This window comes from Pelophylax lessonae (genome assembly GCF_965119305.1).
Source record: "Pelophylax lessonae genome assembly, chromosome: 1".
NCBI lineage: Eukaryota > Metazoa > Chordata > Amphibia > Anura > Ranidae > Pelophylax > Pelophylax lessonae.
The window spans coordinates 299,874,023-300,146,779 of NC_138768.1; the positions used below are offsets into that span (position 1 = coordinate 299,874,023).

The 272,757-nt window shown below is 42.1% G+C and overlaps 1 protein-coding gene across 1 annotated transcript; it reads right to left on the bottom strand.

The window, feature by feature from the left end:
* Window positions 1–27,225: 27,225 nt before the first annotated feature.
* On the bottom strand, window positions 27,226–195,772 carry MYO1H (myosin IH; the record flags this gene model as incomplete). The annotated part of the gene is made up of 32 exons (XM_082244127.1): window positions 27,226–27,547; window positions 35,656–35,752; window positions 35,892–35,989; window positions 41,337–41,407; window positions 44,599–44,734; window positions 45,283–45,338; window positions 46,302–46,395; window positions 46,493–46,576; window positions 47,358–47,517; window positions 69,775–69,859; window positions 71,094–71,162; window positions 77,184–77,260; window positions 77,363–77,476; window positions 81,821–81,938; window positions 91,960–92,065; window positions 94,694–94,774; window positions 95,687–95,733; window positions 108,200–108,294; window positions 108,762–108,853; window positions 118,948–119,028; window positions 130,548–130,653; window positions 132,619–132,686; window positions 141,515–141,634; window positions 151,657–151,728; window positions 156,779–156,892; window positions 160,024–160,122; window positions 160,204–160,383; window positions 170,721–170,801; window positions 170,891–171,089; window positions 188,282–188,397; window positions 190,802–190,963; window positions 195,746–195,772. The coding sequence occupies 32 exons, from the start codon at window positions 195,770–195,772 to the stop codon at window positions 27,524–27,526; spliced, it is 3,129 nt and encodes a 1,042-aa protein (XP_082100253.1). The 3' UTR covers window positions 27,226–27,523.
* Window positions 195,773–272,757: the final 76,985 nt, after the last annotated feature.

Here is a 272,757-nt window from a genome sequence, read left to right on the forward strand (position 1 = left end):
TTTTGTCTTAAATTTTCCTGTCATTTCAATTTTTTTTTTCTATCATCAAGAAAGGCAAGTCTCCCATTATCTTTTTTTAAATATTATTTTGTCTTTTCTTTAGAAAATTAGCTTAGATACAGTATGTTTTTTCTTATGCAAAACATAGACTACAAATTACACTCTATTCAACCATTTTTAGCTATTTTGGGCTACATTCTCAGGTCTATAGAGTGACTCAGAAACCCACCAGTCACAATTTCTTAGGGATAACTTCAGTTGTGTAGTACTTGCAGCATCTTGTTTCAGCCCACTACCACCATCAAAGGAATATTTACTAATTCTTGGCTATGTTAGATCACTTCCTGCACTCCTTTGCCTGTGAATACCTTGATCTATTGACATCAGTCTGTGATCTTGGAGCTAAAGTTATGCTTTCTCTTGTACTGTTCCTCAAAGGTATTTATTTTACTGAAATCCTGATTACCCATCCGAAATTAAGGAAAAAAAGCATGTTGTCATGTTCCCCTTTGGTTATATAGGTTTAGAAGGTTAAAGCATGATTCTGCCCAAAACCGAGTTTTATGTGAAGTCAGGTCGGAGTTCAAGCCCACCACTGGTCTTTACTGACCTGCAGTAGGACGTCCCTTTCAAGGTCATGATATGCTAACCTCGACTGAGCTATAGAAAATTCACTAGATCGAATTGGATATAGAAATACCCTATCACTCACCTTTTAGTGGAATCTTAGTAGTAAATATGAAGAGTTTTTGTAGGTAAATGATGTCAGTAGCTCAGTTGAAAAGCCAAGCCAGGAGAGATCAGTTTGCTAGTATCCTGGACAGCAGCAAAGACTCAGAAGACAACTGATGCTATTCTACTCCTCCCAGAACAGAAATCAATCTTGAGTGGAGATACATTTTAAATTCCAGCCATTTTGAGATAAAGTGCACCTAGTAGTGTATTGTAGTAGGTTTGCACAAAAAATAGTTGGCAATCTCAGGGCAGGCAAGGAAAGATGAAGCTGGTCTACCTATTGTAGACTAGGGATGCACTGATCCGATATTCTGATAGGATATCGGCCCCGATACGGGCAAAATAGCTGGATCGGGGGATCGGTAAAATTAACAGATCCACGGGCCGATCCGGTTTTGCTCCTTATAGCTTGTGAGGGAGCAGAGAACAGCCGTCAAAGAAAAAAAAAGAGCCTCCTGCAAATGCCTTTCAACTCTCCCAGTTAAGTAAACCATGATTACAATGTATCTTTTTGTTCCGTCTGCCGGAGGAGGGAAGTTTAACCTCTTAAATAATAAAGACTAAACCCATGACATTTTAGATTTTGAATGCACAATTGTTATAAGGTATCTGCCGATACCGATACCGATCCGGAAGTATTATTTTGTTATAAGCTCACAAAACAGTACTTCCGGATCGGACTCGGGATCAGCGATTTCACAAAGCAAAAGATCGGGACCAAAAAAGTCGGATCGTTGCATCCCTATTGTAGACATTTTGCTAAATGTCTAAATATACTCAGCATTTTCTTATCTTTCTTTGAAAGCCTCCCCGGTGCCTGTAATGGAAAGCATTTGTGTCAGTATATGGCTTTTTTGCTTTCTCCATCCTTAACAAACTGAGTACTTCAGGTTGCCATAGTATTTTTGTTGTTTTTGCCAGGTATTTACTAACCATATATAATGACCTGCTGTAGAACATCTGGGCTACCATTATATTCCTGCAAAACAGTGGTTATGCTTTCTAGCCTCCCTGAAAGAATGCCTCGCCTCCTGGTGTATTTTTCATCATATGTAAATCGCACAAATATCATTGGTAAAATTGATTTATCATAAAACATAAATATATTCAAAAGGAAATATTTGCAAAACGAATCTGAAGCCAGTTTAATATCAAAAGGTGCTGTTATCTTAGTTCAGATGTCTTTATTAAAGGAGCTTACCACTAACTGCTGAAGGGCTTAAATCTTCCAGTGCTAGATGTCTAGAAAGCAATGAGCAGCACCCTCTTACTGTGTAAAGAGGAAAGCCCTGCCATCTTTTTCTGCTTGTAAAATGCTACAAAAATAAATTATTAGGTATTATACTGTAAAATAAAGCAACACTTTATTTGTGCTTCGCAAGGTATTTAATGTCCACTTATTTAAAATAAAGTACTTCTTTGCTATGTTCCCTTTAATGTGCCTAAATTAATATATTAAGAAAATATTGTGGTAATTTAGAGAAACACTATCACCTTGTTCATTCGGGACAAGGCAACATTGTCTTCATTAGAGCCCCCCTAACCCCTGAAACTCCTTGTCGGTGCTAACCCGCCGCTGTCTCCTCCATCACAGATATCACTAAAATCCATAATGTTGGCTGCTGTCTGATGCTTAAAGAAGCAGTGATTACATCCCTGGCCATGTGACAGTGCTTGGGCCTAGCAATTTATCCTAAACCCAAGCACTGTCATAGCGGAGAAGATCCTATGCTTTCTCTATACCCAGAAGTACTGGATATTTTTTTTGCCAGAGGAAGGAGTGGCAGGGGAGCTCTGGAACATGATTATCAGTGGTTCAGGTATGGGAAGGAGACAATGTACAGTATCTCACAAAAGTGAGTACACCCCTCACATTTTTGTAAATATTTTATTATATCTTTTCATGTGACAACACTGATGAAATGACACTTTGCTACAATGTAAAGTAGTGAGTGTTCAGCTTGTATAACAGCTGTCCCCTCAAAATATCTCAACACACAGCCATTAATGTCTAAACCGCTGGCAACTAAAGTGAGTACACCCCTAAGCAAAAATGTTCAAATTGGGCCCAATTAGCCATTTTCCCTCCCCGGTGTCATGTGACTCATTAGTGTTACAAGGTCTCAGGTGTGAATGGGGAGCAGGTGTGTTAAATTTGGTGTTATCGCTCTCACTCTCATACTGGTCACTGGAAGTTCAACATGGCACCTCATGTCAAAGAACCCTCTGAGGATCTGAAAAAAGGAATTGCTGCTCTACATAAAGATGGCCTAGGCTATAAGAAGATTGTCAAGACCCTGAAACTAAGCTGCAGCACGGTGGCCAAGACCATACAGCGGTTTAACAGGACAGGTTCCACTCAGAACAGGCCTCACAAAGCAGTTGAGTGCATGTGCTCAGCATCCTATCCAGAGGTTTACTTTGGGAAATAGACGTATGAGTGCTGCCAGCATTGCTGCAGAGGTTGAATGGGTGGGATCAGTCTGTCAGTGCTCAGACCATGTCCTTAGTCAGCTTGTCTTCAGCAAACTGTTTGCGGGCTTTCCTGTGCATCATCTTTAGAAGAGGCTTTCTTCTGGCATGACAGCCACGCAGACCAATTTGATGCAGTGTGTGTGCGGTGCATGGTCTTAGCACTGACAGGCTGACCCCCCACCTCTTCAACCTCTGCAGCAATGCTGGCAGCACTCATAAGTCTATTTCTCAAAGTAAACCTCTGGATATGACACTGAGCACGTGCACTCAGCTTCTTTGGTTGACCATGGTGAGGTCTGTTCTGAGTCGAACCTGTCCTTTTAACCCGCTGTATGGTCTTGGCCACCATGCTGCAGCTCAGCTTTCAGGATCTTAGCAATCTCGTTATAGCCTAGGCCATCTTTATGTAGAGCAGCAATTCTCTTTTTCAAATCCTCAGAGAGTTCTTTGCCATGAGGTGCCATGTTGAACTTCCAGTGACCAGTATGAGAGCGATCGCACCAAATTTAACACATCTGTTCCCCATTCATACCTGAGACCTTGTAACACTAACGAGTCACATGACACTGGGGAGGGAAAATGGCTCATTGAGCCCAATTTGGCCATTTTAACTTAGGGGTGTACTCACTTTTGTTGTCAGCGGTTTAGACATTAATAGCGGTGTGTTGAGTTATTTTGAGGGGACAGCAAATTTATACTGTTATACAAGCTGTACACTCACTACTTTACATTGTAGCAAAGTGTCATTTCTTCAGTATTGTCGCATGAAAAGATATAACAACATATTTACAAAAATGTGAGGGGTGTACTCACTTTTGTGAAATACTGTGTGTGTGTGTGTATATATATATATATATATATATATATATATATATAAAGTGCAAGTGCTCAGCATCATATCCAGAGGTTGTCTTTAGGAAATAGACTTATGAGTGCTGCTAGCATTGCTGTGGGGGTGGGGATCAGTCTGTCAGTGCTCAGACCATACGCCACACACTGCATCAAATTGGTCTGCATGGCTTTTGTCCCAGAAGGATGTTTTTTCTAAGGTGATACACAAGAAAGCCCGTAAACAGTTTGCTGAAGACAAGCAGACTACGGACATAGATTACTGGAACTTGGTCTGATGAGACCAAGATAAACTTATTTAGTTCAGATGGTGTCAAGCGTGTGTGGCGGCCAGGTGAGGAGTACAAAGACTAGTGTGTCTTGCCTACAGTGAAGCATGGTGGTGGGAGTGTCATGGTCTGGGGCTGCATTAGTGCTGCCGGCACTGGGGAGCTACAGTTCATTCAGGGAACCATGAATGCCAACATGTACTGTGACATACTGAAGCAGAGCACAATCCCCTTTCTTCGGAGACTGGGCCACAGGGCAGTATTCCAACATGATAATGACCCCAAACACACCTCCAAGACGACCACTGCCTTGCTAAAGAAGCTGAGGGCGAAGGTGATGGACTGGCCAAGCATGTCTCCAGACCTAAACCCTATCTGTGAGGCATCCACAAACCAAAGGTTGAGGAGCGCAATGTCTCTAACATCCACCAGCCTCGTGATGTCATCATGGAGGAGTGTAAGAGGACTCCAGTGGCAACCTGTGAAGCTCTGTGAACTCCATGCCCAAGAGGGTGAGGGCAGTGCTGGAAAATAGTGGTGGCCACACAAAATATTGACACTTTTGGCCCAATTTGGACATTTTATCTTAGGGGTGTACTCACTTTTGTTGCCAGCGGTTTAGACGTTAATGGCTGTGTGTTGAGTTATTTTGAGGAGCCAGCAAATTTTTAGAAAAATGTGAGGGGTGTACTCACTTTTGTGAGATACTGCATATATGAAAATGATTTTCCTTTTTATATGTATTTTTCTTTATATATATATGTATTTTCTTGGGTTGCATCCCCTTTATGAGGACGTTGCCTCAGTAAGCACATCATCACTATTATATAGTTGTCATTTTTTGGTGAGCAAGTCCCCTTTAAGATGCTATCAATATGCTGCATATGCTAACACTTTTATTGTATCTCCAATTCTTTTTATTAGTTTCTTCTGCTCTTCCGTATTAGTTAATGCTAGATCTTTTTTTATATTATTTTCTAGTTTTTGGAGATTATATCCCTCTTAATATGATGAACAGCCTAGTAGATGCCACCTCAGGGCTTGTGCCTATATCTAGACTCTTTTATTTATTATTGAATTGTTTGCCCTGTTTCAAGATGGCGATCACTGATATATTGAGTAACATACATGTGTCTGCCCTCTTCTAAGATGGTGCTGGACAGGATGTGATGTTCCTGCCCTTACTGGGCTTGATTTTTGCCCTTCTTTTCACTATACAGAGGTTCCCTTAGTTATGATGGCACCAAACTGGATATGATGTTATTCCCTGACAGGAAATGACATTCTGGACTGGTTCTGACCCCAGAAATAAATTTCCCATGTATCTGGGCTATATAAACCACTGCTCCCTTATGCATGCAAAACTTTTATACTCCTGATGATGCGTGTGTGCACGAAACAGCTGTAGAGGTTTACTACTATAAAACACTTGTCCTGGCTCTGCAATAGATTGTCAGCCTTCCATGTACAGTAACAAGTACACAAGTAGTGCAAGCCTACTACTAACACATAATGTTTTGTGCTCAAGGTCCTTGCCTCCATTTTCCCTGGCTGTATTTGTGGCTTTTTATGTAAGTGCTTTTCTCTATCGCTCATTGACAGACGTAGTCCTCGGTGATACAGCACCTTCGGGTTATGTTGCCTCCACAGGAGCAGGACTAGACAGGAAATTAAAATGCTCTGGCCACACCCTAGGGGCAGTCCCAGAGGGTATATCCTCTCTCTCTCTGCCTCAGCAAATCAGTTATTTTCTGTCTAGTTAGGAGTAAGGACCTAGATACCTTGCTGGGATCTTCGGTCCTGGCAAGATTTTTTTCTTAAAAAGATTTTTTAGACAGCTTTTTTTCTCCAGTGTTCCTGTGAGATCTTCAAGCAAGAAAGCTGAACTGGGCGACGGGCTGGATGTTGAGATCCGGTGGTCACCCCAGTTCAGCCTACGAGCGCGTGCAGGCCACAGCTCCGCGCTGGGTCGGCCGCGACAAAGTCCCATTAAGGGACTGACCCCGCGAGTTAAACGTCTCGCTGAAACGCCAAAGACCATGAGTCACGGCGTCCGTATTGGTCGACAGCCCTCCCGCCCCGGTGGAGAGGGGTACTGTCAGGAGTTGGTGCCCGCCTGGTTCCGGTATGGTGAGTAGTATGTTCCCCCTTTTCCCCCTGACGGGTCTTGTGGTGAACGCGGGCCCCTCTCTGTATGGTAAGATAGAGTCCCCCTCTATCCTATAACATGGCACAGATCCCCCTACTTTGAGTGTGATTTTATGTGCAAAAAGCCAGGAGGCTTGGTTTGGGAGCTAACAATCTAATTGTATACATGTTTAAAAGATTGTAATCAGTGGCAGTCTGGGAATCTTACTGTGATAAGAATAAGGTACCCACCAGTCAGAAGCCACGGACATGTAGACTGCCTTCCTAAGTCAAATCTCCAGCTATAGCAGGCCTTCCGAAGGCCATGAGGTCCGCCAGGGCCGGTACCGCCAACCACGCCAAAAATCCCCATGCAGAGATAGTGTTGTGTGCCCTGCAGCACACCGCTATTCGGTACAGGCCGCCGCCATTTTTTTTGCTGGATTGCACGAGCCGCCATTTTGGCGTAGCCTCGTGTCTCCAGCATGGGGGCGGCCATGTTTGAGGTGATCCAAACACCTCGTGGAGCTAGGGGAGGCGCCGGAAGGCGTGCAGAGGGGCGGAGCCGCCTCCTTTCTTCCTGGGCAGCCAGCCAAAAGACTTCCTGTTTGTCAAGACAGCGCTGTAACCTGTTGCAGTTAAACTCTGAGCATCAAGTGGTGAGCCTGGGGGTCTATCTCTCTCTCTCTCTCTCGATCGTTAGGGATCCCTAGCAGGTAACACTAAGGGGCTTTTGTGGCGCTGGGGGTCTGTGAAAAAAAAAAAAAAAAAAAAGTTTTTTATTTTTGAATTATATTATCAGGGAAGTTACTGGAATAATCATGGACCCTGCCACACAAATTCCCCCACCTGTTTCCCTCGAGGGGGCCACGGGACCCGCCGGTGCGAGTGTAGAGGCATTTACAGCAATTTTGGAGTCTATGGTGGCTCGGGTGGAGGCGGCCTGTCAGGGACAAGGGTCAAGGAAGCGACCCCCGCCTACCCCTATATTATCTGACACCTCTGACTCAGATTCAGAGATGGTCACTGCAGTTGCAGGTCCCTCTGCAAGGGCTGTTACCTCAGGTAAAGCTCTTTCAGACAGTGAGGAGGACGTTTCTTCTCCCGCTATAATTCAGGAAGAAGCATTGGTGGACGCACTAGTTGTGGCAGTGCAGGAAACCTTAAAACTTGAGGTTTTACCGGCAGAAGCAACTGATACAGATTTTCCTTTTGGTACTAACAAGCCCATCAAAACGGTGAAGGTTTTTCCTGTACCCAAGTGTTTTGGTAATAAGATTAAAGGAGAATGGGAGCATTCTAAACGTACCTTTACTATTTCCAAGCGTATTGCTAGACGCTATCCGTTTGAGGAATCCATCATTAAGAAATGGACGGTACCACCAGTGGTGGATCCACCTATTTCCAGGCTGAATAAAGCCACGGTTAGCCCAGTGGAGGACACTTCGTCCTTTAAGGATCCGGTGGATCGAAAGATGGAAGCAGAGTCTGATAGGGTCAGCATTTAGACCAGTAATTGTTATTGGTCTAGTTTCCCAGACACTTACGGAATGGGCGAGATTGGTACGCCAAGACCTTAGGGGAAAAGATATTCCCCAGGAAACATCTGATTTGATGGAACAGATTATACAAGGGCTACAGTTTATCTGTGACGCAGCCTTGGACACTACTCCCTTATTAGGGCATGCATCTATGTCAGCGGTGATCCTCAGACGTGTGCTGTGGTTAAAATGCTGGTCAGCTGACCTAGGTTCCAAAAAGACCTTGACGAATCTCCCCTTTCAGGGGAATCGTCTATTTGGGGCCACCCTAGATGAAATCATTAAGGATGCCACTGGGGGCAAGAGCACTTTTTTGCCACAAGCTGCTAAAGCTAAGGGACCTCGCAACAAGCGAGGACCTTTCTTTACCGCCCATAGAGGGTTCGCACGCCCGGCTGGAACAAGCGGGAAAGGCAAGACTCCTCCAGGAGGGTTCAAGAAAGGCTGGTCGGACAAACAGAGGACCAACTCAGCCAAACCCGAAGCAAAGGAGTACACAGCCTGAAGGTGCGCCCCCACCCGGTTTGAGGGTGGGGGGACGTTTTCACCGGTATTCAGGACATTAGATCGAGCATCAACTACTATTACCGGTGCGATTCTTCCCTTCCAACATTTAAGTACTACAGGGAGCGGTAGTCACCGTTCCCTGAATAGATCTTTTCCTTTACCTTTTCCTAAGATTAGTCTCAATTCCCCACAGGAATCGGATCTGGTTGACCAGACAGGCCAAGAAGCCTCTAGCCGGGTGACTTCGGTCCCTGAGGTTCAACCAGAAAAGATCAACCTTCCTGATAGCAATCAGGTATCTGATAAATGTGTGGGAACAGAAAACGACCAGACTTTCTCGGATGGTCGGGGCCAGATAGCTCTAGGGACGCCTGGTTCAGATCCATTCAGCACCAGTGGTCCTAGAAATTCTAGGCTGGCCTCGTCAAGCCGGCCTGGCCGACTTGGACAGGCTAGTCGCAGACGTTCCGTGGGAACTTCGTCTCAGGGAGTGTCTGTGGTCTCAAGGACCAATTTACCATCGTGCTTTACAGTCGCTGGTTTTAATGGCCTGGCCATTGAGACCCAAGTACTGAAGGACAGAGGTTTGTCAGCTTCAGTCATTCCTACCCTTATTAAAGCAAGGAAAGCGACTTCCAGCAAGGTCTATTATCACACATGGAAGACTTATATTGCGTGGTGCGAATCTTTAGGATTTCCTCCACGTACCTATTCGGTGACTCGAATATTGGCTTTTTTGCAACAAGGGGTTGAGCAGAAGCTAGCCTTGAGCACCATCAAGGGTCAAGTTTCAGCATTAGCAATCTTCTTTCAGAAACCTTTAGCTACCAAGTCCTTGGTGCGGAATTTCATCCAGGGGGTGCGGCACCTGGCTCCACCAGTCCGCGCGCCCTTACCGCCCTGGGATCTTAATTTAGTTTTGTCGGTTCTACAGAAACCTCCCTTTGAAAACATCAGGGAGATTCCCTTGTTTACTTTATCCCAGAAGGTGGCCTTCTTGGTGGCTATCACTTCTGCTCGCAGGGTGTCAGAACTGGCTGCATTATCATGCCAGTCCCCATACCTAGTGATTCATAGGGATAAGGTAGTACTTCATCCTAAGCCATCCTTTCTTCCTAAGGTGGTTTCAGATTTTCATCTGAATGAAGATATTGTACTACCTTCCTTGTGTCCTCAGCCCAAGCATCATCGGGAACATGCGTTGCATTCCTTGGATGTGGTTCGGGCAATCAGAGTATACCTGAAAGCTACGGAATCATTCCGTAAGACGGATTCACTTTTTGTGATCACGGATGGCCCCAGAAAGGGTTTGCCTGCATCTGCCGCGACCATTGCCAAATGGATTAGACAGACGGTGGTACAGGCTTATTCTATTAAGGGTCAGAGTCCTCCGTTCCCTGTTAGGGCGCACTCCACTCGAGCGCTCAGTACTTCCTGGGCCTTTCGCCATCAGGCGTCAGTGGTCCAGGTATGTAAGGCGGCCACCTGGTCGTCGGTACATACCTTTACAAAATTCTATAAAATTGATGTGACAGCATCGGCGGATGCCTCATTTGGCCGCAAGGTTTTGCAGGCCGCAATTTGAGGAGACCGGTGGTCTACCTCGAGAGTTTTTTTCTGTTTGAAAAATTTCTTTTTTGTTGAGTCTCATCATTAAGGATGAGCATTGTAAACTTCTAGTTGGCACCGGTTGGGCCTTCTAGATTGGGATTTGATTTCCATTTTCCCACCCCTCATTTGTGATACTGCTCTGGGACGTCCCGAAGGTGCTGTATCACCGAGGACTACGTCTGTCAATGAGCGATAGAGAAAAATGGATTTTTGTAAAATCTTACCGTAAAATCCTTTTCTCTTAGCTCATTGACAGACGTAGTCCCCGCCCCTCTGTTTTGGAGTTGGGTTGGGTTAAAATCTCTAAAGACTGCTTTTTGACATAACTGATTTGCTGAGGCAGAGAGAGAGAGGATATACCCTCTGGGACTGCCCCTAGGGTGTGGCCAGAGCATTTTAATTTCCTGTCTAGTCCTGCTCCTGTGGAGGCAACATAACCCGAAGGTGCTGTATCACCGAGGACTACGTCTGTCAATGAGCTAAGAGAAAAGGATTTTACGGTAAGATTTTACAAAAATCCATTTTTTTACACGTGGTTTTATGTTTGTTTTTATGTGCTAGTTCACCAATAAATACTGGATCATGAGATTTTCTCTTTTTTGTCATTGGTAACTTATTGCTTTTGACGGGACACACTGAGTTGTTTTTTACTACGAAAAATAAATCTTTCTAGCCATGACCCATATACCCTGATGCATTCTGATAGGATTTATAATTTCGGATAAGAGTGGAAAGTGGGAGCTGATGTTGACTGCATACCTCTGAGGTCCTGGATCTTCTCATATGCAATTTTTGTCGTTCTAATTCTAGACAGCATCTCTTATCTGGTGAGTGCGTTTTTCTGGCATTGGTGGAAGTCGCACTGGGTGTTTTTTTACAATGAGGGAGAGAGATCACTTGAAATACATCACCTGATATTTCTTCATGAGAGTTTGTTTGAACTTTTTCTTACGTTGATTATTTGAATATTTTCTCACTTCATTGACACACAAGTATAACATTTTATGTGCTCTGAGTTTCTTTTGATATTGTTATTCGGCGCTGCAATTTTTTTCTTTATTGTACATTATGGGACACAGAGTAGTATTGTACATCATGGGACACAGAGCAGGTAAAAATGTCTATCTGGGTTATACGCTACCTTTAGGTGAATGGACATTGGCAACCAATAGACAGGAAGTTCCTCCCATATCACCCCTCCCATACAGGAAGACGCCAGTGTCTTGAAGGTGGTGGTCATGGCTATTAAAGCTCTTCAAAATCTCAAGAGATGTCCCAGTAATTGGGCGTTCTATCGGATCCATTCAAATGGCTAAGCGCTAAAAGAGGGGTACCCGAGACTCGGCTAGAGAAGATCCAAGGTTTTGCCTGTAATGTGACCCATTTGGGCACTGGATAAAACCCTGTTTTTTTTATTATCCCAAGGAGTTTTCAGCAGGGTGCTTTACAGGTCTAAGGGAGTGGACCCCATTAAAAAGGGGGACTCGGTCCTTGAAGGTCAAAGGTACCAAGCTCACTGTGATGAGTGAAGATTGGGTCCTGCGGTGGCGGGACTGGTAAGTTATTCCATTTTTTCTCTAAGAAAGAGGTTTAAGGGAAGGAATAAAGCACATTTTTCCCCTAGCTGTAGTTCAGTTTTTTAGTCACTAGCTGGTGCTGTTCTGCAGCTTTGGTTTTACCTGTCTCTGGGTCCCTGCTAGCTTTCCACATGGCTATAAGAGCAGCGCTTGCTGATGATGTCATGGGCCTGCATGTGAAACGTTTTTTCTGAAACAAACTGCTGGAAGCAGCTGACCGGGATCTTTTGGGACACAGAGCAGGTGAATCAGACTGTGTGGGCATGTGAGTGACCGTGGGACAGGTTAGAAGAATGGTAATTCTGTGATAGCTGTATAGTGCTGGATCACAGTATACTCTACCCTTGTGCAACAGAGCCTCAATTCTGGATTTTACTTTACTAAAAGCAATGTCTTCCAGAAAGAGAAGTGGGGAAGGGGTGGCACAGCAGGGAAGGGGCCTAGTGTCCCCACATCAGGATTGAACAGTTCTAGTTTGATTCCCGGTGTACTCAGCAGAGTTCCCAAGCTTTTCCCTTACACCCTCTACTAGAGCAGTTGATGTATTATGTATCACCCTGACAGATTGTTTATGCCTCCAAAGAGATTTTCTTTGCTATATCCAATGGAGGAAAAATTCAAAAGGAAATGGGGTATGCCATCTGTTGATGCTGCCATTTCTTCTGTGAATAAAAATGCAACCTGACCGCTGGAGAATGCTCAAGTCTTTAGAGACCCAGCTGATAAAAAGGTTCGCTGGGTTTTACTTAAACCTCTTTACAATGTCAAAACCAAATGGTAGAGGTAAGACCCATTATGGATCTCAAATCGCTGAACAAGTACCTGACCGTTCAATCGTTCTGGATGGAATCAGTTAGCCTATCTAGGAAGAGGAAATATTTTGGCCTCCATAGATGTCAAGGATGCATACCTCCATGTGCCAATCTTCGAGTCGCACCAGAGGTTTCTGCGGTTTACAGTAGGGCAGTGCCATTTTCAGTTCGTAGTTCTAACGATCAGTTTGGCTACAGCTTCCTGGGTATTTACAACAATCTTGGCCCCGGTGCTAGCTTTTCTAAGGTCCCAAAGGCATCTCTGTCATGGGTTACCTGGACGACCTACTGTTAAAGAATCGTTCAAAAAAAAAAAAAAGAATCGTTCAAGCTTAGTGCTGACTCAAGAAGTGTCCCGAACGATCCAGTTTCTAGAGCAGTGTTTCTCATCTCTGGTACTCAGGGCACATGAACAGGCCAGATTTTAAGTATTACCTTGGAGAGATGCAGACTAGAATACTGCAATCACTGAGCAGCAAATAATATCACATGTGAGGTATTTCAGTTTTAGTGCAAACCTGACCTGTTAGTGTGCCCTGAGGACCGGAGTTGGGAGACACTGTTCTAGAGGGTTTGGGTTAGATTATCAATCTAGAAAAATCCACCTTAAAGTCTGGTCAAGTCTTGGAATATCTGGGTCCAGTTCTTGACACAGTTCAGGCAAAAGTATTTTTGCCATCAAAAAAGGTTGTGGCCTTAAGAATCTTGGTTTGGTTCATAGAGAGAAAAAAGTTTCCCTCCATACAACTATGCATGAGGCTGTTGGGCAAAAAGGTAGCCTCCTTCGAGGCAGTCCCTTATGCTCAATTTCACTCCAGACTGTTTCAGAACAGTATTCTCTCTGCTTGGAACAAGAAGGTCCAAGCGTTGGATTTCCCTATGTCTCTTCCCCCGAGGGTCAGGCAGGATCTGTCTTAGTGGATGATTCTTGTCAACCTAAGCAAGGGAAAATCTTTTTTGACTCCTGCCCATCAGGGTGGCCCGTTTGACGCTGTGTCATTGGACAACTAGGTTGCAGGGGTGTCCTGTCAGGATTCAGTCAGACAATGCGACCCTGGTGGCTTATATAAACCATCAGTGGGCACCAGAAGCCAATTGGTTCAGAAAGAACTGAACCACATTCTGACATGAGCAGAGAGGTATGTTCCCTGTCTGTCAGCAGTATTCATCCCGGGTGTAGACCATTGGCAGGCAGACTTTTTAATTTTAGCAATTGTGTCCAGGAGAATGGCCCTGCATCCCGAAGTGTTTCAGCTGATCTGTCAATGTTGGAGTACCCCTGATGTAGATCTTTTGGCATCCAGGTTCAACAACAAGCTGAACAATTTTGTGTCCAGAACCAAGGATCCGATCGCTGTTGGAACAGATGCCTTAGTGACCCCTTGGTCACATTTCAGCCTGATGAATGCATTTCCTCTGATCCAACTTCTGCCACGGTTGTTGAGTACAATTTAGGTGGAAGGGAAGCTGGTGATCCTGGTGGCTCCTGCGTGGCCTAGGAGGCCTTGGTTCGCAGAGGTTGTGAGGTTAGCCATGGGAGAGCCATGGTTGCTTCCATGTCATCCAGATCTGCTCTCCCAAGGTCCCATATTCCATCCTGTTTTACGGTCACTGAATTTGACGGACTGGCTATTGAAACCAGAATCTTGTAGGATTGGGGGACCTCGGGCTCAGTTTTGGCTAGGTTGATTAATGTCAGGAAGCCCGTCTCTAGGAGAATTTATAGAATTTAGAAATTTTATATCTCTTGGTGTGAATCCAAAAAATGGCATCCTCGTAAGTATGTCATTTGTAGAATTCTTGCTATTCTTTAGGTAGGGGTGCTCTTAAAATTGGCATTAGGGACCATTAAAGGTCAAGTCTCAGCCTTGTCGTTTTTTTTCCAGAGACCTTTAGAGACGCACTCTTTGGTGAGGACATTTATGCAAGGTGTGGTTCGCATGGTTCCGCCAATTAATCCACCCCTGTGTCCTTTGGACCTGAATCTTGTACTCTTGGCACTGCAGAGGCAGCCTTTTGAACCTATCAGGCAGATTCCCTTGGTATTATTGGTAAGGAAATTGGTATTTTTTGGTTGCTATAACCTCAGCCAGGGGTTAGCGGCTCTTTCCTGTAGAGAGACATTTTTGATCCTTCATCAGGATTGTGTGGTCTTTCGGCCTCATCCATCCTTTTTGCCTAAAGTAGTATCAGGGTTTTACCTAAACCAGGATATTGTTCTGCCTTCCTTTTTTCCAAACCCTCAGACTCCAGAGGAAAGATTATTGGATTCACTATATGTGGTTCGTGCAGTTAAAGTCTATTTGAAGTCATCTGCACTAATCCGTAGTACCGATTCTTTTTTTGTGTTGCCAGAAGGGCCTAGAAAAGGCCAAGCGGCAACTACTTCCACTATCTCTAGGTGGATTTGTGAAGTCATTGCTCAAGCTTTATAGCTTAAAGGGTAAGGTTCCACCTTTTAAGTTAAAAACGCATTCTACCTGGAGTGCTTCTTGGGCAGTGCATCATAAAGTATCTATGGCTCAGATTTGCAAAAGCTGCTACATGGTCTTCAGTTCATACATTCACAAGGTTTTATCAAGGGGATGTTTGAGCCAGAGAAGGGGCTCAGTTTGGTATAGTGCTGCTTGCAACACGCTAATAAGTTCCTTTTGTTCTTTGCACAGGGGCAATTATGGGATTCTGTGTCCCCTCCTTTCAAGGGCATTGCTATAGGACATCCCTGATAGTCATTATTACCTGCTCTGTGTCCCGTGATGTACGATAAAGAAAATAGGATTTTTTCTACAGCTTACCTGTAAAATCCTTTTCCTGGAGTACATCACGGGACACAGAGGTCCCTCCCCTCTTTTCTGGGATCTTCCTTGCTTGCTTCAAAAACTGAGGTTCTTCCTGTATGGGAGGGGTTATATGGGATGAACTTCCTGTCTATTGGTTGCCAGTGTCCATTCCCCAAAAACTAGCGTATAACCCAGATAGTCATTATTACCTTGCTCTGTGTCAACACACAGCCATTAATGTCTCAACAGCTGGCAACAAAAATGAGTACACCCCTAAGTGAAAATGTCCAAATTGGGCGCAATTAGCCATTTACCTTGCCGGGTGTCATGAGAGTCATTAGTGTTACAAGCTCTTAGGTGGAAATGGGGAGCAGGTGTGTTTAAATTTGGTGTTATCGCTCACATTCTCTCATACTGGTCACTGGAAGTTCAACATGGCACCTCATGGGAAAGAACTCTATGAGGATCGGAAAAAAAGAAGTTGCTTTACATAAAGATGGCCTAGGTTATAGGAAGATTGCCAAGACCCTGAAACTGAACTGCAGCACAGTGACCAAGACCATACAGCGGTTTGGTTTAGCAGGACAGGTTCTTCTCAGAACAGGCCTCGCCGTGGATCGACGAAAGAAGTTGAGTGCACGTGCTTAGCGTCATATCCAGAGGTTGTCTTTGGGGAAAAGACGATTGAGTGCTGTCAGCATTGCTGCAGAGATTGAAGGGATGGGGGGTTAGCCTTTCAGGGCTCAGACTACATGCTGCACACCGCATCAAATTGGTCTGCATGGCTGTCATCCTAGAAGGAAGATGATGCATAAGAAAGCTTACAAACAGTTTGCTGAAGACAAGCAGTCTAAGGACATGGATTACTGGAACCATGTGCTGTGGTCTGATGAGACCAAGAAAAATGTATTTGGTTCAGATGGTGTCAAGTGAGGGTGGTGGCAATCAGGTGAGAAGTACAAAGACAAGTGTGTCTTGCCTACAGTCAAGCATGGTGGTGGGAGTGTCATGGTCTGGGGCTGCACGAGTGCTGCTGGCACTGGGGGGCTACAGTTCATTGAGGGAACCATGAATGCCACATGTATTGTGACATACTGAAGTAGAGCATGATTCCCTCCTTTCAGAAACTGTGTCCCAGGGCAGTATTCCAACATGAGAACGACCCCAAACACACCTCCAAGATGACCACTGCCTTGCTAAAGAAGCTGAGGGTAAAGGTGATGGACTGGCCAAGCATGTCTCCAGACCTAAACCCTATTGAGCATCTGTGGGGCATCCGCAGTTGGAAGGTGGAGGAGCGCAAGGTCTCTAACATCCACCAGCTCTGTGATTTTTTAATGGAAGAGTGGAAGAGGACTCCAGTGGCAACCTATGAACTCTAGTGAACTCAATGCCCAAGAGTGCTAAGGCAGTGCTGGAAAATAATGGTGGCCACACAAAATATTGACATTTGGGTCCAATTTGGACAATCCCACTTAGGGGTGTACTCACTTTTGTTGCCAGCGGTTTAAACATAAATGGATGTGGGTTGAGTTATTTTGAGGGGACAGCAAATTGACACTGTTATACAAGCTGTACACTCACTACTTTACATTGTAGCAAAGTGTATTTTCTTCAGTGTTGTCATATGAAAAGATATAATAAATTTGCAAAAATGTGAGGGGTGTACTCAATTTTTTGAGATGCTGTGTATGTATGTATATATATATTATTTATTTTTACATATATTCTCAATACTTGTAATGTTGCTGAAACTTGCTGTCCCCTGCTGCACAGTATTTACATCTGTCCAGTTACCGTTATTATACTTGTCATATTTCCCCCATTTATGGTGTTGCTGACATTTGTAGTCCCATGCTGCACACCTTGCATCCCATATGAGTGTCTACACTTTCTAAATATCAGAATTAAATTTATCTGTGTTCTATTTGTTGTAGTTCTCTCCCAGTCAGTGTTTGTCTTGTGTATCTTTACCTTTACTGCAGCAAGTTTTTTTTTTTTTTTACTTTATTTTACTGTATTTTATTCCATTGCATACTGCCATGTAATGATCTGGGAGTCGTTATTAGTCCCTCCCACCCCCTGCCCATTTGTCCTGCCCCTGACTCTCATATAAACCCCTTCCTATTGCACTTCTTTGGTTTGAAGAAGGAGCGACTGGACATGCCCTGAAACATGTTACCGCCCACTCTGATGTCACTTCCGGTTACCTGCATTCGATGCTGGCCCTGACAGCACGGATCTCCTTCCAGGATAAGAGACACAGTGTTTCCCACCGCTGGTCAGCTGGAATTTCTGTCTGCAGCTGTCTTTACTCCCAGGAGGAATCTCCCTGGACGTTATGGATTCATTGATATGCTTGTTTTTCACTTCATTTTGTAGTGTTTTAAACCCTTTCTGGTCATTAAAGAGTTTTATTACTGCACTTAGAAGCACCTTCTTCACTGCTTTGTTTTTCTTATAAAGTGTGCTTTCCTCTTCTGAAGTGCTGCTGTGGTACATTAATCACATTTCAAGAGCCAGTCATGTACTGTCTGTTAAAGTCTCCTTGTAATCCAGAGCGCCCTATTCTCCACACTCTATTAATGATTGTGTTGCATATTGCAGTACATTATCATTAAAACTGGACAACATTTAGGGGTTAATTTATAAAATCTTTGCTCTGCAATGTCTCAAGCAGCACCAGAATTTCCCTAATATGTTAATTTCCTGATGATGACCGTCAACTCCATTTAGTGGTCATAATGCCGTATTTTCCTGCTATATCCTGATGGGGAAATTGCATATTACATATTTCCTTAATAATATTGCGGCTCACTAATAAATTCTAAGCCTTCAAATCATGGTTAATAGGCCATACAAGCATTTGGCCATAAGTATGGTTTTACCTTAGTTGACTCCCACCAAAGGACTGTTATTGTTAACTGACCAGGATGTGGCCGAGCCCACTTTCTTCTCTATGATTGACCATTTCATTATATTCAAGTTACCAGAGCCAAAACTGGTGAGATCTTAGTCTCACATCAGAGCTGCCATGAGGCATGTGTCTGAACCTGGTCAGCCATTCCACGAAAAAGCAGGCAGGGACTCAATGGCGAAACAGCTTCTTTAGTTAAGTATAACTGTTATTAATATTTTCTTTATTTGTAAATTTGTTATTACTTTTAATAATGTTATACTTCTAAGTATTAGTGTGATCTCTCTTTGCACGTATTGAGCACAGCCACAAAACTGTGATGGAACATATCCTAATCTGGATCCTAATCTGGAAAATACTGCATTGTGGCCACTAGATGGGCCTGATGATCAAAGGAAATAAACATGTTGGAAAAATGATGATGATTATTTGTGGTGACTTTGCAAAAATCTATTGAAATCATTTTTTTTTTTTTTATACACAGACCCCATAATGTTTCCACAAGGTGCTCCTTTTGATGGCTGTGATGCAGACTGCATCATGCTGTTTTTGTATCAATCTTTTTGCCCTGCTTGAGTGCATTGGAGTGACCCTTGATTTTTTTGGAACACACATTATTTTATGTGGTGATTCCTTAAATAGAAACTGCCCAGTTCCACTCCCTACCTCTAAAATGTGTGACCTATAAAACCTACTTAGAATCTGTGGTAATACTCTGTACAACATTTTTCATCTTCACAAGGAGATTACAATCTTTCTTTGTAAATAAAGAATGAGTCTGTCTGCTCGCTCCCTTTTGAATTGCCTCCTAGGGATTCCATGCACCAAATATGCAAAAAAAAAAATTGAATATTTAAAAGCATGAAATTCTGCGCACCAAATCTTTTTAGTTGGTATATAGGCTCTCAGAAAAAAAACAGCGTAATTGTATTTTTTTCTGAAATTGCCTTCTAAAAAAGATGAGATTCTGAGCAGCAAAGAGGTATCATTTTAATATAGTGGGTGTAAAAAATAACATTTTCTCATTGGTTATTTCTGGCTGAAATATGACTTCTCCCTACTTCTGATAAAATTGCCTTATACAGGGGCATAACTACAGGGGTTGCCGGGGTTGCAATTGCATGCTCCAGGGGGCCTGTGCTGCTCCCCTGTACACCTGGATAGGAGGGGCGGTGGGGGGAGCATGTAGAGAAATCACTGTCCTCCTTTTTCCTCCTGTACCTGCAGGAGGAAAATGGAGGAGATTGGTTCCTCTGTATGCTGCCCCTGCCGCTCCTCCTATCCAGTTCACTTGTGTTCTGCTGTCTCTGGGCCCCTGTGTGCTCCCCTGATCCCCCCCCCCCCCCCACTGTGCTGCCGGGTTCCTCCCTTCCATAATCATAGTCAGTGAAATTGTAAAAAAATGAAATAAAATGATAAGAAATAATAAAATTAAAATACCAAAAAATAAATACTATTGACACCAGTGGGTGAACTTCCAGGATCGCACAGGACACACTTGCGACTGGGCCCTGGCATTCCACCACCGTGGGGAGGCCCCAAGATGGAAGGAAGGGGGCTGTTGCAGGACCGTAAAAAAGAGCCCCGCAATGAGAGTAAAGGGCCCTAGGATCAGTGGGCAGAGCCCCAGGCCTCATGGTTTCTTGCACGGGGCCCTGAAGGTTCTAGTTACGCCTGTGGCCTTATACAATAGTATGCGGTACTTTGCTGCAAACAAAGGGCAGCTTTTGCAGTGACATTGACAGATTTCTGCTGTTGCTGACCCCATAAACCTAAAACAACAAAAATGAACAAAAATGAAACCGCTCAAGCACCAAATTAAATTGGGGAAAAAAACAACCATAAGCACTAAAAGCAAAATATCCTTTGTTTTTTTTTTTTTTTACATAAACACAAAAATAAAAAAGACATGAATACAAAGTGAAATTAAAAAAAAATGAAACCATCAAAACACCTCCAAAGAAAACTAAAAAGGGGAACAGCAGCAACTGTTACGGACACAAACAGAAAAAAGTAGTCCTAAAAATGACTGTTGGGGCTTACCAAATCGCAGTGAATGCAGATGGGCTTACACTCTGCTTTCCTTTGCCCCAGAAACTGCAATTTACTGCAACATTTCAGTGACTTTATACAGCACTGAATATACTCCTGTATATAGCAGCAATGTATATCTCTTAGTAGCACACTATCCTAACAATTCTCACCTTGAAAGTACTGTCAACTGCCCCTCATTTTCACTGAACTCCAACACACTGACAAAGGACTGCTGGGAAAGCGGTCTTTTATAGTGTGTGGAATGGGGGTTTAACCAAAAAGAGTTTATTGCAAACGAGTTAGTCTCTATGGGTTATGTATATTTTCTCTTATTTTGTAGCATATTTCGTTGTTGAATCCCTACATCCAAGAGTAGTTTATCTTCATATATTTATATTCTAGATTGACAATTGTAATAGTTTGTTTACCAGTAATAAGAGGACTTGAGGGATGCCTTATATCTGGACATTGCTCCTTCTGACAGGTAGAGGAAGGGTTTTATTCATTTCTAAACTGTTTTGCTTCTCTTTTGTATTCATCACTGTGCAACAAAGACAATAAATCTTCTTACACAGGAATAACAAACTATTCACAAGTCACATAATCGTAATAGCAAAAAGTGATATTAACTGTGTATGTATAACATATACTTGAAATCTATAAACAATTGAGATTCTATTCAAAGTGTGAAAATCCTTAAATTAATTGCTTCCCATCTCGCCTATTGAAAAATGACAGCCGAGTGGGAGCTCTGGCTTCCTGGGTGGACGTCACATGATGTCTTCCCATGATCATGCCTCACAGGCCGCGCTCCAGCATGATCTGTCACCCACTGCGTCCACCAGTGGGCATCAGTACAGCAGTGTACCGGACCGCTGCTGCTACCATGTGATCGCTGTGCCCAATCACAGCAGATTACATGACAATTGTACACAATGATTGGCTTCCATTCATACCATCCATAGTGTACTATTGTGTTGATCTCTGTGATTGTCACAGGGATCAAATGGTATAGACAGCGCCAACCACAGCCCATTATCACCGTTCTAAACATAATGTTTAAACAAAAAAAAAAATCCTGATCACCTCATCAGGATACTACAATGTTACCATGGTAAAACTGTACTAAATAAATGGAATAAAAAAGAAAAAAATACTTTCAAAAATTAAAAAAAAATTGTAAATCTTTTTTTTTCACATACTGTCACCAGTCAGTGTCCCTGATCACCACCACACTAGTTATATGACGACATTGTACTGCACTGGTGACAGTATTTAAAAAAAAAATATTATTTCTCTAGCGCTCATCGACAGACGTAGTCCTCGGTGATACACCACCTTCGGGTTATGTTACCTCCGCAGGAGCAGGACTAGACAGGAAATTAAAAAGCTCTGGCCACACCCTAGGGGCAGTCCCAGAGGGTATATCCTCTCTCTCTCTGCCTCAGCAAATCAGTTATTTTCTGTCTAGTTAGGAGTAAGGACCTAGATACCTTGCTGGGATCTTAGGTCCTGGCAAGAATTTTTTTCTAAAAGGATTTTTAGACAGCTTTTTTTCTCCAGTGTTCCTGTGAGATCTTCAAGCAAGAAAGCTGAACTGGGCGACGGGCTGGATGTTGAGATCCGGTGGTCACCCCAGTTCAGCCTACGAGCGCGTGCAGGCCATAGCTCCGCGCTGGGTCGGCCGCGACAAAGTCCCATTAAAAGGACTGAACCCGCGAGTTAAACGTCTCGCTGAAACGCCAAAGACCATGAGTCACGGCGTCCGTATCGGTCGACAGCCCTCCCGCCCCGGTGGAGAGGGGTACTGTCAGGAGTTGGTGCCCGCCTGGTTCCGGTATGGTGAGTAGTATGTTCCCCCTTTTTCCCTGACGGGTTTTGTGGTGAACGCGGGCCCCTCTCTGTATGGTAAGAAAGAGCTCTTTCTATCCTATAACATGTCACAAATCCTCCTACTTTGAGTGTGATTTTATGTGTGCAAAAAGCCAGGAGGCTTGGTTTGGGAGCTAACAATCTATTGTATACATGTTTTAAAGATGTAATCTGTGGCATTCTGGGAATCTTATGGGTTAAGTATAAGCTACCTACCAGTCAGAAGCCACGGACATGTAGACTGCCTTCCAAATCAGATCTCCAGCTATTAGCAGGCCTCCCGAACGACCATGCGGTCCGCCAGGGCCGGTACCGCCAACCACGCCATATCCCCATGCAGAGAGAGTGTTGTGTGCCCTGCAGCACACCGCTAGTCAGCACAGGCCGCCGCCATTTTTTTTGCTGGATCGCACGAGCCGCCATTTTGGCGTAGCCTCGTGTCTCCAGCATGGGGGCGGCCATGTTTGAGGTGATCCTACACCTCGTGGAGCTTGGGGGAGGCGCCGGAAGGCGTGCAGAGGGGCGGAGCCGCCTCCCTTCTTCCTGGGCAGCCAGCCAAAAGACTTCCTGTTTGTCAAGACAGCGCTGTAAGCTGTTGCAGTTTTACTCTGAGCATCAAGTGGTGAGCCTGGGGGTCTATCTCTCTCTCTCTCTCGATCGATAGGGATCCCTAGCAGGTAACACTAAGGGGCTTTTTGTGGCGCTGGGGGTCAGAAAAGAAAAAAAAAAAAAAAAAGTTTTTTTCTTTTGAATTATATTATCCAGGAAGTAACTGGAGCTATCATGGACCCTGCCACACATATTCCCCCACCTGTTTCCCTCGAGGGGGCCTCGGGACCCGCCGGTGCACAGAGTATAGAATCATTTACAGCAATTTTGGAGTCTATGGTGGCTCGGGTGGAGGCGGCCTGTCAGGGACGGGGGTCAAGGAAGCGACCCCCGCCTACCCCTATACCATCTGATACCTCTGACTCAGATTCAGAGATGGTCACGGCAGTTGCAGGTTCCTCTGCAAGGGCTGTTATCCCAGGTAAAGCCCCCTCAGACAGTGAGGAGGACGCTTCTTCTCCTGCTATAATTCAGGAAGAAGCATTGGTGGACGCACTAGTTGTGGCAGTGCAAGAAACCTTAAAACTTGAGGCTTTACCGGCAGAGGCAACTGAAACAGAGAGGCCTTTCGGTACTAATAAGCCCATCAAGATGGCGAAGGCTTTTCCGGTACCTAAATGTTTTGGTAATCAGATTAAAGGAGAATGGGAGCATTCTAAATGTACCTTTTACTATTTCCAAGCGTATTGCTAGACGCTATCCGTTTGAGGAATCCATCATTAAGAAATGGACGGTACCACCAGTCGTGGATCCGCCTATTTCCAGGCTGAATAAAGCCACGGTTATTCCAGTGGAGGACACTTCGTCCTTTAAGGATCCGGTGGATCGAAAGATAGAAGCAGAGTCCCGCACTATCTTTTCTCTGATAGGGTCAGCATTTAGACCAGTAATTGTTATTGGTCTAGTTTCCCAGACACTTACGGAATGGGCGAAAATAGTACGCCAAGATCTTAGGGGAAAAGATATTCCCCAGGAGACATCTGATTTGATGGAACAGATCATACAAGGGCTACGGTTTATCTGTGACGCAGCCTTGGACACAACTCCCTTATTAGGGCATGCATCTAAGTTAGCAGTGATCCTCAGACGTGTGCTGTGGTTAAAATGCTGGTCAGCTGACCTAGGTTCCAAAAAGACCTTGACCAATCTCCCTTTTCAGGGGAATCGTCTATTTGGGGCCAACCTAGATGAAATCATTAAGGATGCCACTGGGGGCAAGAGCACTTTCTTGCCACAGGCTGCAAAAGCTAAGGGACCTCGCAACAAGCGAGGACCTTTCTTTACCGCCCATAAAGGGCGCCCGGCTGGTACTAGCGGGAAAGGCAAGACTCCTCCAGGAGGATTCAAGAAGGGCTGGTCGGACAAGCAGAGGACCAACCCAGCCAATCCCGAAGCAAAGGAGTACACAGCCTGAAGGTGCGCCCCCACCCGGTTTCAGGGTGGGGGGACGTTTTCACCGGTATTCAGGACATCAGATCGAGCATCAACCACTACTACCGGTGCGATTCTTCCCTTCCAACATTTAAGTACCACAGGAAGCGGTAGTTACCGTTCCCTGAATAGATCTTTTCCTTTACCCTTTCCTAAGATTAGTCCCGATACCTCACAGGAATCGGATCTGGTTGACCAGATAGGCCAAGTAGCCTCTAGTCGGGTGACTTCGGTCCCTGAGGTTCAACCAGAAAAGATCACCCTTCCTGATAACTATCAGGTATCTGATAAATGTGTGGAAACAGAAAACGACCAGACTTTCTCGGATGGTCGGGGCCAGATAGCTCTAGGGACGCCTGGTTCAGATCCAATCAGCGCCAGTGGTCCTAGAAATTCTAGGCTGGCCTCCTCAAGCCGGCCTGGCCGACTTGGACATGCTAGTCGCAGACGTTCCGTGGGAACTTCGTCTCAGGGAGTGTCTGTGGTCTCAAGGACCAAGTTACCTTCGTGCTTTACAGTCGCTGGTTTTAATGGCCTGGCCATTGAGACCCAAGTACTGAAGGACAGAGGTTTGTCTACTTCTGTCATTCCTACCCTTATTAAAGCAAGGAAAGCGACTTCCAGCAAAGTCTATTATCAAACATGGAAGACTTATATTGCGTGGTGCGAATCTTTAGGATTTCCTCCACGTACCTATTCGGTCTCTCGAATATTGGCCTTTTTGCAACAAGGGGTTGAGCAGAAGCTAGCCTTGAGCACCATCAAGGGTCAAGTTTCAGCATTAGCAATCTTCTTTCAGAAGCCGTTAGCTACCAAATCCTTGGTGCGGAATTTCATCCAGGGGGTGCGGCACCTGGCTCCTCCAGTCCGCGCGCCCTTACCGCCCTGGGATCTTAATTTGGTTTTGTCGGTTCTACAGAAACCTCCTTTTGAAAACATCAGGGAGATTCCCTTGCTTACTTTATCCCAGAAGGTGGCCTTCTTGGTGGCTATTACTTCTGCTCGCAGGGTGTCAGAACTGGCTGCATTATCATGCCAGTCCCCATACCTAGTGATTCATAGGGATAAGGTAGTACTTCATCCTAAGCCATCTTTTCTTCCTAAGGTGGTTTCAGATTTTCATCTGAATGAAGATATTGTACTACCTTCCTTGTGTCCTCAGCCCAAGCATCATCGGGAACATGCGTTGCATTCCTTAGATGTGGTTCGGGCAATCAGGGTATACCTGAAAGCTACGGAATCATTCCGTAAGACGGATTCACTTTTTGTGATCACGGATGGCCCCAGAAAGGGTTTGCCTGCATCTGCCGCAACCATTGCCAAATGGATTAGACAGACGGTGGTACAGGCTTATTCTATTAAGGGTCAGAGTCCTCCGTTCCCTGTTAGGGCGCACTCCACTCGAGCGCTCAGTACTTCCTGGGCCTTTCGCCATCAGGCGTCAGTGGTCCAGGTATGTAAGGCGGCCACCTGGTCGTCGGTACATACCTTTACAAAATTCTATAAAATTGATGTGACGGCATCGGCGGATGCCTCATTTGGCCGCAAGGTGTTGCAGGCCGCAATTTGAGGAGACCGGTGGTCTACCTCGAGGGTTTTTTTCTGTTTGAAAATTTTTTTGTTGAGTCTCATCATTAAGGATGAGCATTGTAAACTTCTAGTTGGCACCGGTTGGGCCTTCTAGATTGGGATTTGATTTCCATTTTCCCACCCCTCAGTTGTGATACTGCTCTGGGACGTCCCGAAGGTGGTGTATCACCGAGGACTACGTCTGTCGATGAGCGCTAGAGAAAAATGGATTTTTGTAAAATCTTACCGTAAAATCCTTTTCTCTTAGCTCATCGACAGACGTAGTCCCCGCCCCTCTGTTTTGGAGTTGGGTTGGGTTAAATTCTCTAAGCACTGCTTTTTCACATAACTGATTTGCTGAGGCAGAGAGAGAGAGGATATACCCTCTGGGACTGCCCCTAGGGTGTGGCCAGAGCTTTTTAATTTCCTGTCTAGTCCTGCTCCTGCGGAGGTAACATAACCCGAAGGTGGTGTATCACCGAGGACTACGTCTGTCGATGAGCTAAGAGAAAAGGATTTTACGGTAAGATTTTACAAAAATCCATTTTTTTTACTTTTCAAATTTTCAAAAAGATTGTAACAAAAAAGTATAACTTCACAAAAACTCACCATGCCGCCTACTAAATACCTTGGAATGTCTACTTTTCAAAAAGGAGTCATTTAGTGGGTATTTATACTGTCCTGGCTTTTTTTGGGCCTCAAGAGATGAGAGTACAGTACAGTCAGTACATCAGGATTGATACATTTTTACAGTTTATACACCATAGTTTGTGGACTATATAACTATCCTACATACTAAATAATATACATTGATTTGAGTTATTTTCACCAAAGAAATGTAGCAGTATACAATTTGGCCTAAATCTTTGAAGAAAAATTACTTATCTGCAAAACAGAAATGAAGAATAACTTTTTTTCTTTTTTTTTCAAAATTTCCAGTCTTTTTTTTTTGTTTATTTAGAAAAAATAAAAAAACCCATTGGTGATAAAATACAGCCAAAATAAATGTGTTATTTGTGTGAAAAAAAATGATAAAATTTTCCTTTGAGTAAGTGTTGCATTACCACGCAATTGTCATTCAAAGTGCGACAGCACTGAAAGCTGAAAATTGGCCTGGGCAGGAAGGAGTAAAAGTACCCGGTATTGAAGTGTTTAAACACAAGGTGTATATATTCTGCACTTGGCTGAGTGGCTTAAACTTTATTTATAGAATAAACAATATTATTTTGTAACTTGTGTACAAATAATTTGTCAAAAATAAATTTGCATGCACAAATGGCTGCTGAATGGTTGTTGGAAATTTGTGAATAATTCTGAAATGTTTAGATTATTTTGAGTCCCATTGTAGTTTATACTCAGAGAATTATTCCGCATTTTGTTGGAGGAAGACAAAATTAGATGCATAGTACCAATAGTCTGGTATTTCAGTGAACACACACCATATCCTACAATTATCAGCTTTGTGAATAATCAGAGAAGAAAGCAAGTTTCCAAAGCTTTGTGGGTAACATAGCATATGATAGGTTTCTGAACATCGGACAAGTGAAAAGGACATCTCATTGTGCCCAGTAATTACAGCTAGATGGACATTATTATAAACAGCTTCCGTTGGAACGGATATAACAGCATCTGAGAGTGGACAGCAGATCTTCACAGAGGATAGCATAAAATGCACAACACAGTTGTGATCATTCCATTACTGTGAAATTGTTTGAAAAACATAGTGCCTCAAAGGCACCTTAGTTTGTTGTATAATCCCATAACTGTATTCGATGGATATATTCCTTTATTGATCCAGATTCTCCCCATTAGGATTTTAATCTAGGAGACACCTAAATAAAGAGGGGAAAAATCAGATTAATTTCAACATAGAGTTCTCTGCATGATAACCTACAGTATGTACAGATCACATTTTTTGAGTTCACATTGTAAAAGATTTTGTCAAGTGCATGTTTATTTTCCTCGGTCCTTGTCTGTATGGCTCTCTAGTTTGTCAACTTTTCTTTATCCTTTTATGGCTAGCATTACTTTCTGACAGAGTATAACAAAAAAAGCACTTCTAATACAGGTGTATCTCAAAAAATTAGAATATCATCAAAAAGTGAAGCTCGTGTAATATATAGATTAATTACACACAGTGATATTTCAAGCACTTCTTTCTTTTAGATTTGATGATTATTGCTTACAGCTAGGCAAAACCCAAAATTCAGTATCTCAGAAAATTAGAATTAAAGACCATAAGACCAATAAAAATTGGATTTTTTTCTTACCGTAAAATGCTTTTCTCTTAAGTTCATTGACAGATGCAGTCTATGATCTTCATATCAGTAGGGTTATGCTGCCCCCTACAGGAGTAGGACACTAGGCAGAAAAAAGTTCTGGCTACGCCTATGGGCAGTCCCAGGGGGTATATCCTCTCTCCCTGCTATAGGATGTCAGTTTTGTATCTAAGCAGTGTCAGAGAAAATAATACTAACCCAACTCAAAATAGAGGGGTGGGTACTGCGTCCATCAATGAACTTAAGAGAAAAGGATTTTACGGTAAGACAAAAATCCAATTTTCTCTATCATTCATTGACGGACGCAGTCTCTGATCTTCATATCAGCAGGGACGTCCTAATGCGGTGCCATAAAATGAGGGGTGGGAACAGCAGAATAAAAGGTCCCCAAGGCTAAACCATAGCAAACCAGGCAACATAGGACTCATCAGAACAGCAAGATAAGACCCACCTGAAAAAAAACATTAAACACCCTTAAGGGAGACTAAAACACCCTTAAATGGCAGCCTGCAAAACTTTGTGGCCAAAAGAGGCATCTGCAGATGCCAGCAAATCCACCTTGTAAAACTTTGGGAAAGTATGAACAGACGACCAGGTAGCCGCTTTGCAAACCTGAAGCACAGATGCCTGATGGCTAAAAGCCCAGGAAACACTAAGCGCCCGAGTAGAATGTGCCTTAACAGGGAAAGGTGGAACCTGACCCTTAATTGAATATGTCTGATCCATCTGGAGATCGTCGCAGCAGACACAGGCAGCCCTTTCTTAGGTCCATCCATGAGTACAAAGAGCGAATCTGACTTTCGAAAAGACTCAGTAGCCGACAAATACACCCTGATTGCCCAAACCACATCCAAAGTATGTAGTGCAATTTCTTTAGGATGTTTAAGCTTAGGAAACAAAAGAGGGCAGAACAATGTCCTCATTTAGGTGGAAACTGGAAACCACCTTCGGAAGGAAGGACGGATCCGGACAAAATATCAATTTATCCCTGTGAACCACCATATAGGGAGAACGACAGGATAACGCCGCCAGTTCTGACACCCTGCACGCAGAAGTAATAGCCACCAAAAAGGCCATCTTCTGGGATAGGGTAAGCAGGGGAATCTCCCAAATACTTTCAAAAGGAGACTTCTGGAGAACCGACAGCACCAAATTAAGGTCCCAAGGTGGCAACGGATGTCGCACCGGAGATGCCAAGTGTCGCACCCCGTGGATAAAGTAACATACCAGGGAATGTGTGGCTAGTGGCCTTTGGAAGAAAATTGCCATAGCCGAAACCTGACCCTTGATGGTACTTAAGGACAATTTTTGATCAACTCCCCGTTGAAGGAAAGCCAACATCCGAGCCACCGAGTAAGAGTGAGGGGGAACCCCAAGGGACTCACACCACGCAATATACGACTTTCACGTATGGTGATAGATCTTCCTAGAAGTCGCCTTTCTCGCTTTTAGCAGAGTGGGCATCACTGAAGCAGACAATCCCCTGTCCTTCAGCACCTGGCTTTCAACAGCCAGGCCGTCAAAGCCAACGACTGTAAAGCAGGATTGAAGATTGGCCCTTGAGAGAGTAAATCCTCCCTAAGAGGAAGTCCCCAAGGAGTGTCTGCGACTAGCCTGACCAGGTCGGCGTACCAAGCTCGGAGAGGCCAGTCCGGAGCCACAAGTATGACCAGAATCCCTTCCGCCTTAATCCTGCGAAAAAGTCTTGGCAGCAACTTGAGTGGAGAAAAAGGCATACATCAGCTGATACTGACCCCATGGAGTCACCAGCGCACCTGCAGCGTCTGCAGAGGATCCTATAAATGAGCCACAAACCTCTGCACTTTTCTGTTGGCCTGAGACGCCAACATATCCACATCTGGAGTGCCCCAACAAAGGCACAACTGCTGGAACACCTCCGGATGGAGAGACCATTCCGCTGCATCCAAAGCCTGGCGACTGAGGATATCTGCCTGTTAATTTTCCACTCCTGGAATGTAAACAGCGGAGAGAGCTGGAACAAAGCGTTCCGCCCATCTAAGTATGCCTGCCACTTCCAAGTCCGCAAGGACACTTTTGGTGCTCCCTTGGTCATTGACATAAGCCACGGCTGTGACATTGTCTAAATAAATGCGCACGGACAGCCCTGAAGGTACTCCGTCCAGTGGACTAGGCAAAGTCTGATCGCTCTCAGCTACAGAACATTGATCGGTAACCTGGATTCTTCCAGGGACCAAACTCCTTGAGCAGACAACCTGCCGAGAACCCCTGCCCATCCGGACAGACTGGCATCTGTGGTGACAATCGTCCAGTATATAGGGAGGAAAGATTTTCCTTGCGTGAGCATCGGGGACTGAAGCCACCAGATCAGGGACTCCCTGGTCACCTGGCTCAGCCGGATCTGATTGTCCAGGCAATTTGGATTCTTGTTCCATTTGAGAAGGATTTCCTTCTGCAGGATCCACGTGTGGAATTGAGCAAAAGGGACCGCCTCAAAGGACGACACCATCAGTCCCAGAACTCTCATACAGGTCCGAAGGGACGACCATTTGCAAGACAGCAATAGCTGAATCGCAGTCTGGAGTTTTTCCAGAGGAATAAACACCCTGGCTGAGGACGAGTCCAAAGTCAGTCCCAGTTAGTCCAGTCTCATGGAAGGGACCAGGGACGACTTCCGAAGGTTCAGGATCCACCCGAACTCCTCCAGAGTTCTCATAGTGATCTCCAAATTGGTCACCAGCACCATGGGAGACTCCGCACGGAAAAGCAGATCGTCCAGGTAACCCAGGACCAACATCCCCCTCTGGCGTAACAACGCCAGGACCGGAGCCAACACCTACGTGAAGACCCAACGAGCAGAGGAGAGACCAAAGGGTAACGCCACAAATTGATAATGATCCTCTCTAAGCGCAAAAACCGTTGGTATTCTGCACATGTTGGAATGTGAAGGTAGGCATCTTTGGTGTCTATGGAGGCCAAGAAATCCCCCTGATGCAGGGAGGCGACCACCGTGCAAACTGATTCCATCTTGAATTTGTGAACTCGCACAAAGCCTTGTACCTGGGATAGCCACGGGTCCGGGAACCGGCAAAGGCATCTCCCCACCCCAGATACAGGTGAGGGCGCACCTTCAGGCTGAAGGGGCCTTGTCCTCAGGTCTGGAGAAACTCGATTTTTGTTTGCCAGACCGGGGTCATTTGGAACTCCCCGAGGGGGCCTTGAAGGACTTTGCCTTTTCGGCTGACCCTGAGGGACGAAAAAACTTCTTGTGTGCTGAAAAATGAGGGACCCCGTCTGCACCGCGGTTCCTTACCCTTGTTAGCCTATGGGAGAAAGGTACTCTTACCCCCTGTGAGACCTTTGATAATGTCATCCAAGGTAGCCCCAAACAGGCGATCTCCTTAAAAAGGTAGATCAGTCAAGGCCTTCTTTGAGGTCCAATCCGCAGACCAGCACTTTAGTCAAAGTATACGCCGGAGGACCACTGCCGAAACCGATAGTCGGGCCAATATGGGAGCAGTATCCAGTGCAGCATCACAAGCAAATTGCAGCCCCTGGTCCAACAGCTCCGCAAAAGCAGGTGGGAGAGGTTTCCCCTCCAGGTCACGGCGTAGCAACTTAGCCCATTCAGTCAAGGTTTGTGATACAAGAGCAACGGTAAACGCCGGTCCTAGTGCAGACCCCGCCAGGGAGTACATATTGCGGGCCACAGACTCCGCCTTTGTATCCTGGGGATCCTTAAATGACGGGGAATCCTTCACTGGGATCATGGTAGCTTTATTCAGTCTTGAGACCGGAGGGTCCACCGTAGGTGACACAGTCCACTTTTTTTATAAAGGACTCCTCAAAGGGGTAGCATCTAGCAATCCGCTTAGGTACCCCAGGGGAACGCTTTGGGCGGTCCCATTCTTTTTTGACCATGTTGTCAAAATACGCTGGAGATTGGAAAACTTTTGCCACTCTAAATGGCCTGTGAGTGCCAAACGTAACCTGCGCCTCTGTCGCAGTCGCAGCTTCGTCCTCCATTTTTAGGGTCTCACGCATGAATACAACCAGTGGAGGTAGAGATGTCATCCTCACTATCAGAGGAGACAGGGAGCGAGGTAGTAAACCCGGCAGGGAGCCCATGTCTGTGGTGGCTGAATCAGATTCAGAATCTGACACATCAGATGAGGCCGGAGTAGGCGGAGTGCACTTTTTTGGCACCTCGCCCCTTAAAGGCCACCTCCCCCCCGGGACACAAAAGATTCCAGGACTGCCAACAGTGCATCTATGGATATCTGGGAACCTGGAGGGCCATGCGGCCTCCTTGAGGGGGTCAGGTGGGTACACATGTTCTGCAGAATCCATGTTGCACCAGGGGAACCCGTCAGCAAAAAAGTTGAATTTTTCTTTTTTTTTTTAAACGTCCCACCGCGCTACAGCACACCCAAGAGGTCAGGCAGAGAGCACTAAAGACCCCCAGCAGAGAGAGAGAGACCCCCCAAACTCACCCCCCTACAGCCAAGATGCACCAGGAGGACCAGAAACATCTGCACAGCACATGTCCTGCAGCGATCTCGATCCTGAAAGAAAGATCTGAGGATCAGCACTAGGGTATAGGGAGGGGCTCCTTCAGAAAAAAACACCTCCAGGAACTCCCAAAACATGGCCACCAGTGATTCCTATTAGAAATCCACAGCGAAATGGCTGTCGGGTGTACTAATAGGGCCGCTGAATTTTGCAGAGCACATATACTACAAGAAAATGGCGGTCCCGCGTGGCCCGCGGAGCTACTGAGGATCCTCGTGGGGACCCCCCAGCCTCCTGGATGGGATTGACAGGAAGGGGGTCCTGGGAGTGACAGGTAAAAACCCCCTGCACGATCGTTCGTCCGACGCCACCGGCGCACCCCCTGCCCCACCTGCGGCCTAACGCTCGGTCCCAATCCCCGGGAGTAGTTACAACCATCCTACAAGTGAGAGGAGGGGCAGGTAGGTGGGGGTGCGTGACAGGACAGAGGGGAACCCGGGGTTGTGAGGGTCCGACCGTCCTAGGGAGGGGCCCGCGTCCACCCCAAAATCCGTCAGGGGAAGAGGGGGGAACATTTACTCACCATACCAGGAACAGGCGGACGCCATGCCCTGACAGAACACCTCTCCATCGAAGTGTGGGTGCTGTCGGCCAATAGGAACGCTGCGACTCAGGCCTAGACCTGGTCGTATGCAACCTGGTGAAATGTTTAACTCGTGGGGCCAGTCCCTGTCCAGTGGGACTATGTAGCGACCGACCTAGCATGGAGTTGAGGTCTGTGCGCGCTTGCTGGCTGGCTGGGGTGACCACTGGATCTATATATCCAGCCCATCGCCCAGATCCGGCTTAGTTGCTTGTAGATCTCACAGGAAAAAAATCCGGAGAAAAGCTAACTAGAAAAAACTATCTAAAAAAACTTTGCTAGGACCAGAGATCCCAGCAAGGAACTAGGTCCTTAGAATGACAGAGCCACCTGCTTTTGTAAACAAACAGGCGGGTCTTCTGTCAGAGAGGCAGGGAAAGATTGTGTAATTCAGCTAAGCTAGATCACGGATATCTGCCTGCCTCTGTCCAACCCATCCCCCCACACAGTTAGTAAGCACAATAGGCAACACATTTAACCCTTTGATCACCACCAGTGTTAACCCCTTGCCTGCCAGTGTCATTTATACAGCAACAGTGCATATTATTTAGCACTGATTACTGAATTAATGTCACTGGTCCCCAAAAAATATCAGTTAGGTGTCTAATCTGTTCACGACAATGTCACAGTCCCAATAAAAATCACTGATCGCCGCCGTTACTAACAAAAAATAAATAAATAACTAAAAAGTCCATAAATCTATCCCATAGTTTGTAAACGCTATAACTTTTTAACTATTAATAATAGCTTTTTGGGATTTTCTTTACCAAAAGTATGTAGCAGAATACAAATTGGCCTAAACTGATAAAAAAAATGAGATTTTTAAAAAAAAAATTATTTGGAATGTTTTATAGCAGAAAGTATAATATATTGTGTTTTTTTCCAAATTGTCGCTCTTTTTTTAAATTTTTTTGTTTATAGCGCAAAATCTAAAAACCGCAGAGGTGATCAAATAGCACCAAAAGAAAGCTCTATTTGTGGGGAATAAAGGACATAAATTGTATTTGGGTAAGGCGTCGCACGACCGTGCAATTGTCAGTTAAGACAACGCAGTGCCGTATCGCAAAAAAAATGGCCTGGTCATTAAGTGGGTAAAACCTTCCGGAGCTGAAGTGGTTAGGCTGGTCGGCAGAGCAAAGCATGAAATGCTCTATAATTTCCTGGTAGAGGACTGCGCTGACTTGTTAAAATACAGTGGATCAACACCAGCAGATGGCATGGGTCCCCAAATCATCAATAACTGTGGAATCTTCACACTGCACCTCATGCAACTTGTATTCTGTGGCTCTCCACTCTTCCTCCAGACTTTGGGTCCATGATTTCAAAATGAAATGCAAAATCTACTTTCATCCGAAAAGAGCACTTTGGACCACTGAGCAATATCTCCCCCAATGGTCTTTACTTCACAATCCTCCCAAGCCAGCAGTTATTCCTATTGCTTGCACACCTTTTTCTACCACAATTTGTCTTCCACTCAACTTTCCAATAATATGCTTGGACACAGCACTCTGTGAACAGCCAGCTTCTTTAGCAACGACCTTTTGTGAGGTTGTCAATGACTGTCTTCTGGGCAACTGTTAAGTCAGAAGTCTTCCCTATGATTGTGTAACCTACTGAACCAGACTGAGATCATTTAAAGGCTCAGGAAACCTTTACAGGTGTTTTGAGTTAATAACTGAGTGTGACACCATGAGTCTACAATATTGAACTTTTTCACAATATTCTAATTTTCTGAGATACTAAATTGTAGGTGTTCACTAGCCTGTAATCCATAATCATCAAAATTAAAAGAAATAAATGCATAAGGTATATCACTCTGTGTGTCTAACAAATCTATATAATATGAGTTTAACTTTTTGAAGTGAATTACCAAAATAAATGAACCTTTTGATGATATTCTAATTTCTTGAGATGCACCTGTATATACCTTATGATCATGGCTATTAAGTAATGACTCGTTTGCTTAGAAGCATGAGAAATTCACAGTGGGGAGCTGCCATCTTTAATATACCCATTTACTGGACACCATCATCTGAAAAGGACACCTCGTTGTGCCCAGTTATTACAGCTAGATGGACATTATTACAAACAGCTTCTGTTGGAACTGATATACCAGCATCTGAGAGTGGACAGCAGATATTCACAGAGGATAGCATAAAATGCACAACGTGGTTGTGATCATTCCATTACTGTGAAAGTGTTTGAAAAACATAGTGCCTCAAAGACACCTTAGCTTGTTGTATAATCCCATAACTTTATTCGATGGATGTATTCCTTTATTGATCCAGATTCTCCCCAACATCTAGTAGCCTGATAACATTTTGCCTTTTGTTCTTGTCTGTGGGCAACAAAAATTACAAACCTATTTATTTCAAGTTATCAAATTCTAAATCGGCATGCTGTTTGTTGTTGGATGACACTAATTTCTTCAAACTGAAAACATTATATATATTCCTTTTAAATACTTGCATGGTGTCATTCGCTAAATTTGACTTGTGACTCCTGATTAAAAAAAAAAAAAGCCTACCACTGTCAGATGTCCATTCTTGGCTTTGTACACCTTTGACTCGTTCCCTGATGTAAAATCGATAGCCCCTTTCCTGCCTTGGAATTGAAATGCCGTGCTAGAAGAAAAAAATGCATTAGGATACTATCAGAATGAACAATAACTTCCTTGGAGCTGTCAATACAATAAAAGTTTGTGAATAATTTATAGAAAGACTATATGGCAGATAATAGAAACAAATTTAATATATGTTTTACCTTCCATGGTTTATCTTGATTGCATCTTGCTTAGAAGCCAGCATGACCAGCTTAGTGGCAACTTCAATAATATGATCACACTGTAATAAAACATCTCCCTGCAATGAAAAAAAAGGGAGGCCAGCGCTAGTAGTGAAACTTGGAAAACAATATTGAGTTACCATAATGTTTAAAAGATTTAGTCATACCCTTTTGTATCAATCTCCCATTACCCTTCCTCCTGTGTTGTCTCTGCCTCTCCTACCCTTGATAGTCTTCCTTGTTTTCCTCACCCTACCCTGGCTTTTCCCAGTCTCTATCCCCTACCATTTTTTACATTAACTATACTCTTTGCTCCCCTCTTTCTCCACACCCACATTTTCTTCTGCCTAATCAGCGGTTCAGACACCCTATCCACTATTCCAAGCCCATAAGGCCCTGTTGTGCGATTTCAGATGTGACTTGAGTCACACAGAATTGTATGACAATAAAAATAACATTGCTTTCAATGGTGCCCGTTCACATCAATGCAACCCAGGACGGTGAGATTTCAGAAAAGGTTCCTGGCAATGAAAGGAGCAGCTGCCCTCAAGCTCCAGGTGGGTACAGTGTTAATCTGAGTCATCTGAGTACAAGGGAAGGGGGAAGGGAGAAAAACTAAAGCCCCCTACACACGCAACGATTATCGGTCGACCGATCGTCCTTCAGAAGTGATGTCATGTGTTGGGTTGCTTTCTTTGTGTTCTTTCTTCACTGAGCATGCCCAGACTTGCTCATCAGATTTTTCCCTGTCGAAATCTGTACTGACTGCACGAAAATCGGCCGTTGTGTTGACGGCCAACAAAAATTTTATAGTCTGCACACCAGATTTTTTTCAGCCGAAAAATCGGAGTTGGTTGTCGGAAGCATCATACTAACAAGCCGAAAATCGGCAGATCGGTCGCCGGGCGAAAATTCCCTGCCAATTTTCAACACGTGTGTACGGGGCTTTAGTCACAGACCTCCACTCTTCTTCTCAGATCCCCTTAGCCTTCTCCCTTTCTTAGGCTAGGTGCTAGGTGTGTGTTGCAGGAACGTGCGCAAATTGCATGTGTTCCTGCAACACACAAAAACCCACAGTTACATAGTTACATAGTTAGTGAGGCTGAAAAAAGACACAAGTCCATCCAGTTCAACCTATGATGTGTGTGTGTTTGCTTTTAACCGTACATTGTATACCCCTGTATATTGTGGTCTTTAAGGTGTCCATCCAATAGTTTTTTGAAACTATCAAGGCTCTCCGCTGATACGACTGCTTGCGGAAGAGAATTCCACATCCTTACCGCTCTTACAGTCAAGAACCCCTTATGCACTTTAAGGTTAAACCGCCTTTCCTCAAGTTTTAGTGAGTGGCCACGTGTCTTATTGTATTCCCTTACTCTGAATAGTTTGTTCCTTATGCTAGGGTCGCCAGTACAGTATTTGTACATTGATATCATATCCCCCTCAATCGTCTCTTTTCCAGAGAGAATAAGTTCAGTGCTTGTAGTCTTTCCTCATAGCTGATGTCCTCCATTCCCCTAATTATTTTTGTTGCCCTTCTCTGGACTTTCTCCAGTTCCAGCACATCCTTCCTGAGGACCGGTGCCCAGAACTGGACAGCATACTCCAGATGTGGCCGGACCAGAGTTTTGTAGAGTGGAAGAATAATCTCTTTATTTCTGGAGTGAATCCCCTTTTTTATACATCCCAGTATTCTGTTGGCTTTGCTTGCAGCAGCTTGGCATTGCATGCCACTTCCAAGCCTGTTGTCTACCAGTACCCCCAGGTCCCTTTCCATCCTAGACTCACCCAGAGGTTCCCCCCCAAGTGAGTAGCTTGCTTTCTGGTTACTGGCCCCCAAGTGCATTACTTTACATTTTTCTACATTATATCTCATCTGCCATGTAGTTGCCCACCCCGTTATTTTGTTCAGGTCTGCTTGCAAGATTTCCACATCCTGCATAGAAGATATTGGCAAGCCTAATTTAGTATCATCTGCAAATACTGAGATTGTACTAGATATCCCCTCCTCTAGATCATTTATGAATAAATTAAACAGGATTGGTCCCAGGACAGAACCCTGGGGGACCCCACTTTCCACACCCGCCCAATCAGAGTACTCCCCATTAATCACCACCCTCTGGACTCTCCCCTGGAGCCAGTTCTCTATCCAGGTACTCACCTTATGATCCATACCTACCTTCCTTAGTTTGTACAGTAAGCGTTTGTGGGGAACGGTGTCAAAGGCCTTTGCAAAGTCCAGGTACACCACATCCACAGGCTTACCTTTATCTAGGTGGCTGCTCACTTCATCGTAGAAGGTTAATAGATTGGTTTGGCATGAACGATTTTTCATGAATCCATGCTGATTACTACTTATAATACCGTTTTCATTACTAAAGTCTTGTATGTGGTCCCTTATCATCCCCTCCAAAATTTTGCAGACTACTGATGTTAGGCTGACCGGCCTATAGTTACCCGGGATATATCTCGGCCCCTTTTTAAATATTGGTACCACGTTGGCTTTTTTCCAATCAGCTGGCACCATACCTGTCTGTAAACTATCCTTAAAGATCAAGAATAAAGGTCTGGCAATCACCTGGCTGAGCTCATTAAGAACCCTTGGGTGCAAGCCATCCGGTCCCGGGGATTTATTTATGTTAAGTTTCTCTAGTTTAGCTCTAAGTCTATCCTCTGTTAGCCATGGCGGCACTTCCTGAGGTGTATTATTTAGTTCGGCCTTACAAGCTGGGTTAGTGTAGCCCCCCGATTCCTTTGTGAAGACTGAAGAAAAGAAATTATTTAACACTTCCGCCTTTTCTCTGTCCTCAGTGGCCATTTTTCCTTTATCATCTTTTATGGGGCCAATGTGTTCTGGCCTCGCTTTCTTACTGTTTATATACTTAAAGAACTTCTTGGGGTTCTTTTTACTCTCCTCCGCTATATGTCTCTCGTGTTCTATTTTAGCCGCCCTGATTTCATCTTTACATTTCTTATTACACTCTTTGTAGTGCTTAAATGCTGCCAATGACCCCTCAGTCTTGTATTTTTTGAAGGCCTTTTCTTTAGCTCTAATATACATTTTTATGTTGGAGTTTAGCCACCCAGGGTTTAGTTTTGCTCTTTTAAATTTATTTCCCTGTGGAATGCACTGGCCAATCCCTTTGTTAAGTATGCTCTTGAAGCACTCCCATTTTTCCTCCGTGTTCTTTGTTCCCAGGGTTCTATCCCATTTGATATTTTCTAGCAGCGAGCGCAGTTTAGGGAAATTGGCTCTTTTGAAATTCAGCGGCTTAATATTACCCTTGTGTTTCCTATTACTGTAATTAATACTGAAACCAATTGACCTATGGTCACTGTTCCCTAAGTTGTCCCGTATTTCTATATCCGTGAGCAGGTCTGTATTGTTGGTAATCAGTAGGTCAAGTACCGCATTGTTTCTTGTCGGTGCATTCACCATCTGACCCATGAAATTGTCCTGCAAAACATTTAGGAACTGTCGAGCCTTGGCTGAATGCGCGGTTCCTTCTGCCCAGTCTATATCAGGATAATTAAAGTCCCCCATTATAATGACATTTCCCATCCTTGCTGCCAATCCTATCTGTAACATGAGGTCCACCTCACCCTCCTCCCTCTGGTTTGGGGGCCTATAGCATACGCCCAATATTACCTTCCCCACCGTGCCTTCCCTTTGAAGCTCTACCCATAGGGATTCTGCTTCGTCCATAGCTCCATTATTAATATCATCCCTCATATTTACCTGTATACTGTTCTTAATATACAAACATACCCCTCCCCCTTTTTTACCCTCTCTATCTCTGCGATAAAGGGAATACCCCTGAATGGTCGCCATCCAGTCATGAGAGCAGTCCTTTTGCAGATGTGTGATGGTGCTAATAATTTCTAGGGTTGCATTCAGCGGGGGGGGGGGGGGGGTGGCGGGGGGGCCAATTGTCAGCCAGTAACAAAGTAAAAACAAGCGCCTGTTTTTATCACCTCCATGTCCCCAACCGATGAGTGTAAACAAGGCCTTGGGGTTTATTAACATGGGCAGTAAAAACAAGCATTTGAGCCGCTTTTTACCATCCACCTAAACAAAGAGATGCAGTAACTCAGCACTGAAGACGTGTCATGGCTGCGATGCTTTGCTTCACAGCCACTGCAAGAATTACATTAAACAAAGCTATGCTGCAATTGTGTTGAATGCACATGGCTGCAGCACAGTGGATTAAAACAGGCAGCAAGGAGGTGACATATTGCCTCCTGACCGCCTCTCAAACACCCTCTGAAAATTTGTAGTTGATAGTTTTTCAGAGGGGCAACAATAATAACTACATATCTGTAGTTAAAGCCCTTTCAACCGGCCTTCCTCCCCAGAGCCCCCCTAGTTCCCTTTAGTTCTATGCACCCCTCAAAGCCCACCTCACTTTCCCTTCTTCATACCACTGAAAAGTCCTCCTCAGACTTGATATCAGCATTGCAGCAGCATTTTTTTCCCCATTTTTTCCCCACTGACACTGATGCAGCACTATTTTTCCTCTTAGCAACACTGCTGACATGGGAATTTTGCCCCTTCAGTGACACCACATCGCCATTGTGAGCCCCATATTTGTGCATTGGTTTTAAACTCTCCAGTATGCTGCACTGTGCCACATCTATTGGCACTATTTCAGCCCATGCCCCAACATTAAATACGTTTCACTCTGCACATCACTATTAGCCCTGTCCTCTTCTCCACCTGGTGGGCTCAGTTTGACATCTTTTCCCTGGGCACTGGATGACCTTGTCCCGGAACTGCCAGCAATTCTGGCCCCAAAGAATATGCAAACCACATCCAAGTTGCACTATATAATCAAACACTGAAAACCAGATTGCAGCAGTGTGAACCTAACCTAAATGGCTCTCACACAACACCATCCTACAGGCCTGGAGAATGTACTCATGTAAATGTTTATTCAATTAATTATAATTGTTTGTATGAGATGTTTTAGCCCCTGCATGTGTATAGCTGTTGTTATCCACTCCATACATGTAGATAACCAGTTCTTTCGGATCCAAATACTTGTTCAAGATAAACTTCTGCATCATGTGGGAATCAACAGAAACAAGCATATAATGTAAGTTGGTTGTGCACAGTACATGGGCACAGTAATCCGAAGTCGGGTTAGATTTGATCTAAAATTATTTTTTTGCCCAAGAATCTTCTATATGGGTGACGTTTATTGGTATTGCACCAGTAAAAATAATTATCACCGTGGCTGACAACTCTTTGAGTTCCAGGGACAGTCCCACATATTAAAGACTTGCATCTGGAAAGGTCACTGATTCTGAAAATCACTCCCAGAATAAATGCCTCTCTACTGGAAAGTTCAATTTTTAGTACACCGTTGGAGACTTCCATCCCTATAAAGTGCCGTGAGATGATTATTATTAATTTCCTCTTACCTTCTGCTTATTGTCTTCTGGAGATACATGAATTATTAGAAATCCATCACTCATGTCGCTGACAGAAATTTCTGAAATATAGTAAACAAAATAAACCATATACAATTGTAGAGCTGTGTCTCTGTCTAAATTTAGTGTGTGTTGTGGCTGGGCCATAACCAACTTGAGCTGTTTATTATCTTTACTGGGTGCTATAGTTTTCCATAAGCTTGGTGGGTTGACTGTTGAAGGAAATTCCAGGAATCAGTGTGGGAAGCATTAACCACAAGGTCATGAATATTTGACTCAAACCATGATGGTGTTGAGCCAAACCATGATGGTGTTGTTCAGTGTTATGTTTTGGGAAGATGAAAAATGTTTGGAAGCACCTTTCCAGGACTCTTTTTACCCTGTGTCTTCTCATCTGGAGGGGGCCTGTGTAAAGAATTAAGCCAGCCAAAGACAGTTTGAATCTTGGCTGGTTCAGCATGAACCAGCCCCTTACTCGAAACATGTATGGGCAGGCTGAATGTACTCAAGTTGATTGATCGTGTAACTTGGGTACACCCAGCCTGCCAGATTTTACATGCAATCACTGTGTTCTTCCAGCAGGGATGGCTTCCCCCACCGGGAGAACACAATGGCTCCACAGAAGGGATTCCTTCATCAACACTGGATGTGTTGATGGGGAGAATTTAGGTATATCCAATTTCCTGTAACCTGTGGTTGCTGAAAAGAAAATCGCTCTGTCTATGGCCGGCTTTACTGCCTGGGCCTGACCTCAGCATGAGCTATGTGATGAGGGCCTTGGAAAATTAGCTAGAGCTGGCGTCGTTACCTAAATGGAACTGGGCTGAAAAATAATCTTCTTGCTCAAAAGTGTCGCAGAGTAGCTCAGTGGAAGCTGCCGTCTGGACATTGTAAGATTCTTTCCCTAGAAACACTGTAACTGCTCTCAAAGGTTTACAGATTTATCAGTCCGTCCTCTATTTATCAGCATTCATTTTTGGAGGTTACTCCTATAGTACCTACTGCCAATTCAGTATATTTGTCCACCTATTTGTGCTTTTTATGGGTATTCATGTAACTCTAAACCCTCACTCCAGTTATGGTAATGCAATAAAAGGAAAAAGGCCCAAATGACTAGAGACTGATTATTACCAGAGGATTGTCAGAGAGCTGTTGGGTCCAGATACAGGTCAGATAGAAACAGGGCAGGTAGGAGATTCCATTAATTTCCAGTGGATTCCTAGGGAGTCACTGCTACACTATGTTCATTGTTGCAGAATTTTTATTCTCTTTTCCAATTATCCATTTTTTAGTTTTTGACCTTTTTTTATAAAGTATATGTCCAGACAAAACTTTTTTTTCTTGTTTTGGATAGAAGGGGGATGGTTAGAAGACCTGTCAGGTCTTTTCTGCTATCCAGGAATTCTTTAGAAAATGTACCCCAAAAGTAGTTGTAAACCTCAGCCATGGAACATGGACAAAGCATATCCCCTATAGTGTGTACTTGTCTCAAATAAGAGCACTAAATGCAGCATTTCTGTCTGCTGCTTCGTTCCTCTGCTATCATCATAAGTCACTTCTGACAAATTTTCCTGACACCAAGCTCCAGCTGGTTGACAAGCTCAGCTCTGTTCCTGTGTGCTGTGTGAAGGGGGTGTATCCCTTACCTGAAATCAGCTCTCAGAACTCGCCAAACTGAGCTTTGCAGAGCGTAATTTTAGCTTTTTGCCCCCTTTTTTCCAACAGCTCAGACAAGCTGTATAATTTATGAACTTTGAATGGATGTAGAGAGGAGAAGACTGCAGATAAACAGGTACAGCTTATGTAGGAGGTTTTGTTTAATCTCTGTGTATCTCCTGAGGCCAGTCACTTCATTTAGTTTACAACCACTTTAAATGCCTCTCCTGCTGACAGTGTTTAAAAATGTAAGAAATAAAGTGGACTGTCCAGCAATTCAAATTGTTTTTTTTATGGTGGTGGTAGTAGTGGATATATATTCTTTCAATATTGTAGTGCAACATTAAAATACTTGTGCATCTGAGCTCATAAAAAGCAAATGCAAAAAACAAACAGTTCTCAATTCAGTCCTTCATACCTGGGAAACATTGAACACCGCAGTGCAATTAGTGACAAACACCAATCTTACATCCTCATCCTGTGACACAAGTGCATCCACCAATAGGTATAAAACCTGCTCACCTCCTTCTCAGATCTCTAAGTGGGTCGAGATTCGCTCATCACATCACAAATGTAAACCACTTGTCTCCAGTGCCTCCGATCCTCCAATGGCACCAATTAAAAACACTGTCTTCCTCCAGATGTACTCACGCATCAAGCCATTAGGACACCATAAAACGGAAAAGCAGAACCATAGTGCTCTCTGTAAAAAGCTTTTATTTTTTGCCCCAATAGCAAGAAAATACACAAACAGGATAAAAAAACAGCAAGGCTTTCAGATATGACTCGCACGGTCATGGGCTCAGCTCCTTCCCACTAGGAGGATCGAAGGAAGAGGTTTCCTACTGGAGACAAGTGGTTTACATGTCGAATGTCAGAGGAGGAAGATGGAAGATTGGTGTTTCACTAACTGCACTGCGGTGTTCAATATTTCACAGATATAAACGACTGAATTGATAACTTTTTGGTTTTTAAATTGTTTGAGTTTGTTTTTTATGAGCTCAGATGTTCGAGTATTTTTGTAATGTTGCGCTACACAAATTGAGAGAATATAGATTCTTTGGAGGTGTTGTGGAATCACATGTACAGTATTTAGCGAGCAACAATTCACCAATAATATTAAATGAGATTTTTGCAAATTGTTTATTATTTCACTATATTTTGCATTTTTATTTTTTGTATAGTTTGCACTGATTGAATTTGGTTTGTATTTTGGTAGTAGTGGATTGTTGGGGTGGTGGGTGATGCTTTTCTTTATTACAGTAAGAGAATGCCAGCTCCAGTAAGATTTTTTTTTTTTTTTTCTATTTGCAGTTGCAAATTTTCCCTCACTTCCTGTGTGCTGAAAGTGAAACTTCTCAGCAAGACAGTGAGTGGGGATAAAGCTCTCAATTAGAGCCCCGGACATCAGTAAAAACATATTCCTGATCCTGAGTCTATCCAAAACTGGAAAAAAAAAAGGTTTCTGACTCGACATACACTTTTAACAAAGTGTCTGAGGGAAGAAATGTTCTCAATGCTGTGAGCAAAATGCATCCTTTACTCTCTTCATTTTATATTTGCAAAAAAATAACAAAATTACAACATTTTTTGTTACCTATTATGTTTGAGTATTCAACCATCTGCTTGATTTTGATTTGTTCAGTCACATATAGTTTTGTTTGAGTCAATAGGAGCTGTCGAGATCGAGCCTTAAATCCATGTCTATCATACTTGATTGCTGAAATGCCATACTGATCACATGTGGAAAAAATATTGCAAAAATATCACAAACATCATCTGTTTCTGTCTGCACAAAGGATTCAATTCATGTTAAACATTATTCGCCTACTTTACAAACGAAGAATGTTAGATTGCCTGAAGTATGCGGTAGAACACTTGTATTTTCTTTTTATAATAGAAGATAAATTGTTTCAAAAATGCATTATATCACTACCATTTCTTTTTTGATTCCAGTGAATTTTTCACATTAGTTGTGAATCTGTGACCAAAAAAGTTTAATTAATAAGGTGGACAAAAATTCCATAACCCATACTAACCAATAACTGGATAAGCATTAAATGATTGTTATTTGTTAAACTACTTTGCTTCAGTGTCTACGTTTTAACATACAAGTGTAGCTTTGCTTTCCCCTTAGTTATGTTAAATGCACATTTTAAACTCATTGGTCCCATTTTTCATGGGAACAGTTTATACGATACATGCACATATTTGCATTTTGTATAGAAACATAATTGAAAAGAGAAGCCCTGCTGCATAAGTGTTGTACAAGACTCCTTACCTTAACCTTGTCATAGTTCATGTTCATAAGCAGTTTTAGATGGAGATCCTGCTCACCTATAAATCAAATCACAACATAAGATCACATATGATTCAATCAATACAAATCTGGTGTTGCAATAAAACAAAAAAAAAACATTTGAAAAAACAAACTGAAATGTAAAGTTTCTAGCAAACAGTTTGAATTTGCACCTATAAAGCCAAAGAGATAATTAAAAGTGTTAAACAAGCAAACATCAGATTAAGGCCCCTTTCACAAAGGCGGACCGTTCAGATCCGCCTGTCCGTTTTTTTGGCGGATCTGAACAGTCCCCCATGCATCTCTATGGGGCATCGGATGTCAGCGGAGACATGTCCGCTGACACCCGATCCGATCTGATCCGTCAAATCTGGACGGATGGAAGCCCTATTTTCCATCCGTCCAGCGGATGGGATCGGATGGGATCGGATGGGATCTATAGGGCTGTGACAGCTGTGTCTCCGCACAGAGTGCGGAGAACAGCTGTCATCCTTCTGCTCCGCGAGGGATCGGCGGATCGATCCCCCGCTGAGAAAAGCGGAGTCCGTTTGACGGACACAGTGTGTAAAAGGAGCCTAAAGCTGAACTTCAGCTTTACCTTCCATCTTGCACAGCTGTAAAGACTCCTCTTGAGTACTGAAATTGCTTATACTGATTTTACTGCACATTGTGAACTTCTCACAGTGTGTATTAGACACTGCAGCAAATCAGCTAGAGTTCAGGTTATTTCCAGGGTGGAGGACATCAAGCATCTTCTAGCTCTTTCCTCCCCAATCTTACTGTCCTTCGCTTGCCCCTTTCATTAATTGGAGTTCATTTTTTTCAGTCATGTAGGCTCAACATTACATGTGGGTGTTACCTAGGGTAGTCTACATGCAAATACAATATGCGAACTCCCAGTCCTCCAGACTAACATCCACCCATCAAAGCATTTTGATATTTGCATTACTCCTCCCAAGAGCCAGCTCACTGCTTGCATCAAGGTCTTATACCACACTCACTTATCCGGGTCTCTTCAAAGGGTTGGCTGACACTTTGCTGATAGCCCTCTTTTTTCCCCCGAAAGAGGTCACTGGCTAGAAGTTTCTGCTGCATCTTTATGTACAGAAAAAAATTATAAATCAGTACAAATACTACTAAAATCCAATTGTTTCAAGTTCTGTAAATAAATATACTAACACAAATAATGTACCTGCTCAATTTTCTTTGGAGCAATTGACCTGCAGTACTTTCTCACCAAATTTCTCATGCACATCTTATAAAGCTTTTCTGAAACCTGAAAGAGAGAATGAGGGCCATTTATCAACTTCTGTCTCACAGTCAGGCAATGATAAAATAAAGCAGTGAAATAGATTCAAGAAAGACTTTAGACAGAAATATGATAATTAAACAGCTACATTCTTAAATTCCTCCCACAGCTGCTCTAAAGTTAGCACTGTTACAAAATAAAATTTGCCCCCAACTACTTCTTAATCGTGCAGGTTTTTATTAGTAAAAATCTGTCAGATCCATTGGTAAATCTGTTGTGAACCTGTGCAAATCTGTTACAGTTCGCCGCCTAGGATTGCAGGTGAAGAGGTAACAAATACATATAAAAAAACGTTGCATGCACTGTGCTAACTAGTAGGCAGCCTGATTTGCATGTACAACCAATTTTCTTGATAAATATCCCTTAGTGTGTGTTGTTTCTTTTTTGAAAATGTTAAGAAAATTTAAAAATGGCAGCTGCTACCACAAGACATAAAAGAAACTTAAAAGTTCCACAATGAATCTTGCTCATCCTAATATCAAAATGCTAATCAAATCTTCCTGAAGACCCAGACCTCAATACACACTAGCATTCAGCATAGCATTTACTTCACTTTGCACTATCCTCTAATAAAACATATGAAGCTTTCAGTGTGTCTTTACATTGATTCTTCATTCTGTCTCTAATGCCCCCCAACCTTTCTTCCAAAGCAGATCCTCTCACCCAACTAAGCAGTTATGCTTCAGAAAAAACTTCAATATTTTTTGAAGATACTAATCAATTTATTATGATCAAACACCAACTATACCTTTTCCATAGCTGATGGGGGTGTCAGCCAGCTTTTGTCCATGACATTTTTGGGCACATGGTCCCGAAGTCTGCAGAGGTAGCTGTAATACATTAGGCGGAGGAATTTTCTATTCTCATCACTGGGAGACTGATTTCGTTTGATAAATCCACCAATAAACCTGAATATGAAATAAAACATGGGGCATCTTTTTAACAAGCAGCAACAACAAGGTTTTTTGATAGTTAAGCATTAGGCAATAATATGGCAACAGTCTATGCTGCACAAATTGTCAACACACAATATCTTTTTTATTCTGTAAATCGTAATATTAGGTATGAAGAATGTGTGACATTATATGATGATTCTCAACTACTTAAACAACTTGTAAGGGAGTGTGATAAAATTAAAATATATAAGGTGCAGCGCTAAATAGTCTCTCCAAAAAAGCCTCATCAGAAGAGGAAAAAACTCCTTGGATCATGCATAGAGGGAGCCACCGCCAACACTTTTCTTAACACATAGCATAGACCCCCATTACAAAGGTCTATGTAGACAGATCAACAGATGAGTCGTATGGTGATTCATTTAGTGACAGCGGTGTCCAATCCCAATAGCCTCCAGTATATGTCTCTCTTCAGTATCTCAGGCAGGTAACATCATGTGGCGATAAATGGGGAATTCCTCATAGCGTATTACATCAAATTCACTTTATCAAATAAAATGTAGGCACTTACAATCAAGTAGAGTGCGGACAGCATCCGACTCTCAGCGTTGTGTAATGTTTTCAAACCATCAAAATGCCCACGGTGTCCCGGATTGCAAGCTCCTCCCTTCGCATTTCGTCATCGGTTGACGTCATCAGGAGGCATGGCCAATGACGCTACTCGGCAAATTTATATACTGGCAGTCATTACGGGCAAGTAGATCTTCCAGTTGCATTCCAGCACCCGGAAGGGAACAGCAATTGGATACAAGTTCTAATTAGAACTATACACTTCATAAATTATAAGTTACTCAACCCAGAAAGGTTAAACTCTAGAAAATAAATCAAATAACCATCAATCCTATTTGGAGAGGTATTATAATAAGAACCCATTATAATAATGCAGACCGAGAACCAGGGCCATCTTATGGTCAGAGCATAAAATTACATACAGTACAGTTACAACATATATAAAAATATCACACCGCTCATAAAAAATAAATAATTAAAAACATCAAAAAATATTATTATTCAGAAGGGTGTTAACGTAGGCATGATTACATATCTCAAGCATTATTGATGAAGGCATTACCATCCCATTCTATATTCATGCCGAATGGGCTGTATGTTTTGGCTTTATATATCCAGCTAGTTTCTAGTCTGGACACTCCCCTGGAAGCATTACTACCCCTCCAATTGCCAGAGGATTTATCTATCCCCGAAAAGACAGTACCAGCTGGGTTTCTTGCATGACATAGATCATAGTGCCTAGCAGGGCCGCTGATAGGGCAGTTCAACCAGCCCTGTTGTACCGGGCCCGGGCTCTATCAGTCAAGCAGGGGGGCCCGGGCAGCTTTACAGTTGTTTCTGCTTAAATAAATAAAAAGGTTTTTCTAAACCATACCTTCTTCAACTTGTTTGTTTGTTTGTTGAGGGTAATTTCCTGGGCCCCCTCGGGTTAACATTAGGGGCCCAGCAGGAGATGTCAGCACTGAGCAGAGGAGGGACTTTTTTTCCTTTTTCGGGGCACAGGCAGACAAGCTTATGTGCTGACATATAGTTCCGGTCACGGCCATCCACTGCCTATGTTTTCACTGGCGGAGTGATATTTTTCTACACTGCTCCCTCAGTAAGTTCCACAGACAGAGGAAGAGACTGATGTGAGGTGGGATGGAGGCTGAGAGGGCACTACAGGCTTAATCCGATGGCTGGGGGAGGTGCACAGCTTCACACACTGTGACTACTAAGGAAGGACGGTACACTCCCCGACTCCCCACTGTGTGCCTACCATCATTATGACGATCAGATCACAGCAGCTGCTCTGTCAGTGTCACATTGCTGTTATGGTGCTGATTTTGTTAACTTTATGGCTGTACTGTGATACAGATTGTAAGACAGTACAGCCATAACAGAATCAGCAACCAACAGTGACACTGTGACAGAGGAACAGAGCAGCTGCTGTGATCTGATCATTATAATGATGGTAATCATAAGCATGAGATGCTTGGTTACATTTCTGTTTGGAGGGCAGTAAATGGCTGAGCTGTGTTTTTAAGACCCCCAACAACTCCCCATAAGAAATATTTGCCCAAGCATTCCACTTAGATCCACCAGTCAATTTTTTGTGCAGACCTCTATGTAGGTCTACAGAAATCCACATACACCACACAGTGGATAGGGGTGGACTGGTGATGGCTCTATGGATGGACAGATGTAAATGGAAATGTGTCCATTTACATCAGGCTATGTTTGATCTGTCAGACAAGGACTGCTGTCTGTTTACATCCACCTACCTCTGGATATGTCCAGTTCCCCAAAAAAAAAAAAAAATGGAAAAGGACTGCATCCTTGTCTATTTTCCCAGACCTAAGCATGACAGATTAAAGATAGCCTGATGTAAATGGACACATTTCCATTTACATCTGTCCATCCATAGAGCCATCACCAGTCCACCCCTATCCACTGTGTGGTATACGCGGGCATAGACTGAACTGGCACAGATGTTTTAACACTGACATCTATGCCGAGAAGCTCCAGTTCAGCAGGGAATCCACTCACGGATCCCTTGCTAAGCAGATGTTTCAAAGAGCCCTTATGCTGGAAAGGTAGCGGGATGGAAAGTACATATGTCACAACTGCAAAGCTTTTTGCACAGCAAAAATTGTCCCCACTGGACCACCCACCATGTTGCCTACTGGTCACTATCCTATTCAACTGTTATCAGGATTTTGAAAACAGGTGCTGAAGAGGTGATACAATGCCTCCTCCCACCAGCCAAATGCTCTCTGAAGAGAGATCTGAATGCAGTTCACTCTTCAAAGAGCAATGCTAGTGTGAAATAGCTCATAAAGATTTTAAATAATTACAATTGCAAGCTTCAGCTGATTTAAAGGCATCATAGATGTACCTTAAGGCTTCAAGGATAAGTTCACTTTTTAAAAAAAATAAGAAATGCACATTTTTTTGCAGTTAAAAAAATGTGCATTTATTTTTTTTTCTTTTGGAGCCTGTAAAGCATTGCACCAGCAATCAGCAGATCCCTGGTGCCATGTAGGTCTTCTTCAGATCGTCAGTATATCTGTGTACCTGTACATCCCGTATGGGCTTGCAGATACACTGACAGGAAAAAATCAAAGAACTACCATGGTGCTCCACAGCACCATTGTAGTTCTTTGAGAACTACAATGGTGGGGGGAGAGGTGGTTGCAGGATTTGGAACATGTTACATGTTCCACCCAAAATCGGGTGGTCAGGGTCAACCTATGCTTTAAAGAAAATCTACAGTATGCCTTAAAGTCAGCCGCAGCATTCTCATTAAAAAGGGATGATCTCAGGTGTCTTTGAACACTAGTCTAATCAAATTTATAACAGGCAGGAGAAAAATAAATATCACTTGAGGACCAAGGCTGCATTTTGTTGAGGTGGGTGGGTGGGGTCGGGGTGGGGCCTGCTGAGGTGGGTGGGGTCGGGGTGGGGCCCGCTGAGGTGGGCGGGGTCGGGGGGCCCACTTAGGTAGGCTGTACAGGGCCCCGTGATTTCTAACAGCGGCCCTGGTGCCTAGAGACACTAGGCTTGGGATAGCCTTTAAGGATATTCGCTACATGCTCATTAAGTCTAACTTGTAACATTCGTATAGTACAACCTATGTATTCCCGTCCACATGGACACCTAATTAGGTATACCACATGCCTGGTCAGACATGTAATATACGGTTTGATTCTAAATTCTGAATCTCCATCCCACAGGAGGAGGATGTCGTCAATAAACCTCCTCCACAATATCAGTTCTGGTCTAGGACTCACAGTAACGACATCCTCCCATCCAACCTTTTCATGGCCAAATGGGAGGAAGATGTAATTGCTGAGAGTCCTAGACTAGAACTGATATTGTGGAGGAGGTATATCGACAACATCCTCCTCCTGTGGGATGGAGACTCCGATTCCTTGGCAGAATTTATGTCCACCCTCAATATGAACGATAAAGGTATTCAATTACAGTATGTATTCAGTAATACGGAGATACACTTTTTGGATCTGCATATTAGGGTGATTGATGGGGATATTGTCACCACCACCTATTTCAAAGAGACTGACAGGAACGGATTTATTAATACCAATGGTTGTCACCATTCAGCTTGGTTGCAATCCGTTTCTGGAAATACACAAGTCACCTTTGATGTGAAGTTGCATCGATTTAAAACCTGCACTGGAGCACTTTATTGTTTCATTGGGACTATTATATTATTAATTTTCTGGAAAGTCATACTTCACTCTATATAAGTAATAGACACCTTATTGTATATACCTCTCTGCATTTTTTCACTTCTTTTGTTACGTATGCGATTTGGAATCGCATCACATTGCAGCATTAATTACCTACCTATTAAACACTTTTTTACTAGTTTGGATACCAAGTAGTATTCACTTGCACTCGCACCTTTCCTTTTGGGGTTTGCTCTGTACAGATTATATGCACATTTAACACTTTATATTTGCACCTTGATTGTTATTTGCACAATTTTGTTGGTTTACCAAAGATATCTCTTATATTGAATAATTTATACCACTGAGACACTTAGTCACTTTATTTATAAGCACCTTATTTCCTGAAAAAGGATCACTTCCCTTCTATGACTACCCGTCACTTATTTGTGTATAAATTCAGCATATTATTTATTTAATGTCCAATTTTTGTGTGTATTAACCAGCACATTACGTATAAGTATTCATTTGTTGTTTATTTTCATGTACTTAAGTATTATTTGAACACACATCTAGCAACAAGTTCTTATAGTGTGGACACACATATATATATATTTTCTTTTGTATCCCTTTACCTATATTTGGCAGTGCCACTTACCTCCTTACCACCCTTTCATTTTCACTGCACACTCCTTGTGAACAGTTAAGAGGCAGGCTGCAGCCAATTTCCCACATTTTGATTGCGACCTTTATCCTAAGCACGGATTTTTCCCTCCTTAACTATGATCTATGTCATGCAAGAAACCCAGCTGGGACTGTCTTTTTGGGATAGATAAATTCCCTGGAAATTGGAGGGGTAGTAATGCTACCAGGGGAGTGTCCAGACTAGAAGATATATGGATATATAAAGCCAAAACATACAGCCCATTCGGCATGAATATAGAATGGGATGTTAATGCCTTCATCAATAATGTCTGAGATGTGTAATCATACCTACGTTAACACCCTTCTGACTATACTCCTTGTTGTCCCTTTTTGTCCCTTTTTAATGTATTTATCTATTTTTGATGCATCAATTGTTTTGATGTTTTTAATTATTTATTTTTTTAGAGGAGTGATGTTTTGATATATGTTGTAACAGTATGTCATTTTATGGTCTGACCACAAGATAGCACTGTTTCTTGGTCTGCATTATTATAATGGGTTCTTATTATAATACCTCTCCGAATAGGATTGATAGTTAATTGATTTATTTTCTAGAGTTTAACCTTTCTGGGTTGAGTAACTTAGAATTTATGGAGTGTAGGAGTGTATAGTTCTAATTAGAACTTGTATCCAATTGCTGTTCCCTTCCGGCTGCTGGAACGCAACCGGAAGATCTGCTTGCCCGTAATGACTGCCAGTATACACATTTTCTGAGTAGCTTCATCGGCCACGCCCCCTGACATCAACCGATAACGAAATGCGTAGGGAGGAGCTATTGACGCATGGCGCCCTTGCAGTCCGGGACACCGCGGCCAATTTGATGGTTTGACAACATTACACCACGCTGAGAGTCGGACGCTGTCTGCTCTCTACTTGATTGTAAGGGCCTAAGTTTTATTTAATAAAGTGAATTTGATGTTATACGCTATGAGGAATTCCCCATTTATCTTCACATAATGTTACATGCCTGAGATACTGAAGAGAGACATATACTGGAGGCTATTGGGATTGGACACCGCTGTCACTAAATGAATCACCATATGAATCATCTGTTGATCTGCCTACATAGATCTTTGTAATAGGGGTCTATGCTATGTGGTAAGAGGCTGCAAACTCGGGTATTGGTGGTGGCTCCCTCTATGCATGATCCAAGGAATTTTTTCCTCTTCTGATGAGGCTTTTTTGGAGAGACTATTTAGCGCTGCACCTTATATAGTTTAATTACTTTTTATTTCTTGTTTACATTCAAAGATTTTCGTGTCAGCTTCATTTTTCTACAATCAACTATTCCAGCGCAGTTTATTTATATTATTGTTTCTAAGGGTGTGTGATACCCTTTTTTTTTACTTTGGCCACTAGGTGATGGCTTCCCCATAGATAAATCTTGGGTTACCATAGAGTGTAGGAAGAGCTCAGGCAGAGAATCTGAGAGAACAGGAGTGGGACTACAGGGCTAGTCCTCATGGGACTCAGTGAGGCCTATTCTACAGAGAAGTAGTGCTTCCAGCAGTTGGTATTTCCTGGCTGGGAGTTGTCTAGAGAGGTCCTGGTGCCCTGAATAGGAGGGAGATGGGGATAGGACATAGATGGCGAAACCTGGGAAAGTGCCTACAACCACTACCAAAATTGGTGAGAAGCTGTATGTCCTGAATTTGTCTACCTTGGCGTTGTAAACATAAAGCGTTAAAATTCTATTGGATTTGCCTCTTCTGTCTACCACTGGCCTATCTTTGGCATTAGAACCTGCCTCCGCCAGGAATGTTGTGGGGTGATGTGTTGAGCATGGTAATGTACAGGTACTGGTGCATGTACAATGCACGCTATTTGGCTTTTTCTAGGAGTGGCTACACTACTGTTGAATAGGGAAAGAGGCCTGTTAGGGTTACCTTGAAATGAAACACTATAGCCATATTCTAATGGCCCAGCCTACAAAATGTTTGTACATGTTAACGTGTTCTAACACTAAGGTTGGACATAGATCAAATTGTTAAAAATCTTCCTGAAGGCATGCCCAATTGATTCCAAAGATCAAAGTACCCACTGCAAGCATCTTGAGTAGGATTCCCAGAAGATACTAGTGCTTATGGGTCCCAAGAACAGGCACTTTCCCTATCCATTTTTCTCAAGCAGACATCTGCCAGTCTATGGCTACCCTAACTAATCAACATTAGATTCTTAAAAAAAAAAATCCTTTAAAAGTGCTAACATATTTCTTACAGATTTCTAACACTAGGGAAATTGCTGCATAATCGAACACACAGTGAGTTTCACTTCTGTGTGTGCTTATTTTGGCTGCCATATGTTACTATGCAGTAGCAAGATTCACTAAACAAAGCACTGGGTTACTGAGAGCTGACCTATGTCCTCTATAGATATGTTTACAAGTATTTATATATTTAAAAGGATTTGAATAAAACTATCAAATTTTGTAACTCTTTTTCATTAATAAAGTGTATGTGTTGTGTCGCAACCTAGACATGTGCTGGAGTGCATATTCTTTATGTGTGCAGTCATGTGGTGGGGGAACATGTTCCCTCTTTCACCCTTTTCTGCCTGGCATAGGTTTGTCTCCTTAGATTTACTGAGCTGCTATAGGCACCTCCTCACCTGAGCACCAATACAGAAACACCCTTGGGAGACCCAAGCCTGTCCTAACCAGTACCACCCAGTAGCCTGTTCCATACCTTCCTCAGGCCTTACAACATTTGACCCTTACAACAATAGCAGCCTTGACCAGCATCTGTTTCATTTCCAGTAGATGTTCCCATCTTGTGTTTAGGAGAAGGAACAGTTTGAACAATAGAAAACCTTTTACCTGTTTACTGAACCAGATGATTTACATATTTATATCCTTTAGTTATTTAAGAGATATTAGCACACTCTCTAAAGTTGCAAACAATAAATGGAGCAATAACAAGCAGAGAGCCAAGTAAAGGAGCCTTGAAATTTTGGAGGTTTGCTAGAGTCCTTCATCTCATGCAAACGGAATGTGAGTAGTCCTAAAAGTCCTAGGCCCTTCTATCCCAGCTATTTTTCGCTTCTTTTTTTAACTCTTCATTTATTTTTAATGTTTTCCAATAAATAACAAGAAAAAAAGAATACACTGTAGTAGATTTAAAATCTCCTCTCTTACTATATATCTTTCTTCAATTACCCTTCCTTCCCAACCCCCCCCCCCCCCCAACTAATTTTTTGCCATGCACTTTTGCACTTTTCCAATTCCACTATTTACCAGTTCCAGCTCTCCACTCCTACTATTTCTTTCCTCCCCATAATTCCACATATTTCCTTGTTTTTTTTTAATTTTATACAATTTTCCCAGGTAGTGTTAAACCTCTCTAATTGACCCTCTTCACAACTACTTAAATACTTCATTTCATATATACAGTATCTCACAAAAGTAAGTATACCCCTCAAATTTTTTTAAATATTTTATTATATCTTTTCATGTGAAAACACTGAAGAAATTTACTTTGCTACAATGTAAAGTAGTAAGTGTACAGCTTGTATAACAGTGTAAATTCTGTAGGCAGGACTCACTAGTCTTTGTACTCCTCACTTGGTTGCCGCCACACACGCTTGACACCATCTGAACCAAATAAGTTTGTCTTGGTCTCATCAGACCACAGGACGTGGTTCCAGTAATCAATGTCCTTCATCTGCTTGTCTTCAGCAAACTGTTTGTGAGATTTCTTGTGTGTCATCTTTAGAAGAGGCTTTCTTCTGGGACAACAGCCATGCAGACAAATTTGATGCAGTGTGCGGCGTATGGTCTGAGCACTGACAGGCTGACCCCCCATTCCTTTAACCTTTGCGGCAATGCTGGAAGCACTCATACATCTATTTTCCAAAGACAACCTCTGGATATGACGCTGAGCACGTGCACTCAACTTCTTTGGTCGACCATGACGAAGCCTGTTCTAAGTGGAACTTGTCCTGTTAAACCGCTGTATGGTCTTGGTCACCATGCTGCAGCTCAGTTTCAGGGTCTTGGCAATCTTCTTATAGCCTAGGCCATCTTTATGTAGAGCAACAATTCTTTTTTTAAAATTCTCATAGAGTTCTTTGCCATCAGGTGCCATGTTGAACTTTCAGTGACCAGTATGAGAGAGTGAGAGCGATAACACCAAATTTAACACACCTGCTCCCCATTCACACCTGAAACCTTGTAACACTGAGTCACAAGACAACGGGGAGTAAAAATGGCTAATTTGGCCCAATTTGGACATTTTAACTTAGGGGTGTACTCATTTTTGTTGCCAGTGGTTTAGACATTAATGGCTGTGTATTGAGTTATTTTGAGGGGACAGCAAATGTAAACTGTAATACAAGCTGTACACTCACTACTTTACATTGTACCAAAGTGTAATTTCTTCAGTGTTGTCACATGAAAAGATATAATATTTACAAAAATGTGAGGGGTGTATTTACTTTTGTGAGATACTGTATATTCTATGCTTTTAAACCACTCTTATCGTCTGGCTTTCTGACTCTCTCTTTTGGTATTGCCCCCTTTGCGGCATTCAACAAGTATGGCACTACCGTTTTCTTGTACTGTCCTATTGTATTGTTTGTCCTATGAAACAGGCATACCCAAGGGTCGTCGGCAGTCTCTGTCTGTGATCTCTTTTAAATATTGCCACACGCTCTGCCAGTACTCCCTTACCTTTGGGCACTCCCACCATAAATGCCCCATTGTGCCCCTCAAATCGCACCCTCTCCAGCACAATGTAGATATTTCTGACTGACATTTGTGTTCTTTCATGGGGGTTATGTACCATCTGGCCAAACATTTACAATTCAACTCAATCGAGTTTATGTCTACCGCTGCTTCAAGAACGTTTGAATTGTCCTGCATCCTTCCCAGCTGCCAGCAGAGTTACCCAGTGCGCTGTGAAAGAAATGTAACGTCCCTGTCCATGCCTGCTGGACCAAGAGTCAGCAGTAATGTGCACCTTCGTCTCTTTGAATATTATTTTGCACTGAATGTGCGTTTTTTTTCCCCCTGCGGAGAGGTTTGTGTCTTTATGTCGCAGAGAAACCTACTGGATTTATGCCCTTGATGTTTTGTCACCTGGGGGCATAAATGAGGAATTCAAATTTAATACGCTATTACAGAATATCTTTTTGGGTCTCTTTGAATATTATTTCGTGCTGGATGTGCGTTTTTTTTTTATTCTCCTATTCTTATTGTGATATTTGTTCCTTTTTTAACTATTAACTATTTCTGAGCAATGTCCTGAGGGTGCATACTCTTTGAACTGTGTCTTCATACACATTGTTTGTGTATATATATATATATATATATATATATATATATATATATATGTGTGTGTGTGTAATGTTTTATTTTTTTTTATATTTTTTTATACATTTTTAAATATTTTTAACATGGTAATGTAGTATTCACATGTGCGATAATTGTGCAATGGTTTCCAGCTTTCAGGGGTATGCACATGCTGGTATCAATTTCCAATCCATTTATCTTCTGCTTGAATGCACCTGTCCCATGTAATAACAATTTCAGTTGCCTATATAAATGTCCTTTTACCTCCAGCGGGTGGAGGTCTGACGAAGGAGCTGAGCTCCGAAACAAACATGTAACCGCCCCACCACCCGCTCTATTGGACACCAGCCGCTGCATCCACACCCTGCCTTCAGGAAATCTCATGCCGACTAAGCTGAGACACAGACGAAAGGACGCATCTACAGGAAGCGGATCACTGGATGTCCTCATTGCAACCACTAAGCACAGCGGATAGGAAGACTCCAGACAGATCTTTGCTATGCCCATGTCACATTTACCAAATGTGAGTGCTTTTACACTTTTAACCTAATAAATACTCAGAGCCTACTGCAGTTAGAGGCGCCTTGTCTTTTTATCTTTATCACTTTCATGGCAGCTTCTCCTCTCCAGTGCTACCGAAGTGCAGTGTCTCACTAAAAAGCCTGCTGTATTCCACGGAAGCGCCCATACAACAAACCCTTGTTCAATGTCTATCCACTGTCTGATATGATGTACAGAAATTATTCTCTCCCTACCTCACACAGGAACCTACCCCTCCCTACACTGCTAGCAATCTCTCTTGCACTGTCTTATGTGATGTAAAGAAATCAATCTCTCCCTACCTCACACAGGAACCTACCCCTCCCTACACTGCTAGCAATGTTTCTCCACTGTCTTACAAACTCCAAAAAAACTTGCCCTGCCTGAATCGCGTGCCTGTCCCTGTCTCATCGCCTGCACAATGACACTACACACTGCGGCTGCACGAGCAGCCTTTATGTAGTGTGGGGCGTGTACTTGGCCCCTAAGCTGTGATTGGCTAAAGGCAGCCTGCTTTTAGTCCAATCATGGCAGAGATCATTTGATTGGCCAAAGCATGAGGTCAGGGTGCATGCTTTTACCAATCACATAACGCGCTGCACACACGGCGCACGTGCAGTGCATTATGGGAAACTCGAATTTCCCACAAAGAAGCACATTTGTTTCGTCATTAGATGAACGACCGAATGAGCGATGTTCGAGTCGAACTTAGCCTCGACTCAAACTCAAAGCTCATCCCTAACACCGATCTTTAGACTTCCTACTTCTTGAAAGTATAATTGATCCAAATGGCAGATACCTAATATTGGTGTGCACCACAGCCAAAATGAGTATTACCCTAGCATCAATCTATGCTCCCAATAGCCATCAGATCCAATTGCACAACAAGACCCTAAAGAAAATACGCAGAGTACAAAAAAGGATCTTTGATTCTCTGTGGGGATTTTAACCTAGTTCCTGACCAACTACTAGATACCTCAAAACCCAGCTCCAGCCATCAAGTAACCATGAAAGAACTCATTATTAACAACGATCTATATGATGTATGGAGGTATCATCACCCTACAGATCAGGAATATACCTACCACTCACCTGTACACAATACATGTTAACACATTGATTTTATCCTACTGATAATTGGTTACTACAGAGGGTTGCAGACTCCCAACATCACACCCATAACCTGGTCGGATCATGCTCCCACCAGTATCACCCTTGCCATCAATAAATCCCCCTACCTATCCTAAAAATACCTAGCTATGCTGACTCCCTCCCAAAACAATTAACATAATTCTTTCAACACAATGTGGGTTCGGTTTCGGGGTCTGCGACTCTCTGGAATGCACACAAAGCATTCAGTAGGGGTATACTAATTCAGCTGGATTCCCAGTCAAAAAAGAGGAGGACACAGCAAATAGATAACCTAACCAGCGACATTAAAATTGCGTAATCCCAATAACCCTTCTCAGACCACGAAAAATTCACTCCTGTCCTTAAGACAAGATTTTGGAGCCCTGCTACTTGAATCCTTTGAAAAAAAAAAAGAAAAACATAAAAAACTTGAAGCACGCCACTACACCACAAGCAATAAATTTAGTAATGAATAAAATAAGTTATCAGCGCTGCTCAATGTGCAAAAATTCTTAAAGTAATCAATAGATGTCTCAACTTTAATAAATGTGATATATATGAATTAGTATGTAAGAATTAAAGTGATAAATATTATAGTGACATTATAAATAAATTATTTCAAAAAATGACATATCTTATAAATTCATCTCATATAAAAAAAATATATATATGTGCTTCACAATAAAAAATATACAATATTAAAGTGTCCAGTGCAATAAAGAATATCCAATATTAAAGTGTCCAGTGCTCAGGTGATTAAATAAATCAACATATAGAATATAAAATATAAAAGTGCTCAGTGCCAGTCTATGTAAATAAATAACTCCTCAAAAAAGGTGCTCAGTGCTTGTCTCGACAGGAAAAGACATCCAAAGTGCCGATGCTTCTAAAGTGCAATTCAGGTGCTCCCCTCTCGGTCCCCTACTCACCAGACAATTATTGTAACTGAGCCTTACAAGATATTCCTCACTGGTTAGGGTCAGGGGTAATCACCAAGCATTGGTATTTGACCAAAGCACTTTCCACTAAGATCATCCAGGATCGCTTCCCCATGCGGGATTAACATAGAAAGAGAATAGCCTTCATCGTGCAGTATGCTAAAAATTTTATTCACACGCTTAGTGCCGGTTCGCACTACTGCGGGTGCGCTGATCGCATGTAATTCGGAGCGCACTGCTCCTTCATTACATGCAATCTCCTGTGCGGATGCGAATTCAGCCATACACTTTGTATGGCTGAAATTTGCACTGCACCTGCACAAAAGACGCACAGGACCCTTTTTTCAGCCGCATCAGGATCGGATCGCACAGTGGTTCACACTTGTGCGATCCGATCCTGTGCGAACTGTCAGATCGCACTGCGATATGTGATCAAACTGGGGGTGTCGTTAACATTTAATTGACACCCCCTGCATATCGCATATGGCAGTGTGAACTGCCTCTTGTGCGGATGCAATGCGGGAACAGGCTGCAAATTCGCAGCCTTCCCGAAACGCACAAGTGTGAATCGGCCCTTAAAAAGTTACACTTACAGTATAGTTGCAAACAAACTGCGTTTGGCATTTCCTGGTACGGAACGCCAACAATGGCCGTGCGTTCCACCCGCATAAACCGGAACCCGGAAACCGGTTTCCGGTTTCTTGGTTCCGGTTTATGCGGGTGGAATGCACGGCCATATTCCAGAGCCGCAATTACCCTGTGGATATTGGAAGTTGTTGAGTGGCCCTTGATAAAGCCTGCTTGCAAAGGGTGTATGAGCTTCCGGAAGAATTTGTGGAAGAATTAGAGCCATGTACGCTAACCCTACAGCACGCATTGTCACGTCAACAGGTATGTCCAGTAACATCTCCCTACATAAGGGCACTAGGCCCACTTTCGCCCATTTTGTTAAATCTCATGCTAGAGCCCTTTTTCAGATACCTCGCAGAGATAGCTCCATTACATGGCATCCTGATAGGCAGAGAGGAACTTTGAACAGCTCTGTTTGCGGAAGATATGCTTCTCTTCACCACTGACCCGACTAATGACTTAAATACTATTCAGACCCTGATGAATAAATTCCGAGATGTCATGGGCCTAAAGGTTAACTATGACAAAAGCAGTGCTGGCCCTATTGAATACTACCCTTACAAACTGGGACCCCTCTTCACCCTTCCCACTAGCAAAACAACACATTACCTACCTGGGCATCAAAACTGGGAAAGACCCATCCTCGCTATACAATATAAATTTCCCTCCCCTCTTCGAGAAAATGACCAGGGAACTGGGGGTTTGGATGACTCTCCCTCTCTCATTCTTCGGAAGATGCCACTTAGTTAAGATGGTGAGCTTTCCTCGCCTACTTTACCCATTAGAAACTGCACCCATACTACTCAGACATAAAGATATACAAAAAATCAACAAATCAATATCGCAGTTTATTTGGTACACTAAAAGGCCTAGGGTCTCATTTAAAAAACTGCATCTTCCGAAGAGCGAGGGGGGAGCTGGCCTGCCTAGCATTCGGCTGTATAATTTAGCGTGCCTTCTAAGATATGGTTTAGATTGGCTGGCTGGCTCGTCAACCTACTCCAACTATAACCTGGTATCAAATATTGTACACCCCTTCATTCTCTCAGGGATACTCCATAGCAACATAAAGACCCTTTCTAAGCATCTTCAACAACATACACTAATCAGAGACACGATAATTGCGTGGAGAGAAATAAGGAAGAAACTGATCCTACCGAGCAATATCTCTTGCTCCCTCCCTATTTATGGACACCCATCTTTTCTACAAGCCCTCGAATACCAGGCATTCAAGTCCTGGTAAGTTAGGGGCTAGACAAAATAGCCTCTCAATTTCAACCGAACCTCAAATCGTTCAAGCCTTTCGCCCAACTGGCTTGCTGAATATGGACTTCCTCAATCGCATGTTTTCTACTACGGCCAAATCATATCACATCTCAATTCCCTCTCCAAGAACTTCTCCAGACATCTTCAACCATCCTTGTTGGATAAAATGCTCCATCAACGCTCATATTCCATCTCGGCCTCTTTCAAGCTGCTCCAACAAACACTCAGCCTTACCCCTGAAGCCCTCTTTGGGAAATTGAAAAAGCACTTTCCGGATGTTGACGTCGGTAATGATGTCCTTGAAGGATACCTCACAATACGCAAAACCATCACCAACGAGGCCCACAGAGAGACCCAGTTCAAGCTGATACATGCAGCCTTCATCCCATTTATCGTAAATGGCTCCTCACCTCAACTCCAGAACTGCCTGCAATGTGGACAACCCAGACCCTCCTTGGCACACAGATTTTGGCATTGTACTCCGGTCCATACCTTTTGGGACAATGTGGTTAAGCTGATCCAAGATGTATGTAGCACCCTCCTAGGTAGGTAGGTGCTAGGTAAATGCATCTAATACTCCTTCTTCTTATCAGGGGAGCCTGATCTGTTAGGTTGCCTGTTGCATGTCTCCAGGGGTGATTCACTGGGTCTGAGGGAGTGTCCCTACTGCATCCAATGAGGGAGCTTGATGGACAGTGGAGGAAACCTCTCAGTGGAAAGGCACAACCGCAGTGCATCCTGGGATTGACCATAAATACTGAGGGGACATGTGACAGGACGTCTTTGGTGGGAAGCAGAGTCCCAGGAGGAGGCTGACGGCTGTCTCTCCTCCTGCTGTGTGTGAGGAAGGTGGTCTTAGGCGGTCGGCCTAGTGAACCAGGTGTGGAGCTGAGCTGCAGAGGATCCAGTGGAGGTGACAGTGGAGCTGCTGGCAGAGTCTCTCAGAAAAAACAGTGTCTGTGGGTACCAGGAGATTTGCCAAAGGGTCTGCCCAGGAAGCGGGACCATTCCAGTGAAGTCAGAGGATCAAGAAGCTAGCTGACACAGAGAGTGTTATAGTAAAGAGGGTGCCGTGTAGAGAACCCTGAAGAATAGGAACAAAGGGGGTGCCAGGAAGGGCCCTGAAGAGTGTTCTGCAGTACAGTACAGCTTATCTTATACAGTTCATTAACTACTTCTTCACTGTTAGTGACAAGGTGAAGCAGCGCCCTTGCCGCACTCGGCAAGATACAGTTGTCCCAGCAATTTGTGCATAGGTTATTCAAGTTGGAGTATCCCATTCCCTTCTCCTATCCAAGTTCTCAATAAAAACACAAAAACCAAAGCTCCTAGACTGTTTCCTGACTGAGCCAATACACAAAGATGCTGAACTGTCATGTTGTTGCTAAGGGTAACCTGTAACCAGCAGCTCCCAATGGAGTAGTGCTACATGTAACAGGCCTAACATTGACGATATCTCAATATATCTTACGGAAGGGGGAGGAGATCGTGACGTCACCCGAGGTCCCTGTCAGCAGAGCGTGGCTCTGTTCGTCTTGTTTGCTGATATCGCTGTTTTTTCTTATGAATCAAGTAAGAGGCTGTCTTGTCGTTTCTCAATAAATGTGGTATTACATGCATAATACGCTATGATCCGCCTTTTGCTTTTTCTGGGGAATATCATCACCTGAACTTGGGATAAGGGGATACATGTAAAGGTCCGATGATCCAGTGTGGAGATTTGACTATGCTGATTATTGAATAAGGCTGCTTACTTTCAGCCTTCAGGTGAGAGGCTAGAACCACTGGTGGAGGATAATGGCACTGAGTGTGAGCAACTTGTATCTGGATATTGTCAAGCACTGTGCACTTTTTCCCTTGGCTTCTCTTGGACTTTTTAACCCCTCCCTCCCTTATTTTTAGGATGTAATACAGCGATCTTTTATGAATGATCTTTCATGAATGATTTTTAGATATTTATTGACCATTTGAGCGCTGCACTTTTTTGCTTGCTAGTATTAGGCATGTTGATTATTATTACTACTGCTGTTTGTATGTTCTGAAATTTTCAATAAAAATATTTAAAAAAATAAAAAAATAAGATTGAGCACATGTTCTACCCTATTTCCAAAGAAAAGCTACATGACCCGCAAGCAATAGCAAACACATTTAGCTGTTATTATTGTTCTCTCTACAATCTCAGAGTAAACTCCAACAACACACCCACGCCTGAACTTATAAACCAGTTTCTTAACCGAGTTCAACTTCCCGCCTTATCTCCCAATCAGGTGGAAGAATTAGACACCCCATTTACCATAAATGAAGTAGCCAAAGCGATGAACTCCCTTCCTTACTGTAAATCCCCTGGCCAAGATGGCCTGGTAAGTGAATATTACAAGCTACTAAAATACATACTGGCTCCGCATCTATGTAGAGCGTTTAACAATGCTACCTCCTCTTCAGCCTTCCCAGCGGAAATGTTAAAAGCCCTGGCGATAACCTTGCCAAAACCCGGAAAAGAATCCAATGTTCCCAAAAATTTTCGCCCTATCTCCCTCCTTAATATTGATATTAAATTGTATGCCAAAATGATAGCAACATGTTTAATGGAATACATGCCAACCCTTATACACAAAGACCAAGTGGGGTTTACTAAAGGCAGACAGTCAGTCAATGCAACTAGGCGACTAATTAATGCCAAACATTTTGCTGAACACACCAGAATGCCTTCTCTGCTCCTATCCCTGGACGCAGAGAAGGCGTTCAATAGGGTGCATTGGGGATACCCTAGGGAGGTCCTTAGCAGGTTTGGACTCACAGGCACGATTTTCTCAGCAATCTCCCCACACTATACTCCCAACCATCTGCACAGATATATGTAGATGACATGTTATCCCCGCCATTTCCCATAACAAATGGCAGGAGGCAGGGGTGTTCTCTTTCTCCCTTAATTTTCAATTTAGTCATAGAACAATTGGCACAAACAATCCAATATAACCCCTCCATTTCAGGTATTAAAATAGGGAATTCATTTATTCATAAATGATCTAGAGGAGGGGATATCTAGTACAATCTCAGTATTTGCAGATGATACTAAACTAAGCATGCCAATATCTTCTATGCAGGATGTGGAAACCTTACAAGCGGACCTGAACAAAATAATGGGGTGGGCAACTACATGGCAGATGAGGTTTAATGTTGAAAAATGTAAAGTAATGCACTTGGGTGCCAGAAACCAGAAAGCAAGCTACTCACTAGGGGGGGGGGGGACCTCTGGGTGAGTCTAGGATGGAAAAGGACCTGGGGGTAATGGTAGACAATAGGCTTGGCAGTGGCATGCAATGCCAAGCCGCTGCAAGCAAAGCCAACTGAATACTGGGATGCATAAAAAAGGGGATTCACTCCAGAAATAAAGAGATTATTCTCCCACTCTACAAGACTCTGGTCCGGCCACATCTGGAGTATGCTGTCCAGTTCTGGGCACCGGTCCTCAGAAAGGATGTGCTGGAACTGGAAAGACTCCAGAGAAGGGCAACAAAAATAATTAGGGGAATGGAGGACATCAGCTATGAGGAAAGACTACAAGCACTGAACTTATTCTCTCTGGAGAAGAGACGATTGAGGGGGGATATGATATCAATGTACAAATACTGTACTGGCGACCTTAGCATAAGGAACAAACTATTCAGAGAAAGGGAATACAATAAGACACGTGGCCACTCACTAAAACTAGAGGAAAGGCGGTTTAACCTTAAAGTACGTAGGGGGTTCTTCACTGTAAGAGCGGTAAGGATGTGGAATTCTCTTCCACAAGCAGCTGTATCAGCAGGGAGCATCGATAGTTTCAAAAAACTATTAGATGGGCACCTTAAAGACCACAACATACAGGGGTATAAAATGTACGGTTAACAGCAAACACACACACATATCATAGGTTGAACTGGATGGACGGATGTCTTTTTTCAACCTCACTAACTATGTAACTATGGAATTATGAGCACTGTATAAGCTTAATTGCGGATGACGTCATCCTGATGCTCACCCACCCCATCAATACTCTACCAAGAATTCAAAAAATCCTGACAGATTTTGGGACAATTTCATACTACCGAGTCAATGACTCTAAATCCAACATTCTAGACCTAGGCATAGACTGAACTACCAGAAATCTACTATCCACAAACTTCCCATAAAGCTGGCAAGACGCAGGAATAAAATACTTAAGTATAACCTTATCAGATCAGTCAAACAATTGTTTCAGGCCAACTTCTCACCCTTCAAAACACAGGTAGCACAGGAACCCCAATCCCTTTCTAAATTTAAATTTTCCGGACGGGCTGCTAGCAGCATTCAAAATGCTCACACTACCCAAACTCATGCATTTATTTAGGACCTTACCAATACATGTTCCCAAACACTGCCTTAAATCACTTCATCTGGCAAAATGAAAAAAACCCCGCTGTGCATACAATACCTTACTAAAACATAGTTTAATAGGAGGCTCTTCCATGCCAGACCTAGAAGACTATTATCATGCGACTATCCTTTCACAAATAAAAGAATGATTCTACCCATCCCCAAAAACTATTTGGGGTGCAATGGAACAAGAATCCATCCCCCAACATAATCTACAGTTGTGGCTTTACAGTAGAAGCCCAAATGAACACATACCCAAATACATCTCCCCTACAATTATTCATTTCTTGCATGGAAGAAATTAATCTCATTCAAATGGGAGAAAACACCGACGACTAACATCAACCCACCTATATCCATCCTAAAACTATTGATGCCAGACTATAAATTATCTACATGGAACAAAAAAACAATGTCACAATAGATTCACTTTACGAGAATAAATCTTACAAATCTTTTAAGCAGTTAACAGCTGAATTGGAACTCCTTACTTCAGACTTCTATCAATACATCCAGACAGCCCATTGCCTACAACACAACCTCCAAGTATAGAAAAATATAAAGGTAACTCCTCTCCTAAATGCTGGAGAGGGTGCAACACTAAAACATATCCTCTGGGATTGCCCCCTCGTGCACAATTTCTGGTCAGAAGTTTTCTCCTTAATAATCTCCGTCACATGTCATCCGATCACACCGGCTCCAGACCTAGCTCTGCTTAACCTAAATATAGAATGTATCCCTATATCCAACCGCAAAATAGTTCTCCACATTCTACTCCAGCTAAACTTTCAATAACTAGACGTTGGAAATCTACCACTCCCCCAAATCTGATAGAGGTAATCGAAACAACACAAACCCATCATACATACGAGCTTCTAATGACCTCCAACAGAACACAATATCTACAAGAACAGTAGACGTGGTACAATTGGTCCCAATGATATGGTAAACATATAAAACATATAAATAATTGAACAGGTCACTCTGAACTACAATGTTAACACTGTAATGCGATCTATGTACTCATGATTCCGACAACATAATTGACGAATATGTTAATACTACTTACTTTTTCTGTCCTTATCTTCTTAAGTAGAAACTTATAAATGAATCGTTACTAGTTACATGTACAATATACTGGAAACTGAAATGTTCTTTGTTCTTTGTATACCTTAAACTCAATAAAAACATATTGAAAGGAAAAGAAAGCACGTGTCCAGGCCCGTCTAAAGTTTGTAAATGAACATCTGAATGATTCAGAGGAGAACTGGGTGAAAGTGTTGTGGGCAGATGAGACCAAAATTGAGCTCTTTGGCATCAACTCAATTCGCTTTGTTTGGAAGAGGAGGAATGCTGCCTATGTCCCCAAGAACACCATCCCCGCTGTCAAACATGGAGGTGGAAACATTATGCTTTGGGGGTTTTTCTGCTAAGGGGACAAGACAACTTCACCGCATCACAGGGACAATGGACGGGGCCATGTACCGTCAAATCTTGGGTGAGAACCTCCTTCTCTCAGCCAGGGCATTGAAAATGGGTCGTTGATGGGTATTCCAGCATGACAATTTACCCAAAACACACGGCCAAGGCAACAAAGGAGTGGCTCAAGAAGAAGCACATTAAGGTCCTGCAGTGGCCTAGCCAGTCTCCAGACCTTAATCCCATAGAAAATACTGTATATGGAGGGAGCTGAAGGTTTGAGTTACCAAACATCAGCCTTGAAACCTTAATGACTTGGAGAGGATCTGTAAAGAGGAGTGGGACAAAATCCCTCCTGAGATGTGTGCAAACCTGGTGGCCAACTACAAGAAACGTCTGACCTCTGTGATTGCCAGCAAGGCTTTTGACACCAAGTACTAAGTCATGTATTGCGAAGGGGTCAAATACTTATTTCACTCATTAAAATGACAATCAATTTATAACTTTTTAACTGCGTTTTTCTGGATATTTTTGTTGTTCTGTCTCTCACTGTTAAAATAAACCTACCATTCAAATTCTAAAATGATTATTTCTGTGTCAGTGGGCAAACAAACAAAATCAGCAGGGGATCAAATACTTTTTTCCCTCACTGTAGTAAGAGATTATTGTAAGAGATTAAACCAAGAAACTAATAAACTAAAAGACATATCCTCGAATAGCAGTCTCTGCTGGTTGCTGTGAACTGGCCCCTGCAATGAGAAGGAGCCAGAAGTTTTCTCATTCAAGCTGGAGGGAGGGAAATGATGTATGCTGAACTGCTGTATGCACAATGGCAGAGGGTTTGCAGAGCATTCCAGCACCTAGCAATATAACAGGTACTATCTAGCAGAATGATCCCTTCCCATTGGTACTTGTATTGTCTTAGCCGTGATACCATTAGAAGGGGTGGTGCTGGGCATGGTGTCTACAAAGTAATTGATCACTGAACACCAATGATGGGGCAACATTTCCCATTTATTCTTTCCACTAACAGATGGGCATCATCCTCCCACTAAAACAGGATTATGTATTATTCCCACTGATGCTGGGGCATTTTTTACTTCCACTAACCACTGATGAAGGGATATTTTTTACTACCACTGACCTAGGGGGATGTATTACCTCTACTGACCACTGAAGTAGGAGCATTTCTTACTACCACTAATGTAGTGGCATTTTTTTCTCCCACTGGCTACTGATTTAAGGGCATTTTATATGCCTGCTGACCACTGGAGTAGGATAATTTTTATAACTAGTGATGTAGAGGCTTTTTTTTACTCTAACTGGCATAGGGGCATTTGTACTCCCACTGACACTAGTGTTGTCTGTTAGAAATTGTGTACCTCCACTGAGCACCAAAATAGAGGCAGTTTTACTTCCATTTATCATTGATTAAAGGACAATTTTACTCTCACTGACCTTCAAAACCAGGACATATTGTTCTTCCCCTTATCATTGACATAGTGGCATTTTGTACTCCCATTCAGTATCTACTGTACATATAAAATTTTTTATCCCCACTGACCTCTGATCCTGGGGCTATTTTTCCTCCTACTGACCGCAGTCCATTCCCAAAATACTGTGATGGAGAGTGAACTGGCCCTTTTAAAAAAAAGTTTGGGGACCACTGGCCTACAAGATAAAATTGTATTCATATCCTATATAATGTATTCTTGCTTACTTCCTGATTGTCTGAGCTGCCCATGCACGCTTCTTGGCAGCCCGACGGGCTAAAACACCTCTCCAGCATGATTCTAGCTTGATAGCTGTAAAATATAATGTGCACAGTTAGTATAATCTGTTGTACTCATGAATCTAATCTACGGACATACTCTATAGTATCATGCATTGATAAAGTAAACAGGGAGAAAGATCTCAGTTGTTACAGGCTAACACTCAAAGCACAGCTTGTTACTATTCGTATAGTACATAAATACAGTACCCATGGATTTATTTAAACATTTTAAACTCCTAAAGTGTTACTAAACCCACAACAGTAAAATCAGTTTGCATATGCAGTAAAGCATGCTGGTTATACTCACTGTGGAACCTAAGGGGTTAATCCTCCACATTGTGTAAAAAGGCTGTTTGAACCTGTCTTCTCTTATCCTCCCCTTCTTCCACAGTCCCCAATCCATCTGCTGATAGAACAGAGCCTTGGGGGCACTCTAGCAATACACACCAAACTGAGCATGTGCAGAGAGTTTTTTTTTCTTGGGAGAGTGCATGTGATCAGCACAGGACCAATCAGCACTCTCAAGACAGAGGGTCAGGGGTTCTGTAGACAATGAAAACTCCTCCTACAAGCTTTAACAAAACACTCATAGAAGTCATTATACTGCTGATGAGAAAAGGTATTTAGCTGTTTGAATTTACTAAAATAATTACATTTCCATGTTCTGTGTACTGTGGGAGACCAGGTGTAGTGAATGCAGGGCCCTGGGTTTAGTAACACTTCAAAGAATCCTCTTTCCTAAACTTGCATTCCCAAATGGTATGGACAGGTTCCAAACATACGATGCAGCCATTAAATGATGCCTGCACATACCTGTAAATGTATTCATTAGCAGCCTGGGTGATCCTAATCTTGGGCTGCTGTAACCAGCAAGTTTTAATAACCCCTTGTAGTGCTGCTAGAATACATATTTTCAGATATATTTTATGTTTTTCCTTTTAGCAAATGAGGCTACTTATAATAGAGGACAATATTGCCAAGATTTGTGTTAGGATTTAGGGATTCTAAATACCCTCATGAATCTGGCATCACTGCTATTTTTTTTTTTTATTGAAATAAATATATTAATTACAGGTGGGACAGGATGCATAAATAATGATATTCAGATAATGATAACCATATAATACTTGATCTATCAACATTAGTAACTGAAAGATGGGAAACATACTTTTTCCCCTGCCCTTATCTCCTTGTTAAAGAGCAAAGTATCCTTTGAATAGATATTTTAGTGGAGTAAGGAAATAAGAGCAGAAATCCATGGGTACCTGCTTTCTTCTTTTTCAGAAAAGCTCTTTTTCCTAAGCACCCTTTGTATTTGGCTTGGATTTTTGAAACTAAAATTAGAGAAAAGATAACACACATAATATACATGAAAATCATTATGGGACTAGAATATATTGCAGTCACTGAGACAACATTGCATCTACAAAGCTGTCACAATAAATAGGAATCCGAACTTTAGAAACATAATATTCAATTATTTACAAATTGAAAATCTTATACTCATTTACAAAACTAGCCTAAATAGCCTGAAAGATTTTCTCAGAACCTGGAATAGCATTGAGAGAAGGAACAACAAAACACAACCATGATATAGAACTGCTAAACAGGAAGAAGAGCATTTACAGTATATGTAATGGGCTTATATGGCTGTACTCACGCACATATAAAAAACGATTTAAAGGAAACTATAATATTTTTGAAATTTATTATGTTTATACATTTTTATGTAATGTCATTCATTCAAAATGTAATACATAACAAAGGTTTTCTAGAACACAGTGGGTTTTCTAAAAAAAAAAGATAGCACAGCAGTAGTTACTTTGAGGCTTGCTTTGTTCAGCTAATGCAGGCCATACATGATTCATTTTTTTTTTCATTCAACCAGAGAGTTGAACGACAAAAATTAACCGAATAATCCATCCAAACGCTCAATATGGATGGGGGAATCACTCCCACTGAGCTATTGTATTCTGCCAGCAGGGAGACTTCCCTGCTGGCAGAATGCAAATGATCAGTGTTTCCAGCTATAGCCAGGGGCATCCTGACAGGCTGTTTGTACACAAGTCAGTCGATAGATTGACTTACCAACTAGCTAGGCCCATACATGGATTTACTTTCAGCTGAACCGGCCAAATTTCGATCCACATATGACTGGCTTAAGACCGCAGACTGTAAACTAGTGGATGAGTCACTGGTTATTCAATTGTATGTAAAATTGTCAGATAGGACTATTTAACTGTGCAAGCAGCAGGCTTTTTACAACACAGGGCCAAAGAGCCCATAGAAAACATGTGAAAAGGAGCTTAAAGCACACCTGCTGGCTCAAAAGGAGAATACTGAATATTAATAGGTAGTATTTCATATCTGACTTACAAAAAAATGTTTCCTATTTTTTTACCTAAATAAATACAGACACAAAATATGTACAAAACCAGTAAACATTCCCTTTAGCACATATCGACAACTTTATTTACATAAAGTTGATCTCTTTTACATATATGTTTTATGTTTTATCTTTATTAAAAAACATATTTAAATATGCAATCACTTGTGAGCTCGTGAGCTCAATTTTTCAGCCTAAAGGCAATTTTAAAACATTAGGGAACATATGCTTGCACATCAAAAAGCAATCAACAAAAACTTGTTCAAAAAAAATAAAAGTGAAATCCAAACATGTGGAAATGACAATTCCACATGTATCACCAATAGCACAAACAACCACAAACGAATTAAATAATCAAAAATCAATAAACACCCGGATACATTATCACAGAAAATAAGTAAAGCATAAGCAAATATACAGTATGTGAACAAGTGATGATTGTCCCATAAATAATATATATGGTGTTAAAAAGGTGTAGAAGATTGTAGGGAGGGAGGGGGAGAGGAGAACTTATACTCGAGCCGCCTAGACGGTCCAAGCGGAAGTGGGATCGGGTACCTGTCAAATCTAGGTAACCGCTCCCCCCCCCAAAAAAAATGACATGCCAAATCTGTCCCCTTGGGATATTTCTAAGCCACAATGGATGGTGTCCACTGTTTATAGACAAATAACTATTCCTGTCCGTTGGTTTAAAGTATACCTTCGTAGCCAATCTCACATCTTGCCTAAAGATTACCACATCCAAAAATGTATTGCATCACAATGCCACTGGTAGTCCAATTTAATGTAATTTTTATTATTATTCAAATGGTCCATAAAGGACTTCAGACTATCCTCAGGGCCCTCCCAAAAAATAGAATATCATCAATGAAACGTCTGCAGTACTTTAAGTCGGATCTTGATGAATTGAACACAAATTTATCCTCCCATTCTGTCATAAAAATATTAGCTAGACTGGGGTAAATTTAGCCCACCATCGCAACCAGTTTTATGACTATATAATTCTCCCTGATAACAAAAGTAATTATGAGATAAACAGAAATCCAATGCTTTCTGTACAAACACTTTTTGGGAATGAGGGATATCATCCCTCTTACCTAATGCCCAATTTAATGCGACGAATGCATCATCATGTTGAATGATAGTATACAATGAGGATAAATCCGCCATGACCAAAAATACGGATGCGCCCCTATTTATAGTTTAATATAATTTAAAGATCACAAAGATCCTTAGTATCCTTCAAGAACTGAAGTGTAAAACAGTGATCAGTAAACGGGTATATAAATACACGGTGGTATATGTATGGAAAGTGATGATCGGTAAGTTGTCAGTGCAACAATAAATATATATAAAAAATAATAAATTATAAATATATTATAAATAATAAATATAAAGAATAAGCATATGATATAATAAAATACAGTGCCTAATAAATATCAGTGTACCCGTGATACAGTGCAATCCAAGTGACAAAGTGAATATAAAATAAAATAAAAATAAATATAATCGGGCAGTGAAAAAAATATATAATATAAATTGGTACAAAGATTGATATAAATACGATAAAGTGACAGTGGCAAAGAAAAAGTGCAAAAAAATGCACCAAAGGTATGAAAAGTGGTCAAAACACTCTGAAAAAATATTAAAAGTGGCAACAATAGAGCAGTAAAGTGCACAATAGTGACTGATAAATATGGTGAAGTGACTGGCTGTGGGAATGTCCTAATAGCCAGTGAAGCAATGGTGGTATATAAGTAACCAAGTTAGTCCATAGGCAAATGGATGTATGGGTGACTTCGTGGGTGATTCTTAGGGTGACCCCGTGGTGGGTAACTGGTGAGGAGCTAAGTGACCCCCAAGGTAAGTATCCTACTAACCAGATATACCCATTTTTGCACTTTTTCTTTGCCACTGTCACTTTATCATATTTATATCAATCTTTGTACCAATTTATATTATATATTTTTTTCACTGCCCGATTATTTTTATTTTATTTTATTTTATTTTATTTTATTTTATATTCACTTTGTCACTTGGATTGCACTGTATCACTGGTACACTGATATTTATTAGGCACTGTATTTTAGTATATCATATGCTTATTCTATATATTTATTATTTATAATATATTTATTATTTATAATTTTTTATATATATTTATTGTTGCACTGACAACTTACCGATCATCACTTTCCATACATATACCACCGTGTATTTATATACCCGTTTACTGATCACTGTTTACACTTCAGTTTTTCAATATAGGCAGCGCCAATTACCCCAAAATTTCCTCCCACATTTCATACAGTCTTTGACTGTAGTCCAGGGTAGGCTGCAGCCTATTTACACTTTTGCACTTTAAAGATATCCTTAGCGCGGAGTTTATTTCTTTCTATCCTTCAAGAATGCCTTGCTGCTGATAACACTAGGCTGGAGAAATGTATTCAAATTCTCCCAGTAATACTTCCACATAATAATTATTCCTCAAGGGTGGGTTGAAAGTAGACTTATTGCAAAGGCCACTATCAATCATACCTCCAGCTACATTTGAATTGTTAATGGAGGTAATGGGATTCGTGAGAAAGTATTTTTTTAGATTAATCTTTCTAATGTATTTATGTGTATCTATATATACACATTGAATTTGTTAAAGGGTCTTTTCGGTGCACGCTTAAGGCCCTGATTGAGGATGTGTAGTTCTTTTTTAGTTAACTCCACCTTACTTAGAATAAAGATTCCTTGATTTACTGTTCTCTTCTGCGTTTTTTGTATTGGACCCTTCGTTCTGCTCTACAGCCTCTTCTTGTCTTAATTCTCCCACCTTTCTTCTCCTCTCTTCTTGATGGTTCTGAATGTATGGACGATTCCATCCTCTGCCCCTGCCCTTCCCCCTCCCTGGGGGTTTTGCAGAAAGCCATCAGCATCCACATAGTCACTTAAAGCCTTTATGTGAAGGGTGGGATTCATTCCAAGGCTATTGATCAGTGGATTATTATTTATTGACGATTGCTAATATATTATCTCTGTATTTTTGCAGCTCTTCTTTTAGTGTTCAGAATAAACCGGGACAGAATAGGTTAATTGAGCAGATTGATGGGGGCTATCCCTGTCAGTAATCATAACTGCGTGACCATATATTCAGTTTTCCATCATGAGTTGCCATACAAAAAGTTAAGTGAGCAGACGGACAGGTGGCGCTTCGGCCAGTGATTGCAGTTGCGGCATTATACACTCTGTTTCCCACTAAGTGCCTTGGAATGAGTTAATAGCCCAGTGATGGAGAGATGATAAGCTGGGTTGCCAAGCCAAACAGTCACCCCCTGTGACGAAGTCGGAAGTGACGAAACGCTTTGGGGTGTGACTGTATGGCAGACGGAACAGCAGAGAGAGATTGAGCGATGGTCCCCGGATGATCTGTACGCCAGTGTGGAGGTGGTGAGACCAAAAAGGGGGTCGGATAGCAGATCTATGACATAAGTTTAATGCCTGTTACAATATTTTAACATGTCAGTGTATTGGAAGTTTTTTTATTAAACACTACAGTGTGAAAGAGGGGTGGAGAAGCCGACAGGTTGACTAAAAGATCTTGTTTAACTAGAGCGCATTTGCCTAACCATGGGAATGGGAGGTAATATCTTCTGGCGAGTTACCATCCGATGGGAGTGGGGACACACAACGGTGGTAGAGGTTTTGGTGATTTTAATTCATTTAGGTGTCATCGGATTCACTATCTTTTGGACTTTTGGACTTTTATGGACTCTACACCTTTTTAACACCAGATATATTTTTTATGGGACAACCATTACTTGTTCACATACTGTGTATTTACTTATGCTATATTTATTTTCTGTGATTACAGACAATGTATCTGGGTGTGGATTGATTTTTGATTATTTAATTAGGTTGTTGTTTGCGCTACTGGTGATACATGTGGAATTGTCATTTCCACGTCTTTGGATTTCACTATTATTTTTTTGTACTGTTTAGATTTTAAGTAGCAGCATCTGATTGTTATTGTGATTCACCTTCATATTTGTTTCAGCCCGTGGAATTATCATTTTATTTTATAACAAAAACTTGTTGTGTCAGAGTCACAAGCATCACAAAGTAGCCCTATGGGATTACGAGCCTCTTGCACCCCTTGTGAAACTTAATAAAAGTCTGTTTACATTTTTCTAGGGTCTTTTGGTACTGGACAGTTGCTTGGCTTTCCATTTGTCTGTTTCGAGTTCCCCCTTAACTGTATCCAGGTAGATTCCCAGATCAGCTAAGTAGATCAGTTAGTTGCTCATCACTCACCGATAGGCTAGGGAGTTCTGGTGGAAAAATTTGCACTCAGTTGGGACACTCACCTACCTTTAAATCTCTTCCTCTTGAAATGATTTTCAGCAGTTAGATCTTCATTCGAGACCAGCTGTCCTACCTGCCCTTCCCTAAGTCACGGTTATCCTTTGTTGGGGGTATCGTCGCCGACTATTGTGGGTAGACAGTGTGATTCAGAACTTTAATGGACTGTTGTGTTCAAATTGAGTCTTGGTGACTGAGATTTGGTGTTTGGTGTTTATTTCAAATATTCTTGGTTTGTTTATGGTTATTAAAAAAGTTTAAAGAAAGTTTATTACAAAAATGTATTCATGTGCTTTTAGACCCAATAAAAGACTGCGGATTTATATTGTCCAAATATGTTTTTGTGTTTGTTGTTTCATTTATTTAACCTTTTTATTTAATGAGGTTTAATATTATTTGATTAAAGGAGTGTTTATAAGGTCTGCAATCCCATGAGCTAGAACAATTTTTTTTTAGGTGTAACTACCGCCTGGTAATGTCTATACTTGGTAACAGCAGTATGGCAGTAACAGATGCCACTGTGCAGCAATTCATATAATTTATACACATCTGTAGGTAATAGCCTTGGTACTATCTGTTTATTTTTTAATTCAGTGACCGCAATCTCTGGTTAAATTACCCAGCTGATGCTTTTTCTGTTCAAATGCATCCACAGTGGCAAATAGGGTGCGAGGAAAACGTATGAAAAGCTTGGTTCTGAAAGAAAATACAGCACATTTAGCAGGAGGGATATACATTATTATATGAATCCTAACATGTTATCTTAAAGTTATATGTACAAATATTTTAATGGCTTACCTTCCAAGTTTATACTCATTGGGTTGGTAGCCAATGTACTTCACCAATTTTTCTACACCTTCATTGGCAGATCCAGCCCAACTAGGCCAGGTATATGGACACAGGGATTTATACCTAGGTATATGTGAACAACACATATTAGTAGAAAGTATTGCTGTCTGCAAATATTTCAGCACTGTTAATACAACAACACATTTTATGTATATTGGAACCTAAGAACAAAAAATGCATATATTGTATTTGCCGCTTCTGTAGATTTATGACTATTCCTGCGGTTTAAAATTTCTTGGTCCTGGGGAATTTATGTGCAAATTGACAAAAGCCAATTTTTTTAAAAATATAATGTACTGCATGGCTTTTGCACTGTGGTCAGTCAAAAGGGCCAATAAGGATTTGGTATTAGCCAGCCACCTCACTATAAAAGTGGGGCTCAAAGCAGCCATAATGTCAGCGTATTGGAAGTTGTTGTAGGGAAATCTGACAAACTGCATAAGAAGAGATGAATAAGGGTCAGTAGGAAACTATGCTTTACATTTTCATGCACACTGGACATTTTGCAGCTTCTTCTAGAGGCATCTGACTTTTAGTGGAAGAAAAAATACTCAGTGCCTGTGCATTCAGGAGCCGCAGAGTTTGGGCAGAAAAAAGCATTTGACGCTTGTAAATGCATGTAAACGTGCCAACGCTAGGCAGGTTTAGCTCTTTAGTGTTAATTCATTTCTATGGGCAGAATACATTATTATTCTGGCCAATTAAATGAATTAATGTCCAAGCACTTGATGCCTGTAAATGTGACTAAACATTTGTAAAAGCGCTAGACACTTTTACAAGCGTCAGGTGTTTTTTTTTTTTGCCAAAACGCTGCTGCCAGGAGGAAAGACTTCTAAGAGAGCTTGTAAAATGTCCTGTGTCCAAGTATACAAGCTGCTGCTTACCTGTGTCAGGTATCCATATCTGCAAGTGTAGTGCAGCAGAATCTCCTGTCAGTTTCATGAGGCCTACATGCTGGCTCTTTGGACAGTCACTCAATTTGCTGACTTCTTATTTTGGGGGGGCTCTTTTGCTTTCAACTTTATTTTGGTTGATTTGAGGGCTGCTGTCATATTTATTTGCTGTCCTGTCCACAGCAAAAAAAAAAATTTATTTTTCTCTACAAGGCTTTATTTAATTATTTTTTTTAATACTTTTGCTGCAGAGGGGTGAAAATGTGCAGTGCTCATTTTTTTGGGGGGTATATTGGTTTTATAGTTCATGTTCTTATGGCCTTTCTTCAGTTGGAGGTGCTCAAAACAAAGTGAATATTGGTAATTTGTTCACTTCAAATCGCTAATTGTGTGGGAGGGAAAGGGAAAAAAACAAGATATTTGCTAACACGTGGTTGGGTATTCAAAGTGAAGACAGGTTCACCCTATTTACCAACATAACCTGACAAAATTTATATTTTTTTTTTTACTGATGGATGAGCTGAAGAACCCAGTATGATCACTTACACGCACTATATGACAGAGCTGAAACAATATTCTCTAGGTTCTAGAGGGTTTTGACTGCATAATAGCACTGAAGATCCTTAATTAATTGATTTTCTTGCGACACCTCCCATCACAACTGGCAATCTTACCAAAAATCATTTCATAGTTCTTTTCTCATATTGGCTTGTAAGATATTTTTTCAAGCAAGATCTCATTCTTGGAGTAACTGTGTATCGTTCTTCTTTTTTCTGGTTGTCAAATAGGATGAATAGAATGTAATACTTTTCCCTAAAATACCAGAAAATCTGAAGCTCTTGAAAGCTTTATAAACATAACAAGTAAAACCCCCTGACTACTCCTCTACTCCAATTACTTTGTACATAAATACAAGAAAAATGGCGTATAGTTGCACAATATTGGCAGGCAAAGCAAACAAAGAAATTACTGACTTGCTGGAAATGGTATTGGGATCACGAAAAGACACAACGTAAGTAGAAATGAGACCAGCATCTTAGCGCACACTAATATAATTTTGACTGAATGGCAGGGTGAAAGAAACAACTAAAATTATAAAGCAAAAATAGTGTCTGTATGAATAAAAATGTGAGATCTTGTTGCTCCTGGTGTTAGAGGAAAGATGCAAAAAAGTAGCCATGTACCAACCGCTCGGTGTCTGCCACCCCTTTCTGCTAATCCCTCCACTGGCTTTCAATTTCCCAGTGAATTAAATGCAAAATACTAGAAAGGATATATGTTTCCCATGGGACTTTGAAAGGCAGTAACCATAGTAAAAAAAAAAAAACATAATAAAAAATGTAACAAAGCTTTATTTCACAAATAAAAAAAGAACAAACCTTAAAACTAACATGGCTGTTTTTTGAACAATACCTACAAGCAATCACCACTAGAGAATATTACATAGTCATAAAGTTCATGTACATTGCACCACAGTCCTCAAAGGGACATACATCCACACCCAATGCATTTTGAGGTAATGCCTTTGTCCTCTTCTTCAGGGGTGTATGGAAAATCCTGGGTCTAAAAGACAATAATCAACATTGTTGAAAACTTGCAATTACATTTCACAATAAATGACCTTGTACGATACAACATTCACACGTTGATGATGATTGTCTTTGAAACCCAGGATTTTCCATACACCCCTGAAGAAGAAGACCATGAAACTACCTTTGAAACACATTGGGTGTGGATGTATGCCCCTTTGGGAACTGTGGTGCAATGTATATGAACTTTATGATTATGTAATGTCACCTAGTGGAGATCAGCTGTGAGTATTGTTTAACATATTGTGCTGTGTATACATAAAAAACACCAACCGTGTTGTTTTTAAGCTTTGTTCTATTGTTCTATTTGTGAAATAAACGTTGTTAATTTTTTTTTTCAAATACAAGTTATGGTTACTGCCTTCAAAGTCCCAAGGCAAACATATATCATTTCTGATATTGCATGCAGGGATCTGGGCAGTGTAATTTTTTAATCCCTACACCATTTTCAAATTATATACATTCAAAATACTAACAATAACATACAAGGTCATTCACAATTCTGACCCAAGCTACATCACCAATCTTGTCTCCAAATATCGCCCAAACCGTCCTCTCTGCTCCTCACATGACCTCCTGCTCTCTAGCATTCTTGTCTCTTCCTCCCATGCTCATCTCCAGGACTTCTCCAGAGCCTCTCTCATCCTCTGGAACTCTCTACCTCAATCTGTCTGGCTATCTCCTACTCTGGCCACCTTTAGGGAGATCCCTGAAAACTCATCTCTTCAGGGAAGCCTATCCGGTCTCAAACTAACAACTGAAATTTAACTCTTCCATGGGCTCATTCCCCACAGTTATTACCTTTTGTAACACTTGCCTCACCCTATTAGAGTTTAAGCTCTTATGAGCAGGGCCCTTTTAACCCTCCTGTATTTTGTTTTATTTTATTGTAACTGTACTGTCATCCCTTCTATTGTAAAGTGCTGTGCAAACTGCTGGCTCTACATCAATCCTGTATAATAATAATAATAATATTAATAATAATACTATAAAATCTGAATCTATAAAAAAATAATCTGGAATAGAAGCCAACACTGGAATGGCAATATTCTGACCCCAGTAGAATGAAAGATGGTATTTCAAGTAAATACATTTTTCCGGGTTGACATATTAAAAAGAGAATTGTTTACCTAGTTGGAAATAAATCCAGTCTAAGGCTCACTTTATGCTTTAACATGACTGTAGAATCGTTGTGCAGTCTTTTTGATTTAACAAAAATTGCAATACGAATACCTACCTAAATTATCCATTTAACTTGTATCCAGTCAGGTAGGCCTTTGCACTATATAGTTGTTGGTAGATCTAAAGGATATGGCATAGTCAGATTGCAATGTGTGTGGTGAGCTTAATTTGTCTAGTCAGTTGTTTTGTCACTTTGTCTAAGGCATACCTGTTACCATCCTGGGCAATTTAAACTAAACATGCAAAGATTTACAAGTAAAGGTTACCTAAAAAAACTACTTACTGTAAAAATGACATACAGATACTAAAAGTACTTTCAGAAATATAGGATTATGCAGCTGAAAATGTATGTGAGAGGCAGCCCCACCGACCAATTGAGAGGCTGCATGGGGCGAGGGCCAAGCTTGACCTTTATAGGAAGCAACAGGAATTCCATATAGCATCTCTCTGGATGTACTGATTGTTTACACACAGCTTTTGTTCATGCTTTTTTTTGTATTGCATGTTTTTTTTGAACAGGTTGGTGACAGATTTATTTTATCATGACCAGGCAACTGTCAAAGTATCTATAACCAAAAGAAAAAAAAAAAACTCTTTACAAAAGATAACATCCATGAGTGAAGTTATATGTCTGGGCTGATTGCAAACTAACTGTTTATCTGTAAAAAGCAGCAGTATACAATGAACTGTAAATGCAGATGGATGTACCATTAAAATTCAGTGTTTTCAGTGTAGAGAATTACCTCTGTAGGAAGTTCTCGTATTTTCTACGGTAGGCAAATCCTGCTCTTCTGACCCTTAAATACTCCATTAAACCAAGATATTTCACTTGGTGCCGAACCACCATATCATCAAATTTTCCTGTGATACATATGAATACATTTAAATAACAGTGTTTTGCAAACAGTAAATAGCAAGTAAAGAATTTTAAAATAAGGCCTCACTTACGGTGTACTTAAGCATGTTTGCCCACATGGGATGCACAGGTGTTCTGTACATCTGCGTGCAGGCAGTCCCATTCATGTCAAATGGGATGGAGCGATGCACAGAAAAAGTCGCTGCTTCCAATCAGACATCCGTTTGGGTGCATGTCACCGAACTCACACTGCGTTTCTGGGGGAACCAGCCCTACTCACACGGATGTCAAATTTGAAGCAGTGGCTGAGTCCATGCAACCGTGGTGTCCAAACTGACATGAAGAGGACTGCCTGCACGCAGATGCACAGAACACCTGTGCATCCAATACAGGCAAGCACGGTCCTTACATAGGTGTACACTTAAAGTGTTACTAAACTCAGGACTCTGCATTCACTATATCTAGTTTCCCCAGTACACAGAGCATGGAAATGCAAATGTTTTAGTAAATATAAACTGCTAAATACATTTTCTCATCAGCAGTATATAGCAGTCTTGTGACTTCTATCTGGCTGAGCACTGCTTAAAGCTTGTAGGAGTTTTCATTCTCCTCTGACTGTCCTATGAGGCTGCATGACCCCTGACCCTCTGTCTGGAGAGTACTGATTGGCCTTGTGCTGATCAGATGCACCCTCCCAAAAAAACCCCCACCAAACTGAGCATGTGCAGAGTGCCCCCAAGACTCTGTCCCCTGTACTATCAGCAGGTGTATTGAGGACTGTGGAAGAAGGGGGGGATAAGAAAAGACAGGATCAAACAGCCTTTTTACACAATGCAGAGGATTAACCCCTTAGGTTCCACAGTGAATATAACAAGCATGCTTTAGTGCATATACAGACTCATTTCACTGTTGTGGGTTTAGTAACACTTTAAGTACATCCATGGTGAACGAGGCCTAACGGTCCTTTCACAGGGGCTTTCCGCCCTGTGGACTCCATTTTGCTTGGCGGGGGATCGATCCGCTGATCCCCGCTGACCAGGAGGATGTTAGGTCTGCTTCTGCTCACTGTGCAGAGATGGACCTGTCAGAGCCCTGCTCCCCTCTATGGGAGATATGATGAAAATGGACCACCTGTCCGTTTTCATCAGATCCCATCGGAGCCAATCCTCTAGATGAATGGAAAATAGGGTTTCCATCCATCTGGATTTCATTGACAGAATTGGATCGGATAGCAGAGGGTATCAGTGGAGATGTCACCGTTGACATCCGCTGCTTCATAGGGGTGCTTGGGGCATCCTTTCAGGTCTGCCTGAAAAACTGACAGGCGGATCTGATCGGAAAGCCCGTGTGAAAGGGGCCTAACTTAGATGGAGAAATACAAACAAAACATACATCCAATATAAACATTTAATATACTGTATAGATTGACAGGTGAAATGTAATATAGTAAACAACATACTGGGAACCAGTCAATGCAACGCTGTATCTTGGCCTAGGCCGACAAGGCCCAGGCCTAGGGCAGCACTTTTCAGGGGGGGCGTCACCAAAAGATGCCCCTGAGTCTTATAAGGGTGGACTGGGTTAGGAGGAAAATCTGTCTGGCGCCCCCATAAAGCCCCATATCATACATGGGGGTCAGTGTATATATAATATTTGGGGTTCATTGTATATATAATACAATGGGGGTAAATGTGTGTGTGTGTGTGTGTGTATATATATATATAATACAATGGCGGTCAATGTGTATATATATAACATTGGGGTTAGTGTATATATAGAATATTGGGGTTTAGTGTATATATAATACATGGGGGGTCAGTGTATACATATTACTTGGGGGTCAGTGTTTATATAATATATTGGGGTTCAGTGTATATATAATATATTGGAGTTCAGTGTATATATATAATACATGGGGTGATGGGGGGATCAGTATATATATAACACATAGGGGTCATTGTATATATAACACATAGGGGCCAGTGTATATATATAATATATGGGGGGTCAGTTTATATATAATACATGGGGTGATGGGGAGGCAGTGAATAATAAATGGGGGGTCAGGGGGCCGTCCGCCAGTCTGCCTGCCTGCAAGGAGAACTGGGGGCTTCAATTATATTAACAGATGAAGGGGTGGATCTTAAACAGGAAGGGGTGGGACAAATTTAGATGGGGCGCCCAATTTTAGTCTTGCCTAGGGCAGCACAAAACCAAAATACATCACTGAGTCAATGACATATGCATGTACAGTCACATGAAAAAGTAAACACACCCTATGGTAACTGTTGATATTTTCAACATATTTGAACAGGCAAACATTAGAATTTTATTCAAGCAGTGCCTACAGATAAAGGTGACATACATAAAAAACATAAGCAAAATTTGTCTTCTTAATAATTGAACACATCCAAGAATAAAAATGTATTGCCCCCTTTAGCAGAAATTACTTCTTGCAGGTATTTTAATTATTGCCCAACAGTCTCTGACATCAGCTTTCATGCGCATTTCAAATCCACCCACAATATTTCCATGGACTTCAGATCAGGACTTTGACAAGACCAATCAATAGCCCTTAATTTCTCCTTTTTTGAGCCATTCCTTGCTGATTTTTCTAGTGTGTTTCACATCATTATCATGATGAAAGATATACTGTATTTTCATTTCAACTTAAACTTTCGGACAGGTGGCCTCACATTCTTATCACGCATGCTTTGATATGATAGACAATTTATAGCTGAAGCAACAAATCAGCCTCAAATCATTGCATTTCCATCACTATCCTTTATAGTTGGTTTGAGATTATTTTCCTGAAATGCTGTCATCAGTTTGCATCAAACATGTCTACTGTTACAGTTGCTGTACAAATCTATATTTGAGTCATCAAGCCACAGCACATTGTTCCAGAAGACCTGGTCTATGCCTATATGTTCAACGGGAAACTATATTCTTGCTTTACGGTTTTCTTTGTACAGTGAAAGTTTATTCCTTGGACATGCATTTTATCATGCAGGTAAAATTGTTGTATTCCTTTTATTACTGTAGATGCATGCACATTGACACCAACTGTTGCAAGAGTTACCTACAAGTTCTGTGATGAAAATTTGGGGTTCTTAACATCTCAAGAGGTCAACTTGAACTTACCGTATTTTCCGGTGTATAAGACGACTGGGCGTATAAGACGACCCCCCTAATGTTCATCTACCGGTAATACTTATACTTAGGTTACTTTGGAGATATTATACTCGGCGTATAAGACGACCCCTCATTTTTGGGGGATTTTTTTGAGGTTCAAAAGTAGTCTTATACGCCAGAAAATACAGTAATTTGAAGGCCAGTACTGGACAAATTATCAGTTCTTTGAAACCTATGCCACTTGTAGAATATTTTCCTTACAGAGGATTATTGTTTTAACTAAATTAAAAAAAGCAGACCATTGTAAACAACCTTCTATCTGCTACTTTTTCTGTGCAGCTTGGTCTCTTAAAGTAAGTTGAAAAAAAAAACGAACTTACTGTCAGAATCAACAGATAACAGATCTAGAACAGCCTACGTTGTTAATACTACTGACAGGCTGCATCATATATGTCATTTTTAGTTTGCCTTTAGTACCATTTTAAGATCTAATGTTTTCCTGTTCACATATGTTGAAAAAGTAAACATCCTAATATGTGTAGGGATGTGCATTCCTAGCCCCTGTATTCTGTGAATTGTTTTGTATTTTTGCAAGGCTTCTCCTGAAATCAGATTATGAAGGACTGTCATTTTTAAATCACATGTCAATCACACTGTTAGGAGGGCTCCAGAGTCATGTGTCAGGAAATTGGATCCGGGATGTGAGAGTTCTACCTGTCTTGTCATCTAACCAACCCCTTGTATGTTTGCCATCAATGTCAGCTCATCCTCATTGGCAGAGGGTACCCTCATAAATCCTTACCATCTGGGTATAGGAGCCTGAAATAAGCAGGCCTAGTACCGAGTGTAAGAAGCTGCAGGGCTGGAGCCCAGGCCTGGAGGGCATCATCCCTTTATGCAGACTGTGTGCCCAGCAGCCATGCCGGCCTAGTGCTATATTGAAATAGAGAATCACTCAAACCTTTTGTTTGTGGCTGCTGCATTCCAGTGGAAGTAGAGACTCCAGGGTGCCCAGGCCTACCCAGTGGCTTCTAACCTGAGAAACTATTGGAGCCTGTCATTTGGATTTTGGGATAAATACACTTTGCCCTGTTCTTTTTTCCTTCTATTATGTTCATAACTAAACTTTGAAACTGCAGTCTGGTTTAGACCTTAACCTCTTTCCCTTCAAAAACATGAAAGTGTTATACACCCTTGGGATAAGGTATTTCTGGGAGGAAGTCTCCCTTATATTTACAAGGCCCTTCAGAGTGGAGCCACTAAATATTTAAAACTCCAAGAAACTTCTTTAACCCGTTGCCGACCACCCGCCGTAGTTTTACTGCGGCAAGGTGGCTTGGTTGTCCGAACCGATGTAACTGTACGTCGGTCGCTCGAGGAGGTAGGAGGCACGCGTGCCTGTCTGCCGTCCCCGCGATGTGCTGATTCAATGATTTTTGGCCTGGACCTGGTGATCGGTTCTGACCAATGGCAGAATATCCTGTGCCTGTGTAATGTAAACACAGGCACAGGAAATGTTGCAGTCTCCTCTCCTTTACGGTTCCATCAACAGTGAGTACACAAGCACTACACTGACACCAGTACATATATTTACCCCCTGATCATCCCCCCAGTTAACCCTTTCACTCCCTGTCACAGTGTCACTATACAGATAGTTTACTGATCACTGTATTAGTGTCACGTGTAATGCCAGTTAGTGTGAGTGGCAGTTAGTGGTAGTTTAGCGGCAGTCCCAGATAGGTTTAGGGTACCCGCCATATATCCCCTAATAAAGATATAATCCCCTAATCACCCCCAGTTCCCTGTCACAGTGTCACTATTATAGTGTACAGATCTTTTTTCTGATCACTATATTAGTGTTACAGGGAAGGTCAGTTAGCATTAACGTTAGTTAGCGTCAATCCAGGACAGCGTCAGATTGCCCGCTGCATATTTAGTAATACATTTAATCCCTTTGATTGCCAGTGACACACACACACACTAAACACCTCCATTACTAGTATAGTGTCTGAACAGATCAATATCTTTGATCAGATCAGAACTATACTAGTGTCAACAATGGTATAGTGCAGTGTTTCTCAACTCCGGTCCTCAGGGCACACTAACAGGCCAGGTTTGCAAGAAAACAGAAATACATCACAGGTGATATTTGTTTACTGAAAAACAAACACAAAAAAGGGCGCACCAGCCTAGCGCATTATCCTCAGCAAGCTTTTAATAATAATGGTATAAAATCAACTACTCACAAACATGCGTGGTAGGTCAGCATATAGATTCCAACAGAACGGCATCAAAATAGAAGGGGCTCTGAGGAAGAGGCAAGGCCTCGAAGCGCGTTAGCCTTCCGTTCATATGGAATATCGGATTCTTCTATTTTATTTTTCAAACACCTGTGACAAAAACTTTTAATACTCAATAGGCTTAACATGTAAAGATGGTACAGCGCCACTAAATAGATAACTAACTAATTGAGAAGGTGAACCAAAGTCCATAAGTCCATAAGAGGGAAATTTCAAATGCTGGGAATATGACCGTGAATCCCACATCAATCTTGCAAGTAGAGTTTCGGGCAGAGATCACATTAACAATAATGATGTAACCTTACCGGACAGTTGGACCCCCTGTTACGGAAGGTCAAACAGGCATGCGATATCCACCACCAGGAACAAAACTGCAACAGAGTTCCTCTCCTATCGACCACAGACACTCCGGGTAACCATAGACCATGGATCCGGCGAACCTCACTGAACCCCAGGTGCACACAGGGGATGACCTCCAATGAGACAAATGGGGGCGCACATAGTGAAGTACGTACAAGTCTTTTATTGAATTAAAAGGTGAAAAACTCACATTTAGCTGCTTGACACAGGCATGTTATAAAGTCACCTGGGGTTCAGTGAGGTTCGCATGCCTGTTTGACCTTCCGTAACAGGGGGTCCAACTGTCCGGTAAGGTTACATCCTTATTGTTAATGTGATCTCTGCCCGAAACTCTACTTGCAAGATTGATGTGGGATTCACGGTCATATTCCCAGCATTTGAAATTTCCCTCTTATGGACTTATGGACTTTGGTTCACCTTCTCAATTAGTTAGTTATCTATTTAGTGGCGCTGTACCATCTTTACATTTTTCTGGGTTTGATATACTTTGTACTAGCAGCCTTTAGCTTCACCTTTTTGTGCGCAGCTTTCTTTCCCTTTATTATAATAGGCTTAACATGCCTCTCAGGAAATTCCTTGGGGTGTCTACTTTCCAAAAAGTGGTAATTTGGGGGGAGGGGGGATTGTACTGCTCTGCCATTTTAGCACTTCAAGAAATGATATAGGCAGTCAGAAAGTAAAAGCTGCGCTAAATTCCAGTATATACAGTGGGGATCGAAAGTTTGGGCACCCCAGGTAAAAATTTGTATTAATGTGCATAAAGAAGCCAAGGAAAGATGGAAAAATCTCCAAAAGGCATCAAATTACAGATTAGACATTCTTATAATATGTCAACAAAAGTTAGATTTTATTTCCATCATTTACACTTTCAAAATTACAGAAAATAAAAAAATGGCGTCTGCAAAAGTTTGGGTACCCTGCAGAGTTAATATCATGTACTGCCCCCTTTGGTAAGTATCACAGCTTGTAAACGCTTTTTTTAGCCAGCCAACCGTCTTTCAATTCTTGTTTGAGGTATCTTTGCCCATTTTTCCTTACAAAAGTCTTCCAGTTCTTTGCAATTTCTGGGCTGTCTGTCACGCACTGCTCTTTTAAGGTCTATCCATAGATTTTCAATTATGTTGAGATCAGGAGATTGTGAAGGCCATGGCAAAATCTTCAGTTTACGCCTCTTGATGTAATCCCCCATGGATTTCGAGGTGTGTTTAGGATCATTATCCATTTGTAGAAGCCATCCTCTCTTTAACTTCAGCTTTTTCACAGATGGCATCAAGTTACCATCCAAAATGTTCTGAAATTTTATTGAATCAATTTTTCCTTCTACTCGTGAGATGTTCCCTGTACCACTGGCTGCAATACAACCCCAAAGCATGATTGGTCCACCCCCATGCTTAACAGTTGGACAGAGGTTCTTTTTATTAAATTCTGTGCCCCTTCTTCTCCAAACGCACCTTTGCTCATTCCGGCCAAAAAGTTCAATTTTAACCTCATTGCTCCACAGAACTTGTTTCCAAAATGCATCAGGCTTGTCTAGATGGTCAATTGCAAAGTTCAAAAGCTGATTTTTGTGGTTAGGACGTAGAAGAGGTTTTCTTCTGATGACTCTTCCATGAAGACCATATTTGTACAAGTATCTCTTTATAGTGGAATAGTGTACCACAACTCCAGTGTCTGCCAGATCTTTCTGGAGTGATCGTGCAGTCAAACGTGGGTTTTGAATTGTTTTTCTCACAATCCTGCGAGCTGTTCTGTCTGATATTTTTCTTGGTCTTCCAGATCTTGCTTTAACTTCCACTGTTTCTGATGACTGCCATTTCTTAATTACATTCCGAACAGAGGATATTGAGATCTGAAAACGCTTTGCTATCTTCTTATAGCTTTCTCCAGCTTTGTGAGCGTCAACTATTTTCAGTTTCAGTTTTCTAGACAACTGCTTAGAAGATCCCATGGTGCTGATTGTTAGGGCAATGTCGGGTCAGATGAGTCTGGGCATTTAAAACCTTTGAGATTGACATCACCTGGTCTTCCCAGACGATGATTGAGAACAATCTATGACACTGGCAGGTCTCAGCCTTGCAAAGGGGGCAGTGCATGCTATAAATTCTGCAGCGTGCCCAAACTTTTGCAGACGCCATTTTTTTGTTTTCTGTAATTTTGAAAGTGTCAATGATGGAAATAAAATCTAACTTTTGTAGATATATTATAAGAATGTCTAATCTGTAATTTGATGCCTTTTGGAGATTTTTCCATTTTTCCTTGGCTTCTTTATGCACATTAATACAAATTTTTACCTGGGGTGCCCAAACTTTCGATCCCCACTGTACACCATAGTTTGTAGACTCTATAACTTTTTCACAAACCAATAAATATATGCTTATTGAGATTTTTTTTTATCAAAGACATTTAGCTAAATACATTTTGGCCTAAATGTATGACAAAAATTGGAGTTTATTAGATATTCTTTTATGATAAACAATAGAAAATTTAATTTTTTCTGAAAATTTTCTGTATTTTTTGGTTTATATCGCAAAAAAATAAAAACCGCAGAGGTGATCAAATACCACCAAAAAAAAAGCTCTATTTATGCTGAAAAAAAGGACATCAATTTTGTTTGGGAACAGCATTTCCTGACTGACTGACAGTTAAAGTGGAGTTCCACCCAAAAGTGGAACTTCCACTTTAAATAGTCCTAACCCCCTGACATGCCACATTTGGATGTCATTTTTTTGGGGGGGGGGTACCTAGTTTTGACAGGTACCCGCTCCCACTTCGGCTCGGAGCGCCACGGCGCCCTGAGTGGAAGTTCTCCTCTCCCCCTCCCTGCAATCTTCTGGGACATTTCAGAGGTCCCAGAAGATTGCCGGCCAATCAAGACGCGCAGCGCAACTCGCGCATGCGCAGTGGGTACCCGGCTGTGAAGCCGCAAACTGTCATAGCCAGGTGTCCACACCAGTGATGCCGGCGCCGCCGAGACCAGAGGGAGAGGATCGAGGCTTCGGGCGGCCGCATCGCTGGACCGTGGACAGAGATGTATAGTAACTAAGTAGAACTACTTCACTACTGTACTTAAGTACCGAAAGGCGGTATCTGTACTTTCCTAGAATTTTTTTCTCCTACTTCCACTTTTACTTCATTACATTTTATCAATGATTTCAATACTTCTACTCCGATATTTTTTTTTTGTGCTGCATAGTTACTCGTTACAATTATAAAAATTACCACTGCCACAACAGTAGATGGTAGGTTTCATGAAGCTCAAAACATGTGTATTATCAGCGCATACCAAAATAAAAACTACTGTATGTATAAATAAAAGCTGCATTTGAAATAATAAAAAACAATATGATGTTCAAACTTTTGACTTCTTTCTTTAATAACTACATAACACAGTACTTGTACTTTTACTTTCAGTACTTGAGTAGCATTTTTTTTTCAAAACTACTGGTACTTTTACTTTCAGTACTTGAGTAGCAAAATTAAAAAAAAAAAACTACTTGCAATACTTAAGTACAAAAAATGTTGAATACTTTAGTACTTCTACTCAAGTCACTTTTTGATTGAGCACTTCCACTTCTACTCAAGTCACTTTTTGATCGAGCACTTGTACTTTTACTCAAGTATGGGTTTCGAGTACTTTATACAACTCTGACCGTGGGACAGGTGAGTGTGTGTTTATTAAAAGTCAGCAGCTACACTTTTTGTAGCTGCTGACTTTTAATAAACACAGAAAAGGCTGGAACTCCGCTTTAAAGTCACAAAGTGCCAAATATTAAAAAATGGCCTTGTCATTAAGGGGGTAAAACCTTCCAGTCCCTAAGTGGGTAAACTCCCACAAAGCAGAGGCTTGTGATCCATTGTTGCCCAGGTGCTATAGAGTTGGGTGTAACCTCTCCCCTAAGCAGTATTACATATGCAAAGCATGACACCAGGAGTGAAAATAACTGTATCAAATTCTTAAACTGTCAGTAAATACTGTATTTGTAGTCGTTACATTACTTTTTCCACATTGTAGAGATCTAAAGCATTCTTTAATAAAGAAATGTGTGTAGTTTGTGTAGTAATCTTATTGCAACCAACCAGAATTTTTCTTTTTACTGATCTGACATCAGATATCTGAATCCTGATTTGCTGCCATGGGTTACTGCTTTTTGCACATCACTGCGCAATGCACTGCTTTATTGAATAAATCCTCTAGTGTAACACTGCTTTATTTTTTAAACAATCTTCTTACCTGGCTGTTTGTCATTATTTGGTTTGATACATCTAATGTAAGCTGGTTCCTTGGACATCAAGATTTCTATAAGGCTTGACAAGCTATTTTTAAATTGAGTGGTTACCTGAAAGGATGGGTAAGTAAATTAATTATTACCACTGTATTTGCAAATTATAAATACATTGTAATCTGAAGGAAAAGAAATTAAAGTTTTTGTTGCATGGTACAGATATACAGGCTTTTTCAGGAGGGTAGGGCAAAGAGTGGGTAAAGTGCAGTAACCCATATTAACCATAATAAACTGGGTATGTTGCTATTGGATACAGAATGTGTTGAATTATGACTACTCTTTGCGCAGCCTTAGTGAATCAGCTGGTGAGAACAAGCCCTTGTAATAGTGGATGTGGAGTTGTAAATTCTTTATGTTTCGTTTTTATTTTATTCTTACAAATCTAATTTTTACTTTAGCATAACAATGTTTAAAAATACAGAAATTCGAAAAGTTGACTGCAATGTTACATACTTTAAAAACACAATATCTTTTTTAGTGAAGTGGAATACATTATTTTGGTCGGCAGGACAAGTGGAAACATGTATAATTACCTATATTGCACAGGGGGATGGAGAAAAGCAACAAATCCCAAAATTAACACAATCTACAGTATCTCACAAAAGTAAGTACACCCCTCACATTTTTGTAAATATTTAATATATGTTTCCATTTGACAACACTGAAGAAGTGACACTTTGCTACAATGTAAAGTAGTGGGTGTAAAGCTTGTATAATAGTGTAAATTTGCTGTCCCCTCAAAAAAATGTAACACAATGCCATTAAAGTCGAAACCGCTGGCAACAAAAGTGAGTACACCCCTAAGTGAAAATGTCCAAACTGGGCCCAATTAACCATTTTTCCTCCCCGGTGTCATGTGACTCGTTAGTGTTACAAGGTCTCAGGTGTTAATGGGGAGCAGGTGTGTTAAATTTGGTGTTATCGCTCGCACTCTCTCATACTGGTCACTGCAAGTTCAACATGGCACCTCATGGCAAAGAACTCTCTGAGGATCTGAAAAAAAGAATTTTTGCTCTACATAAAGATGGCTTAGGCTATAAGAAGATTGCTATGATGCTGAAACTAAGCTGCAGCACGGTGGCCAAGACCATACAACGGTTTAACAGGACAAGTTCCACTCAGAACAGGCCTCGCCATGGTCGGCCAAGAAGTTGAGTGCACATGCTCAGCATCAAATCCAGAGGTTGTGTTTGGGAAATAGACATATGTGTGCTGCCAGCATTGCTGCAGAGGTGTAGGGGTGGAGGGTCAGCCTGTGAGTGCTCAGACCATACACCTGCATGGCTGTGGTCCCAGAAGGAAGCCTCTTCTAAAGAAGATGCACAAGAAAGCCCGCAAACAGTATGCTGAAGACAAGCAGACTAAGGACATAGATTACTGGATCCATGTCCTGTGGTCTGATGAGACCAAGATAAACTTATTTGGTTCAGATGGAGTCAAGCGTGTGTGGCAGCAACCAGGTGAGGAGTACAAAGACAAGTGTGTCTTGCCTACAGTCAAGCATGGTTGGTGGGAGTGTCATGGTCTGGGGCTGCATGAATGCTGCCGACACTGGGGAGCTAAAGTTCATTGAGGGAACCATGGATGCCAACAAATGCTGTGACATACTGAAGCACAGCATGATCCCCTCCCTTCGGGGAATGTTCTGCCGGGCAGTATTCCAACATGATAACGACCTCAAACACACCTCCAAGATGATGACACTGCCTTGCTAAAGAAGCTGAGGGTAAAGGTGATGGACTGGCCAAGCATGTCTCCAGACCAAAATACTATTTAGCATCTGTGGGGCATCCTCAAATGGAAGGTAGAGGAGCACAAGGTCTCTAGCATCCACCAGCTCTGTGAAGTCATCATGGAGGAGCGGAAGATGACTCCAGTGGCAACCTGAGAAGCTCTGGTGAAATCCATGCCCAAGAGGGTTAAGGCAGTGCTGGAAAATAATGGTGGCCACACAGAATATTGACACTTTGGGCCCAATTTGGACATTTTAACTTTGGGGTATACTCACTTTTGTGGCCAGCAGTTTAGACATTAATGGCTGTGTGTTGAGTTATTTTGAGGGGACAGCAAATTTACACTGTTATACAAGCTGTACACTCACTACTTTACATTGTAGCAAAGTGTAATTTCTTCAGTGTTGTCACATGAAAAGATATAATAAAATATTTACAAAAGTGTGAGGGGTGTACTCACTTTTGTGAGATAGTGTAAATATTTTAAAAAAAGTGTTAGTAGTGTCAGAACCTGGATCACCTGGTATTTAGTCCCTCCTCTACTATTCCCTGGTGCTTCAGGGTTTTGCTCTGCTATCCAGATACTGCTAGCTATTTAATCCTGAACCTGATTCCTGCTTCCTGCCTGATCCTGCTCCTGTCCTGTACATGCACCTTGCTGCTTCATATAGGTTTCCCTTGTTCCTGATCCCAATCCTGGTTTCCCCCTTCCTTGCATCTCCGGTATTACTCTGTTTACATGTGTTCCCTTATTTTGTATATATTGTATTATAGTTTGTTTTCTGGTGTTTGGATAGGTTTCATTTCACTATTAATAAACTTGCTTAAAATATGTATAGTCTGGTCTCAGTTTCATGTATGTAGTTATGTAGATCTGGTCCTCCCTGCTGCTTGATGCCTGCTCTTGATTTCTCTGACAAATGTGCAGGTGGTTGTTTATTTGACTTACAGTCTCAGGACGCTTTCTGTTTTCTAGTTCTGATGCATGAAAACAATCCGTTAGGATATAATTTTTGGATTTGATAACCACCTAAAAAACAAGGCAGTTGGTAAAGTTTTGACAAACAAATATCTTTTTTTATTGGGTAAAGGTAAGTTATGATTTTGAATGACATACAAAAGAAAGGAAAACATATTAACTATAGTTTTTCATTTAAGTAACTTTGTGCTGCAACAATAAAACAAAAACATAAGCACATATGCATATAACAATTACAAAAGACAGCACAAAGGACAGGAATTTGCAAAGAGGGAGCATTATTCAATAAACAGACCATCTCTTTTGGATAACAAGACTGTTCAGTATATTTATTACCTCAACATTACCTAAAGTAAACCTAAACATATGTTTCCTTCTCCTCCTGCCTCCAAAATCCTACTACTGGCAATCACTATAATGAGCCATACTGGCCAATTGTGAGCCTTAACAAGTGGAGGGAAAAGGCTGTTAACTCAGATAGGTGTGTCAATATTTGTGTACTAGAATTTCCAATGATATTTTATCCAGGCCACCGAAGAAAGAAGTGACCTTACAAATAGGTCCCTGGATGTGCCTGTCATCTTGTGGCAGCAGTGGTTTGGAAAGATTTTTAAACACTTCCAAGGGACAGTAAATTAAAAGTTAATATTTCAGCTAGACATAAATGTTGCTCAGCTCCTGCACAGAGATCTCCCTGCCAGATTTTCTTCTTTGCCCATTCAATTTAATTTCTTTACTGTAAAATACCTGTAAATCAAGAAATTACAGAAATATCCCCCATAATAGGCAGGGCAGGTGCATGGAGCTAGGAAATTAGATAATGTCAGCACCAGGGCTTCCAAGAAATATGGGAAGATGGTAGGAAAATGTAACCTGCCAGCATCTAATCAAATCTGAAATATCAGTAGACTGGTATGAGAATTTGTAATGCATAGACATGTTCAAAAACCATATAAAATTTACCTCCTTAAGGTTCCTGTACAATAGGTCATTATTCTTCTCCAAAAAACCTAAAGAAGAAATTCAAAAAGCTCTGTTAGAGCTGCAAATTTGGAAGTCAGATTATCAGGGGGATTAGCATGTGTTAGTATGCCATTTATACACACATAGGCGCAACAACAATTTTTTATATCATATTGTGATTAGTAGTTATGCCTCTTGGTGGTAGTATCATGTTTAATTTACTGGTTTCCCTTGTAGAACTACATAGTTATGATGTAATTTCCTGTCTCTGTGTTACTCTCTTCCAATAAAACAAGAAGGGCTCAGCCATGTGTCCAGCATCATCTGAACTGGTTGGGGTCATATATGCAGCAGTGTCCAAGTTATGGGTCTAGCTAAAACCACAGTATTAAATACTGCTGCTGATACAGATTCAGCTCAGATTTACAACAAAACAGTCTCTGTAAAAACAAAAAGGTTGAAAATTATATATGATGGCAACTGACAGTATTATATAAAAGAGCCCAAACAAAATCCACCTACAGAGGAAGGTAAAGATAAAAAAGAACATTTGAATGTGCCTAGAAAAGAAGGATGTGTGCGGCTGCGATGACATTATTGATTTAGCCCATATACTAAGGGATCAGTTTATAGCAAGCTTAAAGGCTGGTCCAATTCTGAGAGCTTTGCAAGAGCTATGGCATCGTGGGATGAGATCCAATACAGGTCCATACTGGAGGAGCTGGAAATCCCCCTTAAAGACTTTTCTCTACCCCAACAAAGACTGCTTTACCAGCTGCTGGAAAAACACCTGCTAGTATATGCAACCAGCCCAGAGAATTACAGGTTCACCAAAGCCATCGACCACCCCATCCACACGGGACACACACCGCCCATCCGGGAGCAGTGCCGTCACATTTCCCCAGCATTTTGCCAAGAGGTCAAGGAATTACTCTGCAGCATGCTTCAGAGTGGAGAGTGACCAATGAAAGCCGCAGTCCATTGGCACCTCTTTTCATCCTGGTGCGAAAGAAGGATAGTAGTCTACAGTTCTGTATGGACTACCGTAAGCTTTACACTGTTATCGCTTATAACAGTGCTCCCTGCTACAAGCCATGTGTTAACTGTCATAAATGGCTTTCCATTCATGACAGCTTGCTTTCTGTTGACATGTTGTGATTGGCTACAGGGGATCAGGTACCAGTGTACAAAAGTAATCACTCTCCCCTCCCCCCGACAAAAAAAACCTGTAACTCAGTTACAGACTGGGGGGAGGGAGAAAACCAGCAGGACTTCACTTTTTGTTTGAAGTTGTGCTTTTTACCTAACAGGCCTCACCAGACTATACTGATGAGAGGCTAGCACATGCAGGACTATATTAGCTGTACCTTAGAAATTGTATTTTTTGCACACATGTAAAAATCTAAATTTTTGGCTATAAAATTACTTAAATTTCCCAGAACATTATATATTTCCTGAAAGCAAAGGACCTGTAGAATAAAAAGATAGTTTTTCCATTTTTTCCTGCTGTACACAATAGAACAAATACACACTATATAATACCAAATTTTTGGTAAAATATAAAAGATGACGTTGCGTTGAGTAGATACCAAATATGTCAAGTCTTAAAATTGCATGCACCTGGGATATTATTATTATTATACAGGATTTATATAGCGCCAACAGTTTGCGCAGCGCTTAACAAAATGAAGGCAGACATTACAGTTACACTACAATTTGGAACAAAAGGAATCAGAGGGCCCTGCTCGTTAGAGCTTACAATCTAAAAGCGAGGGTCAATTGATACAAAAGGCAATAGCTGTGGGGGATGAGCTGATGAAGCAAGTGAAAAAGTGTTATTAGTTAGTAGCCGGGTAGGCTTCTTTAAAGAGAAGGGTTTTCAGGGATCGCCTAAAGATGGATAGATTAGGGGACAGTCGGACAGATTGGGGTAGAGAGTTCCAAAGAATGGGAGAAGCTCTGGAGAAATCCTGGAGGTGAGCATGGGAAGAGGTGACAAGGGAGCTAGAGAGCAGGAGGTCTTGGGAGGACCGAAGAGAGCAGCTTGGTTGATATTTTGAGATCAGGTTAGTGATGTAGCTGGGGGCAGAGTTGTGGATGGCTTTGTAAACTATTGTTAGCACTTTGAATTTTATTCGTTGGGTGAGTGGAAGCCAGTGAAGGGATTGGCAGAGAGGGGTGGAGGACACTGAACGGTTGGTAAGGTGGATAAGTCTTGCAGCAGCATTCATTATGGATTGAAGGGGGGATAATCTATGTAAGGGTAATCCAATGAGGAGGGAGTTGCAATAGTCGATAGACACTGCTGCATATATGACCCCAACCAGTTCAGATGATGCTGGACACATGGCTGAGCCCTTCTTGTTTTATTGGAAAAGAGTAACACAGAGACAGGAAATTACATCATAACTATGTAGTTCTACAAGGGAAAACAGTAAATTAAACATGATACTACCACCAAGAGGCATAACTACTAATCACAATATGATATCATAAAAAATCTCTATAGGTGACACTTTAAAAGCCCTTACAGCTCATCTGTCTGCAGTTACCTGTGAGTTTTGGCGCAAGAATTATTGCTCTCATTCTAAAATTCACGGCGATACCTCATGTAAGTAGTGCAATTGCAGTTTACATACATGTGCACACCCTGTGCTTGCTTTTGCATTTGCAGGTGTGCACAGGGCAGTGGGGGTACGTTTACATATTTTTTAAATACATTTTATTATAATAAAAAATTTTTTAATCTCCTCCCACCCAAGCCAATGCATATAAACGGCCGCGTGGGAGCTTCCTCCTTCTGAGTAGACGTTCAGGAACATCCCCCAGAAGGAGTGATACCGCGCAGCCACGTGCGCACGCAGCTGCGTGATCCAGGTGTGCCTGTATCCCCTGGACACAGTGCAACACCGCTCTGTGATTGGCCCTCCTGATCACATGCTAACTCTGTCCAATCACAGCCATCATGTAATGTCAACAAAGCCGTTGTAACGGCGATCAGCTCTTCTTCTCCTCACACACAGCCTGTCAGTGAGGAGAAGAAGAGACAATCTGTGCTGCTAGCCGGGGATCAGTGAGTTTTGAGCTATTTACTGCTTTTTACACACTGATCACCCAGCTAATATCCCCAACACAGTGTCCACAACACAGTGAATACACCTGTCACACATCTGTCCCAGTAAAAAATCTGGTACAGTGAACATCTGTCGTGATCTTCTGGAACATCTGTCCGTGATCTGGCACATCTGTCCATGATAATCTGGCACTCAACATTTGCCACGCCTGGTCTGTAATCATCTGCCTCATCTGTCCGTGATCATCTGGCGCACATCACCTGCTACATCTGCCAGTGATCATCTGCCACATCTGTCCGTGACCATCTGGGGCACATCTGGCACACATCATCTGCCACATCTGTCCCTGATCATCTGATGAACATCTAGCGCACACCATCTGCCACATCTGCCAGTGATCATCTGCTGCACCTGTCTGTAATGTGCAACATCTGTCTGTGATCATCTGGTGCACATCACTTGCCAAATCTGTCCATGATCTGCCACATCTGTTCTTGATCTGCCACATCTGTCCCAGTCAACATCTGCCATATCTGTCCCAGTGAACACCTGCCACATCCCAGTGATAAACATCTGTCACACATCTGACACATCTGTCCCAGGAATCATCTGCGCACATCTGTCCACATGGCTATAAAATCATTTAGCTGTGAGGAGGCTTTCCATATACTCCAGAGTATGTTGGACGAGAGTAGCAGGGAACTCTTCCTGCCAGACTCGGATAGCGAGTATGAGCCAGTAGAAAGCAGTGGCTCTGAAATGGAAACTGAGGAGGACAGAATCCTAACAAAGAGGCTCAGGAGATTTGAGCAGGCACAGGCATCCACCAACAACTCAACAAATCCTGAGGCATCCACCAGCAGCGCAATAAATCCTGTGGCATCCACCAGCAGTGCAATAAATCCTGTGGCATCCACCAACAGAACAACAAATCTTGTGGCATCCACCAGCAGCACAATAAGTCCTGTGGCATCCACCAGCAGCGCAGCACTCCAAGAATTTAGGCAGGCATCCACCAGCAGTTTTGCAAGTCCTTGTGCAGTGGCAAGCACAATCAGGGCAACATTCCCAGATGATAAACCAGATGCTAGTAATGGAGCGTCCCATCCACAATGAGGCACGGCCCATACTAGCCTCCCGGATGTATTATTATACCCTACATGGCTGCCCGACACTTTGGCAGAACCTGTAATTCACCCTTTTACAGCACAGCCAGGCCCTCAAATACAATCAGATAATGTAACCCCACTTTATTATTTTCATTTATTTTTCACGGATGATCTGCTTAACTACATCGTGGAGCAGTGTAATCTGTATGTCAGACAACATATTGCCAGCAATCCTGATTCTTCCTATGCCCACCCTTTTGTATGGAAACCCCTCACCGTGGAAGAATTAAACATTTTCCTTGGACTAACCCTCTACATGGGGCTGACAAAAAAAATGAACTCCATTCCTTCTGGTCTACACAACCTATCCATCATATGCCAGTCTACTCCTCTTTGATGCCCAGAACCTGCTACGAAATAATAATGCAATTTTTACATTTCAACAACAATGCCCAGTACCTCCCTCAAAATCATCCTGATTATGATAAATTATTCAAAATTCAGCCCCTAATCAATTTTTTTTGCTCCAGCTTCAAGCAAATGATTACCCCGGATATAAATATTTGTGTAGATGAATCCCTAGTTCACTTCACCTGAAGACTTGCCATTAAGCAATACCTCCCCAGTAAACGGGCCAAATATGGGGTAAAATTTTACAAGGAATGCGACAGGGCCACGGGTTACACATATGATTTCAAAATTTATGAGGGAAAGGATAGCCAGCTAACCCCCCCCCCCCCCCCTGGATGCCCTACCTATATGGGGACAAGTGGCAAAATCGTCTGGCAGCTGATAGAATCACTGTTTGGGAAGGGTTACCACCTATATGTAGACAATTTCTGCACGAGTCTCCCACTTTTCCGCCATCTCTACCTAAAGAAGACTGTGGCCTGTGGGACAGCACGGTCCAACCGCAAGGGCTTCCCACAGAGATTGGTCACCAGGAAATTAAATCGGGGGAAAAGGCCAGTATGCAGAATGAAGAGGCACTAGCCCTAAAGTGGAGAGATAAAAGAGATGTCTAAATCCATTCCACAATCTATGATGACACCTTGGTGGAACTTCAGACAAGACGAGGTCCCGTCCAGAAGCCAAAATGTATTTATGAATATAACCAATTCATGGGGGAGGGGGGGTGAATATGAATGACCAGCTGATGTAGCCATACATAGCCACCAGGAGACCACTTTTTTGGTATAAGAAAGTCGCCATTTATTTAATACAACTAGCCCTGTTCAATTCGTATGTTATTTTTTCCAAGTGCACCCAAAGATCCCTAACCTTTCTAAGAATTTCAAGAGGATGTTATCACAGCCATTCGCTGTCCCCATGGCCATGCCCCTGAACAAATTCCCCCTCCAATTCATTAGCCAGACTTCATGAAAGACACTTCCCCAATATCCTCCTTCCTACCCACACAGGCCACAAACCCCCCCAAAAATGCTGTGTATGCTCAAATAGAGGAATTTGCAGTGATACCACTGTCCGCAATGTCCCTCCCAGCCAGGCCTCTGTATTGGAGAGTGCTATCAAATTTATCACACTTCACTACACTATTGGTGAAGTAAAGACATTTTTTCCAGTTTCCACTATCTGCTATTTCTTTGTATGACCCAGACTGTTTATCGACTAAAGGCCCGTACACACGTAGCGATTGTCGGCCGTAAATATTTCGGCCACCGACCGATCGGCCGATTGTCGGCTTGTTAGTATGATGCTTCCGACAACCGACTGCGACTTTTCGGCCAAACAGAATCTGGTGTGCAGGCTTTAAAATTTTTGTTGGCCAACACCAGAAGGGCCGATTGTTCCTCAGTCAGTACAGAATTCGGCCGACAAACAGCAGATGAGCAAGACTGGGCATGCTCAGAGAAGAAAAAACACACGGAAAGTTAACCATCACATGATATCACTTCTGCAGTCGGCCGTCGTTGGCCGACAAAATTCGTGTGCAGTCTTTAGCACTTTTCAACTGACAGGACAGCACCGGACAAAAGACGGCCGATCGTTCGGCCGACATTCGGTACGTGTGTACGGGGCTTATGCCTCTGCCAACCATGTTTCAGCCTTACACCTGAATTGACCTCAGCTTGTTAAATGACCATGCTTTTTGCCTGCCTCCTGAACTGATCGTTTGCCCTGCCACTGTATTAGTGGGATTCAAGACAGCACATGGATCTCACATTTGTGAGGGACTCCAAAAGGGAATTTCCAAGTGGAGAAATCTTTTTCCTCTGGGTTTTCTCGGATTAGGATCTGGAGACTCTGAGGTTTCAAAGAGATTTGGGTGGGAAAAGCCTCTACCCCTTTACTGAGGTCTCACCTGACCAAGGCCTTAAGCCTTATACTGCTGCCTGCTGCCACCTGAACTGGCCATGCCTCTCCCTGCCACCTGAACTGGCCATGCCTATGGCTGCTACCTGAACTACTGCCAGGACCAATACTTTGGCATATCTCTGCCTGCTGGATGGACAATTCCTTGAGATTTCAGTTGACTGTCTGTACCAATACTTTTCCTGTGCTGGGACAGTATTCCTGCCTGCTAAAACCACAGGTAATCTTTTAACTTTTTACCCTTTGCTCAGCAGAATATATTTTGTTATCTTGGTATGTACAAGCTATGTGTTAGAAGCCTGAAGGCGCTACTTGCATGTTTGGCCTATGTATGTGGCCAGTCTGTGGAAAAGTCTCACACATGTGGTATCGTCATATTTAGGAGGAGTAGTAGAATGTATTTTAGGGTGTCATTCTTGGTATGTACATGCTAAGTGTTAGAAATATTTAACAAAATGACAACTTTGTGTTAAAAAATAGATTTTCATTTTCTTTCCATATTTTCCAAAATCTTCTGGAAACCTTGTGGACTCATTATGCCCCATAGAATATAGATAGGGGTGTTTTCTTTCCAAAATTGGGTAATTTTTGGGTAATTTTATTGTCCTGGTGCTCCAGGGCCTTCAAAAATGTGATAGGTACTCAGGAAATGAAACATGTAATTTATGCCTTTAGTACACCGGACAGTGCTACTTAGATGTTGGGCCTCTGTATGTGGCCAGGCTGTGGAAAACTCTCACACATGTGGTATTGCCATACTCGGGAGGAGTAGCATAATGTAATTTGGGGTGTAATTACAAGTTTATCTATGCCATGTGTACGCAATAACTTGTTAATATGACAATTTTGTGGAAAAAAAAATCTTCATTACCCAAACTATTGTGGGCAAAAAATTGCAACTTCACTAAAAAACTCACTATGCTTCTTACTAAATACCCTGGACTGTCATATTTACAAAAAGGGGTAATTTGGGGGGTATTTGTACTGTCCTGACATTTTAGAGTCTCAAGAAATGAGATAGGTAGTCAGTACATCAGGGTTGATCAATTTTCAATAAAATGTAGCCTAGCTTGTAGACCCTATAACTTTCACACAAACCTATTATCATACACTTATCAGAATTTTTTTTTAACCAAAGACGTGTAGCAGAATACATTCTGGCCTAAATGTATGATTCATTTTATTGGATTTCTTTTGAAACAGAAAGTAGAGAATATTGTTTTTTTTCCAAAAGTTTTGCTCTATTTTTCCCTTGTATCGCAAAAAATTAAAAACCCAGTGCTGAATAAATACCACCAAAAGAAAGCTCTATTTGTGTGAACAAAATGATAAACATTTAATTTGGGTAAAGTGTAGCATGACTGAGTAATTGTCATTCAAAATGCGAGAGCACTGAAAGCTGAAAATTGGTCTGGGAAGGAAGTGGTGAAAGTGCCCACTATTGAGAAGCCACTGTTGGGTCCACAATGAGGCCACGGTGATGACATCAGACCGTCGTGTGCATGCCGCCACTGCGCATAAGTGCACTGTGGTTGCAATTGAAAAGATTTGGCAGCACAAACCCGCCCCATCTGCCCATTAGGGAGGAGAGACCGGGCTGACACTACACAGTCATCCAATCAGGGGGTCACCTCTCCCAAGGGAAGGGAGACATGGAAAGTGTCCAAGCTTGAACAACACATCCCCATTAACCAGACGGACGAGTGCGGCATGCCCACATGACCAGCCTCCACATCTTCTCCATAGCTATCAACACAAAAGCATAAACAGGTCAATTCTATAGGGCATATACATTACACCCAAATATGGGCCATATAAAAAAATACCACAGAGGTGTCTAATGTAGCACCTAATGCAGACTAATGGAGTCCCTAAAGCAGGGTTAGGCAACCTATAAAAGATGGAGATCTACCTGAACAACATTGAAGAGATCAAAGATCACCAGGGTGCAGCACCCCCTTTTTCTAGCATCCCCTTTTTTAATTTATTTTTTTCAAAATGAACTAGCAAACCCCTAATAAAAATTTAAGATGGCATGAAGAAAATCTTGAAAAAACTACTAAAACTAATGTCACTGTAAAAATATAAACTTTGCCTACCTTAAAAGTTAGCTTCAGTGAGAATCTCGTCATTCACATTTTTTTCTTGTCTGGGGAGTAATTGCCCCCACAAGTCTGATGCCAGAGTCCATCATGAAGGCAGAACATCTGGTACTGCAAGCTGATTTTCTTGATAAGATTCAGGCCTGGCTATCTGCTCTGATTTATGGCCATTGTAAGTAGGATGTAGGGCAGCATCCAGGGCTCAGTAGTGGGTAGGGCAGTGTACAAACGTCAGTAGTATTTAGGACAGTGTACAGAGGTCAGTAGTATTAAGGGCAGTGTACAGAGATCAGTAGTAGGTTGGGCAGTATACAGAGGTCAGTAGTATGTAGGACAGTGTACAGAGGTCAGTAGTATGTAGAGCAGTATATAGAGGTCAGTAGTATGTAGGACAGTGTACAGAGGTCAGTAGTATGATGGGCAGTGTACAGAGGTACAGAGGTCATTAGTATGATGGGCAGTGTACAGAGGTACAGAGGTCAGTAGTATGTAGGGCAGTGTACAGAGGTCAGTAGTATGTAGGACGATGAACAGAGGTCAGTAGTATGTAGGGCAATGCGCAGAGATCAGTAGTATGTAGGGCAGTGTACAGAGGTCAGTAGTATGTAGGGCAAAGTACAGAGGTCAGTAGTATGTAGGGCAGTGTACAGAGGTCAGTAGTATGTAGGGCAGTGTACAGAGGTCAGTAGTATGAAGGACAGTGTACACAAGTCAGAAGTATGTAGGGCAGTGTACAGAGGTCAGTAGTATGTAGGGCAGTGCTCAGGGGTCAGTAGTATGTAAGGCAGTGTACAGAGGTCAGTAGTATGTAGAGCTGCGTACAGAGGTCAGTAGTATGTAAGGCAACGTACAGAGGTCAGTAGTATGTTGGACAGCGTACAGAGGTCAGTAGTATGTTGGACAGCGTACAGAGGTCAGTAGTATGTTGGGCAGCGTACAGAGGTCAGTAGTATGTAGGGCAGCACACAGGGGTCAGTAGTATGTAGGGCAGCGCACGGGGGTCAGTAGTATGCAGGGTAGCGTACAGAGGTCAGTAGTATGTAGGGCAGCATACAGGGGTCAGTGGTATGTAGGGCAGCATACAGGGGTCAGTAGTATGTAGGACAGTATACAGAGGTAGCATATAGGTCAATGCACAAGTCATCAGTATGTAGGGCTGAAGTTCAAGGGGATCAGAAGGGCATGGTGCAGGGGGGTCAGGAGGGAAGGGTATTGGGGGGGGGTCAGGATGGCTGGAGTGTCAAGAGGGCATGGCACTGGGGGGACAGGAGGAAATAGTATTGGGGGATCAGGAGGGCTGGGGTGTCAGGAGGACTGGGGTGTCAAGAGGGCATGGCGCTGGGGGTCATGAGAGCATGGCGCTAGGGGTCAGGAGAGCATTGCACTGGGGATCAGGAGAGCATGGTGCTAGGGGATCAGGAGGGCATGGCACTGGGGGGGGGGGGGTGTCAGGAGGGCATGGCACTAGGGGGGTCAGGAGGGCATGGCGCTGGGGTTCAGAAGAGCATGGCACTGGGGGTTCAGGAGGGCTGGGGTGTTAGAAGGGCACAGATGTTTTTTAATGCAGAGTGGGGCAGGGAAGTTGCAGTGGCAAAACCACATGTCCTGACTCTGGTCCCTGGCAACAATCTTGTATCGCCTTCCCACCTGGCATAACCCACAAGCCCCTTGGATCGGGGAAGAGGGCCGGTGGGGATGAGTGCGGAAGAAACAGCTAGTTTATAGTACGAAGCATTTCCCCACCCCGCACCTTCACGTATGCAAGGGGCGCAAGCTGCCTCTGCTGTCAGGATGAGTGTGCGCTTACGCGCTCCGGAGCTCCCAGTGGAAGAAAGGGTCAGTATGCAACATGGGTCGGCAGTCAATGGGTAGCCGACCCCCACAGCTTCACAGCCACAGCTCAAAGCAGCCCCAGGGCAGGCGGCCTACCGGGACATTTCCTGCTATCCTGCTAGGCCAGTCCAGCCCTGGTAAGATCCAATAAGGGAATCCCAGCTAGATTCCTACAGAGCCTTAGCCTGAGCCAGTATCATGGGAACAAATGCAAAAGCTACCATTTCATGAGAAGATCAACAGCACCTCGTAGTACATTTTTGTCAGGTACCATCATCTCCGAGATATCTACAACAAAATGTGATTGTGCTTGAATACTGTGACACTAATATGATAGTATTGCATGCTATGACAAAACCACCACCAAAGTCGGTTAAGTGGTGGTGTTAACATTATGTTTATACACTCTTAGATTGTAAGCTTGAATGAGTAGGGCCCTCCGATCCCTCCTGTATTGAATTTTATTGTAACTGTACTGTCTGCTTTCATGTTGTAAAGTGCTGCGTTAAAACTGTTTGTGATATATAAGTCCTGAAAATTAATAATACAGACATAGGTGCAAAAACATTCCCATATATTATATTGTGATTGCTATATCTGCCATTAGATGATAGTATTATGTTAATGCCTATTTATTGTATTATCTTGTGGCACTACATGTTTTCTGCTGTAATTTCCAAATACTATGTTCCTGTTGTTTTCCGATAAAATAGGAAAGGTTCAGCCATCAGCAATATGTTTAGCACCATCTTTAATGGTAAGAGTCATTTCTGCAGCAGCTTTCTACAGTATGTGACACCGCTACCTTCAGTAATAAGTAGAAGTAGCCTGAAATAACTTTCAGTGCTCATAGGAGACTTTACTACTTATAGTTTACATGATATAATACTCAGTATGCGGGCACCTGTGGTGCACAACAATTTTCTTCCCCCAATCATGGCCATCTCTTGTCACTTGCTGCCCTTCACACAAAATAGTTGCAGTAATGGATCACAACTTTGTACTTTCATTATGTTAACCTTGTCGTAAAATATATCTGGCTGAAAACCAGAGACCTTGTGAATTTCTGTTTATTGCACAGAACGTTCTTTAAGGGCTGGTTCGCACCAGAAGGCAGTGCAAGAAAGGCATGTTCCGTGAGCATTTCCCATACTGCACTCAAAATGCACTGCCTTTGAGATCTGCTACAGGTGCCAATGTAATGTTAAAGGCACCCCAAATGCAGATGTAGTGTGTTTGTGGGCACCAAATGGCATGGTACCAAAATATAAAATTAGTGTATGCATCTTCTCCACATTTCAGTACAATTTCAGCCCATTCAAATGAATAGGGCGCAAAATTGTAGCACACGGGAATGCGTAGGAATCACACAAATGGCGACAAAATTTCCGGCACCAAGCGAGACCCGGAACCCCACTGGACCACAGGGAAGTAATAGTCCACCAGGGGAAATCCCCCCAGGGACACCCTCCGCAGTGCAATAAATGCAGGCACCCCTAACAGGGAGCCACCACCTCCCACCGCCCCCTCTGGCCCAGCACCAGTGTAACACCCCCACCCAGAACCACCCGTGCACCCCAAAGGGGGACTAGGGGAGAGGGCTGGGGGCAGGTGAGGGCAACCAATGCAGGGAGAACCCCCGCTAAGGAGAGGGGGGAAACCATGAGGGGAGGGAGGACACACGGGGTCCCTACCATCCCCAGGAAGGGCCCGCGACCACCCCAGCAATTCCCAGAGAAAAGAGGGGGGACACTACTCACCACACCTTGGCATTAGGCGGGCACCACTGACCGTTGTCATGACAAGGGCTATGCAACCTCATCTTTTATATTTTACAAAAAAAAAAAGGGCTATATATTGCGTTTGTGTGCCCTAAAATTAACGTTAGGGTATTTTTTACTAAAATGTTGTGTTTCCAAGAACTTTGCACTAATATCCTGTAACATAAAAAAATTAAACTATCACTAAGCTGTCTGCTTTCCGATAATATAAAATGGTTTTGAGGGTCAAAATGAAACGCAAATGTTATAATTTTAGCTGTTCATAAAAATATTTACTTACCCACAGCGCAGTATGTGACCTCCCCTGCATAGTGATGAAGTTGAAAGTCTACCCAGTCAATAGACTTCCTTGCCCCAGGGCCTGCAAGCTTACGGCTGTAAAAAACACAGCAGATTATATGGAAAAAAGGGGGTTTTACTCAGCATAAATACATTCACTATTGTCTACTAAGTACAGGAATTTGACAGTTAGCTATTGGCCACTACTTACATCAGCCACAGGTCTACCACCTAGGCTGAATCATGTCATTATTATGTGAGGTAGGTAGTCACAAAACAGCACTTACATAATCTTAAACTATATTTTAGATTTTCAAAGATCAGTTAAAGCAGATTTATACTTCAAAACAAATATGGCACATGAAATGTAGAAAAAGAAATAGAAATATAGAAATGTTTATAAGCGGTACCCTAAAACTAACTTTGCCTAGGCACACCTTTTTGCTTTTTTTTATGTGTACAACAAATGTTTCATTATTTACCAATATATTATACATTGTTACTTTATAAATTAGAATATATAATAAAGCTATTAGCTTTGAAAAGTTAACGTTAACACTTACGTTAAGAAATGAGGATGGTCCCCAACCTTCTCTTCCAACTTTGCTAAAAAGCTGAGGTCTGTGGCTTCACCAGGCCGCAAACACTCTTCATCCTGCAGTGGAAAAAATACAAAACGAACAAAGAAAATAAAATTTAGGTTTTACCTATATGAACTTATATGAACTAAAGACTTGCCGAGTAGTAATGATATGAGTCTTATCAAAATAAAGGGTGTATGAAAGGAGTTCAAGTGCCTATAATACCCCTTAATTCAAGAATATTATACATACAGGAAACTATTTTCTTCTCTTTAAGCTGTACATACAGTATATTGTACTAAGTGATTAAACTAAATGAGTCATTGAAAAAAAGTGTTTGTTAAATGTAGATATTTATTGTGTCACCAACTTAAAAGCTTAACTGTAGGATTTACCTTTTTTGCCAACTTACATTGGTCAAGCTTGGCATGATGTACCTACCCATATGTGATACCAAAAAGGCTGCTACGGATGCTGACAAGAAAAAAAAAAAAAAAAAACAACCACTGTAAGTTGCCTGTTCTACATACAATGATAGCTTCAGTATTCAGGGTCCTGCTGGAACGCGGTGCCTCTGCACACTGAAAACACAGGGTTGCTCACTCAGCACCACCACCATTTAGAGCATGGGTGTCCAACCTTTTGGCTTCTCTGGGCCACATTGAGTGTAGAGAAATTTTCTCGGGCCGCATATAAAATATATACTAAAGTTAAGGTATATAAGTAATAAAACGCCTTCGCGCCCTTACCATGCTGCCGAACCCACCCCCCCACCCAGCACTAATTTAACACAACTAGTGGATGATCCCCTCCAAGGCTGCCTCTGTGGCCGTGCCCCCGACTCGACTTCCTTCCTCCCCAGCAGAAAAAAAAAATTGCCAGGGGGCAGCGGGCCGCATTGCCTGCTGTTCCGGGCCGCTGGTTGGACATGCCTGATTTAGAGAATGCCTTATATTTTTTCAATGAATACAAGTCATTCTCTGATTGCAGGACTCAGAAGATCATGACTATCACTCTATGAAGCCTTGGCTACTATAGTTGTTTTCAGCATTCGAAGCAACCTTCCAGACATAAGACATCAAGCCAAGCTGGACCAATGCATGTTGTCAATAAAGAGAATTAGAGAATTCCTAGAGTTCTGCTTTAAAGCCCAACACCAGTTTTTGTTTTTAAACAAACACCTAATTCCCCGCTGTGGAATACAAAAGGTTTATTAACCACTCGACCTCAAGAAGATTTAGCCCCCCCCCTTCATGACCAGGCCATTTTTTGCAATACTGCGTTAATTTAACGGACAATTGCGCGGCCATGAGACGCTGTACCCAAATAAAACCGATGTTACTTTTTTCCCACAAATAGAGCTTTCTTTTGGTGGTATTTGATTACCTCTGCGTTTTTATATTTTTTGTGCTATAAACAAAAAAAGACTGACAATTTTGAAAAAAAAAAAGTTTTTACTTTCTGCTATAAAACATATCCAAATTTAAAAATAAAAAAGGTCAGGCTATGTATCATCCATGTGATACATATATTAACAAACTAGATGGTTTTGGACTTTACTGGTACCGAGGGAAGGACAACCACATATAATAATAATAATGTATGTTACAGATCTACAAAAGATATAAAAAAAAATCATAAAACCATATTTTCATATTAACATGAGACAATACACGTATTATGTAAGAAGATCGACATGTGTTTGCTATGTGCTCCAAGAAGTTGACGCGTTTCACATAATTGCTTCCCAGGGACCTTTGCAGCAAAAAAACATGGTCTAGTTAATAAAAAACATTACATTACAATAGTAAAAACATTAGCATATGTCAGAGATTTAGGTATCATGCTGTGTCTCATATATCAACTGTTGCACAAGGATGGTGGAAAGAAGTTCATGCGAACAACAATATATATTGTATAAGGCTGTAAGACAGCATATGAGGTATAACAGGCAAGAGAATGAGAAATATACTAGTGTATATGCCCCGCGCCTGGTGAATGTAAATGACTAAAATAAATAAATAAATAATAAATAAATAAATAATTGTGCGTTTAAAGCAGTTGCTGTAGAATAAATATATATATATAGGTGTAGGGAAGTAGTCTATAAAAGGCTACCTATAGCGCTTGCTCTTAAGGTTTTATATCTTGGTGGTGAATAATGAGCAATACATAAACCAATCATACAATAATACTCCTCTAATTGATATAATAAATATTAAGTGAAAACCAATAGATAATGTAAACAATAAATAGTGATATACATAAATAGTGATTCATAAATTGAAGTCCATATTAGGTGACTGTAGTGAAACGTTCAAGTAAAAGTTCAAATAAACAGTGAGTCTCTTGTGCAAATGATGCTTATTCACAAAAGTGCATGTGCTCTTCCTAAATTTTCCGATTCACTCTGTGATATCAGTGCAGCTCCGGTTCCTTATCACCGTGATAAATGGTAAGAGTGAATCACTTACCAAACGATGTGGGTCATGTATGCCTTATAGCATCAAGACCAACCAGGCATGGATAGCCTCCAGGCTATAATAGGTGTCTCCTCGTGGCTCATTTTGGGTAGATAGGATGGCGGGTTCCCCCTCTCTCTCCTCTCACCTCAGGCCAAATAGGAAGACAAAATACTCCAGATAGTATAGTATTTGAAAATTTCAAAATGTATTCCCAAATTATGGGTAAAAAAAGGTATTGTAGCAATAACATAAAAGAAACAAGCCAAATTTCAGGGATAATGCAGTAAAAAGGCCACTACCGGCCGCTGGTGAACGTGTGTGTCAGCGCAAGCTGTATGCAGGGTAGCGAGCGGGAGAACTTCCGGCTTGCGCTCCACCTGCGTCACACGTCACGCGTTTCGTCACATCCGGTGACGTCTTCGGAGATCTTGGCTTGTTTCTTATTATTCACCACCAAGATATATAACCTTAAGAGCAAGTGCTAAAGGTACCCTTTTATAGACTACTTCCCTACACCTATAACAGGCAAGACCCTGTATTTTAAAGAGATAAGGAAGAGTGAGCGCCCAATAGCCAATAATACAAATCAGTATAAGTGATGGTATACCCCATCGTTAGTCACACTTACATAATAATAGATGGCCTATAAACAGAAACAGGCCAATAGTATAGGACTGACAATTAAATGTCCATACACAAGAAGAGTAGACCTATAATGGCAAAGTTATTTAATTAAGTATCAAATAAACCTAGCAATAGGCAATTGATGGTATAAAACTGTAAATAAAAAGGCATAATTTACCAATATATTACCACAGCATCTTTTATAATCACTAGGAAGGGACCGGCCAACCCCCCTAACACAATGCCACAAATGGAAACATTCCTTAGGTATGCCCAATCCCAAATGAGAAGCTGCCTGCAGTAATGAAATTAAATAAGATATCTAATAACTATAATCAAATCCATGTTGACATAGAAAAAAACAGCTATACGTGCAACGTACCAAATGACTTTACCTCATAGTCCACAGTCTCAATCCATCCACCAGCAATGACAAAAAGCAACTGCAACCTTCTCAGTTATATAACTATATTGGCCCCAAAACCGGTGATGTCATGACCCTGCGGGGGCACTGCCTGGATGCCGATCTGAAAATAACATCTAAGCCGCCCTAGCCCCTGCCCCCAGCAGCAGGTACACCTAATTGCATCCAACTCCATCGGTGGCGAGAGACACATTCCAATGAGAGCCTACACTGGGAGCTCCAAATGACTGCCGCCTCCACCTCGCGCCTGCGCAGAAAGAAGTCTTCTGCGCATGCAAAGCACAGCAGAACTCGTGCATGCGCAGTGGAGCCGGCACTATTATAGCAACACCAATAACAAGCAGGCAGACCATAACACCACCCTAGCATCGCCTACAAAAGAGGCGCTGACTTACTATGGGTGCCAAACATTTCACTGTAGTGCCAGTACAACAGGCATCAGTGGCGCCCCTAAATCACAGCAAAAGGATAACTCACCAAACATAGGAAGAGTTCCCATACTTCCTCCACTGCAACTCCATCACCTTGAGAAATTGGGGGATGTGAATCCACTCCCAAATACCCAGATTGAATCCATACAAGGGAACCTTACCAGGGTAGGATAGTCTCAATGTATACATACTGTATACGTTTTTTGTGATGTATCCGCAACATACTTACCTCCATTCTTGTGCATGGCCAAAACAACACTAGGCCAACCAGAGGAACAGAACATTTTCCAATTCCAGACACCTGACTGACAATATACCACTATACATATCATAATCAATGACATCTTATCTTATACAAATATAAAATACGAAAAAAACTCTAATTTAACAATACAATCATACAGTATGTCTACCTTTAACATAGCTACATTTCTATGTATATTTGGTTGGTATTACAAGACGGAAATACTATAGATTTGGGACAACATCTATTGCTAAAGCCTGTTGTTCTATAAGAAAGATTTAAAACTAAGAGCGTTATTTAAACCTGGCAGAGAGGTGGCATTCAGGTTAAATATCCACCTTGTCTCTCACTGTAATAAGTTTCTATCGAAATTCCCTCCCCTTGGATTTCCAAGGACTTTCTCAAAAACAGTAAATTGGACCATACAGGTGTCATAATTATATTTTAGAGCCACACACCTTGCTATTGGTGTATATAAACGTTTTTTTATATATAAATATAAAAGATGTGATCATATATTCTTCTTTAAAAATTTCTAAAACTGTCTTGCCGACATGCACCACATCTACAGAACATAATGTAAATGACTCCAGAAGTCTGACAGTCCACATAATGTCCTATCATATGTGTGCGACCATTAGGCAAGATAAATGATGGCCCTTCTAGAATCCATTCGCAATACTCACAGGCCCCACATTTATACATGCCATTCCCATTGTCCTTTAGTGGAGAATTTCCTTGGAAATGACAGTGGACCAGCCGGTCCTTGAGTGATCTACTCTTCCTTGTGGATATTCTTTAATATATGTATGCAATATTGGATCACCACTTAGGAGATGCCAATGTTTGCATATGGCATCTTCCACAGCCTTGTGATGGCTGGAAAAAGTAGTGACGATCCTAACAGTCTCTAGTTTCTTCCTTTTTTTTCTTTCCAAACAGCATATCATGTATGTCCTTCTGTTTCACTTTCATAATAGGCTTTCTTTAAAGTCGTTTTAGTATATCCCCTGCACAGCAACCTAGACCTCAGTAATTTTGCCTCATCCTCAAACTTTTTCACCATCCTTTTGCAACAGTCCTAGGACAATACGTGAATTGATATATGAGACGCAGCATGATACCTAAATCTCTGACATATGCTAATGTTTTTACTATTATATATTTTAAAAAAGAATAGCGCAACCATGCAAAAGAAATGACTATTAAATATGGAGACAATCCATAAATAAAAATGGGGGTTTAGTCCCACCATATGGCCATATCGTGCTCAAGCCCACCACTGCGTCAAAGTACCCCATTATCAGTGGGTCCTACACTATCCATAGAAAAGGGGTGAATCCAGCCTCTCCAACCCTTGGAGACAACACTCCTTGCTGGGATGGATTTGCTAATGCACTACAAAGGACTCCTCCTGTATCTACTTGATGGTGGACTCTGATAGAGTACAGGTGTGTGTGGGGGGTGGGATGCTCAACCACAGAAGTCTGGTCAGACCGAATACATAATAAACAAGCAAATAATTGGGGGAGCAAACCCTGAACATGTATATCTAAAGCCGGTGCAGCTATGGACCAAGCAACATGTATATTAAAAAAGAATAGCGCAACCATGCAAAAGAAATGACTATTAAATATGGAGACAATCCATAAATAAAAATGGGAGTTTAGTCCCACCATATGGCCATATCGTGCTCAAGCCCACCACTGCGTCAAAGTAATGTTTTTTAATGTTTTTACTATTGTATTGTAATGTTTTTTCTTGAATAGACCATATTTATTTGCTGCCAAGTTACAAAAGGTCCTGAGGAAGCGATTATGCGAAATGTGTTAACCTCTTCTTACCTATTATGTGTATTGCCCCACGTTAATATGAAAATATGGTTTTATGAATGTTTTTTATATCTTTTGTAGATCTGTAGTAAACATTGTTATTTTATTATAATATGTGCTTGTCCTTCCCTCGGTACCAGTAAGGTCCAAAACCTTCTAGTTTGTTAAAACATATACAAACAAAAAATTGGAAAATCTAATTTAGTCATAAATTTACTCCAATACCGGCTCTTTAGTAAGGATGGGCTGCACCTTAATGGGGACGGTACAGCTCTTTTGGGGAGAAAGATGGCCACCAAGTTGGAGGGGCTTTTAAACTAGGAGATGGGGGGGAGGGCTCAGAAGTAGAGTCAGTCAGGAGGGAGCAAAGAACTGAAGGCAGTGGTAGGGTCAGAAGCGACAGTAGGTCCATAACGGCAATTGGCAGGTCTGTGCAGGAAAACCTCAGACCAAACAGGAATAAACATAACCACCAATCACGTTTAACTTCCGTAAAACTAAGAGGGGTATATGCTAATGCCAGGAGCCTAGCTAATAAAATGGATGAGTTAAAAATGTTAGTACATGGGGATGACATAAACCTTGTGGGAATAACGGAGACTTGGTTCAACCCCTCACATGACTGGCTGGCCAATATCCAAGGGTATTCGGTGTACCGGAAGGACAGGGTAGGAAAAAGAGGGGGAGGGGTATGTCTCTATGTCAAGAACAATGTAAAGGTGATAGAGAGGAGTGACATTACGGAAGGGATGAGCATGGATTTAGAATCTGTGTGGGTAGAACTCCATAGGGAAGGAGAAAAGGGAAAAGTAATTGTGGGGGTTTGCTATAGGCCACCTAAACAAGGGGAGGAGGTAGAGCTGGAATTTTTAGCACTACTGGGTAAAGTGGCAAAACTGGGATCAGTCATCATATTGGGGGACTTCAATTATTCCGACATTGACTGGGAAGAGGGGACTACACACTCACAGAAGGCCCATCTATTCACGGAAACCTTACAGGATAATTACATGTCACAGTTGGTGGACTCTCCGACTAGAGAAAACGCAGTCCTGGATCTATTGATCACTAATGACCCAGACATAATCTCGGAGGTAGAAGTCCAGGACTACCTGGGCAGTAGCGATCACAGGATGATCACATTTAGTGTAAATAACAATATAACAAAGCAAGTGGGGAACATAAGAACCCTAAACTTCAGAAGGGCAAACTTTCCAAAATTGTACTCATTGATGGAAAGGGTAAACTGGGACCAAACCTTGGGATCTCTGACCACAGGGGAAAAATGGGAATGCTTTAGGAACATATTGAGCAAATGCATCTTGCAGTGCATTCCTATGGGAAATAAATTTAGAAGAGACAAAGCCAAACCTGGCTGGCTAAACCGTAGCGTTAAAAAACTTATTAGGGGAAAAAAACTGGCCTTCAAGAAATATAAATCAGAGGGCACAGTATCGGCTTTCCAGCAATACACGGAGGCAAATAAGAAAAGTAAACACGAAATCAAGATGGCTAAAATCAGCTTTGAGAAACAAATAGCGGAGGATAGTAAAAAAAACCCAAAGAAATTCTTTAAATATACTGTATCAACAGCAAAAAAACTAGGGCTGAGCATATTGCGCACATAATTAACGATGATGGGAGGATGGTTACAGAGGATACTGAAAAAGCAACCGTGCTGAATGCTTTTTTCTCGTCAGTCTTTACACAGGAAAAGGAAGGGTACACTGACCATGACTATATGGTCAGTAGTAATACACAGGACTTGCCACTATGGCTAACAGAGGGTGAAATCAGGGAAAGGCTGGATAAACTTAACACAAACAAATCACCAGGCCCGGATGGCGTACATCCGAGAGTACTCAAGGAACTCAGTAAGGTTATATCTAGACCACTGTTCCTGATCTTTGCTGACAGTATTAGGACAGGAAATGTACCAGGGGATTGGAGGAAAGCTAACGTGATTCCGATATTCAAAAAGGGGCAGAGGCATATCCCAGGAAATTATAGGCCTGTCAGTTTGACATCGATGATAGTATGTAAACTTCTGGAGGGGATGATAAGGGACTATATCGTAGAGTTTGCTAAAGACAACAACATCATCAGCAGTAATCAGCACGGGTTTACAAATGGGCATTCATGTCAAACCAATCTCCTAACATTCTACGAGGAGGTGAGCTGTGAGCTAGATAGGGGCAGACCAGTAGATGGGGTGTTGGATTTCGCTAAGGCGTTTGATACAGTTCCCCACAAGCGCTTAATTTATAAAATAAGGTCTGCAGGTATCGACAGCAGGGTTTGCTCTTGGATACGGAACTGGCTAAAAGGGCGTGTCCAAAGGGTGGTAATAAACAGCGCATACTCAGACTGGTCTGAAGTAGTAAGCGGGGTGCCCCAGGGCTCAGTCCTGGGACCAACCTTGTTCAATTTATTCATAAACAGCATTGAGGTCGTTATCAGTAGTTCGTTATCAGTTTTTGCAGATGACACAAAATTGGCCAGGGCAATAACTGCACAGCATGAAGCAGATATCCTACAGAATGACCTGGACAAAATAACGGAGTGGGCAACGACGTGGCAAATGAGGTTTAATGTGGAGAAGTGTAAGGTTTTGCACTTGGGGACTAAAAAGATAAAAACACAATACACGTTAGGAGGGGAACCCTTGGGGGAATCAAAAATGGAGAAGGATCTGGGAGTCTTGGTTGATGATAGATTAGGCAACAGCATGCAATGTCAAGCGGCAGCTGCCAAAGCCAGCAGAATATTAGCATGCATAAAGAAAGGGATGTATTCCAGAGATAAGTCTATAATCCTTCCACTTTATAAAACTCTGGTCCGACCGCATCTGGAGTATTCTGTCCAGTTCTGGTCGCCAGTCCTCAGGAGGGATGTGTTGGAGCTGGAGAGAGTCCAGAGAAGGGCAACTAAACTGATTAGGGGATTGGAGGACCTTAATTATGAAGAGCGTCTGCAATCACTCGATTTATTCTCCCTGGAGAAGAGACGCCTGAGGGGGGACATGATAGCAATTTATAAATATCTCAATGGGGATCTCAGCATAGAAAAAAAGCTGTTCAGTCGAAGGGATTGCATGAGGACAAGAAGGCATACAATGCGATTAGAGGAGAAGCGTTTTAACCTTAGGCAACGTGGGGGGTTCTTTACTGTTAGGGCTACAAGATTGTGGAATTCTCTACCACAAGAGGTGGTTTCTGCGGGAAGTATGGTGGCTTTCAAAAGACTCTTAGACGTACATCTCAAGGATCAGGACATCCAGGGCTATGTGAGATGATTACAGCCACACACACCTTCACAGGTTGGACTGGATGGACTATTGTCTTTAGTCAACCTCACCTACTATGTAACTATGTAACTATATTCTGTTGCATGTTTTTGGTAAAAAAAAATCCCAATACGTGTATATTGATTGGTTTGCGCAAAAGTTATGGCATCTACAAATTATGGGATATTGTTATTTATTATTTTTTTTTATTAGTAATGGTGGAGATCAGCAAATTATAGCAGGATTGCAATATCGCAGCGAATATTTTCACACTAACTGACCAGTTGGGGACCAGTGACACTAAGACAGTGATCCGTGCTAAAAAATATGCACTGTCACTGTACTAATTACATTGGCTGGGAAGGGGTAAAATGAGGGGCGATCAAAGGGTTAACTGTGTGCCTAGCCTGTGCTTTCTAAACTGTGGGAGGTGCTTTTACTGGGGGAAGAGGTGGATCATAGTCCCTGATTTGCAGAGACACAGGATTCATGTCTTCCCTCCTGTCAGAACGGCAACCTGTCTTGTTTAGTTCCCCATTCTGTCTCTCTGCAGGATGATCAGCGGGTGCCGGCAGATAACGAGTCCGCGGTACCCATCGATTGGCCCCCGTTATGTGTAATCACAGAGTGAGTCGATAGCATGCATATTATAGAGTTAGAGTTTCTGATCTGCATACTGGTTGCTCAGAATTTACATAAGTTCTTGTACCGTGTGATAGCTAAGTATCTAGCATTTTCAACAGTAACTGCCTACAAATTCTTTCCTATTCATGAAAGCACATTTCATTTTAAAACAAAATTTGGACAATTTCACGACTGTATTATTATTGTAAATAACAGCTATTATAAAATGCTAAGTTACCATTATAGCAATTATTCCTTTGTGTTTTTCTTCAATTAAATCACAAATAATCTTGTTGTCAAAATAATGGACTGGCTCCCACTAATCAGGAAAAAAAACATTATCATGAGTTAGAAATAATTATAATAATGTAAACAAACATTTAATTATCTTATTCACCACCTTACCAGAATACCATGTACAATGTTTACCTGCAGATCAGATGGACATATAGTTGGACACAGCAAGAACCACCTATAAATGAGCTGCATCATTTTCAACTTTAAATAAAAGATTTATATGATCTTTCCTGTGTACAGTATCTAAATATTCTGATTGAATAATCATGAAAGAATGGCATGATCTAGTCTATTTACATAAAGCCCATGTAAATTACATTTGCTGCGCATGTGATTGAGTCACTCCTTCTCTTAAAAAGTTATTTTCTTCTCAATTTGATCATTGGATCATAGATTGAAGGCCCTCCCAAGTCACTTAGGAAGTAGGAAGCGATTGTAATGCATTTGTTGGAATACCAAAACAGAAAGAGAACTCTGTCTAAAATCCTAAAAAAACTAGGAATATTAATTTGGAAATATTCTAGAAAATTTAATCTGGAATTTTTTAGTACAATTTGGCCATTTTTGTGAAATAAATTGGCGTCAAAGAGGAAGGCAAAGATAAAGCGGAACTACCCTGCTCCTTAGCAACACAAACTAAAATGCTATTTAACTCTTTTTTTAACTTTACCATTTTATAATTACACCATTATTTATGAGTCTCTAATTATCTGAGAGATTATCCACATATTTCCGATATTTCACTTAGTATTAAGTGATGATTCTCTTGTGTAATATGTCCTGCCACCCCTTTCATATCTTTGAAAACCTTAAAAATGGCATCTGTTATTTTCCATAAAAGTAATCTCTCATCGGTCAGTGCACTGTGTTTATTTATCTACTACATACCCTAACACCAACCTCCCTCTCATTTCGGAAAAAGAAAAAATATTGAAGAAAAACCATTGAAAAACCCAACCACACTTATGTACTAAACCCTAAAAACCTATCTCTAACTAATTGTGATGTAGCCAAACCTGGAATGTCCAACCATTTCCCCAAGAACTTTATAAATGTATCTGGGCATCCCCAATGTTGATAAACTGTATGTTCTCTTTGTAAGATTTCATTTACTGACTTTACCCATAAAGATTCGATTGGGGGGGGGGGACCATGGAGAACCATTTCTGCACTATAAACTTTTGCGCTATATACAACAGGCAGAGGATCGCTGTATATATCTTAGGGGTATAAAACTCACCATCCAGCCACACCAATACACATATTTTGGGCTCATTAACATGTAACGAGAAAGGCAAAGTTAAAGTGGAACTGTACTGCATCTCATCACCACTGCATTACTTTCATTGTTTTTTACACACACAAAAAAACTTTGCTTCTGGATCTTTCCATATAAAACAGGGGGGAGCTCCAGTGGTGGGATTCAGCCGGTTCTCACCGGTTCTACAGAACCGGTTACTAAACATGTGGCAGTTCGCAGAACCGGCTTACTGCTACTGACCATCTGTGATCTGTCCTCTGTGTCCTGGCTGCGGCGCTGCTCTCTCTGCCTCTGTGTGAATCGTGACTGTCCTGTCTGTGGCTGCGGCGGCGCTCTCTCTCTCTGCCGGGAGCACTGGTTGCTAGGCTAGAGGCCGCCTAGCATCTAGCAACCAGTGACGTCACCAGGCCTTCTGAATCTGAGCCTCTTCTCCTCCAGCCAGGCCTCCTCCCAGTCCCCGCCTCCACCAGTGGCGAATCCAGGGGGGGGGCATCGGGTCAATTGCACCCCCCGAAAAAAATATTACCCATGGCACTTACTGTGTAACTCTCCAGTCCATGGTCCTTTCTCCCCAGCAGGAACAGGCCAGCAGCGCGACGGAGCTGAAAGCTTCTCTTGTAGTCCCGCCGCCGCGCCGATGGCCTGTACAGCAGCCGTGGCCCGCCCGCAGTGAGTGCACTGGTTGCTATGCCAACCGCCGATTGGCGTCTAGCAACCAGTGACCTCACCTCGTCGCCGGTCTAAGGAGTGGAGGAGAGCGATGCCCCAGCATCCACAGCAGAACCTCCGAGTCCTTCCTCGCGCGCTGCCTGGCTCCACCCACCTCCTCCCTCCAGGCTCCAGCAGCTTCTCTCCAAGCAGCCAGCACCGAACAAGGTCCAAGGAGAAGAATCTGAGCAGTGAGCAGTCAGTGACTGTGATCTGTGACACAGAGTGACAGTGACTAGTAGTACAAAAGTAAGTACAATTTAATGGATGTATTAAAAAAAAAAAAAGCTCTAGAAAAATGATTGGGGGCAATGCTGTGGGCACTCTGCAATGATTGGGGGCAATGCTGTTGCACTCTGCAATGATTTAGGGCAATGCTGTGGGCACTCTGCAATGATTGAGGGCAATGCTGTGGCGCTCTGCAATTATTGGGGGCAATGCTGTGGGCACTCTGCAATTATTGGGGGCAATGCTGTGGCGCTCTGCAATTATTGGGGGCAATGCTGTGGGTACTCTGCAATTATTGGGGGCAATGCTGTGGGCACTCTGCAATGATTGCGGGCAATACTGTGGCACTCTGCAATGATTGCGGGCAATGCTGTGGGCACTCTGCAATGATTGAGGGCAATGCTGTGGCGCTCTGAAATTATTGGGGGCAATGCTGTGGGCACTCTGCAATTATTGGGGGCAATGCTGTGGGCACTCTGCAATGATTGCGGGCAATACTGTGGCACTCTGCAATGATTGCGGCAATGCTGTGGGCACTCTGCAATGATTGCGGGCAATACTGTGGGCACTCTGCAATGATTGTGGGCAATGCTGTGGGCACTCTGCAATGATTGCGGGCAATGTTGTGGCACTCTGCAATGATTGGGGGCAATGCTGTGGGCACTCTGCAATGATTGCGGGCATGCTGTGGGCACTCTGCAGTGATTGGGGGCAATGCTGTGGGCACTCTGCAATGATTGCGGGCATGCTGTGGGCACTCTGCAGTGATTGGGGGCAATGCTGTGGGCACTCTGCAATGATTGCGGGCAATACTGTGGCACTCTGCAATGGTTGGGGGCAATGCTGTGGGCACTCTGCAATGATTGGGGGCAATGCTGTGGGCACTCTGCAATGATTGGGGGCAATGCTGTGTTCACTCTGCAGTGATTGGGGCAATGCTGTGGGCACTCTGCAATGATTGCGGGCAATACTGTGGCGCTCTGCAATGATTGTGGGCAATACCGTGGCACTCTGCAATGGTTGGGGGCAATGCTGTGGGCACTGTGCATTGAAAGGGGGCACGCTGGTCTCTCTGCATTGAAAGGGGGGCACGCTGCGCTGGTCACTGTGCATTGAAAGGGGGCACGCTGGTCACTGTGCATTGAAAGGGGGCATGCTGGTCATTCTGCTGGGAAAGTCGGAACTGGTTACTAAAATTTTTGAATCCCACCACTGGGGAGCTCTTGTGGTTGCAGGGCAGGGGAGAGCCTTGTGGAAAACCAGGCAGCAACCTGGACAGAGGGGGGGGCATGGTGTCACTAGCCATAATGGCTGAGGAAGAAATTTGAGGCTAACCTAGGCAGGAAAGGATTTTCCTAGTGTCTTAATGGCAACCTACCAAGGTAAAGATGCTTGTAAATGTGTTGCCAAATACCTCAGTGCTGCTGACCTGTTGTCTTTAAGCACTTTTGACCACCTTGATTATTTGAAGGGGATCGTTGTATCAGACGAGGAGACACCTAATTGGGCACGTGGGTGACACTCTTTGGTGGCAGTCCATGGTGGATTACTTCTAATACTGTGGAAAATGTACCTTTACTTGTGGCACATGAACTGTGTTGATGTTTTTCTGGACACTTCTACACTTTTTTACTTACAAACTAGTTGGATGATGTATGGTATTTTTTCCTGTTTTTTTTTTTTACTTTTTTCTGCATATGATTTATGATGATTTTGTAAATTTATGAGCGTTGTGGTTTATATGCACATTTGAGTCCATGCTTGATCATTTTATTAAGGCGCTTAACTGTTAGTTGGTATACAGGCTGGAGAATGCAACTTGCCTGATCTGACAATGAAATCCCTGGAAGATGATGATAGGTGAGCCATACTCATATTACCAGATATTGAACAGACTACTCTGGCATAAATTGTAGAGAGTTACGTCACAAACTATTTTTGCAGAGCCAACAATAGAATGAGACTGTACCCCAAACTGCAGTGACCATTCATGTAGATATAGTTGACAACCAGGAGAGGATGAATAAAATGTTTTTTTATTTTTTCATCCAAGGAGTACACATGTTCCAAACAGGATTGTGGACAGCAGATTTGAAATAGTGCACAAAGCTTTAGATTCTGGCTGCTTGCTGCCGCTGCTGCCTGAGCCCGGACCTTGGGTGGGGTAATTAGCAAGTGAGCATTCTGTACACTGAACACTCCTTTTCCCCCTTCTCTCTCTCCCCTTTCTCCTCTTCCTCCCTCTTCATCCCTTTCTCCCTCAACTCCCCCCCCCCCCGATTCTTAGCTGGTTCCCTACTGCGCATGCGTGAGCCACACTGCACCTTGTGAATGGTCCCGTAGTCTTCTGGGACCTGTGATGTGTCCTAAAAGACTGAAGGGGAAGGAGGGGGTCTTTTTGGGTGAGGTTCCACTTTTTTTGTTTTTCATTATGCTGCCACCTTTTTACTATTGTTTTATTTTATGTAATTTTCTGCATTTTCTCACCTTTGTTGTGAAGTAATTTCCTCTTACTTTCGTGTGAGCCCCCCAAATCCTTCCTACAAAGCATACATGGAGGCTAAGAAAAGCTAATATTCTTTTTGACTGCCTTAAATGCTTAAATATCAACATCTACCATATGCTTCAATGTCCTGCAAGCAATAAAGATATTTATTGATGCCAAGGGTTTGGTGAGTTCAGCTATTTGACGAAGATTGTCCACATTGACAGTCCTTGCTATATTCAAGCCAGGCACAAAGGTCACAAGAAGAGATAGTCACAGCGATTGAAGTCAGAATACCCCCTCTTTCGCTTTTTCCCCCCTCTTTTTCTTTGCCACCCCTCTCTCTTTCCCCATCCTTCTTTCCCCCACCCCTTACTCTATCTCTCCCCCTCTCTCTCCTTCCCCCCATCTCCGTACACTTCCCCCATCCCCACACTCCCCCTCCTCCTGATTGCTCACTTCAAAAGCTATGTTTATGTTACTACTCCTGACCCTACACTCTGTAAACAGTGAAATATCTTACAAAGTACTGACTTTGTCCAAAGTGTTCATTGTTTCAACATGTGCTGGTTTTCATAAGGTTCTTCTTTAAAATGATTGTAAGTAAAAAAACAAAACAAAAAACAAACATGTTATAACTACCTGCTCCGTGCAATGATTTTCCACAGAGCAGCCCCAATCCTTCTCTTCTGGGGCCCCCCCATCGGGGCTCCTGGCTCAACCCCCACACCCCCATTGAGTGTTCCCACAACAAGCTGCTTGCTCTAGGGGCACTTGTGAAGCTTGCTCTGAGCTGGCTTTGTGTGTTCATTGATAAAGCACAACTCGGCCCACCCTCCCTACTCACTGGCTGTGATTGACAGCAGTGGGAGCCAATGACTCACGCTGCTGTGTCTGAGCCTACGAGGAGGGAGAAAGCACTGAATCAAGATCTGGCTCAGGTAAATATGAGGGGAGGGGCTGCATACTGAAGGTATTTTACCTTAATGCAGGGAATGCATTAAAGTAAAAGACCTTCAGTCTTTAGAACCACTTTAGGGCAGGCTAGGTCAAAGTATTACATTTTGTGTGTAGAAACGTAAATATAATGGAAAATTTACATTTTAGTGATCCTTTGTCCTGAGGTTTATACGTGAAACTGTCATTTGAGGGCAGGCACGGTAATTGAGAGCATTTTGTGTATACGATGACTGTGGCATATGTGTGCAGTATATATAGCCAAGAGGCACAGGTTTTGTTTAATCATCCCTCTTTAAGCCACTTCCACTGTTAGGCGCATTTTAGCCATGACCACGGCGCACTACATGCGCTGCAGAACTTCTTTTTCCCCTTTCTCCTCACAATCCTCTCTATCCCCCCTTCTACTCCTTCTCTCCCTCTTTATTTCGGTGCCTGCCCTTTCTCTCCCCCCCCCCCCCCCCTCCAGTAATCCTGACTGCTGCACTCTATACATTGTGTTTTATGTTACATGATCCTGACCCTTGCACTCTATACACTATGGTGTATGTTATATAGTCCTGACCAAAGCGTTCATTGTCTTAACAGTTGCTGGTTTTCATAAGGTTCTTCATTGAGGCAGGCTCAGTCAAAGTAATAAATCTTGCTTGCAGAAAAGCAACTATAATAAATGTTTTTTTTTTAATGATCCTTCATCCTGAGGTTTATGTCTGAGACTGTCACTTGTGGTACAGTAACTGAGAGTTTTTTGTGCGTACAAGGACTGCGGCATACAGCATGTGTGCAGCACATACAGCCAATATGCACAAGTCCTGTTTAATCATCCTTTTTTAACCACTTTTGGACCAGAAGGATTTACCCCCTCAATGGCCAGGCCATTTTTTGCAATTTGGCACTGCGTGAGTTTAACTGACAATTGCGCAGTAATGCAATGCTGTACCCAAACTAAATTTACATCCTTTTTTTCCCCGCAAAAGTGGTATTTAAATTTTTATTTTTTGGGATAAAAATGAAAAAAGGCAGAAAATTTTGAGAAAAAATGACATTTTCTACTTTTTCTAAAAAATATCCAATAAACTCAATTTTGGTCATACATTTAGGCCAAAATGTATTTAGCTACATGTCTTTAGTAAAAATAATCTCAATAAGCGTATATATATTGGTAAAGGTTTTAGTGTCTACAAACTATGGTATATATACTGGAATTTAGGGAGCTTTTACTTTCTGACTGCCTATCTCATTTATTGAAGTGTTATATTGGCAGGACAGTAGTTTTTTTTACACATTGTAAATGATATATTGCTCACACATGCCATGGGTATTTGTGAAATGACACCCAAAAATACATTCTGCTGCTTCTCTTGAGTACAGGGATACCACATGTGTGAGACTTTTTGGCAGTCTAGCCACGTTCAGGACCCCGAAAGCCAATCACCACCTTCAGGTTTTCTAAGGCCATAAATTGTTGATGTCACTCCTCACTATCTATTACAGTTTTAGAGCTCATGAAATGCCAAGATAGCACAAAAAAAACCCAAATGACCCCTTTCCGGAAGGTAGACACCCTAAGCTATTTGCTGAGAGGCATGTTAGGTCCATGGAATAGTTTATGTTTTGCCACAAGTATCGGGAAAATTAAAAATTTTTTTTTACACAAAGTTGTCAATTAAATGATATAGTGTTCACACATTTTATGGGTATATGTGAAATGACACCCCAAAATACATTCTGCTGCTTCTCTTGAGTACAGGGATACCCCATGTGTGAGACTTTTTGGCAGTCTACTGTGTACAGAACCCTGAAAACAAATCACTGCCTTCAGGCTTTTCTAAGGGTGTAAATTGTTGGTTTCACTCCTCACTACCTATCACAGTTTCGGAGGCCATGAAATGCAAAGATAGCACAGACCCCCCACCCCAAATATCCCCTTTTCGGAAAGCCAAAAATCTCAATTTCTTAATTTCACATATAACCATGGCATGTTTGAGCAATATATCATTTAAGTGACAACTTTGTGTAAAAAAAAAAAATTTTTTGTAATTTTCCCAAAACCTTTGGCAAAATTTAAAATATTCCATGAACTCCATGAATAGTCCATGGTTTTGTGCTATATTCACATTTCAGGGCCTCCAAAACTGTGTTAGGTAGTGAGGAAGTAAAATGAGCAATTTACGCCCTTAGAAAACCTGAAGGCGGTGATTGGTTTTTGGGGTTCCGTACACAGCTAGGCTCCCAAAAAGTCTCACACAAGTGGTATCCCTGTACTCATGAGAAGCAGCAGAATGTATTTTGGGGTTTGCTTCCACATATACCCATGGCATGTGTGAGCAATCTAGCATTTAGTGACAACTTTGTGTAAAAAAATAAAAATAAATATATATATATATATATATATATATATATATATATATATATATATATATATATATATTGTCATTTTCCAGAAACTTGTGCCAAAATATAAAATATTCCATGGACTCAACATGCCTCTCAGCAAATAGCTTGGGGTGTCTACTTTCCAAAAAGGGATCATTTGGGGTGTTTGAACTGTCCTGGCATTTTATGCCCAATATTATAAGCTTATGCCACACATCACCCACTCTTCTAACCACTTGAACACCAAGCCTTTTCTGACACTTTTTGTTTACATGAAAAAAATATTATTTTTTTTACTAGAAAATTACTTTGAACCCCCAAACATTATATATTTTTTTTAAAGCAGAGGCCCTACAGAACAAAATGGTGGGTTTTGCTATTTTTTTTTGTCACACGGTATTTTCGCAGAGATTTTCCAAACGCAATTTTTTAGGAAAAAAAACTTTTTAAATTTAATGAACAAATACACTATATATTGCCCAGTTGTTTGGTAAAATATAAAACATGATCTTACATAGAGTACATAGATACCAAACATGACATGCTTTAAAATTGTCCATGCCTGTGCAGCGGCAACCAACTACATACATTTTTAAAAGCCTTTAATTGCCTTTACAGGTTACCACTTTAGATTTGCAGAGGAGGTTTACTGCAAGAATTACTGCTCTCAATAGGACGTTCATGGCGATACCTTACATGCATGCTGCAATTGCTGTTTACATATGACACCAGACCGATGCTTGCGCTTGCCTTTCCGCGCAAACATGGGGGAGACAAGGGTGCTTGAATTTTCTTTTTTATTTATTTTGCTTTTTTGTTTTGTTTTGACACCCTCCCTTTCATTTTTTTTTATTATTTTTATTGTTTTTATAGTCCCCTCCCACTGCTTGTAAAAGCAGTCTAGCGGCTATTTATCTGCTAGGATTGCTTTTACATGAAAAAGGAAAAGCTGACCACTGACTGTAAAAGACAATACCAGAAAGTGTGTGGTATGCCCACCGTTAGGACACCTGTTTGTGGTATGCCCACCATTAGCATCAACCCACTTCTAATGATGTGCATACATAGCAGATTCCTCCATTCGCATCGATTGATGTGGATGAAGAAATCTCTGCCAAGAAAAGTGTTAAAAATATATGGCAAAGCATAGAGGAGATCTGCCCTCTGTGTCCATCCCATCCCCTATGCTTCGCCTTATATGCTCTTTTTTTTTAACTGCGGTGGTGAAATCACCTCCTACAGCAGTGCAATCATTGATTACGTATATGGTGAGAGCTAAGGCTTTTGCTGTCAGAATAAATAAATCAGTGCTGCAGCAGATGGGCGTACCTGCAAAGCAAACGATGGTTAACAACAAAACACAGTACCAATAAAACATTACAGTATATTATAAAGTACAGTAAAAGTAGAAAGAGTAGAAAAGTAGAGTAAGAACAGAAAATAAACTCAACAAAACAACAACTGTTTTTGGCTTTTTTATTTTTTACATTTTTTTATTATTGTTTATTTTTTTGTAGTTATTTTTACACTTTTTTTGTAATTGTAAAAAAACTTTTCCAGGCTAGGGTCTCTCAAAATGCGATAGTCAACATCTTTCAAGACCCTGTGTGAAAAAGTGTGCCCTAGAGTGTGCCGTGCTGTACCCTATACTAATACTCTACTAGTGTGTGGTAGCGACGGAAACAGTCCCCGATGCAGAGACCAGGTTGGCCAGAACAGGAGGGACAGAAAAAGCGGGTGTCACGCCTATATCCGCGTTTCCCACAGACACGACATCTTCTTTGGGGTGCTCTTTGGGTAGGGGTACTAGGGAGGACATCCAGAAAATGCCTCTCATGCAGCCGGCTCACTCCATCTGGATTGTGAATATTGGCCACAGCACCTTCTGGATACATAAGAGCTGTAAAGATCTCTTCCTGGAATTTTAGGAAGGATCCACTTCTGCCTGACGCTTTGTATAGCACATAAGCATTCAACAGAGCCAATTGGTACAAGGATACAGACACTTTTTTGTACCAGTGTCTGGCCTTACGGGCAATTAAGTACGGCGCTATCATCTGGTCGTTGAATTCCACCCCTCCCAAGAGGGGCTTCTCAACAACACCAGTCACTGTTGCAATATCTGCGTGAATGGAGGACAGAAGGAAAACATTCCGTGTGTCCCTCCACTTCACTGCAAGCAATTTATTACACTTCAAGCAGGCTCTCTCCCCCGTCTAAGTCGGGAATCTACAAGCTGTTGGGGGAAGCCCCGGTGATTAGGTCGCACGATGCCACATGCTCCAATTCCAAAATGAAAAAGGTGACTTAAAAGTGGCACGCTTGTGTAATAATAGTCCACGTATAAATGGTACCCCTTTCTGAATAAGGGTGACACCAAGTCCCAAACAATCTTTCCACTGCTCCCCATGTAGTCTGGGAAGTTGGGGGGCTCCACATTGCTATCTTTCCTCTCGTAAACCCGGAAACTACATGTATAGCCTGTTGTCCTGTCACAGAGCTTATACATCTTGACCCTATATCTGGCACGCTTTCTGGGGAGAAACTGTTTGAAAGCAAGACTGACAGAAAATTTGTGCTGCCATAGAAACGTGGGCAGGGGAGGGGGCTTTTAAACAGCAGAGGAAATTGTGGGTGACCTGGGCAAGGAAGCAGAATGCAGGCATTTTCAGGCAGCAGCCTGAGCAGGGAGAGGAGCTGGTATCTCTTGTTAATTTAGAAACTAAGGCTCTCTACAACAGTTTTCTCTTACCTGGTTGCCATGAAACATTTGTGAGGGAGGAGTTTGTATAATGCCATAGCAACCTCAATAGAGGGTAACTTGTGGGTGTTGTCAAAGCAACCTTGGCAAGGGAACAGTGTTTTGGTATTGCCATGAAAGTGAGGGAGGAGCTTGTGGGATTTGCCATGGCAATGTGGGAAAGGGAGGTTGTAGGCATTCTTTTAAATTACTCTTTCAGGTAGTTCAGGATTAGAACTAAACGCATGCTTGGCACAAAACAACATACTGCATAAGTATGTTTTCAGAGAAATCATAATTCTGAAGAAAATAAATGAAAAAATAACAAGAAGATGGGCTAGCAGCTCTCTGGATTTATGCTTTAGAGCTCATTCAGATGGGTATTGACACTTGTCCCGTGGGCTGAGCCACTTTCTTCTGCATCTGCATCTGTCCTGGAGCTGTGCACAGGCAGTCTATACAAGTGGATATAGATAGAATGGCTGCACGGACGCAGCCAAATGTCAAAATTTTACATGTGTGCATGTGCAGACAGTGTATCTTTTTGGATCCCTGCTTCAACTCCTGCACACATGTCAAATTCTGAAATGCGGTGTGTTCGTGCGGCTGTTGCTTCTTTATCCACTTGTATAGTCTGCCTGTTTGGAGCTCCAATGCGGGATGCAGACATAGAAAACAATGGCTCATCACTCAGGATGGGTGTCAACACCCGTCTGAATGAGCCCCAAAATGCCAGCATACAGGAAACATCTTGTTTTATAGAGATTAGTCAATGATTTTCAATACCTCAATTCCCTCTGTTTCATATTCGTCTTGCTCTGTCTTGAGTGTCATAGAAATGAAGAGTTGCTGAAGTTTCTCGTTACAATAGTTAATGCAAAACTGTTCAAAGCTACAAACAAAGGAACATGATTACTCTTTGATTAGAAATTAAAAACCTTCTGAAATAGCAAGATTCTAGAATGGTTCTGTGAGACCTTTTAAAATCCTAACTTATGCAAGTTAACTATATCTAAAGCCAAATTTCTGTTTTCTTTTTTGTTAGAATAGGGAATATGTGAAAACAAGGACTCTTTTATGTATAAGTTTTATAGAAATTAGGAATTGTGCAACGTTCAAACCAAATACTGAGAATCGTGAATATTAGCATGCAGTCACACCCCTCTAGGACTTCACATGTTATACATGTAAATGTTTTTGGATTGCAGCACAGACAGTGTTCAGTTCTACAGTCCAAGGCTTCATTCACACCTATGCAGGTGTGATGGTGCGTGCATGCACACGTGTGGCAACAAAACGTATGTTGCCACAATTCACAAGAATGAACCTATCCTAAGGCCCCGTTTTTTCAACAGCTGTCCAATCAGGGACACCTGTCAGGTTTTGTTTTTGGGGGGGAACCTGAATGAAAACTTCCTTGAATGTCTAGGGGCAGACAGATGTAAATGGACATTCGTTCATTTACATTTGCTTACATCCAAGTCTATCCAGGTCTAAAACCTTGAATGATTGGAAGTAGTCTGATGTAAATGGAAGCAAGTCTGTTTACTTTGGGTTGCCAATAGATCAAATATGGGTTCAGAAAGCTCTGTTTTTGATAAATGGAGCTTAAAAATTGAATGGACACAGCTGTAACAAAAATGACATCTGCCCCATTCTGCTCCATATCAGCAGGGTACCTGTTTATGGGTCCCCTGCTTAGTAGACTAGACAACATCTATGTGAAAGAGGCCATAGATGGAAATGCTACTCCAATTATAGCGTACAGTTAGCCACCCTAGGACAGGAAGTGTGTTGCTAGCAGGATAACCTGGAAAAAAAAAAAAAAAAGAAAAGCCTGACAAAGAAGATTATTTCAACCACTATATTTAAAACTGAGGATTAGGTAGGATTTATTTTTTTTGCATAGTTACATCAAGCATGCCTGATTGATTCCTGTATAAACCACAAATCACTGCAGTAGTCGCCACTACTGCAGTGATAGCAGCAGTCTTCTGGGTCCAGTGCCTAAAGCTGTAGTTCTGCATAGTAACAACAGGTGGTCACTTGCTCAGCACAAAGAGCAAGCCTTGTACTGTTTTCAATGAATACAAGGTGTTTTCTAAATGGGGACAGTACTGAGCGAGTGAACCCCTGCGGTTAAAATGCAGAAGACAGCTGCTGGGTTAGGAGTGACTACTATAGTGATTTACAGCATACAAAGGGAACAGTCAGGTATGGGATATACAGTAAATACTCACATTGGACAAACTACAACACTGCCAGGGGCACTTTATCTTTAAATTTGTATAACCTAAATTAGATTCAAATGACGAGATTGTTTGGGTACCCCTTGCAGTGTTATAGTTTGTGCCAACCCCTGTCACTTTGCCTGGACAGTTTGGTCTGCATGTACATATGTAGTATAAACAGAAGCATGTAAAATAAAAAATGTACATGATGAATATCATTCTATGTACTAAACACTGTCAGTAATCAAAATACATGTATTTCCACAGAATTGGTCCTTGGGTAGGCTAACTATATATGGTTATTTAACATAAGTATGTGTCCCTTAGAACAACAAATGAGAAACACCTGCCCATCCTTAAGTGCATTAAGACCTAAAAATAATTATCCTGTAACTTACAAATTGAGAAAAAGCAGTGCAGATGTAATTACTATCTCAGCATTTTTTGAGGAAATGATTTGGAAGAATTGATTCTCCAACAAATTGTGAAGACTAACTCTTGTAATATCATTACTGCTTATTATTGCCCCTTGTGTGGCCCTATCTTTGTCGCACATAACATTTTGCTATCTGGGCAGAATAAGGTAATTTTTCGGCAGTGTTAGTTATCCAAGAATGAAGGTTTACCTGTTTGATTCAAATACTTCAAAGCCGTAAATATCTAAAAGTCCAATGACAGTTGTCTTTGGTGGTTCCTGTTAAACAGTACAAGTGTACTGACGTTAGTAATACAGCCAGTCTTTACTACAAATCAACAAACAGAGAAACATAATAAGGAAAATGCAGACTTCTTACATTTATTCCCGAAAATAAGGGACATTTGGCATGCATGGGCTAAGTCCCTGGTGCTCAACATGAAGCACAACGGGCCGCATGGCCTGCTTCAGTGCAGGTCTGGAGCACAGGGTTGTTTAAATTTACACAGGAGCCACAGGGCTCCTTTGACAAAGTGGTATCTCACTGCATCCGAGTATGCGGTAAGATAACACACAGCATTTTTCAAAAAGTATTTTTCAATTCACTAAACAACGCTTCCAAAATACTGCATGCACTATTTTATGAAGTCATACGGTACTTTAGTAGTGAAGGTCTGCAGTAATTTACCGCCGGCAGTAGCCGGCATCCTTACCAGACAATGTAAATGGCTGGTTGTTAAGGAGAGGGTGGTTGTGGGCATGGGCATCCTTAACAACCAGTAAACAACATGGTTGTTAAAGAGTGGGCAGCCGCCACGTCCTTAACAATTTATGTGCCATCATCTGTCAGCAGGGTTACCCACTGACAGCTGAAGGTAAAGAAAAGAAATGCCAGTATTTAAAAATTGCTGAAAAAGACGAGTGAGCACTCCCCCAAAGCACCTTGTCCCCATGTTGATGAGGACAAGGACCTCTTCCCCACAACTCTGGCCAAAGGTTGTGGGAGTTGGCAGGCAAGGGGCTTATAGGAATCCATCATGGGGCCCCCAACTCCTGCCCCCCTATGTGAATGAGTATAGGGTACATACTATAAGGGGTCCCAAAGCACCCCCCCCCCCCATGTAGAGGGTATGTGGCCTAGTATGGTTCAGGAGCGGAGGTGCTAACTCACCCCCCCCTTTTCCTGACCTGCTGGGCTGCATGCTCAGATAAGGGTCTGGTTTGGTTTCTGGGGGGGGAGGCACACCATTTGTTTTTAACATTTTGGCACGGGGTTTACCCTAAAATCCATACCAGACCCGGCATTTTTTTCTGTACATTCAGCTGACAGCTGATGACTCATCCGCTGTTAACGCGGTTATAAACCGCTGGCCTTTTTTTATGGGAACCTGCAAGGTAAAACCATAATGTGCTAGTATGTATTATGATCTTGTTTTATGTGGTATTTACTGAGCATTTTTTTTATTAATGCGGTAAAATAAAGCAATAGTGAATTTACATTTTCTGGATCATATGTGGTATTTTGGAAAACATCTAAATACCGCATGTGATCTGCTTTTGTGAATGAATATCACTGTCTGCTATTCTGTATTAGCAGAAACAAAACCACAGGCTTGTTAGTACAGAAACTCTTACAGATAGGGACTTGCTCTTGTAAGAGCCCCCTGGCCATTTTTTCACCCATTAGAGTTCTCTCTTGGCCTTCTCCCCATGAAAACCAAAGCTTTCTCTGTCTTCTTTCCTCACAGTCTGACCACTCCTTTCCTGGCTCTGCACCACAGCAGTCAGAGATTGCTGTTTTTCCTGCCTCCCCTTGTCATGTGACATATTGCATGACCAGAAATCAGGAAGAAGGATTTGCCTTCTTTCCCAGCAGGTGGCTCGTTGACAAGGAGGTCTGAACTACACAGAGGCTGAGGGGAAAACTCATCCCTACGCCTTCTCTCTGCTCCTCTGAACCATTCAAGAGAGCCTTAGCCTCCTTCCTTCATTAGGCCAGTTTCACACCTATGTTTTTTATTCCGTTTTGCAAAAACACACAACAGTCCATTGAACTTGTTCTCCTCTTACACACGTTCACATATATGTGTTTTTCAGTCTCTGTGTTTTTGGAAAGGGTCATGGACTTTTTTCCCACAGAAGATTTGGTTTTGCATGTAATAGACTTCACCCTTTGTTAACACTTATGCTACCATGTGAGCTACTGTTTGTGTGGGCACGAGAGCCCATTTATTTAAAGTGCTGGCTGCGTGCTATTTGGATTAATGGCACCCTCATTGGGGTCCCACGATTCGCTATGTGGGTGGTTTCAGCTGTGCGGGTGGTTGCAGCTGTTTGAACCTAGCCTTACAGTCCTTTCAGCCCCCCTTCCTCCCCTAGAGCCAGAGCCCCCAACATGCCTTTAGTTCTATGCAACTCAGAGTTCACCTCCCAGCTCTCCCCCCCCCCCCCCTCACCCCCTTCTTTATCCCACTGACATATATGCCAAAGCAGTCCTCCTCAGACTGACAGCACCCACCATGTAAGGGAATTTTTTCACTGCCAACACTGATGCAGACCCATTTTTCCTCTTACCAACAGATTTTTTTACTTCCAGAGATACCACTGACACAGGGACATTTTCTCATTCCAGTGACACAACTGACACAGGGACATTTTTACCCTTTGCTACTGTTAGCCCCATATTGGTGCATATATATTAAAGTTTTCAGTTCACTGTAGTGTACCCCAACCATTGGCACTATTTCAGCACATGCTACAAAACTTATGTAGCACCCTCCTAGGTAGATGCTAGTGAGAAAGTCTGCTGACCAGAAGGGCTGCAGGTAAATCTATATTGTTCTTTGCCTACCAGAGAGCAGGATCTGTTAGTGAGGTCTGCTCATTGTGCTCAGGATGCAACTCGTTCTGTCTGGAGAGTGTTTCACACTGGTCCAATAGGGAGGTATATGGGACAGTGAGAGGAAACCTCACAAATGGTTGCACAGGCTTTTGATACAGCCCTGGTGATTTGGCAGAGGAAGAGTGCCTCGGTGCATGCTAGGATACTGTATAATAGCCAGGAGCACATGTGCTGACCTGAGGGGGGCCACACCTGCTCCTAGGATAGTCAGTGGACGGGTGTCAGTTGAAAGGGGATTCTAGTGAGAGTGTCCTGAAGATAAGTTATCATCCTTCAAGTCATCTTGTTAGGAAGTAAAGAGCAAGAGACTTAACCTTTTTCTACACTTGTGGCAGTGTGGATTAAGCAGCCTAGCTGTTTCCATTTAACCTAGAAGGCTTGAAGATAGAAGTCCTCAACTAATGTGAATAGTTCAACTGGAGTATCCCACTATTCCCTTCTCCTATCCCAGTTCCAAATAAACATTTAAAAAAAACAACACCCCTATTTATTTGAGTGACGAGCCATCAGAAGTAAGGAGGGGATTCATGAACTATATCTCAAGGTAACCTTGTGCTGGTAATCAGGTCATCTTCCAGCAGGCCCTATGGGGACAGTGCTACACTTACATACATTTCAGCATAGTGCACTGCTCTTTATGCTAATAGTCCCACCCCCTCCTCTACCAGGGGGGCGCAGTTTTCCATCTTTGCCCTAGGATCTGGATGACCTCATCCCAGCACTGAATGAGTGTGTTTATCTTCAGGTCTGGTTCACATTAGTGCAATTTCAGATGCGACTTGAGTCACACAGAATTACATGCTGAGCGAAATTACATTGTTTTCAATGGTGTCCATTCACTTCAGTGTTATTTAGCATGGAGTGATTTTGGAAAAGGTTTCTGTACTAGTTTAGTGTGATTCCAGTGCAATTTTGGCCCCATAGAATATACAAACCTTATCAAAGTTGCATCCAAGTAGCACTACATAATCACACTGAAAGTCGGATGAAAATCATATCACTGCAGTGTGAACCTAACCTCAAACCCATTCCTAATGTATGAATGGGTCTGAAGGTAAACAAAGCCATTTATATCAGTGTGAGTGGATAACATAAGAACTGTTGTCCACTGCACTAACTTTACGACTCAGTCCTAGGACTATGGATTTGCTTCCAAATGTAAAAAATAAATAAATTTAAAAACAAAAATAAATACAGTTTATAAGCTAATAAAAGAAAACATAAATAAAATACATTAAATAATTCTATCCTTTTTTCATTTTGCATATTTTTTGGTGTATTTTATTATTTGAGTCTGCTTACACAATAAAAAATACCAAAAGAAAACTATAACATTTTTATGAGACATTTTTAAATGCTGACCGCTTTAAAAAAAAAAAAAAAAGAAAAATTAACTAATTTATTAACTATCTCTAATAACAACAAAATACACCAAATACTATGCAAAAAAACCACAAGGAAACTGACAAAATGTATTCGGACTACAAGGGGTATACAGCTTCAGTTGCTGAAATTTTTTTTGTATTTTTTTTTTTTAATATGCTTCCTTATACCTTTGAAAGTGAAAAATGGCTTTTGCTGCAATAATCACCTTATGCCTAGTTAGTTCTATTTCCCACAACTTTTTCTCCAAAACTGCTCATCTTCCAGGTTGAATGATGGCCAGTATCATCTAACACACTTCCTTCAGGCCAGGGCTGTCATGGACACACCCACTGAGAGTTTGTCATCAAATTTACAATTACAAAGCTACTGTGTGTAGCGGGCAGCACTTGAGTGTCCCTGTATTTACTAAATTGATCACCAGTGAGCCAAATAGTTGGGTAAAAATTCCAATGACTAGATTCAATTTACATGTTAGAAGGAGCCATGTTCTTTTTTTTAAGTGCACTGGGATGACCTGGTAAATCATGAAACCCGATGTGAATGGTAACGGTAAGTTTAAAATCCCCTACATGTAGATTAAAATGACGTATGTAGGTTTTGGGAAAGCACTGGCTGTATACAGCAGATATAAAATCAACTCTTAAAATCCAACTTAACAAGCCTAAAAGAAGGAATGGTAGCTAACTTGTATTTCCCTTGTCTTTGTTGCAGGAGCTATGACAGCACATATTGTCAGATTTTCTGCAACACGAACTAGGTCCCTGCTTTTAAAAGCCAGATGATCCAAAACATCAGGCTCTTCTCCTGTAGTGATGCCTAGAGGCACAAGTAAAGTGTATATCATTTATAATAAATCTTATCAACTATATAGTTAGCTGTTTGCCTCAAGTTCCACATTAGGCACAATCACTGTGGAATACTACTGTGAAAGAAGCAGAGCATTCATATTTAATGATTAAATAGGCCTGCTCCCATATAAAGTATCTCACAAAAGTGAGTACACCCCTCACATTTTTGTAAATATTTTATTATATCTTTTCAGATGACAACATTGAAGAAATTACACTTTGCTACAATGTAAAGTAGTGAGTGTACAGCTTATTTAACAGCGTAAATTTGCTGTCCCCTCAAAATAACTCAACACACAGCCATTAATGTCCAAACCGCTGGCAACAAAAGTGAGTACACCCCTAAGTCAAAATGTCCAAATTGGGCCCAATTAGCCATTTTCCCTCCCAGGTGTCATGTGACTTGTTAGTGTTACAAGGTCTCAGGTGTGAATGGGGAGCAGGTGTTTTACATTTGGTGTAAACACTCTCACTCTCTCAAACTGGTCACTGGAAGTTCAACATGGCATCTCATGGCAAAGAACTCTCTAAGGATCTGAAAAAATAAATTGTTGATCTACATAAAGATGGCCTAGGCTAAAAGAAGATTGCCAAGACCATGGAACTTAGCTTCAGCACGGTGGCCAAGACCATAAAGCGGTTTAACAGGACAAGTTCCATTCAGAACAGGCCTCACCATGGTCAACCAAAGAAGTTGAGTGCACATGCTCAGCATCATATCCAGAGGTTGTCTTTGGGAAATATATGTATGAGTGCTGCCAGCATTGCTGCAGAGTTTGAAGGGGTGGTCAGCCTGTCAGTGCTCAGACCATACGCCGCACAGTGCATCAAATTGGTCTGCATGGCCTCGTCGTCCCAGAAGGAAGCCTCTTCTAAAGATGATGCACAAGAAAGCCCACAAATAGTTTGCTGAAGACAAGCAGACTAAGGACATGAATTAAAGTAACCATGCCCTGTGATCTGATGAGACCAAGATAAACCTATTTGGTTCAGATGGTGTCAAGCGTGTGTGGCGGCAACCAGGTGAGAAGTACAAAGACAAGTGTGTCTTGCCTACAGTCAAGCATGGTGAAAGGAATGTCATGGTCTGGGGCTGCATGAGTGCTGCCAGCACTGGGGAGCTACAGTTCATTGAGGGAACCATGAATGCCAACATGTACTGTGACATACTAAAGCAAAGCATGATCCCCTCCCTTCAGAGACTGGGCCGCAGGGCAGTATTCCAACATGATAACAACCCCAAACACACCTCCAAGACGACCACTGCCTTGCTAAAGAAGCTCAGGGTAAAGGTGATTGACTGGCCAAGCATGTCTCCAGACCTAAACCCTATTGAGCATCTGTGGGGCATCCTCAAACAGAAGGTGGGAGAGCACAAGGTCTCTAACATCCACCAGCTCCCTAATGTCGTCACAGAGGAGTGGGAGAGGACTCCAGTGGTAACCTGTGAAGCTCTGGTGAACTCCATGCCCAAGAGGGTTAAGGCATTGTTGGAAAATAATGGTGGCCACTCAAAATATTGACGCTTTAGGCCCAGTTTGGACATTTTCATTTAGGGGTGTACTTACTTTTGTTGCCAGCGGTTTAGACATTAATGGCTGTGTTTTGAGTTATTTTGAGGGTAGAGCAAATTTACACTGTTATACAAGATGTACACTCACTACTTTACATTGTAGCAAAGTGTAATTTTTTCAGTGTTGTCACATGAAAAGATATAATAAAATATTTACAAAAATGTGAGGGGTGTACTCACTTTTGTGAGATACTGTACATACTATATATGTTTACATTTTAAAACATTAACATAAAAGGATACTGTGACAAACCCTACCTGGACAGGGGCTTTTGGAGGGGACTGGGGGCCAGCCATCTACCCACTGATTATGGCCCATGGAGGAGCCTGGGGATTTTGTCTGCTTCTCCCAAGCCAGAGCATGGAAAAGAGCTCAGTTTAGCCTCTGATCCCATGGAGAGAGCAGATCATTCTCTAATGATGGACAACAACGTGAGGAACACTGAGAGCGAGGCTTGGATTAACTCTCTGAACGAAGACAATAAAGCTTCCCTTCTGCAGTGAATGGAAAGGTATAATCTTAATCTTGTACAGGGTAATGGTCAGAGGAAATATGGTGGCTCTCCTGTAGACAGGCTTGGAGAAGCTCCTCCACTTAGGATAGAAATCTTTATCAACAATCTCTCTCAAGAAATCTATGAAGATTAATTCCACTTTTTCAGACCGCTGGAATATTGTATGAGTTTTGTCTTATGATGACTTGTATAGTGAACAGATTACAGAAGTGAAAATTGGTTAATGAGGTTTGGATAGCCCTGGGTCTTCTTTCTGGGGAACTGGTGCCGAACTGTCTGGGTGGGTACTGACCTGAGTCCCCTAGGCTTGTCTAGGTGACTAGTTGGTAATTAGCTTACTGTTTAATTAGATTACTGTTTATGTTTGTTAGCTGTTGGTTAGATGTACAGTTAGATGTTCTAATGATATTACTGTTTAAAGTTTGCATTGTTTAGGATAATCTGATCAAGCTCTTATCTGATTTTGTGTGGTATAAATTCTGAGTGAATTTAGTTAGTTCCAGTTTGCCCTTAAGCTAGTGTCGTCTAGTTCTTGGGTGCAATGCTCAGCTTTAATACCTTGTTCCTGGTTCCATTGTGGAGAAAGGTGCATCTTGGCTGGGTGACAGGTGGTCCATCACAGATACCTTCTATTATGTTTAGCTGATCACATTCACATATTTATTAACGACTTGCCGACCAGCCACCGCACATATACTGTGTGGCAGGTCGGCTCTATTACCCGAAACGACATACCTGTACGTCGTTTCCTGTAATAGCCAGTGGGGACGCAATTGGTCAGAGGGGGAACCAATCAGCGGGTCCGGCAGGTCCGTCTCCCCATAGAGACAGAACGGCGATCTGCCTATGTAAACAATTCAGACCACTGTTCTGTCACAGATAAACACAGGGAACCTGTGTTCCTGCTATTTAGGATCACAGATCTCTATGTTCATCTAGTGAGTCCATCCCCATACAGTTCTAAAGCACCTCTTAGGGATACACTTAACCCATTGATCGCCCCTGGTGTTTACCCCTTCCCTGCCAGTGTCATTGGTACAGTAACAGTGAATATTTTTAGCACTGATTACTGTAGTAATGTCACTGGTCCCCTCAAAAGTGTGTTAGGTGTCCGATCTGTCCACCACAATGTCGTAGTCACGCTAAAAACCGCTGATCGCCACCATTAATAGTAAAAAAGTTAAAATAAAATGCCATAAATCTTTTTCACAAACCAATCAATATACACTCATTGGGATTTTTTTTTTTACCAAAAATATGTGACAGAATACATATTGGCCTAAAATTATGAAAACATGTTATTTTTTTATTTATTTTTTTATTGGCTGTGTTTTATAGCAAAAAGTAGAAAATATATATTTTTTTTTTTCAGAAATGTCGCCATTTTTTTGTATATAGCGCAAAAAATAAAAACCCAGAGGTGATCAAATACCACCAAAAGAAAGCTCTATCTGTGGGGAAAAAAGGACATCAATTTTATTTGGGTACAGCATCGCACGACCGCGCAATTGTCAGTTAAATTAGGGCAGTGCCTTATCACAAAAAATGGCCTGGTCATTAAGGGGTAAAACCTTCCGGTTCAGAAATGGTTAAAAAAAAAAAACCTTTTTCCTGTGGGAATTATTATTTAAAAAAAAAAAAAGAATGTGCTTAGTTTAATGCTGCTCTAGCCAATAGTTCAACCCATTATTGTAAAATCTGCAGGAAGGTGAAATAAAGCAAAATGTTATAGATAGATTATGCAAATTGATAAAAAAAAAGTTCTAATTTCCACCCCCAACCTGGTTTAACTTATTGTACTTTTGCACTATACATGCTTTAGTAGATCAAACAAAAGAACATTTTATAAGGTTATAAAAAAAAAATTAGTTCACATGCCTTACCTTATTTGCAAGTGACCCATTGATTTTGTTGACAAGCCAGTTAAAAGATCTTCCATACATAGCTTTGGCAAAGGCATCTCTGGCATAATATGCCAATTCTAAATTGAGAGGACTCAGAACCTGCATATAAAAACGTGCAGAATTTCACAACCCAATTAATTTTTTTTTTTTAAAACAAGATTGCCAAATTCCAGTAGCCCCAGCCTTAGCTGTAATAAAATGAAAACACACTCTTAACCTGGCCATAGATTATACCATTTTCTTATTCAATTTCCTTTAGTTTTACTATCAACTATGTAGTGCAAGGTAGCTCATTTAGGTTACACTAAATACGTGTACATAAACAGTCTATAAGTGTATCATGATAATCCTGGTGAGTTGCACTATTATCCATCACCTTGAAGAGTGATCATGTGTGTAAACACCGCCACCAGATAACTGAAAAACTCCCTTACCAAATAATATGGACCTCTCATAACAAAAGGTCACAAGTGCTTGTGGCTCCATACCCAGCCAGGGCCTTTTAAACTTCCAAGGGTCTTCCAACTTGACTCAACAATCTCCTCAGCACGGTGTCAAAGAAGTTCCCCAAAATGTAAAAAGGCTCCAGGAACATTGGACGACATCTTTTAATGTATGAGATCCACCAATCAGATGATGACCTCCAATGGCAAAGGAACTGGATTCTCCTCGCTCACTCCTGCAAGTCTTCTGCAGGTTCTGTCAGTCTCCCTCCTAGACTAGGCTTCCTCTTCTGACCACTGTTCCAGTAGGGGCTCCGCCTCTTCATACACACTCAGGTCTTAATTAGAGATGAGCTCAGGCGTGTTCGAGTTGCTACGTGCCCGATCCCACCAGGGAGTCGACACTGCACTCCACTAATCACAGGCAGTGAGACATTTCCCGATCTTTGCAGCTGCGGATCGGGAAATGTCTCACTGCCTGTGATTAGCGGAGTGCAGTGTCGACTGCACTGGCGGGATCGGGCACATACGAACTCGAACACGCCCAAGCTCCTCCCTGGTCTTGATCATACAAGCACTGGGTCACATCTGATCTTCAGTGAGTGCAGTTTTTAGTATTTCCTTTTAATAAAAGGTGTTACACGATGTGGAACTATAACACTGTGCTGAGGAGATTGTTGAGTCAAGTTAGAAGACCCTTGGAAGTTTAAAAGGCCCTGGCTGGGTATGGAGCCACAAGTGCTTGTGACCTTTGTAATGACAGGTCCATGTATTTGGTAAGGGAGTTTTTCAGCTTTTTGGTGGCGGTGTTTACACACAAGATTATGGGATAGCAGGCAGGACTTTATTCTATAACTTTAATAACTTAAACTAAAATAAAGAGACTGACAACACCATTTGGAAAAAATAAAGGCCGCGGCCGTTTTAATACTTGTATTAAAATTTGTTAACATAAACTCAAATAACTTTAACCCGATCACTGAGATCCAGGTTACCAATAAATTATCATATCAAAGCAAATTATCCAAACATACTCAAACCAATAAAAGGGGTAAACCACAATAAAAAAGTCCCTCTTTGCACCACGCAAAGATGACCCAACAAGTATAAACTGGCCGCGACAGCCAAGGGGAGGGGAGGGAGGGGAACAAAACTTCTTATCTTGACACGGCGTTCTTCTTGAGGTAAGTGGCGCTCCAGGAGCCGAGCCCCCCTTTAAATAGATCCTGGGCAGGCTCAAGGGCGGGAAGGAAAACAGGAAAGAACCAGTTTAAATGTTATTCTTCCTAGCTACAGAATAAGCCCCACAGTGATTGGGGCTTATTCTGACCATACACTGGCTAGCCCATCTAAGTCTGCCTAGTAACCTACTGTAATAACTTAAAGGATGCTTATCTTTACAGAAAGCCTGCCGCCATCCCATCTAGAAAAAGGGGCTCATTTGAACCCCTTTTTCTTTACATGGGATAGCAGGCAGGACTTTATTCTATAACTTTAATAACTTAAACTAAAATAAAGAGACTGACAACACCATTTGGAAAAAATAAAGGCCGCGGCCGTTTTAATACTTGTATTAAAATTTGTTAACATAAACTCAAATAACTTTAACCCGATCACTGAGATCCAGGTTACCAATAAATTATCATATCAAAGCAAATTATCCACCAGACAGGAGGCTAAAGCCCTCCTGTCACAACCCCCACAGCGCGGCCTTCTCAACACACGTACCCAGATTGGTATTGAGGATATCAAGTCCGATATCGGAGAGGTGAATGTTGTCAGACCTGTAAAGCCCGGCGATACCACCCTCCAGCTCAAAATGCCGGAAGGACAGAATGCCTGCAGAGCCTAACCACCTGGCTAAGGCTTTGTTGATCCTCCTCCGCACCTTCTCTAACGGTTTAAGGTGCGGGAGTTTGAACCATACAAGCCGGGGAACAACTTCAGAAAATACAATCCGCATACCCGGGTATGCAGTATGTAAATAAACTAAATCATCCCTAATCCTAAAAACTAGATCTAATGACCTAAACTTCCCAATGTCATTTCCCCCCAGATGAATGACCATTACATCGGGGGGGGGAAGGACCGTTAAAAGCCTGCTAAGCTCGGGTAACAATTCAGCCCAACACATGCCCCTCTTACTGAACCATTGGACATGATAGAAGCGTGGATCCAAACCAATGTTCTCCGAGTAAACTCGTCTCCTGGCTCTCGCACGGGCCCAATGAACAAATGAGTGGCCAACGATCCATACAGAGAGGCAGACAGAACCTAAAAATCAACAACAATTGTTAGGACGAATATATGACATATATGCATTCGACTTCCATCTACCAATCGCTTTTAATGCCTGAGCTTTAACCCCCAACCTAGCAGCTTCAGTAGCCGCACCGATCCTGAAGGAATGCGAAGACAGCTGGGAATGCTCCAGGCCCGCAGATTGCAAACATTTGCGCAAAACGGCATTGAATTGGAATTTCGTTAACGCTTTACCCGACTGATGAACAAAAAGAGATCCCGCAAAAGACGATCGCATCGCTAAAAACCTGCGCAACAACAAAACTGGGCACAATGCAGAATCACGGTACTGGTGCAAATAAATCCATTTACCCACGCCCAACTGATCAGTTTTAGAAAAACGCAACAAAATGCCGACGTCTTTCTCGCGAAGGTCAATATCGGACAACAATAAGCCGAAACCGCTATTCGCGTCATGGACAAGCTCCGAAATCCGCAGGGCACCAAAAAACATTACCGAAAACGCCGCCTTAAAAAGCGCAGATTCATAAGGCGAAAAACAAACACGCTCGGTTGCTAAACAAAGTTGCTCCAAAATATGAGGGGTGATCGCCTCCCTGCCATCAGGGCGCCAGTTTGCCTTCCGATAGCCTTTCAAAGCCTGTCGAACAGCAAAAAAGGCGGAGCAGGGCGGATGATTCCGCAACTTAGCGAAAAAGGAAACACCAGCAAGAAGCTTATTGATATGGGACCAAGAATATTCCTTTGCAAACAAAAAATTCAAAAAAGACAAAACCAGATGTTCTGAAAATTTATCAGGAGATTCACCCATGGAACACAGATGTGCCAACCAAAGATCCCAAGCCGATTGATATCCGGCTAGGGTAGCTGGGGCCAGAGAACCTGCGATATTAAGGGAAACCAGATCTATACAATGCCCCATAGCCGTGCCGGGTAACGACAACCCACCTGATCCGCGTCTGGAAATAGTCGAAAAAATCGCTCCATCTGCAGACGAGACAAAGAATCTGCCAAATCGTTATCCTTACCAGGCACATAAGCTGCCTTTATCCATATGTTCAATTTTAAACAACGGGATACAAGGTACCGCAAAAGATTCACAACAGGAGGAGACTTGGAAGACAAGCAGTTAATGGCAAACATCACCCCTTTGTTATCAGTGCGAAACAAAATGCGCCTATTCTGGAAATGTGAACCCCAAACCTCAAGGGCCACCACGATTGGGAAAAGCTCCAACAGCACGCTATTGCGAGTGTAACCCAATTGCTTCCATCTGTCAGGCCAAGAATCAGCACACCAATGAGTTCGCCAAATGGCGGCAAAGCCCACCGAGCCCGCTGAATCTGTAGCGAGACAGAAGTCCTGATCGGTGACAAACTCATCTTGCCACACTGCTCTGCCATTAAAATAAATCAAAAACTGCACCCAAACCAGCATATCCTCCTTGACATCAGAGGACAGGCGGACGTGCGCAGTAGGTGATTTAAGACCGGAGATAGCAGCATAGAGCTTCCTGGCAAATAACTTTCCCAGAGGGATAATCCGAGAAGCAAAAGCCAGCAGCCCCAAAAGAGACTGCATCTCCTTCAAAGTAACCTTCTTCTTGCGAATCATATTCAACAAACAGGATGTCAATTTTTCTACTTTTTCCCGGGGCAACCTAAATTCCATCAAAGCTGAATCTATGTGAATACCTAAAAATTGCACCTCAGTAGATGGCCACTCCGTCTTTTCATGTGCCAAGGGGATCCCGAACTGTTCACAAATGTCAAAAAATGTTTCAAGCAAATGCAAACAGTCGGAAGACCCAGCTCTACCCATGAACAAAAAATCGTCCAAATAATGGACGAGACAGGGAGAACCCGATCTGCTGGACACAACCCATTCTAAAAAAGTGGAAAAACATTCGAAATAAAAACAAGAAAGGGAGCAGCCCATGGGAAGGCACCTATCAAAGAAAAATTGATTCCAAAAGAAAAACCCCAAGGAGTTAAAGGAAGAAGGGTGGACTGGCAGCAGGCGAAAAGCGGATTTTATATCCGTCTTTGCCAGCAATGCCCCCTTTCCCAAACCTCGCAAAATCACCAAGGCATCCTCAAAGGAAGAATATTGCACAGAAGCTTCGTCTTCGCTGATCTCATCATTCAAAGATTCCCCAAAGGGGAATGACAAATGATGGATGAGACGATAGGAATTAGGTTCCCGCTTCTGAACAATACCGAGAGGAGATATGCGAAAACTGGGAAATGGAGGAGATTCAAAGGGGCCAGCAAACCGACCCGCCTGCAACTCCTTACAGATCTTTTCAGCAACCACATCCTCAAGGCAAGCAACAGATTTCAAGTTTTTTACCAGCGTGCAACCCGTGCCCTTAAAAACAGGCAAAAAGAAACCACAAGTGAAACCCTCAATTACCAGCGTGGCCTTCGCCTTGTCGGGGTATTGCAGAAGCCACGGGAGCATTGCGCACAGTTTCACTGGGGTTGTTGCCTTTTGAAAAACCCCCTGCAGGTTGAGAACTCTGCATTCTTTTAAAACACTTGGCAATTGGGTGCGAGCCCGCACAGAATGCACATTCGTGTCTATATCTACAATTCCCAGGCCATTTGCATTGAGAGTCGTTGTAACTGAAACAGACCCCTTTGCGAAAGGAATGGGAAGTAGAAGGCTGCTGAGTAATTGAAGACTGTTGTCTACTAAAAGAAGGCTTCTGGGGCAACAACAGATCCAGCCAAAGGCTGATATCCTTGACACCCCATTTCAAATGTTGCTGCACAGCCAACTTCTGGCGGAAGGCGACATCATAGGAGAACCAAGCCGTCCCACCAAAGTTTTTGTAGGCTTCTAACACGATATCCAAATGCTGGAAAAGACCAACACATTTGGAGGGGTGCTTCTCACAAAGCACAGCCGAATATATAAAAAACGCTTGCAGCCAATTATAAAAAATTTTTGTCACTGGGCGTCTCCGCTCCTCCTCGTCCTTCTTGTCGCCCTTGGAGACAAACTCCTTAGCTGAAGGCAGCAAAGAAAGCATGTCAACATATAGACCACTCCAGATTTTCTCCCTCACCGAATCGGACAGGTGAAAACCCAGAGGGGACATCTCACAAGTCAAAGCCTCCCTGAGGCACACCTCAGGAAGATTCTGAGTCCTGGCCAGAGCGACAGAAGCAGGAGGACCAGCCAGAGGAGAGGCCAAACTGGAAGGCGGATTAGGAACCGCGCTAATTCCTAAAAGGCCACTAGATGGCGCCCACACATCTAAAGGGGAAGATGTCTGCACCCGAGCGTCAGCAGACGCACTAGACACAGCCACTTCCCCCACCGTTGCTGGCACCGGGCCAAGAACTTGTGGGGCAGTAGATAAAACCTGCCTAAATTCTTTAAGGAAGTCAGACAGAATCACTGACATGGTAGTAGCAGAGGCCAGAGGAGACACACCCACCCCCCCACCTGATACCCCCTGCCCGGCCCGCATGTCCCACCCGGCGGGCGCTGCGTCCCGATCTGAAAGGTATGGTGCGGCCAAAGGAGGGGAAAACACCTGAGGAGGGAAAAAATTAGCTGGCTCACCTGGCCCCGGGACGGGGGGACGAACTCCATGCTGCTGCTGCACAGGGACCGGATGCCGTGAAGACGCCGGGGCTTCGACTAGCCCACCGGCGGGGAACGATGCCGAGCTGGATCCTCCCTCGCTACCGGCAACGAGCTGCTCCTTCCGGGCGTCGGGCGGCCCCCTCCGAACGATGGGCGGCTCCCTCCGGGTGACGGACGACTCCCTCTGAGCGACGGACGGCTCCCTCCGGGCGACGGACGACTCCCTCCGGTCAATGGGCGGCTCCCTTCTGTCGACGGGCGGCACTCCCCGGACGACCAGCGGCTCCTTCCCGACGACGGATGACTCCCTCCGGGCGGCAGGTGGTGAGTAGCGGCGGCGGGGCGCCCTCTTCCTCTTCGCCGGGACGGCCTCTTCACCGCGAGTCTTCGGCGCGCCGCGGCGACCTCTGACCGAAGAACGATCCTCTTCCGCCGGTTCCGGTGTTGAAGATGCCCTCCGACCTCCGACGACATCCGGTACACTTCTTGACCCGGTGACGGCTTCCGGGCGTCCGCTTGACTCCATGACGACATCAGTGCGCAGACTTGACCCGGTGACGACATCCGCTCTACTTGACCCGGCGACGACATCCGCTTCAGCGATGGATCCGCCAGAAGACACCGACTCCGGGATGACAGCAACAACGGGCAGAGGCTCCGCCGGACCGGACGACGATGAAGACATGGCCAGACAGCGCCGGATCCAATCTTCGGAACCCGCTTCCCCGGCCCTCTCGATCAGCTGGCGGATGAGACTCATCTTGACAGAAGAGCTGGAACAAAACTTCTTATCTTGACACGGCGTTCTTCTTGAGGTAAGTGGCGCTCCAGGAGCCGAGCCCCCCTTTAAATAGATCCTGGGCAGGCTCAAGGGCGGGAAGGAAAACAGGAAAGAACCAGTTTAAATGTTATTCTTCCTAGCTACAGAATAAGCCCCACAGTGATTGGGGCTTATTCTGACCATACACTGGCTAGCCCATCTAAGTCTGCCTAGTAACCTACTGTAATAACTTAAAGGATGCTTATCTTTACAGAAAGCCTGCCGCCATCCCATCTAGAAAAAGGGGCTCATTTGAACCCCTTTTTCTTTACATTCTTCAAGGTGGTGGATAATAAACTCACCAGGATTATCATAATACACTTGTGGACTGTTTATGTACACGTATTTGGCACAACTTAAATAAGTTATATTGTATTCAAACAATGCTAATATCTCACAGATAAGTTGCTGCTTGCACTATTTGCATATTTGTTATATATAGCACAGTTTCCTCTTCTGTTTTATGTAGTGCGAGGGCCTGCCTGATTGCATACAAATTGAAAGTGTTTAGGTTTGCCCTTCGTACTATATGCTTTTAGTAAATCTAAAAGTGTCCCAGAAAATTCTATAATGTATGGTCAGTCTATTGCTACATTCACACAGGTGATTACCCGGTGCAAATTGAGACAGCAGAGTTCTCCTGCTTATGCTGTGAGCTGCAGCAGACATGCCTGTATAGTGACAGGTCACTGGTGGCCGCAGCTGCCTGGACAGCCAGTGATAATCTGCAGTGATCACTGCTGGATGCGCTTTGGCTACATTAGACCAGGCAAATAGCGCTAGTGCGAATGACAGCAGCAGGAATTTGATGACCAACCTGTGAGCAACTAGCTGCAGCTGTTGAGTCCTGTAAATTTCAGTGACAGGTCGCCGACACCCGCAGCTATCTGTGGATGTCCGCTCAGCCAGTGATTACCTGTGGCGATTCCTGCCACTGCAATTCGCACAGGACTTAATCTCAGGAGAAAATGTAGCCCTAGTAGTTGATCTTCAATTTCTCTGTCTCAAGAGAAAGCATCTTACAGATGCCTTCCACATAATGGCTCTATTGCAGCTTTGCAATTCTTTATGACATATAAGCACTTTCTGCCATTGTTAAAATGCAGTATATGGCAGAGAAAGAGCCTGCTTTAGCAGTGAAAGGATCCCTGAAATATTAGAACAGGCATCCCATGAGAGAACTGATTTGGGACAGGTGGATTCAACCCAGACCTGCAAGAGATTCCAATCAGCCAGTGCAAGGTGTGCTGCACTATTGACAGGTGGGAAGCACGTGTACAGGCCTGTGTGGTCTAAACAGAGGTGCAGCAAGTCATCTAAGGGAGAGCTAGAGATTGTACAAGAACAGAGGCAGTCCATGTCTTTAACAAATCCATGTATCTGAGTTAAAGCAGTCTATAGATGAGTCATTTTTTTTTTTTGTTCAAACAGAAGGTTAGCCAAAAATGTATGGATGGGGGAATCACTACCACTGACGTACTGTATTCTGACAATGGGGAGACTTCCCCACTGTCAGAAGACATTGCTCAGCACTGTGAGCTTTAGCCAGAAGCACTTATCATGTGGAAATTTTCCAACAGGCTGGTTGTACAGAAGTCAATCGGTAGATCGACTTCTGTTCAGCTATCCTGCCCATACAAGCAGGGCCCAGCCAAATTTCGATCGATGTATGGCCTGCTTAAGCAAGCAGCAATGTGTAAGTGATGAGACTTGAGGTCCAGTCTAGTGACTGATGGAACCAGTTATTCAAACTGAGGCAGATATGTCTTAAAGTGGAACTATATGAAAAGCTTCTTTTTTTTTTCTTTGGATAGAACAAGTATCCAATTTTGGAGATTTCCCTCCACTTCCTGTCCCTTAGCCAAACAGGAAGTGAGAGGAAATCCCTTCAAATAAGGGGGAATCCTTTGGGGACCCTCTATTACTTTTCTTGGGACAACCCAAAATTTGGGATTTGGGATTTCTTTACTTTCAATGATAATGGCAAACAGAACAAATAGAGAGAAAGAATCTGACAGGGGTTCTAATTCCTCTCCACTCCATCCACAACCAAAAAAAAATAATGCCTTTAGTTATACTTTAAGGAGAAAATAGACAGAACTGTACAACAAATAGCCAGGACGCTAATTTTTTTTGTTTGTTTGTTGTTATGCTCATCAAACCCTGTGAGGTTAGAACCGTCTACAATTTGGATGAAGTAAAGTCAGCAAAAAGCTTAATCGAATCTGCTATGTGGACCGAAACTCACTTCCCGGAATGGCTATGGGAAATCTCCCCAATGACAAGGTTGTATTTTTTATTGGCAGAAGATAGGTGTTAGTATATGTGTGTGATTTTTTGATTTTTGATTTTATATATACTATTATCATTTAATATTTGACATTCATGAGGGTATTTTGTATGTATTTATTGGAACTGTGTCCTGTGAAAGCAGCTTCCCTTTGACTGGTATTCCAGTCACTTTTTTTTGTATTAATACATATGCTGCAGGGACCGCACTGACTTTGGTGTATTTCTACGGATTAAACCGTTTTACCTCTTTATTAGAAATAAAAAAGACAGGGGTTCTAAATCTTCTCCACTGTATCCAGTCCATTGAATATCACATCATGGGATAAAATACTGAATAGTTCATGAGATCAATACCTTATATTTTGCTGAAATACCTCATGCTTTATTTTAGTATTTTGTTTGTGAATTGCAAAAAAAATGTTTGAAAAACGCTATGAGCTATTTTATGTCATCAGATTTTAAAGCGGAAAATTACTCTTCGTGAATTGAGCCCATTTCAGTTCAACTACTAAAACTGGAGAGTGCATAATCTGGTGCAGCTCTGCAAAGAAACCAATCAGCTTCCAAGCTGAAGTTAGAAGCTGATTGGTTAACATGCACAGCTGCACTAAATTTTGCACTCTCCAGTTTTAGTAAAACAACCTAATTGTTTAAAGTTGTTTGCCCACACTATTTTCATATTTATCACACAAAAAACAACATACCTGTTCTGACCTTGCCTCAATCTTTTTATGTGTTAATGCTTCTTGTAAAATAGATAGGGGAACCCCAAGAAGCTGTGTAAAGAAACCCAATAAAGTGTTATATAACACAAGATGCTTTAGGTTTTTTAAAGACACCATTAGCACAGTCACCTTACCTTACAAATGCATAATGTAGTTGTTTATAAGCACATTCCATGTAATTACTGGAAATCTTAGTTTAGCAAAAATCATGCTAGAATGCCCAGAGCACCCTTTTATTTTAGTTTTTTTTTTTTTTTTTGTGCGAGCATTTATCTTTACATAAAGATCTTTTTAGCATCTAGTCAGCATAAAGATTAGTTATTGTGATCATTTAAAATTAATTTGTACTGAACACTCGAATGTTAATAATGAGAAGCTGTAAAAGATGTGCTGTAGAACATTTTTGCAGCCTTCAAAGGAAGTTGGTACATTGGACCACCTTCTCCTGCCTTGCCTTGCTTATGGTCAGTGACACTATCAATAACATTCTGTGGCCAATAGCAAGGCACTGGTGGCTAGAGTCAAAGATGCTGACTACCTTTGTTAGGTCTGTAAGGCCCCTTTCACACGGAGCGGACCGTATTGCGATCCGCTCCAGCACTTTTTTTTTTTTTTTTCATGGACACGGATGACATTTGTGTCATCCGGTCCATATGTTCGCATATCATCCTATCCGTTTGTGGATGATATACAGACATAATGCATGTCTATGGGATTGCGGATGTCAGCGGATGACACCGCTGACATGCGATTTTGCGTCCTTTCCGATTTTTAAACGGAAGAAAAAATAGGGTTCTGTTCCGTTCAAAAAAACGGAACAGAACTGAAAGGACACAAATCGGATGTCAGCAGATAGTTATAATGAAGACTGGGCAACCTCTGGATCAATAGGCAGATGTTCAGCATAACATGATTGTGTCAAAAGGTCAGTGCTAATATCATAAATCATTGCTCACACAATATGAATTAATCAGTAATGGAAGATCAACTAATCATTTAAACAAATGTAAAATATATATATATATATATATATATATATATATATATATATATATATATATATATATATATATATATATATGTATATATATATATATATATATATATATATATATATATATATATATATGTATATATATATATATATATATATATATATATATATATATATATATATATACAGTGGGTACGGAAAGTATTCAGACCCCCTTAAATTTTTCACTCTTTGTTATATTGCAGCCATTTGCTAAAATCATTTAGGTTCATTCTTCTTACTCATGAATGTACACATAGCACCCCATACTGACAGAAAAACACAGAATTGTTGACATTGTTGCAGATTTATTAAAAAAGAAAAACTGAAATATCACATGGTCCTAAGTATTCAGACCCTTTGCTGTGACACTCATATATTTAACTCAGGTGCTTTCCATTTCTTCTGATCATCCTTGAGATGGTTCTACACCTTCATTTGAGTCCAGCTGTGTTTGATTATACTGATTGGACTTGATTAGGAAAGCCACACACCTGTCTATATAACACCTTCCAGATCACAATGCATGTCAGAGCAAATGAGAATCATGAGGTCAAAGGAACTGCCTGAAGAGCTCAGAGACAGAATTGTGGCAAGGCACAGATCTGGCCAAGGTAACAAAAAGATTTCTGCTGCACTTAAGGTTCCTAAGAGCACAGTGGCCTCCATAATCCTCAAATGGAAGACGTTTGGGATGACCAGAACCCTTCCTAGAGCTGGCCGTCTGGCCAAACTGAGCTATCGGGGGAGAAGAGCCTTGGTGAGAGAGGTAAAGAAGAACCCAAAGATCACTGTGGCTGAGCTCCAGAGATGCAGTCAGGAGATGGGAGAAAGTTGTAGAAAGTCAACCATCACTGCAGCCCTCCACCAGTCGGGGCTTTATGGCAGAGTGGCCCGACGGAAGCCTCTCCTCAGTGTAAGACACATGAAAGCCCGCATGGAGTTTGCTAAAAAACACCTGAAGGACTCCAAGATGGTGAGAAATAAGATTCTCTGGTCTGATGAGACCAAAATATAACTTTTTGGCCTTAATTCTAAGCGGTATGTGTGGAGAAAACCAGGCACTGCTCATCACCTGTCTAATACAGTCCCAACAGTGAAGCATGGTGGTGGCAGCATCATGCTGTGGGGGTGTTTTTCAGCTGCAGGGACAGGACGACTGGTTGCAATCGAGGGAAGGATGAATGCGGCCAAGTACAGGGATATCCTGGACAAAATCCTTCTCCAGAGTGCTCTGGACCTCAGACTGGGCCCAAGGTTTACCTTCCAACAAGACAATGACCCTAAGCACACAGCTAAAATAACGAAGGAGTGGCTTCACAACAACTCTGTGACTGTTCTTGAATGGCCTAACCAGAGCCCTGACTTAAACCCAATTGAGCATCTCTGGAGAGACCTAAAAATGGCTGTCCACCAACGTTTACCATCCAACCTGACAGAACTGGAGAGGATCTGCAAGGAGGAATGGCAGAGGATCCCCAAATCCAGGTGTGAAAGACTTGTTGCATCTTTCCCAAAACGACTCCTGGCTGTATTAGATCAAAAGGGGGCTTCTACTAAATACTGAGCAAAGGGTCTGAATACTTAGGACCATGTGATATTTCAGTTTTTCTTTTTTAATAAATCTGCAACAATGTCAACAATTCTGTGTTTTTCTGTCAGTATGGGGTGCTATGTGTACATTCATGAGGAAGAAGAATGAACCTAAATGATTTTAGCAAATGGCTGCAATATAACAAAGAGTGAAAAATTTAAGGGGGTCTGAATACTTTCCGTACCCACTGTATATAGTAAAAACAGCGAGTAAAATAAGTATTGAACACTTCACCATTTTTCTAGGTAAATATATTTTTAAAGGTGCTATTGGCATGACATTTTCATTGCATGTCGATAACAACCCATGCAATCAAAACTTACAAAACCAACCAAAACAAATAAGTTCAGAAATTAAGTTATGTGTAAAAAAAAAAAAAATGGAATGACACAGGCAAAGAGCATTGAACACATGAAGAAAGAGATTTGCAAAAAGGCATGGAAAGCCAAGACACTAACTGAAATCTATCAGTAATTAGAAAGCAATCCTGCCCCTTGTCAGTGCAAATTGATATCAGCTGGTTCAGTCTCAACTGATGGCCTATAAAAAGGTGTCTCATTACACAAGAAACATCTCATGATGGGTAACTACTGGGAGAATATAGTCTGGTCAGATGAGACCATAATTTAACTCTTTGGACTCCATAATACACACTATGTTTGGAGGTCAAATGGCACTGCACATCACCCCAAAAACACCCTAACAACAGTAAAGTTTGGAAGTGGGGTTGTTTTTTAGTGATGGGCCAAACACCCCCCTGTTCGGTTCGCACCAGAACATCTCGAACAGGGAAAAAGTTCTAGCGAACATGCGAACTCTATTAAAGTCTATGGGACACAAGCATGAAAAATCAAAAGACCTCATTTTAAAGGCTTATATACAAATTATTGCCATAAAAAGTGTATGGGAACCCAGGTACTGCCCTGTTTTTACAGGAGCAGTGATTTTTTAATGATGCTTACAGTGAAACAATAAAAATGAAAAAAAATCCTTTAAATATCGTGCCTGGGGGGTCCCCTTTTTGTGCCTGTAAAGTAGCGCATCTGTACGATGTATGTAGCCTGCTGCAACAATACTGACATTTCTAAAGGAAAAAATGTAATTTAAACTTTCTCGCGGCTGTAATGTATTGTCGGCTCCTGGCAATACAGATAAAAAAAGCGACTCTTCAGGTCTGGTATGGATTTTAAGGGGAACCCCACGCCAAAATAAAAAAAACAAGCGTGGGGTCCCCCCCAAAATCCATACCAGACCCTTATCCGAGCATGCAGTCTGGCAGGCGAGTATAGGAGGTGGGGGACGATTGAGCGCCCCCCTCCTCCTGAACAATACCAGGCGCTTGCCCTCAACATGGGAAGGGTGCTTTGGGGTGCCCCCAATGCACCTTTTTCCTATGTTGATGGGGAAAAGTGCCTCTTCCCGACATCCGAGCAACCCATTTGTTCGTGTGTTCGGCGAACACGCGAACAGCTGATGTTCTAGCCGAACGTACTTTCGACTCGAACATAAAGCCCATCCCTATTGTTTTTCAGCATACAGTACTGGGAAACTTTGTATCATTGAAGGAAGGATGAATGGAAAAATGTACCAGGATGATGAAGACGAAATGAGGGTGGATATTTCCGCAAGACAATGATTCCAAACCCAAAGCCAAGGAAACTCAATTGGTTTCAAAGAAAGAAAATAAAGTTGCTAGAATAGCCCAGCCAATCCCCTGACATGGATCCAATAGAAAATCTATTGAAAGAACTAAAGATCAGAGCTCATAGAAGAGGCCCACAGAACCTTCAAGATTTGAAGACTGTTTTTGTGGAAGAATGGGCCAAAATCACACCTGAGCAATGCATGCAACTAGTTTCTCAATTCAAGAGGCGTCTTGAAAATATCATTACCAATAAAGGATTTTGTACGTAGCATTAAATACATTTCAGTTAGTGTGTTCAATACTGTTTTTTCTGTGTCATTCCATTTTATCACACATAATCTAATTTCTGAACGTATTTGTTTTGGTTTCTTTATATGTATGGATTGCATGGGTTGTTCCTGACATGTGGTGAACATGTCATGTCAATAGCACCTTTTGAAATATATTTAACTAGAAAATTTGTGACATGTTTAAAACTTATTTTACCTGCTGTGTATGCATATATTGTCCAACAAAATTACACAAGAACAGAGGGAATAAATTGTCTCATAAATTGATGATCCTAATAAATATAAAAAGGCTAAGAAAAGCCACTAACTAATACAAACAAATAAATAAATACATTTTTAAAAAGTTTGAGGTACCTTTTGTTGCCTTTTGGGTATTGTAAGTATGTTTTTGGAAGTTTTATTATTTTTAATAAATAAAAAAGGTAATGCACAAGGTTTTTGGCCCTCTTTTTTTGTTTTTCATTGTCCCTAAGGCTAAGACATATTTAAAAGAATAAATTCTAGGGAAATACAGTTTTTTTCGTATGCATTGTGAATACCTTAGAAATCCATCGGATCTGTGAGCCCTCCGTGATTATGGCATGCCCATGGCTGTCCTCCTCATACTTTATGTTACCTAAGTGCAGGACGCTGGCCACTAATCCAAACAGATGCTAAAATAGGAAGCAAAGGAGAAAAAAAATTTCTAAGGATCCCTTACTATCAGGGCTTAGTTGCGTTGAAAACAATGTGTTTTGGACTAGTGGAATTACATATGGTTGGACATTAAGTTAGTGCAGGGTCAGCTAAAAACAGATATATCTATATCTATTCTATATCTAGACAACACATTACAATTGCCACCTTCTCTTACTTCAGAGAGATAGGTGTTGGGCGCTTCTAACCAAAAAATAAAAGGGGGGATCCACCACAACGAAAGGGCACAGGGGATGTCCCCAAGTTCTTAATATGCACTGTCCAAATGGCCGGGTACAAGGCAGCACTGGCGGTAAAACTTCGGGAATTCCTCTGGCAGGAGTAAGAGGAAAAGCAGGCGCCACTGTATTAAGCCAAAAGATTTATTGCACACAATTACAGTAGTAACTTACATCAAGGTAAAAGCCAGTCCATGTAGGAGCATCTGTTCCGCACTATCTGACCGTCCACCAGCCCGGAAGTGACGTCGTTTTCGGGCTGGCGGACGGCCGGATAGTGCGGAACAGATGCTCCTACATGGACTGACTTTTACCTTAATGTAAGTTACTACTGTAATTGTGTGCAATAAATCTTTTGGCTTAATACAGTGGCGCCTGCTTTTCCTCTTACCTTCTCTTACTTGGTGAATTGTTTCAGTTGCAGGATTACATATACAGTGGAAAGAAAAAGTCTACACACCCCTTTAAAAATGGCAAAATGTAAAAAAATCAGACCATGATAAATGAGCATATTTTTTCAGGCATTGACATCTGACCAAAAATGCTTGTAATCTGCCAAAAAGAAGCTTGTGTGCTTTTTTGAGCTTCAGGCATTTTGCTTCAGGTGACAAAACGCTCATATGTGAACAGGGGCCATTGCAATTATTGGGATTTTGCTTGTTGGGCATTTTGAGAGATTAGCGTTTTACAAGCTGAAAAATGCTCAGGTGTGAACAGGGCCTAAGAGCCGCTGGAATGGAACAGTCCAATTTCCCCACTTAATGTACACACAGCCAGGCACACATTATTTTCTTCCCTCTTTCTGGCTCAATAAAACAGTCTAAAAGGGTATTCTGTACTTTTGTTGCTATAACTTGGATAGGTATGGTGAGGCATGGGATACCCCAAAAAGAACTGAAGGAACTGAGGACTCTTCTTACTGTGGTGGCAGGGAACTTACTCAAAGTCACTACCTGCTAGGCGAAGGGCTTTGGACTTTTCTCTATATAGAACTAGTACCTGCATACAGTCTCTAGGGCACAGGATTTATGTCTGTACTCACAGGCCTCAGGATCATCAGCTACCACCTTCTGACATCCACTGGGCACTTCTTAGACTCACAATACCACTAACCACTTAACCCTCTCCTGTCCAGCCTCCATTGAGACAGAGCCTCTCAGACAGGGGACTCCTCTGGTTGGGTTCACCCAGGATCCAAAGACCTTTCCTGGTGCTTCAGACTATTTAAGACTATTTAAAGTCCTTTTGAATGAAGTGAAAAAAAAGTGAATAACTGAAAATTTGCTGTGACACTGGTGTCACAGCAAATTTTCCGTTATTCACTTCTGAATACACGTTTGAAGATTTTGCACCTCATTCAAAAGGAATTTTTGCCCTTATTCACTCTTTTTTCTTATTATTATATATTTGTTTGTATATGTATTTTTCACAATGTTATGAATTTCTACTGATTATCATATGTTAATTATTTATGAGCGCTGCACATTTCTATATCTATACAATGATTTCAGTTTGTTTTTAATTAAATTGCACAAATTATAGGCCCCATTAAGGTAGAAAAAATTGAGAGGTGATTTATCTTTGGTACATTTTTCTCAAAAACCTTGCATTTTTACAGGGGTGTGTGGACTTTTTCTTTTCGCTGTAAATCAGGTACCATGATGCATATAGTAGTGCGTTGCTGATTTAGTTTTTATAACCATAATTACATGACAAAAATGTGGAGAAGGTTGATATAATTTACATGTGCCTAGGGTAGCATGATATCTAAATACAGCCTTGCCACTATTTAGATGAATTAGGCAGCTATGCAATCCCTATTAGTAAGGCAGAGGACAGGGGGGTCAGGAGGGTATGGTGCAGGGGGTCAGAAGGGTATGGTACTGCAGGGTCAGTAGAGCTCGGTGCAGGGAGGTCAGGAGGGTACAGTACTGAGGGGTCAGAAGGGCATAGTGTGGAGCGGGGGGGGGGTCAGGAGGGCACGTTATTGGAAGTCAGGAGGGAAAAGTATTGGGGGGTCAAGAGGGCACAGTACTAGGGGCAGGAGGACAGAGTACATGGGTCAGGAGGGTATGGTATTGGAGCGCTAGGTTGGGCACAGTACTAGGGACTCAGTAGGGCAGAATTCAGGGGGATCAGGTGAGTATGTTGCAGGGGCTCAAGATGGCAGAGTACAGGGTGGTCAGGAGGGCATGGTGCAGGAAGATCAAGAGTGTATGGTGCAGGGAGGTCAGGAGGGCATTGTGAAGGGAGGTCAGGAGGGTATGGTGCAGGGAGGTCAGGAAGGCATGGTGCAGGAAGGTCAGAAGGGTATGGTGCAGGGAGGTCAGGAGAGTAAAATATTGGGGGGTCAGGAACAAAAGTTCTTTACTTATGCAGAGTGGTGCAGGGAAGCTGTCATGGCAGAGCTGCATGTTCTGATCCTCAACGGCCCTCCTCTCACATATCACCCGCAAGTGCCTTGAATTGATCAGAAGGGGAGGGCCAGTGCGAAGGCGCACAGTGCACTCAATGGAAGAGCTTGGGCATGTTCAGTCACGAGCCCGACCCATCCCAAGCTATTAATGAGACTGTCTCTGCAGGCTGGGATTGGTTGAGCGCGCGCCTGCTTGCTGTGAAGCTGTCGGGGAAAAACGCAGTGTCGGCAACCTGGGGATCTGTTCCACCTGTCACCTGTCTGTGGTTCACAGATGGATCGCGATAGACAGGTTGCCGACCACAGGTATACAACATAGATAATGATTCTGAATACAATGTTATCTTTTTGTTTACTGCATTAGCATCATTGGAAAAAAGGCATTGTGTAATGTGCATTTTTTAGTACATTTATCAGTGCATAAGTGGGCATACCATGGGTAGAGGCTTCTTACCTCTATGTCAGCTTCTGTGAACTCAATAATGGTAAATGCCCTGCGGACTAGCTTCCAGTTGGCTTTGTCACTGATAGAACCTACTTTGGCACACTCTCCCTGGGGAAACAAGTACAAACATTTCCTGTGATATTTAAAATAAATACCACTTTACAAAACGCCTGCAGATTCTGTTCATACCTGAATGAGAAAACTGTAATGCTCTGGGTTACGCTCTAGACCCAGCCACCTTATGAGATGATCCTCACCTCCCTCTAATAACTGGTAGAAGATGTGGAAATTTCTCTCTCCTTGATTCTGATGGACCACCCTAGACTTCTCTATTAAATAACTAAGTATGTGACCTCCAGCTGGTGCTCCCTGCAAATTAAGATACAACAAAATGCTTACAAAAGGCAAAAAAAGTCTCTACTAATGACAATATTGGTTTATTATATCTAATCCAAGAAAAACAACAACTGTGTAGGGTAAAGATCTACCTTAACAATCAGTTTGAATTATATCTAGTCAAGCAGGCCCACTCACTGCATTGATGATAAAACTAAAGTAAATTGCAGTGTGTGTTGCCTATTTTAGGCATTACCAAGATCAAACAAAATTTTTGGCATATTGGATGCAAGTCCAATTTCAAACTGAATTGTAACACTACATTGCTAGTAACTATGCAATAAACATCTGCATCTTAAGCTCTTGTATGTCACATACGAGTACAATATATTCCTAAGAATTGATTTATAATACTCTCCCAAACCTTAATAACTTAGAGACTCCTGATTATCTTTGCCATACATTTTGAACATATTCCAAGTTGCAAAATACATCTTAAAATGCACCTGTACCCAGATTAAGGACAATCAAGTATTTACATATTTTAACAAACATTAAATGAGGTTTAAATCAAGCCATCCCTGGCCCCTTTAGTTGCTTGTACCATGAAATAAGACATACAAGGTTACAGATTCCTCCATGCACGCAAACTGGGTGGATGGAGGATCCGCTGCTGAGACATTGTATTCTGACAGTTGCACCCACCCCTGTCAGAATACACTGATCAGTGGTTGCAGCTGATTTGCTGCAATCGCTGATCATTAGAAAATTATCGAACATGTTTATAGAAGTCAATTAGGGATTGGAATGCCCCATATGCAGCTGATTGGGCCAACGGCCTCTCATATGAAAGCTTCACATGAGTTTAGGCCGAACCCAGATTGGTTTGAACCTTAGTTCATTGCTACTAGAGACCTAGCTCAAGCTTTTACCTTTCACTCATATTCTTTAGCTCAGTGTTTCTCAACTCCGGTCCTCAGGGCACACTAACAGGCCAGATTTTAAGTATTAACTTGGGGAGATGCAGACTAGAATACTGCAATCACTGAGCAGCAAATTATATCACCTATGATATATTTCAGGTTTCTTGCAAACCTGGCCTGTTAGTGTGCCCTGAGGACTGGAGTTGAGAAACCCTGCTTTAGCTCTTAATATAATGGAGTTACTTTGAAAAAAGTGGCTACAGTAATGTATAATAAGATAGTCACCCATTTCACATTATACATCTGATATATATCATATTTAATAATGAATAAAGTGTTAGTTCAATCAATGATACATAACGTGCAAAAGAAAAGTGCAATCAAACAAATCGACGTCCATCAATACAAATAAAGTGCCAGTGCTAGTGATATCTTCTCGTACAGGGTTCAGGTGACACTCCGTGCTCCCCTCCTGAGTCCCCACTCACCAGCAACATAATTCAAAACAGCGTGGTACTATCCCTAATCAGTGGATGGATGGATCTAGCTCCATTGATTAAGGATAATATTACTTTATGTATCATCGATTGCACTGGCACTTTATTCATTATTAGGCACATGTGATTGATTTGTAGAAAAGTTTAAAACTTTTTTTGTCATCATATGAAGTTTTTTAACCTTTCACAGTAGCAGCAGCTTCAATCTCACTTTCATTTATTTTGGTTTTATATAATGTGCAAATTATTCACACGTGGTTGTTAATACACTAACCACTAACAGGACACTGAACACATAACCATAGCGCGGGTATAATAACCTATTTTATATATCATATTTTTCATCTAAAAAGTATGTAATCGCAATCTGCTAATAAATGTGATGGTTTGTGAATTTTAAAACATTGTCATATGGAAATATACATGTGCCCAAAAGAGTTGGCATTAAGTTATGTCCGCTGGACATAACAGTACACTTCAAGAACATGTACCACATACCCCCTCAGACCCATTGGTTGATGGAAATTAGTTATGTAGCACCCTCTTCAGGCAGCTGCAGTTCGTTTAATACTTAAACTACCAAGGATAAGGAGAGTCCCATTTCTGAGGGTTAGTAACTCTGCACTGAACTAAAGACCAGGCAGACTGAGAAACGTTACTCTCCCCTGCTATTTGTTTAAGCCCTCCTTTCCTGGTATGCAGCAGTCTCCTGGTTTCACATGCTCACTTGTCCAGAGGATCCAGTATTACCCTGTACCACCATCTTGGTACTCCTCAGGGAGCCAGCCCACAACAACAGGCGCCAGCACTGCCCTACAATTGCTATTTGCCCTACTCCTAAAGCATCCTGGGATTGGTGATGGCGATATCCCAGGAGGCTACAGGAGCAGGGACACATCACTCTCACCTGGTGGTGGAGGCGGGTCAATGAAAAATGTAAACAAAGCAAAAAAAATAATGAATTGGCTACTTAGATTGCAGATCGGGTGGGAGCGCAGAAAGGTTATATGACTCAAAGAAGTTTAGATCTAATTTAGGTATTTTTCACTTTAAAACCCTTTATTTTATGTTATTTGATGTCTTCTTTTTAATACATGTTCTGTAAAAATGTTTAAATTTTTCTTTTTGTTTCATTAATACAATATGTAAAACTTGTTAAGTGGAATCACTGAATGCTCTAACAAGAAATGAAAGAACTTTGCCTTTGTAAAGAAGCTACCACAGTGTAAAATCAATTACATTCCTGCCTGGTCGTGGGAGAAAATAACACAGACATTATTTTTTTAAAGTTCATATTTGCAACAGCAGACGCTGTGAATAGTGTGTGTTTTTGTTACAACACACAGTGGTAACTATCGTGTGTGTGTGTGTAAAGGATTAAGGTCTCATTTAACCTGCCCCAGTGATGATCACTCCCAGTACCTCTCCAGGAGCTGTTCATTTCGGACTGCAGTAGGGGGTAGACATAACTCAGTGCATCACACACACAGCTCCATTTTTTGTTTTGTTTTTGTACAAACTTCATTTGAAATGTTTAAAAGTACACTTCTTTCATGTCGTTGTACAGCAGCGCGATGCACTGTGCTGCTGTACAGTGCCATGCTATTCTGTACAGTGCGCTGGGAAAAAATGAAGCATGTCTGCATTTTTGCACAGCACTGTACTGTGTTGCAGAGTGAATGGGTACACAGAGAAAACACTTGTTTTCTGAGTATTTCTGCGGAGACAGGCGTTTTACTATGCAGTAAAATGCCTATATCCGTTCTATGTGTGAATTCACCCACAGTCTTTTTGTGCTTAAGCTATTGTCCCATAAACTATAGAAAATCTTTGCACAGGGTGAGGCTGAGTGTGTAATCCTTACTTGCACAGTCTGAGCTCAGGTCTATTTTAAGTTGAATCACATCACAGGAGAACGAGACTCCATATGTATCTATAATGACAGACCAATAATCAAAAAAGTATAAAGTATCATTCTGAAGTGTAGAGGAGTCCCCAGAGCTGCTGTAGAAATGGCAAAGTAATAATCCAAGCTACTGATACAAAGCCTGATGCTCACAGGGAGGCTGAAATGACATGGGGGGGGGGGGGGAGGGGGTTATGTACCCAGTTAAGAGTAGTATTAGAAAAGGAAAAGAAACAGAAGTAAAGAAGGAAGAAGGAAGCAGTGGAGACCTGAGACTCCCCAGAGCAGTGATGGCGAACCTATGGCACGAGCTACAGCTGGCTCTCAGGGCCCTCTCTGTGGGCACGCCAGCTATACAAGGAAGCTGCCGCCGCTAATGCCTGGGCTCTCTAATCCTCCCTCCCCCCGCATGGCAGCGGCGCTGTGACAAGGGGGGAAGCGAGCGTGGACTGCCAGTGTATTTCCTCGCTAGCCCCCCTTCTGTCAAGCAGCGCTGGATAGGGACAGAGCGGCGCTTGTAGAGATCGCCACCCGCTCTGATTCCTCCTGCCTCCCCATTGGCTGCAGCCAATAACCAATAAGGAGGTTGACAAGTGCACCATGGGACCTTTAGTCCTGGAAGACTATGGGGGGAGAGAGAGAGAGATATTGAGATTGTGAGAGAGATTGTGAGAAAGACTGGAGCAGCACACTGTGAGCCAGGGACAGAGAGGCTGTGAGGATAACCCCCCTGCAATGCCAATTGCGGGCCTTGCCATGGGCAACTGAGAGTGAGTGGACATCTGTTCGGAGCAAGTGTTGCTCTGTCGCTGGGATTGGTGAGAGGCCCTTGCGGCCATTATCTTTGGCTGTTATTAATTGCAGTGTTGGCACTTTGAAAAAAATAAGTTGGTTTTGTGTCGCAGTTTGGGTACTTGGGCTCAAAAAGGTTCGCCATCACTGCCCTAGAGTAACTGCAATGTGTCCTCCAAAGGGAGGGATAATGGCGAAACCCCAACATAAAAAAAAAAAGAATTAGAAAAGGAAAATGTCTGCATAGAGGAGGAGATGATATAAAAAAAATACACAGGGGGAGAGCAGGGTGTCCTGAACAGCAGAGGACATCTTAGGTAGGGTCCAAAAACTACTAGCAACTGCCCACAGTAAGGTAATGCCGAGGGAGGGAACCCTGGGGAGAGCAAGAGAAAAATGGTTTAATAGGTAATGTCACGGTTCTTGCTGTGCCATGCAGACGGCCAGACATGGCCGCCGTAAGTACCTAACAGGGGATTTGAACTTTGATGTTCTGGGCATGTTATCCTGCCTCTGAGCCACACTTATATGGATCCACTCTTGTTTATCTGGCATTGCCTGCAGCACTAGGGGGCTTGACTTTACCTGAGAATGCTCCTGTCTCTCATTGTCCACCTAAAGCTAATTGCTCTTTTAAGCAAGGTATAAAACACTGCCTCTCCCTGAGAGCAGTATCAGTTCATTGTTCCTGGTTGACAGATTTAGTTCTTGTTTTCTTGTCCCCTGAGCTTGTTTTCCAGACTAACTCTGGCTTCTGTGCATGCCTCAGCTCCGCATTTATCCTGACTTGTGGCATCCATCGACTATGGGTTTTCTTGGACTTTCCTTCCATTTGTATTCCTGCCAGTACTGCTAATTGGAGAACCTTTCCTGCCAAGTTCACCCCCGTTCACAGATTTACAGCCCCGGTGGCTTCCTTACCTGGTCACCTTGGACTGTGGAAATTTGCAAAGACCTGCATAAGACCTACCCTGAAAAAAGGACCTACTGTTATTTTCGGGGAGGGTTGCAATATAAGCCCTACCCTGAAAAAAAAACATAGTTTAGTGTTTGTAAAATCCTAGAATCCACTTTTATACTGTTTTATATATTGTCCAATGTGTGTTTCTGTAATCTAATAGTGTGAAATACCTTCGGTACAGTGCCACCCGGCGCTCAGCTGATTCCCCGCTCTGCTCTTCTCCTCTTCTCATAACTATTAGTGGGGGATCTCAGCCCCTTCCCCTCTGCAGTGTTCAGAGCGGGTCACAGAAACGCGAGCGTATATTAGAATAGTGTGAAATACCGTTTGTTACAGCGCCGCTCAGGACCCCCAGCTGTCAGCGGGGGAGAAGAGAAGGAAGAGCAGTGGGAAATCAGAGCAGAGCGGCGTGGTACCGAAGGTATTTCACACTATTATAATATAATGCTTGGCACTTCTGTGACCCGCTCTGAGGGGAGGGGCTGAGATCCCCTATTGACAGCTACCGTATGAGAAGAGAAGGAGAGGAGAGTAGAGCGGGAGATTAGCTGAGCAGTGCGGTACCGAAGGTATTTCACACTATTAGATTACAGGAAACACACACTGGACCAGTGGCGGCCCGTGCATAGGGGGTGCCAGGGCGCCGCCCCCCCTAAAAAAAAAAAGGAAAAAAAAAAAAGACAAAAAAAAACAATAAAGTTAGGAAAAAAAAAAAATTGGGTTCGCCGGCCTGACCGGCTTATGTGGTGGCTAAAGGGGGGGTGGGGTTTACCACCCAGAAGAGGCACCGATTGGCTGCCTTCTGGGGCGTAACCTGGGCGCAGAAAAGAGCGCTTGGCCACCCCCACCTGGCTGTGATTGGTCCAGACTCCAGCCTGGACCAATCACAGAAGGACATCATCTGGTCACGTGACGCGTGGTGCGGTGCACTGCCCCGGCGCCACGATCACCGCTTCCGCCTTCCGGGTTCCATTCCTTCCCGGGCCACGGCTGAGAGAAGATAGAAGACTCCCGAGTCCCGTCCGCTCAGAGCACTCGCCGACGCTGAGTCGGCGCCTGACCAGGAGGACCAGTGCAGGACCAGGAGGAGACCAGGAGTCGGATCGGGCGGCGGCGGCGGGCCTTCTTCGTGGACGGACGGCAGACCGCATTCGGATCCAGGCCTCAGGTCGGAAGAGAGAGAAGAGTCCAGCCCTGTGCAGCAGCAGCCCGGTAAGTCCTCAGTCCTCCTCCTCCTCCTCAGGCCTCTGTCCACTCACAAAAAAATGCATGCCTTGCCATTGCCATCCATGCCATTGCCATCCATCCATGCCATTGCCATCCATCCATGCCATTGCCATCCATCCATGCCATTGCCATCCATGCCAATGCCATCCATGCCATTACCATCCATCCATGCCATTGCCATCCATGCCATTGCCATCCATGCCATTGCCAGCCATCCATCCATGCCATTGCCATCCATGCCATTGCCATCCATGCCATTGCCATCCATCCATGCCATTGCCATCCATGCCATTGCCATCCATCCATGCCATTGCCATCCATGCCATTGCTATCCATCCATGCCATTGCCATCCATCCATGCCATTGCCATCCATGCCATTGCCATCCATGCCATTGCCATCCATCCATCCATGCCATTGCCATCCATCCATGCCATTGCCATCCATGCCATTGCCATCCATCCATGCCATTGCCATCCATTGCCTGCCATCCATGCCATTGCCATGCCATTGCCTGCCATCCATGCCATGCCATTGCCTGCCATCCATGCCATGCCATTGCCTGCCATCCATGCCATGCCATTGCCATCCATTGCCTGCCATCCATGTCATTGCCATCCATTGCCTGCCATCCATGCCATTGCCATCCATTGCCTGCCATCCATGCCATTGCCATCCATTGCCTGCCATCCATGCCATTGCCATCTATTGCCTGCCATCCATGCCATTGCCATCCATTGCCTGCCATCCATGCCATTGCCATCCATTGCCTGCCATGCCATCCATGATGATAATGATATCTGCTGCAGATATCATCATCATGGATGGATGGATGGATGGACGGACCCAGGCCAGAACAGGTAGGTACAGGCAGGTCACGGTGCAAGATTTATCAAGTTACCCAGGCCGGGCCCAGACCAGAGTGTGCAGATATCATTATATATATCATCATGGATGGATGGATGATCCATCCATCCATGATGATATATATAATTATATCTGCACACTCTGGTCTGGGCCTGGCTTGGGATATTATTCTTGCACCGTGACCTGCCTGTACCTACCTGTTCTGGCCTGGCTTGGGTCCATTCATCCATGATGGATGAATAGACCCATGCCAGAACAGGTAGGTACAGGCAGGACATGTATGCTGGTCACTACATTGAAAGGGACATGTACGCTGGTCACTGCATTGAAGGGGGCATGTACGCTGGTCACTACATTGAAGGGGGCATGTACACTGGTCACTACATTGAAAGGGGACATGTACGCTGGTCACTACATTGAAAGGGGACATGTACGCTGGTCACTACATTGAAAGGGACATGTATGCTGGTCACTACATTGAAAGGGGCCTGTACGCTGGTCACTGCATTGAAAGGGGGCATGTACGCTGGTCACTACATTGAAAGGGGCATGTATGCTGGTCACTACATTGAAAGGGGCATGTACGCTGGTCACTGCATTGAAAGGGACATGTATGCTGGTCACTACATTGAAAGGGGCCTGTACGCTGGTCACTACATTGAAAGGGGGCATGTACGCTGGTCACTACATTGAAAGGGACATGTACGCTGGTCACTACATTGAAAGGGGCATGTATGCTGGTCACTACATTGAAAGGGGCATGTACGCTGGTCACTGCATTGAAAGGGACATGTATGCTGGTCACTACATTGAAAGGGGCCTGTACGCTGGTCACTACATTGAAAGGGGGCATGTACGCTGGTCACTGCATTGAAAGGGACATGTATGCTGGTCACTACATTGAAAGGGGGCATGTACACTGGTCACTACATTGAAAGGGACATGTATGCTGGTCACTACATTGAAAGGGGCCTGTACGCTGGTCACTACATTGAAAGGGGGCATGCACACTGGTCACTACATTGAAAGGGGGCATGTACGCTGGTCACTACATTGAAAGGGGCCTGTACGCTGGTCACTACATTGAAAGGGGGCATGTACGCTGGTCACTGCATTGAAAGGGACATGTATGCTGGTCACTACATTGAAAGGGGGCATGTACACTGGTCACTACATTGAAAGGGACATGTATGCTGGTCACTACATTGAAAGGGGCCTGTACGCTGGTCACTACATTGAAAGGGGGCATGCACACTGGTCACTACATTGAAAGGGGGCATGTACGCTGGTCACTACATTGAAAGGTGGCATGTACTGTGGGATTAGTGCTAGGGGGCCTGTACTGTGGGATTAGTGCTAGGGGGCCTGTACTGTGGGGTTAGTGCTAGGGGGCCTGTACTGTGGGGTTAGTGCTAGGGGGCCTGTACTGTGGGATTAGTGCTAGGGGGCCTGTACTTTGGGGTTTGTGCTAGGGGGTCTGTACTGTGGGGTTTGTGCTAGGGGGCCTGTACTGTGGGGTTTGTGCTAGGGGGCCTGTACTGTGGGGTTTGTGCTAGGGGACCTGTACTGTGGGGTTTGTGCTAGGGGGCCTGTACTGTGGGGTTTGTGCTAGGGGGCCTGTACTGTGGGGTTTGTGCTAGGAGGCCTGTACTGTGGGATTAGTGCCAAGGGGTCTGTACTGTGGGGTTTGTGCTGGCGGGGTCTGTACTGTGGGGTTTGTGCCACTCTGTCAGTGTATCCCATAATAGGGTGTCTCTCACAGTATATCCCATAATAGGGCCCCTGCTCCCTATTATGGGATATACTAGTACTGAGAGACCCCTTAATATGTGATATATTGGGAGAATTTGTTCACGCAAGCAAAATATAGGGGACAAAATGGGTGGAGTCTATAAGGGGTGTGGCTTCTGATAAATGGGAGGGGTCAAAATAGAAGGGCGGGGTCTTGCGCCCCCCCATCTTAAAACTTCACCAGCCGCCACTGCACTGGACATTATATAAAACAGTCATGGATTGCAGCATCTTACAAACACTAAACTAGGTTCACACAGGGGTATACTGACAGGCAGGTAGGGAGATAAGACCTACCCCAAAAATAAGCCCTACTGTGTCTTTTGATGCTAAAATTAATATAAGACCCGGGCTTTTGGGGAAACACTGTATATGCTGTTCTATGCACAAGCCTGACAATATTCTTTTGTTCATGTTCTAAGCCACATATATACGTAGAAATATTACTGAGTGCCAAAAGCATAATTGGGGTAATATGCTGTATATAAATATTTATAGTATATTTATCAACCATCAAGAGGCTAAAGATAAAGAGTAGTATGTAACTTGGGCAAAAACAATTGTGTGATTTCTCTCCACAAGCCCTACCACTCTCCTAGTTTTGCTGCAGAATCTATCCAGCAAGTGTCTGGTTGTGGTTAGACAAGGCAAAAACTAAGCTTACATTTTTTTCTTTTCCATTTTCTTTTCCTATCGCATTGTAAACTGGTACACAAAACCCCTTTTGCAAATGCATTCCTTTATAAAGACCTTTCTAAGCAGAACTCCAATCATGATAAAAAGTAACAAACTATGTAATGCTGCACACACACAAACCTTTTCATTTTTTGCATTTGTACTTGCAAGATTTACTGTCAAATGGGATTTTATTTAAGTTTAATAGCCAGTTTGTTTTTCTGTTCACAGATCCAGGACATTGCGACTGAATTTACTTTTGTCTACTCCAAAATGTATTTGTAGTTAGTGCAAAAACAAAAAGCAGATCATAGAAACTAGCTATTGAGAATGCAGTATACCTTTATTACAAAATTGGCCCTTTATGGCTGCATTCCCACTAATAAACGATAATGCATAGTAAAATGTGCGTTATCACAATGCATATCAATACATAGGTATATGCCACTCTACCACATATACACAGCAAACAAAAGCACTATATATATGCTATAGCTCTATGCATATACCCTGTGTGTTGTGGTTTGGTGTGTTGACAAAAATGTTGCAGATGCCGGTTTTTGTATGAAGAGGCATACTGACAGCCAGATGAAAATTAATGGACTGCTTCAATGCATGCAAACAAAAAAAATGCACATGACACATGTGCCCTTTCAACAGTTTGAATGGGCTATTATATTTTTTCTGCAGTATGAAATGTACTAAAAGCAAAGAATAGAAGCATACATATACCTTGTAGTCAAACTGTACATCCATATACTTTCCAAATCTGCTTGAGTTGTCATTACGAAGAGTTTTGGCATTTCCAAAAGCCTGGGAAATATCAAATGTAAAAATTAGTGTTTCACTTTTACTATGAAACTTATACAAACTAAAGGTAATTTTATGTGTTGTTTATCCACCTCCAGAACAGGATTGGAGAGAAGAAGTCGATCTCTAATTGTTTGAAGCTTTTCTGTGGTTGGACATGCCATTGCCAAGTACTGAAGGATTTTCTTTGATGTTTCAGTTTTTCCAGATCCACTTTCTCCAGAGATGAGGATAAAATGATTGTTTCGTTCAGAACACATTACCCTATATGCATTATCTGCAATAGCATAGCTAAAGAAAGGCAGAACACAGAAATGTATAAAAGTTCTCAAAGACAACACAGACACATCATTCCACATTCCAAAGATTTACAGTAGCTTTCAAAACTGTACATTAATTTCATGCCTAATGTTACCTTTGATAGTCAAAACCCCTCTTATAATATTGGTTTCATTTTGTTAAAGCCCAACTCCAGCCAAAATTTTTTTGTTTTGTTTTGTTTTGTTTTTTTTAGAGGTTCTGTCTGTGACTATTTCCTCTCACTTCCTGTATATATTATTCATAGGCAATACCATAAATGTGTAGAAAAGTGGGGCCAAAAATTCATAAAACAAACCTACTGTATATCCAATTAACACACCTCTTACACACATGTGCCCAAGGGTAAAATAAATCTTTATTAATTCAAAAGTATAGAAAAACACAATGAACAAAAATCAACATAAGCCCAACCTCCTCACAAATAACTAACCAGATAAAAACATTTAAAAATGTAATTCAACACAAACACCTGACTAAAATCCTCCAGATCCCTGACCCAGCTGTGTGGATCTCAAGGTGCATATATTTGCTTTCACATGTCCTATTTAGCACTGGCCCCGCAGGGCCTCCTGAATAATGACTTGACAGGCTCCCCTGATTACCAGCACACGGTTACCTTGAGATATAGTTCATTGATCCCTCCTTGCTCCTGATGGCTCGTCACACAAACAGTCCAGGGGTGTTGTTTTTTTATTATGTTTATTTGTAACTCGGATAGGAGAAGGAAATAGTGGGATACTTCAGTTTGAACTATTCACATTTGCTGAGGACTTATATCTCTAAGCCTTCTAGGTTGATTGGAAGCAGCTAGGCTGCTTAATCCCCACTACCACAAGTGTAGAAAGGGTTAAGTCTCTTGCTCTTCACTTCCCAGCAAAACCCCTTATTGGATGATAACTTATCTTCAGGACACTCTCACTAGCATCCCCTTTCAAACGCCACCTGTCCACTGACTATCCTAGGAGCAGGGGTGGCCCCCCTCAGGTCAGGCCCCTTGACACAAGATTCCGTACTCACTCTACTGCAGAGACAGATCCGCCAGTGTCTCCCCTCCCTCTGGGACTCCTCTATCTAGATGAAAGACCTCAAGCACATGTGCTCCTGGCTTTTATACAGTATCTCAACATGCACCAAGGCACTTTCCCTCTGTCAATCATCAGGACTGTATCAAAAGCCTATCACCCATTTGTCAGGTTTCCTACCACTGTCCAACATGCATCCCTATTGGACCAGTGTGAAACACTCTCCAGACAGAATGAGTTGCATCCTGAGCACAATGAGCAGACCTTACTAACAGATCCTGCTCTCTGGTAGGCAGAGAATAATATAGATTTACCTACAGCTCTTCTAGTAAGCAGACAGAGCTCAAAACTATACTTTCTCACTAGCACCTACCTAGGAAGGTGCTACACCTACATAAAGGTAAACCTAAACCTTTTGACCAACTGAAATCAGAGTTTGCCTTTCCAAACCATATGTTATTCCGGAATTTTCAAATACGGCATGCATTACACATGCAAATTGCAGGTAATTATTCGGTGTTACCTACTCTGGACGCTCTGGCTGTGATATGCAGTGATTGACCCAGCAAAAAATAATATCCGTGTTTTATGACATGTTAATTACTCTATCTGCATCCCAGTTTGCCTGCTCCCTTAAGCCTAGATGGGGAGCGGAGGTAGGAGAGCTGGATAATGAGCATTGAAGTGAGGTGTTGGAAGCTAGTAAGTTAATGTCCCCTAAAATGTCAGATAGGCTTACTCAAGTTTACATCCTTCATAGATAATATCTTACCCTGCAGGAAATGGCAAAATTCTGCCTCTCCTGAAGCCACATGTGCCCTAAATGTCTGATCTCCACTGGCACCTTTGAACATCTTTTTTGTCACTGTCCTCCTATTCAGTGAATTTGGGCGTAAGTTGTCTAAATTCTTCACAACCAGAAAGTTTCTCTGGTGACAATGGATCCAAGGACAATGCCTATTGGGTGTTTTCCCCGATTCCGATATGAATAAACACACCATCAAGTTTGTGCTTTAAAAACTGTGTTTAGTGCCAGAAAGATGGTGGCTCAGAAATGGATACAGGCTATACCTTGAAGCCTGGATTTATGAAACCAACAATACTCTTCCTTGTTAAAAGGTGATCTATACGAATCTAGGCTGTCCGGGTAAATATAATCAAATGTGGGATAGCTACAGTCTCTGTCGACCTGTAACTCATAGTGGTTTAGTAGACCTTGATGCTCTCAACAGTGTAAACTAAATTTTGAGCTGCTTTTAATTTGCTTGTGGAATTACATCCCTCACCATACTTTGGCAAACTGTGCTGTTACTCCTCTGAAAGTATGAATTGTTTATTATGGCCTGTCTGAGGGGTTTATCTGTGTGTCAATATCATTCTCCTTTTTTTTTTCTCCATTTTTTTTTTTTGTGTTGTCACACTGTGAACTGGTGTTGCCATATTCGAACCTTAATGTCATCAGTTTGTTTTTGCTGTTGGGTTCTATACCAATGTATGTCATATTACTTACATCTATATTTTGTAACTTGTAAGAAACTTAAAAAACCTTGTTTGCTGGTAAAAAAAAAATTAAATTCCTAGAGTTTAAGGCCTTAGCCAATTAGAGATGTATATAATCCATTCCTAAATCTGGAACCAGGCCCAAAAATCATACTATGTAAATCTATATACTGTATGGAGAAAAGTGATCATTCAAATCACATAGAAATGCATAAATGGTGCATTGTATTTAAAGCGGAGTTCCACCTGTTTTGGTGTTTATTAAAAAGTGTAGCTGCTGCCTTTAATTAACAAACACTCACCTGTCCCACAGTCCAGCGATGGGCTGGCGGGAGCCTCGGTCCTCTCCCTCTTCTCCCTGCAGCGCCATCATCTCTAGTGTGGGCACCCGGCTGTGACAGATTGCAGCTTCACAGCGAGTCGCGTTGCGTGTCCTGAGTGGACAGACAATCTTCTGGGACCTGTGACCTGTCCCAGAAGGTTGCAGGAAGGGAGGGGGAGAGGAGAACTTCTGCTTGAGTGGGAGCGGGTACCTGTCAAATCTAGGAACCCCCCCCCAAAAAAAAATGACATGCCAAATGTAGCATGTCAGGGGGTCAGGAGGTCTTAAAGGGGAAGTTCCACTTTTGGGTGGAACTCCGCTTTAAAGTTGATTATTGTTATGAAAAAGAAGAAGTGCACTTATAGTGCCACAAAAAAAAGAAAATTTAGTATAGAGGTGATGTCTAAGAAGAGAGAGAGAGAAAGTAAAGGAGGCAAACAAAGGTGAAGAAGATGCAGAAAGAGCTGGGAGCAGTGACAAGAGACAGAAATAAGGAAGTAACACCCAGAAATACTGGTCCACACGATCATATGTATGTATGTGTGTGTGTGTATATATATTTACAGCAGGTAAAATAGGTATTGAACATGGCACCATTTTTCTAGGTAAATATATTTCTAAAGGTTTTATTTAAATTAAAATTTCACTGCATTGGGGTAACAACCCATGCAATCAATGCATACAAAGAAACTACATCAAATATGTTCAGAAATTAGGTTATGTGTAATAAAATGGAATTACACAGGGAAAGAGTATTGAACACATAAACAAAGGGAGGTACAGAAAGGTATGGAAAGCCAAGACACCAGTTGAAATCTATCAGAAATGATAAAGCAAATCAGAACCTTGTCAGTGCAAATTAATATCATCTGGTTCAGTCTCAACTGATGACCTATAAAAAAGGGTTTCTTTACCAAGGTGTCAAACAAGAAACATTTAATAATGGGTAAAAGCAAAGAGCTCTCTCAAGACCATCACAACCGTATTGTTGCAAAACATACTGATGGCATTGGTTACAGCAGGATTTCTAAATTGCTGAAGTTTCCAGTGAGCACTATTGGGGCCATAATCCAGAAATAGAAAGAACATAATTTCACCATAAATCAGCCACAACCAGGTGCTCCTCACTTGATTTCTGACAGAGAAGTGAATAAATTATTGGGAAGAGTAGTCCTTGAGCCAAGTACCACTTGTGCAGAGCTTCAGTAAGACTAAAGCCTAGTACACACGCAACGAATTTCTGCCGACCGGTCGTCCATCTGTTGTCCAGAGTGGTGTTTTGTTTGTTGGAATGTGCCTAGACTGCACATGAATTTTCCCGCATGACAAAATTCTACTTCAGAAGTGATGTCATGTGTTGGTTTGCTTTCTTTGTGTTATTTCTTCTCTGAGCATGCAAAGTCTTGCTCATAAGATTTTTCCCTGTCGAAATCTGTACTGACTGCACGAAAATCGGACGTGTTTTGACGGAGGACAAACATTTTATAGCCTGCACACCAGATTTTTTTCGGCCAAAAAGTCGGAGTCGGTTGTCGGAAGCATCATACTAACAAGCCGAAAATCGGCAGATCGGTCGTCGGGCGAAAATACCCGGCCGAATTTTGACTCGTGTGTACGGGCCTTTAGAATTAGCAGGTACAATTGTTTCAAAGAAAACACTCAACTGCCATGGCCTGCATGCTCGCTCACCACGCAAGATTGCATTGCTGAAGAAAAAGCATGTTGAAGCTCGTTTAAATTTTGCTGCACAATATTTAAACAAGCCTGTGAAATAAATGGGAGAATATAGTCAGGTCAGATGAGCCCAAAATTTAACTCTTTGGATAGCATAATTGGAGGTCAAATGGTACTGCACATCTCCCAAAAAACACCATACCAACAGAGAAGTTTGGAGGTGGAGAGATCATGGTGTGGGGCTGTTTTTCAGCATACGGTACTGTCAAACTTCATGTCATTGAAGGAAGGATGAATGGAAAAATGTACCAAGACATTTTGATAAAAATCTGCTGCCATTTACCAGGATGATTAAGATGAAACGAGGGTGGAAATTTCAGCAAGACAATGATCCCAAACACAAAGGCAAGGAAACTCTTAATCAGTTAAAAAGAAAGAAAATAAAGCTGCTGGAATGGCCCAGCCAATCACCTGACTTGAATCCAATGGAAAATCTACGGAATGAACTAAATATCAGAAGTCCTAAAATAGGCCCACAAAGCCTTCAAGATTCGAAGTCTGTTTGTGTGGAAGAATGCGCCAAAATCACACCTGATGAACGCATGTGACTAGTTTCTCCATACAGGAGGAATCTTGAAGCTGTCATTACTAACAAAGGATTTTGTACAAAGTATTAAAAAAATTTCAGTTAGCGTCTTCAATACTTTTTCCCTATGTCATTCCATTTTATTACACATAACCTAATTTCTGAACTTATTTGTTTTGGTTTCTTTGTATATTTGGATTGCATGGGTTGTTACTGACATGCAGTGAAAATTTCATGTCAGTAGCACCTTTAGAAATATATTTACCTAGAAAAATATTGACGTGTTCAATACTTATTTTATCAGCAATACACAGTATTTAAATTATTGTCAGGGAAGGCTTACCCATAGCACAGGTGAAGTTTCCAGGCACATATGTATGCACAGGCCGCCAACTGACTGGGCAGATGTGCTATTTAAACAAGGCTGCAGCATTGGCTCATTGCTGTTTGGTCTACAGCTTCTGTGTGCTTTATTCCTGACTCCTGCTTCTGACCTCTGATCTTCACCCAGCTTGCTCCTGATCATGCTTGTCTGCTACCGGCCTTGACCTCAACTTGTCTCTGGATTCTGCTTCCTGTTCTTGCTTGATCTGCCTCACCATTGCTGACAATGGACTGTGACTCGACTAACCTGCTGCCTGCAGTTTATGCCTGATCTGCCCGACTGTTACCGACCCAGCTTGTCTAACCCTGCATCCAGCTCAACCACCCTGATACAGCTCCCTCAGTCCAGGGAGCTCACATGTGGCTCTGCTGCTGGCCTGCTGCCACATCTGCCTGCTGACAATTGCTACCCATGCAGACTACTGGACTGATCACAGGCATTTATACCCAGCTGTGCTCTCTTGGCTACTGTCTCACTACCAGCGGCCCCCAAACCAGAGCTGTATGAGAGACCTTCCTCGTCATGCCAGGCTCACTAACCAGGTACATGACAATTATTTACCGTATTATATTTATACACTTAGACTCAATAAGAGTACAGCAAGCTTTATATATAAACCATTTCAAATCTTCATGAAGCATTTGAAGCCTTTAGAGTGACTGCAACCTTTTTTTTTTTTTTTTTTTTTTTTTTTTTCAAATAGGCATGCTATACTTACCTACTCTGTGCAAGGGTTTTACACAGAGCTGCCCCGACTGTCCTTTTCTGTGTTCCCCTGCCAGCACTCCTGGCTTCACCTCTTCTGTGAGTGCCCCCATAGGAAGCTGCTTCCTATGGGGGCACTCAAGCTGGCTCAATCCCAAGCCATGCTGCCTGCGTCTATATACACACAGGCAGTGCGGCTTGTTCCTGTTGCCTGCTCCCTCTTCACATGATTTGATTGCCTGCAGTGAAGCCAATGGCTCCCTCTGCTATTAAATTGCCCTGTGAGGAGGGAGAGCGTGCTGCTCTTGGGCACAGAGCTGGATTGAGATCTGACTCAGGTAAGTATAAGGGGGATGGGGGAGTCCTGTGGCATAGAATGTTTTTTACCTTAATGCAGAGAATGAAACCTTAAAAAGTGTTACTAATCTCAGACCCTGCATTCACTATATCTGGTCTCCCACAGTACACAGAACATGGAAATGCAATTATTTTAATAAATATAAACTGCTAAATACCTTTTCTCATCAGCAGTATATAGCAGTCGTGTGACTTCTATCAGTGTCTGGCATAGCACTGGTTAAAGCTTGTAAAAGAAGGGGAGGATCAGAGAAGACAGGATAAAACAGTCTTTTTACACAATGCTGCGGATTAACCCCTTAGGTTCCACAGTGGGTATAACAAGCATGCTTTACTGCATATACAGTCAAAATTTACTGTTGGGGGTTTAGTAACACTTTAAGCCATTAAAACACTTTAAAAACACCCCACAATTCCAGTTTGGATAAGAAGAGCATAGACTAACGTTCCGATTCTCACTTTATCATAGTGCTAGCAAGCCTGTCAAAAAAGATGTAGATTATTAAGATGTAGATTACCATTGCTTACCACTCCTTCCTAAAATGCCTGTTTCTTGGCTGTCAGACTGTCCTTTTCGACCCTGGATTTGGCCCCTCTGCTTCAGTGCTCTCCCTGGGATATAACAAGGGGAAAGTTGCAGTCTCAAACCCGCCATATTGCCTTATGTTAAAGTAAAATCCCTGGAGGCTTGGGCAGAGGATGCTGAGAATCACAAATGGAAGAATAATCTGCAAATCCTGGGCCTCCCTAAAGGGGCTGAGGGTAATGTCCCTACAGCCTTTACTGAGCGGCTCCTGACCACATTGCTCCCTAATGCTTGCTTTTCCTCATTTGTCACAGTGGAGAGAGCATTGCATATTAGCTACTGGGGGTTCCCCCTTGCACCTTCATCTTTAGCTGCTCCACTTTAAGAGTCTGGTGCTCAGAGAGGTCAGTGCCCTGGTAGAGCTCTACTATGAGTATGATTATTCTGTGGAAACCCAACGACAACGGAAGTCCTTTGAAGTACAGTATATTATTCCCAGCCAAATTGCTGGTGGAAGATGGTGAGACAGTCAGATTCTTCACTTCTCCAAAGGAGGCCTCTGCCTGGGTAGAGACTATTAGTCGGTGGTGAGTGGGTCCATGAGCCATTGTGCGTTGTTGGATACATGAATCTGTGGTGCCTCCACAATTTAGGTGCAGTCCCTCTGCAGTGAAGAACTTTGCCACCTTTTTGTTCCTATACCTTTACAGTGCCCTGTTCCCTGGGGTGCCAGAGAATATTTTGTGGAAGCCATGTCAGAATCGTTATAGTGCCTGTGTACTCTACTGCATACCTAGCCATTATCCACATTGCTCCATTGTTAATTCATGGCTAGGCCATTGCAGAACATTTTGCTGTTTTAAACTTAGTTTTTGGATCCCTCCTGGATACATTTGCACTAATTTAAGTTTTAGCCCCCGATGTATGCCGGGAGACTGCACCTGCTTTTTATTTCTGACTCCTGGATAGTTGGGTGTTGGGGTAGGGGAGGAGGTGGGGTATATGGGGTTTTTTTGTGTTATTGTTTGCCAGTCAGTATTTAGTGGTGAGGTACTTGATCTTCATGTTTTGGTGCCTTCTGTATCTATTGGATGTGTACGATGGTATGAGTCCAACTTTAGGTCTTCCCTTTTTTTCTTTCCTGATTATATGTCTTTTGATTTATGTTTATCATCCTATATTACCACTATGATATTGGCCAGGGATTCTTTTATACAGCTTAAATTCCTACATAGAGCCTATTATACCCTTCAGAGATTGACAGCCATCTACCCTGATGTCTCATCGTCTTGCCCCCATTGCGGTATGCTGGAGGCATCCTTTTACACGTGGTTTGGTCCTGTCCGTCACTCCAATTGTTTTAGGAGCAGGTGCTGGGTGACCTTAATAAGGTTACTGACTTGGCCCTCGAGTTGGACCCCAAATGTCTATTACTTAACATATTTTGAAGACCAAGCTATGGGAAGGTATACTAAATTATTTATCTGTTATGCAGCCTATTACACACGTAGAGAAATACTTCTTAGATGGAAGGCTCCTGCACCGCCGACTGTTTCAGCGTGGCAAGCCACTTTTTTTCTATTTAATAAATGTTTATTGCAAGAAATTCACAATATCTGAACAATTAAAAGGCGTTGTAGTATTATAACATACACTGAACAATTACGGGTTACAGTGGTAAGTATCCAGTGATTTACAGAGCATTTCTTACATTAGCAGTCAGAAATACACCATTCAGTATTAATGTCGTCCGTTATCAGGAAGTCCTAAATTCGTGTTTGGGAGGTAGAAAGAATAGTGGAAAGAAATGGATTAGTGGGAAAGGAAAAGAAAAAAAAAGAAGAAAAGGGGAAGGGGTTCCTGCTCAGAGTACACTTTAAAAAAAATGTAAAGTATGTATAACCAAAGATATTATTAGGTTTGAGAAATTATTGCAGCATATGTTGGTGAGTAAGTAAAGGACACCCAGCAGTTCCATATCTTGTGGGATACAGAGGTCAGACCTCTATTTTCAAAAGTGATGCCTTCCATATGGTAAATGTGCTCTACAGCCTGTAACCGTTGTTGAACTGTAGGAATAATTGGTTGTTTCCAATGTCAGGGATGACAGATTTAGCAGCATTGAGGAGATGGGGAGTAATGGATGTGCGATATGGGCCTGCTGGTTCTCCAACAGTGGTACAACACTTCCCAAGGGTCATCATTTACCCTGAATAATCTCAATATATTTTAGGATTGTGGTCCAAAACGAATGGATAAATGGGCAAAACCACCAGATGTGGGCATGGGTGGCTACTTCACCACATATGTATAATGCCATCTTGTTAACAGCTTATAATTGATCTTGATTTTCGAGGAGATAGAAGATGTGTGGGCTAGTCAAAGAATTTTTCTCTTTTGCGTAAGTGATAAAACTTGTTGTAAGTCCTTTTCCCATACGCTTATGAAGGTTGGAGTAATGACAGAGTTTGTATCTTTTAGAGCTTTATAAAATTGGGATACGGTTTTCTGAGGAGGCTGGTTGGCGTTTAGGATAAATTCCAGTTGGGTGAGGTCAGCCAGAGTACGTAGAGGATGAGGTATGGCTTAATGAATTGTTGCAATTAGGCATATCTCCAATAGTTCAAAAAGGAAAAGGAGGAGTATTGTATATAAGAGATATTATGCCATGTTCTTTCGTCACGTTGTGCAGAAGACTGGGTGTTTTAGGAAGCCAGCTGCAAAACTTAGGGTCTTGTTGTCCAGGGGTGAAGAGGGATTGGCACAATATTGGCATTAATGGAGAGTTGTAGGACCACTTATATATTTTTTGCATACTAGCCCATAAGCTTAGAGTGGATCTCGGTAAAGGGGAAGTGTACCGAGCAGACGTGACCTCTCTCTACACCATCATTTCCCACCATCATGGCCGGGAAGCAGTACAGCACTTCCTCCACGAAGATGCGTCTCTCCCTAGGAGACAACAGGAGTTTATCCTTAACCTCACGGATTATGCCATGGGCAGGCATAATTTCTTTTGGTTTGGGGGCACCCATTATGTCCAATGCAGAGGTGTGGCCATGGGGGCGAAATTTGCACCTTCTATGGCCAACCTCTTTATGGCCAGATGGGAGGATGAGGTGATCTATGGACAGAACATCCCCGAACTCCTCTATTGGGGGCGCTATATCGACGATATATTGTTAATTTGGGGTGGAGATAGGGACTCCTTAGAGTCCTTTTTCTCCACCCTGAATGGCAATGATTGTGGAATAGCCCTGAAGCATGACATCAGTGGGGAAGAAATACAATTTTTGGATCTAAGGATCCGGGTCGAGAACAATAGGCTGATTACATCTACGTTCTTTAAGGAAACGGACCGTAATGGGTTTATTAGCCTGGAAAGTTGTCATCACAGACCCTGGCTGAGGGGTGTCCCTAAAAGTCAATTCCGGAGGCTCAGGAGGAACTGTACGTTATTGCAGGACTTCCTTGAAGAGGCCCAGGTTCTGAAGGGATGCTTTTTGGACAGGGGCTATGGATCAGGTGAACTCGATTCCACTATTCAAATGGTAGCAGAGATGGATAGAGATTTGATTTTAAATCCAGATAGAGAGATTCCATCCGCCAATAAGGTGGGAGATGAGACTGTTAAGTTCTCACCCCGTTTCTCCTTTTTTACGTCCTTCTCCTCCCACCATTATATGGTGAAAAAGATTTTGGCCAGGCATTGGGTCATTTTGAAAGGGGACAGGGTTTTGGGACCCATCATACCCGATCACCCCTCAGTTATTTTTAGGGGCGCTCCTCCATTGAGGTTGAGGGTAGCACCTAATGTAATTGAGCCTCCTGTCAGACCAACGTTCTTTTTCGACAGGGAAGGATTTTACCCCTGCAGACGATGTGCTGTCTGCTCAATCAATCTTTTAAACAGAGAAAGTACACACAATTCTCGTACAATGCGACTAATTTAACATATGACGTCAAATGCTTTGCAACATGTTCTACGAAAAACGTAGTGTATCTGATCACCTGGCCTTGTGGGCTACACTACATAGGGCGTACTATTAGGGAGTTCAGGGTGAGAATGAACGAGCACATCGGGAATATCCGTAGGGGTTTCCCACGCACAATTTGTCGAAGCATTACGACAAATACCATGGGAGGGATCCCTCTGGGACCTCTTTTATGGTTATTGACCTTTTCAAATCCAACTGGCGAGGGAGTCACCTATGTAGGGGCATCTCGCAGTTGGAAACTAGGTGGATCTATCTTTTGAAATGCCTTAGACCATCTGGCTTGAACGTAGACCTTGATATTAATTCATTCATTAATAATAGCTAGCCTCTGATAAAACTTTTGCACTATGTGTGTTTAATGTTATAATTTTTAAATTTTTTATGCAGCCTGTATTATTATTCCATGGTTTGTAATGTATTGTCCTTCTGGCTTGTGACTGCGACTCAGAATTAAATCCCCCTTTTTTTTAGGTCAGATTTAGGCAATGATATTTATATCAATTTGCTTTCATCTGTAAGATCTTGGACGGTCAATACTGTTGATATTATTAATTTTTAATATCTCTTATGGATCTTCCCGATGGGTGATGCTTTTATGATCCTATATATTTATAGGTATTGGTAGATTATAGCCAATTTACATGTTTGATATAAATGACGTCTTCCACTCCCCCCTGATGACGCAGTTGCCTGCGAAACATGTAGGCGGAGTTTCCAGCAAGCGTCAACATCACAAGCCGGAACGGACTTGCCGCTTCACAGCGGTCACTTTTGCATCTGATGTTTTTACTGAAGGTCTTTTATACATATATACTTGGTGAGTGTATTTATTTTAAATACATTTTCATATGTTGGAACGTACTACACTATGGTCTTCCCCCTTTTTTGCATCCTAATATCCAGGAGAGGTGTTGTATGACTGTTCCTGTCTCTGGGATGTGATACCTGGATCTCTTGGGATTATCCATTGGCAGTTTCCGGGGCTGATCTTCCATTTTGAGCATAAGACGTTTGGTGACCATTGTGAGAGCAGTGGTCATATATATCCGGTAACAGGCCAATCGGCTACCTTTTGTGTGTTGGAGGTTCTCACTGTTCCAGTCACTGACCTTATGGACTTTCACTTACCAAGGTGTTTCTGGTGGATTTGATTGCTCCATATATCATCTTGAAGTGGACTCTTATTTTAATGAAATATATACACCAGTCAATTTATAGTGCTGCATTTTATTTCATATAAAGGGGAAGTGTAAACTGAAAGATTTCTGAATTTGATAGGTACCCACATCTGGGAAGTTATATCTGAGCCACACAGGCTATGTTCCAAATGTACCCATAGCTTATTATGAAGATGGTGTTTCAATCAGAGATTCCGATTAGTACAATAGCATAGAAATATTTTTTAAAATCAGGAAGGGCCAGCCCACCCTTCACTTTCATTCTGGTGAGTATGGAAAGGGAGGCTAGAGGATGCGAGTGATATCAGACATATTTGAGGACCACAGATGTCATTATTTTAAAGAAACTGTTAGGTACCTTAAAAGGTATCATCTGGAAAAGAATGAGCACCCTGGGCAACACATTCATTTTGATAACATTTATCCTTCCCAACCAAGAAGTGGCTAAATGGTTCCAATTGGGAAGATCTTGCCTAATGGAATTTAGAAGGGGAATATAATTTGTGCGAAACAATGTGGAGGGGTCAGCGGTTAATTGTATCCCCAAGTATTTAAGGGTATGGGGTTGCCAGGAGAATGGGAAGAATGGTTGTAATTTGTTTTGCTTCCATTCGGGGCATTGAAATATTAATTATTTCCGAATTATATAGATTTATTTTAAAATTACAGATTCTTCCAAAGTGGTTAAAAGCTTCCATAAGATTGGGTAGTGTGATGTTGGGGTGTTGGATATAGAATAACATTTTGTCTGCCTAAGCAGCATATTTGTGTTCAAATTTATCAACTTGTATTCCATGAATGTTAGGATTAAGGCGTATATGTGCCAGGAAGGGTTAAAGGGAGAGGGCAAATAATATAGGGGATAGGGGGCATCCCTGTCTGGTGCCGTTATGTAGTATAAACGTGTCACTCAGGGAACCATTAACCCTAATTTGTGCTTAGGGTGCATTGTACAGGGCCCCTATCATTCTCAACGGTATCAGGACAATATCCCCCCAGACAATATCCCCCGGACAATATCCCCCCGGAAAACATCCCCCTGGACATAATCCCCCCGGGAAAACATCCCCCCCCCCCCCCGCAATATCCCCTGGGACATAGGGTTAGGGTTAGAAGGTTAGGGTTAGGATTAGAGGGGGGATATTGTCTAGGGGGATATTGTCCAGGGAGGATATTGTCCGGGGGGATGTTGTCCCGGGGGGATATTGTCCGGGGGGATGTTGTCCAGGGGGATATTGTCCTAGAATCGTGTAAGATGCATTTCCTGGAGGAAAGCAATGTCACACTTAAGCCTTTTAGTTTCCCTTATACAAACTATGTCTCTTACCAGAGGTATGCAAACCTCATGTATTAATCGATATTAAATTAACGGTCACCATGGGGATCACAGAGAGAAATCCATGTAACAGCAAATACATACACTAGGGATATAGGGATATAGTGGGGGTATAGGAAGGGTAGGAGACAGTAGAAAGGTATAGAGAAAAGAGGGAAGAGGGGGAGGGGTGTGTAGGATAGGTGTTCAAAACATCTGAACAAGGCATGCAAATGTTTGCATTGCAAAAACAAAAGCAGGGGGCTACCATGTCTCCGGTAGCTATTACCTGATAGGCTTTTATGACCAATAAAAGTATGGCTAAAGACACAATGGTCAAAGGGGGGGGGCCATCGGGTGGGAGATCTCGCCCAAGACACATGGGAAACATCGGGGTCTGCCACCCCCCTTTTCCCCAGAGGTATCCATATGTTATGTATTTAAGCCAGCAAACTGTCTTAAATCTGCATAAAAAAACATCTCTAAATTAGTGTAAAGACAACCTTAAAAGACATTAAACCTGTCCTTGGCATTAGGACCAACATATAGGAACAGAAATATAAAAACAAATGAAAAAAAAATTGATCTTACAACAAAAATTTGGCCATGTATAATAAAATGGGGGGCTATGCTTGTTTAGCTGGTGATCGAGTTCACATCTTAACTGCTTGTTGGATCTCACCCGTTCCTGTGTGCATAAGAGAGTAGCTGAACGATGTTTCTTGGTAGCTTTTTGCCATTGAGGTTGGGGGAGAGGCTCCATTGTGTGAATGTCACCTTGCCATTCTGGCAATTCTGGGGGGGATATGTTGAGATCCATAAAGAATTTTCCCAGGGCTTCCGGAAAGTGGAGAGTAGCAGTGCGGCCATCTCTGGTCACAACAAGACAAGCTGGAAAACCCCAGCGGTATGTTATTGCATTGTTACAGAGCTTCTCAGTGAGAGGCCGCAGGACTCGCCGCCGTTCCAGTGTCTCTCTAGCCAGGTTGGGGAAGAATGGGAGAGTGACACCGTCAAACTCCAAGGATGAGGCCTCCTTCGCTTTAATCATAATCAGCTCTTTTTCTACATAAAAATGTAAGCGACAGATTATGTCTCTGGGCAACTCAGAGAACATGCTGCACAGCCGGAGAGCACGGTGGACTTTGTCAATCTTTATTGGGTTGTTGGCAGGGTTACCTAGTAATTTATTGAAGATTTCCTTAATCGTGGGTAGTAGATCAGTATCTCTAGTTGCTTCAGGGAGACGGATACGGATATTATTTCTCCAATTTCTGTTTTCTTGGTCTTCTATCTTATACATAGCCATTCTGTGTGCAATAGCAAGGCGTCTTGATTGTTGTTGTAGCTCCCTTATAGCATCCCCGTGATGGTCTAGGCGTTGCTCTGAATCCTCTACTCGCAGAAGAAAGGTCAGAACGAATGGCCAAGACTTCTTTTTTGATTACCTTTTCTAGGCCATGGAGCATTGCCGCCAGTTTTGGTGAGGAGACCGCTTACCAGGGCTCGCCACCTCTGACCTCCTCGGGGAGCATCTGTCCCTGTCCAAGCTGTAGGAGGAGGCCAGGGAGCTGTGGCGGGAAGGAGATCTATGATGAGAGGTGGAGCTAAGGCCATTAGGAGAGTGGCCTAGTTCCCCCAACGTCCAGGAAGTCTTTGGGTTCTGGAATCATTTGATGGTACCTGAGGATGGCTTTTTAAGTGGTAGGGACTTTGCGGTGCGTTCCCCCATGTCGACTCTTGTATTTTAGCGGTATAGCAGGGTGCTGTTGTAGCGCACAGGGGATACCTCCGGAGGAGTTCACCGGGAAAGAGTCCTCCCAGCTTCATGCAAAAACCACACCCCCAGCATATTATAAACATGTTATACTTGCCCTGTGAAGGGATTTTGCACAGAGCAGCCCAGATCCCCCTCTTCTCGGTTCCTCACTCCTGTTAAGTGCACCCACAGCAAACTGCTTGCTATGGGGGCAACCGAGCTGAGCCACAGCTCCCTTTGTCCATTCAGCCACTCCTTAAGTGATTATAAAGTCTCAGTTTTTTTAATTAAAAATAATAAACATGTTATACTTACTTGCCCTGTGAAGTGGTTTTGCACAGAGCAGCCCAGATCCTCTTCTTCTCGGTTCCTCCCTCCTGTTGAGCGCCCCCACAGCAAACTGCTTGCTATGGGGGCAACCAAGCTGAACCACAGCTCCCTGTGTCCACCCCCTTTCTCTCCTCATTGACTGACTGATTTTGATTGACAGTAGTGGGAGCCAATGGCGCTGAATTGCTGTCACAGCCAATGAGGAGGGGAGTCCTGGGCAGCCAAGTCACTCCTGCACCTTTGTTGGATCTAGATGGACCTCATGTATATATCAGGGGGGCTCAGGGGGCTGCTGCACACAGAAGGCTTTTTATCTTCATGCATACAATGCATGAAGATAAAAAAAACCTTCTGCCTTTACAACCCCTTTAACTCTGTTCTACGATTGTATAAGCTCACATACACTAACAAAACCTCCCCAAAAAGTTTGACAAAATCTGGTCTGATTGGATAGACTCCTGGTGCTGTATGCCAATTGATTTTTGTCCTCCTAGCCCAGATGTGGAACCTTGATCATTATGTTTCCCTTTACCAGGCTGCCCTCTACCCTCTTCACATTTTTCTCAATGCTTTTTCCACAATTCACCATACTCCTCTCCCATTTAACCTTTTTGCCCCCCCTTACTTTTGGGCTTTGAATGGTCTATTCCTTTCTTAATGGATATGATAAATAAGTCTTACTTTCTGGTGCTCCTCTCTAATGTTTATATCTATGATTTTTGTTGGTTGTATCTATGATGCCTTCCTTATGTTGGAAGTACCTGTACACTGCTTGCATCTTTGATTCCTAACAATGTGACATATTTCTAAAAAAAGGATTGATGTGAGACAAGTTAACAAGAATTTTTAAGAGGGAGCAGGTATGGCAGGGTTTTGTGTGTTGGACTTTTTGAAGGCTATATGCGCACAGACATACTTAGGTAAAAAATATGCCTAGTGTAAATAAACACATTGTATTCCTGTGACTGGGAAGGTGCACAGAAGTGAATGGTTGTATGCCCCCTACTCAAGTAAACGCTGATGTTTCTCTGGAGTGATGTTTACTCGTGAGTGCACATACAATGTATTTTACGGAATGCAGAAGTGTTGCATGCTTGAAATTACATGGCACACGCATGCAAGGGTAAATAGTGATTTTTACACAAATTCTTGGGCCTACAGCCATCTACTTCTACAGTATGGCCAGCTGAGATCGATGTGTTTTATATGCAATGCATATATAATGCCTGAGTATGTCCATATGTACAAGGCCTAAAGGTTGCTAGCAGCTTGTTTAAAGCTAAAGGAAGTACTTCCATTAAGAGCTGTGATAAAACTATCAAAAATGCAACTACAATTTGTTATAAAATTTCAATAAAGCTGCTAAAAGCTTTGTAAAGGATGTGTAGACATGTTTTGTTCACACTGCTCTTATACAAGCTGAAGTCAATGTGTATAAGGCTCTAAAAAGCAAAACAAAAGACTGGCAACATGATATCTTTATAGTTAGTGCAACATTTACATACATGTGTGGTGGCAGCTCAATTAAATTTACTCCTTGGTACACTTCCATTTGCCTCTCGGTATATAGATCAAGTTCCTTGTATGGGTTCACCGACACCAGTAATGTCCCAATGTATGTCTAAGAATCACAAAATAATATAAATGTAAAAATGTTTTGTGTAGAGTAATATTAAAAAAATAGTTTAAAGTAAAAAAAGTTAATCAAGGCACTGAAGTTCAATTTAGAGTATAATTTATAGAGTATAATCACACTTTAGAGTTAAAATATATGTCATGGCAAAATTTTAAAAAAATGCATGCACACTTCCCCAAGTTTTATTACTTTATAAGTGCTGCTTGTACAGAGAAACAACTGTTAATGTGCCAGAAATAAAACATGCTTCTTCCTTGATGCGACAACAACGCTCTGAATTCCTGAATTTCCTGCTTTCATTTTTAAAAGATTACAAAGACCTCTTATCATCTCCCCCCTCTTCCTTTTTTTCATAAAACCTCCTTGTACATAGACAGAGAGCACAGGAAATTATCAGCTCAGAAGGTTTCTGGAAAAATCAACAGGAGTTTTTTACACTTATAAAACAGATATAACTAAACATTTTCAATGGTATATTAAACAGGCCAAAGGTAAGCATAAAAAGAGAAGTTCAGTGTTAGGGTTTACATAACACTTTAAAAAGCAGCATGAGCAATGTGTTCAACAAGTTAATACAACGCTTCCAGTAAGGTTGGAGTAGCTTTGTGAAAGCTATCAAAGCTATCAAAGCATCATTCAGCTCCAGTTAAACAGCACAGTGCTTGTGCTGTGTCATTTGGTCCCCTGTATTACTTAAAATACCTGGCTGATCCTGACAGTTTCTCCCTCCCCCTCTGTACACTGACCACATTATATCATGGCTGCTGACTGAGCCCTGACACCGTGGTCAGTGTGCGTGCCTCCATCATCTGCAGCCCTGCTCTCTGCTCTCTCTCCCGCCCCTCACTGCCTGTCAGCTCTTACCAACCCCCTTCCTGCTGCTGAAATACCTTTAGACCTCACACACAATCTCCTCTGTTATAAAGTCTCCTATGCTGCAGTGTATGTCCTTTGTAAAAAAAAAAAAGATGCCTATTTCTACCTGATTTCACAGCGCAGATCGGCGGTCACGTGACTTCTCGAGGCTCCCTCTCCTCCCCGGCTGACGTCTAGGCTCTCTCCTCCCCTCCTCCCGACTTGCGTCAGTCGGCCCCTCCAACTCTAGCTGTCAGATTGGGAGAGGGAGCCTCGAGGAGTCACGTGACCGCCGATCTGCACTGTGAAATCAGGTAGAAATAGGCATCTTTTTTTACAAAGGACGTACACTGCAGCAGAGGAAGCTTTATAATAGAGGAGATTGTGTGTAGTTTATGAAGTGGCTTAACAACTACTTTAAACACATATCAAAAGGGGGTTTCTGAAACCAGGGACTGTAATTGCTTATGTATTTACAGTATTCTTTGAAGATAACTCTTTTATTTAAGGACAGCGTCACTTACTTCAGCACAAAATAAAACATATTGTTACCTATGCCTAAGAAACAGTCAACAGTCTCTTAGGTGAAGTAGATGGACTTGTGTCTTCTTTAACCTGACTATGTAACTAAATCATTTTGATCTGTGTTTAAAGTGGAACTCTAGGTTTTTTTCTTTTTTTTTTATGGGGACACCCAAGTCAGATAATTTACCTTTATAGTGATGACTATGCTATGTCCAGATCGCTGCTGTTAACTCTACAAATCATAGCTTCATTGATGCACACAACACTTTTAAAGTTCCAGCTCTCATACTGTAAAAGATCCTGTTGACCACCCTTCCTTTCCTCTACTCTTTTCCATTCACAAAATGCCTTGTATTCTGTTCAGAGAATAACTGGTGTTCTTTCAACTGATGAGCAGATATCTTGTTTTTTACCTGCCTCTCCTTGTGTCCATTCAAAGAATGCCTTGCATTCTGTAAACATGTAAGGCATTTTGTAAATGGAAGAAAGAGAGGAAAGGAAACGCCAGGATCCTTTCTGTTTGCCAGCTGAAACTCTGTTACATCATCAGATAAAGAGTACTGTGTGTAGTATCCAGCATTAATGAAGGTATGATTTGTACAGTAAACATGAACAATTCAGGCAGAAAGTCATTATTAGAGGTAACTTATTTGACTTGTCAATTATTTTTTCCTGCAGTTTAACATCTTCAAACTGGAGCTGAAACGTGCTTTAAAGGCTTCCGTACGGCTGCTCATAATGTGCTCAAGTGTTTGTAAAAGTTTGTTGAAAACACTGCACTTATCTTAGCTGAAGTCTATGGAAAAATCAAGGTTTCAAGAAAGCTATCTGCTGGCTAATATTGATTATTGTCAGACTAATGTTTACAAAGAAAAAAAATGCCTATGTGTCCTGGACAATAATGATGTTTCTATAGTAAAGGAAATTAATGATAATGCATCCAGAACACAGTTCTCCTACTGATGTTATGATACCACTGCTGTCAAAAAAATATTAAAAACTGAATTACATAAATAAGATTCTCCTGGAATCTCTTGCGTAGGTTGTCCATGAAAGCAGCTTCACTGGTGTGTGAATCTAGTAGTACAAAATCTTGCACGCCAACTTTTTCACGAGCAGATAGTGAGCCTTCAATGTGCATATCTGCTCCATTTTCTTTAGCACTTTCAATCTAAGAAAAGACAGGAAAAAAAAAACAGTTCAATAATCAAGTCACACACTCTAAGAATATGTAATATTCAAACTGATTAATGGATTCTATCCAAATCAACCACTCTCTAGATTGGTAAAATTCTTGAGACCCCAGCAAGGGGCAATACTACCCCACAAGGTTCCCAGATTTTAGATAATTTAAGTAAAAATAATTTAAACAAAAATAATGTTGCTTCCAAGAATTTATTACATACTTAGAGTTGGCTCCTTTTACACAATTTTAATAAATAAAATTAAAGCTGATTTTTATACACAGCTTTTTGAAAAATGAATTGTTATCTCCTGAACAAAAAGCTGATGTTAAACCAAGAGCAGGAACACATGAGAATTTTTTGTCTTTTTATCATACTCTTAAAACAGCTGGAACAAATGGAACCCTCAGGTATGAGCTACACAAGCTACATAAACTAGCATGGAGCAGCAATTTCATTATTATTATTAATAATATACATTATATTTTATTACAAACATTTTCAAAATGAAGGGAGACAGAGTAGTTACAGTACAATTTCATACAAGAGGATTAGGAGGAACCTGCTCAAGGGAACTTACAATCCAAAAGAGAGGGCTAATGGTACAAAAGGTAATAACTGTGAGGAAGGAGTGTATATAAAAAAAAAAGTACTGTTTTTAGGTGGAGTTGGGAAAGGCTTCCCTAAAGAGATGCATTTTCGGGGGTCTCCTAAAGGTGGACAGAGTAGGAGATAGCCAGACCGATTAGGTTAAGGAGTTTGAGGGGATGGGAGTGGCTCTGGAGAAGTCCAAAAGTGAGCATTGGAGGAGGTGACAAGGAAACTAGAAAGCAGGTGATCTTTGGAGGAGGGAAGTAGACAGTTTGGGTGATATTTTGAGATTAGGTTGGTGATGTAGCTGGAAGCAGAGTTTTGGATGGCTTTGTATGTTGTTGTTAGTATTTTTAATTTTACATATTAGCTAGCGGAAGCCACTGGAGAGACTAGAAGAGCTACAGCTGCAGGTCTGTTGGGTTATTAAGGTGGAGTCTGTGAGCAGGTGCCTACTGAGAAGGAAGTTGGAATCGTCAAAGCAGGAAAAAAACCATTGAATACATAACCTTCGTGGTGATGTTGGTCTTGAAGGGGTGATTTTCAAAATGTCACAGAGGTTAAGTAGAAAATTGTATACAAAAGTGTCAAGGTCTGGGTGGGACAGGGGTGAGATTTGGTTGTAAAGGCAGTCGGTTGCAAAATAGAGAGGAGCAAGGTTAAAGTGGTGAAGGTTTCTATAGGTAACAGTTTGCTAGTTGAAAGGACAGGAGTTTGGAGACAGGGAAAGTGAGAAGCTCATAAAGCTGTGGTCAGAGAAAAGAAAATGGGTGTTTGGAGAAGTTACAAGTAGTGCTGAGTTGAGAGAATACAAAGCTTCAGAGTGAGTTCCATTATGTGAAAGAAAAAAAAAGATTATGTTGAGTAGTTGAGATGTAGCTGGGGTTTTACATTTGACCAGAATGTTAAAGCAACTGAGAACGATAGTGGTTACTTTTAAGAAGAGAAAATAGGGTAGTCAGACAGAAAAGTTGTCAAGTCCAGAAGACTAATAAATCACTGCCTTGCTCAGAGGAACCAGATTGAAGAGATGAATACACTGGACATTAAAACAGAGGAGGGACAAGGAGGAGGGTATAAGAAAAACTCAAGACTTCACCTCATTTTCATCCGCTGGGTCTGGGGGAGTGAGTCCAGTGAAGACTACCATGGGAGAGGGCAGCTAGGGAGACAGAGTCAGATTTCTGAAGCCAGGATTCAGTAACAGCAAGTAGGCTGAAGATGTTAGGGGTAAAAAGATCATTGACAAAGGTGAGTTTGTTGCAGACAGAGCAGGCATTCCAGAGGGTACATAAGAAGGTGGGACTGGCATGCTGTAATAGGAAGATTGAAATTAAGGGATGAGTTAACCTTTCATAACATAGACAGGTCTATTTGGTTAGTGACAGACTGGAGGGTGAGTACATCAGACTGGGGGCTGGCTGACTTTCATGCACCTCTTACAATCCTTCAACCTCATTTTTTTTCTTGTTATAGGGATGGAGACGCCGGGCAACACCAGCTTGGGTCTCACTTAAAGTCCCACCTAGTCCAATATGTTTAAGCAACCAGGGATGGAGACGCCTTGCTTACAGCTTGGTGCCTCATACAAAGTCCCACCGTGCGATTTTCGTGCGTTTTTGGTGGATGCAGTTTTGATTTGACCTTAGTGTTTTCCGTATACAGGGATGGAGACCAATAGCATGACCTGCTTGTCTCACATAAAGTCCCAAATAGGAAATTAGGGATTTCAAAGGCATTGTGCTTTACAGGCCATGCCCCATACATAAAATCCCTTCCTATCTTTATACTGCATCCACCAAGGGGATGGAGGTGTAATGCTTTTCAGCTGGTCTCTTCCAGTTTGTACCATCGTTATAACCTAATTATTTGAGTCTTTTAGACAACAGCCAGTCATGGATGAGGATGAGTTGGGGGAGGTTGGGCTGTCTCCCTCTCACCTGTTCCCCCATCCACCCATTAGCAGCCATGTGCCTCCATTGTGAGGACACTAAATTAGGAGTGTTAGGACTGCAGATTTAACAGGGTGCCGTGAAGTGGCTCTGCAGCTTTCACATGCGTTTGCAAATGTGTGTCAACTAAACCCCTGTTCTTTGTACCAAGAGACAGGTCTATTTGGTTAGTGACAGACTGGAGGGTGAGTACATCAGACTGGGGGCTGGCTGACTTTCATGCACCTCTTACAATCCTTCAACCTCATTTTTTTTTCTTGTTATAGGGATGGAGACGCCGGGCAACACCAGCTTGGGTCTCACTTAAAGTCCCACCTAGTCCAATATGTTTAAGCAACCTTTCATAACATTACACCCATATTCAGGGTGTAACATGTTTCATAACATGTTACACCCATATTCAGGGTGTAACATGTAACATGCTATAAAAGGACCATTCCCCCAATCCCCCTTACTCCCCTCTCTGTGAAAGCTAGCAGGAATCTTTTCCCCCTGCTGCAAAAAATATAAAAACGCGCCCGCGAGGGGCTCTGCACAGTCCTCTGCGAATAGAAAACTACAAGTCCCGACAGCCTTGGTGGCTGTTGGCTTGTAGTTCTCAATCAACTACCATGGTGCTGTGAGTGCTGTGGTAGTTTATTGATTCTTCCTGTCAGAGTCTTATCAGCTTGCTTGTACGAGGTACAAGCAAGGCGATACACTGATAGGTCTGCAGGAGTCCTGCATGACATCAGCAATCTGCTGATCGCTGTTGCAAAGCTTTACAGGCTCCTGCAACAAAAAATAATGATTGCACATTTTTTTAATTGCAAAAAATGTGCATTTATTATTTTTGTCAAAAGGTGAACTTATTCTTTAAAGTTGAAGGCTGCTGCTAGAGGAAGGAAGGTGCCAGTTTTGAGAGTTAGGTGTATGTGCAATCGTGTGAATCTTATCGCTAGTACATGCTACTTATATAGTTCATACCTAGGAAGTCTTAAGTTTCATAAGTGCAGTGATCTATTATAATACCAATAATTAAATCCTGAAAGATTACATATTCATAAAAATGGCTGTATATTTGATAGGCTAGCCTGTGACTGCTATACACTTGTCTGTCTGCATTCTTCCTGTATATTTTTGTATGTTTTTGGTGCATTTTTATTGCCTATTTGATACATTTTTATGCTTCATGCATTTTTGTTTTGGCCAATGAATATTATCAATATCTTCTGGAACAGGAGCCCTGTTGTTATGGCAAAATAGGGGTTTATTTACTAAAGCTAGAGTGGGGAAAGTAAGTCAAAATTCAGCAGAGAAACCAATCAGCTTCCAGGTTTTATTGCTAAAGCTTAATTAAACAAACTGAGGGTAGAAGCTAATTAGTTTCTGCAGAATTGTGACTAATTTTGCCCTCCCTAGCTTTAGTAAATATAGTATCAAATGCATGTATTAAATGCATGTAAATGCGTTTGATGTAATTCCATTAACCCTTACATTATCCCATTAACCGTTAAAGCTTATGTTGGCAGCGAAGGCTTTTAAATACACTCCCAGCTGCTAAGGCACCCAGTACTGTGTTTACACCTGTCAATCTCATTATAGGCTTTTAGGTGAAAGCCACCTAATCACTTCCACACACTTCTGATGTGGACTCAACCACTGTATGACCCCTTCCTCTGGTCTTGAGGAGTCCCAGGCTCCTCTGTCTCACCTGTGGGCCCAGAATGGCAAACATCTGTTTGCTAATCTTCCCTCTAATGAATAAACATGGCAGCAACGTGTATTACATCACTTCTGGGTTCAGCGCGCTCTAAAAAAAAACCCTGAGGTCTTCTTAAATATATACAAAAAGTTCTAGGTTTGCACTAACACCAAAGATGACCTGCACAATGGAGTCCAAAGATTCAGAAGAAAAGTTTAGACTTGAAAGGGTAATCCCTGGATTGCCACAGCCTTGCTGCTCTCAGAACCAGCAGGTTATAGAATCTGTGAACAAACAAAGGAAACATAGAGCGCATAGGCTCTGGTGCAATACCCTTTAATAGGTAATAAATAAAAAGCTCAAAATAAATGCTCTCACAAACAAAAACTTGTAAAAAAGTAAAATCTGCGCCAATGGTGAAAAATACTGAAACAGCTGCTGTGCACAATGTCTTGAAACTTGACATAAAGAAATATATTACAAACAGTAATGACGTCACATATGACAAAACGCGTAGGACGGAGTCACGCACACACGCTTACACGCATGCGGGAATGACTATCAGCCATCTTGATTCCTGAAGGAAAAGGATCTTTTGGCATTTACATGCTTGTATTACCTCCCTTTTTTATACAATATCACATTATGTGAATACCTTTTTATTACATGTCTTATATTACGGAGTGATCCCTGCTGGGAAACTGGAGTATTGAGGGCTGTGTTTATGGCATTTGTTTGCCTTTCCTATGGTGCCATTATACCTGGAGACAAGGGAGGATATCCAATGATCTGGAGCATTGATCTCGTTGTTTAAAGAAGTGCAGATTGATCACTCTTAGTTAGGGTGCCAAATAATTTCTGGTATTCTGGTAAGCACAGCATGAGGTTTGGCTGGTGACACCTACCCTGTCTTGCTCTCTTCTACTAAATCACAGCATGTGGGACTTCTCATCCTAACATATCTCCTTGAAAAGTCTTGGGACTCTATATATGAAGTTTCCTGGAATCACAATTTTTATATTACATGTTCATTGAACGGTTTGTTATTTGTCTTTAGCACTGCAGTGTTTGTAGTAAACAAAAACTTTTTACTTTATACTAACGTCCTCTCACTATCTCCCAGATGGAACTCTGACTGACAGTGCAGGTAGTAAATATAGTCCCATAGTCCGGAGGAGGAGCCTATAATTTTAAGGCTTGACATGTTTAGTAGCCATGTACTCGACACAACTTCAGTTTTTATATTTTACTAAAAAATGGATAATATATTGTGTCTGTGTGCAGACTTGTTGTTTACAAGTAAAAATCTGTATTTTTTGCTAGAAAATAACTTTGAATCCCCAAACGTTATATATATATATATATATATATATGTATATATATACTTTTTTAGCAGAGACCCTAGACAATAAAATGGTGGTCATTGCAATATTTTATGTCACACTGTATTTGCGCAGCGGTCTTTCAAAGCATTTTCTTTTTTAAATACACTTCAATGAATTAGAAAAAAAAAAAATCTTAAATTTAGCACAATTTTTTTGTATAATGTGAAAGATGATGTTACGCCAAGTAAATAGATATATTTAACATGTCTTGCTTTAAAATTGCGCACGCTTGTGGAATGGCGACAAACTACAGTACTTAAAATCTCCAAAGGCGACATATTAACATTTTTTACAGGTTACCTATTTAGAATGGTAAGAGGGCACAAGTAATAGGTGCCCTCGCACATGGGACAGGGGATGTTTATAAAAAAAAAAAAAAAAATTTTGTGTCAGAATTTATTTAATTTATAAGACACTGTCCCTTTAAATGTTGAGCATGGTTTTGGCGGGCTGCACAGCAGCGCGCGCCCCTCTAGAAGGTTCTGACCCAAGGCTTTATTAAGGGGTCTCTGAGGTAATCCCCCTCAGTTAGGAAGTGACTGCCTGGCGAGCTCTCCTCTCCTCAGCGGCGGTTGCGGCATTCGCTGGCTCTTCTGCCATAATGAAGACCCTTGTTCGGCAAGTATTGGAAAGAGCAGCTTTAGAAGGGGGAGAAGAATGGCTGCGGAACTGTCTCATGGTGAGCGGAGCTGAGCCTGAACAGCTGAGGGAGGAGGTGAGCGGAATGGCTGCATCTGCTGCGGCAGTGCGGGCAGAGGAGACGGCCGTGAGGAGTGTATCCCCCTCACCTCAGGCACCAGTAGCAGGGAAGGCAGGGACTAGACAGGGTCAGCGGAGCCGTCCTCCGGAGCGGCCAGCATCCTTGAGACAGGAGTCAGTCAGCACAGCTGCGGGACTGTCAGAAGCTGCGGGAGGGCTGAGAAGGAGCCGAAGAGGCCCGAAGAGGAAAAGGTTTGCTTCACCATCACCGCCACCCAGTGGTGAAAGGCGGGATAACACCCGGCCTCACAGAAGCAGAATTGAGAGAGCATCTGAGGAGAGGGTTGCTAGGCAACCTAGGGAAGATAGTTCCAGTCAGGTACCAGCTGAAGAGGTTTTTCTTAGCCAGGCTTTACGTCCACAGGTGAATGCAAGCAGTGCAGAAGTACAGCATATGGTGCCTCCTGTTAGCCAATCAGCTACGCTGCCGACAGGAGTTGGTGAGTTGGCACAATTGAACAATTTAAATGTTATTTTAGAATCTTTATCTAAATTTGCGAGTTTGTTGAATGTTACACCTGTTCCTGCTGTTAATGTTCCTAGTTTCAGCATACAAGGTCCTGGTAATGTATGGTCCCCAGTCAGCAATATGAATCAAGTGGCGACTGTGGTAAGTAGTGTTCCGGTCACACCTGTGTCAGATGGTGGTACCAGAGTTAGTCATTTGGCACACACGGTTCCTGAGACGTGTCTGAAGGAAGTGATGCCATGCGATATGTCGCCGCTTGGTTATCACCTCACAGCAGGGATCAAAGAGAAAATTTGGAAGGGCGAATTTATCGATTTACTTTCATTGTTGCCGTCAGCAAAGGAATTTGCTTTCAAGAATGAAAAAAATCTGATGACGGGCAAGAAGAAAATAGGAGGCGTCCGGTTTATAGGTCATTCAATAACTGGCTTCAAGCCTTTTGCATTTATTCGTCGGTTTTGGGTGAAAAATTTCCAGAATATTGTAGTGGGTTATTCCAGCATGTGGAACATATCCTGGAAGCGTATAAGAACTTTGGTGGTCTGGGATGGTTTTATTACGATGAGTCCTTCCGGCAGAAGCTATCAGTTTATCCCAGCCTGAAATGGGGCATGAAGGACGTAGGCCTTTGGTTAAATTTAATTATTCCTCAAAAGTTTACGCCAACAAAACAGTCAAGTGCTGCCCCTATGGCATCCCCCTATAGGAAGGGAATTTGTTATGCGTATAATGAAACGCAGTGTAAGTGGGCAGCAGCGTGCAAATTTAAACATGAGTGCTCATTTTGTACGGGCAATCACCCAGCAATAAAATGTTTTAAGAGGGCAAGTCAGCAGAATCAGTCATCCAGGGATATTTTTCAGAAAAGCCTGCACTTCAGTGAGGCTGGAAAAAATGCTCCCGTGGCTGCAGGCATATCCAAACAAGGAGAAGGCCCAATTATTAATTAATGGTTTTCAATCAGGTTTTAAGCTTCCATCTTTTAAAGGATTGGGTTGTAAGGTTGAAAAAAATTTAAAGTCAACAGATCAATTTATAGATATAGCCAGGGAGAAGATTCGCAAGGAAATTGAGGCTGGGCGAGTAGCAGGCCCATTCTTGGACCCGCCTTTTAAGAACTTTCGCATATCTCCTCTAGGTTTGGTTCCTAAAAAGGAGCCTAACTCCTTCCGAGTAATACATCACCTGTCTTTTCCTAGAGGTGATTCGTTAAATGACGATATAGACCCTATTATATCATCAGTTTCATATACTACGTTTGATGAGGCGGTTGATATGATTAAGCAATATGGCCCTAGTGCATTATTAGCTAAGGCGGATGTTCAATCGGCATTCAGATTATTACCTATTGATCCGGAAGCCTTCAATTCCTTAGGTTTTTATTTTGATGGCTATTTCTTTTTCGACCGCTGCTTGCCGATGGGATGCTCCTTGTCCTGTGCCTATTTTGAATCCTTTGCGACTTTTCTTCAGTGGGTGATGGTTCGAGAATCGGGTTGTCAGGGGGTCTTACATTACTTGGATGATTTCCTTTTTGTGGGACCCCCTGATTCTGACATCTGCCTGTTGCTGCTAAAGCTATTTTCCCTTATTTGTAGACATTTTGGGATAACATTGGCTGAGGATAAAACGGTTTTACCTAACACTTTGATTGAATTCCTGGGTATCTCTATTAATACAGCCATTGGCGAGTGTCAGCTCCCGAGGGAAAAAATCTCTAGGATGCAGTCTACAATTAGTGAATTTTTGAGGCGAAAGAAAGTTCTCTTAAAAGAGCTTCAGTCTCTGCTAGGCCTGCTAGCATTCGCCTCGCGTATCATGCCAGTAGGTAGAATTTTTTCGAGGCGTTTGGCTCTTGCAATGTCTGGCTTTAAGTCTCCTTTGGCGCATATCCGGCTAACGGCGGAGTTAAAAGATGATCTGCGCGTTTGGTCGCGTTTTTTAAACGACTATAATGGTCGTTCATTTTTTCAAAAGGACTGGGTTTTTGCTGCTGACCTCCAGTTATTTACGGATTCAGCAGGGTCTTTAGGGTTTGGGGCCGTCTGGGACACCCATTGGTGTTGCGGATCTTGGCCTACGTCATGGGTGGAGAGTAAATTTACTAATAATATAGTCTTATTAGAATTATTCCCGATTTTGGTTGCCCTTGAACTTTGGGGTGCTAATTTCAGGGACAGGAGAATTTTGGTACACTCGGATAACAGAGGAGTTTTGTATGCAATAAATGCTTTGTCATCAAAATCTACATTGGTACTAAAACTTCTCCGTTATCTTGTTTTCTTATGTTTGAAATTAAACATCTGGTTAAAGGTCAAATATATTCCTGGAGTGTCAAATTGCATAGCTGATTCCCTATCCCGTTTTCAGTTCTCTCGTTTCAGGGAACTTCATCGGAATGCCGATCCGGTGGGATGTCATTGCCCAGATCACCTGTGGACCTTGATTTAGATCTGGTCTTTGATGCGATAAAGTGCTCGGTGGCACCTCACACTTGGTCGGAGTATGGTTCTGCTTATCAGAGATGGTTGTTATTCTGTAATGAGATGGGTATTCCATCTGAGCCGCCTAGGGAGGGTGATATGCTAGCTTTTTTATGCACATTGATGAAACAGCAGCTATCATATAGCCACATTAACAAGATTCTAGCCGGGGTTTCATTTTTTCTGAAATTGAAGAATTATGTAGGGTTTATGAGTTTTTTCTCAATAAGACAAGCCCTCAAAGGTTATAGAAAGAGGATGTTCACCCCTGACACACGCAGACCTATATCAATTGATTTACTTAGAAAATTATGCTTGGCCTCCCCTGCTGTCTGTTTTTCGGAATATGAGGCTAGACTTTTTTCGGCAGCTTTTGTGCTTTGTTTTTTCGCCGCGCTTCGTGTTTCCGAATTGGTCTCAGACAATAGGGTGGGCCAATCAGGCCTTAATGCTAAAGAAGTCATTGTGGGTAAGGAGAAGGTTAATATTTTCATTAGCCAATCAAAAACTGATCAGTTTAGAAAAGGCCATTGGTTAGAGCTGGCAGCTTGTGGTGATCAGTATATATGTCCTTGTGCGGTTCTTAGCAGATATTTGGAGGTCAGGCCCCCCTTTTCAAATAATTTCTTTATTCATATAGATGGTTCAGTAGTCACAAAATATCAGTTTTCAGCTGTTCTAAAAAAATGTCTTAAGTATTTAGGTATGGATAAGCTTAGAATTACCGCACATTCCTTTAGGATAGGAGCGGCCACGGAAGCGGCCAGGATGGGTTTAGATGAGTCTATGATAAAAAAGTTGGGAAGGTGGGAATCGAAAAGTTTTAATCTATATATCAGACCTAATTTATCTGTTTGATTCCATAGGTGTCAAAGTTTCCGTATGGATCATTGGACACTCGTTTGTTCACTGGGCACGAAAAAGAGCTGCACACCGGTGTTATACTGAAAATTTGTCTTTTGATATTGATCATTTGCATATATTTTGGAAAGGAGTGAGAGGTCTGAGTTGGGTTAATTTGTGTGACTTGATTTATAGATTAAAAGAAGTTTGGCCAGCCCCATCCGTATTGATATTCCACTTGGGAGGGAATGATGTGGGAGTTTTGAAGTCATTAGATTTATTATTCAAGATTAAAAAGGATCTATATAATTTCAAGTTAATTTTTCCGAATTGTACAATGGTGTTTTCGGAAATTGTTCCTCGTTTGAAATGTTTGTCTTCAATGGAATTTAAGCCCTTGGAGAGGACCAGGAGGAGAGTAAATCATGCAATGGCAAAATTTATGCCATTGGTTGGTGGTTTTGCTTTCCGACACGTGGACCTTGAAGGTGGTTTCCCTGGCCTTTACAGGCAGGATGGAATCCATTTATCTGATATAGGTCTAGATATACTCAATTTAGGGTTTCAAAATAGCATAGAAATGGCCGCGGTGGTGGGGGGGCCGGCACAAGTTTGCAACTAGTCCCGGCGTTTGGGGGACTTTGGTGGTTTTAAATATGTTTATTTTCGCTCGAGTTCTGGGACTGAGCAATACAGATTTATGTTTTATAATTTTGTTGGAATTGAAAATTATTTGATGGAATTTTGAATAAATAATTATTTAATTTATTTATAACCAATAAAGTGCCGCGGCCATTTATTTATGCCAAAAAATTAATTTGTGTTTGTTTTTATTTATAGTATTGGTTTAGTTATATTATAGAAAAATACATCCTCCTGGCCCATGGTAAGAGGGCACAAGTAATAGGTGCCCTCGCACATGGGACAGGGGATGTTTATAAAAAAAAAAAAAAAAAATTTTGTGTCAGAATTTATTTAATTTATAAGACACTGTCCCTTTAAATGTTGAGCATGGTTTTGGCGGGCTGCACAGCAGCGCGCGCCCCTCTAGAAGGTTCTGACCCAAGGCTTTATTAAGGGGTCTCTGAGGTAATCCCCCTCAGTTAGGAAGTGACTGCCTGGCGAGCTCCCCTCCCCCCCACCCGTCGCTGGCACTTTATGTGGTAGAGTCACCCTTGGATCTAAGGGGGGACTTTGGTGGTTTTAAATATGTTTATTTTCGCTCGAGTTCTGGGACTGAGCGATACAGATTTATGTTTTATAATTTTGTTGGAATTGAAAATTATTTGATGGAATTTTGAATAAATAATTATTTAATTTATTTATAACCAATAAAGTGCCGCGGCCATTTATTTATGCCAAAAAATTAATTTGTGTTTGTTTTTATTTATAGTATTGGTTTAGTTATATTATAGAAAAATACATCCTCCTGGCCCATTACAGAGGAGATCTAGTGCTACAATTATTGCTCTCGCCCTAACAATAGTGGCGATACCTCACATATGTGGTTTGAACCGTTTACATATGTGGGCGCGACTTATGTATGCGTTCGCTTCTGCTTGCGAGCTCGGAGGAATGGGGCACTTTACATTTTTTTTCCTATTTATACTTTTTATTTTTACACTTTCCCTTTAATTTTTTATTTGATCACTTTTATTCCTGTTACAAGGAATGTAAACATCCCTTGTAATAGAAATAAGCATGACAGATCCTCTTTATTGAGAGATCTGGGGTCAAAAAGACCCCAGATCTCTTAATAACCTTTAAAAGCAAAAAAAAAATGATATTTTGCCTTTAAAGAGGAAGTAAACTCTCCTTGTTTGTTTGTATCTAAAGGTAAGCCTATAATAAGGCTTACCTATAGGTACTGTAAATATCTCGTAAACTTGCACCGTGTAGGAGATATTTACTGTATACTGTGCCAATTACATCATTGGTGGATGTGCTCTGAAGGAACAGCTCTCCGTGTCGTTTCTTCAGGGCCTGTGCCTTGACCGGTGGCTCCCGCGTGCATGTGTGGGAGTGACGTCATCGCGGCTCTGGCCAATCACAGCCCCGGAGCCTGTGAACCCGGAAGAAACACCATGGAAGATGTGGGCCATGTCAGCGGAGTACGGGTGCTGCTGCAGGGCTTTGTTCTAAGGTAAGTATTTCATAATGAGCTAGTATGCAATGCATACTAGCTCATTATGCCTTTGTGTTTCAGGTTTTTTTGTTTTGTTTTGTTTTTTTTTTCTTCACAGGGGTTTACAACCTCCTTAAGAGAAAAAAAAAATTCCCTTGTTTACGCCCAAGAGGTAGAAGTGATGTCAGCGGTCACTCTGGTTCCCCAAGGGTATAGAGCCGAGTGGGGGCGATCTGCTCTTAGTACTTAAAGTGATTGTAAACCTCAATATTTTTATTTTAAATAATATATAATATTAAATTAATACTTTTATTAAATAATATAAATAATAATAATAAGCATGTAATACTTACCTGCTCTATGCAAGCATTTTGCACAGAGCAGCCTCTATCCTCCCCTTCTGGGGTCCCCTGCCAATGCTTCTAACTCGTGCCTCCCTAGGAAGCCCCTTTCTAGGGGGGCACTCATGCGGGCTTGATCCCGATCCACCCTGTCTGCGTCTATAGACACAGACAGTGCAGCTCTAATCTGTCCCCCGCTCTCATCACAGAATTTGATTGACAGCAGCAGTAGCTAATGGCCTCCAATACTATCAATCTGCCCTGTGTGGAGGGTGAGAGCAGAGAGCTGCTGCCCTTGTGCACAGCCCTAGATCGAGATCAGACTCAGGCAAGTATGAGGGGGGCTGGGGGGGACCTGTGACACAGGTTTATTTTAACCTAATGCAGAGAATGCAATAAGGTAAAAAAAAAAAACCTTGAGACTTCAGAATAACTTTGATCCCTAGCAGTTATAGCATGATTCAACTACTAAAAATCAAGAAGCCCTAGGCTTAGGTCCTATTTTTGTGTCTTGCTAGGTCCTATTCACCCCAATGTGCTGTCATTGCATGTTCACTGGTTAGCTATCATTTTAAATCTATTCACAAATCTGTGCAATGTGTTGATATGCATTATCTGATGTTTGATACATCAATGCATTTTGCACGAAAACACATGAAGGCGTAAGTGTGAATCTATCCTTAGGACCTATTCGCACTGGCAATTACATACATGTGTTTTTATGACATTTCTAAGTGCACATAATTACATGTAATAATGTAAATGTTATAACTCATAGTGTGCCTGTGTTTAGGTCCCTTGCACATTGCAGCATGCAGGCATTTTTTTAAACTGATTTCTAAATGCAGCCTATTATTTTTAATATGCGTGCACACACAGGTGCGTAAATATTTGCTGCATATAGATGAGTGAAAAAAAAAAAAACAGAAATCTAAGTTGCTGGTCAGTATTTTACACATGTATGTGTGTAAAATGGTAATTCTGAGAGCTAGAATTTATTTTACTTATATACGCACGTACACACAATTACATGCAAAAATATGCACAAATAGGCTCAAAATTCATGCACAAAATTTTGGCCAGGAATATTGATGCTCAAACATCAGCACTATGCGCAAGTATCCTTAGGTGCATTCAGTTCAGCGAAAACAGAATTCTTTGCATCCTGGGGTAGATTAGATATTCTAAATGGATCTAAGTGCATGTAAAACAAACATGTATACATGCATGTAAAGACACATGCATTTAAAAGCAGAACTTGATCCAGGGTTGTCTATACTTTAACAACTTGACCCACTTTGTTACCAGACCATTTTTTGCTATTCAGCACTGTGCTACTTTAACTGGCAATAACAAGGTCATGAAACACTGTACACAAATTAAATTTATTTAATATTTTTTTCACACAAATATAGCTTTCTTTTGTTGGTATTTAATCACCATTGGGTTTTTTATTTTTTGCTGTAAAAATGAAAAATAACCAAATATTTAGAAATTTTCCTTATATATTTAGACTAAAATGTAGTCCGCTACATTTCTTTGGTAAAATAACCCAAATCAGTGTATAATATTTAGTCTCTGTAAACGAAATACAGTCAGGGCCAAAAATATTGGCACCCCTGCATTTCTGTCAGATAATGCACCACTTCGCCCAGAAAATTGGTGCAATTACAATGTTTAGGCATTCTCATGTTTATTTCTTTTGTTTGCATTGTTATGACACAAAAAATTGGAGAAACAAAGAGCCAAATCTGACCCATTCCATAAAAAAACTCCAAAATGGCCTTGACAAAATTATTGGCACCCTCAATAACTGAAATCAAATGCTTCCTGTAACCATTAATGAGTTTCTTACACCTCCCCTGGAATTTTGGACCTCTCTTCTTTCACCAACTGTTCCAGGCCTCTCAGATTGGGAGGGTTTCTTTTCCCAACTGCTGTTTTGAGATCTCTCCACAGGTGCTCTATTGGATTTAGATCTAAACCCATTGCTGTCCAGTTCAGTACTCTCCAGCCCTTTGTCTTATGCCCCATACACACGTGCAGATTATCTGCAGACTTTTGTCTGCAGACTTACCAAAACCATATAATATGAGGTTAAACCTAAACACTTTCAATTTGTATGCAATCCGGCAGGCCCTTGCACTACATAGAAAAGGTAAGTCTGCAGACAAAAGTCTGCAGATAATCTGCACGTGTGTATGGGGCATAAATCTTAAATAATTTCTAGGTGCTTTTTGACGTGTGCTTTGGGTCATTGTCCTGCTATAAGACCCATGACCTCTGACAGAGACCCAACTTTCTGACACTGGGCCCTGCGTTGCACCTCAGAATTGTTTGGTAGTCTTTAGATTTCATAATGCCATGCACACGGTCAAGACATCCAGTTCCTGAAGCAGGAAAGCAACCCCAAAACATCAGTAAACCTCTACCATGTTTGACTGTAAGGACTGTATTATTTTCTTTAACCACTTAAGCCCCGGAAGATTTTACCCCCTTCCTGACCTAAACGAATTTGACGTCCTTTTTTTCCCACAAACAGAGCTTTCTTTTGGTGGTATTTGATCACCTGTGCGATTTTTTTGATCATGCGCTATAAATGAAATTCCCCCAAAAAAATGTAAAAATCAAAATTTTTTAACATTTTCGGCCAATTTGTTTTATGCTACATGTTTGGTAAAAAAAATAGCAAAAAGCGTATTTTGGTGGTTTGCGCAAAAGTTATCGCGTTTACTAACTACGGGAAAGATTTTTGTCATTTTTGTTTTGTTTTTTTTTTTAACGCGTAAAGGTGGCGATCTGCGATTTTTTTGCGGTACTGCGACATTGCGGCGGACAGATCGGACCCTTGACTGACATTTTTGACACTTTTGGGGTTACCAGTGACATTACTACAGTAATCAGTGCTATATATATGCACTGTTACTGTAAAAATACACTGGTAGTGAAGGGGTTAACTTTATTTGAGAGGGAGGGGCTGTGTGTGTCCCTAGGGGCGTGATTGTGACTGTGATTGGCTGTGGCTTCAGCTGTATGAATGGTGATCAACGGTTCTAAATAGTAGAACCGTATGATCATCTCTCATACACAGGGGAGAATGACAGGCAGCTTGTTTACACAAGCCGCCTGACTTTCTCCCTCTCCCCCGCCGATCGCAGAGTGACCGGCGGACATCGGGTCCGCCGGTCACACGCGCGGGGGGGTCCGTGACCAAGCGGGAGCGGGAGCGCGCCTCCGGGGGCGCGCGCTCGCTCCCTAGACCTTCACAAGCAAGCGACGTAGACCTACGTCAGTTTGCCTGTGAGGGGCTGACCGCCGATGTAGATAGTCGTGCGGCGGTCGGCAAGTGGTTAATGTTTCCAGAGAATGCTTGTGAGAGGGGATTGGCTGTTATCTGTGAGTTTTACAGTGTTTTACACACAAAAACACCAGTGCAGCCAGCTACAGGAATTGCTATCCACACCAGTCTGAAGTGTCAATAAACCAGTACAGCAAGTCACAATATTCTTGACAGGTTGCGACAGCAGTCCCAGTGCCACCAGTGCAGCCAGCAACAGTGTACCTGAACACTAGTGACACTAGTCACACTGTCATCAGACCAATGCAGCCAGCCAGTGTCCCTGATTGCTGTCATACCAGTGTCAGTGATGCCAGACCAGTGTATCCCAGCAACAGTGTTCCTGATCACCGTCACACCTGTATAGGTGTCACCAGCCCAGTGTAAGCCAGCCACGGTGTTCCTGATCATAGTTTTAGTGATGCCAGACCAGTATACACCAGTAAATGCATTCCTGATCACAGTGTTAGCAACGCCAGACCAATGTATGCCAGCAACAGTGTTGGAGAAAAAAGCGGAGGAGGGAAATTGATCAGGACTTTAAATGAGGAAATGACAAGGTCGGGTCATATACCTCCATCCCTAGGGCAAATTGAATAAAAAACAAGGGGAGATTGGGACTTTCAATGAAACCTGCGGGTGCAATCCAAGAGAATTAGATAAGTTAAAAAACTCACATAGATAATTAATATATGTACACAGAAGATCATAACACGATAAAAATATATAGCATCACATTTAATTCAATATACACATAACATAGTGATATCAATATTAACAAAAGATTGCTGGTAGATAACATATAATTAATACATAAATGTCCACATATTGTTTTAAAACATAACATGATTGCACACTGACATCAAAGATGACCTAAGTATCTCTCTATTCTAGCAGCAGCATAAAACTATGGGATAAATAATGAATAAAAATAATATTTCATAAAAGTAATCTTGTGATAAACACATGATAGATGGAACATTGCATCCAAAACATCTCTACGCGTTTCGAGAATATGTTCACTCATTAGGAGCAGATGCGAAGTGTATATATGTACGTATCTACAATAAGATACAAAATGATTATTATAGTATGCCAGTGGGCGGAATAAAAGGGGGAGAAGGAGGAGGAGGGAAAGGGGAAATAACCCTTGTGGTACTTACAGAACAACTAAGGGTACAATATGTAAAAATATATAAAAATAAAAACTGAAGAGCATAGAGAACGTCGTTTCCGGTAGCTGTGGCAGTATGGTTCATGGCAGCAAGTCAGTACAAGCAATATTGGATGGGCATCTAGAATTGTGCAGTGGTCCCTAATAAACAGAAAAAGTATAATGAATGTTTATAGGAGACTTCTGGGGAAAGTAATAAGTGTGTGCAAATATATAGTAACATGTTTAATTTATTTAGAGAAACAGTAACCAAAAGGAATGATACAAGTGACAGTGACTCAAGGTGAGGACAAAAGGCTAAACTCAAAAGTGAAGGCATAAATCTCTGAAATTTGGAGATTAAGCGGTGGAAAAAAGGGGGACTAGGCATTAAAAAAAGCCAGTGACAACATAGAAAAGTGATACCTTATATAATAACCATACAGACCATATTTTAATATGGTACGGGATCCGAGCATAACAAAGACATAAGAAATAAGTGTTCCACCCAGGATTCTACTAGTAGAGAACCGCAGCCAACGGACACTTCCAATGTCACGTTGGCATCTATCAAGGAAGGGGGACAGAAAAAGTGCCTGTACTGTACAGTAAATGGCAGCAAAAGCACTCCCCCCACAAAGACACAGATGAAGAGATAATGCACTGGCGCGCAGCGTCACAAATGACGTCACGCGCATCGAGCATAGGGCGTGGCGTCGATGTGCAATGGGTGTCCGTCTGACCCCCCCCCCCTGTCTGGAAGGCAGAGGAGGAGGGGAAAACCCCAACAAGTGTTCCTGATCACTGTCACACCAGTGCAGGTGTCAACATCCTAGTTGCCAGCAACAGTGTTCCTAATCACTGATACACCGGTTCTAAGATTACAGACCAGTCCGGCCGGCAACAGTATTTCTGATTGACACCACACCATTTGCAGTGTCACCAGTGCACCTGATCGCTAGTAACTCCAGTCACACAGTCACCAGATTAGTGCAGCCAGCCAATATACCTACAAATTACAAAGGTAGGGGGTATGGTGCTGCTCTGCTAGGTGTTAGTATGTGTGTCCCTTTAAATAAAAATGGTGCTTCGTGTTTTGTCTGCTTCATAGTTTTGTGAAACAATTGATAAAATCAATATAATATGTGAACATTAAAAATTGTTTAAATACTTCTTAGTATGTGCAAATAATACAGCAATTAAATATCCGACACATTCTATTTTAAAATAAAGTAGCAAATGCTTATTGTGACCAGAAATTGGTAAACATTAAACTCTGCAGTGATAGATATTTTCATCCAATCTGTGAACAATCAAATCTTGGTGTAAAATCATTAGTCGAAAGAAATGTTTTTAAAAATCCAAAATTAAAGTGACTGGTGCTCTTTTATCTATGTTTGTAACACATCTAGTGCAGGTGCTCCACTCTGTGCTCTCCTAATGTTATTGCACTCACCAGAGGGTGCTCCCCTCAAGGGGGTATCTCGCTTTCACAATTTAACCTCTGTCTAAAAGTACCCCGATCTGCGTATTTGTTCAGCTCTCTCTCCTATAGCCAGTTTGCCCCTTTTCCTCAGTTGTATGTAAAAAAAATGGCATCCCATAGCACAATACCGTTTTCACCCTATGATATTTTTTGAAGATAAGGTGAAGGTAATTATCTTGCGTCTGACTTTCTGGATTTTGCCTGTATCTGATGTCCTGGGTACCAACCATTTTCCTATTTTCTCAACCACGTTTCTGCCTGCTGCCCGGACCAACCATTTGCCTGCATACTGACCATGTCTCTGCCTTCCACCTAAACTGACACTGGCCTGTTTATCGGCCACGTTTCTGGCTGCCACCTGGACTGATCCTTTACTTGCATACGGATCACTTGTCTGCCTGCCGTATGAAGTGACCTTGGTCTGTTAATTTACCACATTTTTGCCTGCTGCCTGGACAGATCCTTTGTCTGTTTGCTGAACATGTCTCTGCATGCTGGCTGTACTGACCCTGACCTTTTTTATCAACTGTGTTTCTGTCTGCTGCCTTGACCAATCCTTTATCTGTTTGCTAACCATTTCTCTGCCTGCCACCAATACTGACTCATCTGCATGTCCCATTGACTATGTACCTGTGAGACACCAATTTCAACCATCCTCTACGGACAACTGTGCTACTGGAGCCACAGGTACTCTTTTGTATTCCCTTTGTTCTGCCTCTTGTACTGCTTGTCTAGTGAACATAACATTGTGTGTTCCATGAGGGTAGCCATGTACATAGTAGATTAGGCCTGCTTGGGACTGCTGCAGGGTGAAGCACCACTAAACTACATTCCCCGACGACTCGTATAGAGGCAACCATTACAGTACATTGTTTTCTATGCAGTGTTGGTTGATTTTTATGATACCAAGATGCAATGTCAGGTACACAATCGGTCCAAACATTAAAAAGGTCATACACATGTTATGACCATACTTAAGGAGTAGTAGAATATCATTTGGGTTGTAATTCTAAGTATGCCTATGATGTATGTTAGAAAAATCATATTAATTGAAAAAATGTGAAAAAATTAATTTTCATTTTTTTGTTCCCATTTTCCAAACACTTGTGGCAAAAATGACATTTCCAAAAGACTCATTATGCCTTTTAGAAAAAAATATTGGAGTGGTTGCTTTCCAAAGAGTGGTAATTTTGTGTGTGTATCTACTGTTGTGGTGCTCCCAGGGCCTCCAAAGATGCAATAGGTAGTCAGGAAATTAGATGCATAATTTACAGTATCTCACAAAAGTGAGTACTCCCCTCACATATTTGTAAATATTTTATTATATTTTTTCATGTGACAACACTGAAGAAATTGCACTTTGCTACAATTTAAAGTAGTGAGTGTACAGCTTGTATAACAGTGTAAATTTGCTGTCCCCTAAAATAACTCAACACACAGCCATTAATGACTAAACCACTGGCAGCAAGAGTGAGTACACCCCCCCCCCCCTGGTTCCATGTGACTCGTTACTGTTACAAGGTCTCAGGTGTGAATGGGGAGCAGGTGTGTTGAATTTGGTGTTATCGCTCTCACTCTCTCATACTGATCACTGGAAGTTCAACATGGCACCTCATGGCAACTTACTCTCTAAGGATCTGAAAAAAATAATTGTTGTTCTACATAAAGATTGCCTAGGCTATAAGAAGATTGCCAAGACCCTGAAACTGAGCTGCAGCACGGTGGCCAAGACCATACAGCAGTTTAACAGGACAGGTTCCACTCAGAACAGGCCTCTCCATGGTCGACCAAAGAAATCGAATGCACGTGCTCAGCGTCATATGCAGAGGTTGTCTTTGGGAAATAGACGTATAAGTGCTGCCAGCATTGCGGCAGAGGTTGAAGGGGTGGAGGGGTCAGCCTGTCAGTGCTCAGACCATACGCCGCACACTGCATCAAATTGGTCTGCATGGCTGTCATCCCAGAAGAAAACCTCTTCTAAAGACGATGCAAAAGAAAGCCCGCAAACAGTTTGCTGAAGACAAGCAGACTAAGAACATGGATTACTGGAACCATGTCCTGTGGTCTGATGAGACCAAGATAAACATATTTGGTTCAGATGGTGTCAAGCGTGTGTGGCGGCAACCACGTGAGGAGAACAAAGACAAGTGTGTCTTGCCTACAGTCAAGCGTGGTGGTGGGAGTGTCATGGTATGGGGCTACATGAGTGCTGCTGGCTTTTGGGAGCTACAGTTCATTGAGGGAACCATGAATGCCAACATATACTGTGACATACTGAAACAGAGCATGATCCCCTCCCTTTGGAGACTGGGCCGCAGGGCAGTTTTCCAACATGATAAAGACCTCAAACACACCTCTAAGACGACCACTGCTTTGCTAAAGAAGCTGAGGGTAAAGGTGATGGAATGGCCAAGCATGTCTTCAGATCTAAACCCTATTAAGCATTTGTGGGGCATCCACGGAAGGTGGAGGAGCGCAAGGTCTCTAACATCCACCAGCTCTGTGATGTCATCATGGAGGAGTGGAAGAGGACTTCAATAGCAACCTGTGAAGCTCTGGTGAACTCTATGCCCAAGAGGGTTAAGGCAGTGCTGGAAAATAATGGTGGCCACACAAAATATTTTGAAACTTTGGGCCCAATTTGTACATTTTAACTTAGGGGGTACTCATTTTTGTTGCCAGCAGTTTAGACATTAATGGCTGTGTGTTGAGTTATTTTGAGGGAACAGCAAATTTACACTGTTATACAAGCTGTACACTCACTAATTTACATTGTAGCAAAGTATCATGTCTTCAGAGTTGTCACATGAAAAGATATAATAAAACATTTACAAAAATGTGAGGGGTGTACTCACTTTTGGGAGATACTGTATGCCCTTAATGCTTCTTAATTTTTGGGCACCTCTATGTAGCTAGGCTCCAAAAAAAATCTCATACATGTGGTACCCCATACTCAGAAGGAGTAATACAATGTAATTTGGGGTTTAATTCTAAGTGTGTCTATGCTGTTTGTTAAAAATATCCTATTAATGTAAGGTGTGGAAAAAAAAAAACATTTTCTTTTTTGGCTTTTTCCAAAAACGTGTGGCAAAAAAATTACATTTTCAAAAGACTCACTATGCCTCTTAGAAAATATCTTGGGGTGTATGCTTTCCAAAATATGGTCATTTTGTGGGTGTTTCCACTGTCCTGGTGCTCCAGGGCCTCCAAAATGTGATAGCTAGCCAGGAAATTAGATGCGTAATGTATGCCCCTAAAAAAACTTAAGGTGATCTTTGGATTTTGGGCATCTCTATGTGGTTAGGCTATGAAAAAGTCTCACATGTGGTATTGCCATATTCAGTTAAATTAACAACTTTGTGAAAAAAAAAAATATGTTACATTTATGAAGAAAGATTATTTATTTAGAAAGTTTTTTTAACAGAAACTAAGAAAAACGTATTTTTAATTTCGAACATTACTGTAAGCCAAGCAAACTCCTGGAAAAAGCCCTCAAAGAAGTGAGATCCTGAAGTTAAATTCCACAGATAAATGACATTGAGCAGTACATACTGAAATCTTCGCACGGGGAACGTTTTCAAAAATACTACTGCACACTATGTAACCTGCATTGACAGAACACCCTTAACAATACCTCTTCACAAGCAGAAGCCATCTACTTCTATCCTAATATTTTTAATCTGCTCTCTCTGCCAACCTTAGAGGGCAATGCCCTGGAATCTCCTATCTCTGTAGAGGAAGTTGTTAACTGAATAAGTTCCATAAAGCAGTGGAAAGCTCTGCGACCAAATGGTTTCAACTTGTCTTTTTTTAAAACTTTTCAGCAAACTCTAAACTTATTCCTGTTCATGTTTTGCATTGAACAACATCTGTTTCATAAGTCTATAGTTATTATTAAACTGAGCAAGGGGATTTTTATCAGTATCTTATCTCCAAACCAATAAAGCCCAACACCAGCCAAAATGTTGCTTGATGGTTTGGATAGAGTGGGAAATGGGTGGAGTATTTCTTATTTATTACTATTGTGTTTTTATTACTTCTATGTAATTCCTGATGGTTCAGGGATATTTTCCCACAATTGTAGTTGTGACACATGAACTGGCTTGTATACCACTGAAGTTTTGTTACATTGCCCCCTAGATGGCACTTTATACATGCATTAGCAGAATGAACATACAGTAAATATTTGCAGTACATGAATAAGTGTGAAAGGGCCTTTACCTGAATGTGTGTATTTTTATGTTTATATCTACAGTATATAAAGCCTGTAACAGAGTCCTTATAAAAAATACTTCATATGTAACTGCCTTGCAACAATGACCAATTGCTTTGCATAACAATTCTAACCTTGAATTTGGATGCTAACAGCTATTAAATAAGGTGGACTTTTCTATTTGCCACGCATATATGACATTCTGCACAATAAAAAACAATATATAATGTATATAGGTATGCATCCATTTTACATTTTGTTTCATATGTGCTTGTAATCTTAAGTAATTTAATTGGTCAGATTTTCCTCATTTTTTTTACAGCATTTTCACAGACTATCTTTAAGATTCATCAAGTGTAAAAGATGGCAAGTTGTAATTCCCATTTCATCCACTAGATGTCACCAGAGCTGTAAGTCTCTGAAGGCTGACTTACAGCGTTAAAGCGGAACTAAACTCTCTAAAGTAGCATTAACTATTTTTCATTCTTATAGTTATCATTAGTAAATAGATAAGAAAGTATATTTCACTAGTGGCTAGCTGTAGTAAATAGATAGGAAAGTACATTTTATTTTAATTGCTAGCATTAGTAAATAGATAGGAAAGTACATTTTATTTAATTGCTAGTATTAGTAAATAGATAGGAAAGTACATTTTATTTCATTGCTAACATTAGTAAATAGATAGGAAAGTACATTTTATTTTCTTGTTTTAAACTTTTTTTTTGCTTCCTGGTTTCTGACCTGAGCCAAAATGATGTCATACATCTCAGGAGTTTTTATGGGCATTTTATTTAATCTGGGGTTTTCTCACCTAAGCATTCAAATGAATGGGCTGCTGTACCCGAGAAAACACGGACCAAATGGCCCACACTAGTGTGAAAAAAGCCTTACTCAAGATGGCCACAACTAGAGGTGTGTTTTTCAAATCAATTTCTCAACAACATAAAGCCTTGAGAAATGGATGGATAGGTACATTTTCTTTGAATATTAAAAATGACCTAAATAGCATTTTCAGTTTGTGGTGCTCAAATACAGTTTCATTATCTTAAAGCAGGATGGTGTTAAAAAGTGCTATATAAAAAAGTGTATGTTGGAAGAAAATTAAATTAAATTTGTGATACCAAATAAATTGGTTGTAACACTATATGTAGTCAAATTTGACTGTGGAATTGCTGCTGTGGACAACCCTGAAGGTATTAGTATGACACTAAGTAATATGATGAGTATTACCCACAGCGCATATCCTGTAAGTTGTAAAGATGTGTTGTGATACCTATACAGTTTTCCCGTGTGTTTTAGTGACCCAAATAAAGTGCAAGTGCTGTGCTTAATATGACTTTGCAGTCAAATAATACATTTACACACATATAAATAAATAAGTTGTTGCTTGAATCATGTGGTATCTACCACCATTGGTAACCTTAAAAAAATATATATATGTACTGATATCAAAAAAACAGAAAGTCCAAAATTATTGTTAAGTGAATAAATATAGTGTCCATATAGTCCAAATAATGGTAATATTCCAAGGTGAATGTTCTAGCTTCGGTGACGGTGTTTTAAGCCAACAAACAGTGCAATAGTGGTGTCACCCTCTGTGCTCCTGTGTAAATAGGATAGGCAATGCAAACTCACCAGATGATGTTGACCCCCAATGCCTTACGGCAAGTGGGTCAATAAGGCTTGTAAGGTGAGTATCCAGTGGGGTCCCAGCCGTCCATGTCCGGGTGGTCCTGGATCCTCTTATTGGTTGGTGTATTCAAAACAAGAATATCGCACTCCTCATGGTGTAGTAAGTAAATCCTTGTTTATTTGTAAAAATCAGCAAAAAAAGTGCAACAGTGCTTTAAAATTCTAATATAAAATGAATCGTTGGTGGTACAGTAGTTAAAATTGTGTGAAACACGTCAAGTTGAGCCGCACGTAGCCTTGTTTTCATTTTGGTACGTGGAATGCATACCGCGTCATACCAGGAAGCTCCGTGCAGAAAGCGAAACTCTATCGGCGTCCCGCAAGACTTCCTGGATTCTGCCTACACGCGGTATTCCACACAATTTTAAATACTGTTTTTAACACCATCCTGCTTTAGGATATGCGCTGTTGAAGTAATATCCAATATTACATACATAATCCAATTTCACCCCTAAGGGTCATTCAAAGCAGCAATCCCATTTTAAATTTCAAATTCTTAATAGTGATTGGCGCAAGTGAATTAAGTAGCATTTTCAGTTTGTGGTGCTCAAATACAATACAGATTAATTATGCTTTAGAGCATAACTAACATCTGCAATACTTACCTCTACTTAACAGTCTGATGCTCCTGAGGTTCCTTGCCAGTGCCAGCATCTTCTTCCTGGCTTCTTCTGAGTCTTAATTGGCCGATGCAGGATGACGCCACTCCTGCACATGAGCAGACATTCAGTCATCCCGACACATAGGCACTGTGCCAGAATGTAAGCTAACCTGCACATGCAGCACAACGTACATTTGAAAAAGATTGCGAGCAGGCAGTTAGGCTTATTTTATTGAGATGAGACATTGCATGTCTCCTCTGTAATAAAAAGCCTGCCTGCTCACATTTTTTTTTTTTACACTTTAGTTTCGCTTTAAGTGCCAGTCCTACCCCTGCTAGGAGAAGGAAACCCTGGGTAGGAATATAATGAGCAGACAGAGCGCTTCCTGGGTTGGTTTCTATGAGGAAAGAGAGTGATTGCTGTTGGTGGACCAGACCAGATCAATATGTAAGCAGTTGGACCATATTTACATTCTTTTTAGCCTGGAGCAGTGGAAGGACGTTTTTGGAACTATTCACATCCCCTTGTTTGGGGATGCTGGACTTTGGGACACTCCTCCTGTGTGTAATGTGCCTCTCGTCTCTCCTTCATTTCACATCTCTCTGAATTAGGCTGGACTGTTTGTAATTAATGCTGAGTGAGGCCACCTTTAAGGGATGGCTTAAGTATGTAAATCTTTCTGCTTATATTGATTTAGTAAACTGTTAAAAGGCATTCCTGGTATGGACTCCTCCTTCCTCTAACCTTTATATGGGGACATCTCCTAGAAATGAAACTTGTGCCTAAGGGGCAGAGTAGGGTCCATTGGCGTAATGCCTGAAGTAGGAGACAGATAACTATCAACAGGTATTGGTTAAGCCAGGATGGGTCACCCTTCAAGCGTCCCCAGACATAATTGTGAGTAGGATCATTTTCCTGGGGAACCCCACATCCATGATAGGCTGTACAGAACAAAGTCACTGCGCCTGCTTCCAGACAGGAATGAGTTAAGGAGCAGACATGCTCCCCTGCTACACTACATAACTAACTCACATGATGGAACTGATTAAAATCCAGATACATCAATACATGTACAAAATGTACCTAACTAACTATACCTGACTACTCTGGTTTATATGTGGATAGTTTTGGTGGATTACTGTACAAATTCTGTGCATGGTTTTTGTTCCTTCATCTTTTTCTTCATTGTGGCTATTGACCCAGACTCTTAATCGCAAATCATTTTGACTATTGCTAGTATGATCTCTCTTAGATTGAGGTAAAGGTGTCAAAAGACATTCAATGATGGCTTACTACCAAATATTTATTTTGAAAAAAAGATCTTGTATGGACATGCATTTAATGGGAAGCAAAGTTCATGCTTATTCCTATGTAGAGGCAAAAGACAAAATTCTAGAGATACCCCCAGTGCCAGCCTCGAAGTGAAGACAATAATGGGCCAAGAAAAATCTCTATTCTCACTAAATAATCGTGTCCCCTAGTAAGATCACTTAGATATGTCCCCAATCAGCCCATACATTGCCCTTATCTGTGTTCTCTGATATCTGTAAGCTTTAAGATTGCCATTGGTTTCCATATATTCTGTTCACTCAATTACTTTTGGTTTATAGCTTGACTACTCTTCTGGGCTCAGTTTTGGATGCTCATTTTCCTTCATTGTCAGTCAATTCCTCTGTTGAATTATAATAATCCAATGTTTATGCCCTGTAAGCATCTAAGTACTTACAAAAATATGAGTGCTGTGGAAAAAGCATCTGAAAAAGATGAAGATATCTATATGGAGAGTTACTATATCTTAACTTACAGATGATTTTACATTATCACAGAACCTAAAAAAGTAACTCACCAAGCAAGTTCCTTATTTCTTATTTCCTGAGTAGTTAAACAAATCTCTCCAGATATGGCTATCCAAAAGGCTGCCACAATAGCATTACCACTGCCCACTGTCCAGTAGTCTATAACCAATTTCAAGCTCAAGGTAAAGATGTCAGGCTTTTGTCAGCAATATATTTAACCACTTGAGTACCAGCCTGTAATATCTCTTCATTACCAGGTCAGTTTTCTGTTTCATTGCTATGATAGTTTAACTGACAATTACTCCATCACTTAACACTGTACCCAAATTAATTTTAGATTCATTTTTGAGATAGAGCAAGATTTTTTTGCGGAAAATAAAAAAAAGACCAGACCTAAATAATCTGTTTACCTTGCTTTCCGTTAAAATTAAAATATCAGGGCAGTATAAACCCCTAAGATGAACCCTTTCTGGAAAGTAGACACCTCAATGTGATATTTTTTGCCCCTGCTTTTTGAAAATATAGAAACATGCTGGTAATAAAGGGGGTTAAAACATAGGGTTTGATAATGATGCACTGGACATGTCACTTTAGGCCATACAAAGAGGAATTAGCAGGTAAAGGGGTTAATGTATATGAATGAGGAAGGTTGGGTTAATGTGTAGGTCAACATAAGGGACAGGATTGAGGTAAGATGTGTAGTAAAGGAGGGTACATGAAAGGGTGCATGAACAGGGGCGGCCCGTCAAAACAATCCTAGAGTCAGTGAATTTATTTTTAAAAAAGGAACAGCAGCTGATTCTGCTGATTCATTCATTCAATTCCCATTCATAGATTACTATGATCCTCTTCTTCCTGTGTTGGAAGAGGAAGAAAAGGGGATATAAACAGTAATATGTTATCACAGTAATTGGACAGCAGTCTTAGGCTGGCCATACATGTTCAATGTTCTTGTACAATTTTCTTTAGATTTACCAAAAAACATATATTATGAGGTCAAAGCTAAACGACTTTCAATTGTTTCTAATTAGGCAGGCCCTTGCACTACATAGTATAGGGTAAATCTAAAGGAAAATTGTATAAAATGATTCAACATGTATGGTCAGCCTTAGGCTTCGGTTGTTGTTTACGAACTGCAGTTTACTTTTGTTCTGCAGTATGCTGACATCTAGTGGCCCCTGCAACCTGTTGACATATGTGATTTGGTATCTTTCTCTGTCCTCCCCTGCTGTGTAGTGTTAGGTGGTTTAGTCCTAGCTAGACCCTCCCTTTTTCCTCCATGTTCCCTCAGCCAGTCTGGAAAATTAGTTTTTGTGCTGCACTGTGGATGGTGACAAGTTAGCAGGTGACTATAATGTCCAGAAAGACTGGGTCTATAGAGGTATGTCTATGCATAAAGCAGAAACAGAACAGAAATAAGACCTTGTGCCCATATACAATCTGCTGCACCAGTTTTGAAGTTTGAAGTGTGTCTCAGTAAGCACATGGCTTTATCTGCACTATTTGAGCCCATGGCTGCAATATGGACTCTGAGGCCTGCTTAGGAGCAGCTGAGGACCACATTATAAGTCTGTTGCAACATTCTCATGTATCGTAGAGTAGTGGAGTTACATCTGTTACCCACAACGACATTCACAACAAACCATACCCTCTTAGAAACTGTTGTGTATTCAAGGGAAAGTCTTTTGAAGCACCCCAGACAGTGGCGGCTGGTGAAGTTCTAAGATGGGAGAGCGCAAGACCCCGCCCTTCCATTTTGACCCCTCCTATTTCTCAGAAGCCTCACCCCTTATAGACTCCACCCATTTTGTCCCCTGTATTTTGCTTGGCGGAACCAATTCTCCCGATATATAGTGACAGTGTTGCAGCGCTGCTAGAGAAATTTGTGCAAAAAGTGCAAAAAATTGATATGTGCAAAATGTGCAACAAAGTGCAAATATCAGAAATATCTTATAACAATAATGCTAAAATTCATATTGTTAAAATCATAAATAAAGTGCTAAAAATCTTCAATAACTGTGATCAAAATAATAATCAATAAATATGCATTAATAGTGAAAAAGTCCATATTTGTTTCATGTTTGGAAGTAGATTTCTTTATTTTCAATAAAACCTTTTGCAAACGTACTTCACTATGTTTGGCACTTATTCCTGTGGAAACCGGAAGTACACAGTAAAGGACCATTACAAGGATTTTTCCCAGCATACTCGGTGTATCCCAGCTGCCTAGGAAAGTTTCCATCAGGTGTTTAATCGCAGATGACCGAGCTATTTGTGGTGAGTAGATTACCACAGGGGGTGAAAACCCAAATTAATCCAGCGGAACACTAGTGGTTTATAGCCCGCAGAACATATATGGACTTTTTCACTATTAATGCATATTTATTGATTATTATTTTGATCACAGTTATTGCAGATTTTTAGCACTTTATTTATGATTTTAACAATATGAATTTTAGCATTATTGTTATAAGATATTTCTGATATTTGCACTTTGTCGCGCATTTTGCACATATCAATTTTTTGCACTTTTTGCACAAATTTCTCTAGCAGCGCTGCAACACTGTCACTATATATTCACTTAAAGGCACATGCACTTTAATTTGCAGCTAGCAGCTAGCACACAGACACTTTGGAGTGTAAGATATTGTTTACATTTATTCACTTATCTATACCATAAGCGCGAGGTCTTTCTACCAGTTTAATTCTCCCGATATATCACATATTAAGGGGTCCATCAGTACTAGTATATCCCATAATAGGGAACAGGGGCCCTATTATGGGATATACTGTGAGAGACATCCTATTATGGGATACATGGACTGAGAGTGGCACAAACCCCACAGTACAGACCCCCCCAGCACAAACCCCTCAGGCACAAACCCCGTACAAACAACACAAGCACAAACCCCACAGTACAGGCCCTCTAGCATAAACCCCACAGTACAGGCCCCTAGCACAAACCCCACAGTACATGCCCCCTTCAATATAGTGACCAGTATAAATGCCCCCTTTCAATGCAGTGACCAGCATACATGTCCCCAATGCAGTGACCAGTATACATGTCCCCAATGCAGAGCTATGCGTGCGTGCCTCCAATGCAGTGACCACCAGTGTACATGTCCCCAATGCAGAGATATGCGTGCATGCCTCCAATGGAGTGACCACCAGCGTACATGTCCCCAATGCAGAGCTATGCGTGCGTGCCTCCAGTGCAGCCAGTGACCACCAGTATACATGTCCCCCAATGCAGAGCTATGCGTGCGTGCCTCCAGTGCAGCCAGTGACCACCAGTATACATGTCCCCCAATGCAGAGCTATGCGTGCGTGCCTCCAGGGCAGCCAGTGACCACCAGTATACATGTCCCCCAATGCAGAGCTATGCGTGCGTGCCTCCAGTGCAGCCAGTGACCACCAGTATACATGTCCCCAATGCAGAGCTATGCGTGCGTGCCTCCAGTGCAGCCAGTGACCACCAGTATACGTCCCCCAATGCAGAGCTATGCGTGCGTGCCTCCAGTGCAGCCAGTGACCACCAGTATACGTCCCCCAATGCAGAGCTATGCGTGCGTGCCTCCAGTGCAGCCAGTGACCACCAGTATACGTCCCCCAATGCAGAGCTATGCGTGCGTGCCTCCAGTGCAGCCAGTGACCACCAGTATACGTCCCCCAATGCAGAGCTATGCGTACGTGCCTCCAGTGCAGCCAGTGACCACCAGTATACGTCCCCCAATGCAGAGCTATGCGTGTGTGCCCGACAGGGCAGTGCACTTACCTGGAGGCTGGAGCCCTGTGAGTCACGGCGGCTTCTCCCTCTCCTCTTCTCCGGTCTCCTCTCCGCTCTCTGCAATGCCGGTGCCGCCGTCACTCCCGCCGTGACCGTCCGTCCACCGTGTCCAGCATCCACTCCAGTCGGTGCGGCAGCCTGACTGACGCACGCGACGTCAGCGGGGTCAGCATGGGGCCATGGGATGTCCTGGATGATGATTGGTCCAGGCTGTAGACTGGACCAATCACAGCCAGGATATCCGGAAAGTGGGGGTGTCCAAGCGTGATGACTTGCGCCCAGGTTACGCCCCCAGAAGGCAGCCAATCTGCGCCTCTTCTGGGTCGTAAACCCCACCCCCCCCATAGCCACCACATAGGCTGGTGTAGCGGCGAACGCAATTTTTTTTTCAAAACTTTATTTGTTCTTTTTGTATTTTTTTTTCTTTTTTTTTAGGGGCAGGGGGGCGGCGCCCTGGCGCCCCCTATGCACGGGCCGCCACTGACCCTAGAAGTTTCTAAGAACCATGACATTTGCCTCAGATGTTGTGCATCCGTAGAACACTTCGTCGGAGACTGGAAAGCTAGAATTAAGTGCCCATGGCTGCAATACTGTAAAGACAGTGTTTCTCAACCTTTTTACCATCAAGGAACCCCTGGCAAAAGGTTTGAGATCTCGGGGAACCCCTAAATTAGAATTCAGATCTAAAGCTCATGGAACATTGGTATGATTAGCGAGCTGTGATATAACAACAATTATTTTAAGAAATAGCATTAAATAATTGAAATAAATATTAGAACTTACCTATTTTATGTGAAACTGGTACTGTTTTTCTTATGCACAGATGCGCAATTCTGGGTTTAACGTGAGATAAGCAGTGTACAGAGGGCAGCAGAACAGAGCACAGGAGGTCAGGACACAATACAAGGGGGACAGCAGGGAACATTATGGGGAACACCAGAGCACATTACGGGGGACACAGCAGAGCACAGAAGGGCACATTATGGGGCACACAGCAGAACATTGGGCACATCATAGGGTACATAAAACATGGGGCACATCATGGGGTAGTCAGCAGGGCACACAGCAGAACATGGGGCACACCATGGGGTAAACAACATAACATGGGGCACATAGCAGGGCACACAGCAAGGTACAGGGCACACAGTAGGGCATATAGCAGGGAACAAGGCACACAATATGGTGCAGGGCACATAGCAGGCTACAGGGCACACAACATGGTGCAGGGCTCACACACAACATGGTACAGGGCACAAAATATTATACAGGGCACACAGCATGAAACAGGGTGCACAGCATTATACAGGGCACACAGCAGGGCCAACAACATGGTACAGGGCACATAGCAGGTACAGGACACACAATATGGTACAGGGTGGTGCAGGGCACACAACATGGTACAGGGCACACAGCAGGGTACACAATATGGTACAAGACACACCAGGGCACATAGTAGGTACAGGGCACACAATATGGTACAGGGCACACAACATGATACAGGGCACACATCATGCTACAGGACACACATAACAGGACACACAGCAGGGTACACAACATGGTGCAGGGCACATAGCAGGGTACAGGACACACAACATGGTACAGGGCAGTGCAGGGCACGCAGCACGGTACAGGGCACACAGCAGGGTACACAACATGGTACAAGGCACACCAGGGCACATAGCATGGTACAGGGCACACATCATGCTACAGGGCACAGCAGGGCACACAATATGGTACAGGGCAAAAAATATGTAGCATAAATTATGTTACAAACGTGCGCTAATAAATCAAGAGAACAAAAATGTCCATAAATGTATTATCAGGGTGAATCAACAACTTAAAAAAGTCCTTTGCATCCACAACTTTTTTAAGTTGTTGATTCACCCTGATAATACATTTATGGACATTTTTGTTCTCTTGATTTATTAGCGCACCTGTGTAACATAATTTATGGTACATATTTTTTGCATTTTCAATTTTTTTCACAGTGCTGCTTTTATATTTTAATTTATTGGTTCGCGCACCTTTCTTTTATTCAATATGGTACAGGGCACACAGCAGGGTACAGGGCACACAATATGGTACAGGGCACACAGCAGGGTACACAACATGGTGCAGGGTACAGGGAACACAACATAGTACAAGGCGGTGCAGGGCACACAGCAGGGTACAGGGCACGCAACATGGTACAGGGCAATTCAGGGCACGCAGCAGGGTACAGGGTGGTGCAGGGCACGGGGCACGCAGCAGGGTGTGGGGCACACAGCAGGGTGCAGGGCACAGGCACACAGCAGGGTACAGGGCAGTGCAGACCATGGACACACAGCAGAAAGCGGCTGTAATAAGACCTCCCACCTTCCCGCCAGCCCCTTCTTTCCTCCCATCCACCCCAGGTGATGTCACATACAAGCATCTGGGGGTGGATAGGAGGAAAGGAGGGGCCGGCGGGAAGGATCACGCTATGAGAGGCCTTATTACAGCCGCTTCCCGCGCTACTCTGCATATTGGCTTAGACTCAATCTACCCGTCAGCTGTCTGAGATTGATGGGTAGATCGCCGGGGAACCCAAATTGAGAAACACTGCTGTAAGATCTGCTTTGTAGCAGCTGAGAATCAGATATCAGTCTACTGCAACATTCTCATGTGTCAGAACTCATGAAAGCAAATTGTTCTACAATTTGTACATGCACTGGATTTTATATGTATTAAACTTACTGTTGTAACTACAAGGACTATGTTTCAAGTAATTCTAAAGGTTGTAGGTTTTTTTTTTTTTTTTTTAAACATGTTTCCCTGCCTGAGAGCTGATTATTTGGTTTGAGAGGATCTGATGGAATTACCAATTACAAGTCGGGGTGACCCCTTACCTTCGAGGAGGGAGACCCCCAGTTCAGTGGGTTGTCTTTGCTAAACATGATATTTAATATTCAGGAACACGGCTACGGCCCCAACTTTTCTCGTTCAAAGTATTTTATTAGAGTTATGCACATACAATAGATACAACAGAAGTATAAAACGGATACAACAAAAATGTAAAGAAGATAGAGTCCAAATATAGAGTGGGCAAATGGTACACAAGATATAGAGAGAGTCAATGAGCGATAATGAACAGTTAACTTGCCTCCTCTAAGAGAGGAGGCAAGTCGCGCCGCCACGGACGTCACACACAAGCCCGGTCTGCAGCCGGGATCTGTGTCATCTCTGATATCCATACTCGAACCCCTGCTGTTTTATGTAAGTGCAATACTTATCTTAATAAATACATCTCGGGGATATTATGCTATGGTCTCTTTCTCTGCCCTACATATGTTCATTTGTGGAGGTTAAGGGACACAAGAGCCGATAATAGGAGTGGGATCTCAGCACTTGGAAATCTATCCATTGTATGAATATCTACTACCGGATTCAGTCTGTGCCTGTGTGACGGAATCCGGACACCAACGACTGGGTATCTCCGCCAGTAACCTGCTTCCTAAGCTCTGGAACACGGGATCCGTGATTCTGGCTATAGTTACCCCATGAACTAGACAGTACAAGTTTTGGAGCGAAACCAGAATGAACTGTTTATTAAAACCAACTCACAGACTTTTATACATTGGAGAAGTATGTCATTGGCCAGTCAAATATTTACACAAAATATCACACAATAGCTACGATAACGAGGTAGGGCTGACCATGATATCATTAACATACCAATTAACTGAGCACTTAAATCAGCCTAGGCGGAATGCACAGAATGCTAGCAGGCAAACAATAGATGACACAATTAAACACCTGAACATTCAGGAATCTCATTCAAGGCCAGACACACCGGCATCGAGATCCCAAAGAACAATAGACAGCATTAAAGTGTAACACACCCCCCCCCCCAGCAAGAGTCTGATTAGTGCAGAGCTGGCCTGACTAGGGTTTTTGGTCACCCTGTGCCCCTTATAGACACAGGGTGATTTACACATAAGAGGGACTGGGGATGCTGGACAAGGGGTCTCCCAACCTCCCTGAAGCAATTGGGGTTCCACAAGCCCCCCAACCAAAGTGTCTCACGTCACATATCTCCCCTTTCGGCAGGAGACTAACACAGAAGGAGACCCCAAACGGGTTGACTTTGAAGTTAGTCCGTAGTTCCAGTCCCCCAATGTCTGCACCCACACAGTACCCCAAACAAATTGTCCGGAACAGATCGTTACTCACCCAGCCAACCTCTGCCTCTCTTGTAGAACAAAACCCCTGCTGGGTAGAAGTGTGGACTGGTCCTTCTCCCTGGAGTCCATTTAGCCGCTGGAGAGAAGACAGGGTGACTGGGATCACTCCATCATGCTGTTGGGGATCTGGGCCGACTGCCCAGCATCCCTGGGGTATGCAGGTGGAGACTGTAGTCTCATATACTTTTTCTGTATGAAAATCCACCAGTGATTGCACAACAAGGCTGACATCCTCCTGTCCCAATGCCAGACCTTTTTCTGGGGTTGTGTAAGTGGGAACCAAAGTCTCATCCACTACCACAGGGAATCCATCTTCTATTAGTTGGGGGCAGAGGCCAGCAGCGCTCTGCTCTGTTGCCAGCCCTTCTGCTGGGTTGGGGTTGGCGAATACTACCCCCAGAACCTGGTTGGGGGTCTGCTGTAGAGAGGAGGGATCACTTTCCTCCTCCTCCTTGTATTCCTGCGGGGTAGGTGGGGGATCTGGACCGGCCGTCCACCATCCCTGTAGGTCTGGTGCAGAGACCGCGGTCCCATCTCCACCTGCCATCGGTGGGTCTTCACAGTACCCCCAGTCTGTACTGTCTCTCCAACCAAGGAGAGACTGTTGTGGGCAGTGGCCAGTAGCATTCTGCCCAGCTTCCAGCTTTTCCACTGGGAAGTAAATTGAAACATCGGTGACCTTGCACACATCCTTCAGGGCCACCGATTGTTGTATGCAGGGGTCCACAGCGCCATGCTCTGAAGTGAGCTGTTCTGCAGGAGTCTCACCGGGTTGTTCCTCCTCAATAGAAAAGTCTATTAAATCCCCAGTCTCTGGTGGTGTCTGGGGATCGAGGTTCACCATCTCCTTTCTGTGGAATCCAGAAGATGTTACTGGTGCTGGGCAGAGGCTAGCAGAGCTCTGCCCTGTTGTCAGCACTTTAGCTTTGGGAACAGCAATCTCCGGAGTTTCCACTGCCGACTCATAGGCATGCTGCTGAACGTGTCCTAGCAGTTTCCTGTATGCCCTTTCCAGATGCTGTTCTTTCCTTACCAAGTGTTCTAGATCAGGTTCAAGCTCTGAGACCCCTGTGAGATGGAGCATAGCCTCTCTGTATTCTCGCAGGTTCTCAAGGGTAGGTTCCCCTTCATCCCCAAACACAAAGACATCTGTAAGGCTCTCCCACAGCAATCCAGGGCCACCAAAGTCATATCCCTCCGGAGAGCATTCTGATGTCTCTCCTAAATATTTCTGCTCTGCGTGCCATTGCAGAGCCCGATATTGATTGTCCAGCTCTATCTCCTGCTGGACCAGCCTGTCCAACTCGAAAACCCATTGCTCCTGGGGCCGCTCTCCCAGGAATGCCATCCGCAACTTCCGTTGATCACTGGCCTGTTCCCCTGGGGTCGGAAAGCACTTTCCCTGGTATATACCAGCAAGCTGGAGGGCTCCAAGCCAGAGCCCCACCCGAATCTGCTGCCTGAGCTCCAGGTATTGATCCGCAGAGACCGTCCTGGGGTATACTGAAAGGGCGATCCGCAGCACCCCCTCAAACTCTGATGCCAGGTCCCAACTCCGTTGGGTTGACCAAAGTCTGCTATCCCGATCTTGGATCCCGGTGGAGGTTTGGATGTCCCAGACTGCAGGAAGCGTCCCACCGCTTGCCACCAATGTGACGGAATCCGGACACCAACGACTGGGTATCTCCGCCAGTAACCTGCTTCCTAAGCTCTGGAACACGGGATCCGTGATTCTGGCTATAGTTACCCCAAGAACTAGACAGTACAAGTTTTGGAGCGAAACCAGAATGAACTGTTTATTAAAACCAACTCACAGACTTTTATACATTGGAGAAGTATGTCATTGGCCAGTCAAATATTTACACAAAATATCACACAATAGCTACGATAACGAGGTAGGGCTGACCATGATATCATTAACATACCAATTAACTGAGCACTTAAATCAGCCTAGGCGGAATGCACAGAATGCTAGCAGGCAAACAATAGATGACACAATTAAACACCTGAACATTCAGGAATCTCATTCAAGGCCAGACACACCGGCATCGAGATCCCAAAGAACAATAGACAGCATTAAAGTGTAACACACCCCCCCCAGCAAGAGTCTGATTAGTGCAGAGCTGGCCTGACTAGGGTTTTTGGTCACCCTGTGCCCCTTATAGACACAGGGTGATTTACACATAAGAGGGACTGGGGATGCTGGACAAGGGGTCTCCCAACCTCCCTAAAGCAATTGGGGTTCCACAAGCCCCCCAACCAAAGTGTCTCACGTCACAGCCTGTTATTCCCAATATCTGGTAAGAGGCCATCTATATCTTACCACGGCGTGACTAGATTAAAGATATCCACTTTATGCCATCCAGCAGTTAGAATATCTTCTGCACATAATCCTATTACCTTTGGTAAGGAGGAACGCTATCTGGTGGTGGGATCTTTATTCACGGAGCACTGAATTCATCTCCTTCAGTTCAAATTGTTTTTTCAGCACTTGGTGGAGAAGACCTTTGGACTTGAGAGATTTTCACCTTGGGACCTGTTTTTTCACAGTTGCACATATTCATGCACCTGGCATAATTTTCAATATTGTGGACTTTATCACTTTGGACATCACTGGTCCATCACTACTTTGCACAACAATTATTGTATATGTTTTTGTCATGTATACTTTGTGATTTGTTGATTTATATTTAGCGCACCTTTATTTTACAATTCAAAAGATTACTATAAACCAAATAATAATAAAAAAATAAAAAGAAATAGAGGGAAGGAGAAGAAAACAGAAGGCAAAAATGCCAGAAAGGAAAAAGAGTGGAAGATAGAGAAAAGAAGTGGGAACAATTATCGGGAATAAGGAGAGGCAGAAAGAAGGAAACAATATAATAGTAGGTGTAGGAATGTTACCAAGAAAGTAAAACAGCTTCATTGAAGTCTGGGGGAAGCATCTTGGAAATCCAAGGTTTCCAAAGAATGTTGAATTTATTCAAAGTGCCATTATCTAAGGCCGACATCTTGGCATGTATCATCGAAATGTTCATTCGTTGTTTAGTTTCACAAAAGTTTAAGGAAGAGGATTTCCATGCTTTGGCAATAGTCTGTTTAGTGGCTATTAAGAGTTGCATAAGGAGTTTAAACTGAGTGCGTGTAAGAATGTCTGGTTTTGCATTTAAAAGTGCAATCGTTGGGTCTGGCAGTAGTGGCATATCAAACAGCTTAGAGGCCAGTCGAAAGACTTCTCCCCATATGGAAGAAAAATATATTTCCAATATATTTAGGGGAAAAAAATTAGAAATATATTGAATATGGCCAAAATTGTAGCATTTCAAATATATTTCCAATATATTTGGGAAAAATAAAAAATGTTTTTTTTAAAAAAATATATTTAAAATATATTTTTCTTCCATGTGGGTCCCCAAAAAGAGGAAACAATCGGGCATAGCCACCAGGTGTGAAAGTGGGTACCAACCTCCGAACAGCCGTTAAACAGAGTGCTGAGAGTTGTGGTGAAAATTTAGCCATTCTGGAGGGCACCAAATACCAACACATGAATACTTTAGTTTATAAGAAGCCTCTAATGCAATAATGTTGGTGGAGGAGGATTTTGTATTAGACCATATATCGGACCATTCTGTGTTATTCAAAGGGCGACCCAGATCAGATTCCCATTTTACTACATAATCAGGGGGTCCTTCTTCAGGTTTAACAAGAAGTTGCAAGTATAGTTGCAAAATAAGGCCCTTAATGTCGGGTTCTTTATAGCAAACTCATTCAAATGGCGAAAGCTGATTCAGAGGGTCAGTTCCAGATGGAAGCGGGGAAAAAAAGTTTTTAATTTGTAAAAATCGAAAAAGTTCAGAGTAAGGGAGAGAAGTGGAAGCACTTAAATCCGGAAAAGATATGAAATAGGATGCAAAGTCTAGTTAGTCCCGATGTGACTGCGGAAGGATGACGGGGATACACAGGATGGGTAGAAGGAAGGATTTCTAAGAAAGGAGAGCAAAGGGTTATGTGTTGATTGGAGGTTGTATGGTGTGTTCATTCTGTCCCAGATTGAAAGTGTGTGTTTGATAATAGTGTTGTGAATAGGTGAACGAGATTTGGGTTTTAGCCATATAAGATTGGAGATCGAGAGAGGATCAATTTCAGTCGATTCAATAGCAACCCACAATGGTATTTCCTGTGTTGCGTGGTTATTTGGTGACCGGTGCAATCTGAGCAGCTATATAGTAGGTATTAGTCCCCGTTCACACTGGGGCGACCTGTGAGGCGACCTGGTCGCCTCACAGGTCGCCGTAGGTCGCCTTCCATAGGGAAGCTGCGGACCCGTTCTAATAGGAGCGACACAAGTCGCTTCCGACTTAGAAAAAGGGTCCGGAGCTTCTTTGGGGCGACCCGGAGCGACCGTCATAGACTTCAATGATATGAAGTCCATGCCGGCCGCTCCGAGGTCGCGGGGCGAGCAGCGCGCCGCGACCTCGGAGGTCGCCCCGGGAAGTAGCGTCGCTGCTATGTGAACGGGGCCTTAAAGTTAGGGAACCCTAAACCACCTCTAATTTTCGGAAGGAATAAAGTCTTACTAGCAATCCTCGGTCTAGTACCACCCCAAGTGAAATTCAAAGTTTTCCATTGTAGAATACGTAGAAAATGAGCTGGTATTGATATCGGAAGGACTCTGAAAAGATACAGAAATTTAGGAAGTATAGACGTTTTAATAACTGCAATCCTTCCAAACCAGGAGAGGGGAAAAGATGTCCAATATTTAAAGAGATCATTAATCTTTTTCAGCAAGGGGGGTAGTTGGCCGAGAACAAACTAGATATGTCAGCTGTAAATTTGATTCCAAGATAACGAAGGTGGTGTGAGGACCAGGAAAAAAGTAATGTGGACTGGGTCAAGTGGAGTTCTTCTGTGGATAAGGAAATATTCAATGCTGTTAACTTATGAAGGTTCACATGTAGGCCTGAAATATTACTAAATTCGTGCAAAGTATGAATCAGGTTGGGTGCAGAGATATGAGGGCAAGAGAGAAATAGAAGAACATAATTCGCAAATAAACATAGTTTGTGGTGATGGCCCCCCAATTCGATCCCTTTGATAGAAGGGTTTAGTCTGATGTGTTGGGCGAGTGGTTCAATTAATAGGGCAAAAAGTAGGGGCGACAAGGGACAACCTTGTTGTGTACCCCTTTTCACAGGAAAAAGTTCAGATATGTATCCAGCGTATTTTATTTATGTTCTAGGTTCATTGTATAAGGCGGCCACCCATGTTAAAAAATGAGGACCAAAACCCCATTTGCGTAGGGCAAAATCCATGTAAGACCAGGAGACAAGTGGGAATGTGTCTCTTTCTAGCAATGTGGGAAAGTAGTAACGCCCGACGAATATTATCACCTGCTTGACGGCCAGGAATAAAACCTACTTGGTCTCTGTGAATTCGTTTTCCGATAATATTATTTATTTCTTAAGGCTAGAATTTTTGCCAAGAGTTTAATATCCAAATTTAAGACGGCCCCAACTTTTCATATACCAGACTCTATGGGTACGACAATGTATGTAAGTTATGCTATTGTACTTTGGCATTTTTTTGTATTGTACCGTTTTACTGTTGTACTGTTAAAACATAATAAATAGATTGGAAAGAAAAATAACAAACATGTTATACTTTCCTACTCTGTGCTCAGCCTCCCGCTCCCCCCCACTCTCTCCTCATTGGCTCACAGGCTGTGACTGACAGCAGCAGAAGCCAATAGCTCCCACTGCCATGTGAACCAATGAGAAGAGAGAAACCCGGAGAGCCTCTGCTCTTATGCACATCGCTGGATCGAGATTGGACTCAGTTAAATATAAGGGGAGGCTGGGGGACTTGCACCCAGAAGGTTTTTTATCTTAAAGGGGTTGTAAAGGCAGAATATTTTTTTATCTTAATGCATTTCATGCATTAGAATAAAAGCCTTCTGTGTGCAGCAGCCACCCCATCAACCCCCTAAAACTTAGCCCCATCTCTATCCAGCGATGTCCGAGAGTGCCTCAGCAGTCTGTGACTCTCCCTCCTGATTGGTTGAGACACAGCAGCGGCGCCATTGGCTCCTGTTGCTCTCAAAAAAAGTTAGTTAGCCAATCAGAAGAGAGAGGGGGCGAGGCCAAACTGGGGCTGCTTGCTGTGGGGGCACTCGACAGGAGGGAGGGACCAGGCGAGCTAAAGAGGAGGATCTGGGATGCTCTGTGCAAAACCACTACACAGGGCAGGTAAGTATAACATGTTTGTTATTTTTATAGAAAAAAAAACAAAACTTAACAATTACTTTAAGACCCCGTTCACACTGGGGCGATCCGACTCGCCGGGGCGACCTCATAGGTCGCGGTGCGCAGCTCGCACCGCGACCTCGGAGAGGCCGGCACGGACTTCATAACATTGAAGTCAATGCAGGTCGCTCCAGGTCGCCCCAAAGAAGCTCCGGACCCTTTTTCTAAGACGGAGCGACTTGTGTCGCTCCTATTAGAACGGGTCCACAGCTTCTCTATGGCAGGCGACCTACAGCGACCTGTCAGGTGACCAGGTCGCCCCAGTGTGAACGGGGTCTAATGCATAGAATCCTTTCCCTTGAAGCTTAAAGAGAATTGGGAAACAAACAGGGCAGAAATGTGTGAAAATGTGTCTGATTTGTGCAACAGGATTATGCAATGAGTAACTGCTGCTGATGAAACATGCAATGATGTCTAATGGCTGGGGAGTGCACTTGAACAGCTAAAAGGAGCTTAGGAATGATTGTTTGAAAAATATTTTTTTTCCTTTCTTGAACGAGTATCAACAAAAGAGTCTCTGTTAACCACCTCCTTCCTGGCCTATTAATGATTACTTAAGAACCGCCCCACATACATATACTGTGGCAGGGGAGCCCTAAAGCGCAAAATCACCTATATGTGATTCCTTTCTCCAGCTCTGGGGCGAGCGCATGCGTGCCGCCACAGCCACGCTCCAGCTGTGATTGGAAACCCCAAAAAAGTGTAATTTAGTGTCAGATTTGTCCACCGCAATGTCGCAGTGCGCTAAAAATCACGGATCACCGCCATTACTAGTAGAACACAATAGAAAAAAATGTAAAGCTTACAAATCTATCCCATAGTTTGTAGACACTATAACTTTTGTGCAAACCAATCAGTATACGCTGATTGGGATTTTTTTTACCAATTACATGTAGCAGAATACATATTGGCCTAAATTGATGAAGAAATTAGATTTTTTACATTTTTTATTTGGATGTGTTTTATAGCAGAAAGTAAAAAATATTGTTTTTTTTTTCAAAATGGTCGGTCTTTTTTTTTTTTTATAGCGCAAAAAATAAAAACTGCAGAGGAGATCATATACCACCAAAAGCAAGCTCTATTTGTGGAAAAAAAGGACATCAATTTTATTTGGGTACAGTGTCGCAGGACCGCGCAATTGTCAGTTAAAGCAATGCAGTGCAGTATCGCCAAAAATGGCCTAGTCATGAAGGGGGTAAAACCTTCCGGAGCTGAAGTGGTAAAAAAAAATAAATGGGCGAGAGCCTGTGCGTACAAACCTCAGACCAAACAAGAATAAAATTAAGCACTTTTCACTATCAACTTCCACAAAACTAAGAGGGGTATATGCAAATGCCAGGAGCATAGCTAAAAAAAGAATGAGTTGGAACTGTTAGTACAGGAGGAGGACATAGACCTTGTGGGAATAACAGAAACTTGGTCCGACCCCTCACGTGACTGGCTGGCCAATATCCAAGGGTATTCTGTGTATCGGAAGGACAGGAAAGGAAAAAGAGAGGGAGGGGTATGTCTCTATGTCAAGAATAATGTAAGGGTGGTAGAGAGGAGTGATATTATGGAAGGGATGAGTACGGAGCTAGAATCCATGTGGATAGAACTCCATAGGGAAGAAGTAAAGGGGAACGTAAATGTGGGGGTTTGTTATAGGCCACCCAACCAAAGGGAGGAGGTAGAGCTGGAATTTATATCACTGTTGGGTAACGCGGCAAAGCTGAGATCAGTCATCATATTAGGGAACTTCAATTATCCCGACATTGACTGGGAAGAGGGTACTGCACACTCACTAAAGGCCCGTCTCTTCATGGAAACCTTACAGGACAACTACATGTCTCAGTTGGTGGATTCTCCAACTAGAAAGAATGCAGTGCTGGATCTTTCAATTACTAATGACACAGATCTAATCTCAGATGTAGGAGTCCGGGACAACTTGGGTTCTAGCGATCACAGGATGATCACATTTAGCGCAAATCACACTATAGCAAGGCAAGAGGGGAACATAAGAGCCCTAAACTTCAAAAGGGCAAACTTTCCCAAACTGTGCTCAATGATAGAGGAAATAAACTGGGACCAAACCCTAGGAACATTGACCACGAAGGAAAAATGGGAATGCTTTAGGAACATATTAAACAAAAGCATCTCACAGTGCATTCCTAGGGGAAATACATTTAGAAGAGCCAAAGCCAAACCTGACTGGCTAAACTGTAATGTAACAAAACTTATTAGGGGAAAAAAATGGCCTTTAAGAAATATAAATCGGAGGGCACATTATCGGCTTTCCAGCAATACAAGGAATCAAATAAGAAATGTAAATACGAAATCAAAATGGCTAAAATCAACTTCGAGAGACAAATAGCAGAGGATAGTAAAAATTCGAGAGACAAATAGCAGAGGATAGTAAAAAGAACCCTAAGAAATTCTTTAAATATATCAACATCAAAAAAATGAGGTCAGAGCATGTTGCACACATAATTAACGATGAAGGGAGGATAGTTACAGAGGAAACTGAGAAGGCAACCATGCTTAATGCTTTCTTCTCCTCAGTCTTTACACAGGAAAAGGAGGGGTACACTGACCATGACTGCAGGGTTAGCAGTACTTCACTGGACTTGCCGCTATGGCTAACAGAGGGTGAAATCAGGAAAAGGCTAGATAAAATTAACACAAGTAAATCACCAGGCCCGGATGGCGTACATCCGAGAGTACTCAAAGAACTCAGTAAGGTTATATCTAACAAGGGGGGATGAATCCGCGCTTAGGATAAAATATTGTAAAGGCTGCTGCCCACCTCAAAAGTATAACTAAAAAAGATATGCTGAAATAAGATAAGGGAAGGTGAGGTAAATGGCGCTGCCACAGGTAAATAATATTTCTTAAATAAATAATTGATGGGTAATAGACGAAAATTAATAGATAGTAGTGACAAAATACAGTATAGGGTGGCGCAACAACAAATGTAACAAAAAATGTGCAAAAAAGTGCAAATGAGCACTAAATAATATAAAGCATATATGAATCAATAAATAGAAATAAATAGACAATAGTAAAATGTACAATATAAAATGGCACAACAATAGATATGATCACAAATATGTGCAAAGGTGCAAAAGAATAGATGCAAAGTGCAAAGTGAATGCTAAAATAATATTTTAGCAGATAAGGGTCAGTGAATAAAGTGACTGACATAAATGAAAGGAGAATAAATTAGTGCGTAATAAATATATGAATTGATACACAGATGAAATTGACCATAAAGATACAACTAATAAAAGTGCAAAGTGAACACCAATTAAATTGGTTGGCTAGATGATGCCAGTAGGTGGATGAATATAATAAATAGAGACACTATAAAGTAGTGGCTGTGATAATAGTATATAAAAATCAATGATGAATATAAATTAACAGGTGATCAATACAATAAATAGACCCAGGTGATCGTCTATAAGCAATGTGGGTATAAATAAGGTGAACCAAACGTTTAAAATTATTAATTAATGGTGACTAGGTGATAGGTGAAAAGTCCATTCAATGTTGTGGGTGGAATTTTCCAACAACTGAAACGATCTTAGGTGGTCCGTTTCTGGGGGTGCATGTGAGGAATACTATGTGCTCCCCTCACAATCTAGCCCACACTCACCAGAATTCCTTAATGGGGTATAAGGCGTTGTACCCTCTTAGGGGGAAATAAGGGGAACCTCCTTCCAACAGGAGGATCAGTGTAGGATTTCCAGGTCAGAGACACCTCTCCAAATAGAGTATTTCTCAAATGGTCCCAGGGGACATCAATGTTGGATCAGGGGAAAGGAGAAATGCCAGACCATATGTAGGAAAAAACCTCACATAGTGAAGTATTGCCAAATATCGTGTTTATTAAATAGCCAAAAAAGTACTCACAATTTTACAGATTCAAGATGCATAAAATCATGGAACTGCAATCTATTAGGGTTGTACAGCAGGGCTTCTGGGACGTCGTGCACTTCAACCTCCGGAAATGCGTTCCAACGGACAGCGAATGTACATTTTACTATTGTCTATTTATTTCTATTTATGGATTCCTATCTGCTTTATATTATTTAGTGCTCATTTGCACTTTTTTGCACATTTTTTGTCACATTTGTTGTTGCGCCACCCTATACTGTATTTTGTCACTACTATCTATTAATTTTCGTCTATTACCCATCAATTATTTAAGACATATTATTTACCTGTGGCAGCACCATTCACCTCACCTTCCCTTATCTTAAGGTTATATCTAGACCACTGTTCCTGATCTTTGCTGATAGTATTTTGACAGGAACTGTACCAGGTGATAGGAGGAAAGCTAACATGATACCGATATTCAAAAAAGGACAGAGGCATATCCCAGGAAATTATAGGCCGGTCAGCCTGACGTCAATAGTATGTAAACTTCTGGAAGGGATGATAAGGGACTATATCCAAGAGTTTGCTAAAGATAACAACATCATCAGCAATAATCAGCACGGGTTTACAAAAGGGCATTCTTGTCAAACCAATCTGTTAACATTCTACGAGGAGGTGAGCTGGATAGGGGGAGACCAGTGGATGTGGTGTACCTGGATTTTGCTAAGGTTTTTGATACAGTTCCCCATAAACGCTTAATTTATAAAATAAGGGCTGCAGGCATGAACCACAAGGTTTGCTCTTGGATATGGAACTGGTTAAAGGGGCGTGTCCAAAGGGTGGTTATAAATAACGCATACTCAGACTGGTCTGGGGTGGTAAGTGGGGTCCCCCAAGGCTCAGTCCTGGGACCAATGTTGTTCAATTTATTCATAAATAGCATTAGGACAGGATCATTAGCTCAATCAGTTTTTGCAGATGACACAAAATTAAGCAGGGCAATAACTTCACATTGTGAGGCAGAAATCTTACAGAATGACCTGGGCAAAATAACAGAGTGGGCAACTACATGGCAAATGAGGTTTAATGTGGAGAAGTGTAAGGTATTGCACTTGGGGGTCTAAAAACATAAAAGCACAATACACTTTAGGGGGGGAATCAAAAATGGAGAAAGATCTGGGAGTCTTGGTAGAAGATAGACCAAGCAATAGCATGCAATGTCAAGCTGCAGCTGCCAAAGCCAGCAGAATATTAGCATGCACAAGTGGATACTCCTACCACTTTATAAAACATTGGTCCGACCGCATCTGGAGTATTCTGTCCAGTTCTGGTCGCCAGTCCTCAGAAGGGATGTGTTGGAGCTGGAGAGAGTCCAGAGAAGGGCAACTAAACTAATTAGGGGAGTGGAGGACCTTAATTATGAAGAGCGCTTACAAGCGCTTGAGTTATTCTCCCTGGAGAGGAGATGCCTGAGAAGGGACATGATAGCGATTTACAAATACCTCAATGGAGATCTCAACATAGAAAAAAAAACTATTCAGTCGCAAGGAATGCATGAGGACACAAGGCCATACAATTCGATTAGAGGAGAAGCGTTTTAGCCACAGGCTAAGTAGGGGGTTCTTTACAGTAAGGGCTACAAGACTGTGGAATTCTCTACCAGTTGTAACTGTGGGGAGCATAGCTCCTTTTAAAAGACTCTTGGACATACATCTCAAGGATCAAAATATACAGGGGTATGTGAAATGATTACGGCCACACACACCTACACAGGTTGAAATGGATGGACTATTGTCTTTATTCAACCTCAACTACTATGTAACTAGGATTGATCAATTTTCAAATATATATACCATTGATTGTAGACTATAAATTGCACACAGACTAAATAATATAAACTGGTCTGGGTTATTTTTACCAAAGAAATGTATCAGAATACAGTTTGGCCTAAATTTATGAAGAAAGGTTATTTGTAAAGAAACAGAAACTAATAAAAAAAAGTGCTTTTTCAAAATGTTTTTTTGGGTTTACATAGCAAAAAATAATAATAAAATACCCAGTGGTGATTAAATACTACAAAAAGAAAGCCTTATCTGTCTCCAAAAAATTGTAAATAAAATTAGGTACACAGCGGCATTGTTTTTTCAAAAACACCTGCATTATTTACTATAGCAGAGCTGATTGTAAGAATGTCATTGCAGTTTGATAGCAGTTGGAGAGGAGCAGGTCGGCACACACACACACACACACAGCTAACAGGCGGGAAGGGAAGGGGGAGAGGAGGACAAAGGAGAGAGCAGATGATGGAGGCACGTAAACTGACCACGGTGTCAGGGCTGAGCAGCCATGATAAACTCTGGTCAGTTTACATAGGGGAGGGCAGTACCAGGCAGTATCAGCCAGGTTTTTTAGGTTATACAAGAAGCCAAATTACACAGCACAGGCACTGTGCTGTGTAACATGCTTTAAGGGAACAGGATAATTTTTTTTTTTTTTTTTTAGGATAACATACACTTTAAGGACTAGGAACTCTCAGTCCCTCTAAGTCAGTGGCACAGTGTGTTGTAGGCTGCATGCAGGATTATCTCCCACTCCACTATAGCCACTAATCCCAGTTCTACTGCCTGCTGGAACTGCCAGCCCACCAGGCTGCTTCTCCACCAGCTCACCTGGCTACTCCAAAGATCTCCAAGGTCAAGAGATAGGAAGGGTAAGCACAATGCTGTCCTCCTGGAAGGCTTGCTACATGTGGCAGTCTCTCCCCTTGTGAATCCCTGGGTGAGCTGATGTCCTCACACTGTCCTCCTTGCTCCCTGCTGCTCCTTAGGCAAGATTCTTTTCAAACCGCACTGCTGTCAGGATTTTCTGAAGCCAACCCAAGCCCATCCTGGGGGAAAGAGCCCCCCCAGACATAGAGGTCCCCTCCTAGGCTACCAACAGTCTCTTCAACACTCCATCTTCCACCCGACTCCCATGCTGGCATGGCTGTCCCATATTTAAAGTGATTATAATTGATTACCTTGTTTAAAAAAGAAGTGAAAGGCAAAACATTTGTGTTTAGATAAAAAAAAAACAATTCTAGATACTTTTTTAGCCTTTTTTTATAGGTGATCATGTTCCCTCTGTTCTGGGCTGCATAAGAGCTGAGGGGGAGGAGAAGCAACAGCACACCAGTCCAGTGAAAGGCTGTGCAGGGGGGGGGGGTGCCAGGACATGTCTGATCATCAAGGGGGAGCAAGCTGAGTTTCCAGCCGAGCTAGAAAACTGTCCATAGTGTGCTCTCCTGGTTAGTGCTGTCAGTTTCTAATAGGAAAGCAGAACGACTGGCAGGAATACCAGGGATTTCACACAAAAGAAGCAGTACAAATAGAGCAGGATACTTTTTTTATACAAGTACATGGTACAACAGACACATATCAGGAATAGGAAATGTTGGGGTAACAAATGTTTAAGGGCTGACTCAGCCACCCTGCCAGGCCCTCTGCCTGGGGATTGGACAAGCTCCCTCAAGCATGCAGATCAGCTCTCCTGGCCTCTGCCCACTAACTTCTAGAAGTTCCTCCAAACCTCCAGATCCAGGGAAAGGAACCAGAGACCTGCATATGCGAGTCTTCCAGCATGACCTGCAGTAAACCCTGACCCAATTTCAGGCTCACTTTACCATGAGTGAATACATTTTCCTGCACTATTCTAGTAGCAAACTAGAGGGTACAACACCAGTGTTTCCCTTTTGTTAAATATAAATTATAAACAGCACTTGATTAATTTATGGCTATTCACTACTTACTGTTGTTCCTATATATAGCTGGACCATGATTCACCTAAAGTTTAAATATAGCATTTCTGAACTGGCTGCTCAAGCCTGTCCAAATTGATTGATTTCAGCAACTTTACCTTGGGCAATAAGGACATTTTCCTTCAATCTACTATGAAGCACCTCTATCAGTCTTTGTTTTGCCAGCTTATTATTATTATTATTATTATTATTATTATTATACATGATTTATATAGCGCCAATAGTTTGCGCAGCACTTTACAATGTGAGGGAAGACAATACAGTTCAAAACAGGAGGAACTAGAGGACCCTGCTAGTTAGAGCTTACAATCTAGAAAGCAGATCTTCAACCTCAATTTGAAGTTTATTAATTAAAAAAACTGTTTTTAACTTCTGGCCTGTCCCCCATGCATGTTATTCACCTAGGCAAATTACATTATCTATGCTTGTTGTGCCTATTGGGATATGCGCATCACATATCCCAGGACACATAGTCCTTCATTGACAGAGGAGTAGGGGAGCGGACCTAGAAGTGCATCATTAGGAGTACCGCCGGCTAAACTAGAGAGAGACAGTAGCCTCCCCATGACATCACACAAGAAGATGGTGGCGCAGGAACAAGCAAGGGCTGAAGAGAGAAAAATTCTGCAGGGCAACACTGGATCTGCAGGTGAGTACCTTAACTGCAAAGCCTGTATAGGCAGGTGGAGTGGTAATTTACCCCTTAGGTCCCATTAGGTGGGTGGTCCTGGGGCTGGGAATTCAGTTGGGCCAGCAAGGAAAGAAGAGGACAGCAGAACCTGTCCCTTCCCCTATTCTTTGGGGGGCAGAAGGGAAAGAACGAAACTAGGCCAGGAAGAGGCCTCTTTAGACCTAGACACACATATGACATGAGAGAACGTTACTGGATCCAACAAAGGACGGAAGGAGAGCAGAGGTAAAGAGGTCTATAGACCTTGGCCGTCTGCAGTCATCTCCCTAATGCTGGCCAATATCAAATATATGGCTACTGACTGAATCTATTGCTCAACCATTGTAGGAAGAGCAATGTCTTTAATATGCTGACTGTATCTGATTGCACTACCTTCAGTAAAGAAGTTACATTATGCTATGGCTTTGGAATGCATTAATTTAGCCTAAATCTTAGTATGCGAGTGTGAATAATACTGGTGTCCCCTGGCTGTCCGGCCTGGAGAAAATGCCCAGTGACTGGAACCCCTGGAAGTGGGGAGAATGAAGCACACAGTCAGTGGTGTGACTTCCACCCACACATTGAGAAGAGTCATCCTGCAAAGTCCTGTATTGACCAGAAGGTTAGGGTTGGGTCAGCTCGGCGGATTGCTATGGCCACGCGTGAGGCAGCCCGACACTCACAACCAGGCCTGTCCATTTCAATTGATCTTAGCAACTTTACCTTGGGCAATAAGCACATTTTCCTTAAATCTACCATTAAGCACCTCTATCAGTCTTTGTTTTGCCAACTTACTGGAGATCTTCACACTCAATTTGAAGTTCTCTCCAGTCCATCCCTCTGCTGTGCAAAAAGTGCTTTTTTATTTTTTTTTTTGTTTATTTACCCGTTTTTATTGATTACAAAAAACTTCTAACATAGATGAGTGAGTTTGGGGTGGAGGAAAATGATTGGCTTGCACAGAGTTCTAACCTCAACCCGGCAGAAGACCTTTGGGATGAAATAGAGCGCAGACTGCAAACCAGGCCTTCTCGTCCAACATCAGCGCCTGACCTCACAAGTACGCTTCTTGGCAATGGTCAAAAATTGCCAAAGACACACTCCTAAACCTTGTGGACAGCCTTCCCAGAAGAGTTGAAGCTGTTATAGCTGCAAAGGGTGGGCCTACTCAATATTGAACCCTATGAACTAAGACTGGGATGCCTTTAATGTTCATGTGCGTGTAAAGGCAGGTGTCCAAATACTTCTGACAATATAGTGTATAGGCAAACACACAGCCACTGTATAGTAATTAATCCTATAGGATAAAAGTATCTAATGTCACTTTGTTGCTTCTTTTTTCCTGGCATGACAGCTAACATCCAATAAAAGACCGCAAGCAATATCCAATATCTTTACAGTGGCTTGAGAACAATTACATAAATGGTTGCAAATACTATGAGTAGATTTTTCCCCACAAAATAACTTTTTTTTTTAAAAGGTTAGTGAAACTTTACACAAAGCAATTAGTTTGCAGCTACCTGAGAATTCTATGCAAACCTACAAACTCAGTAAATAGATCTTTAGCTTATAATATTGAGAAATATAATTATATATATAGACAGGTATATACAATGTACACATATATATAAAATAGGTACTTTATATACAGTAAGTATGTGTATTATGTTATATAATATAAAATTACAGTACAATTAAAACTAATGTTAACATTATTAAAACTAACTTTTTGTATAATCTAGTGGCCTGAAACACTGGGAACTTTCAGACTAACTAGTTGAAAAAGAGGGAAATCATTCATTCCTTGCAGTTCAGAATGCAGGACGGGTTTTCTGACTGGCCTCTTGAAAACCTACTTTGCTGCCAAAGCCTGCCTTTGATTCTTGTTTTGGAATGTCAAACCATCAGATCAGCTTTTCAGATTCATAACCCCCTCCCTCGTTCCATTACAAAAGCTCCCCCACAACAATTACCATGCTTGTGACGGATAACATTTTTTGTACTCCGTATAAAACGTTTTAACGCTGTACAATCCATTACACATATATTGCTGAATTCCCTTTGAGTAATTATTCATTAGAAAACATTTAATGTCGCTGTGGATTTCACACTGGGCAGTCTGTGGACAAAGACTTGGGGTAAGCTCATTCTGTAGGATCAAGACTGCTTCTTTTTCCCTAACTCTTGCTGTCTAATCTGAGAAAGTCCAAGATGAAGAGCCCGCCCTTCACAAGGTGGGGAGGGAGGGCTAAATTGTGCAGTTAACGGTCAAAGCACCCCCTGTGTGATCTGACACTCATTTCAAGATGATGGGAAACAATAGAGAATTGTTAAGAGCCTTCCCTTCTTATTTGCTGAAGACATAGGCCAAGAGAGAGACAGTTCAATACATGGGACAAGCTATTCCACCTGCCAATGATTTTCCCTCCCTCTCGCAGCTCCCACTCTTCCACTGAACCTCTCCTCTACCAAGTTTAACGAAAAGAGACAGGTGAAAACATTCATTAAAAGAACACCCTTCCGGGCGCCTAAGTGATTCAATTTACTGATGCCTTCTGCTGTTTTGAAAACGTGTACAATAAGCATTCCTTGCTTGGGAACTTTTTACTACACTGGCATGTATTTCTTGTTTACGAGACACAGGCTACACAAAGTATTCAGACCTATATGCTACATGCATCTTAACAAAAACTTGTGATAAAGATAAAAAAAAAGAATACTATCTTATATACTGAATATCTTGCCAGATCTACAGTAAAAATGTATATCAAAGCCGTTTTCAGTGGAATCATCACTGCAGATGATAGGGTAGGCGAAGGATGCCATTACACCTATATTTACCAACATTCTGAAAAAGGAAGGTTATGCTTTGGTGCTAAATTTTTCATACATAAAACATACCCTAGCTGCCTGTCTGATCATACTGCATATCAATACAGAGAGCCTGTGTAGAGTGTGGTACCGTGTTAACCCTAGATAGCTGCAGTAAAGTAAAATTGTAGGCAATAACTTTCATTGGCTAATTGAATAATATTTGGTTTGCAAACTTTCAAAAACAGTTTACTGAAAAAGAAAAGTTTAGTGAAAGTTTGCTCCCCAAAATATATTCAGTTAGCCAAGGAAATGTATTGCCTACCCTTTTCCTTACTTAATTTACAGATAGTGAAAGAGTGACACATTGGGAGTGATTTACTAAAGCTGGTGCACTCAGAATCTGGTGCAGTTGTGCATGGTAGCCAATCAGCTTCTAACTTCAGCTTGTTCAATTAAGCTTTGACAATAAAACCTGAGAGCTGATTGGTTTCTATGCAGAGCTGCACCAGGTTTTTCATGTTCCAGTTTTAGTAAATAACCCTCATTGTCAACATTTTTACCTTCCTAATACAGATAGTGAAAGAGTGACAATCAATACTTTGTATTGATCTTAATAAAGGTACGATGGTCTTTTATATATTCATTCTTTTAAAGTTTTTTATTTTATTTTATTTGGTAGGCCTAAAATAATTGCTAGTTATGCATTTATTGCTACAGATCCACACATAGGACCTGTAGCATGTCTTACACACCACCACAATTGTTCCTGTAGCATGTCTTACACACCACCACAATTGTTCTAAATGTTGCTCTTTCGTAATCTCCACTGTATATGGAGAGTAAATGATCATATTAGCAGACCACTGGGGATGAACCTTGGCATTATGTGCAGTCAGCGAACACCCATGGAATAGTGGATGTGCATGTCATGTGAAAATCTATTTTGAGAGTCTGACAATTTACTGACAAATGGTCAGCTTTTATTGTATACAGCAACCTGAAGCTAAGAAACATTTTGAGAAAAGTAGGGACAGAGGTGTAGCAATGAAAAAAAGATTTAATTGAGACCTATGCACACTATATGCTCATTAGTTTGTAACTTCTATCCATGCTCTTCCATAGTAGGAGTTTTACCACATTAGATAAGTGCTATACATGTACTAGCCTGCAGAAATCAATATTTCATCGAAACTTCTGTAAGTTATTTGTTACAGCATGCATGCATTCTAAAATTCTAAATTCTAATATTTTGTGACCTACCAACCATATTTTGAAATTAGATCCACCTTTGACAATACGTTGAAAATATCACAATGTGATAAATGAGCAGTTTACCAACTGCATAAAAGGTACATTATTGTAATATAGAAGGATCATTATTACAGAACATATATCAAACACAATAAATTATCTGTTTCAATGGTTTCTAATGACAAGCAGTAATTACCATCATGGAAATAAGTTGTTAAAGTACATCTTTGCCATTTGCAAATCTTTGTTCTTGTCAAACGCTCAGTTAGCAAATTAGTCATTCTTGACTTCTTTATCAAACTTTTATGAGATTAGATGCATGTTATGAATGCATTTCACGGTGTGTTTATGCATGTGTGTGTGTGTGTGTTTGTATATATATATATATATATATATATATATATATATATATATATACACACACACACACACACGCACACATTATGCTAACTTAAATAGCAATATAAAGTGCACCAAGATTACCTGCTTTTCCATCTTCAAAGTACTTGTGGAATTGTGGCTTCTTTGGAAAAATAGTTTGGTCTGTAATGTCCAGTTTTGCACTCACTGCATGATATGTAAGTTGTGCTCCCAGATCCCTTAATAATTCACACTGAAAGACAGAGGCTCAGCACAGTGCCTACATCCTTCTATATAACTAGCCTGACTGCTATGTAGATAAGGAGCAGTAACTCTAGATTCTTCTCGATTGAGTTTCAGCCACTCTCAAGCCTTCATTAGGCCTGTTTCATTACAGAGTAATTACTCTAGCTTGGGAAGACAGGGAGAAACAGAGAAGGCTAGCAGTTTAAGTTAGAAGTAGAACATTTTTAAAGACCTATATATTTTAATTTCCAAAAATTACAGAAACTATGATATGTAATCTTTCCAATTTTTAAGTGATGATAAAAATCAAATTCAGGAAAAATGTATTTATATATATGTATATATGTACTGTAAATATATATATATATATATATATATATATATATATATATATGTGTAGCAGGATTTCTAGGCATTGGGCCAGATGTGGGTCTGCCATGGTTACCAGAAACGCCAGCAGCCCCTTTAGGTTGAATACCCAAGTGTGAGGTTTGAGTCAAAGACCAGTCTGGCATCTTTGGTTTGCTTTGTTTATTTTATATGGGGATGGGAGAAGGTAAAGAGTGGAATACTCCTCTCCTACACATGCTGAAGTGTACTTGAACTTGACTCCTGACGATCTGGTTAGCTCAAAAGTCCCAAACACTGATCCCGCCAGTCCTTGCTGACTGAGGTAGCCTCTTTATACTGCTTCTGCTGCTGCAACTCTCAACACTGTACACTGCACGCTGTACACTTTAACACTTCAGGGCCCAACCGCTGGGGCCCCTCTGTACTTCAGGGTCCTCTCACCAGGCACCCCCTCTACACTTCAGGGTCCTCTCACCAGGCACCTCCTCTACACTTCAGGGTCTTCTCACTAGGCACCCCCTCTACACTTCAGGGTCCTCTCACTAGGCACCCTCTCTACACTTCAGGGTCCAGACACTGGCACCCTCTTTGCTCTTCAGGGTCAACACTGTCACCCCCTTTACACTTGCTCCTGCACCGGCTAGCTACAGTGCATTGCGAAAGTATTCGACCCCCTTGAACTTTTCGACCTTTTGCCACATTTCAGGCTTCAAACATAAAGATATAAAACTGTAATTTTTTGTGAAGAATCAACAACAAGTGGGACACAATCATGAAGTAGAACGAAATTTATTGGATATTTCAAACTTTTTTAACAAATAAAAAACGGAAAAATTGGGCATGCAAAATTATTCAGCCCCCTTAAGTTAATACTTTGTAGCGCCACCTTTTGCTGCGATTACAGCTGTAAGTCGCTTGGGGTATGTCTCTATCAGTTTTGCACATCGAGAGACTGACATTTTTGCCCATTCCTCCTTGCAAAACAGCTCGAGCGTTTGTGAACAGCAGTTTTCCGTTCTTTCCACAGATTCTCGATTGGATTCAGGTCTGGACTTTGACTTGGCCATTCTAACACCTGGATATGTTTATTTGTGAACCATTCCATTGTAGATTTTGCTTTATGTTTTGGATCATTGTCTTGTTGGAAGACAAATCTCCATCCCAGTCTCAGGTCTTTTGCAGACTCCATCAGGTTTTCTTCCAGAATGGTCCTGTATTTGGCTCCATCCATCTTCCCATCAATTTTAACCATCTTCCCTGTCCCTGCTGAAGAAAAGCAGGCCCAAACAATGATGCTGATACCACCATGTTTGACAGTGGGGATTGTGTGTTCAGGGTGATGAGCTGTGTTGCTTTTACGCCAAACATAACGTTTTGCATTGTTGCCAAAAAGTTCGATTTTGGTTTCATCTGACCAGAGCACCTTCTTCCACATGTTTGGGGTGTCTCCCAGTTGGCTTGTGGCAAACTTTAAACGACACTTTTTATGACTATCTTTAAGAAATGGCTTTCTTCTTGCCACTCTTCGATAAAGGCCAGATTTGTGCAGTATACGACTGATTGTTGTCCTATGGACAGAGTCTCCCACCTCAGCTGTAGATCTCTGCAGTTCATCCAGAGTGATCATGGGCCTCTTGGCTGCATCTCTGATCAGTCTTCTCCTTGTATGAGCTGAAAGTTTAGAGGGACGGCCAGGTCTTTGTAGATTTGCAGTGGTCTGATACTCCTTCCATTTTAAAATTATCGCTTGCACAGTGCTCCTTGGGATGTTTAAAGCTTGGGAAATCTTTTTGTATCCAAATCCAGCTTTAAACTTCTCCACAACAGTATCTTGGACCTGCCTGGTGTGTTCCTTGTTCTTCATGATGCTCTCTGCACTTTAAACGGACCTCTGAGACTATCGCAGTGCAGGTGCATTTATACGGAGACTTGATTACACACAGGTGGATTCTATTTATCATCATTAGTCATTTAGGTCAACATTGGATCATTCAGAGATCCTCACTGAACTTTTGGAGAGAGTTTGCTGCACTGAAAGTAAAGGGGCTGAATAATTTTGCACGCCCAATTTTTCAGTTTTTTATTTGTTAACAAAGTTTGAAATATCCAATAAATTTTGTTCCACCTTATGATTGTGTCCCACTTGTTATTGATTCTTCACAAAAAATTACAGTTTTATATCTTTATGTTTGAAGCCTGAAATGTGGCAAAAGGTCGAAAAGTTCAAGGGGGCCGAATACTTTCGCAATGCACTGTAGCTCCTGGATCCCTATGACCTTCACCTGAGTGGTCTCCTCTCTCTAGGCAGACCCCCGGGGGCAGTTTGCACTACTCACAAACTGGGAATGCTTTCCTGAAACTTGACCCCTCTTAGCTCCGCTGGTCCTCGGCACACTGGGTCCTCTCTGCAGCTCAGCTCAGCCCTCGGTCCCCACAGGCAAGCCGCCCGCGACACCCGATTCTTCTGACAGGAGGAGAGACAGCAGTACCCTCCCTTCTGGGACTCTGCTTCCCGCCAAAGTCGCTACATCATGTTCTCCCCTCAAACTTATACCCACTCCCAGAATGCTGTGTGGCAGAATCTGCCTTTCTGGGGAAGATAAAAGCCTGAGTGTGCCATTGGCCGGGCTTCCTCCACTGCCCAATGAGAGCCCTCTCATAGAGCACAGTGGGGAGACTCCCCAGTGTCAACAGCCACACCTGGGAACCATGACAACCTGACTGAAATCATGGCCCTGCTGATAAGCAGACAAGGCCCACTATACTTTACCTAGCACCTACCTTGTAGGGTGCTACATCTATATATATATATATATATATATATATATATATATATATATATATATATATATATAAATGAGTATAATATATATATATATATATATATATATATATATAGAAATGAGTATATACTTTTTTCTTTACCTTTGTATGTCCTCCATATTAGATCATATATTGGCACTAAAACTAACAACAACACATCATCTACACAAGCAGGGAACAAATAAACTGAATCTATACCTAAATTCTCTAGTTATTGAAAAAGAAAAATCTATGAAGTCAGGGGGACACTGGACAGCTAGCTCTGCACTCTCTTCCACCCTCTTGGCAAGCTGCACAGCAGCAGGGTGTCGTGCTATTCTTGGCTCCCAATAGCGGCTAGTACCTTCAAGTGTTTAGCCAAGACATGTACTTTTGAAGGGTTCCATATCAATGCACTTTTAACAGTTTGTCTCCGGGCATGTCATAGTGGATCTCCAATCAACACTTCCTATAGTTCTGATGCTGGGTGCAGTCAGCTCTATTTGGCACAGCATGGAAGTCACCTCACATGGCACTGTATCCTGGTTGGTCCAACTGCTGTGATTCCCTCAAGGGCATTGCACCTCTACCTGCTGCTGTGCCATGTTCTTACAATTCTATCACTCCCTACCCTGCTTATGCAGACTTCTGTTCAGTGCAGCGACAAGCAGGAATAGGTTAAACAGTGCAGGTGCTCCCCCACCACGAGACTCTACATGTGGAGGATATGCATCCCAGCACCACTACACAACAATACTTTAATGTTATTTCTATGCTAAAAAAGCTGTCTAGGAATCTGTGAGCTTGGGGGCACATGCGTGAAGATGTCTAGATCAGACATGTCTGACTAAGACTCCCCACCACAAGTGATCACACAGCTGCTCGCAGCAATCATCCGGCCCCGCTCCACAAGCCTGCTGCTCCTGTGCACTTATGACCAGCTCCTGTGCCCCCGGCAGTGGTTTACAACACCGCCCACCAGAAGTCTAAGATAAAATCCATCCAAGACATGCTAGTGCTGGCCTAGTTCAAAATGGCGGCCCCTCTTCATTCTCAGTCCTTCTCACCACTATCTGCTAAACACCAGCAGCCAGGGCCCAACACAGATGGCGAGTCTGACATTGACCTGGGGATTACTCCCCTTGCGTTTCAAGCTAACTCTGCTCATCCAGAACTACTCAAGCAATTTGAGACAATGCTTATAGAATTAAAACAAACTTCTGACCATATCACAGACGGGCTGTCCTGTGAGATCAGAGAGTTGGGACAGCGCACCGCTGACCTTGAGCAACAAACAGACAAACTGGATGTTATTATTGATAATCATTCTGACAAGCTTGAAGCACTCAGAGGAAAATCTCACCTTACAATCACAACTAGAGGATTTTGAGAGCAGAGCTGGACGCTCTAATCTCCACATTCGCGGTATCCCAGAGGTCATCACTGATTTGCAATCCACTGTTACGGTGCTATTTCAAGAATTGGTGCACTCTATTCCAATCGAGCACCTGGAAATAGACAGGGTCCACAGAGCTCTCACTCTGCGCCAATATGATGGGCCCCTGTGTGACATAATTGCCAAAATGCATTTTTAAAAACAAGGTTGCTCTTTATTGAAAAAAAAAACAGGAATAAATAACAGTATACAACATACGTGTGGCCGTTGTACAACATCAATCAATAGGGGAAGAGTAGGTGCGCTGGAAGCACTAATACAATCACATAGGGGGAACTCGGCAGTAATACAGAGTAGAGAACTCAGGAAAGAAAAGTGTAATCCACAGAAAGCATAAATATCGCAGTTAAACAGTAATATGCAGACCAGGAATTAATCCGTGGCATCTAACCATGGCTGCCAAATGTTTTCATACTTGTGGGGGCAATTTCTGTTGATGTATGTAAGTTTATACAGCGGGAGAGCCCCATTCACCAAGGCCTCCCATGCGGCCGGCATGGGGGGGGGGGGGGGAGACCCAGCGAAGGACGATTTCCTTCCGAGCATAGTATGCCAAAATGCATTTTTATCACACCAAAGAACAATTATTGTCTGCAATCTGCAACAAGGACTCGCTCATCTTCCAGGGCCACTCATACCAGATTTTTCAAAACCTATCACCAATCACAGTAGCTAAGAGGCAGGCCATTAAACACCATTAAACACCACTTACAACAGCATTATTTCATCTATCACTGGGGATTTTCATTCTCAATCCATTTCTCCCATCTTAACCGAAATTATTCCTGCAAATCCTCTGATGACCTTCAAGGGTTTCTTTCCTGCCAATTACTTTCCCCCTTACCCTCCTCATGCCTTGAGGTTTCCACATCCTACTATCCTCCCTCCCCCTCCTTACCCTCCACCCTACCCATTCTCACCCCTGCCTCTTCATTTAATTTGCTCACTTGGGCCCCTGATTTTAACTCCATTCCACACAGGGCATTGTTCTGACCTATTTGGTCAGCCATTTATAAATGTTTTCATACCATGGTTGGCTGTGTGATCCTTGTGAGAGTCACTGTCACCCCCCCCCCCCCCTAGTAGTTTATGAGTTCTTTTTATCAGACCATCTGCAGATAATTTTGTGCCACGGCTGTGCCTTTTTTCACACTCCGGTTGACACAATTTCACCACTCCATGGCCAATTTGTGTTACGAATCTAGTTGCTCTTTTCTTCTTCACTCTTCCCTTGTTACCTTCTATCTCCCCTCTTCTTGCCTTTCCCTTTTCTCTCCCCTTTCCCCCAAACTTCAGCTGGAGGATCAACTTTCCATGGGCTTTATGCTTTTAAACCAGGGCTTGACAAATTTGCCTGAAATCTAGGAGCCAGCTAAAAAAGTTAGGAGCCAGTTTTTTTTTTTTTTAAACTAACAACCAAGCTTTATTTAATAAAACTGATACTAAATTTACACATAAATACGACTAGAACCCCACTCTCCTATATAGCGCAATTGGATGGAAACAGACTGTCTGTCTCTTTCCATCCGATGCCATCTGATCGGATCCACGGGATGGATAGAAAATAGAACCACCATCCGTCTGTTTTTGGCGGGCAGGGTCAGATGGCGGCAGATTACCGCTCCATAGAGGAGACTGAACGGTCCGATCAGGTCTGCCTGAAAAACTGACAGGCGGACCTGATCAGACAGCCCGTGTGAAAGGGGCCTTTGGCTGTGGCACGGCGATGAGGAAAAAAAAAAAAAGATATATATATATATTTATATATATATATATATATTTTTAATAAGAATTGAAGAAAAAAAAAACATTTTTTTTATTTTTTTTTTTAATAATTAAAAAAAAAAGAAAAAATTATTATTTTTTTTACATTTAAAAAATAAATTAATAATAATAACCACACTCCCTGTCCACTTACCTTTAAGCAAAGGTAACTGGACAGAGAGATGAAGCCTTAAAAAACTTCCCTCTCTTCTCCTCTTTGGAAGGAGAAGAAAAGGCATTGAGAACATGCATTACTCCCGGCCACCACAAGAGGGCGCCAGTTCCCCTAGCTTCTCATCTCACAGAAGAAGGCCGAAAAGCCGGGGACTAAATTTCTGGACGGCGTGGAAGTCCGTGAACTCGAAGAGGAGGTGGGGGGCGCAAAAGGGACAGGACAGCTCAAGCAGGGCACCCCAGGCGCCAGGTCGCTAATTCTAGTCGCAAATGCGACCTGGCGCCCGGGATTTGTCGAGGCCTGTTTTAAACCATAACTATTTTCCTTATGGGTCCCTTAAACCTGCTTACCCTTAGTGTGCAAGGGTTTTATTCCACGCATAAACTGACTAAGGCCCTATGATCATTTTCCTACCTCAAAGCTCACATGGTATGCCTGCAGGAGACTCAATTTACCTCTCACTCCACACCTATATTTTTTAGTCCCTTTTACCCACAAGCATTCACAATTTTAACCTTAATTAAACATAGAGGTGTCCTAATAGCCTTTCAACGCACTACCCCTTTCACACTCCTGGCAGAAATTAAAGACCCCGAAAACAGTTTCCTTATCTTGTCGGGCCTTCTACTAGATGCAAAGTCACAACAGTGTTTTATTGTGCTCCCAACAAAAATATCCTCCCATTCCTTTCCCACTGGCTATCAGTAATAAACTCTCACAAACATGGAAGATTACTTGTATGCAGTGACTCTAATCACACCCTATACCCTTTCCTAGATAAATCTCCACAGCCTTCCTCCTCCAATACATCCAAATTAACCTTCCAACAACTCTTACATTGATTCTTCTTACTAGACTTGGCGGGAACACCACCCTTCTAGACGCCAATATACTCACTATTAACATCCTCACAAAAGGTTTTCAGGAATAGACCACATATTTCTCACTATAGGATCTTCCCCTTTACTTCTATCTTCAGTTATTCATTCTTTCCCTTTGGATCGACCATAGTGCTGTCATCACTACATTATCTTTGTTGGTACCTACTTCTAAAGACCCAACCTGGTGTATCAACAATAGTATACTATCTAACCCTGCTAATTGCCAGGATATAGCAACAGCACTTAAAATGTATATAACCACTAACTCCACACAGATGTATTACATAATTTGCGGCACTTGCATTAGCCAAGCTTTCCACCTCCAGAAAGAGAAACTACTTCTCCATAAACGCCTAGATGACACCCCCTTACTGGACTCATGACGCATTTAAAGCTGACCCAACCCCACTTTCTAGACAACAGCTAGATAAGGCCAGACTTGAACTTGATCTCTACCTCACTGACTCTGACCTTTGAAGATCCCGGTACAAAATTTACAATAGAGCAAATAAATCTGACACCTTCCTGGCCTTATCCCCACGTAAGATTGACCATGCAGTCTAACTGGTTCGCTTAAATCTTTCCAGAGATACATATATTAGCAATCCACTAAAAGGTCTTCAAGAATTCCGTAAGCACCTAACACAACTTTGCTCTGCCTCTGACCCTTTTGGTCGTTCCCAAGCGGACTCTTTATTCTCTCGTATATCTCTTTCAACAGTCTCTGCTCAAAAACGAGAAGAGCTTGACAAACCCATCGCTAGTACAGAGGTCTTTCAGCCATTACAACCCTAAAGTCCCATAAACCCCCTGGTCCAGATGGCCTTTCGGCCACCTACTACAAAAAACTTGCTGACCTCCTATCTCCGTTACTGGTGGATGCGTTCAACTCTATCTTAAAGTGATATTAAAGTCTCATTTATTTTTTTTATTAAAAATAACAAACACTTTATACTTACCTGCTCTGTGCAGTGGTTTTGCACAGAGCAGTGCAGATTCTCCTCTTCTCTGGTGCCTCTTCAGTGCTCCTGGCCCCTCCCTCCTGTTGAGTTCACCCAAGCAGAGCTGCAGTTCCCAGTGTCCATTCGGACACGTAGCCACGGCCCTGCCCTACGCCCTTTCTCTTCTCATTGGCTCACTGAATTTAATTTACAGCAGCAGGAGCCAATAGCACCATGCTGCTGTCTCAGCCGATGAGGAGGGTGAGTCTTGGGCAGCCGAGACACTCCTTCAACATCGCTGGATTGAGATGGGCTTAGGTAAGTATTAGGGGGGATGCTGCACACAGAAGGCTTTTTATCCTAATGCATAAAATGCATTAAGATAAAAAAACCTTGTGACTTTACAACCACATTAAATGGCCAAACCTTCATACCTGAAACTCCTGCAACTGTCATATCAACACTACCCAAACCTCACACTGATGACACATCTTGTTCAAACATTAAACCGACCTCCCTTTCAACCTTAACATTAAATTATTAGGAACGATCCTTTCCACTGACCTGAACCCAATCTTAGGTTCTTTGATCCATAATTATCAAGTATGTTTCATCCCGCTCATCAAGCCGGAGATAAAATCTGCCGAGCGGTTCTTTTTGCCCATGCAGCACATACTCATAAAATACCTGCCTGCTTTGTATCTTTATATATAAGAAAGGCGTTTGATACAGTCTCGTGGCCCTATCTCCATTTCATATTACGCCATTGGGGCTTTGGCTCACACTCTTACCTGGGTTTTGTCTTTCTCTATGAACCCCAGAGCATATGTTCGCTACAAAGGCCATAAATCAGATTTTTATTTCCCTGTGGAGCGGGGCACTAGACAAGCTTGCCCATTCTCACTGAGCTGACCTCAATATCCATGGTCTGGAACTTGGCAGGCATCCCCACAAACTTTCTGTCTTTTTGCAGATGATCTCTTTCTCTTTATGTCCTCCCCTCTCATCCCCACTCCTAATTTACTTCACCACTGACCAATTTGGACAGGTTTCAGGCCTTTAAGTTAATACCCATAAATAGTCTGCTCTCAACATTTCTCTTCCTTATACCCTACTAGATCAACTGAAAATTGTCCTCCCTTTTCCTTGGTCCCCTACTCATCTCACTTACCTTGGTATAAAACTAATGGCAAATCCATCCAATTTATTCTCCACAAACTACTCTCCTATGTTAATGCATTTTTTTAATCTTATGGCCAAATGGTCCTCCTTACCCCTAGCCTGGATGGAAAGGATCACAGCAGTCAGGATGACCATCTTACTGAAAATGTTATATCTATTTTGAGTCTTCCCTATCCCTGTACCAGCCTATTTTCTCTTTCAATTACAACGCCACATCTCAACAAAAATCCGGGGTACACTCTGCCCTCGTCTCCTGTGTCTTACTTTATGGACACCCAAAGTACAAGGGGGTCTAGGCCTTCCCAACTTTACCATAATAATCCCCTCTGCCGAAATATCACGCCTCCGCAGAAATCCCTCTCTGGATGGCTTTTGAATGTGACCCTTTCTGGGTTGCCAACCCTCTTTGGCTCCATTTTTCGGACCATTGTGAAACTTATGATCTACCTGCCTCTGAACCTTTCCATTACCTCCAATTTAAGCATTTATTTACCCAACCTATCCCTTAAGAATTCTCTGCCCCAGCCATGTCCCTCTTGGAATGCACCTGCAAAAGTGACACACACATCAGAGAGGCCTCATATCCGATCTATATTCCCTTCTTTAGGAACCTTTACCAATACTCCCCCTCCATACACCGCCAAGTGGGGAAGAGATTTAGGCATTAATCTTGACCCGGTTGATTGCACTTTTATAGCCACCAAATCCTCCTCCCAATATATCATAGCACTGGAAATGAATTAACCTATTGGTGCTTGCTTCCTGCCAGGACTGGGAAATATGTACCACAATACTCTCCTTTCTGCTTCCAAGGTTGTCTTACACCTGGTACACACTTGCACATTTGGTGGGACTGCCCCAAAGCTAAAACCTTCTGGACGAACATATTTAATATAATTTCTGATCTTTTTGAGGATACCCTCTATCCTGATCCTACTGTGGCCCTCTTAAACAAAAAAAACCCTAGTCTGACCTCTCGTCAATTCAAATTACTCCTGCAGGTTACTACGGCAGCTAAACAAGTTATTGCAAAAGCATGGAAAATCCCCCAAACTATGCATTTCGGCAGTTAAAAATAAAATCACCCAAGCAATGATCCATGCTAAAATAGAAGCTCCCATACTAGACAGAGTCCCTATGTTTAAAGCGCTCTGGAACCCATTGGTAAAACACTATCATCCCACTAATTTTGATGAATCCCTACTTCTACCCTGATTAATAGGTAATTCTCCAGTTTACACAATGTTAAAGGCTCCTCAATCCAGCTGATCTCTGGGTTACCCTGAGACTACAATATTGTGAGTACAGGGGCTCATGTCAAGGGGCCTGGCCAGAGGGGGGCCACCCCTGCTAGTAGGACAGCGGGTGTCAGCCAAAGAAGAGAGAGAGGATACTAGAGAGAGTGTCCTGAAGATAACTGGTTGTTCACCAACTCATCTTAAGAATAAGAGGTTTAATCCACATTCATCCGAAGTGGTAGGATGAATCAACAGCCTGGCTGTTCCAAATCTATAGTAAAGCAGAGAAGATAGGAGTCCTCAATCACTGTGAATAGTTAAAGTTAGAGTATCCCACTATTTCCTTTTCCTATCCCCCATTTTACAATAAACACAAAAAAAAAAAAATACACCTGAACTGATTATTGGAGTGTGAGCCAAGGAGAATTAAGGAAGTGAATATCAAGAAGTCCTTGCAGGGGCAGTGCTACACGTGCTGTACCATAACAACATTATCCTGACTTTACTACTCTTTCCCTCTGCTTCTATATAGCTAGTACAAGTATACAAACCTGACATCTTTATCTTGTTATTGTTATAATGTTCCCAATGCCTATTTGTCCAATGTACAATACTTTCTCTGTATTGAATGTTCTAAAAATTTCTGTAGTTTCAGCGAACTGTCTTCAAATGCATCTGTCTATGTGTTTTTTGCTATGTTATTACTATATAGCAGAGAAATTAGGTTTAATTTCTCTTCTATTCAATAAAAACATTGAACAAGGAATCTGTGAGATAATTGTTCATATAAGTATGTACAGCTCTCAGCGCCAGCCATCCCTGCCAAAAACCTAAATGGCATACATTTCCTCCATTATTTTGCTATCACACAAATATACACACATGAAAAATACTTTTTCCAAATACAGTGAAATATTTAAATGGAGGAGGAATCAAATGTAGCCTTATAAAGCTGATTAGTGGAAAACTCCATAACCTCTGCTCTCTAATCCTTTTTAATTGAATCCAGTATGCAGATATCATGTTTCCACTAATACTAGGTACCTCTTTAGTGAGTTTAATTAATAGATACACTGCAATATTCAGAACAGTTTACCTATTGGCAACTAGATTTGAGTACCCACAATGCGCAATTTTTTGTGTACACACAGCTGTAAATTGTAAACTGGGAAACGGATGAATTGAAAGGAGCTTCTTAAGTTAATAATGCATATTACGAGGCATCCAATGTCACTCGCCTTGCCTTTGTTCAAACACTGCATCAAAGTTTTAAAATGCAGAAACAAGGGGAAGACTTCATGCTTACAAGTTATAGGTTTACTATTTCATGTTGAAATGTAATTACTGTACACTAGTCCTGAATAATACTACAAAAAAGCAGATTTGTTATTTTTATCTCACTCTTCACTGTTATCTTAGAATTATCTAAAAATTTCTAGATGTGAATATGTAATTGTATGTATTTACTGAGCCAGTGAAAGATAAATGGAAAGTCAGTGAGGTTGACAGGTCATGTTAAACAAGGAACAGATCATGTTCTGAAACTAAATGACTGAGCTAGAACATATTTAAAGGGAACCTATAATGATTGGGGTCATTTTTTACCTTTATAAACGGTTTTATATAAATTGCTTACTTGGTATAAAAAATATTTAATTTACAATTAAAATATTACAATTTACAAGTAAAATATTTAATGTAGGAGTATGCCCAAACAGAGCATTATGGGTTTCCTATGGGAGAGTATAATTAAAGTGAATGTTTAGTCAAAACTAAGGCTAAACCTAGTCCCACCCCCATTCTAAGCATATTCTATCTACACTGTGAAAGAAAAGATGCTTTTACACTGCAGAATTCACTACACAGATTGGACCCCTAACTGACATTTTTGACACTTTTGGGGGGACCAGTGACATTACTACAGTAATCAGTGCTAAAAAATATGCACTGTTACTATAATAATGACACTGGCAGGGAAGGGGTGAAACTGCTGATCTGTCCCTGCCTGTCAGTGAGAAGATCCGCCTGCTTTGTTTACATAAGCAGGCAGGTCTTCTCTCCATTTACTGGACGATCATGGGAGGAAGGCAGCAATCGCCGCCTCTCCTCATATGGTCCGACTCCCGCTGTGTCTAAACCCCTTTCCTATGACTGGATCCAGGGGAGCCGCACTGCTGCAGTAATATTACTGTGGGCAGTCGGCAAGTGGTTAAGGAGGTAAAAAAAAAGTGGTTAAAGTCAATCAAAAACACAGGACCATCAAACATAAGGAAGAAGGACTCTACGTGGAGAAATGCATTCATCCTGTATGTGGCTATGGTGTTAAAAAAATGTATATATTTTTTTAAATAAATATAGCATCCCTTTGATTTTCAAAGCCCAGAAAAAACATTGAGACAAAAGCTTGTAGACACAAAAACCCAAGACTCACACACAAGCAAAATAACTTAGCAAAAAATGCCAAAAAAAACTGTATACTGAAGATAAAAAACAGTCCCCCTTACAAATAGCCCACTTCCTACTTACGGATATCACAATTTACATCTGTAGTCATTTTGATTTTTTTTTTTTTTTCCTTTTACAGTTTAACCCTTAGAACCTGCACTAGGTATTGGTGACATGGAGCCAGGTATGCCTGGAATGGTATTTTATTTTTTAGGATTGGGTGCACCTTTTTCTTTTTTTTAGTGTGGAATAAATTAATATATTTTTTTTTATTGTGTATTTTTTTATTAACTCTATTTATATAATTGTATTATTATAATTATCTTACTGTTCTTCCTTATTGTAAAAGAATATACATGGATAACAAGGATCTGTGATTACTATGCAAAATCTTTGGCTGGTAGTGGTGAATCTCAGTCAATATTTTTGTAGGCTACTTCTTCATTAATCTTAATACTATTTTTTTTTTTTATATACTGAAAAGCTCTGGAGAGAAATATTGAGTAACATGCTTCATGTTTGTAATTCTGGATTTAAACAGTAGAAATAAAGAACATTTTAGTATATTTATTGCAATATAGGAATAAATTACACATTTTCAGTGGAAGAATATATTACTCAATTTCTTTAGGATTAAACAGGGAAACACACTTTAAAAATGCGGTCATTCTTTTAATATGTTATCAAAGCAATATTTGCATGAAAATAGTATGCTGCACTTCCCTGCAGATTTTACTGAGATCAATGATCCTATGACCCACAGTAATAATCCTATTATGGTAACTATGCCACCACTGCTTTTAAGAAAAAGAACTATTATATTGACTAAGTTGTCATGGGGTATAGGATCATTTTTAATATTTGTCACAATGCTTATGAATACTAAAGACAGCCAAACACAAAATAAAATGTTAGACATTAGAAAGCAGTTTGATTACCAAATTATCTTTAGTTATACACACATATAACACAAATATAATATAACACAGGTTGTTAAAAGCCATACTCTGCATATCTTTGCAATGACACAGGAGTAGATTGGGATCAATATTTATATATGTCAAAATCAATGTCTCGCCAAAAGTTGACTAATTTACCCAAAGGAAACGACTTGGTTCTACAACATTCACACTTACTACAGAAGGCATGTGGCAGAACAGAGACATAAAGAGTGTGTGACATTGTCACCAATACATAAAGTGACTTAATATTATAAAGCAAACACATTTAATGCCAAACACCAGCATTGTGTGTCTGAGGTGCTCTGAAGAAATAAGTTATGAAACAATTAGTCTTTTAAAAGGAAAAGTGCGCTTATTCTAGGTGTATAAAAAAATCACCTAAAAGTGATATGTGAAATGAAGTGCAAGTGATGAAATTAAATACAAATAATCTCAAATTAATAGCTCAAAGGAGCATAACAAAATATCTCCTTTGAGCTATTAATTTGAGATTATTTGTATTTAATTTCATCACTTGCACTTCAATTCACATATTACTTTTTGGTGATTTTTTCATACACCTAGATTAAGCGCACTTTTCATTTTACACATATTTTACACAATTCAGTTGCAGCTATTCACATACCAGCGCACCCTTTTCTTTTTATCAATTAGTCTTTTAAAGCACCTGCATTTCGGTACACACAGATATGAAGTTTATATTCATGTATACTAAGGCCCTAGAGCAAAAAATAGTCTGGCAGTAGTTGGAAAATAACCAACCATTATTTTGAAGAATACGGCCAGCTTCTGCCATGTCAATATTATATTTACAGTATAAAACACTGACAATGTGATTATTAAATAGAGTCTCTTCAACAGAGTATTTTACATTAGGTATGCATCACAGAGTGTGAGCTTATATGTTGCTATGGGGCATGTTAACAAAGAGAAAATGAGCTATCTCCAAAATGACACCAGTATAATTCCGGCTGCGTGGTTATTTACTGTATCACGTTTCTCCTATTGTGAATCCATTTGTGAATGATGTACACTGAAGAGTATCTTTTTACTGTGGCAGTCATTTGGAATTTTAAAGTCATGAGGCAACAGATGTCTGTGAAATAAAAAGGTGTGCAATAAATTGTTTCTGTAATCCTATTATATGTTCCTACATAACCTTACAATCAGGTTTGCTGTAATATCCACAGAAAGTGTAGCGCTATACATAATGTCATATGTGAACTAAATAAATCAATTAGTGAACCACATAAATCACTACGTGACATATCAACTCATATGAATAAATAGTGATAAATGTAAACAAATGAACTAAATTGGTTAAAAGTGTCTATAAAGGAAAGTTCCAACCGAATTCAGTGCTGAGTAAAGAGGAAATCCAAGAATAGCAAACGTGACACCAAAGGTAGGATCACACTGAAAGCTTACCAGAAGGCCAGCGACCCCCCCCCCCCCCCTTACTCAGGGTGGTCTAGAAGCACTCAATCAGTAGCCAGATCCACTGGCAGTAGCTCAAATCTCCACTCAAGTGGTGGCCCCAAACAGCAGATACAGCAATGGAAGGTAAACAAGTGCTCCAGGAGATCAAGCCAACAGATCCTCTCTTATCTGCTGCTTCTTCCAGCAATGTCAGAGAATCTGCTGCTGGAATCTGTATCTGCTGTTTGGGGCCACCTGAGTGGATATTTGAGTTACTGTCAGTGGATCTGGCTACTGATTGAACGCTTCTAGACCACCCTGAGTAAGGGTGGTCGCTGGCCTTCTGGTAAGCCTCCAGTGTGATCGTACCTTTGATGTCACGTTTGCTATCCTTGGATTCACTCAGCACAGAATTGTGTTGGGACTTTCTTTTATGGACACTTAACTAATTTTGTTTATTTGTTTACATTTATCACTATTCATATGAGTTGATTTGTCACATAGTGATTTATATGGTTCACTAATTGTTTTTTTTAGTTCACATATGCCATTATGTATAGCACTGCACTTTCTTTTTGTCTATTATCACATGCCTGGTATCAAGGGTATAGTGTTCAGCTGATAATATTATTGGATCCACCTTTTTGAAAGGGGCTGTCATTGCAGCAGATACCCTGGTACAGTTTGAAAAGTTCTAGCATAATTTAAAAAAATCTAACTTTTAAATCTCCTGTATTAATAATACTTCACCAATACAGGATTATTTAATATATACAGTATTTATTTAAAGGGAAACTACATCTTTAGCTTTCAATATCTTAATGAGCCTAGCTCACTCATTGAATTATTATTACATGTATTTATATAGCACCAACAATTAATGCAGCACTTTTACATATTGTAAATTCAGATTAGTACATTAAGGCCTCATTCACATTCTCAGGTGCAGAGGCCCATACACCGTCACTGCTCCATTTGTTTATGTGGGTGGAGCCACCTGGTGCTGCATACAAGTAGCCCATGTTAGTCTAGTGGGATGCAGCAGCTGTATAGACACAGCCACTTGTCTTAAAGTTATACTAAAGTCTAATTTTTTTATTTTTATAAAACGTTTGGCACAGAGAAACCCAGATCCTCCCCTTCTTGGGTCCCTCTTCAGTGCTCCCTGCCCCTCCCTCTTGCTGAGTGCCCCCACAGCAAGCAGCTTGCTATGGGGGCACCCGAACCGCAGCTTCGTGTGTCCATTCAGACACAGAGCCCTGCCCCCCCCTTCTCCTCATTGACTCACTGACTTTGATTAACAGCAGTAGAAGCAAATGGCGCTCCGCTGCTTTCTCAGCCAATCAGAAGGTAGAGTCCTGTACAGCCGAGTCTCTCGTGCAACATCGCTGGATTGAGAGGGGCTCAGGTAAGTATGAGGGGGACTGTTTTTTTATCTTGATGTGTAGAAAGCATTAAGTTAAAAAACCTTCTGCCTTTACAACCACTTTAATTTGACAGGTGTGCCGTTGAGCGCCTGGATCTAGAATGCCTCCCAGCACACACTGTCTGCATTTGGGAATGCTCCAGCTCTGGATATTCACAGTGTACAGGCCTCAGTGCCTATGTGAATGATGCCTTATTGAATGATGCCCAGTCTTACAGGCAACAAAGTGCCTATAGCACATTGTCCAGTCTTTCTAGCTTGTATCATTGCTAAGATAGCATGGCCGACATGGCCCCCCTCTCCCCCCCCCCCCCAATTTCCAACCACACATGTAGCAAGAAGACAAACATTTACCAATGAATGACAGTGCTTGTCTTAGGACCCAGGGGTTTTCCCAATTTTCCACCCCCCTCCATCTCTTTATTGGTCTTCAGGAAGTATGCGGCCCCTGCTGCACAGTGTTATTGGTTTTTAGTACACAAGCAGCTACTGTATCTACACCATACCAACCAATAATGATGTGCAGCCTGGCTGCCTGAGTTCTAGCAGAAAATAATTAGACAGAGGGAATGGAAAAGGGGGACTGAGTCAGAGCCCTCTAGCCAACACTATCCCTCTCCAAAATGTGCTCACTGAACAGAAGGAAGTTGCTAGTACACAGGCAGCTGTATACACCATACAAACCAATAACGCTGTGCAACCTAGCTGCAAATAATTTAGACAAAGTGAATGGAAAATGGGGACTGGGTTGGAGCCCTCTAAACAACACATCTCCTCTCCCAGAAATGCTCACTGAATTGGAGATGGAAGCAAGTGAAATCTACCTGAGCTTAAACTAAGTAATGCCCACAAATAGGGCTTCTATTAAGAAACAAGCAAAAAATTGGGGGAGCAAACCCTGAACATGTATATCTAAAGCCAGTGCAGCTATGGACCAAGCAACATGTATATTAAAAAAGAATAGCGCACACATGCAAAAGAAATGACTATCAAATATGGAGACAATCCATAAATAAAAATGGGGATTTAGTCCCACCATATTTGATAGTCATTTCTTTTGCATGTGTGCGCTATTCTTTTTTAATATACATGTTGCTTGGTCCATAGCTGCACTGGCTTTCGATATACATGTTCAGGGTTTGCTCCCCCAATTTTTTGCTTGTTTATTATGTATTCGGTCTGACCAGACTTCTGAGGTTGAGCATCCCATCCCCCACACACACCTGTACTCTATTGGTGTCCACTATCAAGTAGATATAGGAGGAGTCCCCTGTAGTGCATTGGCACACCTTCCCAGCAAGGAGTGTTGTCTCCAAGGGTAAGAGAGGCTGGATTCACTCCTTTTTTATGGATAGTGTAGGACCCACTGATAATGGGGTACTTTGACGCAGTGGAGGGCTTCTATTAAGGGAGAAACAGAGAAGCTGGAAAGCAATGAATAAAGAAAATATTTCTTCATATTTTACCGGTAATACTATTCTATTAGAGAAGCTAATGCAGGTAGTTAGACATATACTGTATATAGAACTGTATTCATTTTTTTAATTCTTATGAGAGTTCTTTAAATACTTTTGCTAAAAACAACCATAACAATGGCTGCTTACAACAAATCACTAAGTGACCGCCCAGGCTCATATGAAGGAATGAGTATGCAGTACTTGCTGTGGCCCACCTTCTCTCTGTTTGTCCCATCCATATGTGGTGGATATGCTGAGGTGATTTGGCAACATTTACACACTCACTATACTATCACAGCAGTGCTAAAGAGAGATTGCTTTACCTGTCTCTGGCATTAAACACGAAGAACCCAGTAAACAAGCAAGATTTTGCTAAAATTCTAGTTTAACCTATTCAGCTCTCCCTACATTCATCTTGCCCACTTGATAGCCAACTGAATCAAATTTGACATTGGCCACTGCTTAAAGAAGATTGCTTATTTTTTTTTATTTGTATTTGTTTGTTTACTGTTCTGTCCCCTAGGGAACAAAGTACATGTATAGTCTCCCATATTGCTAGGTGATCTTCAACCCTAGTTTTGAGGTTCAAACTGCTTCCTCTCCCCTCCCGAGCTGACAACAGCTAGGAATGAGGCAGCGACTTCATAACGCCAACTTCTCTCTGCAAGAAGAACGCTGAGAGAGGGGGTACCTGTCTGCTTTAGTCTTGCCAGGGCTTATTTTGGGAAAGTGCTTGAAAGCATCCCGCCTCTTCCCAGATGTTGTCAAATCGGCCACGGCAGGAGGGGAAGGGATGCAATTCGGACCTCATAGCTAGGGATTACGAAGTGCCTGGCAACATGTGCCAAAGTACTTCATGTACTGTGTTCTATAGAGGGTACAGAACAATAAAAGAAAAAAGAAAAAGAAGAAAGACTAACCACAATAGGTTATATACGGGCACTATTCATATAGATAGTGAACAGAAAGCCTTTTTGGATGCACAAAGCAATATCTCAAACTGAAAATTGCTTGCTTTGATTGTACAAAGTAAGGATCTTTCATTACAGAAAGCTACATACGTGCTGTGCTTACAGTGCTTCTTGTTGTCACCTTTGTTGTGGCCTTCCATGTTTTACATTTCTATGAGCTTGTTTTAAAAACATATGATTTAAAAATAATATTTTAATAGACTAACTTAGTTATAGTTAGTTAATCAGTATTAGGATGACTAATATAGTAGTAGTTGAAACTTATGTTATTCAGTTATAGTACAAGATAGTGGTAAAAGTGGGAATGCATACACTTGAAATATATCAGATGTGAAATCCAATTCCAAGTGAGGTAGTGTACAGGAGACTATGCTTTGATTACAATGAATGAAATAATTCAAGAGAAGGTTGGGACTTTACGGCTATCACAGTAATCGGAGCTCACAAGGAAAGAGCTTGTTATCATCTAGCCTGGCAACAAAGCATAGCATCTGCTTGAAGCATACCATGCTGGACAATGGCCATTACTATGTAACTGTGTTATGCAGTCATGATAAACCAGACATATGCATAACATGTTTCAAAAATATCTAAGGTTAAACTACATGGGTAAGTTTTCATTTAGCCCTATTTATTAAAGAGCGCTAACAAACAGTAACTCATATCAACCTACCAGAATTTACCTGCAAAAGCTAAATTCTGGTTGCTATTGGTAACTGCTCTTACAGAAAACACTGAAGATGCAAGTGATGTAATATGCCTGACTAGGTGGTCCCACATGGCCTCAAAATGTTTCAATAAATCTGATTGCGATGTAATCCCTTCAAAACATATTTGAACTACCGTTTTTTTTTTTTTTTCGTGTAAAAGACACCCTCATGTATAAGACGACCCCCCACTTTTCCATCACAAAATTAGGAAATCAATATTTTAAACATAAAACACAACACATTTTTAGTTAGTAATTAGGTAACATTTACATACCACTATGATATTATGCACCGCACTTAGCTTTGAGCATCCGAGTCTTAAGCCTCTGCTCCAAGTTTGGCCATTTTGCTGGTTTTCCTCTTAGGGCCTTCTTCTTTTTTGGCATCTTAAGGAGTTCTTCCTGTTGCCTGATCATACACTCAGTAAGAGGAGGCCAAAACTGTCTCTCTGCAGCTCTATTTCCATGCTCTTTTGCATAACTGATTACATTCAGTTTGAATTTTGCAGAGTAAGACATTCACTTGAAAAAAAAGAGAAAGGGGTGGTTCCACGCTATGGACTAACTAATTATATATAAAAGAAGGTGCTGCCCCCACTGAAACAACTACCAGAGTAGATGTCCAGAATTGAAAAAGGAAGAAAAGGGTAGTGGGTGTGACACTGCTAATGATATGCAACACATTTGTAGTAGTAAGAAACAATCAATGTGCCATAAAACATAATCATGATAAGACCAAAAACAAAATACCATAAAACATCATAGTAAGATCAGTTACAAAATACCAAACAATATAATCAAACGTGCACAGCCTAAATGTTTAAGCCTTAATTAATACAGCCTGAAGTGTTTAAAGATCAAGTGAATAAATTGTGTGATCATATAACATATAACAGCAAGTCCTTTGGTGAAATATAAAATATCCTTGAAAATGAGTGAGTGAAAAACTGCAAATTTCACACAGAGTGGTGTCCGTGTAACACTCGTGCTCCCACTGTATAGTTGCACTCTGTCAGGGTGCCAGGAAACCCGACCACACGTAGATGCAGGTAAAATAAGGGAGTTTATTGGAGCAAACAACAATAAACGCACAGCAAGAGAAAGGAGCGAGATCAGGAACAGCCAGGGTCAAGTCCAGAAGTGGGTGGTCATCCAAGCCAGAGTCGAGTCCCAAAGCGGGTAGTCATCCAAGCCGGGGTCATGTCCAGAAGTGTGTGGTCTGCCGATGCAAGGTTGAAAGCCAGGAGAGTCGTCAGCCAAGATACAGAGGAACACAGAGAACAGAAGACTGCTAGCAGTGGCTTCAAAAGTGACATGTGAAAGACATTGGAGATATGCATGCCAGTGGGAAGACCAAGGGCATAGGCCTCTGGGTTCACCTTACGGAGGATGCGAAAAGATATAACAAAACAGGGTGCCAGTTTTGGAGTGGGCACCCTGACCTGGTACAAATGAGCAGAAAACTTCTCCGGTCTGCCTGGAGCTTCTGACGCTGTGCAGAGACCCGTAAAGACTCTTGAATCTGCACCCAAGAGGACCGGAGGGCACAAAGATGATCCTCCACAGTCGGGATGTCCTGTGGCGAGAATGACTTGGGCAACACAGCGGGTTGGATCCCATAATTAGCCATGAATGGAGACATTCTGGAAGACGAGTTGATGGCAAACTCCACCCAGGGTAGCAGATGAACCCAATTGTCCTGATGGTTTAGAGATCTAGCAGCAGAGAAATTGTTCCAGAGCTTGGTTGGAATGCTCAGAGGTACCATTGGACTGCGGATGGTAGGCCGAGGAGAAGGAGAGTCAAATACCGAACTGGGAGCAAAAGGCGCACCAGAACCTAGAGACAAATTCGCTCCCATGTTCCAAGAAAATCTCCTTTGGGCAACCCGTGTATACAGAAGACCTCCCCAAACACAGAGGGAAGCTCCTGAGCCGTAAGCAGCCTCTTAAACAGAACACAGTGGCACATATTGGAGAACCGGTCGACCACCATGAGGATAACAACATAACCTCGAAACGTGGGAAGTTCCACAATAAAATCCATGGCCAAGTGAGACCAGGGATGCTCCCCATTGGCAATGGGATGCAGTAGGCACAAGGGAAAGTGCCCAGATTTGTTCTGGGCACAGACTGAACAAGCAGCCACATACGCAGTAACATCAAGGTGGAGAGACGGCCACCAGAACTGACGGGAAATGTCCCAGGAAATCTGGTTCTTCCCAGGATGACCAGCAGTCTTGGAATTGTGGTACGTGCTCAGCAGTCTGAAGCGCAACCCCTCAGGTACAAAACATTTGCCAACAGGTATCTATGTGGGAGCATCAGGTTGAGCAGCCAAGATCTGTTCCCCAAGAGGAGAGGTTATGTAGGTGCGGATGGCAGCCAAGATATGATCTGAAGGTATGACCGGTTTCGGCACGGAGTCCTCCATGGACAACTCAGAATACTTGTGAGACAAGGCATCAGCCTTAATGTTCTTGGAGCCGGGCAAATGGAAGACCACATAGTTAAAACGAGACAAGAATAAGGCCCATATGGCCTGACGGGGTGTGAGCCTCTTGGCCTCCGGGAGATGCATCAGATTCTTATGATCGTTGAGAATGAGAACTGGAACCACAGAACCTTCAAGCAAGTGTCTCCACACTCCTTTGAGAGCCAGGATAATGGCCAAGAGCTCTCTGTCTCCAATCTGGTAATTGCATTCAGGTGGAGACAGCTTCTTGGAGTAGAACTCACAAAGAAGTAAGAGTCCATCAGGTGTCCGACGCTGAGACAGGAGGGCGCCTACTCCCGTCTCAGATGCATCCACCTCTAGGACAAAGAGCAAACCAGGATTGGGATGAGATAGAATAGGAGCCAAAGCGAAAGCAGACTTGAGGACCTCGAAAGCTTGGATGGCAGCAGGCGTCTAATTGTGGGAATCGCTGCCCCTCTTGGTCAGATCAGAGATAGGTTTGGCCAAAGAGAAAATGTTCCTGATAAATTTCCGATAGTAAACGCTGAATGGAACCGAGACCACTGGGGCGAGGCCATTGTAGAACAGCCAAAACCTTCTGAGGGTCCATGGAGAACCCTTCAGCAGAAATTATGTAGCCCAAGAAGGCAACCTGAGACAGGTGGAATTCACTTTTCTCAAGCTTACAGAAAAGCCCATTCTCACGTAATGTTGCAGCACCGTTTTGACATCCAGGTAGTGAGATTCAATGGAGTCTGAGTAAATCAGGATGTCGCCCAAATAGAATACCATGCATTGCTGCAACATATCACAAAAGATGTCATTGATGAACCCCTTAAAGACAGCAGGCGCATTGCACAAGCCAAAAGGCATAAGCAGAGATTCTTAATAACCAGTTCTGGTATTAAACGCGGTCTTCCACTCATCGCCCTCCTTGATCCTTACAAGGTTATACGCGGCCCTTAGGTCAAGCTTGGTAAAGACTGTTACTCACTTGAGGTGGTCGAACAACTTAGTAATCAACGGAATCGGGTAAGCATTCTTGACCGTGATGCGATTGAGGCCCCTATATTCAATGCAAGGTCTCAACTCACCACCCTTTTTCTTTACGAAGAAAAAACCGGCACCCGGCCAAGTGCATCCGCAACATACTCCTGCATGGCCTTATTCTCCGCAACCGAAAGAGGATAACCCTGCCACGAGTACCAGCGCGCAGCCCCTGACTAACCACCGAGCCAGCTGCCTAGGAGAGGACAACTGTGATTAGCAGTTTTTATTTACGGGAAACCAGGGACGAGGAAATTCCACCTAAGATCTGCCCCCTGTCCAATGTTCCATCATTCTGAACAGTAGAATGAATGTATCATAGATTTCTTGAGGGATATTGTGGATAAATATTACTGTCCCATTTGAAGTAATCCAAACCACATTCTCAGTGTCCATTAAGTAGTTGTTCATCATTTTCTTAGTCACCCTGTGCTCCTAATAGACACAGAGTGACATACACATAGGAGGGACCTGGGGAGCTGAGACAGGGTTTTCCCAACCTCTCTAAGGTAAGCTGGGTTCAACAGGCCCCCCAACCAACTCCAGTCCCATGTTCCAATTGCTCAGCATCAGCTGACGTCAGTTACATAAGGCTCCTTACCTTGCCTTCCTGTTGGCAGCCATCTTGAAAATGTGCAGATTGCTGTCTCTTATAAACTCTGTTTGCATCATCACTTGCCTGCTGCTTGGGCATCGCTCAGTGATGATGTTGCACACCTGACTATATATATATATATATATATATATATATATATATATATGTATATATATATCACCTGATAGCTTGCTGTCCTTACCCTTGTGTTTGTGCATCACTGCTAGCAGTCTCCTATTCTCCGTGTTCCTCCATGCATGACCTGGCTTGGCTGACGACTTTGCTGGCTCTCGATCCCTCATCAGCAGACGACCCCATATCAGCAGACGATCCCGCATCTGCAGACTACCCGCTACTGGACTCGACCTCGGCTTGGTAGACTACCCACTTCTAGACTTGATCCCGGCTTGGATGACTACCTGCTTCCGGACTTGACCCCGGCTGTTCCTGATTTCCCTCCTAACTCTTTTTGTATGTTTATTGTTATCCTAATAAACTGCTTTATTTTACTTGCATTGTCGTGTGGTCTGGTTTCCTGGCACCCTGACAGGAAGCCTGTCTGCAGAGAAAAGTTTATTGGCAGTTTCGCTCTTGATTGGAGGCTAGTGATAGGAGGAAGCCTTTTTGCAGAGACAGGGTATTGGCAGTTTTGCAACCGCGCAGATCTCTTCTCTACTTACTTTAGTGTAGAGGACAACCCTCAATTTTTAGTCTAACGATTTTAGACAAAATAATTATCTTTTACACAGGAAAATATGGTACTGTATATGTTAAGGATCCATGGTGTGCCAGCAACATATATTCTTGCCTATGAACTGAGCTGGTGCTGAATGGTGAACACGGTGCATAGCATATGGAATGAGCTGGTGCGGAATAGTAAACATACCACATGGCCTATTGAGTGTAGCTAAACCCATCAATTTAACTGTTTCCCAAAACAGTCTTGTGTTAGGTTGTCATAACTGATCACATGTGCAGCACCATGGCAAATGCAGTTCAAACGAAAGCTAAGATGGAAGCTTCCTTAGCTGTAAAGTATAGGATTGTTCTGCTTGAATATAAATAATTAAATAATATAATTTAAATTGAATATAAATAATTTGCAGCTGCTGCTCAGGCATATGAAAATGAATGATCATTCTGACCTCCATCAGTGTGGACCCGCAGTTGATTGTAGTGACAGTTTAGCGGATGGACTGAACAAACATCCGGCAGAAGAAATCTTCCACTACCAGATAAACTGCTTAGACCCTGTGTTCAGCCACAGACCAAAAATACCCTAGCAGTTGGTAACAACACCCCCTGGTGTTTTAAAAACCACAAAAATTCTACATGAACCAGCACTACTGCGAATAACTTACCCTACAACCCCAACAATCAGACAATATTTACAAAACCAAATAATGTGTAATAAAAACCAATGACCTAGCAACTTAAAGTGCTATTAAAGTCTTTTTTTTTTTGTTTAAAAACAACAAACATGTTATACTTACCTGTTCTGTTCAGTAGTTTTTCACAGAGCAGCCCAGATCCTCCTCTCCTCAGGTCCCTTGCTGGCGCTCCCGGCTCCTCCCTCCTGCCAAGTGACCCCACAGAAAGCAGCTTGCTATGGGGTCTCCTGAGCCGCTGCTCTGTTTGACCCTGCCCCATCTCTTTCCTCATTGGCTTAATGACTTTGATTGACAGCAGCGGGAGCAAATGGCGCCCGCTTCTGTCTCAGCCAATGAGAAAGAGTCCTGGGACAGCTGAGGCTCTCGTGCACATCTCTGGAGGATGATCAGGTTCAGGTAAGTATTAGGGGGGCTGCTGCACACAGAAGGTTTTTTTTTATCTTAATGCATAGAATGCATTTAGGTAAAAAAAAAATCCTCTACCTTTAGAACCACTTTAAATCCAAAAAATATGGTTTGATTGTTAATCTTCCACTGCCATACTCATGAATTACATGATGTTATCTATCAGTCAGAGAAGCAGAGGAAGTAAGTACTGTAGTAGAAGACTTCCTTTGCCAGCTGTTTATTTACAATTAACAGCAGCAATCGATGGGTCTATGGTGATGGAGGTTTAGATGGGACACAGTTTAATGACATAGGTGCCCTGTGCTCTTCATCCCACAGCCTGGGGCCCATAGCAGCTGTCAGGACTATGGTGGTAGTCCCACCAGGGCTCACATGTGATGACAAGGGAGCAGTTTGCCACGTAGAAACCCTCTACCCCATATTCTCCCTATATTCAAACCTGAGACACATCTAACTAACTGGTCCTAGTGGCTACATTACAGGGTACACTTTTCTACTACCTGGTAGGTCCCTCTTTTTGCCTTTTAGAATATCCTGATTTTTTTGCAGTATACATTCCATAAAGTTCTAAAAATGTCCCTTAGTGATTAGCCCTAAATCAAAGTAGATATAACAAATAACAATATTGCCAGTCTTAAGGCATCCAACTCTAATGATCTGATGTAACCCATGCTCTTCAATTGCCAACGTGATGGGCATTTGGAGATGTCCTGCTGCATACCGGTGCAGTAAAGAATGGTTATTTAAGCAGTCATGGCTTCCTGTCAGCTTGAACAAATTTAGCTATTCTCCTCTGACCTCTCATATTAACAGGTTGTATTATCCTATTAAACTCCCATTCACTTAATGTATTTCTTTTATGCCCCCTACAGTGAACTCTGGAGACTATATTGCATGAAACCTCCCTCAAAGGTTCGACAAATTGTTATTCAGAGAGAAGCTTCTCTGTATACCTCAGTTCTAAAAAATGGCTTCTTGTCCACAATTGCTCAAATGGATGTTATCCTTTAACATCGTACATTAAGAAGTAGCTTATCAAATGCTGTTCACATAATGTTTTTGTTTTATCAGAGCAGTCTCTGTAAACCAGCAATCATTCTGTAGTGAAAATCACTTAGATCACTCATCTAGTGTTTGATCAAACAACAATCAAAACAGCAAAATTAGTTATGTATGTTTTAAATGTTAAAAGCTACATGATTTTATTTTGCTATTTGTTATTATAAACAGGATATCTAGTAAAAATAGCCACTGTGTATGAAAAGTAATAAAGTTGTTTTTTTTTTTTAACATTGAAATGCACTATTGTACAAGATCAGAATATCAGAATGTTTTTGTCACTCTAGGTTATTTACTATGTCCCCTAAATCCAAGGTAGTTTTCAAACTAAATGGAAAGTCCATGGCTTGGAGTTTCTGTTTATTTATTATGTTATAAAAACTCCATTATCTGTAACTATTTAACCACTTAACGTCTAGCCACGTAGACCTACGTCGGCTGACTTTGC